The 220164-nt window shown below is 42.9% G+C and overlaps 3 protein-coding genes, 4 non-coding genes and 1 pseudogene across 9 annotated transcripts; 3 read left to right on the top strand and 5 right to left on the bottom strand.

Annotated features, from left to right (window-relative positions):
* Window positions 1-10857: 10857 nt before the first annotated feature.
* Window positions 10858-143620, bottom strand: PTPN9 (protein tyrosine phosphatase non-receptor type 9). 2 transcript variants are annotated; one of them, XM_036272716.1, is made up of 13 exons: window positions 143087-143620; window positions 95986-96129; window positions 88631-88720; window positions 87826-87950; window positions 81154-81259; window positions 53156-53266; window positions 48071-48399; window positions 30116-30209; window positions 25211-25277; window positions 16446-16524; window positions 14814-14964; window positions 13459-13666; window positions 10858-12709 (listed from the first exon to the last, which is right to left on the bottom strand). In XM_036272716.1, the coding sequence occupies exons 1-13, from the start codon at window positions 143147-143149 to the stop codon at window positions 12495-12497; spliced, it is 1782 nt and encodes a 593-aa protein (XP_036128609.1). In that variant the 5' UTR covers window positions 143150-143620; the 3' UTR covers window positions 10858-12494. The 2 variants fall into 2 exon arrangements, with proteins under 2 accessions (XP_036128609.1, XP_036128615.1); XM_036272722.1 differs by lacking the exon at window positions 143087-143620 and adding an exon at window positions 105116-105171.
* On the top strand, window positions 58369-58475 carry LOC118621356. The gene has a single exon (XR_004957678.1). It is a non-coding gene; the product is annotated as a U6 spliceosomal RNA (small nuclear RNA).
* Window positions 78050-78112, top strand: LOC118622008. Its single transcript, XR_004957861.1, has one exon. It is a non-coding gene; the product is annotated as a U7 small nuclear RNA (small nuclear RNA).
* Window positions 143621-166223: 22603 nt separating the features above from the next.
* On the bottom strand, window positions 166224-212261 carry SNUPN (snurportin 1). 2 transcript variants are annotated; one of them, XM_036277885.1, is made up of 9 exons: window positions 212257-212261; window positions 199508-199670; window positions 197553-197700; window positions 186334-186438; window positions 183589-183685; window positions 181607-181704; window positions 171385-171462; window positions 169778-169858; window positions 166227-166711 (listed from the first exon to the last, which is right to left on the bottom strand). In XM_036277885.1, exons 2-9 carry the CDS (start codon window positions 199663-199665, stop codon window positions 166385-166387), a joined length of 1092 nt encoding a protein of 363 aa, XP_036133778.1. In that variant the 5' UTR covers window positions 199666-199670; window positions 212257-212261; the 3' UTR covers window positions 166227-166384. The 2 variants fall into 2 exon arrangements, with proteins under 2 accessions (XP_036133787.1, XP_036133778.1); XM_036277894.1 differs by lacking the exons at window positions 199508-199670; window positions 212257-212261 and adding an exon at window positions 199400-199501 and having other exon boundaries at window positions 166224-166711.
* On the bottom strand, window positions 171499-180795 carry LOC118639012 (annotated as a pseudogene).
* Window positions 178817-178923, bottom strand: LOC118621433. The gene has a single exon (XR_004957692.1). It is a non-coding gene; the product is annotated as a U6 spliceosomal RNA (small nuclear RNA).
* LOC118621621 lies at window positions 180932-181035 on the top strand. The gene has a single exon (XR_004957741.1). It is a non-coding gene; the product is annotated as a U6 spliceosomal RNA (small nuclear RNA).
* On the bottom strand, window positions 200660-201936 carry LOC118640865 (ubiquitin-conjugating enzyme E2 D3-like). Its single transcript, XM_036277907.1, is given in 3 exon segments — window positions 200660-200934; window positions 201171-201245; window positions 201752-201936. Coding segments are annotated over 3 exon segments (462 nt in total). The 5' UTR covers window positions 201893-201936; the 3' UTR covers window positions 200660-200688.
* Window positions 212262-220164: the final 7903 nt, after the last annotated feature.

Genomic DNA, 220164 nt, shown 5'->3' on the forward strand with positions numbered 1-220164 from the left:
ACTGAGGTACCTAGGAAAGGTAGTTAGTGTGGATGAGGTAGTGTGTGCAGAATGTGAAGGGCCTTAAGAGTCCTGTGGGCAGAATGGGGGCCTGCTGGAGAGCATTTGGTGTCTTGCTCCTCAGTGTATATCATCAGTTTGGCTCAAATAAACTCATAAAATATTTTAAAAAGAAGAATAATGGAGGCCTGCTGTCAGGCTGTCCCAACAGTTCAGGTGAGATGTAATGACAACCAGGGCAGTGGCAATAAGTGAGCAAGAATAAAGAAGGAGAGATGCGCCTGGCTGGTGTGGCTCAGTTGTTGAGCGTCGACCCATGCACCAAGAGGTCAAAAGTTTGATTCCCAGTCAGGGTATATGCCCAGGTTGTGGGCGAAATCCCCAGTGGGGGCATGCAGGAGGCGGCCAATCAATGTTCTCTCTCATTGATGTTTCTCTCTCTCTCTAAAATCAATAAAGAAAAAAATTTTTTTAAATAAAAGGAGAGATGTGTTTGAGAGTCTCAAGGGAACTGGGTGACTGATTCAGTGGGGGTAATGGAGGAAAAGAAGTCAGTGGCCTGGTATGTGAAGAGCTTGAGGCTACTGGTTAGGTAATCTGGGTTCTAGATTTAGCCTGGCCAATGATTGGTGGTATAAATTTAGGCAAATCTTTTCTTCCTTCTGGGCTGGTTTTCCCCCCTCTAAAATGGGGTAGAAAAGACAGGTTCTAAGAACCCTTCCCTCACTCAGAGTCCATGGGGCTAGAGGGTAAGATGGAGATGAAAGCTTGACACTAAGGAGAAAGGGCAGGCAGGAATAAATACTGATTTGAAGGGCAGTGGACCATAGAGGTGCAGTGGGAACTAGATTCTGAGCGGCAGCTTAGTTGACAGAATCATTGAGGGAAAGGATGTGGGAGCGGAAAGGCCAGGATATAAGGACTGTGTATTCAATAGGAGGCCCAGCACCTGGCAGGGCCAGGGAGGTTGAGATTTATCTCAGAATGGGTGCTCCCGCCCTGGCTGGTTTGGCTCAGCAGTTAGAGTGTGGGCCCGTGGACCAAAGAGTCTCGGGTTCGATTCCAGTCAAGGGCACGTACCTCAGTTGCAGTTTGTCCCAGCCCTGGTTGGGGTTGTGCGGGAGGCAACCTGTTGATATGTCCCTCTCACATTGATGTTTCTCTCTTTCTCCCTCTCTCTCCCTCCTTCCTACTCTATCTGTAGATAAATGGAAAAATCTCCTCAGGTGAGGATTTAAAAAAATAAAACAAAGAATGGGTGTTCCCTAGGGTGAGAAGCAAGTTTTATATCAGAACAAAGATCACCTGATATCTGGAGCCCCATATCAGATTCCTGTTCCATTTCCTAAGAAGCTGTGGCCTAGATGAAGGCATAACAGATACTATGTGAATGTGGGATAAGGAAGAAAGAACATTAGCCTAGAATGGATCCCACTTATTCTCTTAAGATCTGTGGATCAGCCTCCTGCCCCGTATGAGAGGATAACATAGCAATTCTTGCCCTGTTACGAAGATCAAATGTAATGATATTTAATACACCCAGTGAGGTTCTGAGCTTCTGTGGAGGTTAAAGACCCAATCATTTGATTGTATGCCTGGATGAAGTTATTTATGGAGAATTTACAACTAGAATAGTTAATCCCACTGAAGAGAAACAGGCTTCACTGATACTCCCTACCTTCCTAAGTACATTACCCTATCCCCTCCTGAACACCCCCTCCAGGGGTGGCAGAACCTTTTTTCTGCCAAGGGCCATTTGGATATTTATAACATCATTCAAGGGCCATTCAAAATTATCAACTTAAAAATTAGCCTTATAACCCTGGCCAGTTTGGCTCAGCAGTTAGGCCCTTGGACCAATGAGTCAAAGGTTGGATTTTGGTCAAGGGCTATCAGTAGCTCGGTTGCGGTTCGTCCCTGGCCCTGGTTGGGTCGAGCAGGAGGCAACCAGTGGATGTGGTTCTATCACATCAATGTTTCTCTCCCTCTCGCTCGCTCTCTCCCTCCCACTCTATCTGATAAGTAGAAAAAATATCTTTGGTGAAAGTAGAAAAATTAGCCTGCTATATTTGGTCAGGCTAATTTGGTGAGGCGTGTGATGTTAGCTGGTATTAATTTTGCAGGCCTTATATGACCAGCAGGCTGGACATTCTGCACTTAGACTGAATTCTTCTAGGACAACCACTCTAGTTCACCACAGCAGTCGAGCACAACAGGCTCCTTGGAAGGGGGTCTAGCAATTGTTTCTGACTCAGTACACCAATGTCTGTATAGCAGAGCAAGTCCAAGACTCTTTGGGAAAGTGAGTACAGTTAAATCTCACTGTAACAGACTAATTCGGGCGAGAGGGTGTCTGTTAAAGCTGGTCCATTATATAATAAAGTAGGTTTTCCAAATACATGTTAAAAAATTCAAAAATTAGCCCTGGCCAGTTTTGCTCAGTGGTTAGAGCATTGGCCTGCGGTCCCGAGAGACCCGGGTTTGGTTTCCGCCAAGGGCGCACACCTCGGTTGCAATTTGTCCCCAGCCCTGATTGGTTGTGCGGGTGGCAGCCACTTGATGTGTCCCTTTCATGTCGATGTTTCTCTCTTCCTCCCTCCCACTCTACCTGAACAAAAAAATGGAAAAATGTCCTCGGGTGAGGATAAAAAAAAAAATTGAAAAATTAGTTCGTTTACCTGTTTTTACTTATGTAGACACATTTGGGTAATTAAAATTCCACACCTCAGAATTTTAATTTTGTGTAATTACACATTTGTGTAATTAAAATTAAGTATGTGTGAAAAGTTTAATTTCACAGAAAGGTTTTCTATATGTATTAACTATAATTTTAAATTCAAACAAGTCTAGTAAATGGGTGCATTCACCAGTCACTATGAGTAAACAAATGTAGGTTTAGCGTACATTGGAACATCAGCCTGCCCACATTAAAACTGCTGCAGAGCCCTGGCTGGTTTGGACCAAAGAGTCGTGGGTTTGATTCCGGTTAAGGGCATGTACTTTGGTTGCAGTTCGGTCCCTGGCCCTGATCAGGGTCCTGCAGGAGGAAACCAGTCGATGTGTCTTTCGCACATTGATGTTTCTCTCCACCCCCCCACTCTGTCTGAAGATAAAAATGGAAAAGTATCCTCGAGTGAGGAATTTTTAAAAAGATATTTTCTTTATAGATTTTAGAGAGAGAGGAAGGGAAAGGGAGAGAGAGATAGAAACATCAATGAGAGAGAACATTGACTGGCCGCCTCCTGCATGCCCCCCACTGGGGATTGGGCTCACACCCGAGCATGTGCCCTGACCAGGAATTGAACCAGCGACCTCTTGGTGCATGAGTTGATGCTCAACCACAGAGCCACACTGGCCGGGCTCGTGTGAGAAATTAAAAAAAAAAAAAAAAACTGCTGCAGAAAGTCATGCCACGCAACAACAGAACCAGTTACTGCATGCAATGAGTGGTGTGATCACATGCTAATAATTCACCCACCATTGTTTACAAGCAGTGACTCTTAGATTTAAATATGTAGACTATAGTTGTAGATGTGTAATATTTATGTTGGCGAAATTACTACAGTGTTTTCCAACATATGGCCTAGTCACTAAATTTTGTTAAAAATAACAGTGAAGCACTGGCTGGTTTGGCTCAATGGTTTAAGCGTTGGCCAGAGGAATGAACAATCATGGGTTCGATTCCCAGTCAAGGGCACATACCTGGGTTGCATGTTTGAATCCCCAACCCCGAGTCAGGGTCATATGTGAGGCAACTAATTAATGTTTCTCTCTCTCTCTCTCCCCTTCCCTCCCTTCCTCTCTATCTAAAAATCAATGGAAAAATATCCTCAGGTGAGGATTACCAAAAAAAACCAAAAAAACCCAACAGTTAATTAATGACAACAACAAAAAAATAACCTGTTAATTTAATTATAAGCTAATCTTGGTTAAAAATATTCTTAACCAGTTGTATATTTTCACATATGACATAAGGACTGGAAATTTTGTCCATTAAATCGGAAGTCTGTTAAATCAAAGTCCACAAAATCAAGAGCATATTGTTTAATTTGGCAACACTGGACCTCCAGCTGCATTTATTTATTTATTTTTTTTTCATCCTCACCTGAGGACATTTTTCCATTTTTTGTTCAGGTAGAGTGGGAGGGAGAGAGAGGAAGGGAGAGAGAGAGAGAAACATCGATGTGAAAGGGACACATCGAGTGGCTGCCACCCGCACGACCAACCAGGGCCGGGGACAAACTGCAACCGAGGTACATGCCCTTAGCGGGAACCGAACCCGTGTCTCTCCGGACCGCAGGCCGACGCTCTAACCGCTGAGCCAAACCGGCCAGGGCCCTCCAGCTGCATCTGAAGTTGCACCTTTCTTTCCTCTACCCTACCAGTGAGGACAAACCAGTGAATGGATTTGGGTGAGGGCCTTCCTAGGAGAAGTCACATTGAGAAGCCAGGTTCCGATTCCCAAGAGGCCTCCTTTGTGTGTTAGGGATTACTATCCTATTTATAGTTGAGACACCTGAGGCTCAGAGTAGTGGAGTGACTTGCCCAATTCACCAAGGCAAGTCTGTTCGGGCCCAAACCCTGAGCTTTGAACATTCCCCCGTGTGTTGCCTCCATAAACACTAAGGTCGGGGGCTTCTGGAGCAAAAGAACCTCCTCTCTTACTTCACCCTCCTTACTTTCCTAACTCCAAGCGCAGTTTGTCCCCAGATAGTTCTAAATGATTTCTAGCCTTTCCAAAAGTATTATCCTTGAAGAAGCAAGATTTGTCATCCAAGCACATACATGTCTTCTTCAGCTCACATATACTCAAAACTGTCACACCTTCAAACACCCTGTGTCTCACAGGCATCTCACACTCACACCCACCCACCCTCATTCACAGAAAGGACATAGCTCTTTAGGGTACTATGGTAGGAGTGACTGAGACACTTAGGCCCTGCACTTCAGTGACTTTGTCAAAAAGATGTCAATGCTAGCGCCCTGCTGACAAAACCTCTGCCCACTATAGACCGACCATTGCCAGTTTGGGAATATTTAGGTAAGGGTCATCTAAGGCTTGCTTCCCACCCCCAATCCAAAGCACCCTACAGGTTCAAGAGCAGGCTCAAGCTATTGTTCAGAATCCCAGTTTAGTCACTTCCTGGCCGGATGTCTTGGACAGGTCATTTATTTATCTTTTTGATTTTCTTATCTGTAAACTAAGACTAAGAATACCTACTGCATGGGGGCTAAGCAAAATAAACCAGAGAAAGACAAGTATCACATGATCTCACTTATATGTGGAATCTAGTAAACAAAATAAACTGATGAATAAAATAGAAACAGAGGCATGGAAACATGAATCAGACTGATGAATCTCAGAGGGAAGAGGGGATTAACTAAAGAATTTATATGCATATATGCATGGCCCATGGACACAGACAACAATATGGTGACAGTCGGGCGAGGAGGGAACAGGGAGAAGGAAGGTAGGGGGGGTGGAAATGGGAGACATCTGTAATATTCACAACAATAAAGATAAAAATAAAATGAAGTTATGCTATAGGTAATCTCTGAGCTCAGGTCACCAATCCCCACCCCCTAAGAAAAATAAAATAAAGAATACCTACTGTAGTGGGCTGTGAGATTGAAAACAAAGTATGCCCAGCATTTGTCAAGAGTTCTCAGAATTTTTTTCCCTTAATCTCATCGCCACTCCCTCTCCTCCAGGCTATTCAAATGCAAAGTCTGAGAGGAGGCCAGGATAGGCCTCAAGAACCCAACAATCCCACTTGTAAAGAAATTCCATTTCTCTGGAAACCCATTGGTTTATGCTGTGCATATTCCATAGTTCTGATTTCTGGGTGGCTTTGGAGGCTTGGAATATTTTAGTGGATGTCAAGAGTGTCCGGCCAGTGTGGCTCAGTGGTTGAGTGTTGACCCATGCACTAAGAGGTCGCTGGTTTGATTCCCGGTCAGGACACATGCCCAGGTTGTGGGCCTGATCCCCAGTAAAGAGCAGGCCAATCGATGTTCTCTGTCATAGATGTTTATATCTCTCCCTCTCACTTACTCTCTCTCTAAAATCAGTAAGGGGGTGGGGGTGGGGGGAGACTGCTAGGTACTGCCCTAAAATGTCTTCCCCCTCATTGAGCATTAATTTACCTGTCTGGATCACTTCCAGACCAAATCTAGAAATAGATAAAACAGTATGTTCCCCAGGTTATCTTTGTTTTCAAAGTATTTTCTTTTGTGTGTTTGTTATCTTTTTTTAAAACAGCAGATTCCTTTGTTCAAATGAAATCTTAATCAGAGGCCTAATATATAAGAAGGAAAGGTGGGCCTTGCTTTGGCTGAAGCAGTGACAGCTCAAGCACTGCTGTCTCAATTCCTTCACCTCCCATTCAGGCCTCCTCCCTGTCAGCACCCCTCCCAACCTCACTGTTCACCAGTCTGTGAGAACTTGGCCTGGCCTTATCCTTGGTCACCTCTATTAATCAAAATCTTTCACAGGCTTTTCTTCATCCTCCCTTAAGTGTTGGTGGCTTCCAAGGGTCTCCTCTCTTCTTGCCCTCCTCATTCTTCTGTTCTCACCCACTTCCAAGGACCCTAGCTTCTATCTAAACTTAGTCCCCAATTGACATCTCCAGCCCAGTGTATCTGCCTTGAACATCAGACTCCATACATTCACTGGCTATAGAACAAATATTCACTAAAGGTCAAGGAAGTAAAACGGAGACCCTACAGATTAAGCTGGCTGACCTAGGCTCAGCTGTGCATCTGGTAAGTCATGAAGTTTGGACAACCACATTAGCTTAGAGAAGTAGCCAGGTTCAGATGTGGAGGAGTAGAAGGAAGTGAACCTGGAGTGGGGAAGGGGCACTGTGCACCCTGACCATCTTCTCCTACATCTCACTTTCTTGCCTTCCTACTTTCATCTTCATCTCAGTCCTAACAACTATCCTAAATTGTTGAAAAGAAATCACTGTTCCCAGTCAACTATATCCACATTGGTCTTACCAGAAAAAATATGGGTGTATAACATTGCAGCATGTAGATTTAGCTTAAACAAAAGGATTTTATGAAAGCTGTGGTGATAGGTGAAAAGAAATTAAAACACTGCAGCAAATTTTTATTTTTATTTTTTGGTATGTGCCCCTAGTGGAAACCGAACCCAGGACTCTCTGGTCCACAGGCCGATGTTCCAACCAGTGAGCCAAACTGGCCAGGGCTGCAGCAAATTTTCTGAGTGCTAAATTTCTACCTGTGAAGACGACACATTCTTTTCTGTGGTTAAGAGCAATGTAGTTGAAAACACTTAATATTCACCACTATTTTGTGATTGTAACTATGGGGCAGATAACCTCCCAAGAAAAAATCTGGTTCCCAAGCTCATGGGAGCTTTAGTTCCTGACCTTGGTGAGCTAACAGTAGTAAGTGGGTAATGACCAAGACCTGAGACAAATCTATGACTTTGGCTGAGAGCTCTGGATCCTTAGTTGGTTCATTCCTTGACTCTGAGTCACTCTGTCTGCCCCATATGGAGCAGCATGAAAGCCTTAAAGGCTATGCATTGGTCTATGAATTATAGGGAGACTTGACCTGTTTTCCAAGTTGGGGGCCAAGTGGGTAGAAAACTGAGGTAATATAGGGAAGTGGAAGCTGACCCACCCAGAGGTGGTCCTGATAGTTCCTCTGCAGAACTTCACACTTTCCAACAAAGAACTAGACCCTTTGAATTGGAGGGCCTGTAGTAGGATCATCTAATGCAACCCCTTATTTTACCAAAGGAAGCTAGGATTTGGCTTGGTTTGAGTGGTAAGACCTCAAAATTACCAAAGAGCTCAGTCAGTCTAGGAAAGCTTTTCTATCTGGCCCATCTCCCTCCAGATCTGATTTGTGAGTTTCCATTATATATGTTTGGTTGTTCCTAGAGAGGGGATGCCTCTAAGGGCAAGAGTCCCATCTTCCTCAAGCGACAATGCTAAAATAGTGCCATTCTGTCATTTACTTGCAAATGAAATGGCAACATAAAGATTGACAATGGTGGGTCTCCTAGGCTGAGGACATTAGGAAAACCTTCACTTCAGGAGTCCCATCCTAGCTGAGAGGGGTGGGCAGGATGAAGGGACCAATGCTAGAGGGAGTATAAGTTAGGTGAAAAAAATAGCAATCAAATTAAAAGTAGAAGACTGAGTCTGACCACGATGCTGTCTCCCCTGAACACTTTTTAATCTTATGTTCTCAACTATACAATACAGCATTTGATTGTGGGTTCTCTTGCTTTGTTCACCAAATCTCCTGCGTGGAAAACCTTGCCTTTCTGAACAGATTTGGCCTTCTTTGCTGTCTTCCCCTTTCTTCACCTCCTTTAAAACCTAAAACAGGTAGGTTCACACTGTATTGATTATCTTCCCAATAGTAAAACTAAAAGTAAATAATGGCAATGGTGCTATTGATCCCCGTTTTCAGATTTAGAAGACATCAATTTGCTATCCTTCCTCAAAGTCAGGGACACAGACAAAGACAGTGCTTGCTCATTCTTCAATCATTTAATCCCGTATTGGGCAGAATCCAGGAATCTGAATCTCTTTTTTTAACCTTTTTTCTTTTTTAATTTTTTTTTTTTGTCTTTATTGATTTTAGAGCAAGAGGAAGGAAGGGAATGGGAGAAACAGAGAGAGAAACATCGATGAGAGAGAACCATCGATTGCCACCTCCTGCATGTCCCCCATTGGAGATTGGGCCCATAACCTGGGCATGTGCCCTGCCCAGGAATCGAACTGGCAACCTCTTGGGTCACCATGCTGGCCGGGCATGGAATCTGAATCTTTATGAAGCTCTTGCAAGTGATAACCTTGCTAACTCTCAGACATGTAAGAAGGAGCTCATGCATAATTTGTGAATTTAAAGAGCAATGGTTTACAGCCCCTTCAAATAAATATGACAGTTCGACTCTACCTCCTCCAGATCTTTTATCATTTAGTCCTATTTCCTGCACATTTCACCAAACCCCTACCCTCTCTGATCTCCCAGATTTCAGGTATCTCTGTTCACCTCTTATGCCTGCTTGCCCCCAAGAGAATAGAGGATCATCCTGGGAAAGGAATGGTTTAATCATTTTCTCTACTCTTCAGCTCTTAAGTCAGAAACTCAAGAATAATTTGTTGGCAGATCAGGAGATGCATCCTTATAGAGAATCTAATTTAAGAGTTAACAGTAACATCAGGTACTTTGGAATCAGATGGTCCAGGTTCTTAGTGGCAAATTAATTTTCCTGTGCTTCAGCATTTTTCGTCTGTCAATAACCTACCTCAAAAGGTTGTTTTGAGGGTGAATGAAATAATACCTAGAAAGCACTTTATTTATTTATCCTCACCGGAGGAAATTTTTGCATTTATCTTCGGATAGAGTGAGTGGGAGACAGAGAGAAACATCAATGTGAGAGAGACATATCGAGTGGTTGCCACCCACACAACCCCAACTGGGGCAGGGGACAAACCCAAGGTACATGCCCTTAGCAGGAATCGAACCCGGGACTCTGGTCCGCAGCTGACATTCTAACTGCTGAGCCAAACCGGCCAGGGCTTTAGGAAGCACTTTAAACAATACCTGGACAGTCAAGCACCCACTAAATGTCAACTGCTGCCACTTTTAAGAATACCTCAGCCCAGCCAGTGTGACTCAGTAGACTGAGTATTGTCCCATGGTCTAACAGGTCCCTGTTCAATTCCCGGTCAGGGCACAGTAGGGGGTATGCAGGAGTCAGCTGATCGATGTTTCTCTCACACATCAATGTTTCTATCTCCCTAAAAATAATCAATTACAAAAAGAAAAAAGAGTGTGTGGTTCGCCTGGCCGGTGTGGCTCAGTGGTTGAGGTTCGACCCATGCACCAAGAGGTCGCCGGTTCGATTCCCGGTCAGGGCACATGCCCAGGTTGTGGGCCAAATCCCCAGTGGGGGGCATGCAGAAGGTGGCTAATCAATAGTCTCTCTCATCGATGTTTTTCTCTCTCTCTCTCCCTGTCCCTTCTTCTCTCTCTAAAATCAATAAAGAAAACAAAAACAACACCTCAATATTTTCACACACTCTGGGCCAGAACTGTCCCAACTGGGCAGGCTGTCAATAGGGAGTAGCTATATGGCATGGGGAATGGTCCTATGTGGATAAAGCTTCTGGTTCCATTCTAAGAAAGAGATGTAAATGATTCAAGATCTTCCCACAAACACCAGTGTACCCATAAGCATGGAGTATCCCTGTGAGAATGACTCCTTTGGTACTCTGCAAACCTGAAGACCCTATATAAGGAGGTCCTATTTGGGAGAATCAGTCACCAACTCCTGTCATCCTTCTAGTCTACTACATGCAACATGACCTCAAGATCAATTACCTGAAATTTTAAGAACTATTTATGCTCTGAAAGAGAACTAAAAAAACCATGTATTTCAATAGACAAAATACTATCTCGATCTTTGAAAAACAGCCATGTAGTGAAGAGGCCAAAGACTTTGTAAGCAGGCCAACTTCAGCTCAGGTCTAGAGCAAATCACTTAAATCCTCTGGACCTTACCTTCCTCATCTATATAGAAATAGAATGGAGGGAGAATACTCTCTCATTGGATTATTGTAAGGTTTGAATGAAGTAATAGGGGGGAGCACCAACCATAGAGATTGGCACACCACAAGCACTCAACTGGTGCTAAGACCAAGGCCTACGAGCAAGGTAGATGGTTTTCTGACCTGAACATCTCAGATACTATGTACGGCCTTGAATCCCTCCCTACCTCCCTATTCTTCCCAGACCAGCTCTTAGACAGCCCCACCCTCCTCACCTTCCCAGCCCCACACTGCTACTAAATTTATGAAGCTAAAAGGGTTTGATCATGTCAGGATATTTATATGTAAATACAAAACTATCAGTGTAAGATATTGAATATGAACATTTACAATTATTTTCTGAATCTGACTCAGTCCATTGACATTAAATACAAAATGAAAGGATTGTAAAATAAGAACATATACATTCAAGAGCTTATTACAGTATAAAATCATTGAGGTCTGATCAGCTACCAACCTCATCTGTGATGGGGGAAGCTTTAGGGGTTCTTGGGATTTTCTTGGGAATGTAGAGCAGTGGGGACTCGATTCCACCCCTGGCACATCAGGCTGGGTAGGCTGGGAGCAGACGGGGACAGGTTGAGAGAATGGGAGGGAAATAATAACTGCAGAGGACTGCCTCACCCAGCCAGGAGTTAAGATTTTTACTGACAAAGAACCAACCAGCTTGAGCTCCAGGGTCTGGCAGGCTACTAGGCAGAAAGAGATGGGCACAGGGCCAAGCTGCATAAGGAAAGGAACATTCTGGCAAAAGAAAAAGGAGTCCCTCACTCATTCTCACAGGGAAAGATTCTCCTAGTAGTTTCCTTTCTCATAGCTGGGCTCTTTCTCTTTCCTTCAAGACACTGTACCGATTGCTTTTGGCTCTGGCTGCTCAGTGAGTTCGTTTCTACTCTCAGGCTCCAATCCTCAAGAGATAGGATGAAGAAAGAGAATCACAGTGGAGGTCTATTACCAAAATCAGTGAAGTAAATGGAGGAAAATCATTAGGTAAGGACAATCCATGCTGAATTAAACCAGTGTCACCACAAACCAGTATTGTTGGCTCCAAAAGGTAGCAACCTAGAGAGAGTTAAGTCATTATATAAGGATGAAGGCCTGTGGCAGGACATGGAGAGTAGATGTGCCTGTGTCCTCTTCCACCACTCTGTGGTCTAACAACAGGTAACATGATCCCCAAACCCTGCTAGTCCAGGATAAACAGTAAGATACGAGAAGCAATGAGTCCTGAATTACAACATGGAGCCCCAGGAACTTCTACAAAGGAGTAACTGTATGTATATGTATTTATAGAATACCACCATATTGTCACATATAATATATATTATATACACACATACATAGGAACCCTACACATAAGTGTACATACACACATACACACGGAATAACAGAAAAGACTAGAATATACGCTCTAGGTATAAACGTGCTTGGCACTCAGGACGTTCTCTAGAACATATAACTTGGTCAAGCTTTCTGGGAAGAAAGGGGAATGCTCACCAAACCTCCCCATCAAATCCTAGCAAAGGGAAGGAATGGAAAAGAGATCTCCAGAAGGAGAAGGCATTGGGAAAGGCATTGGGGGAGAGAGTTTCCTTTCCCACTTACCTTGCTTGGAGCCCCTGGCAAAAATCAATAACCACAATTTGGTTTTAATAAGGCACAGTTCAATGGCAGGTGCTAGGAATTAAGAACATATTGCTGCTGGCCCTTTCTAGTAACAATTTCACATCTACCTAGCCAAAGGGAAAGAAAGGCTGCCTTGCATGTACCGGGAGACACAAGAAAGAGGTTGGTCCATAGCTTCAGTTGGCAGATGGCAACCTATAGGCTCAGCAGTGTCCAGGGTAGTTTGAGGAAGAAGGCTGGCTAGCAAGTAGGAAACTCATGAGACAGTTACTGACCCTCCATCGCCAGGAGGTTGTGGCTGGATGGCACCATGCCCTCCCTTTCTGCAAATTCCAGGATTGCCTTGTAGCAAAAATAGTACTGCTCAGGGGTCTGGATGCTGAAGGCCCTCTGGGTCCTCATTCGGGACACCGTCTGGAACACATTAAGGGTACCAAGCTCCTCCAGCTGTGCCAGGCAGATGTCCAGTGAGCAGAAGGTACCTGAAGGAAGAAAAGAAGTGGTCATACCAATAACCCAGACAGGACTGGATGACTGAATTTAAAGGCAAGGGGCCTCAGGCCTGAAAGGGGTTGAGGAGAAGGGTACAGTGAGTAATGGCGGCCAGAGAAATGAGAAGGCCTCTTATCTTTCAGCACGTATATAGAGATAATAGGAAGATTAGGTGGAAAATTGACAATCCTAAACAGAACAACAGCACTCCCATATCTGAACCCTCATTTTCAGACTACAATTTCTCCAGAGAAATAACACAAACCTATTCTTCCTGGACTCCTCCCAATGGGATCTCTGAACAGAAATGCCAGTAGTCCCTGCAATGCCATCTCCTTAAGCTAAAGTTGCTAATTGGATCCAGAATGGAGAAATGGAACAAGGTGGGACCTCCCAGGGAGGGAGATGGGAAGGGAGCAACAGCCCAGCTGAGCTTGGAGGTAGACCAGGTATGACCACTTCTCTGGGACACCCAGGCAAGTGATGGGGTCAGAAGATGATCATGTCAATGGGATGTATAAAGCATCAACCCTCAGAGGACTTGGCTTGTGAAGAGAATATTCTGGACATACACTAAGCAATAGAGATACCGAAACGGACATTAAAGAAGAATTTTTTCATGGCAATTCACCACCAATGGACCAAATTCTCTCAATCCGGCAACAAAGAGCTTGGTTATTCCTCCCCCACCCTTACTGCCTCCAGAGGTTCCTGAGAGCTGTGTCAGGTGCATTATTACCTGTCCTGCCAATGCCTGCACTGCAGTGGACCACAATGGGTGGCTCAGGGCATTGCCCTTTGGAGTGTGCTGCCATGCTGCTGACAGCCAGCCTCTGCTGGCTCCTGACTGCTCTCAAGAAGTCAATGAGGGAAGCTGCTGAGGAGGGAACACCATAATCTGGCCAGCTCAGGAATTGAAAGTGAGTCACCTGGCGTTTCTGACGCTCCTTAGATAAAAAAAGAAGAAAAAGTTAGTGAGGTCACTTCTGCTAACCCTGACTACCTTTGGCTTTTCAACGTCTTCTTTTTTTTTTAATTAATTAATTTATTTATTTTTGTTACAGATGTTTTTCCTTTTCTCCCCACTGATTCCCCCCTCCCCCTCCCTCCCTGCCCTGTCCCCAGCTTTGTTGTCCATGTCCATTGTTCATGGATACATGCATATAAGTTCTGTGGTTTATCTGTCTCCCACCACCCCCTCTTCTGGGGATTGTCAGTCTGTACCCCCTTCCACGTCTCTGGGACTACCCCATTCCTCAGACTGTTATGTTCATTATATTCCACAAATAAGTGAGATCATATGATACTTGTCTTTCTCTGTTTGGCTTGTTTCACTTAGGATAATACTTTCCAGGTCCCTCCATGTCGTCTCAAAGGATAAGAGATCTTTCTTTCTTACAGCTGCATAGCACTCCATTGTGTATATGTACCACTGCTTTTTTATCCATTCATTCGTCTTCTGATGGACACTTGGACTGTTTCCAGATCTTAGCTATTGTAAATAGTGCTGCTACAAACATGGGGGTACATATATTCTTTCTGATTGGTGTTTCAGGCTTCTTAGGGTATATTCCCAGCAGTGGGATCACTGGGTCAAATGGAAGTTCAATTTTTAATTTTTTGAGGAAACACCGTATTGTTTTCCATAGTGGCTGCACCAGTCTGCATTCCCATCAGCAGTGTACTACAGTCTCCTTTTTTCCACACCCTCGCCAACATTTGTTGTTTAATGAGCTTTTCAATTTCTTGATGCCCTGGGATCCCTGCCACAAAGATTCCTGCCTACCACCCTCAACTTTCTCGATAACTGCTTCTCTCTACACCCAAAGGGAAGGATTAACATCTGGGAAGGGGAGAATTCCTGTTTATAGGATCCAGATTTCTTCTAACTTTCATTCCTAAATAATGCCACTGTTGTGTTAAGGTAATACAGTTATAAATAGGCTCTGAATTCTATATCCTGATCCTATTCCCAAAAAAATGGAGTAACTTATAAGGCTCCTGGAATCCTGACTATTCCCTTTGGAGAGTTTCTTTACATTAATGATTCTCCTTAGCTTAAAAAAATGTGAGAAAATAGAAACTTGGATTTACCTCTGTGTTATGAATTTCTAGCGTTGTTTTCTTATAATGGTTCATGTTCTCCACGCCTAGATTGGTCACTGTGAGGAAGCCAAATCGGATCCGAGAGTCTTTTTCTAAAGGCCAGTACTGGCCACACTTCCTCCTGCCGCCCTCCTCAAAGCTGAAGACACACAGAGCAAGGTAAGCCTTCTGTCCTTCCTCTCCATAGCACTCACCATACCCTCCCCAGGACCTGCTGTACTCCTAGTCAGCAGTGTCATCTCTTGCATTGTTTCTAACTCACACCCTTGCTTTTTGGCAGAAAAGGAAGAAAACCTTCATTCTAAACAGATGTAACAGCAAACATTTCTGTATGTACTCATTTAGCAGACATTTATTGAGCAACTACTATATCATTTGGCCCCTTTCCTCTGGGTACTCTTCATATATCTGGGATAAATACTGGGTGGACAAAGAAAAACAGTAGAGAAAATGTGGTGGGCCAGATTGAACCCTCTGCCTTGTATCTCAGCCACTGTTCATTTTCTTCCCCAATGAGGGTCCCGTAGATGATAGAGTAGAAAAGGCACAGCTCCTGGGATGCCAGCCTGAGGTTTGTGTAAAGGCCTGAAGTCCACCTCACTATACTTCACTGTCTCCAAAGTACTCCAAGGTGGTACTTCTTCCACAACATCCTCTCCAAATCAAAAGTGGTTACAACAGTGTCATGAGAAAGGGAAATAAGCTAATACTCTCATTAATTTTTTTCTCCTCATCTGAATGGGTTATAATTATCATAATGATAATGGTAATACAAAAGAAATAGTAATTCCTGAAGTTTTGTCTGATATGTAGCCCAAAATTTCAAAAATATTATTTTCGCCCAGCCAGTGTTACTCAGTGGTTGAGCGTCGACCTTGCACCAAGAGGTCGCCGGTTCGATTCCCGGTCAGGACACATGCCCAGGTTATGGGCCCAATCCCCAGTGGGGGGCATAAAAGAGGTGACCAATCAATGTTCTCTCTCATCGATGCTTCCATCTCTCTCTACCTCTCCCTTCCTTTCTCTCTAAAATCAATAAAGGGGAAAAAAATTTTTTTTTTAATTTTTTTTCAGCCCTGGTCGGTTTGGCTCACCATTTGGAGCGTTCGTTGGCCTGTAGACCAGAGTCCTGAGTTCGGTTTCCGCTAGGGGCACATACCAAAAAAAAAACAACTAAATTTTTTTTTCTTTAAGAGCTTCCTGCCTAAATGAGCAGAAAATGGTCAAAGTAGCAGTGAAAGGGAGAGCAAAGGGGAACTGGTAATTCAGAAGCCAGGAATACAGCTGCCCTTAGGAAGTACAGACCAGATTAAAAGTGAACTGTCCCATGTTTCCTAATACTTCCTTTTTTGGATAAGCCAGGACCTCAGAATAGGCTGTAACTGGCACAGGGTCACTAGAGCCATGGATTAAAGCTTTGACAATTTAGATCTATCAATCTCCACCATACCCTGGCTGAGTTAACTTTGAGTCAGCTAAAAAAAAGCTATGACATCTCAAACTCTTAACCATGGCTTTTGTAATCTTCACTGTGTCTAAGAGCTAAATTCCTCTTTTGACTCACCCATGCTTGGAGTGAGGGTAGAAACAGAGCAATGGGAAGAAAAGGGATGAACTCACCGAGTGGTCATGACAATCACCAAGACTTTTTGCTCCCAAACCATGAGCCAGAAATCACGATATGTGTTCTCCAAAGGGCCTGAAGTGAAAGGAGACGACAAGGTACATGACTCTGAAGCACTTCTTTTCCTACCTAGGCTCTTCTATGTTCTTCCCAACTATTAACTCCAAAATACATACACTGGCTCCCTGCTCTTCTCACTACATGCCTGCTATTCAAGGTGGACCCTTGGAACCCCAGCACCAGCATAGTATGGGACCATGTTAGAAATCACAACTGCATGTTAACAAGGTCCGCAGGTGAAACTTTAGGTAGGTTACAGTCTGAGAAGCACTGTTACAGACTCCCTCAGGGCCTTATTACCAGGGCTTCAGCTGTCATATCCAGACTGACAGTATCAACTGTGTACAAGTCTCCAGTTGTTTTCATCTCATCTAAGCCTTATAATCAATCACCAGTTGCCTACTGAACTGTTCCCCTTCCATGTCTCATTATCTCCTCAGACCCAACATATTTGCAATTCAGCTTCCTCCTTCAAAACTAGCTTTCCCTCTCACTTTCCCATCTTTGTTAACAGTACTGGCATTCTTTAATCACTCAGTCTTAAAAGTTAGAATCAACTCTGACCCATTTTGTCTTTTTTAAAAATTAAAAAATATATAATATTCATTTTAGAGAGAGAGAGTAAAAAAACCCCATCAATTTGTTGTGCCACTTGTTTATGCATTCATTGGTTTATTCTCGTATACACCCTAATCAGGGATCAAACCCGCAACCTTGGTATATCAAGATCAACTGAGCTACCTGGTCAGGGCCTTTACCCATTTTTTTTTATCTACCAAGTCCTTGAGATTTGGGGCCTTTGTTTTTTTTGTTTGTTTGTTTTGTTTTTGGTGGTATGTGCCCCTAGCGAGAACCGAAACCAGGAGTCTCTGGTCTGCAGGCCGACGCTCAACCGCTGAGCCAAACCGGCCAGGGGATTTTGGGCCTTTGAATTGTTTTAGTTTTTGTCCTTTTGTCCCCATTATGATCTTCCTGCTCAATTTCGCTGCTATGAGAAGCAATCACATCATCTTTTATGTGAGTTACTGTACTCCCATCTTGGTTTACTTTTCTGAACAGGACTCTCTTCCAATCTATTCTAGATATCCCTGCCAGTTAATTCTTTCTAAAAAATTGCTTTGTCACAATACAGACACATTATGCTCACTTCTGCCACTATTCCTTTGCTCAAGCAGTCTCTGTCACCTCCAAGGCTATTCACATTCTACCCATTTTCAAGTGCTGCCTCTTCATTGAAGCCTTCTCTGACCACCACGCTCCTGTAGGGCTTCCTCCCCTCTCAGATCTTGATGGCACAGCTGGATCAAAACAGCTTAACCATTTAATGTATATGGTCTTACATTAGTCATTTTACTTTGTGAGAATTAATATCTCAGCAAACATGGTGCTGCAGCAAGGGCCACGTCATCAAGTTCTCCTGTGTTACAACCTGCACAGGATGGGCACTCAGCAGGAACTTTAAAGATACTTGTGAGCCAACAACTCCTTTTCAATCAAAGGAGGAACAACTCAGGATAGTTCCTTGTACTTTTCCTCCTCTGGTTTCAGGGAAGCAGGGAAGCACCAAGGGTTGATTTTGTCCTAGAAGTTCGCTGATTTCACTACCATTTTTGCTAAAACCTTTTTAGCAAGCACCAACATTTATTATGACACCAGAATTTCCTCTTTGCAGAAGTGGACACTGCCAAAAGCATGTCAGGATTCGAACACAAGCTAAATGTCTAACAAAAGAGGATTAAATTATCGCATACCCTAATTTATTTATTTATTTTGTTAATCCTTTTGTTGTCATTATTGTTAATCCCCACCTGAGGATATTTTTTTTCATTGATTTTTAGAGAGAGTGGAAGGGAGGGAGGGTGGGAGGGAAAGATAGCGAGACACAGAGAGAGAGAAACATTGACATAAGAGAGACACATCAAGTGGTTGCCTCCTGCATATGTCCCCAATGGGGCCAGAAATCGAACCTGCAAACCAAGTACATGCCCTTGACTAGGAAGTGAACCCACGACCCTTTGGTCCAAGGACTAATGCTTTAACTACTGAGCAACACCGGACAGATCCCCACACCTCTAATTTAAACAGTCCATAAGGTGATATTATAGGATCTGTATTTTTTGTTCTGGAAAGGTATGCACAAAATACCATCAAGTGAAAAAAGAGATCATGTAGAGAAAGCTCATTTTGTTGGATGTTTTATATGTCTGTACATATTTATATGCATAGAAAAAGGTTTAAAAGGAGATGCTGCAAAATGTTAACATTATCTCTGGGTCTCAGGGTCATGAGTGATTTTCATCTTCATTTTCTAAATTTGCTGTAACAGATATGCATTACCATAATAAACATATTAAGGAGATAATAAGAATACTTTTGTCCCATCTCTGACTCCCAGCTTATCCACATCCCACTACCCTGCACTACAGCAGCTCTCAGATACCTGACTTTCCATATTCAAACCACTGCCAAATTGGAATTACCTATCATAACAGCTGGTAACCCAGATAACACTCAAACTCAGGCCAGGCAGAGAAGGTTATAATTTCCTCAAAAAAAAAGTTGAACTCCTCAGATTAGACACTTTTTAAAAAAACTTTTTTTTTTTTTTTTTTATCCTCACCCGAGGATATTTTTCCATTTTTTGTACAGATAGAGTGGGAGGGAGAGAGAGGAAAGGAGAGAGAGAGAAACATCGATGTGAAGGGACACATCGAGTGGCTGCCACCCGCACGACCAACCAGGGCCGGGGACAAACTGCAACCGAAGTACGTGCCCTTAGCGGGAACCGAACCCGGGTCTCTCTGGACCGCAGGCCGACGCTCTAACCGCTGAGCCAAACTGGCCAGGGCCAAAAAAACTTATCTTCATTGTTTTTTTTTGTTTTTTGTTTTTTTTTTATCCTCACCCAAGGACATTTTTGCATTTATCTCAGATAGAGAGGGAGGGAGAGAGAGGAGGGGAGAGAGATAGAGAGAGAGAGAGAGAGAGAGAGAGAGAGAGAGAGAGAAACATTGACGTGAGAGAGACACATCGAGTGGCTGCCACCCACACGACCCCAACCGGGGCCGGGGACAAACTGCAACCGAGGTACATGCCCTTAGCGGGAACTGAACCCGGGACTCTCTGGTCTGCAGGCCGACGTTCTAACCGCTGAGCCAAACCGGCCAGGGCTCTTTATTGTTGAATGTATTATACATGTCCCTCCTTTTTTCCCCCCTTCTCCCCACTCCCACCCCCCTCCTTGCCATCCCCACCCTATTGTCTGTGTCTATTGGTTATGCCTATATTGGTTTCTCTCTTCCCACCTCACCTCCCCCCTTCCCTTTGAGGTTCATCAGTCTGACCACCAATTTGTACTTCTTAATCCCTTCACCTTTTTCACCCCACCTCCCTCCCATCTGGCAACCAACAAAAAGTTCTCTGTATTTATGAGTCTGTTTCTGTTCTGCTTATTTTTGTTTGTAGATTCAATTGTTGATAGATATGTATTTATTGCCATTTTATTGTTCATATTTTTTATCTTCTTCTTCAAGACCCATCAACATTTCATATAATACTGGTTTGGTGGTGATGAACTCCTTTAGCTTATTCTTCTCTGGGAAACTCTTTATATGGCCATCGATTCTAAATGACAGCTTTGCAGGATAGAGTAATCTTAGTTGTAGGTCCTTGCTCTTCATCACTTTAAATATTTCTTGCCATTCCCTTCTGGCCTGCAAAGTTTCTTTTGAGAAATCTGCTGACAGCCTTATGGGAACTCCATTGTAGATAACTAACTGCTTTTCTCCTGCTGCTTTAAATATTCTCTCTTTGTCTTTAATCTTTTGCATTTTTTTTTATCCTCACCCGAGGACATCTTTGCAAGTATCTTCAGATAGAGCAGGAGGGAGTGAGGGAGAAAGAAAGAGAGAGACACATCGATGTGAAAGAGACACATTGAGTGGTTACCACCCACATGACCCCAACCGAGGCCGGGGACAAACTGCAACTGAGGTACGTGCCCATAGCGGGAACCAAACCCAGGACTCTCTGGTCCACGGGCCGACGCTCTAACCGCTGAGCCAAACCGGCCAGGACTAACCTTTTGCATTTTGATGATGATGTGTCTTGGTGTAGACCTCTTTGGGTTCATCTTGTTTGGAACTCTCCGTGCTTCCTGGACTTGTATGTCTGTTTCCTTCACCAACTTAGGGAAGTTTTCTGTCATTATTTTTCAAATAGGTTTTCAATTTCTTGCCCTCTCTCTTCTCCTTCTGGCACTCCCATGATGTGAATGTTGGTACACTTGAAGTTGTCACAGAGGCTCCTTATACTATCCTCATTTTTTTTGGATTTGTTTTCTTTTTGCTGTTCTGATTGGGTGTTTTCTGCTTCCTTAAATTCCAAATCAATGGTTTGCTTCTTGACTTCACTTACTCTAGTATTGACTCCCTGTAAATTATTCTTTTTTTTTTTTGGTACGTGCCCCTAGTGGGAACCGAACCTGGGACTCTCTGGTTGACAGGCCAACACTCCAACCACTGAACCAAACCGGCCAGGGCCATTGAACATCTTTTATAAGCAGTGTTTTGAACTCTGCATCTGTTAGATTGCTTATCTCCATTTCATTAAGTTCTTTTCCTGGATTTTTGTTCTGTGCTTTCATTTGAGACATGTTTCTTTGTCTCCTCATTTTGGCTACCTACCTGAGTTTGTTTCTATGTATTAGATAGAGTTGCTATGTCTCCTGGGCTTCCTGGGGTGGCCTGTTGTAGTAGGTGTCCTATAGGGTTCAGTGGCACAGCCTTCCTGGTCACCTAGCTGGGCCCTTGAGGTACACCCCTGTGTGGACTTCACACCCTTCTGTTGTCATTGAATCTTGATTGCAGTCTTGGTGTGGCTTCTTCTTTAATTGCATAATTGAAGGACTTCCACTCAGCTCAATTTCAGGCGGTTCTGAAGGATGGTTGTTTTGTAGTTTAGTTGTAATTTTGATGTGGTTGTGGGAGGAAGTGAGTACCGTGTTTACCTACACTGCCATCTTGACTGGAAGTCCCCAGATTAGACTCTTTAACAGATTTTTCTGAAGAAATAAAGTCACCAGTTTATGCTGACATGGGTAAAACAATCCATTGACTTGGCTTGCTAGGACTTTTGAACCAAACAGACATACCTTCAAATCCTGGTTCTGCCATTTACTAGCTGTGTGATACAAAGTCACGTAAGCTTTTTGGGCTTTAGTTTGTTCATGGATTAGCAAACCTTCCTTGCAAAGTCTCTATAATAATTAGATGAAGATTATGTACCTGATATATAATATGTACTCTCAATAGATAAAATATATTATTACCAAAAATATTATGATGATTAAAAATCAGAACAGTATAAATATAGCCAAGAAAGTAAGCCAGGCAAATCAAATAATCCTTCTCCACATCATAGGGCCCCCATCTTCCGGTGCTAACACCATCTAAAGGTGATTGGTGTTTGACTCAAGAAACAATTTGTCCTATATTCCTGGAGGAGTTTCTTCTCCTGGACAGGGCCTACAGAGCCAGCCTAAAAGACCTAATCCTTAAAACAATTAGCAATGCTGAGCAACACCACTGCCTTCTAAACCTGGAGAAAAGAGCATTCTGAGGCCCCCTAAAGCCAATCCTTACCCTCTTTTTGCCCAACCATGACAATACCATTCTCCTCAACAAAGGCCCCACTCTCTTAGGCAGATCACATCATATCCTATATCTGCCAAAAATCTACCCTGAGAGTTCTCTTGTTTCTTCTTAGGGTATTGAAAGGACTACTTTTGGAGGGAGTCATCCCTCCTAGGGTAAAAAAATAAACCTGTGACCATAAGACCAATTAACAATGTATCAAGAATCCAAAGGCCCTTTTCCCTTTTGTTCTCCCTCAACTTTAATTTTGAAAAATTTGAAACTGCCAAAAAATTGGAAGAATAGTACTGTACTCATATATTCTTTAGTTCAAAAGCTATCATTTTTAGCTACTCTTTTGTAATATTTGCTTTTCTCTATACACTTCTTGATTATCTGTGGGAGATCATTTCCAAGACCCCTAGTGGATGCCTAAAACTAGAGTACCAAATCCTATATACATATATGTATGTTTTTTCCCTATACATACATATGATACATTTTTTTTTTTTTAATCCTAACTGGAAGATATTTTTTCCATTGATTTTTAGAGAGAATGGAGGGACAGAGGGGGGACGGGGAAGGAAGAGAGAGAGAGAGAAACATCGATGTGTGAGAGAGAAACATCGATTGGTTGCCTCCTGCATCACCCCATTTGGGGCTGGGGATCAAAGCTACAACCCAAGTATATGCCCTTGACCAGGAACTGAACCCGCGACCCTTTGATGCAGGTGGCAACACTCTAACCACTGAGCAACAGTGCCCACTGCCATATGAAACATAATTTATAAATTAGGTACAATAAGAGATTAACAACAATAGCTAATTTTAATAATATACTGTAACAAAAGATATGAATATGGTCTCTGTCTCAAAATACCTTATTGTATGCTATTCACCCTTTTCTTGTGATGAAGTGAGATGACACAACCCCTATGAGATGAAATAAGATGAGGTGAATGACTTAGGCATTGTGACATAGCGACAGGCTACTTAAGTAAAGGTGACTTGAATATAAGCACTGTGGTACTGTGACAGTCAATATAATAACTGGGATGGTTACTAAGTGACTAACAGGCAGGTAGCATATACAGTATGGATACACTGCACAAAGGGTAGATTCACATCCCAGGTGGGACAGAGCAGGACAGTGCTAGATTTCATCATGCTTCTCATAATGTCATGCAACTTAAAACTTATAAATTATTTCTAGAACTTTCCATTTAATATTTTTGGGCTGAAACTTACTTTCAAATAGTTCAATAAAACAGAAAATATGACCCTGCCAGTGTGGCTCAGTGGATTGAGCGTCGTCCCATGGACTGAGAGGTCCTGGTTTAATTCCCGGTCAGGGCACATGCCCGGGTTGTAGGCCCCATCCCTGATGGAGGGCGTGCAGGAGGCAGTCGATCTATGTTTCTCTCTCACATCGATGTTTCTCTCTTTCTCTCTTCCTCTCTCTCTAACACAGCAATAAAAACATATTTTAAAAAACAGCCCTGGCCAATTTGGCTCAGCGGTTGGAGCGTCGGCCTGCAGTACAGAGAGACACAGGTTCAGTTCCCGCTAAGGGCACATACCTTGGTTGCAGTTTGTCCCCGGCCCTGGTTGGTCGTGTGGGTGGCAGCCACTCAATGTGTCCCTTCACATCGATGTTTCTCTCTCTCTCTCCCTCCCGCTCTATCTGAACAAAAAATGGAAAAATGTCCTCGGGTGAGGATAAAAAAAAAAAAAGTATCTAATACATAGTCTCCAATTGTCCCAATAGTAATCCTTAACAGTTTTATCTTCTAAACACAAGTTTCGATCATGGATCACATATTACCTTTAGTTATCATATCTCTTTATTAGTCTCCTTTAATCTGGAACAATTTTCTAAACATTTTGTTTTTCTAACTTGTTTTGGGGGGGGGGGGGCATTAACGTTGAAAAATCTAAGCCAGTTTTCTTATTGTATGCCCCAGAATCTGGACTTGTCTGCTTCGTTTCTCATGATTAGATTCAGACTTAAAAATTGGCAACGTACATCATAGGTCATATACAGAACAGTTCTCACTGTATCACAACAGCAGGCATATAATATCTGTTTGTCCATTATTAGTACTACAAAATTTGATCACTTGGTTAAGGAAGTACCCACTAGATCTTTTGCTGCCCATGTTCTGCAATGGTCAAAGGGTCTTAAGCCCATATGGGGGCTTATTTTGTCCTCCTGTTTTGTGATTTCTTTCCACCCTCTTATAAGGCAAACTGATATTCTCCTTGGGATGGCAAAGATCAGGTCAGAAGGAATACTGGGCATGCAATAGCGTTTATAAAAACTCCGTATGAAATCTTCTTAGAGCCCAGTACTTCACTGTCAGAAGACTGCTGTGATACTCTATGAAAGTAAAGGAATCAGCAAAGCTTCTCAGGACATCAACACCCATTCATAGATTGGACTAAATTTCTGGGAAGTTCCACGGCCACTCCTGGCCTCCTGGCCATAAAGAGCATCTAACTAGACAATGAGTTCTTTTGATGCCCCATCCCTTTGGGTTGGCAATACTAAGACACAATCCAAAAACCTGTACTAGTGTTACATGTTGAAATCTCCAATTTATCTCTATAAAGTGAGTTTTCAGGTACATCTGATATAGAAACTCTATACCTCTCATCTGCCTTCCTTAATAACCCCTAATCTTTGTGAAAGGCCAAGATCTAGTGGCCACAACATCACATCAAGTAACCATTTCCTTTAAAAATTATGCTATCACCGCCCTGGCCAGTTTGGCTTAGCAGTTAGAGCGTCGGTCCACAGACTGATTAGTCATGGGCTTGATTCTGGTCAAGGACATATACCTTGGTTGTGGTTCATTCCCAGCCCTGGTTGCGGTCATGTAGGAGGCAACCAGTCAATGTGTCTCTCTCACATCAATGTTTCTCTCTCTCTCCCTCCAACTCAATCTGGACAAAAATGGAAAAATGTCCTCATGTGAGGATTTAAAACAAAAAATTATGCTGTCATCAGTGCAAAGAATCACAGGTAGATGACTCAAAACCAACTTGTGAGGGGCAGACTAACTTACCTTGTGTACCAATGTAAGCATTCTTCTGTTTGTAGCCATCCATGAAACTGGCATTGATGTAATCTGTCTAATGATAAAAGGGAAACATCATTGCAGCTGTGTGGAATGCACCATTTGGGTGGGAAAATATTGTACTACTAGGTAAATAAAACCCAGAGTGTGGATTATTCTTGTCAGTTAAAAAAAAAAAAAAGAGAGAGAGAGAGGAGCAAAAAGGCCAATTCAATTCAAAACCTCACTTCTACAAATGTTGCTGGAACAACTGGATATCCACATGCAGAAAAAAAAAATTTATCAGGCTGAACCCTCCCTCACACCACACACAAAAACTAACTCAAAATTAAACACAGACTTAATGTTAAGAGTTAAAACTATAAAACTCTTAGAAAAATATATAGAATTAAATCTTTTTGAGATTCGTTTAGGCATGGCCTTCCTAGATATGACACCAAAAACACAAGCAACAAAACAAAAAAACAGATAAATTCAACTGCATTAAAATTGAAAGCTTTTCTGATTCAAATTATACCATCAAGAAAGTGAATAAACAATCCACAGAATGTATATATTCGATAAGAGATTTATCTAGAATATATAAAGAACTATTACAACTCAATAGTAAAAAGACAACCCAATATTATTTTTTTAGTTGTTTTTTTTTAATCCTCACCCGAGGACATTTTTCCCTTTTTTGTTCAGATAGAGTGGGAGGGAGAGAGAAAGAGAGAGAGAGAAAGAAACATCGACGTGAAAGAGACACATCGAGTGGCTGCCACCCGCACAACCAACCAGGGCCAGGGACAAACTGCAACCAAGGTACATGCCCTTAGTGGAACCGAACTCGGGTCTCTCCGGACTACAGGCCGATGCTCTAACCGCTGAGCCAAACTGGCCAGGGCTATTTTTTTAGTTTTTTAAAAATTTATTTTAGAGTGAGCTCTGGCCGGTTTGGCTCAGCATTTAAAGCATTGGCCAGAGGACCAAAGGGTCTAGGTTCAATTTCAGTCAAGTACCTGGGTTGCAGGTTCAATCCCTGGCCCTAGTCAAGGTCGTGTGGGAGGCAACCAATCAATGTGTCTCTCTCACATAAATGTTTCTCTCTCTCTTCCTCCTCCCTCCCATTCTCTCTAAATATCAATGGAAAAATATCCTCAGGTGAGGATTAGCATAAATAAATAAAATTTTTAAAAAACTGATTTTAGAGCAGGAGGAAAGGAGAGAAAGAGAAAGAGAGAAAGATCAATGTGAGAGAGACACATCAATCAGTTGCCTCCTGCACATGCCCCATCCAGGAACTGAATCCGAGAACTTCCAGTGCACAGGACGATACTCCAACCAACCCAGCCACACTGGCCAGGGCAAAGACAACCCAATTTTTAAACGGGTAAAATAACTATTTCTCCAAAGAAGAGGTACAAGTTAAAATCAGTGAGATACCATTTCACAACCACTAGTCTGGCTACAGGTAAGGCACAGATAACAAATGTTGGCAAAGCTGTGGAGAAACTGAAACTTTCATTAATTGCTAATAATGATGTAAAATGTCGTAGTAACTTTGGAAAAGAGTCTGGCAGTTCCTCAAAATGTTAAACACAGTTAATGTGATCCAACAAATTCTATTTAGGAAAATAGAGTTTCTTTCTCAGGTGATAAAAATGTTCTAAAGTTGATTGTGGTGTTGGCTGCACAACACTGCAAATACATTTCTTAAAACACCATTGAATTATACACATTAAATGGGTAAAATTGTATGGTATGTCGGTTATATATCAATAAAGCTATTATTTACAAAAAAAAAAAGGAATCCATTAAGATTTGCAGGACCACAGCTCAGAACCAAAAGGGAGGCAAGCCAGGCAAACTGAGCAGGACAACCCTTCAATGCTGCCACACATAAAAGGCAAAGTGTGAGTGAAAAAGGAAGAAAGCTATACCTCATACCTAGGACCATCAACAGCACAGGCCAAATACCCAGGCTCTACTGCTACCTGAATATTCAATAGAAACTATGACTAACAGCTTTATAATTCCAAGAACAAATTTGGTGAACAATTTACCTAAATCCTCCATTTATTATGGAAATAAAGCCTCTGCCAAAGTTTATAGTAATGAGAGGGATTATAACTCAAGTGATGATCTTCAGACTAACTACAGGGTAATGACAATAGTCTTCTGGTACACTGGGATTAACTCATTCCTTCACAAATTTACTGAATGTCTGGTGTGTACCAGGCACTATTTTAAGTACTTAAGACAGAGCACTCAACAAGACAGATAAATACAAATATCTCTGACTCCAGAGCCCCAACTTTGCCATTATATTCTGCTTGTTCACAGTATATACTATGACAATCTCAATAATACTGATGAATTTGCCCTCCATCAGCCAAGGCTCTTAACTAATGCTCCTGCAAGAAAACCTTCTGTAAGGGTCCTAGACAGTAATTTAGTTTATACTTGAAACATTAGGATCAAAAGGGAATGAAACCTAGGGTCCTGATCCATGCATACACCACATACAAGGCAATGATTTTCCAAAAACTTATTCCCTAGAAAAAGGAAAGGAGGTATAACAATTCCATATAATGTATGTCATGTTAAAGCTAACAGCACTATTTAAACTCCTTTACTTTGAACCTCAATCAATGCTGGGGCTTATTTATGTATATATAAGTCACCAGACAAAACTGGTATAACAGAAAGAAAAATGTAATACCTTTTTGGTCACTGACCTCAAAAATTGTAAGTGTCAGATGTTGCTGTAAACAAGTTATATTAAGTAGGATTTAAAAAAGGAATAAGTAGCCCTGGCCAGTTTGGCTCAGCAGTTAGAGCATCGGCCCTCGGATCCAGGGGTCTCAGGTTCGATTACCGGGCACATACCTGGGTTGCAGGATCTATCCCCGGACCCTAGTTGGGGTCCTGCATGGGGGCAGTGGACTGATGTGTCTCTCTCACATTAATGTTTTTGTGTGTCTGTCTGTCTCTCTCTCCCTCCTTTCCTCCGTCCCTTCCATTCTATTTAGAAATCAATTGAAAAATATCCTCAGGTAAGGACTAACAAAGAAAAAGATTAAGATGCCCTGGACGGTTTGGTTCAGCAATTAGGACGTTGGCCCTTAGGTCCATGGGTTCAATCCCCAGTCTAAAGTACATACCTGGGTTGCAGGTTCAATCCCCAACCTAGTCAGGCCATGTGTTCTCTCACACTGATGTTTCTTTCTCTCTCTTCCTCCCTTCCTTCCTTTACTCTATCTAGAAATCAGTGGAAAAAGCATCCTTGGACGAAGATTAACAAAAAAAGAGTATCATTGCTTGCAATGCAGTTTCAAAAAAAAAAAAAGAATAGGTAAATCATTATGCTATAGATGATACATGAGGTACAAGATGAATGAAAAAAAAAAACTGTGCTAATGTTATGCTAATAGATATTTCTGGTTTAGAATAAGCTTTCCAGTGACAACACCATGTACTTAAAAAGAAAAAAAAAACGATGTGCTCTGAAAAACTATTATATTGACTCAAAAAGTAGATCCAAATGAGGACAAAAACACTGATGTTAAATGTCTGAATAAAATTTTCACTGAATATCTCTACTAATTTTTTTTCTTTATTGAGTTTGAGAGAGAGAGGAAAGGAGGAGGAAAGAGAGAAACACCGATGAGAGAGAAAGAACATCGATTGGCCACCTCCTGCATGTTCCCACTGGTGATTTGGCCCACAACCTGGGCATGTGCCCTGACCAGGAATCAAATCAGCGACCTCTTGGTGCATGAGTCGATGTTCAACCACTGAGCCACACCAGCCAGGCTCTATTAATATATTATATGTGATTTTTAATATGCAAAGATGTGATCAAATTAATGTATTAAATAATAAAATCATTTGACCATTTCATCTCTATCCCTAGATATTCATGTATACACTAGTTGTCCAAAATTTTTTTCAGATCTTCTAAATGGAATATTCAGAGTTACTTATAATCAGAGTTGCCTTGTATTAATGCATATACACTTACCAATATGGTGAACAATATGACTATGATTTTACAACTAAAGAGTAAAAACAAGAAATAACTGAACATTTTTTTAAAATATATTTTTAGCCCAGCCAGTGTAGCTCAGTGGATTGTCTCCCTGTGGTCTAAGAGGTCCCGGTTTGATCCCCAGTCAGGGCATATGCCGGGGTTGCGGGCTCAATCTCCAGTAGGGGGTGTGTAGGAGGCAGCTAATCAATGTTTCTCTCTCACATCGATATTTCTATTTCTCTCTCCCTTCCTCTCTCTAAAAATTCAGAAAAAACATATTAAAAAATATATATATGTTTTTATTGTTTGTTTGTTTGTTTATTTTTTGGTATGTGCCCCTAGCAGGAACAGAATCCGGGACTCTCTGGTCCACAGGCCAATGCTCCAACCACTGAGCCAAACTGGCCAGGGCTATTTGTTTTTAGAGAGAGAGAGAGGAAGGGAAAGGGAGAGGAAGAGAGAAACATTGATGTGAGAGAGAAACACTGATCAGCTGCCTCCTGCACGCCCCCTACTGGGGATCAAGTCAGACATGTGTCCTGACCGGGATTCGAACCAGTGACCTTTTGGTGCATGGGACGACACTCAACCAACTGAGCCACAGCAGCCAGGGCAATAAATGAACATTTATCAGACACCTACAATATACCAGCATTATGTTGTGCTATCGGGATTTACATAAAATATTTAATTTCTACCTAATACTATAAGATGGACATAAAGAGACTTGCCTATGGTAACAATAGACTAGTATGTAGCAACATTATCTCTCTGGCTTAGAATCCATGTTCTTTCAAATATAGTATTAGTAAACTTCACTTTGTAAGAGGCTTAAATTTCTCTCAGTGCCCCTGAAAAGATGGCATTTATCTGTCTACCTGAGTGTGGCCACTTCGTTTTATCAGCTTCACTCTTGTTTGGTCCAGGCAGGGTACATCCCCATAGCGATTCTTCTCTAGGTTTCCTGGAGACCTGAAGAAAAGGAAACAAACAAGTAAAATAAAGAAAAAAGAAAAAGTGGGGGCAGTGTGTATGTGTATGTACAAAGCCTGGCAATGCAAAGGTGGGTGTCAGTTACTGTTGGGAGTGAGTATATAGAGATTTTCATTATTTAGTCTACATAATTCCGTATCATCTAATGTTTTCAATCATAAGTATGTATTACTATGGAAGTAAGATTGATATATTTTCATTCAAGAGAAAAAGAGAGTAATAGAGGTAGAGCACCAAAAAATCTAGCTGCAAATAAAATTTTCTACTACTCATTTCCCAAAAGATGTTCAAAATAATCTCTTAAATTCCAGTTTAACATGGAAGATTGATAAAATATGTTTGACGCCACCCCATGCAGCAGCCTCATTAAAATAAAAAAAGGAACCCTGGTCAGATTGGCTTAGCGATTAGAGCAGCAGCCCCAGACCAAAGAGTCTTGGGTTCAATTCCCAGTCAAGGGCACATACCTCGATTGCAGGTTCAAACCTGAGCCCTGGTCGGGGTTGTGCGAGAGACAACCAATTGATGTGTCTCTCTCACATTTATGTTTCTCTCTCTCCCTCCTTCCCACTTTATCTAAAAACAAAAATCAATGGAAAAATATCCTCGGGTGAGGATTTAAAAAAAAAAGGAAGGACTAATCAGTACAAACCCAAAAGTGACAACAGAGACAAAAATGGACAAAGGGAATTTAGTTGACTTGGCCAATTATAGAAAGCTAGGACCCACAGAGGTATATCTAGAGAGACACAATAACTCGCCCTTAGAAATCCCACACCCTAGAAGGCAAGGCGAGACATGGGAGTAAAAACACAGGAATAAATAAAAATCTGAATGACAGACAGTGAGAATACCCTGCCCCCATTCTTTCTGTCCTATCCTGTCTTATACTCATATCCAGGCTTGGACCCTACCAGGCAAGACAGTGAAGAATTCCTCTCTGGAGAAAATGAATAGCCCTACATAAAAGAATTCTGTCATTGTAGTACACCAACAACAAGCTAGCTGATCATTTTAATTTGAAGCTTAGTCATGCTAACAGTGCTTCCAAGCAGCTTTTAAAGACCCCACTCCTAAGTGTGAACTAACAGCCAAGGATCTCCAGATAATTAAGGCAAGCCCATAATACAAAAGAAATCAATTCAAATACTTGGGGAAATAAAGCACAAAACAGAGTTAATATGAGAAAATGAATTCTAAAAGGCTATAATTAATAATCTCAAAGAAAAAGATACTGGATATATGAAATAAGAATAGGATGCTATAGCCCTGGCTGGTATAACATGGTCAGTGGTTAGAGCATCGGCCTACACACCAAACTGTCACAGGTTTGATTGCTGGTCAAAGATACATACCTGGGTTGAAGGTTTAATCCCCAGTCCCGGTTGGGGCACATGTGGGAGGCAACCAATAGATGTGTCTCTCTCATATCGATGTTTCTCTCTCTCTTTCTCCCTCCATCTCTCTCAAAAATCAATAAAAACATATCCTCAGGTGAGAATTTTAAAAAACACAATCACCATATGACCTAGCAATTGCACTCTTAGACAATTATCTCAGGAAAGAAGAACCAACAAAGGAAAGTGGGGAGGGAGACAGCAAAATGAAAGCTCAGGAGCAAGTATAGACACCAACCAACCACAGTTTAGGTTGGAGCAAAAAACTTAAAAAATTCTGGAAGTGATATCTCCAGAAAAAAAAATAAAATCAGCTAATTACTTGATTTATTTGACCACTTGTAAAATGATAGTATAAAGTAAATCCAACTAAGCATAAGAAAAAAATAAGATGTACATAGAAAACTAAAAGCAAATTTTAAAAAGTAGGTCACTAACTCTAGAACAAAAAATGGAATTAAGATTTGATCATTTCATAGAAGCCCACTTATGCTCTGCAGTAAAAAAAGAAAATTGGAGCCCTGGCCGGTTTGGCTCAGCAGTTAGAGCATCGGCCTGCGGTCCTGAGAGACCGGGGTTCAGTTCCTGCAAAGGGCACGTACCTCGGTTGCAGTTTGTCCCCGGCCCTGGTTGGGTTGTGTGGGAGGCAGCCACTCGATGTGTCCCTTTCACATTGATGTTTCTCTCTCTTTCACTCTTCCTCTCTCTCCCTCCCCCTCTATCTGAACAAAAAATGGAGGAATGTCCTCGGGTGAGGGTTAAAAAAAAGGAAAAGAAAATTACAGTCATAATAATATAAACACTGACTTAATAAAAAAACTGTGACATAATTATATTGGAAAAACAGTCAAAAGGGAACTGGAGATAGAGTATAAGAGCTAAATGCTTATCTACCATAAAAATTAATAAGAGTTATATAAGTATTTTATTTAGACTTATAGAAGAAACAGCTATAAGAGTTAAAAAATGGATGACTAGGGGAGTGGGGCTGAAGTTAAAGCAGGAGATTGTGGGGGCGGGAGGTTGTTTGTTTTTCTTTTATTGATTTGAGAGAGAAAGAAGCATTGATTTGTTGTCCCACTTATTTATGCATTCACTAGTTGATTCTTAATATGCCTTGACAGGAGATGGAACTTGCAACCTTGGCCTATCAGGATGATGCCCTAACCAAATAATTACAAAGACCACCAATATAAAATAATACTCTACATTGTTCATGGGTACAAATGTATATATAACAGAATAAACAAAATGGACTGGAAATAAACATGCCATATTCATACTAGTGGCTGCTTCGGGGAATGAGAATTTATAGTGAAGGTTAGGATTAGAAGGCATTTCAACTTTACAACACTTTCTTTCATATAATAAAAAAAGCCAAAAAAATATGACAAACTATTAAGAAAGATATCAATTCTGGTGATGGGAACATAGTAATTTGTCATGTTATACTGTATTTTCCCATATTCTAAAAAATTCCCTCTTCCCACACGAATAAGCCCAGCCAACATTTTACAAAGTTACAAAGAAAATTCAGTATCAACCTTAACCTAAACCTTATACAGAAATTAATGGACTGAAGATGGAAATGTAAAAGATAAAACTATAAACTTTTAGATAAAAAAAACAACAGGAGAGCCCTAGCTGGGTGGCTCAGTTGGTCATATCATCATCCCATACACTAAAAGTTTGCAGGTTCAATTCTCAGTTGGGAGTCAATCCATTGATGTTTCTCTCTCACATCAATGTCGGTTTCTCTCTCTTCTCCCGTCCGCCCTCCCTCCCTTTAAAAACATCAATGAAAACATCTACTAGAGTGAGAATTGGGGGAAAAAAAAAAAGAACAGGAGAAAATCTTTGTAATCCAGGGTTGGACTAAGTGTTCCTAGACTTGGCACCAAGACAGTGATTCATAAAAAGAAAAACTCAGTAAAAGGACTCATCAAAACAAAAACTCGCTTTGTAAGAGACCCTGTTAAGAGGATTTCAGACAAGATACAGACTGGAAGAAAATACTCCCAGACCATGTACCCAACAAAGAATCAATATCTATAATAAAGAACTCTCAAATTTCCATAGCTTTTGTTTTTTTTAAATCCTCACTCGGGGATATGTTTTTCATTGATTTTTGGAAAGAGGAAGGGAGAGAGGGAGGGAGAGAGAAAGAGTGATGGAGAGAGAGAGAGAGACAATTATTTGAGATAGAAACATTGATTGGTTGGTTGCCTACAGTAGGTGCCCCAACTGGGGACTGAACTGAAACCCAGGTATGTGCCCTGACCAGGAATGGAAGCTGCCACCTTTCAGTGTACAGACCCACGCTCCAGTCAACTGAGCCACACAAGACAGGGCTCTCAATTGTTGTGTTTTTTTTTTAATTTAATCTAATTTTTTTAGTCTCACTTGAGGACATTTTTGCATTTTATGTTCAGATAGAGCTGAAGAGAGAGAGAGGAAGAGAGAGAGAAACATCGATGTGAGAGAGACACATTAAGTAGCTGCCACCTACATAACCCCAACCGGGGCTGGGGACACACTGCAACCGAGGTACGTGCCCTTAGTGGGAACTGAACCCGGGACTCTGATCCACTCTAACCACTGGGCAAAATCAACCAGGGCTCAATTGCTTTTTAAAAATGCAAATAGAGACCTGGCCGGATTGGATCAGCATTTAGAGTGTTGGTCTGCAGACCAATGAGTCTCAGGTTCGATTCCAGTCAAGGATGTGTGTACTTCGGTTGTGATTAGCCCCCGGCTTTGGTTGGGGTCGTGCGGGAGGCAGCCACTCGATGTGTCACTTTTGCATTGATGTTTCTCTCTCTCTCTCTTCCTCTCCCTCCCTCCCACTCTATCTGAACAAAAAAATGGAAAAAAAAAAAAGTCCTCGGTGAGGATAAAAAAATAAATAGAAAATGCAAATAGAAATAGGCAAAAGACATGAAAGGACATTTTACAAAAAGGATATACAGACAGCAAATAAGCACAGGAAGAGATTTTTTTTAGCTATTAGGGAAATGTAAATTAAAACCACAATGGGGTCCTGGCCGGTTTGGCTCAGCGGTTAGAGCGTCAGCCTGCGGTCCGGAGAGACCCGGGTTCGGTTCCCGCTAAGGGCACGTACTTCAGTTGCAGTTTGTCCCCGGCCCTGGTTGGGTCGTGTGGGTGGCAACCACTCGATGTGTCCCTTTTACGTCGATGTTTCTCTCTCTCTCTCTCCCTACCACTCTATCTAAACAAAAAATGAAAAAATGTCCTCGGGTGAGGATAAAAAAAAATAATAAAACCACAATGGGATCTCATTACACACCTATCAGAAGAGCTAAAACAAAAATTGTGTCACTGAATGCTGGGGAGGATGCAAAGAAAATGGATCACTCAAACATTGCTGGAAGGTATGCAGAATGGTACAGCCACTGTGGAAAACAGCTAGGCAGTTTCTCATAAAACTAAACATACAATTACAATATTACTAGCAATTGCACTCTTGGACATTTATTTCAGAGAAATAGAAACTTATGATTACACAAAACCTAGACAGAAACATTCATAACAGCTTTATATAATAGTCAGAAACTGGAAACAATCCAAATGTCCTTCAGTAAGTGAACAGTAAAACCTAAAATATAAATAAATAAAAAATATTACTCAACAATAAAAACTAACAAACTATTACCCAGCTGGTATGACTCAGTGGTTGACCCATGCATCAAGAGGTTGCCAGTTCGATTCCCAGTCAGGGCACATGCCCAGGTTGTGGGCCCAACCCGCAGTGGGGGGCATGCAGGAGGTGGCCAATCGATGTTCTCTCTCATCGATGTTTCTCTCTCTCTCTCTCTCTCTCCCCCTTCCTCTCTCTCTAAAATCAATAAAGAAAAAACATTTTTATTTTTTTTATTTTATTTTATTTTTTTTATCCTCATCCGAGGACATTTTTCGATATTTTGTTCAGATAGAGTGAGAGGGAGAGAGAGAGAGAGAAACATCGACATGAAAGCGACACATCAAGTGGTTGCCACCCACACGACCCAACCAGGGCTGGGGACAAACTGCAACCAAGGTACATGCCCTTAGCGGGAACCGAACCCGGGTCTCTCCGGACCGCAGTCCGACGCTCTAACCGCTGAGCCAAACCGGCCAGGGCTAAAAAACATTTTTTAAATGAACAAACTATTGAAACACATGAAAATTTAGGTGAATCGCCAGTGAGTTGTACTGAATGAAAATAGGTAATCCCAAAAGGTTACATATAATTTGATTCCATTTATATAATATCATTCTTGAAATTACAAACTTACAGTAATAGAAAGTAGATTAGTGGTTGCAGGGGTTAGGGATGGGGAGGGGTAGGACAGAGGTACATGGCAATGGGATTCTTCTGTATCTTTTCCTGGGGTGATGGACACACAAACCTACGTGTATGATAAAAATTACATAGAACTAAATACACACAAACACAAAACCTGGGAAGATCTGAATAAGACTGATGAACTACATCACTGTCAGGATCTGGTTCTAATATTCTGCTATACTTTTGGAAGATGTTACTATGGAAAAACTGTGGAAAGGGTATTTGTGATCTTCATGTGATTTCTCACAACTCCATTTGCATCTATAATTATTTCTACAATGATATCATAAAAGTTAAGTTTAAAAACATCTTTTTTTATTGTTAATTCTCACCAAAAATATTTTTTCATTGATTTTTTATTTTAGAGAGAGTGGAAGGGAGGGATGAAGAGAGAAACATCGATGTGAAAGAGACACACTGATCAGCTGCCTCCCACATGACCCCAACGGAGGCCTGGTATTGAATCTGCAATCCAGGTACATGCCTTTGACTGGGAATCAAACCCAAGACCCTTCAGTTCATTGGCCAAACCAGCCAGGGCTAAAAACCTTTTAAAAAAATATTGTGTGCCTGACTGGTGTGGCTCAGTGGTTGAGCATTGACCCATGCACCAAGAGGTTGCCGGTTCGATTCCAGGTCAAGGCACATGCCCAGATTGTAGGCTAAATCCCCAGTAGAGGACATGCAGGAGGCGCCTGATCAATGTTCTTTCTCCCACTGATGTTTCTCTTTCCCTCTCCCTTCCTCTCTCCTAAAATCAATAAAGAAAAAAAATTTTTAATAAATAAATTCTAAAATAATAATAATTTAAGAAAAATAATATGTGAGGGGAAGAAAAAGAGAAAATCTCTTGGTTCATGGGCATCCTGGACAAAAGTGAGTACCTTGATATCTATTTCATAAGCTAGAATTCCAATGCAGAGTCTGTTCTGTGAGTAGTCCTAACTGGAACTTAATGTAAGACAGAGGCCTGGAGCTAATGAGGATTCTGGGTTCCAGCTCCTGAAGTAGAGGGCTCATTCATTCAATAAAGAGGTAAGATAACAATGTCCTTCCCTAGGATTGGGATGTGTTCTCTAATTATAACATAATAGCTGTTTCGGGTGATTCCAGGAAGACAATTCAAACCTGCTTTTTTTCCCTTCTTTTTAAATCTTCACTGGATGATATGCTTAGAGGGAGGGAGGGAGGCAAGGAGATGGGGGGTAGAGAGAGAGAAACATCAATGTATGTGGATCAAACCTGCAAACCCAGCAACTTTTTGGTGCACAGGATTACACTCAACAGGATAACAATGAGAAGGGGGCCATGGTAGAAATTACATCTCGAGGACCCCACAGAAGAAGCACCTAGAGCAAGTCAAGAATCCACAGGACAAGTATGCACCTCTTGAAGTAGCCCAGAGCCCGTCCCTGCTCAACAATATATCCCTGATTCAAAACTACAGGGGAAGCCCAGCCAGTATGGCTCAGTGGATTAAGTAAAATTCCATGGACTGAGAGGTCCCAGTTCAATTCCTGGTCAGGGCACAGGCCCAGGTTTTAGGCTCAATCCCCAGTGGGGTCGTGCGGGAGGCAGCTGATTGCTGTTTCTATCTCTCTCTTCCTTCCTCTCTAAAATATCAGTTAAAAACATATAAAAAATTAAAATTAAAAAAACTGGGGGGAAAAAACTGGTTGGGAAAATTACTGGATGCATATAGGGACCATGAACCATTAGAGAAGAAATAAGGGTTGTGTGGGAGAAAAGAATACTCCCCCTACTTGATCTGCTCTTTCTCTTTTTCTTCTTTTGTATTCCTTTGCATTCTTGATCTGCTTACTGACTTCTTTCTCAGTTGCTTCTCTCTTACTTTCTTTACTTATTTCCTAACTCATTATTTCCCTCTTTCCTTTCACAAAAAGGTTCACTTGCCTGCATCTCCTTTACAGCACAGATTAAGCTGGACAGGAATTACAAATGGGAAGAGGTGGGAGTGCCTTTCTGTTTACTAGATGGGGTGTAGCTCAATTCATTAATCATTCAATAAAACCAATTAGATTTTTTAAAAATATTTTTCTTTATTGATTTTACAGAGAGGAAGGGAAAGGGAGAGAGAGATAGAAACATCAATGAGAGAGAATATCGGTTTGGCCGCCTCCTGCATGCCCTCCACTGGGGATCAGGCCCACAACCTGGGTATGTGCCCTGACCAGGAATCAAACTAGAGAACTCTTGGTGCATGGGTCGATGCTCAACCAGTGAGCCACAGTGGCTGGGCAAGCCAATTAGATGTTTAAAAGAAAAAAATGGGAAAAGGTACTCACAGAATCATGGATCCCTAAAACATTTAAGCTAAACAAGTAGGTGGATACCAGAGTCTATCATCACAGGAAAACTGAAGTATACAGAAGAGGAAAATAACTTATATAAGTCATAGAGGGGATTTTTGACCAAACTGGAACCCACTAGGACAACTTCCCCAATTTTCAACAGACATCAGCTCCACTTGGAGAGGAAAAAATTTCGGCTGCAGCCAATGAAAACAGGGTAATATAAATAAGAACAGCAGGAAGAGAAATGATCTATACTCTATTACCAACAACCGTTATCTAGTAGCTATGAATTAGTTTATAAACTTACCTGGTGGTTTTATGGTACTGTTTGGGCTGAAGGAAAATTCCATAGGCTAAATTCCTAAGAGGCAACTCTTTTCTCTTACTGTGAGTTATTTTGTTTTACTGTTTTATTTTATATTTTCTAAGGCCATTTACACTCCCTTTCTTCTTGCTGCTCTTGCCAACCCTGACACTAATTCAAACTAAGTTCTTTCATAATTCTAAATCTCAAATTTGCAAAGTATAATTGAAGGTATCCCAAAGTACTGTATGAAGGAAAATACAGAGATCGAAGAAAATACAGCATTTCAGTTTTCTATATTTTTTGTGTTTCTTTGAAAAAGCCTTATTGTTGTTAAAATAAATTTTGCTGGGAAATATTTCAATTAATTTGTATTTCTCTGGAATACAGATGCTTAGAGAAACAGCTTAGCCCTGGCCGGTTTGGCTCAGCGGTTAGAGCGTCGGCCTGCGGTACGGAGAAACAGCTTAACTGTAAGGCCAGTGGCTAGTGTCCTTAGAGTCACAACCACAGAGGATTTCTGAGGCTGGGCTCCCTGAGATACAACTCGTAGTGATTGGAAGTGTTCCTCGAAAAACCAGAGGCATTTCTTTACAAACCAGGGATTATTTTTCTGCCTTCATAAAGCAATGTAGAACATCTGCCTGGCTTTAGATCTTGAGTTACTAGAGCTACTCTGAAGACAGAGGAAGATGTTTAAAACTGAATCTTTGAATCCTCATATGGAAATGGAAATGAAAAACACGAGGTACTGCATCCTGTCAGCCTAAGTCAGTGCATCAGGATTTTTGTTTGTAAGGACGCTACTTGAAAGCAAAGAATGGAGTCTGGCTGGTGTGGCTCAGTGGTTGAGTGTCTACCCATGCACCAAGAGGTTGCCAGTTCAATTCCCGGTCAGGACACATGCCCAGGTTGTGGGCCCAATCCCCAGTGGGGGGCATACAGCAGGCAGCCAGTCGATGTTCTCTCTCATTGATGTTTCTATCTCTCTCTCCCTCTCCCTTCCTCTCTCTCTAAAACCAATAAAGGAAAAAAAAAAAAAAGAAAGCAAAGAATGGAGACTCCTAAGAGAGAATGGAAAACTGAGCACTAGCTGGGTAGGCTTGGTGTCCATGGAGCATTATGAGGCTGTTGTTAGCATAACTAGAAATCAGATACAAGGAAGAAAAGAAATAGCACAAATGAGAGAAATCTCTGAGATTAGGTTGATCCTTCGCAGTGTGTAGAAACCAGGAATGTCCACAGTTAGGACTTGTTAGAGAAATGGTATGAGAGAAATGGAAATTTAGAATTTCAAATAGAAAATATATACAGTTATGAGTTTTATAAAACCATTTCTCTGGTAGAAAACAGTGAGGAATATTTTGTTGCAACATGACTACATAAACTTCTTTTGACTTAATATGCTATCTAGAGATATGGCTGCTACTTTCTGAGGGAAAACTCTCAATAGCTTTCCTTTTGAGCATATTTAGAAGAGGGATTCATGTGGAAATAGATTCAGCTAGTTGTTTACCTTGAACTGTTAATTATTATTAAAACTCTTAGCTCCTTCTCCCTTCTTGCCAGAAAGCCGTAATACATGTTGACTTAAGAATGTCTAACCTGCCCTGGCTGGTTTGGCTCAGCGGTTAGAGCATCATCCTATGGACCAGAGAGACCAAGGTTCGGTTCCCGCTAAGGGCATGTACCTTGATTGGTTTGTCCCCGGCTCCAGTTGAGGTCGTGTGGGTGGCAACCAGTTGATGTGTGTCTCTCATGTCCATGTTTCTCTCTCTCTTTCTCCCTCTCTCCCTCCTGCTATATCTGAAGATAAATGCAAAAGTGTCCTCGGGTGAGGATTAAAAAAAAAAGAATGTCTAACCCACAGAACATGGTGTTCTTTCAGGTAAGGAGCATTGGGGGAAACTGAATTCTGTCTTGGTTCCCCTTTGCTTCCCCATGTAGACTCTAGGAGGAGGGAAAGAAAGAGACCTAGTGGGGAGGGTAATACAGGACTTTGTGAACTTTCACAGAAGGCCTCTAACCACCTTCCTCACACCCCCCCCCCCCAGGTATTTTTAACTCTCCTCTGAGTCACAGGAGATGAAGGTCCTACAAGATCCTCTGTTGGCATAGGGCTTGAAATGGGCCCTTTTAGAACTTTACTTTTATTCCTTGGGAATGGCTCTGTGGCTAACAACAGCCCCAATTACTTAATGGCAGAGTAATAAAGACTGAGATCCTGAACTGGCCGGTTTGCCTCAGGATTGGAGCCTCGGTCTGTAAACCAGAGTCCCTGGTTCGGTTCCCAATGGGGGCACATAACAATAAAAAATAAATAAAAAAAAGTGACCAAGAGGTTCTGAGAAGGTGGGCGGGCCTCTCCCTAAGGTCAAATGAATTGGAAAGGCATAGAGGAGAGTTGGAGAAACTAGACTTCCAGTCAGGATGGTGGTGTGGGTAAACGTGGTATCGCCTCCTAACACAACCACATCAAAATTACAACTAAACAACAACACAACCATCATTCAGAACCACCTGAAATTGAGCTGAATGGAAGTCCTACAACTACAAAATTAAAGAAACAGCCACATCGAGACGGGTAGGAGGGCGGAGGCGCGGATAGGCTGATCCCACACCCACATGTGGTGGATAAAAATTAGGAGGCACACCTCGGGTGGGAAGGTCCTCACTGAGGAGTGAGGGGTCCCTGTCCTACACCAGGCGCCAAGCTCAGGGTTCCAGTGCCAGGAAGAGAAGTCCCCATAGCTTCTGGCTGTACAAACCAGCAGGAACTGAGGCTGAGGGAGCCAGAAGCTGCTGGACACCCTGGCAGTTCATCTTAAAGGGCCTGCTCACAAACTTACTGAAACTCGCTCCCTCTAAGATCAGAAGGAAGGCAGCTTAAGGGGCGCCAGAGACATACAGGGAACAACTGAGCTGTCAGGGCTCAGGACCAGGGCTGGAGAGGCAGCTTTCTCTCAGACAGACGGGGATGGCGGATACTTTTGTTCCTTTGGTGAGCCATTGCCGTGCGTAGCAGTGGGCCACCATAACTGGGACTCCAACAACCTGGCTCACACTGTTTACCCTGCCCTGGTGATTCCCTGAGGCCCTGCCCTACCCAACTTTCAGTCCCACCCAAGCTGTTTACCACAGGATTAGCCTATCTTGGATCCTGCTTCAGAGTTTCCTAAAATCTCTCAAACAAGCAGTATCTGGTCACAGCAAGCCCCATACCTTTCGTTAAGTGGCCCCAGGCCTGGCAAGAAGCTAGCATTGGTTCACAACTTGGCTTTTCCTGGGCACCTCCAAACCCAGCACAAGATGCAGCCATCAGCAGATCACTTTGCAGCTTATGCCAATGGCCCCGGATAAAACACAGGCAGTGACTGACCTTGCCCCAGAGCTAGCACACCCAGTAGACAGCTTCAGACCACATCAAAACACCATCACCCAACCACCTCTACAAGTGACACACTCAATAAGCGGACTCAGAGGGTACCAGAGCCTGCTGAAGTAAGTCTTGCTCTGTGTGTTGGGCCCCTACACAGCTGATCCTCCAAGGTAGTCAGAGGCCAGTGGTCAGTAAGCACAGCCAGTCCTTGAAGCTGATCAGCCTGAGTCAATCCCTCCCACTGACGTGCCATCAGCAATCAAGATTCAATTACAACAGAAGGGTGTACAGTCCACACTACAAGTGTACCTTGAGGGACCAGGTGGGGTGATCAGGGAGGCTGTGCCACTGGATCCTATAGGACACCTACAACAACAGGCCACCCTATGAAGTCTAGGAGATATGGCAACTCTACTTAATACATAGAAACAATCACAGGGAAGCAGCCAAAATAAGGAGACAAAGAAATATGTCCCAAATAAAAGAAAAGAACAAAACTCCAGGAGAAGAATGTTGTCTTTTAACTTTTTCTTTTTAAACCCTTACCCAAGGACATTTTTTTGCATCTATCTTCAGATAGAGTGGAAGAAAGAGAAGGAGGAAAAGAGAGGAAAATATTGATGTGAGAAAGACACATTGAGTGCCTACCACCCACAGAACCCCAACTGGGGCTGGGGACAAACTGCAACCGAGGTACATGTCCTTGTCAAGAACTGAACCCGGGACTCTCTGGTTCACGAGTCCATGCTCTAACTGCTGAGCCAAACTGGCCAGGGCAAAGAAAAGAATTAAACAAAATGAAGATAAGAAATCATTCAGATGCAGAGTTCCAAACATTGGTTATAAAGATGCTCAAGGAACTTGGTGAGACATTCAGGGAACTTAGTGACACCTTCAAGGAACTTAAAGGTTTTTATTTTATTTGTTTGTTTGTTTGTTTTTAATCCTCACCCGAGGACATTTTTCCATTTTTTGTTCAGATAGAGTGGGGGAGAAAGAGAGAGAGAGAGAGAGAGAGAAACATGGATGTAAAAGGGACACATCGAGTGGCTGCCACCCGCACGACCAACCAAGGCCGGGGACAAACTGCAACCGAGGTACATGCCCTTAGCGGGAACCGAACCCGGGTCTCTCTGGACCGCAGGCTGATGCTCTAACCGCTGACCCAAACCGGCCAGGGCCAAGGAACTTAAGAAGCACTCCAAGGAACTTAGTGAGAACATCAACTACAGAAAAAAGAATCAGTCCGAAATGAAGTATGCAGTCACTGAAATAAAAAATAATTTTCAGGGAATCAATAGTAGAGTACGTAAAGCCAAGAAGCAAACCATCAATTTGGAATATAAATAAGCAAAAAACACCTAATCAGAACAGCAAAAAGAATAAAGAATCCAAAAAAATGAGGACAGTGTAAGGAGCCTCCGGGACAATTTCAACCATGCCAACATTCGCATCTTGGGGGTGCCAGAAGGAGAAGAGAGAGAACGAGAAATTGAAAACCAATCTGAAACAATAATGGCAGAAAACTTCCCTAACTTGGTAAAGGAAACAGACCACAAATCCAGGAAGAACAAAGAGTCCCAAACAAGATGAACCTGAAGAGGTCCACACCAAGACACATCATCATCAAAATGCCAAAGGTTAAATACAAAGAGAGAATCTTAAAAGCAGCAAGAGAAAAGTAGTTTGTTACCTACAAATAAGCTCCCATAGGACTGTCAGCTGATTTCTCAAAAGAAATTTTGCAGGCCAGAAAAGAGTGGCAAGAGATATTCAAGGTGATGAAAAGCAATGACCTATAACCAAGATGACTCTATACTGCAGAGCTATCATTTAGAAACGATGGACATATCAAGAGCTTCTCAGCCCAGCCAGTGTGGCTCAGTGGTTGAGTGTCGACCCATGTACCCAGAGGTTACCAGTTGGATTCCTAGACAGGGCACATGCCCAGGTGGTGGGCCCAATCCCAAGTGGGGGCCGTGGAGGAGGCAGCCAATCAGTGTTCTTTCTCATTGATATTTCTCTTTGTCTCTCCCTCTCCCTTCTTCTCTCTCTAAAAATCAATAAAGAAAAAAAAAGGGGGGTGGGACTTCCGACCAAGATGGTTGGTGGCGTAGGTAAACACGGCATCATGTCCCACATTTGTCCCACAACCAAATCAAAGTTGCAACTAAACTACAGAACAACCATCATTCAAAACTGCTTGAAATCAAGCTGAATGGAAGTCCTACAACTACAAAATTAAAGAAGAAGCCCCATCAAGACTAGTAGGAGGGGCAGAGGCACAACAGGCTGGTCCCACACCCACATGTAGCGGATAAAAATCAGGAGGATACCTCAGCTGGGAAGGTCCTCCCTGAGGAGTGAGGGGTCCCCGTTCCACACCAGGTGCCCGTTCCACACCAGGTGCCCCGTTCAGGGTTCCAGTGCCAGAAAGAGAAGTTCCCATAACTTCTGGCTGGAAAAACCAGTGGGAATGAAGGCTGAGGGAGGCTGAGGCTGCTGGAGCCCATGACAGCTTCTCTTGAAGGGTCCATGCACGGACTTATTCCAGGCTCCAGTGTGGGGGAGGCAGCTTGAAAGGCACCAGAGACATATGGGGAAAAAATGAGTTGTTTGGCACTGGAGTGAGGGCTGGAGAGGCAGCTTTCTCCTGGACGGATGTGCTATCAGAGGCCTTTGTTCCTTTGGTGAGCCCTTCCCTGAGGTGGCAGACAGCCTCTATATTCAGGACTACAGTAACCTGGCTCATACTGTTTGCCCCACCTTGGTGATTCCCTGAGACCCTGCCCCACCCAACTTTCAGGCCCACCCAAGCTGTTGCCAGCTGCTTTACCATAGGATTGGCCTGTCTTGGAATCTGCTTCACATTTTCCTAAATTCTTTCAAACAAGCAGCATCTGGTCTCAGCTAGCCCCTATCTCTCGTTAGGTAATACATAGAAACAAACACGGAGAAGCAGCCAAAATGAGGAGACAAAGAAACAGGTCCCAAATGAAAGAACAGAACAAAACTCCAGGGAAAAAACTAAGCTAAACGGAGAGAGAAACAACCTAACAGATACTGAATTCAAAACACTGCTTATAAGGATGTTCAATGAACTTAGTGAGAACTTCAGTGAACTTAGGACCTCAAGAGCATAAAAAAGGACCAGTCAGAAAGGAAGGAGGCACTAACTGAAATAAAGAATAATTTACACAAATTCAATAGTAGAGTAGGTAAAGCCAAGAAGCAAATCATAGATTTGGAATACAAGGAAGCAAAAACACCGAATGAGAACCGCAAAAAGAAAAACAAAAAACAAAAAAATGAGGATAGTGTAAGGAGCCTCCAGAACAACTTCAAGCGTGCAAACATTCACATCTTGGGGGGTGCCAGAAGGAGAAGAGATAGAACAAGAAATCAAAAACCTATTTGAAACAATAATGGCAGAAAACTTCCCTAACTTGGTGAAGGAAACAGACATACAAGTTCAGGAAGCACAGAGAGTCCCAAACAAGATGAACTCAAAGAGGCCCACACCAAGATACATCATCATCAAAATGCAAAAGGATCAAGACAAAGAGAGAATCTTTTTTTTTTTTATCCTCACCCAAGGACATTTTTTTTTTTCCATTTTTTGTTCAGATAGAGTGGGAGGGAGAGAGAGGAAGAGAGAGACAGAGAGAAATATCAATGTGAAAGGGACACACTGAGGGTGTGCCGACCAACCAGGGCCAGGGACTAACTGCAACCGAGTACATGACCTTAGCAGGAACTGAACCCCGGTCTCTCTGGACCGCAGGCCAACGCTCTAACCGCTGAGCCAAATCGGTCAGGGCAAAGAGAGAATCTTAAAAGCAGCAAGAGAAAAGTAGTTTGTTACCTACCAGGGAGTTCCCATTAGACTGTCAGCTGATTTCTCAAAAGAAACTTTGCAGGCCAGAAGGGAGTGGCAAGAAATATTCAGAGTGATGAAAAGCAAGAACCTACAACCAAGATTACTCTATCCTGCAAAGCTGTCATTTAGAATCCATGGTCATATAGTTTCCCAGACAAGGAAAAGGTAAAGGAGTTCATCACCACCAAACCATTATTATACAAAAAGATGAAGTGTTCAAGTTTTGTTGAAGAAAAAGATAAAATATATGAACAAACAAAATGGCGATGAATACATATCTATCGACAATTGAATCTACAAACAAAATGAACAAGCAGAACAGAAACATTCTCATAGATACAGAGAACGTTTTGTTGGTTGCCAGATGGGAGGGGGGCTGGGGGAATGGGTGAAAAAGGTGAAGGGATTAAGAAGTACAAATTGGTTGTTAAACTGACAAACCTCAAAGGGAAGGGGGGTAGCGGGAAGGAAGAAATAAACCAAAGAACCTATATGTATAAATGCATAACCAATGAACACAGACAACAGTGTGGGGAAAGGCAGGAGGGGGCAAGAGTTGGGAGGAGGGGGTCAATGGGGGTAAAATGAGGAACATCTTTAATATATTCAACAATAAAGGTAAATTTAAAAAAACACACAGGCAAAAAAAAAAAAAAGTTTCCCAGACAAGAAAAACCTAAAGGAATTCACCACCACCAAACCAGTATTATATGAAATGTTGAAGGGTCTTCTTGAAGGAGAAGAAGAAAAATATGAACAATAAAATGGCAAATTAGCACATAGCATTAGTACATACCTATCAACAACTGAATCTACAAACAAAATGAGCAAGCAGAACAGAAACAGACTCATAGATATACATAACTTTGTTACTTGCCAGATGGGCGAGGTCAGGGAGGATGGGTTAAAAAGATGAAGGAATTAAGAAGTACAAATTTGGCCCTGGCCGGTTTGGCTGAGCGGTTAGAGTATCGACTTGTGGTCTGGAGAGACCCGGGTTCGGTTCCTGCTCAGGGCACGTACCTTGGTTGCAGTTTGTCCTTGGCCCTGGTTGATTGTGCGGGTGGCAGCCACTCAATGTGTCCCTTTCACGTCTCTCTCTCTCTCTCTCTCTCTCTCTCTCTCTCTCTCTCTCTCTCTTTCTCTCTCTCCCTCCCACTCTACCTGAACAAAAATGGAAAAATATCCTCGGGTGAGGATAAAAAAAAAAAAAATTTATTTGAGCCAAAAATGACAGTTGCTGGGAAGGAATGAATATCTCAAATGCTCCCGTGAATTTTTTTTTTTTATTCTTACCCGAGGACATTTTTGCATTTATCTTCAGACAGAGTGGGAGGGATAGAGGTGGAAAAGAAAGAGAAACATCGATGTGAGAGACATCTTACTGGTTGCCACCCACACGGCCCCAATTGGGGCCGGGGAGAAATTGCAAACAAGGTACGTGCCCTTAGCAGGAATCAAACCTGGGACTCTGGTCCCTGGGCCGATGCTCTAACCACTGAGAAAACTGGCCAGGACCTGTGAATTATTTTGAATGCACCTGCACCCCTCCCTCATAAAGTGTATCTATTATAAATGCTCAAGAGAAATTGCCTAAATGAAAGGACCAGTGCTCTCACACTGAGGATAGGAATAGAGAGTAAACATTTTTTTTTCTAAAAATACATGCATTTCAGAAAAATATTTTAAAAATATGTCTATTATTACAGCTTCCCCCACCCATTTTTTAAAATTAGTCCTTACCCGAGAATATTTTTCCACTGATTCCCAGAGATAGTTGAAGGGAGGAGGAAGGGGGGGGGGGGAGACAGAGACAGAGGGAGAGAAACATAGATATGAGAGACACATTGATTGATTGCCTCCTACATGACCCTGGCGTCTGGGATCAACCTTGCAACCCAGGTACATGCCCTTGACTGAAATCGAACTCAATGCTCTTCAGCCTATGGGCTAATGCGCTAACCACTGAGTCAAAAACCAGCCAGGACAGAAGGTGCCCCTTTTAGTACCAAAGACAACTAGAAATTTCAGACCCTAGGATATTAGCAACAAGTATCAAAGCAGGAGGTGCCTCTTTCTGGAAGGAAGAAACCATTATCTAAGTGAGAGTGATGCACCTAACCCAGGAAATCTTGGTTAAGGACACGAGGTGTGGAAGGAGCTGTTGCCAACCCATGCCAGTGCATCCTGGTTGGTGCAAACCATTTGCCTACTTACATGGAACAGTGGAAAGTACCAACAGGGTTCTCACGACGAATGTCTTCATACTCCTCATATATTCCCCTCTTTTGCCTGATGCTAACATAATTCATCAGCTCTTGGATAGTCATGGCGTGGGGACCTGGAACATGCACTGAGTCCCAGTCTAAAGCAGGAGGGAGGGAGAACAGGATGATCTCATCGAAGGGATCCGGGTGGCCATTCATCTGGGGTAGAAACTGGAAATTCCAAGTGGCGAGGTCCATTTTGATGTACCCACCCAGGTTTTCTGGAAGACACTCTCTGGGCAGGTGCTGGGTGACCTCAGATGTCTTCAATATCTGAATCTGGAAGGCCAGAAAGAACCATGTGACTATGTGTGTGTGGGATGGGGGGGAAGACAGATAAGGTAAAGAACAACTGTGATTCAGGGACGTAAAGTATAGCACAGGGGATATAGTCAACAATGTTGTAATAATTATGTATAGTGTAAGGTAGGTACTTGAAATATTGGGGGGGAAAATCACACTGTAAGTTATATGATTGTCTAACCACTATGCTGTATAACTAATAGTAATGTAAAATAATATTAGGTTTGGAGAACAGGATGAGATTTACTTGAAATACTTGGTATACTTGTAAACGAAGACTGCACTTCATCTACCTGGGATTGAAGTCCTATGAATTATCCAGACAATGTATATCAAATTCCCAGAATGTATATTAAATTCACTCCTGAAACTAGGGGCTCTGTTATATACCTTCTGAAAGAAAATACAGTGAACAAAGGCATTATTTTATACTATTAACAAAGGCTTCCCAAGAACATCTGCTGTGGATATTCATCTTTTGACTACTAAGAATGCATGAGTAGAGGTTATTTTTGTCAACTTTATACTAAGCCTGTTAGCTTTTGCTTTACTCATAGCTTAGCATGGATATTCTCAAACATAGGTTTCTATGAAAGTAAGACAAGACCAGCCACCCAAACACAGGATAGCCCAGAAAAAATGCTAGAGAAATCATCATATTACATAATTCTACTCTCTGCTTGGACACAGCCATAATGAACCATATTAGCCTAGTTGGTTGTCCTTGTAATCTGTGTGGAATAAAGGTGCTGATCTCCCTTGCTGTTGCCTCTTCCTGAAATGCCCTCTCTCCCTCCTTGGCCTCTTCAATGACAGCTTATAGCTCGTGAACCCCATCTGCCCAGGCAATGATCTCCTCCACGCTCCTTCAGAGCCACAGTCCTCTGCACTTGTCTGTGACCCCTATCAGGACCACGAACTCCTCCAGGGTAAGGACTGTCTCAATCAACTTTTCATTCCCAGGGCCCACAGGCTGGATATAAAGGTGCTCAATATATTTTGAGTTTATACACATGTTTATGCTTGTATATAAAAGTGCAAGAACTTGCCTAAGAAGTCTTCTCAAAGAGTTATCTTAGGAAATATCTCCCCTACTCTGAGTCACTAGGCCCATAAGTAGTTCCACAGAACCAAATCAGTTTCCCCTCTCCAACTCAAGTCACCTCAGCTATAAAGATTTGCATTGTTGCCCTGGCCAGTTTTGCTCAGTGGTTAGAGCATCAGCCCACGGACCAATGAGTCGTGGGTTCGATTCCAGTCAAGGGTACGTACCTCGGTTGCAGTTTGTCTCCGGCCCTGGTCGGGACGTGCAGGAGGCAACCAGTCGATGTGGCTCTATCACATTGATGTTTCTCCCCCCTCCCCTCTCTTCTTGCCACTCTATCTGATAATAAGCAGAAAAATATCCTCAGGTGAGGAATAAAAAAAAAAGATTTGCATTATTATTCACATAACCTCATAATCCTATACTACAAAATCTCTTGATATTATTTTGCAACAATTTTATTATCTTAAATCTGATTGTGTCTGTTTCATATGTCCTTTCTTTTTATTTATTTTTTAAATTTATTTACTTTTTATCTTTATTATTGAATGTATTGCAGATATTCCTCATTTTTCCCCCATTAACTCCTTTCCTCCCCACTATGGCCCCCCTCCTGCCTTTCCCCATACTGTTGTCTGTGTTTATTGGTTATGCATATAAGTTCTTTGGTTTATTTCTTCCTCCTTTCCTTTGAGGTTTGTCAGTCTAGCAACCAATTTGTACTTCTTAATCCCTTCACCTTTTCCACTCATTCCCCCAACCCCCCTCCCATCTGGCAACTAACAAAATGTTCTCTGTATCTATGAGAATGTTTCTGTTCTGCCTGTTCATTTTGTTTGTAGAATCGATCGTCGATAGATATGTATTCACTGGCATTTTGTTTGTTCATATAGTTTATCTTTTTCTTCAAAAAGACCCTTCATCATTTTGTATAATAATGGTTTGGTGGTGGTGAACTCCTTTACCTTTTCCCTGTCTGGGAAACTCTTTATATGGCCATCGATTCTAAATGACAGCTTTGCAGGATAGAGTAATCTTGGTTGTAGGTTCTTGCTTTTCATCATTCTGAATATTTCTTTCCACTCCCTTCTGACCTGCAAAGTTCTTTAGAGAAATCAGTTGACAATCTAATGGGAACTCCCTAGTAGGTAACTAACTACTTTTCTCTTGCTGCTTTTAAGATTCTTTGTCTTGAACCTTTTGCATTTTGATGATGATGTGTCTTGGTTTGGGCCTCTTGGGGTTCATCTTGTTTGGGACGCTCTGTGCTGCCTGGACTTGTAGGTCTGTTTCCTTCAACAAGTTAGAGAAGTTTTCTGTCATTATTGTTTCAAATAGGTTTTCGATTTATTGTTCTGCCTCTTCTCCTTCTGGCACCCCCAAGATGCAAAGGTTGGCACGCTTGAAGTTGTCCCAGAAGCTCCTTACACTATCCTCATTTTTTTGGATTCTTTTTTCTTTTTGTTGTTTTGATTGGTTGTTTTTTGCTTCCTTATATTCCAAATCGCTGGTTTGCTTCTTGGCTTTACCTACTCTACTGTTGAATCTGTGTAGATTATTCTTTATTTCAGTTAGTGCCTCCTTCATTTCGTCGGGCCGACGATCTAACCGCTGAGCCAAACCAGCCAGGGCTTCCTTCATTTTTGACTGGTCCTTTTTTATACTCTTGAGGCCCTCACTAAGTTTGCTGAGTTCTCACTAAGTTCATTGAGCATCCTTATACACAGTATTTTTGTTTTATTTGTTTTGTTACAGATGTTTCTCCTTTCCCCCCCACTGATTCCCCACCCCTGCCCTGTCCCCAGCTTTGTTGTCCATGTCCATTGTTCATGCATACATGCATATAAGTTTATAAGCAGAATTTTGAACTCAGCATCTGTTAGGTTGCTTATCTCCATTTCGGTTAGTTCTCTTCCTGGGGTTTTGTTCTGTTCTTTCATCTTGGACCCGTTTCTTTGTCTCATTTTGGCTGCCTCCCTGTGTTTGCTTCTATGTATTACTTAAGGAGAGGTATGGGGCTAGTTGAGACCAGATGCTGCTCGTTTGAAAGAATTTAGGAAAACCTGAAGCAGGATCCAAGACAGGCCAATCCTATGGTTAAGCAACTGGCAACAGCTTGGGTGGGCCTGAAAGTTGGGTGGGGCAGGGTCTCAGGGAATCACCACGGTGGGGCTACCAGTGTGAGCCCGGTTTCTGGAGTCCCAGATATGGCAGCTGTCTGCCGCCTCAGGGTAGGGCTCACCAAAGGAACAAAGGCCTCTGACAGCACGTTTGTCCCAGAGAAAGCCCCCTCTCCAGCCCTCGCTCCAATGCCAATCATTTCAGTTCTTCCCTGTATGTCTCTGGTGCCCCTCAAGCTGCCTCCCCTCCAAGCTTAGAGGGAGTGAGTCTGATAAGTCCATGCATGGGCCCTTTAAGAGGAGCTGCCTGGGGCTCCAGCCGCCTCAACTTTCTCAGTTCCCGCTGGTTTTTCCAGCCAGAAGTTATGGGGACTTCTCTTCCTGGCACTGGAACCCTGAACGGGGCACCTGGTGTGGGACAGGGACCCCTCAGTCCTCAGGGAGGACCTTCCCAGCCGAGGTACCCTCCTGATTTTTATCCGCATCACATGGGTGTGGGACCAGCCCCTCCGCCTCCACCCCTCCTACCAGTCTCGATATGGCTGCTTCTTTAATTTTGTAGTTGCAGGACTTTCATTCAGCTTGATTTCAGGCAGTTTTGAATGATGGTTGTTCTGTAGTTTAGTTGTAACTTTGATGTAGTTGTAGGAGGACGCAATACTGCGTTTACCTATGCGGCCATCTGGACCGGAAGTCCCATATGTCCTTTCTTTCAAGGGTAAAAATGAATGAGTGAATGAGTAAAACCATAATCTTTCAGTCCTAGAACACTCATGGAATAATAATAGAATTAAGATAATTTTAGATAACACTTTTCTTTTATCCTCACCCAAGGATATTTTTTTGCATTTACTTTCAGATAGAGAGGAAAGAAGAGAGAGAAACATCAATGTGAAAGAGACACAGGGCCAGGGACAAACCGCAACCCAGGTACGACATGTCCTTAGCAGGAACCAAACCTGGGCCTCTCTGGTCCATGAGCCGACACTCTAACTGCTGACCCAAACTGGCCAGGGCTAGATAATACTTTTGAACTTAGGAAGCAACAAGCTGCTTTCAAAGAAAATGCCAGGAATTTAAGTAGAAAGAGACATAGTGAGAGAGACTCTCCTCTGCCCCCCTGATCGTCAAAGGACTGAATGGTATTTCCAGTTGAACAAATTCAAATATCAGTTCAACTAATGCAATTATATTAAATGTTGTTAAATATTAAAGTCCTGTATAGTACTAGGCTAAATTTTGGCAGTAGCTATCCCTAAATTACCTATGGGACACATTCCTTCAGTACTATTTTTATGCAAAGTGCTATGATGGGAGAGTAGTCCACATAAACTGTCTAGTTCCTAATTTCAAGGAAGTTGTAGTGGAGTGGAAGAGACAGCCTGAATTGAGCCCAGACACAATAAAGCAGAGAATACACGTGAATACACTGACAGAAGCAGAAAACAGTCTAGGAGACAAAACAGCAGGACTTTTTTTGAAAGAAGAAAATTAACTGGCAGTTTCACCAGCTGAGATGGGACTCTATCTATTAACCTCCAAATAAAATAAGGCTAGCTTGCCTTACCCTTTCCCGGACTTTGTCCTTCAGGAGGAGGCTGATGATGGAATAGGGCACTCGGAACCATATAGGTGCTCCCACAATCAGCACTTTCTTCAAACGAGCTGGAAATGCTCCCTGTGGAGAACACATATGAGGGTTTCAAGAACCAATCAGGGCACTGCAACAGAGGTAAATGGAACCTGTGATAATTCAAGCCCAGATTTTCCAATCTTCTCCCCATTCTTACCCAGCGAGGGGAATTTAGAGCCTAATTCAGCTTTCACTTGAGTAGTTGAAGAAAAAGTGGTTTAAAAGAGAGAAATTAAAAGCTGATTTACCTTTTAAAGTAATGATGTTGTGTTCTTGTAGACATAAGTTTTTGGATCAAAAACTATTCTGACTTTTCTTATCAGCATACAAGTGTGCATCCTTAAATTCTGCTTATTAAAACTTTAAGGAAAAATTAGGTCATGAATAAACTGAATATGAAAGAAACATTTCTCATAATTTTTCTTTTATTCTGGTATCTGTATTTATAATAATTTATTTTTTATCCAACTCCTCATCTATTTATGTTTTTATTTATTTATTTACTGTTAATCCTCAAGCAAGGATATTTTTGCATTGATTTTTTAGAGAGTGGAAGAGAAGGAGGGAAGGAGAGGGGGAAGGAGAAGAGGGAGAGAGAAAGAGACAGAAAAAGAGAAAGAGAGAAATATTGATGTGAGAGAGACAGATTGATTGCTTCCCGCATACACCCTGACTAGGGCCAGGGATTGAACCTGCAATCCAGGTACATGCCCTTGACTGGGAATCGAACCTACTATTTTTTGGTCCAAGGGTCAATGCTCTAAATGCTGAGCCAAACCAGCCAGTGCTGTATTCATTTATTTAATTAATAAATATGATGTAGAGGGCCCAAGGGCAAATGACGTCTAAAAAAAAAGGAGACACCTGATCTGAACAAAGCATAAGAAGAAAAAACAATGACTTTCTAATCCACAGCTCTGAATTTTCCTCCTTTAGTTTCTCAATATTCTAGCCCTTATCATAAACAGGGACACCATGTAATATTGGCACTCTAATTGGGAAGAAATTATTCCCAAGAAATCAAAAACAAGAGGAAATTGTAGCTAACTATCTTCTACCTCCTTCTCCTTATTCTTTTTCAAAAGACTGAGTCTCAATTTGACACATCCCTCTCTGACTACTCTTCAGTTCTACTTATTTTGGAGTCTGCAAACATTCCCTAAAGAGAATATACAGCATCCAGAACAAAATTCTCCAAAGGCCTCTTCACTAAAGTTTGAGAAACTACCTTTCATCTCTTCCCTCAAAGATGCAACAATTTATTTCAGAGCCTAAATATAAATAGCCAGGGCCCCTTTAATTGTCAGATCAAAAACCAGTCTCAAGAAACACTTATTATTTCCACACAATGATAAATAGAAAGTAGAAGCTATTACCTCTGTTTCTTCAAAGCAAAGAGCTACAGACTCAGACCTAGTCCAATAAAGTGATGTTTTGGCACCCAAACATAATGCTGATAGGATGGTACACTAGTAACACCTTCTAGAAGGCACCTGGCATTATAAATGTCCTTAAAAATGTGTATATCCTTTTATCAAGTAATTCCATTTCTGAGATTCTATTCTAAGGAAATAATAAGAAACACAACAATTTACAAATAAAAATGTTTACTATACTTTATTTATTTATTTATTTAATCTTTACCTAGTGATATTTTTTCCATTGATTTTTGGAGAGTGGAAGGGGCTGGTGAGGAAAGAAACACTGATGTGAGAGAGACACGTTGACTGGTTGCCTGCTGCACATGCCCCAACTGGGCCAGGGATCAAACCTGCAACCCAGATACCAGGTAGTTACCCTTGACCAGGAATTGAACCCAAGATCCTTCAGTGCACAGGCTGACATTCTAACCACTAAGCCACATTGGCCAGGGTTTCTATTTTTACTTTTGATAGTTAAAAATAATACTTTAGCCCTGCCAGTTTGGCTCAGCAGTTAAGCATCAGCCTGCGGTCCAGAGAGACCCGGGTTCAGTTCCCGCTAAGGGCATGTACCTCGGTTACAGTTTGTCCCCGGCCCTGGTTGGTTGTGTGGGTGGCAGCCACTCGATGTGTCCCTTTCACATCAATGTTTCTCTCTGTCTCTCTCTTCCTCTCTCTCCCTCCCACTCTATCTGAACAAAAAATGGAAAAATGTCCTCGGGTGAGGATAAAAAAAAAAAAAATACTTTAAAACTGTAAAGAACATATGTCTGAAAATGAATAGTGGTTAACAAAAATGGTATATATCTTTTAATAAGATATAATAAACTTTAAAATGAAGATTTCAAAGATTTTTTAAAACTTGGGAAAACGTTCACAATATAATTTTAAACAAGATGAAAGCTATAATCTTCATTTTGTTTCAAAATTACATAAACATACACAGAAAAAAGATTGTAACAATTATATCTAAAGCTAAATAGAGTTCATCTCTGATAAGTGGAATCATGAGTAGTTTTAATTCATTATATTTCATTTCTTAAAATACTTTGTATCACTTTTCTTTTCTTTTATCCTCACCCAAGGACATTTTTGCATTTATCTTCAGATAGAGCAGGAGGGAGAGAGGGAAGAAGAGAGAGAGGCACATCTACTGGCTGTCACCCACACGACCCCAACCAAGGCCAGGGACAAACCACAACCGAGGAATGTGCCCTTAGGGGGAACAGAACCCAGGTCTCTCTGGACCTCAGGCCTATGCTCTAATCACTGAGCAAAACCAGCCAGAGCTGTACCACTTTTCGTTTTACAACCTTATTTAAAATGGTTCAGCCCTGGCCAGTTTGGCTCAGCGGTTAGAGCATCGGCCTGCAGTCCTGAGAGACCCGGCTTTGGTTCCCGCTAAGGGCGCGTACCTCGGTTGCAGTTTGTCCCCGGCCCTGGTCGGTCGAGCGGGTGGCAGCCACTCAATGTGTTCCTTTCACATCGATGTTTCTCTCTCTCTCTCTGTTCCTCTCTCTCCCCCCAACTCTACCTGAACAAAAAATGGAAAAATGTCCTCAGGTAAGGATAAAAAATAAAAATAAAAAATAAAAATAAAAATAAAAATAAATAAAATGGTTCAAGTTTTTGCCCTAGCCTGTTTGGATCAGTGGTTAGAGTGACAACCTAAGGACCGAAGAGTCACAGGTTAGATCCCGGGGAAGGGCATGTACCTTGGCTGCAGGTTCAATCCCTTGCCCCAGTAGGGATTGTGCAGGAGGCAACCAACTGATGTGTCTCTCTCACATCGTTGTTTTTCTCTTTTGCTTGCTCTCTCTCTCTCTTCCCCTCCCTCCCTCCCATTCTATCTTTTTTTAAAAAAAGGATTAATAAAGTATACAAAGATAAATATGAAAAAAAAATTAGCCCTGGCCGATTTGGCTCAGCGGTTAGAGCATCGGCCTGTGGTATGGAGAGACCCAGGTTCGGTTCCTGCTAAGGGCGCGTACCTCAGTTGCAGTTTGTCCCCGGCCCTGGTTGGTTGTGCGGGTGGCAGCCACTCAATGTGTCCCTTTCTTTCACCGTTGATGTTTCTCTCTCTCTCTCTCTCTCTCTCTCTATCTCTCTCTCCCTCCCTCCCTCCCCCTCCCTCTATCTGAACAAAAAATGTCCTTGGGTGAGGGTAAAAAAAAAAAAAAAATTAGCCACCCTATAAATAATAATAATCATAAAAGTATGTTGGTAAAAATGATTTGTAACAGCACTTGTGCACACATACAACAGTCACACACAGTCTGTCTCTTTCCTTGTAGCTCACTTGTCTTACTTATCCTTGGTGTATGCTACATTTTTATAAAAATATGTACATATTTTTTAACCAAGAAATAAACTTCATAAGAAACATGCAAGATAAATAATTTTAAAACTTTATTGAAAGATATAACAAAAAGACTTTTTTAAAAAGCAGAGCCCTTCTGAATGGGAAAAGTTGGTTCTACAAAGATGTCAATCCTCCCCAAATTAATTTATTAATTCATTATATTTAAATAAAATCCCAGAGTGTTTTATTTCCCAAAACTTGGGAATGACTCTAACGTTCATCTAATCAATACATGACAATTAAAAAAAAAATTTCTCATCAAATTTATAATTTTGAAAAAGTTACCTCTTGGAATGGCACTGGGGTAGCTGAGAAAGGGAGCCAGAGACTTTTCCTTGAATTGCTTTTGTAATTAAAATAACTACTTATAAAGTTCATTTTAAGTAGGTATATTTTATATGGATATATCAATAAAGATGTATATAAGAGCAGAAGAAAGTGCATATAAAAGAATATCTGGCCCTGGCCAGTTTGGCTCAGCGGTTAGAGCGTCGGCCTGCGGTCTGGAGAGACCCGGGTTCGGGTCCCGCTAAGGGCATGTACTTCGGTTGCAGTTTGTCCCCGACCCTGGATGGTCGTGCGGGTGGCAACCACTCGATGTGTCCCTTCACATCGATGTTTCTCTCTCTCTCTCCCTTCCTCTCTCTCCCTCCCATTCTATCTGTACAAAAAATGGAAAAATATCCTCAGGTGAGGATAAAAAAAAAAAGAATATCTGCACCACGCCACCACCACCACAACCACCAAAAAAAAAAAAAAAAAAAAAACCAATCTGTTAAAACAATCAAAACAGCTTTTAGAAATAAAGATTATGAGGAAGCTTGTCCTACAAAAAATTAAACTTTATTATAAGGCTATAATAAATAAAACAGTGCATACATTAGCCTACATGGCTAGATAAACAGAACAGAACAGAGAGTACAAAAAAAGACACACCAACCATAAAATAATTTAGTTAACATAAAAGTATTATCCCAGCCTGGCCAGTATGGCTCAGCAGTTGAATGTTGACCCATTCACCAAGAGGTCACCAATTTGATTCCCTGTCAGGGCATATGCCCAGATTGTGGGCCTAATCTCCAGTGGAGGGCATGCAGGAAGTGTCCAATCAATGTTCTCTCTCATCGATGTTCCTATCTCTCTCTCCCCCTCCCTTTCTTTCTAAAAATCAATAAACTTTTTTTTAAAAAGTATTATCCCAAATGAGTAGGAAAAAAATATATTAATTAGTAAATGCCAGAACAGCTATTTGACAGAAAAGTATTTACCTACAATATTATATTATATAAGATACATATTATTACATACACTATATATAGTATAGAATATAAAAACTATAATGAAAAATAAAGAAAACATAGTGGGTGCTCGCTTCAGCAGCACATATACTAAAATTGGAACGATACAGAGAAGATTAGCATGGCCCCTGCACACGGATGACATGCAAATACGTGAAGTATTCCACAAAAAACAACAACATAGTGATATGACAATAGACACCATAAACTGAACAAATTATAAACTGCAAAAAAGGCTGGTAACACATGCTTAATAATATTTTAAATAACACGTCTTATAAGTCAATAAGAGAAATATTTCAATAGAAAAATGGGTACAGCATGTGAGAAAAAAATTTTAAATAAATAATTATTGACAATAAATATCAAAATATGCTGCAGCTCATCAGTAATAAGAAAAACATAAATAAAAACATTAATATGATTAAAAACTAAATAATAAATCAATGGTGATAAGATTGATTAAAAAAAGTGTTGATAGAAATGTAAATGTAGCCCTGGCCAGTTTTGCTCAGAGGTTAGAGCATCGGCCCTCTGACCAGAGTCCCTGGTTCAGTTCCCGCTAAGGGCACGTACCTCGGTTGCAGTTGGTCCCTGGCCCAGGTGGGGTCACGTGGGTGGCAACCACTCGATGTGTCTCTCTCACATCGATGTTTCCCTCTCTTTCTCTCTCTCTCTCTTCCTCCCTCTCTCCCTCCTGCTCTGTCTGAAGATTAATGCAAAAATGTCCTCGGGTGAAGATTAAAAAAAAAAAGTAAACATGTGACCTAATTTTTTAGAGGCTTATTTGGAAATGTTTATCAAAATTTCAAATATATACACTCTTTGACCCTACAAATATACTTACAGCAATTTATCCTGAGGAAATGATTGGTCAGATATATAAAAATATATGCAAGATGATGTTCACCAAAGCTTTAGAAATAACACAAAAAAAGAAGCACGCACTTCAGTTTTCTTCTTAAAATAACTACAGCCATTAAAAAAAAAGTAAAGATCCCTGGCCGGTTTGGCTCAGCGGTTAGAGCATTGGCCTGCAGTCTGGAGAGACTCGGGTTCAGTTCCCGCTAAGGGCATGTACCTCAGTTGCAGTTTGTCCCCAGCCCTGGTTGGGTTGTGTGGGTGGCGACCAGCAATGTGTCCCTTTCGCATCGATGTTTCTCTCTCTCTCTCTCTCTCTCCCTCCCACTCTATCTGAACAGAATATCAAAAAAGGATGTCCTTGGGTGAGGATTAAAAAAAAAGGAAAGAATAAAATGAGTAAGAGCTATATTATTGACATAGAAAGATGATGAAAACACACTGTTAAGTAATAAATGACAAGTTAAAACCCCTGAATATAATACAACTCCATGTTTGTAAAGGAAAAAATAAATAAATTATCCTCATCCTCTGTGTGTATACATACATACACACATAGATTTTTTTTTCTGCCTTGTTGAAACAAGGCTGCCAAAAATTTGGTTGCCTCCCACAGAAAAAATGGGAGCGAGAGAGAACATTGTACACATAGACACATAGATATATTTTTAAAAATTTTTTTTTCTTTTTCTTTTTATCCTCACCCAAGGACATTTTTCCATTTTTTGTTCAGGTAGAGTTGGGGGGGGGGGGGGGAGAACAGAGAGAGAGAGAGAGAGATAGAGAGAAACATCAACGTAAAAGGGACACATCGAGTGGCTGCCACCTGCATGACCAACCAGGCCCGGGGACAAACTGCAACCGAGGTACCTGCACTTAGCAGGAATCGAACCTGGGTCTCTCTGGACTGCAGGCTGATGCTCTAACCGCTAAGCCAAACAGGCCGGGGCAAAAATTTTTGTTTCTTTTTCTTTTTTTTTTTTTTAAAGCTTTATTTTATTTATTTATTTATTTATTTTTATCCTCACCTGAGGACATTTTTCCATTTTTGTTCAGGTAGAGTGGGAGGGAGAGAGAGGAACAGAGAGAGAGAGAGAGAAACATCGATGTGAAAGGAACACATCAAGTGGCTGCCACCCGCACAACCGACAAGGGCCGGGGACAAACTGCAACCGAGGTACGCGCCCTTAGCGGGAACCGAACCCGGGTCTCTCAGGACCGCAGGCCGACGCTCTAACCGCTGAGCCAAACCGGCCAGGGCAATTTTTGTTTCTTTATTGATTTTTAGAGAGAGACGAAGGAAGAGGGAGAGATAGATAAAAACATCGATGAGAGAGACTATCGACTGGCCACTTCCTGCATGCCCCCCACTGGGGATCAGGTCCAAAACCTGGGTATGTGCCCTGACCAGGAATCGAACCGGCAACCTCCTGGTACATGGGTCAATGATCAATCACTAAGCCACACCAGCCAAGCCACATACAGATACTTTAAAAGATTGGACATACATATTCCAAGGCCTTTATACTGATAATATCCAAGGTGTAGAATTATAATATCTTAGCTCTGTCACTTAATAGATTGTGTTTACCTATGTTAAGTTCTTAAATTCTCCAGGTCTAAGTTTGTTTCTAGATCTGTAAAATGGGTATAGTAATAGTGACAGCCATCATACCTCCATAGTAGTGATATCAGGATTAAATGAGTTTTAAAGCATGAAAAGAACTTAGAATAACATGTAAAGCATTCAGCAAGTATTAGTAATTATTACTTTATAAATGGCTGCATTAATGAATTTTTTAAACACACACACACATATTTGTTGTTGTTATTGTTAATCCTCAGCCGAGGATGTTTTTTCCATTCATTTTTGGTAAAAATGGAAGGGAGGGAGGGAGGGAGGGGGCGAGAGAAAGAAATGTCCATGTGAGAGAGACACATCGATGATTTGCCTCCCACATGTACCCCAACCACAGCAGGGATCAAACCTGCGGGTATGTGCCCTTGACTGGGAACCAAATCCAAAACCCTTTGGTGTGTGGGCCAACACTCCAACCACTCAGCCACACTAGCCAGGGCTAAACCTACATAGTTTAGCCATGTGTTTCAACCATGCATTTAATAATCAGAAAAATAAAGATTTATCCTTCAGGGGTGAAGTCTACATTGCCTGGTTTAAATCATTCATCTAAAACAATAATTAAAGTTAAGAATCCATATGATGGCAATTAAAGGTTATGACATTTAAAGTGTAAGATAAGAATTAATCCTAAAAAATTTATCAAAATGGCCCTGGCCAGTTTGGCTCAGCGGTTAGAGCATCAGCCTGTGGTCCGGAGAGACCCGGGTTTGGTTCCCACTAAGGGCACGTACTTCAGTTGCAGTTTGTCCCCGGCCCTGGTTGGTCGTGCGGGTGGCAGCCACTCGATGTGTCCCTTCATGTCGATGTTTCTCTCTCTCTCTCCCTTCCTCTCTCTCCCTCCCACTCTATCTGTACAAAAAATGGAAAAATATCCTCGGGTGAGGATAAAAAAAAAAAAAAAAAAAATTTTATCAAAATAGAGAAAATCTACTCAGAACAACTTAAGTCAAAGATTATTTTTATCCCAGTGTCACATTTTGATTCAAATGCTCATCACAGTAACTGCTGGAAATTAATTATACTAAACAGAAATCTGAAGTGTGAAACTGTTCATTAAAGATAAACTTTTATTTACACCTTTCATGAGAATAAGGATGGTAGGGGATCATATTTAAAATGGTATCTGTTCGCAATAATAGAGCAACTAACTCATTAATAAAAACATAATATAGACTCTAAAGCAACAGGAGTTTATTTCAGCCTCTTTAAATTTATATGACAAAAACACCAAAACATCTATAGTACTTCATTATTTTGAACCAAATAAAGGAGGACACACAAACAGCATAAGAACATTTGAAGAAAAAAAAAAAACTGTATGACTGTGTTACTACTTAAAAGGAGTTCACACAAACATAAAAAGAAGGTATCATTTTAGAAATTCTAAACTCAAAGAAAAAAAAAAATCACAGAAAAATTACAGTGCAGTACTGGGATGGGCCAAGGAAACATATTTATATTGTGGGGACAATGTAACTGTTTTTACTTTTATGGAGGGTAACCTAGTGAAGTATATGAGAGATATAAGAATATTCATAATCATTAGCCAAATAATCCAAATCTTAGAAGTATGTTCTTGCCCTGGCCGGTTTGGCTCAGCAGTTGGAGCATCGGCCTGCGGACCAGAGAGTCCCAGGCTCGGTTCCTGCTAGGGGCACGTACCAAAAAAAACAAAACAAAACGAAACAAACAAACAAACAAACAAAAAGAAGTATGTTCTTAAAATAATTTAAAAAGAAAAGCTGATCAGAACAGCATTATTTAAACAACCTAAATAACACAGAAAGACAGATGATTAATTAAATTATCTATAATATATTAACTTACTTATTGTGACTTTGTTAAAACTGACAACAGTCTTAGTTGTAGAAAGAAGTTACTATTTAATATGTAAAGCGACAAAAAAATAGCTAATCCACGTGGGGGGAGGGAGTCAGATTCCTACATCTCATACCATATTAAAAAATCAACTCCATAAACTGGAAACAAATCCACAGTCCTCCCCACTACCCAAAAAAAATCAACTGCAGATGGATTAAGGTCATAAACAACCAAAACAAAATTTTAAACTTTTAAAAGAAAATAGCTCCTCAAAAAGTTAAATACAGAATTACCACATGATCCAATAATTCCACTTATAGTATATATGCACAAGAAATTAAATCAGAGAACTCAGATACTTTGTACACCACTGTTCACAGCAGCATTATTCACAATAAGCCAAAAGGTAGAAACAACCCAAATATCCATTGACAGGTAACTAGATAAACAAATTTTGTACATACATACATTAGAATATTATTCAGTCTTAAAAAGAAATGAAATTCTACCCTGGCTGGTGTTGTCCAGTGGTTAGAGCTTGATCCTCACATTGAACGGTTGTGGGTTCAATTTCTGGTCAAGGGCATATACCTGGGATGCAGGTTTGATCCCCGCCCAGGTTGGGGCGCATGCAGGAGGCAACCAATTGATGTGTCGCTCTCTATATCTCTACTTTTCCCTTACTCCCTTCTATTCTTTCTATAAAAATCAATGGAAAAAATTTTAAAAATAAAGGAATGAAATTCTGATATATGCAATACTATAAATGAATCTTGAAAACATTACAATAAATAAAATAAGTAAAATAAAAGGGATAAATATTTTATGATTCTACTTCAGTTAGGACCTAGAATAGGGAAATTACCAGAGGTTGAGGGAAGGAGGGTATTAGGAGACATTGTTTAAAGGGTACAGAATTTCTGTTTGGGATGACTACACAGTTCTGAAAATTGTGGTGATGGTTGCATTATCAATGGACTTAATGCCACTAAACTGTACACTTAAAAACTGTTAAAATGGTACATTTCATTAAGTATCTTTTACTACAGTAAAAAGAAATGAACTAAGATTTCCAGTCAATATGGCAGTGTAAACATGTTACTTGCTTCCTCCCACAACTACATCAAAATTAAAACTAAACTACACAACAACCATCATTCAGAACCACTTGAAATAGAAAGGAATGGAAGTCCTACAACTATAAAATAAGGAAAAAGCCACGTTAAAACTAGTAGGAGGGCCCTGACGGTTGGAGCATCTGCCCAGGGACCAAAGAGTCAAGATCGATTCCGGTCCAGGACACATAGGTTAGTTGCAGTTTGTTCCCCTGCCCTGGTCAGGGTCATTCAGGAGGCAACCACTCGATGTGTCTCTCTCACATAAATGTTCCTCTTTTTCTCTCTCCCTCCCTCCCACTCTGTCAGAAGATAAAAGGTGAGCACTTTTAAAAAAAAAAACTGGTAGGAGGGGTGGAGGTGAAAAAGGGCTTGCCCAATACCCATGTGTGGAGGATAAAAATCAGGAGGGATTCCTCAAGCTGTGAAGGTCTTCGCCACGGAGCAAGGGTTCCCAGTCCTACAGCAGGCCCCCAGCTCAAGGTTCCAGTGCCAGGAAGAGAAGCCCCCATAACTTCTGGCTGTAAAAACCAGGTGGAACTGAAGCGGAGGTAGGCTGAGGCTGCCGGAGTCCCAGACAGCACCTCTTAAAGGGCCTGCACAGGGACTTACTGAGACTCGCTCCTTCTGGACTCCAGTTCTGGGGAGGCAGCTTGAAAGGCACCAGAGATACTGGAAAGAATGTTCCACATCCGGGCATGAGCTAGAGAGGCAGCTTTCTCCCAGATAGACTTGCTAGTGGAGGAAATTGTTCTTTGATTAACATTTCCCACATGGGACAACAAGTGCCACTCTAGGACCCCAACAACTTGGCTGTCACTGTTTGTCCCACCCTGATGATTCCCTAATGCCCTGCGCCACCCAACTTTCTGGCTCATCCAAGCTCTTTCCAATGGGTTTACCATGGAAATGGCCTGTCTGGGCTCATGCTTCTGATTTTCTAAAATCTCTCAAACAGGCAGCATCTGGCTTCAGTGAGTCCCATACCTCTTGCTAAGTGGCTCCAGGCTAGGCACTAGAAGCAGCTGGCCTTGATTCACAGCTTAGCCTTCTCTGGGCACCTTCAAGCTCAGCACAAGCAGCAGTCATCTGCAGATTGCTTTGTAGCTTCTGCCTGGTGGCCCCAGGTAGAACACAGGCAGTAGCTGATCTTGGCCTGCACGTCCCAGGAGGTCCCAGAGCCAACACACCCAGTGGACAGCTTCAGACCACATCAAAGCATCACCACCCAACCACCTCCACAAGCAACACTCTAAAGGGGTGGACTCAGTGGGTACCAGAGCCTTGCTAAAGTAAGTCTTGCTCTGTGTGTTGGGCCCCTACACCGCTGATCCTCCAAAGGAGTCAGAGGCCAGTGGTCAGTGGGCACAGCCAGTCCTTTCAATTGATCAGCCTGACTAAATCGCTCCCATTGATGTGTCAATAGCAATTAACTGAAGGGTGTATAGTCCACACAGGGGGTGTACTTCAAGAGCTCAGCTGGGGTGATCAAGAAGGCAGTGCCACTAGACCCTACAAGACACCTACTACAATAGGCCACTCTACCAAACCTAGGAGATGTAGCAACTCTACCTAATACATAGACACAATCTGGGGAGGCAGCCAAAATGAGGAGACAAAGAAACATGTCCCAAATGAAAGAACAGAAGTCCAGTAAAAGAAATAAACAAAATGGAGATAAGCAATCTAACAGATGTAGAGTTCAAAACACGGCTTATAAGGATGCTAAAGGAGCCCGTCTGGTGTGGCTCAGTGGTTGAGCATTGACCCATGCACCAAGAGGTTGCCACAGTTCAATTCCTGGTCAGGGCAAATGCCCAGGTTGTAGGCCCGATCCCTAGTGGGGGATACGCAGGAGGTGGCCAATCGATGTTCTCTCCCATCCATGTTTCTATCTCTCTCTTCCTCTCTCTTCTTCTATCTCTAAAAATCAATAAAGAAAAAAAAATTTTAAAAAAAAAAGGATGCTAAAGGAAATTAGGGCCTCAAGAGCATAATAAAGTACCAGTCAGAAATGAAGGATGCACCAACTAAAATAAAGAATAATTTAAAGGGCATCAACAGTAGAGTAGGTGAAGCTGAGAATCAAACCATTGATTAGGAATATAAGGAAGCCAAAAAGAAAAAGCCAATCAGGACAACAAAAAGAAAAAATAATTTTTAAAAAATGAGGCTAGGAAGGAAAAATGGTGGCGAAGTGAACGGAAGCTACACAGACCGTCTCCCAGAACCAAACTGGAATTACAACTATAACACAGACAAATCGATGGGAAAAACCAACAGAAAAGCAGCTTGCGAGGACCATACAACGAGGGACACTGACTCCATCCCGGTAGGCTTGCGAAGGCGCGAGACGGGGGCTAGGAGCCCACAGTCGGCAGCTCGGCAGCACCCTCGGGTTACACTCCCAGGCGGCTCCACAGTGCAGAGCCGGGACAGAGGCTAAAACAGCCACAGCCACTCACCTTGGGTTCCGGCAGAGGGAGGGCAGACTGGACTGGAACTGTGTTGGGACACTCAGGATTTGGAGGGTGCTCAGAGCTTTGGCTGAGTGCAGCCACGCAGGACGGTGGGCATACTGCTCCTTCCAAGGGCTCTGGGGAGAGGCAGCAGCCCCTCCCTCGGAGATCCAACCCCACCCTGTGGGCCATTGAAGTGCTAATTGAGGCTCACTAACAACCAGCATCTGCCCCACCCTCCTGAAATCCCCTTGTGCCAAGCACCTGAGGGAGCTTTTCAATCAACTGACAACCCAAAACTCATCAAGCAACCTAGACTGCTAGCCTCCAGGCAAAAAGCTAGAAGATAACAGTACCTTTCCTGGGCTGGCAACTTTAACCAGGAAAGTAAGAGCTGACAGTGGTGTTCAACGTGGGTCCTCCCTCGCTCATCTAAACACAGGAGAGGGAGCCACAAACAGCAGAACACCAACAACCACAGGAAAAACTTGACAGGCTCCAAAGCCCACAGTGATAGCCAAAATGGTGAAACACAGAAACAGAAGCCAAATGAAAGAGCAAGAGACCTCCGCAGAAGATGAGATCAATGTGGAGCAATTAGGCATGTTAACAGAGCTAGAATTCAGAGCCATGATCTTGAGGAAGCTGAACAGCATGAGTAAGGACATAGAGACACTGAAAATAAGCCAATTGGAAATTAAAAACCACCAAGAAGAGATAAAAAATGACATATCAGAAATGAAAAACACATTGGAAGGTTTAAAAAGCAGAGTAGAGGAAGCTGAGGACCGGATCAGTGAATTAGAAGACAGGGTAGAAAAAAATCAACCAATCAGAAAAACAAAAGGAAAGAACTATTAAAAAACAGGAAGACAGCTTAAGAGAACTATGGGGCAACTGGAAACGCAATAATATTTGCATCATAGGAGTCCCTGAAGAAGAAGAAAATGAGCAAGGGACAGAGAATATATTAAAAAAAATAGTGACAGAAAACTTCCCTAATTTGGTGAAGGAAGAAGGCATTCAAGTTCAAGGAGCACAGAGAGTCCCAAGTAAGAAGAACCCAAACAGACCCACACCAAGACACATAGTAATTAAAATGCCACAAATTAAAGACAAAGAGAGAATCCTAAAAGCAGCAAGAGATAAGCAACAGGTTACCTACAAAGGAAACCCCATAAGGCTATCAGCTGACTTCTCACAAGAATCACTACAGGCCAGAAGGGAATGGCATGAAGTAATCAAAGTCATGAGAAACAAGAATCTGAATCCAAGACTACTCTACCCAGCAAGGCTATCATTCAAAATAGAAGATCAAATAAATAGCTTCCCAGACAAAAAAAGGCTAAGGGAATACATTAGCACCAAACCAGCACTGCAAGAAATGTTAAAAGGACTGCTGTAATTACCAGGAGAAATGGGAAGAAAAATAGAACCACATGAAACAAAAGTGGCAATAAATAAGTACATATCAATAATCACCTTAAACGTAAATGGATTGAATGCTCCCATAAAAAGACACAGAGTAGCTGATTGGATAAGAAAGCATGACTCATCTATATGTTGTTTACAAGAGACCCACCTCTCAACAAAAGACTCACATAGGTTGAAAGTGAAGGAAGGAAAAAAATTGTCCAAGCAAATGGAAAGCAAAAAAAAGCTGGGGTAGCAATTCTCATATCTGATAAAATAGATTTCAAAATGAAGACCATAACTAGAGACAAAGAAGGGTACTATATAATATTGAAAAGATCTATCCAACAGGAAGATATAACCTTGATAAACATATATGCACCCAATATAGGAGCACCAAAATATATTAAAAAACTTCTGGAGGACTTCCAAGGAGAAATCGACAACAATACAATCATAGCAAGGGACTTCAACACCCCGTTGACAGCACTGGATAGATCCTCTAGGCAAAAAATTAGCAAGGAAACAGAGACTCTAAATGAAGCACTAAACCAAATGGATTTAACAGATATCTACAGAGAATTACACCCCAAAACTACAGAATACACATTCTTCTCAAGTGCACATGGGACATTCTCAAGGATAGACCACATGATAGGACACAAACTAAATCTCTACAAGTTCAAGAATATTGAAATCATATCAAGCATCTTCTCAGATCACAATGGCATGAAACTAGAAATCAATTGCAACAAGAACATGCAAAGACATTTCAACACATGGAGGCTAAATAGCATGTTATTAAACAATGAATGGGTCACCGAGGAGATCAAGGAAGAAATTGAAAACTTCCGGGAAACCAATGAAAATGAACACACAACAACACAGAATCTATGGGATGCAGCGAAAGCAGTTCTGAGAGGGAAGTTCATAGCACTACAGGCCTACCTCAAAAAACAAGAAAAATTTCTAATTGACTGTCTAACCTCACAACTTAAAGAATTAGAAAGCAAACAAAAAGAAAACCCCAGAGCAAGTAGAAGGAAGGAAATAGTAAAGATCAGAGCAGAAATAAATGACATAGAGACAAAAAAAAACGATTCAAAGGATCAATGAAACAAAGAGCTGGGTTTTCGAAAAGATAAACAAGATTGATGGACCCTTAGCTAGACTCACCAAGAAACAAAGAGAGAGAACCCAAATACACAAAATCAGAAATGAAAGAGAAGAAGTAACAACTAACACCACGGAAATACAAAAGATCATTAACAACTACTATGAACAATTACAGTATATGGCAACAAATTCGACAATCTAAGCGAAATGGACAAAATTCTAGAAACACACAGTCTCCCAAAACTATTCCCGGAAGAGATAGAAAACTTGAACAGACCAATAACAACTAAGGAAATTGAAGAAGTAATCAAGACTCTCCCAGCAACAAAAGCCCAGGCCCAGATGGCTTCACAGGGGAGTTTTACCGAACATTCAAAAAAGAACTAACACCCATTCTCCTCAAACTATTTCAAAAGATTCAAGAAGAAGGAAGACTTCCAAACACGTTCTATGAGGCCAGCATAATTCTAATTCCAAAACCAGAAAAAGACACTACGAAGAAAGAAAACTACAGGCCAATATCCCTGATGAACATAGACGCCAAAATCATGAACAAAATATTAGCAAATCGGATCCAGAAATACATCAAAAAAATTATTCACCATGACCAAGTGGGATTCATTCCAGGGATGCAAGGCTGGTACAATATTCGCAAATCAATAAACGTGATACACCACATAAACAAAATGAAGAATAAAAACCACATGATCATATCAATAGATGCTGATAAAGCATTCGACAAAATCCAGCATCCATTTCTGATAAAAACGCTCAGCAATGTAGGAATAGAGGGATCATATCTCGACATAATAAAGGCCATATATGAAAGACCTACAGCCAACATCATACTCAATGGACAGAAACTAAAAACATTTCCATTAAGAACAGGAACAAGACAGGGATGACCACTTTCGCCACTCTTATTTAACATTGTACTGGAAGTCTTAGCCACAGCAATCAGACAGGAAGAAAAAATCAAAGAGATCCAAATTGGAAAGGAGGAAGTGAAACTGTCATTATTTGCAGATGACATGATATTATACATAGAAAACCCTAAAGACTCCATCAAAAATCTACTAGACTTAATAAATGAATTTGGCAAAGTAGCAGGATACAAAATTAACGTCAAGAAATCGACGGCATTCTTGTACATCAATGATGAACTCACAGAAAGAGAAACTGAAAAAACAATCCCATTTACCATCGCTCCAAAAAAATTACGATACCTAGGAATAAACTTAACCAAAGAAGTAAAGGACCTATTTGCAGAAAACTACAGGTCATTGAAAAAAGAAATAGAGGAAGATATAAAAAAGTGGAAGCACATACCCTGTTCATGGATTGGAAGAATTAACATAATTAAAATGTCCATACTACCCAAAGCAATCTATAGATTCAATGCAATCCCAATCAAAATACCAACGACATATTTCATAGAACTAGAACAAATACTTCAAAAGTTCATATGGAACCAAAAAAGACCCCGAATAGCCACAGCAATCTTGAAAAAGAAGAACAAAGTAGGTGGGATCACAATACCAGATATCAGGTTATACTACAAAGCGACTGTAACCAAAACAGCCTGGTACTGGCACAAGAACAGGCATATAGACCAGTGGAACAGAACTGAAAACCCAGAAATGGACCCAAGGCAATACGCTCAATTAATATCTGACAAAGGTGGCAAGAGCATACAGTGGAGTAAAGACAGCCTCTTTAATAAATGTTGTTGGGAATATTGGACAGCTACATGCAAAAAAATGAAACTAGACCATCAACTTACACCAAATACACAAAATAAACTCAAAATGGATAAAAGACTTAAATGTGACCCGTGAATCCATCAAAATTCTAGAAGAAAATGTAGGCAACAAAATTTCGGACATCATACGGAGCAGAATTTTCACTGATACATCACCTAAGGCAACAGAAATAAAGGAGAAAAATGAACACATGGGACTACATCAAACTAAAAAGCTTCTGCACAGCAAAAGAAACAACCATCAAAATGGAAAGGCAACCCACTGTATGGGAGAACATCATTGCCAATGATGTATCAGATAAGGGGTTAATTTCCAATATATATAGAGTGCTCATACAACTCCACAAAAGGAAGACAAAGAACCCAATTAAAAAATGGGCAGAGGAGCTGAATAGACACCTCTCCAAACAGGAGATACAAATGGCCAAGAGACATATGAAGAAATGCTCAACATCACTAATCATCAGAGAGATGCAAATTAAAACAACAATGAGGTATCACCTCACACCTGTCAGAATGGCCGCCATCAACAAATCATCAAACAACAAGTGTTGGCGAGGGTGTGGAGAAAAGGGGACTCTAATACACTGCTGGTGGGAATGCAGACTGGTGCAGCCGCTATGGAAAACAATATGGTGCTACCTCAAAAAATTAAAAATTGAACTTCCATTTGACCCAGTGATCCCACTGCTGGGAATATACCCTAAGAAGCCTGAAACACCAATCAGGAAGAATATATGTACCCCCATGTTCATAGCAGCACTATTTACAATAGCTGAGATCTGGAAACAGCCCAAGTGTCCACCAGTATACGAATGGATAAAAAAGCTGTGGTACATATACACAATGGAGTACTATGCAGCGGTAAGAAAGAAAGATCTCTTATCCTTTGAGACGACATGGAGGGACCTGGAAAGTATTATCCTAAGTGAAAGAAGCCAAGCAGAAAAAGACAAATACCACATGATCTCACTTATATACGGAATATAATGAACATAACAGTCTGAGGAATACAGTAGACCCAGAAACATGGAAGTAGGGCACAGACTGACATCCCTCAGAAGAGGGGGTGGGGAGGTGGGAAGAGATGAACCACAGAACTTATATGCATGTGTGCATGACCTATGGACATGGACAACTAAGCCGGCGATGGGGCGGACGTGGGGTGGGGTGGGGGGTGCCAATGGGGTAAAAAAGGTAAAATATCTGTAACAAAAAAATAAATAAATAATTTATTTAAAAAAAAAAAAATGAGGCTAGTTAAGGAGCCTCTGGGACAACTTCAAGAATGCCAACATTCGCATCTTGGGGGTGCCAGAAGGAGAAGAGACAGAACAAGAAATTGAAAACCTATTTGAAACAATAATGGCAGAAAACTTCCCTAACTTGGTGAAGGAAACAGACATACAAGTCCAGGAAGCACAGAGAGTCCCAAACACGATGAACCCCAAGAGGCCCACACCAAGACACATCATCATCAAAATGCAAAAGGTTAAATACAAAGAGAGAATCTTAAAAGCAGTAAGAGAAAAGCAGTTAGTTACCTACAAGGGAGCTCCCATAAGACTGTCAGCTAATTTCTCAAAAGAAACTTTGCAGGCCAGAAGGGACTGGCAAGAAATATTCAAAGTGATCAAAAACAAGGAACTACAACCAAGATGACTATCCTGCAAAGCTATCATTTAGAATTGATAAACATATAAAAGAGCTTCCCAGCTCTTTTATCACTAAAGGAGTTCATCAACACTAAACCATTATATGAATGTTGAAGGTTCTTCTTGAACAAGATAAAAAATATGAGCAATAAAATGGCAATCAATGCATATCTTTCAATAATTGAATTTACAAACAAAATAAGCAGAACAGAAACAGACTCACAGATACACAAGACTTTTTGTTGGTTGTCAGTTGGGAGGGAGTTTGGGGGAATGGGCAAAAAAGGTAAAGGAATAAAGAAGTAAAAATTGTGTCTGGCCAGTGTGGCTCAGTGGTTGAGCATCAACCCACAACCACATCAAAATTACCATGCACCAAGAGGTTGCCAATTCGATTTCCAGTCAGGACACATGCCCAGGTTGTGGGCCCAATCCCCAGTGGTGGTCATGCAGGAGGCAGTCAATCAATGTTCTCTCTCATCAATGTTTTTATCTCTCTCTTCCTCTCTCTCTAAAATCAATAAAGGGGAAAAAAAAAAAAAAGAAGTACAAATTGTTTGTTAGACTGATGAACCTTAGAGGGAAGGAGGAGGAGGGATGGGATGAGATAAACCAAAGAATTTATACACATATACGCATTACAAATGGATACAGACAATATGTGGGGAAGGCAGGAGTGGGATGGGAATGGGGAGGTGGGGGTCAATGGAGGAAAAAGAGTAATACTTTCTTTTTTTCTTTTAAGAGTAACACTTTCAACAATAAAGATAATTTTTTTTTTAATCAACTAAGAAATTAATACATATGGAAACAGTGATAGAACAGTAAAGAAAAAATATAGTTAATATATTTCCTGATTTTGTAATATGGAAGGATTTACGATGTAAACACATTAAACAGAAAAGAAAATTCAAACATGTTAAACCACATTATAGTTAAGAACTTCTGTTAGGCAGAGGGCTTTATAAAACATGAAAAAGAAAAGCTATAAACTAAGGCAGTATATATTAATACACACACACACACACACTCTCACTCATAAATGCATTAGTGTCAATAATATATGAAGAACGAGCCTTGAGCAGTTTGGGTCCGAAGTTACAGCATTGGCTCGCAGACTAAAGGGTAACAGGTTCAATTCCCAGTCAAAGGCACATACCTGGGTTGTAGATTTGATCCCCAGCCCAGACACTGCCCATGTAGTATCCAGAAGTGACAGAAGTGGGGCATTTATTCACCAGGGAGAAATGGAGCCTGCCAGAGACAAAGCCACTTTTTGTTCCTAAAGGACCAAAGCATAGGATTTCTGTGCCCAGCCTTTCATCCTGGGCTTTGGCAGAGGGAGGGTGGTATGGCCTGGAGTAGCCTGAGGAGAATCTGGGGTAGGAGGCACTGGGGAAAGACATGGGAGAATGGCTGCTGGGATTCCTGTGCTCAGTCATTCCCCAAATCCGATCCTGCACCACCACCCCCTCCCACACCGCAGCAGCCATTTGTCCTGAGAGGTGCAAGCCACTACCAACAGCAATAGCCTGGGGAAAGGCAATTACCCCTGCCCTCTGGAGTACAGTTCACCCCAACTCTGGAATCCCACTCACCCTGCTCTATGTCTCAATCCCTGCTGAGGAGGCAGCACAAGAGGCCAAGCCTACAGGTCTGAGCAGTCTCAGGAGGCACCAGTGACTGGTTATGGGGCAAGACAATTCCCCACTTACCCGGGAACCTAACTGGCGCTTCACCCAAATGGAAGAGCTTATATGAACTCCCAGCTTACTTCCAGTAGACTCCATCAGCCTGCCTACGAGGTCAGGGAAATGTCCAGGACATACTCAGACATATGGCCCTGGGATGGGGGCAACACACCCATGATCTTCCCTGAAGTCTGAATGGCAACTCAGAGGGCCCATCCTTGCTTTCATATTCTTTTTCCTTCCTTTTTCCTAATCATATTCATTATATTATCTTATTTTATTAATATCATTGTCTTTCCTCTTTTCTAATTCTCTATTCTCTTATAGCTGTTTTTGCTATTGTTGTTGGGTTCTTTTGTATATTTTTGGTTGGTTTTATGTTACTTTGTTTTGTCAGCAACTGTACAACAGCTTGCATGACATGGTCAGGGTTGAGCCTCACAGTTAGCCAGCCAGGGGGAAGATCCCACCCATGAATGGGAAAACAACAACCAAGAGCCAATTACAACATAACCCACACAAGGGACATTTATAGAGCATCCAGATCAGGAGATCAAGGAGAGTGCACTACCGGGTCCCACAGGACACTTATTACATAAGACCACCCCATGAAGATTGGGAGTCATAGCAGTTCTATCTAATACATAAAAATAAACACAAAGAGACAGCAACAATAACAAAAAGCAAATGAAAGAAAAGGAAGAATCTCCATAAAAACAACTAAATGGCCCTGGCCTGTTTGGCTCAGTGGTAAAAGCATCGACCCACGGACCAGAGAGTCGCGGGTTCGGTTCCCACTAAGGGCATGTACCTCAGTTGCAGTTTGTCCCCAGTCCCAGTGGGGTCGTGTGAGTGGCAAACACTTGATGTGTCTCTCTCACATCGATGTTTCTCTTCCTCCCTTTCTCCCTCCTGCTCTATCTGAAGATAAATGCAAAAAAAAATGTCCTCGGGTGAGGATAAAAATTATATAAATAAATAAATAACAGCTAAATGAAATGGAGGCAAGCAATTTATCAGACACAGAGTTCAGAGTAATGGTTGTAAGGTTGAGCAAGGAGAGAGAACTACAAGGAACTTAAAGAAAGCTAAAAGGAATTTAGTGGGAACTACATCAGCATGACAAAGGACATAAATAAACTGTTGGCAATGAAACATACATACTGGACCTCAAAAATACAGTGGAAGGCCCAGCCAGAGTGGCTCAGTGGTTGAGCATCAACCCATGCACCAAGAGGTCACTGGTTTGATTCCTGGTCGGGGCACATGCCCAGATTGTGGGCCAAGTCCCCAGTGTGGGGCATGCAGGAGGCAGCCAATCAATGTTCTCTCTCATTGATGTTTCTATCTCTCTCTCCCTCTACCTTCCTTTCTCTCTCAAATCAATAAAGGAAAAAAATTTTAAAAAAATACAGTGGAAGGAATTAAAAGTAGGCTGGATCAAGCAGAGGATCGAATCAGCAATTTAGAAAACAAGGTAGAAAAAAAACACCCAGTCTGAACGGTGTGGCTCAGTGGTTCAGCATCAACCCATGCACCAAGAGGTCACGCGTTCAATTCCCAGTCAGGACACATGCCCAGTTTGTGGGCCCAATCCCCAGTGGGGGGCATGCTGGAGGTGACCAATTGATATTCTCTCTTATCAATGTTTCTATCTTCCTTTCTCTCTCTCTAAAATCAATAAAGAAAAAAATATATTTTTAAAAAGAAATAAAAGGAAAAAAAACACCCAATCAGAAGAACAACAAAAAAGATAAAAAACAAAACAAAAACAAGAATATTTAAAGAACTTTGGAACAACATGACACAATATCTACATTATTGGAGCACCAGAAGGAGTAAAGTGCATAAGGAATAGAAACCCTGGTTGAAGAAATAATGACAGGAAACTTCCCTGACCTGGTGAAAGAAAAAAATCACACAAGTTCAGGAAAGACAGAGTCCCAGTGAAGATGAAGCAGAGACCCATACCAAGACACATCATAATTTTTCTTTTTTCTTTTTTTGGTACGTGCCCCTAGCAGAAACCAAACCTGGGACTCTCTGGTCCACAGGCCGACACTCCAACCGCTGAGCCAAACTGGCCAGGGCGACACATCATAATTAAAATGGCAAAGGTTGCCCTGACCAGTTTGGCTCAGCAGTTAGAGCATAGGCCTGTGGTCCAGAGAGATCTGGGTTCGGTTTCCGCTAAGGGCACATACCTCGGTTGCAGTTTGTCCCTGGCCCTGGTTGGGTCGTGCGGGTGGCAACCACTCGATGTATCCCTTTCACACTGATGTTTCTCTTTCTCTCTCTCCCTCTCACTCTATCTGAACAAAAAATGGGAAAATGTCTTCGGGTGAGGATAGGAAAAATAAAAATGTTAAAATTGAAGGTAAAATACATTCCTAGACAAAAAGGGCCAAAGGAGTTCATTACCACCAAACCAGCACTGCAAGAAATTAAAAAAAAAAAAAAAAATGCCTTAAAAAAATGAAGAAATAGAGAGAGAAACATAGGTATTAAGAAAAAAATGGCACCTTGGCCGGTCTGGCTCAGCAGTTAGAGCATCGACTGCAGACCAAAGAGTCCCAGGTTTGGTTCCCGCTAAGGGCACATACCTCAGTTGCAGTTTATCCCTGGCCCAGGTTGGGGTCATGTGAGTGGCAACCACTTGATGTGTCTCTCTCACATCGATGTTTCTCTCTCTCTTCCTTCCTCTCTCCATCCTGCTCTATCTGAGAAAAATGCAAAAATATCCTCGGATGAAGATTAAAAAAACAAAAAAATGGCAATAAATAAGTATCTCTCAATAACAACCTTAAATGTAAACGAATTAAATGTTCCAATCAAAAAGTACCGGGTAAGTAATTGGTTAAGATAACATGATCCATATATATGCTGTCTACAAGAGACCCACCTCAGAACAAAGATTCATACCAGACTGAAAGTGAAGGGATGGAAAAATAAATTCCATGCAAATAGAAATGAAAAGAAGCTGGAGTAGCAATACTCTTATCTAACAAAACAGTCTTCAAAACAAAGGCCATAATAAGAGACAAAGAAGGTTGCTATTAATAATAAAGGAATTGATCCAACAAAAGGACATAACCCTTGTAAACATATATGCACTAAATATATAAAAAATATCTCTTGGTGGATTTAAGAAAAAGATTGACAGCCATATAGTCATAGTAGGGAAGTTTAACACTCCTCTAACATCACTGGATAGATCTTTTGGACAAAAATAAACAAGGAAACAACAACCTTACATGACACACTGGAGCAGATGGAATTAATTGATATTTAGGGTATATTTAATCCCAGAGCAGCAAAGCATATATTCTTCTCAAGTGAATATAGAATATTATCAAAGACAGACCACATGTTAGGACACAAAATAAGTCTTAACAAAATCAAGAAGATTAAAATCATACAAAGCATCTACTCAGAACACATTAGCATGAAACTAGAAATCAACAACAATTAAAAAAAAAACTCAAAAACACTCAAACACAAGGAGTATAAATAGCATGTTATTAAACAATAAGGAAGAAACTAAAATTACCTGGAATTAAACGAAAAAGAACATGCAACAACCAAAAATGTATGAAACATAGAGAAAGCAGTCCTGAGAGGGACGTTCACAGCACTACAGGCCTACATCAAGAAACAACAAAAATATTGCCCTGACCAGTTTTGCTCAATGGTTAGGGTGTCACCTATTGGCTTAAGGGTCGTGGGTTCAATTCCTGATCAAGGGCATGTACCTGGGTTGCAGGTTCTATCCCTAGCACTAGTCAGGGTCATGTGGGAGGCAGCCCATCAGTGTGTCTCTCTCACATCAATGTTTCTCTCTTTCTCTCTCTCTCCCTCCCTCCCTCCCACTCTCTAAAAAAAAATCAATGAAAAAATATCCTCGGGTGAAGATTAACAAAAAGAAAAGAAAGAAACAACAAGAACCTCAAATAAATACTAACCCTACATCTATTAGAACTAGAAAGAAAACAACAAGAAAAGTCCAGCCCTGGCCAGTGTGGCTCAGTTGACTGAGCATCATCCCATGCACTGAAAGGTCAGTGGTTCGATTCTCAGTCAGGTCATATGTCCACATTGTGGGTTCAATTCCTAGTACAGGGTGTGCAGGAGGCAGCTGATCAATGTCTCATATTGATGTTTCTCTCTCCCCCCTCCTTTTCTGTCTCTCTAAAATCATTAAAAACATATTTTAAGTGCTTACAGCTCTTTTTAAATTTGTCTAGTAGGTCTTACGATTTTTACCGGAAGGCCCTTAGAAAAAACAAAAAGACAAAACAAACAAAAAAATATACATATTTTTAAAAAATATAAAAGAAAGAAAAGCCCAGAGTTAGCAGAAGGAAGGAAATAATAAAGATCAGAGTGGAAATAAATGACACAGAATCTAAAAAATATACATAGAAGATAAATGAAACCAAAAGTTGGTTCTTTGAAAAGGTACACAAAATTAATGAACCTTTAGCCAGACTCACCAAGAAACAAAGAGTACCCAAATAAATAATATCAGAAACAAAAGAGGTGAAGTAACAACTCATACCACAGAAATACAAAGGATTGTAGGAAAATAATATGAACAATTATATGCCAAAAAATTGAACAAGTTGGGTGAAATGAACAAATTCCTAGAAACATACAATCTTCCAAACTCAATCAAGAAGAATCAGAAAACCTGAATAGACCAATAACAACTAATGAAATTGAAGCAGTAATCAAAAAACACCAGCAAACAAAAATCCTGGACAAGATGACTTCACAGGCAAATTTTACCAAACATTCAAACAAAAAGTTAATGTCTAGCCTTCTCAAACTATTCCAAAAAATTCAAGAGGAGGGGAGACTTACAAACTCTTTTTACAAGGCCACAATTATAAAAATTCCAAAACCAGATAAAGACACTACAAAGTAAGAAAGTATAGGAAGAATATCCCTAAAGAACATAGATGCTAAAACCGCATTAAAATATTAGCAAACTGATCCAGCAACACATTAAAATGATCCTACACCATGACCAAGAGAGATTTATTCCAGGGATGCAAGGCTGGTACAATATCTGTAAATAAGTAAATGTGATACATCAAATAAAGAATAAAAATCACACGATCATATCAATAGATGCAGAAAAAGCATTTGATAAAATCCAGCACCCATCTATGATAAAAACACTCAGCAAGATGGGAAAAAAAGAAATCATACCTCAACAAAATAATGTCCATATATGAAAAACCTATATCCAATATCATACTCAGTGGGTAAAAATTAAAAGTGTTTCCCTTAAGATCAGGAGCAAGACCAGGATGTCCACTTTCACTACTCTTTTTCAACATAGTGCTGAGAGTCCTAGCCATAGCAATCAGACAAGAAGAAATATAAGGCATCCAAATTGGACAGGAGGAAGTAAAACTGTCATTATTCGTAGATGACATGATACTGCACATATAAAACCCTAAAGACTCCAACAAAAAACTACCAGATCTAATAAATGAATTCAGCAAAGTAGCAGGATACAAAATTAATACCCAAAAATCAGTGGCATTTTTATACACCAATAACAAACTCTCATAAAGAGAAACCAAGAAAACAATACCACTGACTATTCCAACAAAAAAATAAGGTACCTAGGAATAAACTTAACTAAGGAGGTTACTCAGAAAACTATAGGACATTGAAGAAAGAAATAGAGGAAGATGCACACAAGTGGAAGCCTATACCATGTTGCAGCTGATCGATGTTTCTCTCTCACATCAATGTTTCTTATCTCTCTCTCCCTTTTTCTCTAAAAAAAATCAATGAAAACATATTTTAAAAAAAAAATCAATGGCATACTTCACAATTTAGAACATATATTCCAAAAATTTCTATGGACCCAAAAGATCTAAGTTAGTCTCAGCAATCTTGAGAAAGAAGAACAAAGTTGGAGGGATCACAATACTGGATATCAAACTATACTAACAAATCACTGTAATCAAAACAGCCTGCTCCTGGTACAAGAACAGGTATATTGATTAATGGAACAGAACAGAGAGCCCAGAAATCAACCCATGCCTATATGGTCAATTAATATTTGACAAAGGAATCCATGGACAGAGACAATAGTGTGGAGAAGCTTTGGGTTGAAGTGGGGGAATGGGTGGAGGGGGGTAAAAGGGGAAAATATAGAAATCTGTAATACTGTCAAAAATAAATAAATAAAATAAAGAATATATGCACCCCTATGTTCATAGCAGCGTTATTTACAATAGCCAAAATCTTTTTTTTGGTTAATCCTCACCCAAGGATAGGTTATTTTTCCACTGATTTTTAGAGAAGGAAAGGAGAGAGAAAAATCAATGAGAGAGACACACATCAATTGGTTATCTCCTACATGACCCTGCCCTGGCCAGGTACATGCCCTTGACTGAAATTGAACCCAAGACCCTTTAGTCTGTGGACCAACACTCTAACTGCTAAGCCAAACTTGCCAGACCCAGCGTAAAGTTTATTTTATGCAACGTTTTTGTTTTGTTTTATAAATATGTACACACACCCCTATCCACAGATTCTGAAATCTAAATAACTCTAAAAATCTTAAATTTCTTTTGTAAGTTTGGTGCAAAAACTCACAGGGCAGCAAAATCTAACCTGAAATGCCCTATGCTATTCATAACTTTTATTTTTCTCCATTCATTATGAATAATACATTCCATTGCAGAAATATTGTTTCATTATAGTGTGGCATACATATAATTTTTTAAAGTTCAAAATATTAAAAAACACCTCTGAACCTAAGAGTTTGTGATAAGAGATTAAGAACCTTATTTATGTATGCAACTATACATGTATGTGTAAGTATACATACACTTTTGAGTACTAAGTTGTAATGTAATACGTATTTCTGGCCCTGGTTGGGTAGCTCAGTTGCTTAAAACATTGTTCCATACACCAAAAGGTTTTAGATTCTATTTCCGCTCAGTGCACATACTTAGGGTGTGCGTTCAAGTCCTTGTTGGGGCACATATTTGGGGGGGCATATTTCTGACTAGGACTTCATTAATTCTTACTCTACAAAACTCCAGAAAAGAAACATCTCACACCTTTATGATTCAGAATGTTCTTGTGCATTTCTTATTTAAATTCTTCCCATTTTACTTTTAAGACCATTTCTTGTTCTGAGGAAGCAGTTATTACTAATCATTTACAGGTGATCTTTAAATGGAATACAATGTCTACAGTTTACATCATTCCTAAATCTCCCAAAGAACAGAAAAAGGTATCCTAACCACTATAGAAGAGTTAAAAGGACCCTGTTACAGCCTTACCTTCAGCAGGTTTAGGACTTTCTTGCCAAGATCCAGCTCAAAGTTGGTATAATTAGAACCGCACATGTCATAGATAAATACCAGTCCATTCCTCTGAGTTTCAAAGCTGTAAATCAACCATTAAACAAAAACATTTAAGTAATCAGATGCATAAAGCAGGTTGAAAGCCTGGGCAAAAACAAAAGTATGGAACACATTTGGGGCCAAAATAACCAGTTCCCTGAACACTAGTCTTACGAAAAGATGATTTACCTTTGGTATCTGCTATGCTTATTATATTGTGGGGTTTTTTTCTTATCCTCCTCACTGGAGGACATTTTTCCATTTTTGTTCAGGTAGAGTGGGAAGGAGAAAGAGGAACAGAGAGAGAGAGAAACATCAACGTGAAAGGCACACATCGAGTGGCTGCCTCCTACACGACCCCAACCAGAGGCGGGTACGAATCGCAACAGAGGTACATGCCCTTGACTGGAATTGAACCCACGACTCATTGGTATCTGGGCCGATGCTATAATCACTGAGCCAAACCAGCCAGGGTGATACTGTAATTTTTTTTTTTTTTTTTATCCTCACCCGAGAACATTTTTCCATTTTTTGTTCAGATAGAGCGGGAGGGAGAGAGAGGAAGAGAGAGAGAGAGAAACATCGATGTGAAGGGACACATCGAGTGGCTGCCACCCGCACGACCAACCAGGGCCGGGGACAAACTGCAACCGAGGTACGTTCCCTTAGCGGGAACCGAACCCAGGTCTCTCTGTACCGCAGGCCGACGCTCCAACCTCTGAGCCAAACCGGCCAGGGCGATACTGTAATTTTTAATAAGAACTATATATTTGGTCTTCGACCCTATTTCTGGCAGAGTTCAGAAAACTCTTGGAATTTTCTAAGTGAGCTCAATAAAGGTATCTGTTATGTTATTGAGGTGACTGCTGGACTGTCCCTAAGTCACCAAAGATAGGAGCTAGTTGCCAGGGAAACCAAACACCAGGATTAGAGTGCTGGCACTTTCAGCCCCTCCACCTGGGAAGAAGAGTGGGCTAGAGACTGAGTTCAATCACCAATGGCTAACAATTTAATTAATCAGGCCTAAGTAATGAGGCCTCCATAAAAACTCAAAAGGATGGGGTTCAGAGAACTTTCAGGTTGGTGAACACTTGAGGTGTTTGGAGAAGGGCTCTCTCAGAGAGGGCATGGAAACTACGTGTTTTTTTCCCCAGACCTTGCCCTGTACATCTCCCCTTCCATCTGGTTGTTCCTGGGTTATATCCTTTTATCATAAACTGGTAATCTACTAAATAAAATGTTTGTCTGAGTTATGTGAACCAGTCTAGCAAATTCATCAAACCCAAGGAAGTAGTGGTTGAAACTTCTGATCTACACAGTCTGTTGGTCAGAAGCAGAGGTGACAACCTGGACTTGCCATTGCTATCTGAAGTGGGTAGAAAGGGACAGTCTTGTAGGACTGAAAACACTTAACCTGTGGGATCTGATGCTATCTCCAGATAGATAGTGTCAGAACTGAGGTGAATTGTGGAACACTGAGCTAGTGTTGAAGAACTGCTTGGTGGTGTGGGGAAAGGCCTCACATGTTGGAACTGGAATTGGAATTATACTTAGTGATGCATATTTATTCTGGTTTATCAAGTGCAAAACTCCTAAATTGAGAATGTTCCACAGCATCTAGGTTATCAAAATTTGAACTGTTTCCTCTTATGTCTCTGAATCTGCCTATCCAAATTCTAAAACATTCCATGTTCAGCTCAAAAGTTTCCTCTTCCATGAAGATCTCTCTGGTAACTCTAATCAAATATACTGCCATCCTTCACCTTCTTGAAGCCCCACAAATCTTCTTGTGGATCTTTATTGCGGTTAAAGTATGCCAACTTGGTGTAGTTATCTGATTCTCTCCTAGAGTAGAAAAGTGTTTTGTTCACTCATTATCCTCAATAGTCCCTAACATGGTCCTTGCAACACAGATCCATGATTGGTCACTGAATTGTAATCCAGTGGACTGGAAGCCATCACTAAGTAAATAGTTTACACTTGTGGAAAACTATAAAACAAAACTCTAAGCTTAATGATTATGAATTCGTCTCTTATGAATTGGAGGAAAAATCTACAAATGGTCTTTGAAAAACATCTTTAAAAGTAAATTGAAAGTTGGTAAGCCTATCCCCAGATTGAAGTTAGGAACACATGAAGATATGAAAAGTATTCCTCAATGCAATCTCCTTAATGCCTAAGGACTTTTCAAAGTTCTCTCTTCCACCAAGCCAGATCCTTACTTGCTTTATTCTATAAATAGAATAAATTATTTGACTGGACTATTCACAGGTGATAGCAACAGTTTTCACATTTATTTAAAACTGAGAAAAAAATTCGGCTTAAAGCACTATCCTGAAATCAGAGTCTCATGTTATTTTGTACACTAATTTTTTTGTATGACCTCCTGAAAGCCTCTATGACTTTATCCTTTCAATAAAATCCAAGACAGAAGCACCAATTCACAAAGTAGCATTTAAAAAATCTCTAATTGTGAGGTAGAACCAAGTTTCTGTAGCAGCCTTAGGTTTAAATGGCCCCTAATGTGTTACAGTCGGTGCTAATTCTTTTTTTTTTTTTTTTTTTTTTTTTTTTTTATCCTCACCCGAGGACATTTTTCCATTCTTTGTACAGATAGAGTGGGAGGGAGAGAGAGGAAGGGAGAGAGAGAGAAACATCGACGTGAAGGGACACATCGAGTGGCTGCCACCCATACGACCAACCAGGGCCAGGGACAAACTGCAACCGAAGTACGTGCCCTTAGCGGGAACCGAACCCGGGTCTCTCCGGACCGCAGGCCGACGCTCTAACCGCTGAGCCAAACCGGCCAGGGCTAATTCTTGATTCTTTTTTACTACCCCAGAGAAATTATGATTCACCAAGAGCAAAGATGCTGTTCATCAAATGGCACAATTACTATACAGGTCTAGAGACTTCCCAGTTCTCCACAAACTCATCAAAGGCCAAATTCAAAGAATTACAGATTTTCCCCTCACAGCTCCAGCTTGTGGCAGGGGACTGAAACAAAGAGAAGACAGTGCCAAGGGAAACAGAATTTAACTTTTAAAAAATAATTTGCATAACTATACAGGTTCTATATTTCCGAAAACTGCTCATCCTCTGAAGGTACATGCAATAAATAAAATGCAATAGAGTTTTCACTTTTCTGGGCATAGAATATGAGGTTTACAATAACAGCTAATTCTCTACTAAGAACAATTGCTTCCATCCTGAATTTGATTCCTAAGCTGTATGCTACTGGGAACACCAAGAAGTTTAAAACAGTCTCTCAGATGTTTCAAATAAATGGAGGGGAGGGAAGGAGTGGGTGAGGGACTATCAATGAAACAAGATCAGTTACAGATCACTTTGAAGACAACGGATGATGTGTATTTGCAAATTTATAATAGCATTTCATCTCCAACTAGGGAGATTTGGCAATTTTGCATTATATAATGTTAAAAAGAAGGTACTTTGCCCTTAAGGAGCTTACAATCTAGTGGTAGATGAAAAAACAAGTATAAAATAAATGACATCAGCCCTGGCCGGTTTGGCTCAGCGGTTAGTGTTGACCTGCGGTCTAGAGAGACCCGGGCTCAGTTCCCACTAAAGACACGTACCTTGGTTGCAGTTTGTCCCCAGCCCTGGTTGGGTCATGTGGGTGGTAGCCACTCGATGCATCCCTTTTGCATCGATGTTTCTCTCTCTCTCTCTCCCTCCCACTCTATCTGAACAAAATATCAAAAGATGTCCTCGGGTGAGGATAAAATAAATAAATAAATAAATAATAATTAAAAAATAAATAAATAAATAAATAAATAAATGACATCATAAGGCCATGCATAATTAAATACAAAATGATCAGTATTAGAAATAACTGCTATTAAAGTCAGAGTAAAAATAATATTATTTGTGACAAGTTGGAGTAGTAAAAGGCCAGTCATAGAAGTTGGACCTTTAAAAAGGGCAAAATTTCATGGGAGAAGGGCTTTCCTCTTCCATCCTGGTTCAAGGTAACATGGGAAAACAAGAATGTCTTCTCACTACTGAGAATATTTTGCTTGAATAAAAGGGTTCACATCTATCTTATATGCACTCTCTGAACAATGAGGAGTCACTGAGGTTTTTAAGAAAGAAATGGATAACATGAAAATTTTTAATTCTGTTTACCTGTGTGGTGTTCCTGTGGGATCTAATACTCACGCTGGAAAGACCAAGCTTTGGCTACTGCCATGACTGTATGGGAGCTGACTTTCTAAGCTGCCCAAGGAGGAAGGCCAATACTGAATTTTCTGGTACATTTCAAAGGAACTTATATTCTGAAAATCATGGCTGAAGACCAAACATAGAAAAGAAGAACTGAGCCTGGCCGGTTTGGCTCAGCGGTTAGAGCGTCGGCCTGCGGTCCAGAGAGACCGGGGTTCAGTTCCCGCTAAGGGCATGTACCTCGGTTGCAGTTTGTCCCCCGCCTTGGTTAGGTCGTGTGGGTGGCGACCACTCGATGTGTCCCTTTCACGTCGATGTTTCTCTCTCGCTCTCTTCCACTCTATCTGAACAAAATATCAAAAAATGTCCTCGGGTGTGAGGATAAAAAAAAAAAAAAAAGAACATGGTGCTTACTTAAGAAGGAAAATCATTGCATTAATGGCCATAATAAAAAAAAAAAAAAAAAAAAAAAAAAAAAAAAAAAAAAAAAAAAAAAAAAAAAAAAAAAAAAAAGAGAAAAGAAGAACTGAAACACTCTAATTGTGAAGAACTGGGCCCCTAAGACCACTGGTGTTCTTTCCTTAATAACTTCTCTTTTTCAGAACAATGCTATGAGTGGTTTAGATCTAACTTCTGCTAAGCATTAAAAGCTGAAGCTAAGTACTATGAAAGTAACATTAACAAGGCAGTAACAAGTGAACTAGACAGAGAGCTCCAACTGAGACAATCCTTTGGCTATTCCCATTCCCTAAGTCCATAGTATGATTAAAGTTGTGCACAGCTGTCTCACTATCTCAGGTATCAGCTAGAAGATCAGCCAATAACATCCAGAGAAATAACAAACTGTAAAGCAAGCACTAAAGTAAAAAGTATGGCAGAAAAACAACACAATAGGGTACAAATAGCTCTAGCCAAGAAAAAGACAGGATCTTAGACCTAGTTGGACCAGAATGTGATGACTGTAAAAGTCACATAACTTTCTGGGACTTCAGTTTCTCTGTCTATAGAATAGGAATAATACCATTTATCTTAGAGGGGGAGAGATGTGACCTGAGCTGGTTCTTTTTGCTTAGATACCTATTGATAAAGATATTTTGCTTAACTTTATACTTTTGGACTATTCTCTCCTCAATATTGATTCTCAAAATCTCTGAGCTAAATGGCATTATCCCTATTTTACAAAGAAAATGAGACCCCAGAGGATTTTAAAAACCAACATTCAGGGAAGAATGAACAAAAAGAACCAGCACAGGTCCTGACCAGGTAGCCCAGTTGGTTAGCGCATCATCCAAATATGCCAAGGTTGTAGCTTCTATCCCCGGGTCAGGGCACATACAAGAAGCAACCAATAACTGCATAGACAAGTGAAACAATAAATCAGTGTTTCTCTCTCTCTCTTTAAAATTAATCAGTAAATTTTTTAAAATTGCTATTTAATTGGCTTTCTCAGCTTCTTTTATTCTGAAAAGAGCCAAGCAGGTAAAGATACAGAAAACCCAATAGCTTAATAGTACCTGGAAACATTGCCAAGCCTTCAAGGACATAGGACATTTTCCATACATAGCACTCACTGCCCAGGACACATCTGAGAAGCATAAGGAAGGCACTGCTAAGCTTTATCAAATCAAGAACTATCACTTTCCCAAATGGATGTAGACCACCTAAAAGATAATCTCCATAACCCTGGCCAGTTTGACCCAGTGGTTGGAGCATCAGCCTGCACACCAAAGAGTCTCGGGTTTGATTCCTGGTCAAGGGCATGAACCTGGGCTGCAGATTCAATCGCTGGCCCCAGGCGGAAAGCAACCAGTAAATGTTTCTCTCTCTTTCTCTCCCCGCCTTTCTCCCTCCCTCCCACTCTATCTAAAAATCAGTGGGGCTCTGGCCAATGTGGCTCCATGGTTGAAGCACCGATCCATGCACCAAAGAGTCATGGGTTCAATTCCTGGTCAAGGGCACATACTTGGGTTGCAGGTTCAATCCCCAGCCCCTGTTGGTGTGCGTGCAGGAGGAAACCAATTGGTGTGTCTCTCTCATATCAATGTCTCTCTCTCCCCCCCTCATCCCTCCCTGCCATCCACTCTCTCTAAAAATCAGTGGAGCCTGGTTAGTATGCCTAAGTGGATTGAGCATCATCCCATGGACTGAGAGGTCCCAGTTCAATTCTGGTCAAAGCACATGCCCTGGTTGCAGGCTCAGTCCCCAGTGAGGGGTGTGGGGGTGAGGGGGAGCCAAATGATGTATCTCTCTCACATCAATGTTTCTATACCTGTCTTTAAAAAATAAATAAATAAATAAAAACCAATGAAAAAAAAATCTTTGGGTGAGGATTAATAAAAAAATTAAAATGATATAATAAAAATCAATGAAAATACCCTGAGGTGAGGATTAAAAAATAAAATAAAAGATAATCTCCATGCTTACCTATCTACAGCTCTGTCTAGCAAATAAAACAGAGCCTGTAGTACCACATGCTGGACTGACTTGTGGGGATGATGCAATCTGGCAGTGAAGAGGGCAATAGAGGCTCCTGTTGGGTCCCGAACATTCTAGAACAAATACAACAAGAAACATTTAGAAATCAAATAGAAAATCCCAATAATCACTAAGGCTTCCTATATCCTGGACACAGCTTTCAGATAAAGAGAATAGATACTAGCAATACTTCTTTGACTTGTATCAATTGCTTCAGAATGGGAAAAAAATTTATGTCATTCCATGCCTGATTCTCAGCAACTCCCCACCCCCAACTATATTTCAGTGATAGGAAAAAAACATATTATCTAAACTCCTCAATTACAGAGATTAAAAAATGGTCTACACTTGTTAATTAGCTAATTTCCCAGGCAGGATGCCAAAAAACAATAGAGGAAAACTATAAAATCCACCCATTGTATACTTACCTGAAAGGCTGTGGTTTCTAATTGGAGAGAGCTTGCATTCAGTAAGGTAAGATGGACCTCTGCCACATTATTTACCCATCCCAAAGGCCTCAACTAACTGTAACGCAACAATAAAGAAACTTTTCTAAATCTACTGAACAACTTATTCTCAAAAATTTCAATTATTACTAGAAAAATTTTATGCCAGACTGCACAGCTTCTTCACATCTGCTCTTGACTGCTGAAACTCTACATTCAGGATAAGGTATGCAGCAACCAAGTCCAAAGAGGACAACAGCTACAAAAAAAATAATAAAACATTACAAGAGGGGTCCATGAAGACTCACTAAGATGGTGAATTTTCCACTAAGGATCTCAGAACGGAGAGGTTCTTCGTGAGGTTTCAGCTTCACAATGCCTTCCTTCCTTCGAGTTTCCTAAAAATAAAGCGCACAAAATGAATTAATATGAAAATACTGTATGCACTGGCCAGCGTGATTCAGGTGGTTGGGTGTTGTCCTGTGCACCAAAAAGTTGCCGGTTTGATACCTGGTCAGGGCACATGTCTGGGTTGCAGACTCAATCCCTGGTAACGGTTGTGCAGGAGAAAGTCAATCAATGATTTTTGTTGTGTGTGTTTTTTTTAACTTATCTTTATTGTTGAATGTATTAAAGATGTCCCCCCTTTTTTCCCCCCAATGACCCCCTTCTCCCCAATCTCATCCCCCTCCTGCCTTCCCCACACTAGTGTTTGTGTCCATTGGTTCTGCATATATGCATAGAAGTTTTTTGGTTTATCTTTCCCAGCTTCCCTTTGAGGTTCATCAATCTAACAACCAATTTGTACTTCTCAATTCCTTGATCTTCTTCACCTATCCCCCCAACCCCCTGTCATTTGGCAAGCAACCAAAATTTCTCTGCATCTATGAGTTTGTTTCTGTTCTGCTTGCTCATTTCATTTGAAGATTCAATTGTTGATAGATATATATTTATTGCCATTTTCTTATTCATATTTTGTATCTTCTTCGTCAAGAAGATCCTTCAACATCTCATATAATACTGGTTTGGTGGTGATGACCTCCTTTAGCTTTCTCTTGTCTAGGACACTCTATATGTCCATCGATTCTAAATGACAGCTTTGCAGAATAGAGTAATCTTGGTTGTAGGTTGTTTGTTTTCATCACTTTGAATATCTCTTGCCACTCCTTTCTGGACTGCAATTTCTTTTGAGAAATAGGCTGACAGTCTCATGGGAGAGCCTATATAGGTAACTAACTGCTTTTCTCTTGCTGCTTTTAAGATTCTCTGTTTCTAACCTTTGGCATTTTGATGATGATGTGTCTTGGTGTGGGCCTCTTCAGGTTCCTCTTGCTTGGGACTCTGTGCTTCCTGGACATGTATGTCTGTTTCCTTCACCAAGTTAGGGAAGTTCTCTGTCACTATTATTTCAAATAGATTTTCAATTTTTTGTTCTCTGCCTTCTCCTTCTGGCACCTCCATGATGTAAATGTTGGTACGCTTGAAGTTGTCCCAGAGGCTCCTTACACTGTCCTCACACTTTTGGATTCTTTTTTCTTTTTGCTGTTTTGATTGGGTGTTTTTTGTTTCTTTATATTCCAATTCAATGGTTTGCTTGTTGGCTTCACCTACACTACTATTGATTCCCAGTAAATTATTATTTATTTCAGTTAGTGCATCCTTCATTTCTGACTGGTCCTTTTTTATATTGTTGATGTTTTCACTAAGTTCTTTGGAGTTCTCCTTAAGTTCCTTGAAGGTCTCACTAAATTCCTTGAGCATCCTTATAACCAGTGTTTTGAACTTTGCATCCGATTGACTGCTTATCTCCATTTTGTTTCATTCTTTTCCAAGAATTCTGTTCTGTTCTTTCACTTGGGACATGTTTCTTTGTCTTCTTATTTTGGCTGCTTCCCTGTTTGTGTCTATGTATTAGGTAGAGTTGCTATGTCTCCTAGGCTTCTTAGGGTGGCCATTGTTGTACATGTCCTATAGGGCCCAGTGGCACAGCCTCCCTGATCACACCAGCTGGGCCCTCAAGGTGCACTCCTAGTATGGACTGTACACCCTTCTCTTGTAATTGAGTCTTGATTGCTGTTGGCACATCAATGGGAGAGATTTACTCAGGCTAATCAACTGGAAGGACTGGCTATGCCCACTGACCACTGGCCTCTGACTCCCTTGGAGGATCAGCGGTATAGGGGCCCAACACACAGAGCAAGACTTACTTCAGCAGGGCTCTGGTACCCACTGAGTCTACTCATTGAGTGTGTCACTTGTGGAGGTAGTTGGGTAGTAGTACTTCAATGTGGTCTAAAGCTGTCCACTGGGTGTGCTGGCTCTGGGGCAAGCTCAGCCTCTGCCTGTGTTCTACCCAGGGCCACCGAGCATAAGCTACAAAGTGATCTGCAGACAACCGCTTCTTGTACTCAACTTAGAGGTGTCCAGGCAATGCCAAGTTGTGAACCAAGGCTGGCTGCTTCTAGTGCTAAGCCTGGGACCACTTAACGAGAGATATGGGGCTCGCTGAGACCAGATGCTGCTTGTTTGAGAGATTTTAGCAAAATCTGAAGCAGGATCCAAGACAGGCCAATCCTATGGTAAAGCCACTGGAAACAGCTTGGGTGGGCCCGAAAGCTGAGTGGGACAGGGCCTCAGGGAATCACCAGGACAGGGCAAACAGTGTAAGCCAGGTTGCTGGAGTCCCAGATATGACTACCTTCTGCTGCCCCAGGGAAGGGCTAACCAAAGCAACAATGGCCTCCCACAGCAAGCTGCCCCTCCAGCTCACGCCCCAATGCCGAACAATTCATTTCTTCCCTATATGTCTCTGGTACCTTTCAAGCTGCCTTCCCAATGCTGGAGCCCAGAAGGAGCGGTCCGAGTAAGTCCGTGAATGGACCCTTTAAGAGGATCTGCCTGGGGCTCCAGCAGCCTCAGCCTCAGTTCCCACTGGTTTAATAGCCAGAAGTGATGGAGATTCTCGGCACTGGAACCCTGAGTTGGGAGCCTGGTGTAAAACAGTGATTCCTCACTTCACAGCTGAGGTATCCTCCTGATTTCATCCACTGCACGTGGGTATGAGACCAGCCCGTCAGCCCTTCAGCACCTCCAGCCCTCCTAATCCATCTCAATGTGGCTTCTTCTTTAATTTCATAGTTGTAAGACTTCCTTCCATTCAGCTTGATGTCAGGCAGTTCTGAATGATGGCTCTTCTGTAGTTTAGTTGTAATCTTTTTATTTATTTATTTATTTATTATTTATTTTTTTTTATTTATTTTTTAATCCTCACCGGAGGACATTTTTCCATTTTTTGTTCAGGTAGAGTGGGAGGGAGAGAGAGAAACACCGATGCGAAAGGAACACATCGAGTGGCTGCCACCCTCACGACCAACCAGGGCCGGGGACAAACTGCAACTGAGGTACGCGCCCTTAGCGGGAACCGAACCCGGGTCTCTCAGGACCGCAGGCCGACGCTCTAACCGCTGAGCCAAACCGGCCAGGGCAGTTTAGTTGTAATCTTGATGCAGTGGTGGAAGGAGGCATGTATCATGTTTATGCTGCCATCTTGACCATAAATCCGAAAGTCAATCATTGTTTTGCTCTCATATCAATGTTTGTCTCTCTCTCCTCCTCCTTTCCTCTCTCTCTAAAAAAAAATCTTAAAAAAAAAATAAAATGTAATCTCTTGCTGGTGTGGCTCAGTGGACTGAGCATCGTCTCATGGGCTGAGAGGTTCTAATTCAATTCCCAGTCAGGGCACATGCCCAGGTTGCAGGCTCAATCCCCAATAGGGGGCATGCAAGAGGCAACCAATTGATGTTTCTATCTCACATCGATGTTTCTCTCTCTCTCTAAAAAAAAAGGAAATCAATAAAAACCTATTTAAAAAATCAATAAATAGCCCAGCTGGTGTGGCTCAGTGGTTGAGCATCAACCCATGCACCAAGAGGTTGCCGGTTCAATTCCTGATTAGGGCACGTGTCCGGGTTGTGGGCCAAATCCACATTGGGGGGCATTCAGGAGGCAGCCAATCGACATTCCCTCTCATTGATGTTTCTATCTCTCTCCCTCTCCTTTCCTCTCTCTCTAAAGTCTAATAAAGAAAAAAAAAGTTTACATAAAATACATAAAAATAAAATGTAAAAAAAAAAGACTGTATATCCAGGAAAGCATAATGTAACCACCAATTTTCAGAGATAAGGGACTTTACAAGTCAACTAACTAAATCATAAATTCCTTTGTAACCCCCTTCCAGGCCAAATGAGTATTATCATTTCTGTCTAATGCCACCTTATTAGCCCCTTAAGGTAGAATAGTTTCCTTTGAATCAGGGAGAATCCTAACTCCAAAGACCAACCAATATGTATCATTAGCGTGTGGGGTCAAAGTTTTTAAACATGCATGCAGCAGCACAAATGTTGTACCAGGATATTAAAGTAAGTACCCAAACACCGTCTAGAAGCAGGCATCCTCACACATCTTCCAGGCACAGGCCTCTCCCATCGTAAATAAGAGTCACTCCTCACTCTGGACAGGTAGCTCAGTTGGTTAGGGTGTCAACCCAATATGCCAAGGTTGCAAGTTAGATCCCTGGTCAGGGTACATACGAGAATCAACCAATGAATGCATGACTAAGTGGAGCAACAGATCGATATTTCTCTCTCTCTCTCTCCCCCTTCTTCTCTCTCTCTCAAATTCATTTTTTTAAAAAAATCAACCTTCTCCTTGATATTGATATTCTCTCCAACAACAGTTACCATGACCTCATTTTTCTCATCTCCACGGCCAGATGCTTTTTTTTTTTTTTTTTTTACTTTTATTATTATTTATTTTATGCTGAATTTAATCCTAGGCCATAAGTTTCTGTTTCTTCAGGGATATCTTTTTCCTCTGTGCAATCTCCTTTTCTGTTTTAGGAACAATCTTCCCTTTTTCAGTAAGGGTCATCTCAGTGTGGCAGGGACAGCTCATGTACAGGCTAATCCATTCATGAGCTCTGTAAGTTCTACACCGCATCTTGGGAACTTTGTTCACCTGGATGTGCTCAATGACAGAGAATCTACATCTAATCTCTGAAGTTAGAATTTCTCAGCATGAGCAGCAAAAAATTCAGCACTCTTTTTGGGCCAGCCACCCTGCCCCACTGTTTGGCCTGGGCACACCTACCAACTCCACCATTGTAACAACGGAATGACACACATTGCTTCTGTAAAGTGACAGCCTTCAGATACTTGGTGGCTTTTCAAATACACATACCCTTTATGGCCTGGGCACTTTCATGAGTGTTCTTAAAGTGAACACGGAGACTTGAACCTCTTGATTTGCATGATTTTGTGAGGTTTTCTGGGTCAAATGAATAGCGAACCATTTTCAGAGGTCACTTCTGGCTGCTTTTGGGAAGAGCCAAGGCCAGATTCTTTAAGTTCAACCTCAGCTCCCTCACGCTGGACTACTACATTCTCATATCTTCTAATTACAGAAGGAGCTTCCTATCACTGAATCCAGTGGGCATTTTTAGTCCTCCTTTATGTGACAAGGTTGACCACTCATATTCCTTCTTCCTGAGACATTCTCCACCTTTCATAGAGAATATATCTTCTGGGTTTTGCTGTTTCTTCAATTATTCATTCTAAGTCTCTTCTGTGGTTTTTTTGTTTTTAAATATTTTTTTCTTTATTGATTTTTAGAAACAGAGAGAGATTGAAACATCAATGAGAGAGAACATCGACTGGCCACCTTCTGTATGCCCCTCACGGGGATCAGGCCCATAACCTGAGCATGTGCCCTGACCAGAAATCGAACCTGCAACCTCTTGGTACAGGGGTTGATGCTCAACCACTGAGCCACAACGGCCGGGGTGTGGGTTTTTTTTTTTAATCCTCCTCATTCAAGGATATTTTTCTATTTATCTTCAGATAGAGTAGGAGAGAAAAAGGGAGAGATAGGGAGAGAGAGAGAAACATCAACATGAGAGGAACACATCAACTGGTTGCCTCTCGCATGACCCTGACCAGGGCCAGAGACAAACTGCAACCGAGGTATGTGCCCTTGACCAGAGGAGAACCCGCGACTAACTGGTCCGCAGGCTGAGACTCTACCACTGCCCCAAATCGACCAGGGTGGACTTTGTTTTTTCTTTCATTCATTTGCTCACTCACTGACTCATTCATTTATTCTGCATACGTAGAATATGTAGAGCAAATATTATGTGCCAGGCACTGAACTAAGTGCTAGGAACATGCTGATAAATAAAACAAACCAGCCCTGGCCGGTCTGGCTCAGCAGTTAGAGCATCGGCCCACAGACCGGAGAGACCCGGGTTCAGTTCCTACTAAGGGCACGTACCTTAGTTGCAGTTTGTCCCTGACCCCGGCTGGGGTCGTGTGGGTGGCAACCACATCGATATGTCTCTCTCACATCGATGTTTCTCGCTCCTGCTTTATCTGATAAATGCAATAAATAAATAAATGAATAAATAAATAAATAAATAAAACAAACCAGGTCTTCCCCAGTCCTTCTCTAAAATCAAAATCAAATGCCTTCAGTAACAAGTGAAGACAGTGTCAGTGCTAGGATCATAGAAGAGTGCATGCCTAACATAAGGCATTGAAATTCAACTTTTAATTGTTTTTTCTTTATTGATTTTTAGAAAGAGAAGAGTGGAGAGGGAGAGAGAGATAGAAACATCGATGAGAGAACATTGACTGACTGCCTCCTGCATGCCCCCCGACTGGGGATTTGGCCCACAACCTGGGCATAAGCCCTGATTGGGAACTGAACTGGCAACCTCTTGGTGCATGGGTCGATGCTCAACCACTGAGCCACACCAGCCAGGCCAAATTCAACTTTTAAAACAACTTTAAATTGATCTTTTTACAGAGAGAGGAAGGGAGATAGAAACATCACTGTGAAAGACAAACATTGATCAGCTGCCTCCTGCACACCCCCAACTGGGGATCGAGCCCCTAACCAGGGATGTACCCTGACCGGGAATCAAACCAGAATCTCTCAGTCCATAGGAGGACACTCAATCTACTAAGCCATACCAGCAGGGCTGTCTTTTTAAATAGTAATCTATACACCTGGAATATAGCAGGTATACAGTGAATTTCTGTTGAATAAATGAATGAATATTGAACAAGATGACCACAAGATAGGCCTAAGTGAGTTTTAGTCTTAAATTAATCCTAGTGTTTCTTACCCCCTTCTCCTTTTTAAAAAAAAATTTAGGTAGCTATCTCTTCAGAAGGATTCTCTGACCCCAAAGTTAGGACTCTTGAATACTGACCCACTTTTTTTTTTCATGAGAGTTGGGAGAACACTCAGAACCACTGTGTGTAAAGCATGGCAAAGAAAATAGGAACACAGCCCTGGCCGGTTTGGCTCAGCGGTTAGAGCGTCGGCCTGCGGTCCAGAGAGACCCGGGTTCGGTTCCCGCTAAGGGCGCGTACCTCGGTTGCAGTTTGTCCCCGGCCCTGGTCGGTTGTGCGGGTGGCAGCCACTCGATGTGTTCCTTTCACATCGATGTTTCTCTCTCTCTCTGTTCCTCTCTCTCCCACTCTACCTGAACAAAAAAAAAAATGAAAAAAAAAAAGATGTCCTCGGGTGAGGAAAAAAAAAAAGAAAATAGGAACACAGAGAGCCCAGCTACCACAGGTCTGGTCCTCCATGAGCTACGTACCCTGTAGGAGTGGAACAACTCTACCGCGCGGAGCACATCAAATTTCCGGGCCATGAGGAACTTTACAGCCACATTCCAAGAGAGAGGGGAAACGTTGTACTGAACTGTCCACTTGTTAATCTCTTCAAGAAACTGCTTAGTGGCCTGTTTGGCAAAGAAAATAAAGAATAATTAATAAGTAGAGAACATATTTACTGAAACAAAAATCAAACAAGCAAGAAAAAAAGACCAATCAATCACCCTTTTCCCCCAGGCAAATCTGAAACCAAAGTTTACTACAGGGAGCTAGTAAAGACAAAAGTTGGAAACATGTCTGAAACTAAAAATTGCGAAAATTTATTTGTACAACTCAATGAGGCCAGATGAAGAGATAAGGATCCCAAATGAGATGTAAACTACTGGCCCCAAAGCAAAAAAACAGCAGTTTGTTTTTTTGTTTTGTTTTTTAAGGTTAAAAAAAGGTAGATGAGCCCTCTGAAGGGTTATTGCACAAGGTGCAGTATAGTACATTGAAATTAGCAGTACTATTTGACAGCAGCAAAACTATTAGGAAGAATTTAACAAATCAAAAAGACAACTGTTCTTTGCAGCTGACTGACCCCACAGGACATCTTCACATTTCACATTGCAGCCCAAAACTTGACACTAGTACCCAAAGAATCATTAACAGCCCCTCTGGTTAGTGGTTTTTGGGAGGAGCAGTGTTAGAGAGCCTAATATTGCGGGAAGGGTAAAAAATTTTTCCTTTTCACTGTTTGATACCAGGCTGGCAAGATGCCTGTTTGTTCCTATCTCTTGATTAACCCATGTGTGTTTGTTTTTTAAATGTTTTTTAGAGACAGAGGAAGGGAGATAAAAACATCGATGTGAGAGAGATACTCCGATCAGCTGCCTCGTACACGCCCCCTACTGAGGATCAAGCCTGAAACCCTGGCATGTGCCCCGATCTGGAATCGAATCAGGACCTCTCAGTCCATGGGAAGATACTCAATCCACTAAGCCACACTGGCCAGGTTCTTCTTATATTTTTAACCAGTTTCCACTCTAGCTGTACTATCCTTCTATTTCTTCATTAAGAATAGGATTTAAATGGGGATTTTTTGCACAAGTATTCTAAACTGCTAAACCTTTTCTGCATAGCTATTCAGTCCCTTCCATCCAAAAACTTTTCTCACATATTTGTCTAAAAGGTGATCAACTTGAAGAGAATTGTGAAATTTAGTTGATCAACCAATCAACCCACAGTTAAATGTATTTATTAAACTATTGTTATTGTTATTAACTATCTGTTAATAGCTGTGCTAAGAAGTATAAGGAATACAAAAAATGAGGTTTGCTTCAAAAGGTGTAAGACTAACCAACTATATGATCATGGACAAGATAGTTCTCTCTGTACCTCTAAATCTTTTATTGAAAAACAAGGGGAGAAAGGGTAACAGCAATGACCTACTTGAGTCTTGGCAAAAAGTCCTACTTTGCAAATACAATCCAAATTGCTACACATGTGGTTTTTAAAAATTATTATTATTATTATTCTATAAAGAAGGGAGTGGGGAAAGGCAAGGGTAAGAGTGAGGGTTATAGTGAGGATGGCAAGAGGGATAGAGAGGGAGGGGGCAGGGGTAGATGAGGGAGTTGGGGAGACAGAGGAGATATATATAGAGAGAGAGATTCAGTACACATGTGTTTAAACAAGTAGCATACTAGAGTCCCAGGAGAGTCAGCAATTCCTCCCTATAGAGCACCTGGTTTATTCATCCCCTAATTTCTAGGAAAGGAAAAAGGCACTTTACAAACCAGAGTATAACCTAAGAGGCCCAAGGCTGCATCTGAGCCTTAGAACCTTCCAACTGAGACAACATAACTTACAATACTGGAAAAAGAGAGGCAGCAAAACAAATCAGGCAAAGTGCATAAAATGAGCCAAGAAATAAAGGCCATGAAGAAAAGCTTTCAGACAATCACTTTGGCCCAGAACCCGTTCAAGTTAGAGCAGAGAAATGAGTCCCAGAGAAGACGAACAGGATAAACTCAGAATTTTCCTTCAGAAAACAGTTGAGTAGCCTCAGTGGGGTGAGTGGCCAGCATCAGAATGAGGAAAGGCTGAATGGGAAAAAAAGAGAAGTAGGCACAGAAAGATCCCAGAAACAAAACTTCAGCCAGCTTGGAATGTCTCCAGGAGATTTTGTAGAGGGTGTATGTTTTTAAATTAACATTTCATCTTTCAAATCCAGCCCTCTCCTGGGTGTTTCTGAAGCTGCTTGTAGAATAAAACATCAGAATATTAATAGAACATTCTTTGCCTCTTTTTATAATAAAAACAATAGACAAATCAATATGCAGGTAGGAGGGGAAAAAATATATAGTTAAATGACCAGAGGTGATATGAACTCATCACATATCCAAACTGTTATGATGCATTTTCATTTTTCATAAATGAACCATGCCCCAGTAAGAAACACGTAGGTTTCAAACACTTCCTTCAATGTACATATTGGCTTCCTTCTATTAAACTCAGTTTCTTCAAGGTTCTTAATGTCCTGTAGTTTCCAAGAGCTGTTGCCTTGAACTAACCTCTGTCCCCTGCTGGTCAGGATGTTATTCTTGGCTTTAAACAAGGGAACAATTCCTCCTGATTTGGCCTGAACTAGGTTTTGCACAAAGAGAGTCCAGTGTACGGTAAACAGTGATGTGATATTTACAGATACAAGTACACACACACACACACACACACACACACACACGGCCTGCTATACTCAGCCTCAGATTCACCCTACTGCACATCCTCATCCTTCTGAAAGAAGTCAGAAAAGATGGTCTCGCCCAGCCGGTATGGTTCAGTGGTTGAGTGTCAACCCATGCACCAAGAGGTCACCGGATCGGTTTCCGGTCAGGGCACATGCCCAGGTTGTGGCCTGATCCCCTGTGAGGAGCATGCAGGAGGTGGCCGGTCGATATTCTCTCTCATTGATGTTTCTATCTCTCTCCCCCTTCCCCTTCCTCTCTCTCTAGGAATCAATAAAGAAAAAAAAGAGATAGTCTCATCTTCAAAACCGTTTCTCCAGACAGTTATTCAGATCCCTCCTTTTGTTTATACATGGATTTGACACAACCAGTGAATACAGATTAAGCTGTGGTCCTATTGGTTACCATAAAACAAGTCTAAAATATTTTAATGAGCAACACACTCTTCAGAAGGGTTCACTGAAATTCCTGAAATCAATATTCAGTGTATTTCCTGGTGAAAAAAAGAATAATGCCCGGTATGGCTCAGCAGTTACAGTGTCAGCCTGCGGATCAAAGAGTAGCAGGTTTGATTCTGGCCAAGGGCACATACCTTGGTTGCAGTTCGTCCCCGGCCCTTGTCGGGTCGTACAGGAGGCAACCAGTCAATGTGTCCCTCTCACATCGATGTTTCTCTCTCTCCCTCTCTCTCTCTCTCTCTCTGTTTCTCTCTCTCTCTCTTTCTCTCCCTCCGTTCCTCTCTCTCCCCACTGCCCACTCTATCTGAAGATATTTGAGAAAATATCATTGGGAGAGGATTAAAAAAAAGAGAGAGACAAAAGTGAGCCACAGCTTACAAAATACTTCAACTCAAGGCCAATGGTTTGAATCTATCTAGGCTTCTGAGTAACCACAGTGGTTAACACACCTGGCAGCTAAGGAGTGGTCATAGTTCAAACAGCTTTGGTCTTCCTTTGGGAAAAGGTCTGAACTGATGTACAGAAAAATTAACATTACCACTTACAACCCTTCTCAACCATCTTTTCCGGTACAGGTAAAATTTGTTTCAGCTTAGTCAAAAGCTTACTGTAATTATATACTTCTCCCACAATCATGTTTAAATAGATAAAACAAGTCTCTTGACTATGGCCATAAGAAAAAAGATACTAGAGAACCTGCTCTAAAATGGCTGAGAAATCTGTCAATTAAGTAGATTATACCCTGGACATCATCCAGTGGTGTTGAAATATGGTGTAGGAGAAATAAAAACAACAACATAATAGTCTTCATGTTATATCAAACCCCCACAATGGTCAAGAAAAATGTGCTGGCACACTCAGTTCTACAATTTGTACCTTAAATCCTATATTCTAAGACAATGTGGGAGACCGTGGGAGAGCCAGATCTATAAGAAACATGTTCTTGAAATAAACTCCTGAGTATCAGCCATCTAACCATCAAAGAACAAGTAAAATAGACTACTTGGTTTAGGAGTCAGAAAAAAAACATCCTCTTACTGCTATGTGATATTTGGGCAAGTCATTTAACCTCTCTGAACCTCAATTTCCTCATCTGAAAAGACAAGACTTGAAAAAGACAAGATAGAAAAGCATCCACCATAAGTACTTGGAATGTAGAAGTAGTCTCTGAATGACTTTTCTTTACTCCATTCATTTCACACTAAAACTTCTTTCAACAGAGACAGAGTTCCTCAGACTCAAGTGAATCTGTTGCTTCTCATTAGCCTATAATACTAATTTAATCTAATTCATTTTTTCCAGAAGCATAAATTTAAATTAGAAACTTCCAGTATGTGTTAAACTGCAAAATAAAGGCCGCTAAGGAAACAATACCAGACATCGGACCGAAATGGCAGCATAGGTAAATGCGGTATCGTGTCCTCCCATAACCACATCAAAGTTACAACTAAACTACAGAACAACCGTCATTCAAAACTGCCTGAAATCAAGCTGAATGGAAGTCCTACAACTACGGAATTAAAGAAGCAGCCGCATGGAGACTGGTAGGAGGGGCGGAGGTGCAATGGGCTGGTCCCACACCCATGTGTGGCGGATAAAAATTAGGAGGATACCTTAGCTGGGAAGGTCCTCTCTGAGGACTGAGGGGTCCCTGTCCCACACCAGGATCACCGCTCAGGGTTCCAGTGCCAGGAAGAGAAGTCCCCATAATTTCTGGCTGGAAAAACCAGCGGGAACTGAGGCTCAGGGAAACTGACATGGCTGGAGCCCCAGGCAGCTTCTTAAAGGGCCCGCACACAAACTTATCGGACTCGGCTCCCTCTAAGCTTGGAGGGGAGGCAGCTCGAGGGGCGCAAGAGACATACAGGGAAGAACTGAGCTGTTTGGCACTGAAGCGAGGGTTGGAGAGGGGGCTTTCTCCGGGACAAACATGCTGTCAGAGGCCTTTATTCCTCTGGTGAGCCCTTCCCTAGGGTGGTAACAGCCACCATATCTGGGACTCCAGCAACCTGGCTCACACTGGTAGCCCCGCCCTGGTGATTCCCTGAGGTCCCACCCCACCCAACTTTCAGGCCCACCCAAGCTGTTGCCACTTGCTTAACCATAAGATTGGCCTGTATTGGATCCTGCTTCAGGTTTTCCTAAATTCTTTCAAGCAAGCAGCATCTGGTCTCAGATAGCCCCATACCTCTAGTTAAGTAAAACATAGAAACAAACACAGGGAGGCAGCCAAAATGAGAAGACAAAGAAACAGGTTCCAAATGAAAGAACAGAACAAAACCCCAAGAAAAGAACTAAGCGAAATGGAGATAAGCAAGCTAACAGATGCTGGGTTCAAAATATTGCTTGTAAGGATGCTCAATGAACTTAGTGAGAACCTCAGTGAACTTAGTGAGGGCCTCAAGAGCATAAAAAAGAACCAGTCAGAAATGAAGGAGGCATTAACTGAAATAAAGAATAATGTACCCAGATTCAATAGTAGAGTAGGTAAAGCCAAGAAGCAAACCAGCGATTTGGAATATAAGGAAGCAAAAATCGCCCAATCAGAACAGCAAAAAGAAAAAAGAATCCAAAAAAAATGAGGACAGTGTAAGGAGCCTCTGGGACAACTTCAAGCATGCCAACATTTGCATCTGGGGCTGCCAGATGGAGAAGAGAGAGGACAAGAAATCGAAAACCTATTTGAAACAATAATGGCAGAAAACTTCCCTAACTTGGTGAAGGCAACAGACATACAAGTCCAGGATGCACAGAGAGTCCCAAACAAGATGAACCCCAAGAGGCCCACACCAAGATGCAAAAGGTTAAATACAAAGAGAGAATCTTAAAAGCAGTAAGAGAAAAGCACTTAGTTACCTACAAGGGAGTTCCCATAAGACTGTCAGCTGATTTCTCAAAAGAAACTTTGCAGGCCAGAAGGGAGTGGCAAGAAATATTCAGAGTGATGAAAAGCAACAACCTACAACCAAGATTACTCTATCCTGCAAAGCTGTCATTTAGAATTTAGAATCGATGGCCATATCAAGAGTTTCCCAGACAAGGAAAAGCTAAAGTTCATCACCACCAAACTGTTATTATATGAAATGATGAAGGGTCTTTTTGAAGAAAAAGATAAAATATATGAACAAACAAAATGGCAATGAATACATATCTATCGACAATGGAATCTACAAACAAAATGAACAGGCAGAACAGAAACATTCTCATAGATACAGAGAACATTTTGTTGGTTGCCAGATGGGAGGGGGTTGGGGGAATGGGTGAAAAAGGTGAAGGGATTAAGAAGTACAAATTGGTTGCTAGACTGACAAACCTCAAAGGGAAAGGGGTTGGGGGGGTGGGAAGAAATAAACCAAAGAACTTATATGCATAACCAATGGACACAGACAATAGTGTGGGAAAAGGCGGGAGGGAGGTGGGAAGGGGGCGGGAGTGGGGAGGAGGGGGTCAATGGGGGAAAAGTGAGGATCATCTGTAATACATTCAACAATAAAGATTTTAAAAATATACATATATAAGCATGATGGTACAAAGGCAGAATATATGTATGTTGATTATATATGTTGTTCATAATATTTTGCTATTAGAGACAATACTACAATGAATATTGGCTATATGGTTATTCGCTGTAACATGGTTTCATTGACCTTGAAAAAATAGCCAGGTATTTTTCCAGCAAAATGAGTTTATTTGGGAACAACAAAAAAATTACACTTCAGGACCTGCACTCTATTGGTGAACCACATGCAAGTCCAGAGATCAAAAGCAAGGAAAGTTGTTTTATAGAGGAAAGAGGATGTGCAGAGGGGCTGTTGTAAAGAGTCCATTTGAGGAAATTGGTAGTTCAAAGAAAGCTTTTCATTGGGTGAGTTGTAACAATCTTCCATTGGCTGAATGGAGAAAACCTTTCTTCTTCCCATTAATGATAAGGTAGAAAAACATCTTCCTGTTGGAGATGGACAGCATGGGCTCTTCCTGTTTGAGGTAACTAATGATGAGTAGTAGGACCTGAGAGCTACCCCACAGGCATTCCCAACTCCAATTTAAATAAAGTTTCCAGCCCTGGCCAGTTTTGCTCAGTAGTTAGAGCTTTCGCCCATGCATTAGAGGCTGTAGGGGGTTTGATTCCCAGTTAAAGGCAAGACCTGGGTTGCAGGTTCAGTCCCCGGCCCTGGTCAGGGTCATGTGGGAAGCAACAAATCAATGTGTCTCTCTCACATTGATGTTTCTCTCTCACTCTCCCTCTCTCCCTTTCTTCCTCCCTTCTACTCTCTAAAAATCAATGGAAAGACTGTACTTTCAGGGATCATTTCTATAGTTTGTTAAAAATCAATGGAAAAATATCCTTGGGTAAAGATTAACAAAAAATAAAATAAATGAAATTTCCATTTATTAATTTTAAGTTTCCAATGGCAAAATATTAGAAATAGTCTAAATGACCAAAAATATTTAGTAAAATTTAAAAATGTGAATGTCCATATAACAAACCACTGTGCAGCCACCAAAATATATCATGGTTTTCTGTTTTAAAAAGCAACAAGAGCCCTGGCCGGTTTGGCTCAGCGGTTAGAGCGTCGGCCTGCGGTCCGGAGAGACCCGGGTTCGGTTCCCGCTAAGGGCACGTACTTCGGTTGCAGTTTGTCCCCGGCCCTGGTTGGTCGTGCGGGTAGCAGCCACTCGATGTGTCTCTTCACATCGATGTTTCTTTCTCTCTCTCTCCATTCCTCTCTCTCCCTCCCACTCTATCTATACAAAAAATGGAAAAATATCCTCGGGTGAGGATAAAAAAAAAAAAAAAGCAACAAGAAAACCCCCATAAGGCACCCAAACATGACAATCTGTAAAACATTGAACCAAAACTCTTTTATTCCTTTTTTTTTAATGTATTAATTTTAGAGAGAGGAAGGGAGAGAAAGAGAGAAACATGAACTTGTTGTTCCACTTATTTATGCATTCATTGGTTAACTCTTACATGTGCCCTGACTGGGGATCAGGGATCGAACCCACAACCTTGGTGCATCTGGATGATGCTCTAACCAACTGAGCTACCTGGTTAGGGCAAACTTTTATTCTTTTTTTGCATTTATCTTCAGATAGAGCGGGAGGGAGAGAGGGAGGAAGGAGAGAGAGAAACATCGATGTGAGAAAGACATATCAAGTGGTTTCCACCCACATGACCGCAACTGGGCTGGAGACAAACTGCAATAGAGGTATGTGCACTTAGTGGAAACCAAACCCGGGACTCTCTGGTCCATGGGCCAGCACTTTAACCACTGAGCCAAACCAGCCAGGGCAAACTTATTCTTTTATTTCCAGGTTTTTATTACTTTTCTTCTAGAAAAAAATTAAATGAAAAAATATACATGAATTTCAAATTAAATCCAAAACAGTTCTGTTTGCTTTCTTAAATCACTAACAATATTATTTCAATTGTACTATAACTACTACTGCCACTAAAAAATTCCTAAAAATGAAAAGAAATAAGTCCCTCCAATGAGCAGCCATGCAAATTTCTAAACCCCAACAAAAAAGTTGAAGTGAAGCCCTGGCCAGTTTGGGTCAGCAGTTAGAGCATTGGCCCGTGGACCAGAGAGACGTGGGTTCGGTACCTGCTAAGGGCACGTACCTCGGTTGCAGTTTGTCCCTGGCAATGGTTGGGTCGCGTGGGTGGCAACCACTCGATGTGTCCCTTTCACATTGATGTTTCTCTCTCTCTCTCTCCCTCCCACTCTATCTGAACAAAATATCAAAAAAACGTCCTCAGGTGAGGATAAAAAAAAACAGTTGAAGTGAAAACCAAATCTGGGCAGTCATTTCTAACTGTAAATGGTTCTCATTTTAAAGGGAATAACTGACTTTATTATTTATTTTTAACAAAGAAAAAAGTTTTTTCCATAAAAAGACCACAGATCCACAGATTAACTAACCAAATAAAAAACTGTTAACATTTCAGTGATTTATCATTTTCATTCCAAGTCTACCTCCAGCTGGGGTCATTTCCTGGCTCATTCTTACAGCAGCTGAAAATAAACACAGGAAGACAGTGGACGTAGTGCTTGTGATCAGACCCACTTCACTTTACTTTTTTTTTTAAGTATTTACAACAGCCCGGCTGGTGTGGCTCAGTGGTTGAGCATCGATCCATGCATCAAGAGGTCACTGGTTCAATTCCAGGTCAGGGCACATGCCCAGGTTGTGGGCCCGACCCCCAGCGGGAGGCATGCAGGAGGCAGCCAATCCATGTTCTCACTCGTCAATGTTTCTATCTCTCTCTCCCTTTCCTTTTCTCTCTCTCTAGAATCAATAAAGAAAAAATTATTTTAGAAAATAATAATAATAAAAATAAAAGTATTTACAACCCCAGTGTGGCTCAGGGGTTGAGCATCAACCTATATACCAGGGCACGTGCCTAGGTTGTGGGCTCAATCCCCAGTAGGGGGTGTGCAGGAGGCAGCCAATGTTTCCATCATCATCAATGTTACCCTCATCATCAATGTTTCAATCTCTCTCCCTCTCCCTTCCTTTCTCTGAAATCAATAAAAACTTTTTTTTTAAAGTTTAAAGTATGTACAGTATACTCGCATCTAATTCATTCCTACTCACTTTTCTTCATTGTTCTTTTTTATCTGCTCTACTTCCATGGACCAAACTTTTTTCAAAATTAGTTTTATTTTCATCTGTTTTTTATTTCTAATGCTTTCCTTCAAAAGGTCAGATAAACTGCCCTAGCCGGTTCAGCGGTTAGAGCATCAGCCCGGGGACTGAAAGGTCTCAGGTTCAATTCCCAGTCAAGGACATGTACATAGGTTGCAGGTTTGATCCCTGGCACCCATTGGGGTCATACAAGAGGCAAGCAATTGATGTGTCTCTCACAGCAATGTTTCTCTTTCCCTAACCCCTCACTTTCACTCCCATTCTATCTTTAAAAAAATCTATGAAAAAATATCTTTGAGTGAGAATTATCACAAAAAAAAAAGTCAGATAAAATATAGGGTATTTTAATATCTCTAAAAATTTTTTCTGATTCCTTGTGCAGGCCTTAGCTATAAGAAATTCTATACTTCACACTTCCTATTAAGTGAAACATGGCATACAAATCCTAAATCCACATATTCACGTCAGACATTTCTACCTTTCAGTAGTTCCCTCATTAAGTCTTCTCTAGCAATATATTAAATAGCAAGTCCCTTCAGAAAAGACACAGTAAATATAATTTATTCATGAAAGATAAATCATTAATAGGACTACTCCCCTCTCATGCCATGTGAGGTTACAGAGAGAAGACGACCATTTGTGAACCAAGAAGTCCTTACTAAATACCAAATCTGCCAAAGCTTTGATTTTGAAATTGCCAGCCTCCAGACTGTGAGAAATAAATTTTTGTGGTTAATAAGCCACTCAGTATTTAGTCACAGTGTCAGCATAGGTAGAAAACAAAAGTGAATTAAATAATATGAATAAACTGGGAGGCAGAAACAGGTAACAGAGCAGAATTCTATCTAGTTTACTGGTAAACAGACTCATTCACACACTCCAGGGAACTGCCCTCAAGGAAGGGGACAAGAAATCTCCCCAGGGGCACTGAAAACCAGGTACCAGAGGGTGGAGAGGCAAGTCCTCTGCTGCGCACATGCCCTATAGGAACTACAGTAGATGATGTAATGAAACTTTTGGAAATGCGCAATGAAAGTCAAGGTGATAAAACAGAAGGGCAGGGCCTCCCTAGCCTAGGAACAATCAGAAAGGTAAATGGACTGGATAGAACACATAAAATTCAAACAGAATTTACTGGGAGGAGGGCCCGATCCAGGCCTGGGAAGAGTTAGGAATTTGGGTTGAATATTTTGAATGGTTCTTTGTCCTTTACCTGAACCAAGAAGATTAATGGAGGATTAACAGGAGCCTTCTGGCAGTGCTGTAGAGTCTGCCAACCATCTATGTCCCAGAGTGTGTATTGTAAGGACAGAAAAACAGGTTTTTCACCCTGGCCGGTTTGGCTCAGCAGTTGGAGCGTAGGTCCACGGACCAGAGAGACCAAGGTTCAGTTTCCCACTAAGGGGTCCTGTGGGGTGGCAGCCAGCCGCCAGTCAATGTCTCTCTCTCACATCGATGTTTCTCTCTCTCTTATTCTCTCTGGCTCTATCTGAAGATGAATGCAAAAATGTCCTCGGGTGAGGATGAACAAAAAACAAGAAAACAGGTTTTTCCACAATTTATGAGAAGCACCTGGTAATTAAACATGGAGATTGCTGGTGTCTGCAACTTCAAACTGCCTTTCTACCCAAATGAAAGGGGCAGGAAAGAATATGAAAATTAATAGAAAATATCAGAAGAGTAAGAAAACGTATCAAAGTGGGGCTCTAGACATAGTTAGAGAAAATGTTAATCATCCTTTACAATATTAATCGTGATTGATAGCTTTGTTCTGATTGAAGAAATGCCCATTTTGACCTGGCTGGGAGGTGTATACCTTGGGAGCTTAACTCAGGAATGCTGTCCATTCTCTTAATCTGAGAACAGGAGGGACTACCTGACATTATGGAAAGATTAACAACCTGATTCTCCGAACACTGAACCCATGAGTGCAACTCACTGAGGACTCACTGGCCACCAGTCCCTGCAGCCCCCCCAGCACACATTTCTCCCCCATTGCCAGCTAAAGAAGATAAGAAACCCACCAGGCCTATTCTCATAACTGTCTGCTGAAGAATCAACAAACTGTAACTCCTCAAGGCAACCAACGAACCCCTACCCTCTGCATCTGTGTGACTTAAAATACGACCTCTCCCAATAAAAGGCAACTCACCTGTCTTGTTACCCCCTGCCACCTATGGGAAAAGAAATAATAAATTTCCTCCCTTTTCTCTCTTCTCTCAAGACACTGGCACAAACAGAACCCTAACCCCTTAATTTACAATAAAATCTTGCCATCACATTTAAACTTCTCCACACATTTGAGTTTGAAGTTCTTTTCTTACATCATCTCAAAAGAACCTATCACATTCACCAACAACAATAGCAGGACTAAGACATCCTCCCTCACCAATTATTCTAAAGTAGCTACCTAGCTCTGGCCAGTACAGTTCAGTTGGCCGAGAATCATCCCATGCACCCACAGGTCTCTGGTTGGATTCCCAGTCAGGGCACATACACAGGTTGCAGGTTTGATCCCTGGTTTTGGCCCATATGTTTCTCTCTCACATAACAATATTTCTCTCTCTCTCTTTCTCTGTCTCTCTCTCTCCTCCTCTCCCTTCCTCTTTCTCTAAAATCAATAAAAAGACATACTTTAAAAATTAATAAACTACTTAGTCCCTTTTTGACTCCACCCCCTTTTAATTCTCCACATAACAGTTACTTGATATATTTCTAATGTATTTTTGGTGTATTTATTATTTACCTTTCCCACTTATCATATAAATTCTGTGAAAACCCAAAATTAAAAAAAGGACTACTCCCAGCAATCTGGATAACAGTATTTTGGGAACTCACAGTCAACTGCTTAAAACATCCAGAATAGCCTGGCCGGTGTGGCTCAGTGGTTGAGCGCAACCCCTGTACCAGGAGGTTGCCGGTTTGATTCCTGGGGTTTGATTCCCAGTCAGGGCGCATGCCCAGGTCGTGGGCCCAATCCCCAGTGGGGAGCATGCAGGAGGCGGCCAATCAATGTTCTTTCTCATCCATGTTTCTCTCTCTCTCTCTCCCTTCCTCTCTCTCTAAAAATGAATAAAGAAAAAAAAATTTTTTTTTAATATCCAGCATAGAACCCTATACAATGGGTATTCAAAATTTTTCTTACTTTAAAAGATCTCCTCCCATTATAAGGTCTCTTTATCCTGGTATTTGTATGTTGCAAGATGTAAAATCTCTTTCACTCATTAAGGACCCAAGTGAACTTCTAACTCAAAGCCCTATAAATCCCATAAAAAATGCTGACCGCCCCTCCAACCAAATGCTAAGGCCATATAACCATGAAGGAAAAGCCTAACACCATCCTCCTGATGAAACCAAATGGGAATGGTTCTGAAATTCCAGACTCTTCCACCTATTACATCAAGCGCTGTGCAAGAATCAAAATGGAAAAACAGCTAACAGTTATTAAAGGATTAAATCAAAATGAGGAAATGAATAGAAGGAAACCCAAAGTAGGGCTGACCAAATGAAGCTTTCCTTTGAGTCCAAAGCTTCAGGCAACACTGAAAAGCCAGCCTTAACTGTGCTATTAAACATGAAAAGCTCCTCAGAGTTAACGACTTCCTACCTCTAGTGAAGGCTAGAGTTTATCAGTACTCCACCAGCCAAGTGTGAAAGCACCCCAGACAAGAAATAGCCAGTCTCCAATACCTGACCAACAAAAAATGTTCTATTCATTTCAAAATGCTGCCCAGCTGGTGTGGCTCAGTGATTGAGGGTAGACCCACACACCAAGAGGTCACTGGTTCGATTCCTGGTCAGGGCACATGCCCAGGTTATGGGCCAAATCCCCAGTGGGGGCATGCAGTAGGCGGTCAGTTGATGTTCTCTCTCATTAATGTTTCTCTCCCTCTCCCTCTCCCTTCCTCTTTCTCTAAAATTAATAAAGAAAAAAAATTTTTTTTTTTTTATCCTCACCCGAGGATATTTTTCCATTTTTTGTACAGCTAGAGTGGGAGGGAGAGAGAGGAAGGGAGTGAGAGAGAGAGAAACATCGACGTGAAGGGACACATCGAGTGGCTGCCACCCGCACGACCAACCAGGGCCGGGGACAAACTGCAACCGAAGTACGTGCCCTTAGCGGGAACCGAACCCAGGTCTCTCCGGACCGCAGGCCGATGCTTTAACCGCTGAGCCAAACTGGCCAGGGCAGAAAAAAAAATTTTAATGCTATTTCTGTCTCCCTTGACTCATGGTCCCCTTCCATATGTAAGAAAGCACTGATTACATATTATAGCAAAAAAGGCTATTCAATCCAATCACTTGTTAGAGCAAGGCTTTGCCCATCCCAGTTCACATAGGCCCAAGAGTGTGGTCCAGCAAGAAATAACAATGGCAGCAACCCTTTACAAAGCATTTGACATAAAAAAAGAACTGTACAGGCCTGGCCGGTTTTGCTCAGTGGTTAGAGCGTCGGCCTGTGGTCCAGAAAGACCTGGGTTCAGTTCCCGCTAAGGGCACGTACCTCAGTTGCAGTTTGTCCCTGGCCCCACTTGGGGTTGTGCGGGAGGCAGCCACTCAATGTGTCCCTTTCATGTGATGTCTCTCTCTCTCTCCCTCCCACTCTATCTGAACAAAAATAAAAAAATGTCCTCGGGCCCTGGCCGGTTTGGTTCAGCGTTTAGAGCGTCAGCCTGTGGTCCTGAGAGACCCGGGTTCGGTTCCCGCTAAGGGCATGTACCTCGGTTGCAGTTTGTCCCCGGCCCTGGTGGGTTGTGCGGGTGGCAGCCACTTGATGTGTTCCTTTCACATCGATGTTTCTCTCTCTCTCTGTTCCTCTCTCTCCCTCCCACTCTACCTGAACAAAAAATGGAAAAATATCCTCGGGTGAGGATAAAAAACAAACAAACAAACAAAAAAATGTCCTCGGGTGAGGATAAAGAAAAAAAAAAGAAAGAAAAAGAAAAAGAACTATACATACATCATACTCAAGAGTCTTGGGCCCTGGCCGGTTTGGCTCAGCGGTTAGAGCATCGGCCTGCGGTCCGGAGAGACCCGGGTTCGGTTCCCGCTAAGGGCACGTACTTCGGTTGCAGTTTGTCCCCGGCCCTGGTTGGTTGTGCGGGTGGCAGCCACTCGATGTGTCCCTTTCACGTCGATGTTTCTCTCTCTCTCTCTTCCTCTCTCTCTCTCCCACTCTATCTGTACAAAAAAAATGGGAAAAAAAAAAAAAAAAGAGTCTTGGCAAGCAAAGTATTATTAACCACATAAATCAAAGCACACAGCACCTAAACAAGTTGTCCAAGGTCACTCAACTAATAAATGGCAGGCATGAGGTTTCAAGTTTTAAATCCAAGCCTTTTAAATCCTATAGTCTTTCCACTCCACTAAATGGTCTTTTTTTTGTTGTTTTTTTAAATAATTTTTCTTTATTGATTTTAGAGAGAGAAGAGGTAGATAGAGACATCAATGAAAGAAAACATTGATTGGCTGCCTCCTGCATGCCCCCACACTGGGGATTGGGCCCACAACCTGGACATGTGCCCTGACCGAGAATCAAACCAACGACCTTTTAGCTCAACCACTGAGCCACACCAGCCAGGCCACTAAGTGGTCTTGAGAAACACAAGACACATATTCATGTTTCTGGGGTTGTTTTTTTTTCTTTCCTTTATTGATTTTAGAGAGAGAGGAACTGAGAGGGAGAGACAGAAACACTGATGAGAGAGAACATCAATGTTTCTATCTTTCCCTCCCTCTTCCTTCCTCTCTCTCTAAAAAAATCAATAAAGAAAAAAAATTAAAAATAGAGATGACTGGCGAGAGGGAGGATATATACCAGATTCTCTAATGTACTTTTTTTTTCTTTATTAATTTTAGAGAGGAAGGGAGAGGGAAAGATAGAAACATTGAAGAGGGCGGGGAGGGGCTCCCCCCTCCCCTCACCCCCACCCCATGGACCCTACGCCATGATGAGTAGGTTTAGAAATAAAATTAAAAAAAAAAAAGAAACATCGATGAAAGAGAACATCGACTGGCCGCCTCCTGCATGCCCCCCACTGGGGATTGGGCCAACAACCTGGGCATATACCCTGACCAAGAATCAAACTGGTGAATGGCAACCTCTTGGTGCATGGGTTGATGCTCAACCACTGAGCCACGCCAACCAGGCTCTAAGGTACTTTTTAAAAATATGTTTTTATTGATTTTAGAGAGGAAGGGAAAGAAAGAGAAACATCAATAGGCTGCCTCCCACATGCTCCCTACTGGGGATTGAGCCTGCAACCCAGGCATGTGCCCTGACCAGGAATCAAACCTGGGACCTTTTGGTGCACAGATGACACTCAACCAACTGAGCCATACCAGCCAGGGCTCTTCTGTACTTTATTCAGTTTAAATCATGTGACTATATTATCTACTCAAAAAAATAAAATGTATTGATTTTATATAGTCCTATATATATAAATAACAGGAATATCTGAACATAATGCTTTAAAAGTAGTATTTTAAACTGTGCCACCAAATGATGTTTGTTGATAGTCTTCATATCAGAGTCTGAGGGAACAAGTTAGAGACCTCTAAGGGTTATAGCAGCTTTTAGAAACCCCCAGCTCTAAACAGAGGATGCTCCAAGGCACTGTAGAAATTGTGTCACATTGGGTTTCTGTCTGGAGGCATTAGCCAATAGCATGTTTACTAAATTCAAGCTGGCATCTCTCTTCTCAGACATAAAAACCACTCTCCAGACAAAGGTTATCAAAGAGGATGAAGAATTACCAGAGACATCGGAGGAAATAATTCAACAAGAAAACAAGGAAGTAAATATTTCTAAATTGTCACAGGAGAAAATTCATATCCAGAGGTTGAAGAGCAGAATAATATAACACAGAATAGAAACAGAAAAAAAAACAAAAACAGAAATGTGGAGGATAAACAGGAAGCTCCTCACCATCAGCAACAGCAAAGTTCTTCAGGTTCCCAGAAAGAGACAGGAGGAGGGGAGCAAGTAGTTGATCACTCTCCATAAGAACCTGAAGGCAGCTTGCCAACTGCTACCCATTCCAGCAGGTTAAATGAGGGGTCAACCACATCACCAGAAGAGACTTGGAAAGTCTTTCCAGGGGCAAAAAATTTAAAGAACTTGAAGAACCTAGGGGTTTAGGGAGGGCTTTAGTAACAATAGTGATCTCTTCTTCCAATTTGATACAGTTATAATAATCTGGTTATTAATTAACAGGAAAGGAGTAAAGGGAAGACTAGATAATATAGATATGCCATTCATACAGCTTTGCCAGGGAACTGCAAGTTAACACTCTCCAGGTCTGTTCCCCACAAATTGATGGGGCAAGGGACTGGACAAAGGTAGTTTAGACTAATACCCGATAAGGTCTGGGTGTTGTGGGAAGGTGCTTACCTGTCAGTCACACTTGGGAACAGGTTAGTGGCCAGAAGTATGGCCACTGCAAGGGCACAAACTCTGAATATTTCATCTCCTGAACTAAGGAAGTTTTTTCGTTTTCTCTCTCACAGTGAACACTGCTGGACTCCTGGTTTGTGGTGCTCCCACATGCTGCATTTGCCCACATAGCTCATGGCCATGTGGGACCCACACAATGGACTGATGGACTGAATCTAGCCTAATGCCCAACTCCACCATGGAACAAAAGCTCTGGGCACTGGCCCTACTTCTAGTTCTGATGAACCCACAGCTACCCTTTTAGGACTGACTTCAGGGAACTGGGACATTACAATCCCAGGAATATAACTGCACACAAATAAAGTTTTTTACCACATCTCATTCTCCTGTGGGGGCCTCTGAAAATGCTTATTCCAGCAGTGACCTGGGCCCCCGAGGCTAAGGCAACTAGATTCCGTTTTTATCATCAATGGACCTTCCTCAATATTTTTCCAATAATAGGTTAAGTAAAGGAATTTTGCCTAAGATTATAGTTGCTGCACGTGTTGGGAGGCATTTGCAATTTCCGAGTACCAGTAATTGCAGGCATTTGCAGGTACTTGTGTACTCAGTGAACAATGCTAATTTTGACTTCTGTAATCATGGTCACACCCACTATTGTACCGGTCCTCTGGGGGGGGGAGGCAAAGGGAGGATGGGGCTTCTGTATTTAAAATTGGACCAGCAAGAAGAATTATGGCTGCTGATCTGAGGGGAGACTATACCCCCGCAGCTCGCCTACAAGAATAAAGCGCTCCTTTACAATTCGGCTGTGCGTCTCTGTTTATCTCACTGACATGTTACAACATTTGGAGGCCCCAGCAAGATCCCTGGTGTTTTGCTACACCAAGGACTAGACGCCTGAGATGGGCAGCCTCTCCCGATCCAGCCGCAGGACCCCTACAGATCTGAGGGGAGGTGCACCCTGAGTTCCAGGGCCCCGAAGATCCTACTTGGGTTTCCGACGAGCAGCTGGGAGACGCTAAGACATCCCCAAAAAGATTGAAGGAGACCTGGTAGAAGCCTCTGGAGGTTTGTTCTGGGTGACCAGTCTATCTGGATGAGAGTGAGAGGGCTGGATGCAGCGCAGCCTCTCCTCTCCTGGGAATCCCCCTAAGATGTTAGGTGGGGTTCAAATCTGGCAAATTCTGGTTCAATCTGGCAAATTCTGTTCATTCAGACCCGCCACTGGGGCGGAAAGGGAGGCTGATTACCTCCCAAGCAGCATAGGCATCACTCAGGTTAGGGAATTTCTGGAAGGAAATTCAAACGATGTGAATGTAATTGTGTGTGAGTGACTGTGCTCCACAACGTTTCTCAAGGAGCCTGTGTGAGTCCTACCTACCCTGTGGTTCTGTGATGGCCTCATACGACTAAAAGGCAGTACCGGGTTCTTGGAGCACTCCAGTGTTCCACCAGTGAACCTGATCCAAATTGGGGGCTTATTCCAACCTGCCACATGCCAAGAGGCGCCTTGAAATCTCCGCGCAGGGGGTGGCTGGATGGACAAAGTGAAAGTTTTTGTCTTGTGTGTCTTCCCTTGTTTTTGTCCTCATCTGCCTCCCTACTGTGTCTCCCTCAACTTTGTTACGGTTAGTCTAATCATGGGAAGCAGCCCTAGTGCCCAGATGACCTCATTGGGTTGCATAGTAAACATTCTTAGAGAAGGATTTGAGGAAGGTTCTGATTAAGGCACAAATACTAGTAATGGGTCCCCAACTGGGCCCCAAGAAAAACCTGGGAAAAGGTAGAGAAGTGCCTCCGAGGCAGAAATGCAGCAAAAGGCCCAGCCAGTATGGCTCAGTGGTTGAGCACTGACCCATGCACCGAGAGGTGGCTGATTCAATTCCCAGTCAGGGCACACACCCAGGTTGTGGGCCAAATCCCCATTGTGGGGCATGCAGGGGGCTAATAAGGTGGGGAAGCAAGGTGTAGTGAAAGACTTGTGGAAAGCCGAGAAAGGCTATAAGTCCTTAAAGACTCCCCCACTGTCTTCTGCTACAGCTTTGAAGGCCCGGAAAGAGCTCCCAACAAAAGAAAATAATTCGCTAGATCTTACATCCATCAGACAAGGACCTTAAGAGCCATTACAAGATTTTGTGGCTTGGTTGCTATAGGCAGTTAAAAGAGTAATACGTGATTCAGGGGCCGTCCCTGCCGGTGGGCCACCCTGTGCGTCCTACATGGCACTACGCATCGGGACTGGGGTCTGGTGTGGAAAGCCCCTCATCCTGGGAAACAGGGGCGGTGGTCAGGCACACAGGCACTCACCCGGAGGCCACAGGGGCCACAGGGTTTGCCAGGGAGGGTGGTCAGGCCACAAAGGGAATGTTCCTTTGGTGCCAGGCCAGGCAGCTCATCTGTCCACCCCGGGTTTGGGGGCAGCAAGTTTCCAACAGGCTTCTCTGAACTTTGGGGAGTTGAAAATAGGGATCCCAGGCACAGGGACAAAGTGCTCTTGGGGAGAATTGAAAAACACTCTGCCATGCTAAACACGCATGCTACGATGACGCTTCCCTTTCCTGGGTCCTTTTGAAAACCTAGTGTCAAAGGAAATTTTCCCATTCCTCTGCCTACAGTGGGACCCAAATACTGCCAGGGGGAAGGCTTCCTTGGACACTTTTCACCATGTTCTCCTGTTAGGCCTAAAGAAATTGGTTGAAATAGCAAAGGTGGTAGTAGCAGCCTTAAAGGAAACAGGGCCCACGGAGAAGGATCACCCTAGGAAGGGTCAGGATGGCAGGCCTAGGTTCCGATGAGGAATAAAAAAGACAAGGGCAAAGTCAGGTGTAGAGGGTACTGGAGCAGCAGATTCAGTCCTGACCAAACCAATGGGCCCCTAACCTACCCCTGGACTGCAAAGAGGACTACAGACCTTGGGAAAAATACTGTGACTCATTCGTTTCTGGTCATGCTGGAGTGCCCATACCCCCTACTTGGACGTGATCTTCTCCACTGACTGTTCAATTGCTGGCCACTGCCACTCCAGGCCATCAATCCCGCCAGACTGCCTCAAGATGATGACCTGGAGAAACCTCTACAGGACTACCTAGTATAGATGGCCCACCCAGACCGCAAGGATGTCCCATTGCCATCATCAGATGAGGTACTGTTCGCAGATGGGAGCAGCTATGTCCAGGAAGAAACCAGGTATGCTGGGGCAGCAGTAGTAACTCTGGATTGTGTCGTCTTGTCACAGTCCTTGACTAGGGGAACTCCAGCCCAAAAAGCTAAACTCATAGCTTATTAAACTCCTGAGAAGCAGGTAATGTCCAGTAAGGTCAAAGGGAAAGGGAGAAGGCAGAAGGAAGCAAGTATGTGTGGGTCTGAGTAGGGAGGAGGAGAATGAAAGCTGGGAGATATGCAGACAGCAGGTGAACTGAGCAAGCTCTCAGGTTCATGTTAGGGGAGGGACTATGAAAGTTGCAGAGGGTCTATGCAAGAAATAAAAAGAGAAGAATTATGTAGAGGAAATAAAAAATAAAAGAAAGGGACATACATCTTACAGGAAGACAGGACATCGGAGGAATACTCAAGAAGGAAAGAAAATAGGACACTAAAAGAGGGAGAGCTTGCCCCTGGTAATGGAATAACAGTCTGGGATGTAGTAAAGGGAGTAACAGGTTTAGGCTACTCCTGACCCCTGGATCAGACAATGGCCCCGCCTTTACAGCAAAGATGTCACAGGATATCTCTAAGGGGTTAGATATAAATTGGAAGCTCATTTGTGCTTACCGCCCAGAGAGTTCCAGGCAGGTGGAACGCATGAACAAGACCTTAAAGGAAACCTTAACCATATTTACTTTAGAAACGGGTTAAAACTGGACCACTCAGCTCCCCTTGCCCTCTTACAGTTCTTATAGGCCCTGCAGTCTATTCAGAAGGCTGTCCATAAGCACATCCACGATGGCCTGGCTGTGCCCACCTCAGACCCTGTTCACCCCTTCCAGCCTGGGGACTCTGTGGGGGTAAAAAATTTCACTACCCAGGAACTAACTCCAGTTTGGAAGGGACCATACACTGTCATCCTGACCACTCCGATGGCAGTAAAAGTTGACAGCATTCCAAACTGGTTAAATCACTCTCGGCTGAAGGCAGAAAAGACAACATGGACAGCATAAGAGATTCAGGACCCCCTAAAGATAAGACTCTTGCGTTTATCAGGACTTTGATTTTTCCGGTTATGACTGTTTAGGGGAATCCTTACAGATCTGGGCCCCAGTGGAACTAGGAACTTAGAAATGGTCCTATAGAAGAGGATGTGCCCTGGCCAGTTTGGCTCAGTGGTTAGAGCGTTGGCCTGCGGTCCAGAGAGACCCGGGTTCGGTTCCCGCTGAGGGCACGGATTTTGGTTGCAGTTTGTCCCCGGCCCTGGTTGGTCGTGCGGGTGGCAGCCACTCGATGTGTCCCTTCATGTCGATGTTTCTCTCTCTCTCTCCCTTCCTCTCTCTCCCTCCCACTCTATCTGTACAAAAAATGGAAAAAATATCCTCGGGTGAGGATAAAAAAAAAAAAGAAGAGGATGTGACCTCTTCTTTCTTTCTTTCTCTCTCTCTCTCTCTTCTTTCTTTCCTTCCTCTCTCTCTCTCTCTCTCTCTCTCTCTCTCTCTCTCTTTCCTTCTTTCTTTTTGGTACATGCCCCTAGCAAAAACCAAACCCAGGATTCTCTGGTCTGCAGACCAATGCTCCAACTGCTGAGCCAAACCGGCCAGGGCTAGACCTCTTATTTCTTAAGGAGGGAGGATTGTGTGCTGCACTGGGAGAAAAATGCTGTTTTTACACAAATGATTCAGGGATTATTCAAGACAGTTTATCACTAATTAGAAAAAATATCGAGGAACAAGAAAGAAAAAGGCGACAATCTGAAAATTGGTTTACAAGTCTATTATCCACCATTGCTGGCCCTCTCACTATATTATGTTTACTCCTAGCCTTTGGGCCATGTCTAATGAAAACTAAGTCGAATCAACAATTTGACTTGTCAGGAAAACCAGTGGGGAATGACCTGGGCCCCGAGATTAAGGCGTCTAGATTCCATTTTTATCATCAATGGACCTTCCTCAATATTTTTCCAATAATAGGTTAATTACCCCTAGAAGTAATGGAATTTTGCCTAAGATTATAGTTGCCCCACATGTTGGGAGGCATTTGCAGTTTTGAGTATGGTAATTGCAGGCATTTTCAGGTACTAGTGAGCCCGGTAAATGATGCTAATTTTGACTTCTGTAATCGCTGTCACACCCACTAGTCCTCTGGGGGGGTTGCAAGAGGAGGATGGGGCTTCTGTCTTTAAAATCGGACAAGCAAGAAGAATCGTGGCTGTTGATCTGAGGGGAGACTATGCCCCCCCACAGCCCGCCAGCGAGAATACAGTGCTCCTTTACAATTTGGCTGTGCGTCTCTGGTTATCGCTGAAACATTATAACAGCAGTACCCCATGAACCTCACTCCCATAAATGGTGAGGAAATTTAGCCCACTGATTCTCCTGAAATAAATTGATAGCTGAAACTTCAGAAAAAGAGGGATGTGGCCCTGGCCGGTTTGGTTCAGCGGTTGGAGCGTCGGCCTGCAGTCCTGAGAGACCCGGGTTCGGTTCCCCGCTAGGGGCGCGTACCTCGGTTGCAGTTTGTCCCCGGCCCTGGTCGGTTGTGTGGGTGGTAGCCACTCGATGTGTCCCTTTCACATCAATGTTTCTCTCTCTCTCTCTGTTCCTCCCCCCCCACCCCACTCTACCTGAACAAAAAGTGGAAAAATGTCCTCGGGTGAGGATAAAAAAAGAAAAAGAAAAAGAGGGATGTGAATGACTGTCAATAAACTGGACTTGACTTTTCAGATCACACTGGAACATTCTGTTACCCCTATTCCCAACCCTGACTTACTCCTAAATCACCCTTTAGTGAATTCATCCTATAAGTTTTTACTGCCTTCCAGCCAAGCAGAGAATTATAAAAGTTTAGGTCTATCTGCTTTCATTAGACAATAAACTTGGGGAGGTGTAGGAGCCAAGACTTCCATGTTCACAACTACATACTCAACCCCAAGCACAGTGGCTGGCAGCATTCTGATGAATATATGAATGATAATGGACTCGGCCCACTAAGAGTGCTATTCACAGGGAGTAGGAAGAACAAGATTGTCTGTACACTTCCTAATCTGATTATAAGGGCTTAAAACTGAAAATATAGGGAGAAAAAAATTCCTGGATAAAATTGGGAAACAATATCACAAATGACATAAGAAGAATGAGAGTGGTGACTATTAAGTCACAAAAGAAAATATCTGAGAATTAAGTCACCATTAGCTTAACTTCAGACATCTACTATAAGAGATATCCAAAATAATTTAAAATTTGTAAATTAAAAAAAATAACAGAATTTATAAATTTTACAAAATAAATAAGACATGATCCCTACCCATAAAAATCTGAATTTAATGGATTTGTGAGAGCAGTACAGTATGCCAATGCATGGGCAAATCTCATTCAAATCTTAAAAGGGGAGGTGGAATGGCAGTGTGTCCCAATATGATATTCCCCAGTAGAAATCTACAAATTGCACTAGACAATTTCTGAGAGAAAGAGAGTAATGGTACATGATACAATTGTTGGGAGTACTCTCACCCTGCTCAATAATGGAAGATGGATTTTCTTTTTATTATTATTATTTATTTTTTAAATCCTCACCCAAGGACACTTTTGCATTCATCTTCAGATAGAGCAAGAGGGCGAGAGGGAGGAAGAGAGAGAGAGAGAAACATCAATGTGAGAGAGACACATCGAGTGGTTGCCACCCACATGACCCCAACCGGGGCCGGGGACAAATTGTAACCGAGGTATGTGCCCTTAGCGGGAACCCAACCCAGGTCTCTCTGGACCGCAAGCCGATGCTCTAACTGCTGAGCCAAACTGGCCAGGGTGAGAATGGATTATTTTCCTGACTCAGATCCCAAAATTGGCATGGTGATACATGTCAGAGATAGGGAACTTCAAGCACCTCACCATTTGCTGGATATCACATTTATCTCAAAAGAAGGAAGAGCATAGAAAAATCTCATAAATTCTTGTTGACAGTTTCATCCTAAAAGGATAAAGGAACTACTATATGGGATTTAATCCATACAGGACTTAATCCAGATCAAAAAGACAGACTAGTTGAAAAATTGAAAGGGTCTCAAAGAGAAGTAACCATGTAATCCTTGAGAGTGTGATAGCTCAGTGTTGTCAGAAGGAGGCAGTTAAGACAGCAAGTCCTAGATGTGGCACCAGTAATCCTTGGATTAAAGACCCAGTTCTGCCACAGCCATGTAGCCTCAGGCGCCATTCGCAACTCTTCATGCCATAGTTTCCTCTTTCAAATAAGGATTATGCTTGCCTACTTCACACCATCAAATAATTGGCTATTTGTGAAAGCATTGTGTAAACCTAACTACACTGATTTAAATAATATCAGATCTTTTTTTTATTTTTTTATCCTCACCCGAGGACATTTTTCCATTTCTTGTTCAGGTAGAGTGGGAGGGAGAGAGAGGAACAGAGAGAGAGAGAGAAACATCATGTGAAAGGGACACATCGAGTGGTTGCCACCCGCACGACCGACCAAGGCCGGGGACAAACTGCAACCGAGGTACACACCCTTAGCGGGAACTGAACCCGGGTCTCTCAGGACCGCAGGCCGACACTCTAACCGCTGAACCAAACCGGCCAGGGCAATAATATCAGATCTTTAACAAAATTAGCTATTAACAATAGCTCATATTTATTGGGTATTGAGTTCTAACAAGTCAGATATGAATTTTACAGGGGCTGTCAAGTTCTCTCAAAGGCCCTAGGAGGTGAAGCCTATATTATAGATGAAAAAACGAAGATTCCAAAAGGTCCCAAAACAAGAAAAATGGGGGAGCCTAAATCAGTACCCAGGTTTTCTGACTCTGGAGAGCCCACATTTTCATCCACTATGTTGCAGTGCTATTAAAATGCAGATTTCACAGAATTTAAATCTCATAATATAAAACTGTAAAGAAGACAGATGCTGGTATTTTTCAAAGAATTCCTCAAAAGTGAAATTCTGACAATCAAGTATGCAATTAATTATAAATTATACCAATTCAAATCTAAAGAGACTAGTATGATTGCACAGCATTCTCCAAAGAGATGGTTTTTTGTTTTTTTTTTAGGTTTTTTTTTCTTTATTGATTTTAGAGAGAGGAAGGGAGAGGAAAAGAGAAATAGAAACACCGATGAAAGAACATTGATTGGCCGCCTCCTGCATGCCCCCCACTGGGATATGGCCCTCAAAATGGGCATGTGCCCAGACCAGGAATCGAACCAGCAACCACTTGGTGCATGGGTCAGTGCTTAACCACTAAGCCACACCAGCCGGGCGAGATGGATGTTTTTTTTTTAAAAATCCACACTTATATGCATAACCAATGGACACAGATAATTCTGTGGTAACGGGAGGGAGGGTGGAAGCAGAAAAGGGAAGGTCAACGAGGGAAAAAAGAGGGGACATGTATAATACTTTCAACAATAAAGCTATACTTAAAAAAAAAGAAAAGAAAGAAAGAAACCACCCCAAAACACACACATGTACAAAGGAAGCAAACACAGTAAACAAGATAATAGAGTGGTGGTTCTGACTTAAAGAAAAAGCCAGGAAAGTCATAGCCCAGAATGAGCCAAGGCCTGTTAATAAAGCTAAGGAGAACCAAAAGGGCTTTGTGAGAACTGTCTAGATCAACTCCTAAGTTCTTCCATTTCTCTATCAACAAGTACAGTCTTCAACTTGGAAAGAAAAAGTAAGAACTGAAGATCAAAACAGTAGAGCCCCTAATTATTCCAACCCCAGCTCAAGCCTCCAGACCTGTAAAACCTGACAGACTTGAGAGTACCAGGGGAGTCTGATGAGCATCTGCAGTAGACCTCTAAGGATGAGCAAGCTGTGAAAGCCTGAGGAGGCATCTACAAAAGTTCCCAGTCCCTGGCAAACTTGATCTGAATCCTGGGAAAATGTACAACTAATCTTTCTTTCATATACATACACATCTAGTCCTGACCAATGGATTCTTTTTTTAAAAGGTAGACTTTGAGCTTCTACAAAGGGGAACAGTGATCACCAGAAGCAATTTACTGAAAATAAGTTTTTCAAGAAGGAATACAACTAGATTGAAAAATAAAAGAAAGTAATACAGAGCAGTGCTACTCAAAGTGAAGTCTGCAGACTATAGCACTGGCACCATCTAGAAGTTTGTCAGAAATGCAGACTCTAAGGCCCCATCACAAACCTGCCAAATCAGAATCTGCATTTAACGAGATTCCTAGTTGATTCTTGTGCATGATCAAGTTTGAAAATAACTAATACACAGACCAGATCTACGTTTTAGCAAGACATCAGATGAGCATTTCATGATATCTTATGGACAGTAAGTAATATTTCCTTCTAGTAATTTGTCATATATATATATATATATATATATACACACACACACACACACACACACACATACTAGGTATACTGGATATATATATCTATATCTATCTATCTATCTATCTAAGATAGATAGATAGATAGATAGATAGATAGATAGATAGATAGATAGATATACTGGGGTTTTTTTGTTAATCCCTCACCTGAGGATATTTTTCCATTGATTTTTAGATAAGAGTGGAAGGGAAGGTGGAGGAGAGAGAAAAAGAGAGAAAAACACTGATGTGAGAGAGACATCAATTAGTTGCCTTCCATAGGACCCCAGGGCCAGGAATTGATCTGCAACCCAGGTACGTGCCCTTGACCAGGAATCGAACCTTTGACCCTTCAGTTCATAGGTTGTCACTCTAACCATCATTGAGCCGAACCAGCCACGGCTAGGGGAGGATTTTAAAGGCTATAAACAGTAAAACGATTACACCTGTCAGAATGGCCACCATCAACAAATCATCAAACAACAAGTGGTGGTGAGGGTGTGGAGAAAAGGAGACTCTAGTAGACTGCTGGTGGGAATGCAGACTGGCGCAGCCACTAGGGAAAACACTATGGTGTTACCTCAAAAAATTAAAAATTGAACTGCCATTTGAGCCAGTGATTCCACTTCTAGGAATATATCTTAAGAAGCCTAAAACACCTATCAGAAACAATATATGTACCCCTATGTTCATAGCAACACTATTTACAATAGCTAACATCTGGAAACAGCCCAAGTGTCCATCAGTAGATGAGTGGATAAAAAAGCTGTGGTACATATATACAATGGAGTACTATGCAGCTGTAAGAAAGAGAGATCTCTTGTCCTTTGAGACGACATGGAAGGACCTGAAAAGTATTATCCTAAGCGAAACAAGCCAAGCAGAGAAAGACAAATGATCTCACTTATTTGTGGAATATAATGAACAAAACAAACTGATGAACAAAATAGACCGAGAGACATAGAAGTAGGGTACAGACTGACAATCCTCAGAAGAGGGATGTGGGGGGGGGGGTAAACCACAGAACTTTTATGCATGTATGCATAACTGATGGACATAGACAACAAAGCTGGGGATGGGGGGGGGGGAGAAGGGTGTCAATGGGGGAAAAAAGAGAAACATCTGTAACAAAAATAAATTAAAAAAAAAACACTAAAATATAAAAGGAAAAAAAAAAGTAAAAAGATTTTAAAGGCATTCCTTTAAAGAAGGGAGATAAATAGACTAATGTTTAGTGAGAGCCTACAGTATGAGGCCATTAGTCAAGCATTTTGCATCCGTGTTGTATTCAACCTTTCTAACAGGCCCATTTGTAGGTATTAAGACATTTTATAGATGAAAAAATAAAGATGCAGACAAGTTAATGACCTTGCCTACTCACAATACTTGTGGTGATACAAGCAAGATTCCAAAACCAAGTCTGACTCAAAAGCCCACATTCTTTCCCTTGATTTGCTCAGTACCCGTTCCCTGGACTGGTCCCATTGTTATAAATGACTTAAATAAGGGTATTGGGTGATGCTGACCATATAAGAGGAGGAACTTTAGCTAAGAGAACAAATATGTTGTAAAACACAGCAGAGGTCTAAAAGATCAAAACAAAATGAAACAATGGGCTAGAATGGTATTCAAAAGCAAGAGGCTTTGGAGTCATACAATAATTTGAATACTAGGTTCTATCACTTACTGTTCAGAATGCAAGCAAATTACTTAACTTTGTTAAGCCTTAATTTTTACATCCATAAAATTGGAGTAATACCCCCACAGAACTGTTGTAAGAGGAGAGAAAAGAGGTAATATTTATAAAATTATTGGCAACATGATAAAGCTCAGCAAATGGTAGTAAACATTAAATCTAACAAAATGAGGTTTAAGGATAAGTGTAAGAAAATCAATTTTATAAGCACTCGATGAAATTTAACAGAAGCACATAAGGATCAACTTAAGGATCTTAGTTGACCTGAATCTGAGTCAACAGTTGGTTAACACTGCCAAAATTATTGTGCATTTGGAGCACATTACAGAAGTCAGTGTCCAAAACAAGTATGCTCAAAACAAGGAGGCCTATCAGACTTCATTTGTAATACTGTCTTCAGTTCTGAGTGCTAAGCTGCTTATATATATTTTTTCCTTTGTTGATTTTAGAGAGAAAGGAAAGGAGAAGGAGAGAGAGAGAGAAACATCGATGAGAGCCTCCTGCATGTCCCCCACTGGGGATTGGGCCCACAACCTGGGCATGTGCCCTGACCGGGAATCAAACTGGCGACCTCTTAGTTCATGGATGGATGCCCAACCAATAAGCCACAGTGGCCGGGCCTGAGTGCTAAACTTTAAGAAGGTCACTGGCAAATCAGAATCAGTTCAGGAAAAGATCAGAAGGTGAGACGCTTTTTTTTATTTTCAAACTATAAGAAAATATTTATTTAGAAAGTCACAGAGGTAGAAGAAGTGAGAGAGAGAGAAGAAAAGGGTTCAGGAAACAAGTTACAGAAACAAAAGAAAGGCCCTTGGAGTTTAGAAAAAAGAGAAAGGCAAGGAAAACATGCCAGGGGGTAAAGGGGTGGGGAAAGGCACTGGCAGGCCCCATAGAGACAGCTATGGGTGAGAAGCTTTGGAAATAGCTCCTTCTTCCTGGTTCTAGATTCCCTCCACTTCACATAATTGAAGCTACCTGACAACTGCTTCCATTCCCTAATAACTAACAACCCTACCATCTTCATCTCCATCTCTCTCTCCCCTCCTCCTTTCTCCCTTCCTCTCCCTACAGTCCCCTCACATTCAATTTTGCCCATGTTAAATGAATCTGACAGGAGTGAGTTAATGACTTCTAGTCCAAAACTCTAAGACTTGGCATGTCAGACCTGTTGCTAACCTGGCCCTGGCCTGCAGATTAGACCTGCTATTGCTAATCTAATCTACACCAAATTTAATTGGCCCCCTACTTTCTTCCAGAGACTAAGCCCCACAACTTGTGGTCTAGGTAACTGAATCCTGAATCTTTGATACATACTCAAGAAAGTGGGACTCTCCCTAAATGTCTCCAAGATCATCAGCTCCATCATGCCTTCAGAAGGATACAGCTGTCCAGGAGACTGCAATTAGCCAATGTCAGTCATCTCAGACCTCAGCTGTTTCAGGATCACATAAATTTAGGGCCAAACCTATTCATGCACATATAGTTCAAGTAGATCAGCTTATTGTACCTAACAGGCCATTTGCAAACCTACCAGAATGAAGTCTGGAAAAGCTGCCTGCAATCTGGTCATCCTCACAGCAGTGTCCCATTTTCAATTCCAATTAGAACTGGGTTCAGCTGCTTAGCAGGCCCTATAGGGTAAAATCTGGTAACTCCTAAGTATCTGGTAGGTAATTCCTAGGTCCATATTCTCAGGGCAACTGACACTAGAGTAACAAGAGCTTCCCTATAGAATAGGCATGTCAAAGTTGGCAGTTTTTCTTAGCTGAATCAGAACAGTCTGTCTCCTTTCATTCAATACTCCCTTGGAAGCCAACCATCTCTCCAGGGAATGCTGTCTGCAGTGGACACCAGGTGTCTCAATGCCCTGTTTTCAACCATGCTAACATCCTGGTTCCATTTCTATTTCTCAAGTATATAAAGGCTCTGTTCTTTCTTTGGATGAGAAAAATCATGCTAAGTGCTAGCCTTTAAGAACTTTGTTTTACTGCTCCTATTCCTTTTTTTTTGGTACATGCCCCTAGTGGGAAACGAACCCAGGACTCTCTAGTCCACAGGCCGTCGCTCCAATCGCTGAGCCAAACCAGCCAGGGCTGTTCCAATTCTTTGGGACAGCACAATTCTAGCCCAAAATCAGATAATTCCTGGAGCTTTCATCCATTTCTGACTAGCTCTATACCTACAGTTCTTAACCCAACCTATAAATTCATGCCTTCCCTTTCTGAAGTAAGCATGAATGTCTAAACTCAATTCTAGATGGTTACCTAACCAATATAACACACCACCCTAGTTATTCTCTGGGTCACTAGTTCTCAAACTTGAGCATGCATTTGAAGGCTTGTTAAAATACAGATTATTGGCCCTGGCCAGTTTGGGTCAGAGGTTAGAGCATTGGCCTGCAGTCCAGAGAGACGGGGGTTCAGTTCCCGCTAAGGGCACGTACCTCGGTTGTGGTTTGTTCCCGCTCCCAGTTGGGGTCGTGCAAGAGGCAGCCACTCAATGTGTCCCTTTCACGTCGATGTTTCTCTCTCTCTCTCTATACCTGAACAAAAATGGAAAAATGTCCTCAGGAGACAATAAAAAAAAAAAGAACAGATTATTGGCCTGGCCCATGTGGCTCAGTAGACTGAGTGCCATCCCATGGACTGAGAGGTCCCAGTTCAATTCCTGGTCAGGGCACATGCCCAGGTTGCAGCCTTGACCCCCAGTAGGGGACGTGCAGGAGGCGACCAATCGATGTTTCTCTTTCACATCAATGTTTCTCTCTCTCTCCTTTCCTCTCACTCTAAAACATCAATAAGAACAGCCCGGCTGGTGTTGCACAGTGGTTGAGCGTAGACCTATGCACCAAGAGATCACTAGTTCAATTCCTGGTCTGGGCACATGCCCAGGTTGTGGGTCTGATCCGCAGCGTGGGGCATGCAGTAGGGACCAATTGATGTTCTCTCTCATCGATGTTTCTATCTCTCTCTCCCTCTCCCTTTCTCTCTCTCTAAAATCAATAAGGAAAAAAAATGTTTTTAAAGAAATGTCAAATGGTTTTTCTAAAACATTTAGAATGCTAATCTAAAAGGATTTTTTTTTTTATCCTCACCCAAGAACATTTTTCCATTTTTTGTTCAGACAGAGTGGGAGGGAAGGAGAGGAAGAGAGAGAGAGAAAAACATCGATGTGAAACAGACACTTCGAGTGGCTGTCACCCGCACGACCCAACCAGGGCCGGGGACAAACTGCAACTGAGGTACGCGCCCTTAGTGGGAACTGAACCCGGGTCTCTCTGGACCGCAGGCCAATGTTCTAACCGCTGAGCCAAACTGGTCAGGGCTAAAAGGATTTAATTTTTAAAACAAAAGTATATTGGAAGGCCTTGGCTGCATAGCTCCATTGGTTAGAGCGTCATCCTGATATACCAAGGTTGCAGGTTCAATCCCTGGTCAGGACACATACACAGGAGACAACCAATCAAAGTATAAAAGTAAGTGAAACGAAAGTATATTGGAAAATCCTGTGTATTTTAACCTTGCTACCTATATCACTGTTAAGTCTCTTACCTAGCCAGAAATACCATTTCACTTCATTTGGGTTTTCCAGGTATGGAAGAGCTAAAGTCTCAGCAAGACAAACAGCCATTCCCAAATAAAGCTGTTTTCTTGTGCTCATGTATTACGTTCAAGGTTCCAGGCCTTTCTCTCAGTAACTCTTTTTCTTCCTTTATCAATATAAGAAAGAGAAAATTTGGAAGTAAACAAAGTAAAAAGAAGGAGGAAAAAACATTGTATCTTGTTTTTGTAAATGTTTTCTTCCTCAACTTTTACACTTGGCAAGAGTTGAGAAAGAAAATCTAGTAGTGGCTTAAGTACAGACAAAAACATGGGCAAAGGGAAGGTATCATGGAAAAAACAATTTAAAAAGCTGTAGTTTCATCCTAGTTATTGGTACAGAAGTATACCATATATACTTCCCTATTATGCTGATGACAATATTTAAAAAATTCAACTCTCCCACCCTGGCTAGTGTGGCTCGGTTGGTTGGGTGTCCTCCTGTGCATTGAAAGGTTGGCGGTTCAATTCCCAGTCAGGGCACATGCCTGGGTTGCAGGCTCGATCCCTAGTACAGAGTGTTCAGGAGGCAGCCGAATGATGTTCCACTCTCACATTGATGTTTTTTTCTCTCTCTCTCTCCCTTCCCCTCTCTCTAAAAATCAATAAAAACAGCCTTTAAAAAATTAAACTCTAGCCCTGGGTGGTATGGCTCAGCAGTTAGAGCATTAGTCTGCGGTCCAGACAGACCCGGGTTTGGTTCCCACTAAGGGCACATACTTCGGTTGCAGTTTGCCCCCGGCCCTGGTTGGGGTTGTGTGGGAGGCAGCCACTAGATGTGTCCCTTTCACATCGATGTTTCTCTCACTCTCTCCCTCCTTCCCATTCTATCTGAACAAAAAATGGAAAAATATCCTCGAGTGAGGATTAAAAAAAAAAAACATTTAAACAATTAAACTCTAGTCTGGCCAGTGTGGCTCAGTGGTTGAGCATCGACCCATGCATCAAAGAGGTCACCGGTTCGATTCCCCGGCCAGGACACATGCCCAGATTGTGGGCCCAACCCCCAGTGGGGGCATGCGAGAGGCGGCCAATCGATGTTCTCTCTCATCAATGTTTCTCTCTCTCTCCCTTTTACTTCCTCTCTCTCTAAAAATCAATAAAGAAAAAAAAAATTAAACTCTACCAAAAGAAAACTAAAGACTGATTTTATAAAGGCAAAAATAAGTATAAGATATATATATATATATATATTCACACACATACATTTTTTTTTTCTTTATTGACTTTAGAGAGAAGAAAGGAGAGGGAAAGAGAGATAGAAACATCAATGAGAGAGAACATCAATCAGCTGCCTCCTACATGACCCCCACTGGGGATTTGGCCCACAACCTGGGCATGTGCCCTGACTGGGAATCAAACCAGCAACCTCTTGGTGCATGGGTCAACGGTCAATCACTGAACCACATTGGCTGGGCAAGAGATATGTATTTTCTTTTTTTTAATCCTCACCCGAGGACATTTTTCCATTTTTTGTTCAGACAGAGTGGGAGGGAGGGAGGGAGGGAGAGAAAGAGAGAAACATCAACGTGAAAGGGTCACATCAAGTGGCTGCCACCTGCACAACCCAACCAGGGCTGGGGACAAACTGCAACTGGGATACATGCCCTTAGCGGGAACCGAACCCCAATTTCTCTAGACCGCAGGCCGACGTTCTAACCGCTGGGCCAAACCGGACAGGGCAAGATATGTGTTTTTAATTGACATTTTGAGAGGTACAGCCAGAGACCTATATGAATCCTCAACTTCACTAACCCCATTAATGCATATAATTTCTTTTTTTTAATGTTTTTATTGATTTTTTTTAGAGAAAGATAGAAATATCAGTGTGAGAGGGAAACATCGATCAGCCGCCTCCTGTATGCCCCCCACTGGGGATGAAGCCCAAAACCCAGGCATGCGCCCTGATCGGGAATCAAATTGGGACCTCTCAGTCCATGGGACAATGCTCAATCCACTGAGCCACACCAGCCAGGCTATAATTTCTTTCATAAATAAATGTACAAGAACACTAGAGCTACACCCCTGTAGTAAAACTTGTGAATGATGTAAACCAGGAATGTTCAACCCACAAATGCCAAGAGCGAGCTGTTTCTGGTTTACATGTATATAGGTACGTCATACATAGAAACAAACGGCTAAGACAGATGAAGCTTACTAGAGAGAACACTGCATTCCTCAGTAAATTACTGAAAGCCTCTGAACATCATCCCTAAATCATAAATATAACCAACCATTCTAAGCAAAACAATACTCACTTAATGGCTGAGTGAGGAATAAATAATTTCAATACAGTATCACTCATTCTTTAGCAAACATATTTTGAAGTTTCACAATGTGCACTAAATATGCAGAGATGATCAAGTCCCTGTCCTCATTATGCATAAAATGTCCTCCTCCTTGATAGGTACCCTACAATTCAAGAACTGCTTAGAGAGAACTAGAGGAGAATTCTGCAAGGGCAGAAAACCAACCGCCAACCCATGCTGAAAAAGGACCTGGCACACAGCAATAGACAATAAGTGATTGCTGAATGAATGAACCAACTGTCTTTCTGTTTAGATCTGTAAAACCTTCCTTTCAGTCCACATGAACCTGAAAAGGAAAAGGGATTGATACGTAATAATCATCTCACTCACTGGAGGAACACTTCATAGAAACACTCAGAAACATATGAAGGGGAAAGCAAAAGTGACACTTCCCATTATTATCATTCTATGGCAGAGCTTAGTAGTGTTCTGCTTGTCATATAAAATATCCCCATTTCTGCCCAGCCGGTGTGGTTGAGCATCAATCCATGCACTAAGAGGTCGCTGGTTCAATTCCCAGTCAGGGCACATGCCCAGGTTGTGGGCCAAACTCCCAGTGTGGGGCATGCAGGAGGCGGCCAATCGATATTCTCACTCATCGATATTTCTCTCTCTCTCTCTCTAAAATCAATAAAGAAAAAAGAAATTTAAATATCCCCATTTCTGAAAACCCCTACAAAGACTGTTGAAATGGCTCCTTTTATCCTCTATGATGGTTATGCTGTAAAATAATTAAATCTCAGACTAGAGTTTTTCAGTATGTGAGGTTAATCGCTGAAACCAGTATCTGAGGCCCTAGTTGGGTAGCTCAGTTGGTTACAGCATTGTCTTAACACACCAAGGTTATGGGTTTGATCCCGAGTCAGGGCACATACAAGAATCAACCAATAAATGTATAAATAAGTGGAACAACAAATCAATGTTTCTCTCCCTCCCTTCCTCTCTCTCTCTCTCTAAACTCAATTGTTAAAAGAAGAAGAAAAAGAGCCCTGGCCAGTTTGGCTCAGCGGTTAGAGCATCGGTCCACAGACCAGAGAGGCCTGGGTTCGGTTCCTGCTAAGGGCACGTACCTCGGTTGCAGTTTGTCCCCAGTTGGGGTCGTTTGGGTGGCAACCACTCCATGTATCTCTCTCACGTCGATTTTCTCTCTCTTCCTCCCTCTCTCCCTCCCACTCTATCTGAAGATAAATGCAAAAATGACCTCAGGTGAGGATAAAAAATAAAAAAGGAAGAAAAAGAAATCTGTATCAGAAGGCACATATTTGAATATTACATGTGTTAACCAAGGACCTACCTTTAACTAAAAAGTAGGAACTTATGCCAAGCCTGTGCGGCTCAGTAGGTTGAGCGTCATCCCATGGACTGAGGGGTCCCAGTTTGATGCCTCATCAGGGCACATGCCTGGGTTGCCAGTTCGATCCCCAGTAGGGGGCGTGCAGGAGGCAGCCAATCGATGTTTTTCACATCAATGTTTCTATCTCTGTTTCCTTTCCTCTCTCTCTAAAGCATCAATAAAAACATATTTAAAAAGTAGAAACTACTGTAATTCTGTTCCAATCCCCATACTATCTCAGTTAGGTTCTAAAGAGTCTTTTTCAAAATCAGATATGGAAATGCTCATTGCAGAGGTACAGGCTTTCCAGCACTGAAGAGTGTGGGCTAAATTACCTGTTCTAGGGACATCTACCCCTACTCCAGAGAAAGAGTAATAAAAAATGGTAAATTGCACTGGAGGGTTTTAGTATCTGAACAAATAATCAGAGTTAGGGGCTCTGATGTCGCATCTTGACACTACAGTGGACCAGCCATTCTGCTATAAAATGGGGCTTAATATTTAGAAAACAAACTTGCAGTATCCCAACATTACTATATCTTTTCCAAAATAGTAAAGATATACAAGTCAGAAAATGAAAGACTTAAAAATACTGGCCTACAATAAATTTTAACTGTTAGCTCTGTAAAACAGTTCAGCTCTGTTCTAAAACAGCATCTGTCTTACTTTTCAATTCATTAATAAGTACTTATGGTCAGGTTCCTGCAAGAAAACCCCCAAGTTTGTTAATAGTCACAAAACTAAAGTCCGAGACCCTTGATATGCTCAGAAATTTTAAGAGTAAAATTTGTACATCCAAATGAGATTTTTACCTACTCACTAATTACAATATCATTAGTTACTGACAATAACGAAAATAATGCGGATTCTTCACCTCTGCCTTTTCTCCTTTGCCTCTCTAGAAGGCCTTAACTTACCATGATAAATCACTTGGTCTTTGATATATGGCTACTTCTAGATAGACAGTTGACATTTAGCATAGGACATCTGAGGCTGTGGGAAAACACTTCTTGGCCACAAGAAGCAGGACAAAATCCCAGCCCTTGGAAAAACTTCCAAAAATCTTTGAAGTGTACTATAAAGCAGTTAAATTTTTAGTTTTAGAAGATTCTGTTATAAGAACACAAACTAAAGCCGGAATTAGAAAAGGTTTTTGAAAACTACACTATAAAGCTGCAAGGTAACCATTTTCTGGTATTCTTAAGAATCCATGCTGCTCAGCTGATATTGCTCAGTTGATTGAGCGTCATCCCATGAACCAAGAGGTCACTGGTTCAATTTCTGCCCAGTCATGGCACATGCCTGGGTTTCGGGTTTGATCCCCAGTAGGGGGAGTGCAGGAAGCAGCTGATTGATATTTCTCTCTCATTGATGTTTCTTTTTTTTTTTTCATTTAATCCTCACGAGGATATTTTTCCATTAATTTTTAGAAAGAGTGGGCAGGAGGTAGAGAGAGAGAGAGAAAAAAACATCGATAGGTTGCCTCCCACATGACCCTAACCAGGGCAGGGGATCAAACTGCAACCAAGATACATGCCCTTGATTGGAATCGATCCTGCGGCTCTTTGGTCCAAGGGCTGACATTCCAACCGCTGAGCCAAACCGGCCAGGGCTCTCATCGATGTTTCTCTCTCTCTCCCCCTCCTTTCCTCTCTCTCTAACACCAATAAAAACATTTAAAAAAAAAAAAAAAGAATCCAGCCCTGGCCAGTTTGGTTCAGTGGTTGAGTGTTGGTCTGCGGACCAGAGTCCTGGGTTCGGTTCCCGTTCGGGGCACGTACCACAAAAAAATAATAATAATAAAAAGTAATTAAAGTGAGGTCATAATCCAAAAAAATTTAAAAAAAGAATCCATGCTATGGTCCCCAGGGTAAATATGACTATTTTCCCACCTTGGGATTGGATTAAGTAAGCTAATTTGGCTCTAAAATCTGTCACTATTCGAAGACAGAATATCATGACAATGGCCAATTTTAGAAAGTACTTACTATATAAGCATCAGGCTAAGCACTCTACATGATTAGCTTATTAATTCTTCCAACAATGCTATAAGCTCTAAACAATATGAACTCTAAAACAGGTATTTTCTTTAGAGCCTTTGAAAATAAACATTAGATTATTTGTTACAAAAATTTTAAAACTCATGAGTTATTTTTAGTATCTGAACAAATAATCAGAGTTAGATTGTGAGAGAAGCACTATATGAGTTATTAAAACCATCTTTGGTCACCAAGCTGGTGTGAGCTGATCATCAACCCATGGAACAAGAGGTTATCAGTTTGATGCCCAGGTTTGAGGCTCGATTCCCAGTAGGGGGCATGCAGGAGGCAGCCAACGGATGTTGCTCTCTCATCAATGTTTCTATCTCCCCCTCCCTTCCTCTCTCTCTAAAAAAAAAAAATATATATATATATATGTGTGTGTGTGTGTGTGTGTGTGGCATTGTTTCTTTTTTAAAAAAAAATTTTAATCTAAAATATATAAATAAGCCCTGGCCAGTTTGGCTCAGCAGTTAGAGTATGGGCCCTCAGACCAAAGGGTTCAATTCCCAGTCAAGGGCTTGTGCCTGGATTGCAGGTTCATTCCCCGCCCCAGTGGGCCTTGTGCAAGAGGCAACCAATTTATGTGTCTCTCTCACATAAATGTTTCTCTCTCTCCCTCTTTTCTCCCTTCCTTCATTCTACTCTCAAAAAAATGTGTGTGTGTGTGTGTGTGTGTGTCTACACACACACACACACACGCACTTTAGAAAATACTACTTGGGAAATCCATGTAAAACCCAAAGACCCTAAAAGGCTATACCTGCTGAATTCAACTATCCTCAGAAGCCTAGTTAAGAGTCTTTGTTTTATGATTTATTACAAAGAGAAAGTTCTCCTCACAACTTATGCCCAAATAGATGTAACCCAAGGAGTCTCCTTTAACTTTCTGTAGGTTATACAGACAAAGAGCTTAAGAACAGTTAAGCATTTAACTTAAAATACTTTTAACTATCCTTGGTGGTGAAGTTAATTATAATTTGATTATAATTATAAATTATAATAAAAAGTCAATAAAATTTTAGATCAAGGTACAAATGTGAGTATATGCTTTGGAAAAGTAAAATTAGGATAATTAATAACATAGTATGAATTAAGATTAGTACTAATATGTAGAAATTACCCATCACAATGCCAAATTTATAATTATGCCAGCACATTAAACATAAAAAAATAATGTATTCCTGATAGAGAAACACCTTGGTTTTTACAGTTTGGAGAGAGAATATTCTTCATATTTGGCTCCAAGAATAGTTATTTATCCTGTATAAAAGAAAAAGAAGATGTAAAAAATTAAATTTTGCACTCTTGGTAGGATTACAAATTGGTGCAGCCACTATGGAAAATGATATGGAGGTTCCTCAAAATATTAAAAATAGCCTGGCCAGGTAGCTAAGTTGGTTGGAGTATTGTTCCAGTGTACCAGGATTGTGGGTTCAATCCCTGACTGAGACACATACAGGAATCAACCAATGAATGCATAAATGAGTGGAACAACAAGTCAATGTTTCTCTCTCACTCACTCCCTTCCTCTCTCTAAAAATCAGTAAATAAAAATTTTAAAAATAAAAATAATTATTTCAAAAAAATTAAAAATAGAACTACCTTATGACCCAGCAATTCCACTGCTGGGTATTTATTTGAAGAAATCTAAAACACTAATTTGAAAAGATACATGCATCCCTACGTTCACTGTAGCATTATTTATAACAGCCAAGATATGAAAGTAATCTAAGTGTTCATTGATAGATGATTGAATAAAGATGTGGTATATATATACAACAGAATATTACTCAGCCATAAAAAGAATAAAATCTTACCATATGCAAAATATGGATGGACCTACAGGGTATTATGCTAAGTGAAGTAAGTCAGACACCCCTAGCTAATGTGGCTTAGTTGGTTGGGTATCCTGTCATGCACCAAAAGGTTGCCGATTCAATTCCGGGTCAGGGCACATGTCTGGGTTTTGGGCTCAATCCCTAATAGGGGGCATGCAGGAGACAACCTATTGATGTTTTGCTCTTATATCAATGTTTCTCTCTCTCCCTTTCCCTTCTTCTCTCTTTAAAAATCAATAAAGTAAAATAAAAACCTAAAAAATAAAAATAAATAAGAGAGGGAAAGACAAATACCATATGAATTTACTTATACGTGGACTCTAAAAAACGAAATAAACAAATAAACAAAACAGAAACAGACTCATAGATACAGAGAACAAACTGATGGTTACCAGAGAAGAGAATTGGGAGGATGGGTAAAAAAGGTAAGGGGATTAAAAAGTACAAAATGGAAGTTACAAAACAGTCACAGAGAAGATGATATGTTGTGAAATTGTGTACCTGAAACCTGTATAATTTTGTTAACCAGTGTCACCCTAATAAATTCAATAAAAAGTAAAATAATGCCTTATATTAAAAAAAAAATAGTCATGGGCATGTACAGTACAGCATAGGGAATATAGTCAATAATATTGTACTAACTATACATGGTGCTAGGTGGATACTAGACTTATGGGAGAGATCAATCAATAAGTTATATAAATATCTAACCATTAAGCTATATACCTGAAACTAATATAATATCAACTATAATTGAAAAAATATATATACATACACATATATATGTGTATATATATACATACACATATATATAAAACTAAAAATAAATAATAGCCCTAGCCCAGTGGCTCAGTTGGTTGGAGTGTCATCCATACACCAAAAGATTAAAAGGTTTAATCCCTGGTCAAGGCACATACGGAAGGCAACTGATCAATGTTTCTCTCTCACATCAATGTTTCTCTTTCTCTTTGTGTCTTTCTGTTTCTCTTTCTTTCTTTCTCCCCCCTGCCCCCCAAAATCAATAAAAACATATCCTTGAGTGAGGATTAAAAAATTAAATCAATTTTTTAAAAAAATTTTAATTAACATTTTCATTGTGACTACACCTCAAAAAGGAGAGCTGCCAACTCTATCTTAAACAACAAATTTTTCCCCAAGAGAAATTTCATCACAATTTCTTGCATAGACTATATGATGTTTCTACTGGCAATATATAGGTCTCAATAAAGGTTTTCCACATTTTTTTCTGTCTGCATTTTTTAAATCATATTTTAAAAGCATCATCAAAACCAAATGTCGCCCTGGCCGGTTTGGCTTATCGGTTGGAGCATCGGCCTGCAGACCAGAGTCCCGGGTATGGTTTCCACTAGGGGCGCATGCCAAAAAACAAAAACAAAAAAACAAATGTCACTATTAAAACCCACAGAATTGCCCTGCCAGTGTGGCTCAGTTGGTTGAGCATTATTCCATGCATCAAGAGGTTGCCGGTTTGATTCTGGGATGGAGTTTTGAGCTCCATGCCCAGTAGGGAGTGTGCAGGAGGTAGCCAGTCGATGTTCCTATCTCTTTCTAAAATCAATAAAAACACATTTAAAAAAAAACAAAACAGAACGTAAAATTACTTATTACATACCCCTGAAGGTATTTTAGTAAATTGGCTAATTGCTTCATGAGAGGAAACATTTGTAGTGGAGGCAGAATAACCTAGATCTGGGTGGAAATCATGGGTCTATCATTTGTTAGCTCTATGACCTTGGGCAATTTCCTTCTCTCAGTCTGGGTTTTTTCATTTGCAAAATTAGGTAATAATTCCAATCTTACGAGGATTAACTGTATGTGAAATGCTCAGCATAGAGCCTGACTCAAAGCAGGAGCTCAGGAAATAGTTACTGTTATTACTCGGCTGTTATTCATGTAACTTCCTTAAAGGCAAAGCATACTTTTTCCTGTAATTCAACTGTAGGCTCTATAAGTGAGAACTGAAAAAGTAAAGAAAACTCAAAGTTACAAATGAGGATTTGGTATAATGGCAGTTCACATGCCTAAATAGGACATGAAACTATAAAGTAATAATGATGAAGATCTGGTCAGTGTGGCTCAATTGGTTGAGCATCATCCCATGCACCAAGAGGTCAAAGGTTCAATTCCTAGTCAGGAGGGCACATGCCTAGGTTGTGGGCTTAATCCCCAGTAGCGAGTGTGCAGGAGGCAGCTGATTGATGTTTCTCTCTCATCAATGTTTCTCTTTCTCTCTACCTCTCCCTTTCAATCTCTCTAAAAATCAATAAAAACATATTTTAAAATATATTGATTTTCAACACATATCAAAATAAACAATGTCCTTATTTTTATAAGCCATTCTAAAAGGAGATGAATGCTGTCTGTGTATAAATCACATACAGAATTACTTTAATTCATTCCACAAGTATTTCCTAAATGTCCATTAAGTGCCAGTCAGTACACTAGGCAATGTTCCTATGATGCTAAGCAAAAGCAGACACAGTTCCAATCCTAATGGAGCTTCTGGTCATACAACTACACAGAGTGTAAACTTGTGATAAGTGATGTAAAGGACAGGACATGGTACTCTGAGAGCCAGTAACTGGGGACATCAAGGAAGGCCTTCCAGAAAAAGTGAAAGCTGAGAGCTGAAGGATGAAGTTAGTATTTCCAGACAGAGGAAAATAGGAAATGGCCACGAGGCAGGATCAAAAGGCCAGTGTGCCTGGAGCAAAGATGAAGTGTGATAATTAGCTAGGGCTCTAGACCACTCAAGGGCTGAGGCTTTGCAGAGCATATTCAAGAGTTGTAATGATCTCAAGAGCAATGAAAAAGCCACTGAAGGGTTTTATAAATGCTTATGTTGGAGGCAGGCAGGCTGAAGGGAAGATGCAATTAGATCTGCAGTTTGCCTTTGGCTTCTGGAATAAGAGTTAAGGAATCCAGGTGGGTCAGGTAGGAAACAGAAATTCTCTCAGGTATGACAGTAGCTTGGGGACCAGGGTGATGAAGGTAGTGGTAGAAGAAGTCAAAGAATTCAAGAGAGCCCTGGACTGTTCAGTGGTTAGAGCAGCGGCCCACTGACCAAAGATTCTTGGGTTTGATTCCGGTCAAAGGCACGTACCTCATTTGGGGTTTGGTCCCAGGCCCTGGTCAGGGTCATGTGGGAGGCAACCAGCCAATGTGTCTCTCTCACATCAATGTTTCCGTCTCTCACTGAAATGTCATGGGCCCCACCCCCCACTCCCATCTCCCAGTCTGTCTGAAGATAAATGGAAAAGTATCCTCAGGTGAGGATTTTAAAAAAAAGAATTCAAGAGATATTCAGGAAAACCTGATGATGTATAACATACAGAATCTGAGAGAGAAAGAGCAGTGTCAAGAAAACTTCTGGGTTTCTGATTCACATGACTGTATGGGAGACAGATACCATTCAGGAAGGATCTGCTCCAGAAACATCTGTAAAGTAATTTCCACACCCCAAAAAGGGCCTAGCCCTGGCTGGTGTTGGTCAGTGATTAGAGCACCAGCTCAAGCACCACAGGGTCACAGGTTTGATTTCTGGTAAGAGCATGTACCTGGATTGCAGGAGGAAACCAACTGATGTCTCTCTTTCACATCAATGTGTTTTTTTTGTTGTTGTTTTTTTTTTATCCTCACTCGAGGACATTTTCCCATTTTTTGTTCAGGTAGAGTGGGAGGGAGAGAGAGGAACAGAGAGAGAGAGGGAAACATCGACGTGAAAGGAACACATCGAGTGGCTGCCACCCGCATGACCGACCAGGGCCGGACAAACTGCAACCGAGGTACGCGCCCTTAGCGGGAACCGAACCCGGGTCTCTCAGGACCGCAGGCCGACGCTCTAACCGCTGAGCCAAACTGGCCAGGGCCATCAATGTGTTTTTTTCCTCTCTGTCTCCCCCGCCCTCCTTCCCTTCCATTCTCTCTAAAAATCAATGGGGAAACAAAAATCCTTGGGTAGAGATTAATAAATTTTAAAAGGGGCCTAGCCCTGACCGGTTTGCTCAGCGGTTAGAACACTGGCCTGTGAACCGAAGGGTTTCAGGTTTGATTCCCAGTCAAGGGCACATACCTGGGAAGGAGGTTTGATCCTCGGCCTCAGTAGGGGTCATTAGGGAGGCAATCAATTGATGTGTCTCTCTCAAATGGATGTCTCTCTTCCCTCCTTCCCACTCATCTCTAAAAAAAGATCAATGGAAAAATATCCTCAGGTGAGGAAATTTAAAAGTGGGGGGGGACTCAATGCATTTCAATTTTGCCTTAACCCAGTTTGATCCCCTACTTTACTTTTGAAATAGAGTGCCAAAAGATTTTTTGCTATTTTCAAAAACCAGCCCTGGCCAGTTTGGCTCAGCTGCTACAGCATCGGTCTGCAGTCCAGAGAGACCCAGGTTCAGTTCCCGCTAAGGGCATGTACCTCGGTTGCAATTTGTCCCTGGCCCTGGTTGGGTCGTAGGGGAGGCGGCCACTCGATGTGTCCCTTTCACGTCGATGTTTCTCTCTCTCTGTCTCTTCCTCTCTCTCCCTCCCACTCTATCTGAACAAAAAGTGGAAGGATGTCCTTGGGTGAGGATAAAAAACAAAACATAAACAAATCGACGACTCTCAAAAGTACAAGATTTTTCCAACACTAAAGAAATTTCAAAGATTCTGCCACAGCTTTGAAATGAATTCCAAACGAGTTCTAAAACTGGTTTGAACCATGGGCTAGTATTATGGAACAAATGTGTCATTTCCTATGATGATAAGACTAACACTCATTTGCTATTTAACTTAAATATTTTTAAAGAAATCTTAACAGTTAAGCATACTCGTATGTGATACTAAGTAAAATATAAAATTTCATCAGGCGTTACAACAATTGGAACTACACTACTTTTGTTTGTATTTCAACATTTTGAAATGCCAGTAGAAAATGATTGTTTCCATCCAGTCCTTGCTAATACCCACCACATTCATTCAATATAAACACTTTTTACCAAACACACTTTACCAATACTATCACTACTTTAATATTTGCTTTCCTTGGTTTTAATTTTTTTTTGTTGTTACAGATGTTTCTCCTTTTTACCCCCCATTGACACCATCCTCCCCATCCCCCCCCACCCCATACCCAGCTCTGTTGTCCATGTCCATTGATTATGCATACATGCATATAAGTTCTGTGGTTTATCTCTTCCCTCCCCCCACTGAGGGAAGTCAGTCTGTACCCTACTTCCATGTCTCTGGGTCTACCCTATTCCTCAGACTGTTATGTTCATTATATTCCACAAATAAGTGAGATCATGTGGTATTTGCCTTTTTCAGCTTGGCTTGTTTCACTTAGGATAATACTTTCCAGGTCCCTCCATGTCGTCTCAAAGGATAAGACATCTTTCTTTCTTACAGCTGCATAGTACTCCATTGTGTATATGTACCACAGCTTCTTTTTTTTTTTTTATCCTCACATTTTTCCATTTTTTGTTCAGGTAGAGTGGGAGGGAGAGAGAGGAACAGAGAGAGAGAGAGAGAAACATCGATGTGAAAGGAACACATCAAGTGGCTGCCACCCACACAACCGACCAGGGCTGGGGACAAACTGCAACCAAGGTACGCGCCCTTAGCGGGAACCGAACCCGGGTCTCTCGGGACCGCAGGCCGACGCTCTAACCGCTGAACCAAACCGGCCAGGGCTATGGACCACAGCTTCTTTATCCATTCGTCTACTGATGGACACTTGGGCTGTTTCCAGATCTTAGCTATTGTAAATAGTGCTGCTATGAACATGGGGGTACATATATTCTTTCTTTTATTTATTTATTTATTTTTTTATCCTCACCCGAGGACATTTTTCCATTTTTTGTACAGACAGAGTGGGAGGGAGAGAGAGGAAGAGAGAGAAAGGGAAACATCGATGTGAAAGGGACACATCGAGTGGCTGCCACCTGCACGACCAACCAGGGCCGGGGACAAACTGCAACCAAGGTACATGCCCTTAGCGGGAACCGAACCCGGGTCTCTCCGGACCGCAGGTGGACGCTCTAACCACTGAGCCAAACTGGCCAGGGCCATATATTCTTTCTGATTGGTGTTTCAGGCTTCTTAGAATATATTCCTAGAAATGGGATCACTGGGTCAAATGGCAATTCAATTTTTAATTTTTTGAGGTAACACCATAGTGTTTTCCATTGTGGCTGCACCAGTCTGCATTCCCACCAGCAGTGTATTAGAGTCCCCTTTTCTCCACACCCTCGCCAACACTTGTTTGATGTTTGGTTTTAATTTTTAGATTTTCAACCTAATGCTATCTTCATAGTGGAATATTGATGCCATTAAGTCTCAGAAACACAGAAACTTCAAATCTGACTACCCCCCAAAAAAGAAGTAAATGAAAATGTTTTGCTGCTTTCAAATCAACCTAACACATCATACCTTAGTAGGAAGGTATATTTCTATTTCTGGTAGGATGGACTCCTTGGCCCCCTGCTTGCACTCGGTCCTGACTAGTATTTTATTAATTCTCAACTGCAATTATCAGAATGTAACCATGGCTTGTACAAAGCAGCAGAATTATTTTATTTCCCCGTGCCGATTTTATCTTAAAACGTCAAATGGCAAGACTGTGCTCTGAGGCTAAATATGAAAAATGTATCTCCACAAATGAGGAAAAAAAAGGGGTTTTAAACAGTCAAGTCTTAAACAAGCCCACTAACCAATATTAGTTTGCAAAACCATACTGTCTCCACACTAGAGACTGTACTATCAAATGCGGTTCTTGGAAAAAAGGGGTGGAGAGTTTGAAATGGGTGACCATCTTATTTCAGATTTTTATTAAACCACAGAATCAGATGACATGGTTCTATCTGAGCATAGCTAAGGCCAGGTTTGGGCAGTGCCAAGAAAGAGGCAGGGAAAAGTCTGTGGGGCTCCCATCTTCCTCAGGTGTGGTCCCAGTCTGCCCGCAAAAATGTGCGAGAGGGAGTTAGAGGGCCAGCTTTTCCCTTACCCACGCCGTCAAAATGACACCGCAAATCACTTCCTTCTGGGAAATGACGGTCATGAGCGTCAAGGGACAATGGCGCTCAAAGTAGGCTCCGGAAAGATGGAGACCGGAATCAGATGGGGCCGGGAAGTGGGCGTGCAGAACAGGAAGGTCCGGGCCGAGAGCGTGGGAAGGCCCGGACCTTCCAGGATGTGCCCCGCAAGCTGCCAAGGCGCTGCACCAAGCCCGTGGGGCTCGTCTGGAAACCTCGGGCATCCTCGGGAGGGCAGATGGACCCCGCTGCCCCCCAACTGGGCTTTTCCGGCCTAAAAAACACAAACCCGCACAGAAAGAAGCAAAACCTGTACAGGAAGGAAAGGCCGGAGGCAAGGAGTTCTACAAACACGAGGGATTGAGGGGGGTGCTAGAGGGAGGGCGGCCCGTTTCCCGGGAGCGCGGCAGGGGCGCGGCTGCCGGGAGAGGCCACCCGCGGGCTCGGGGCGCGCAGGCCCCAGGGCTCCGACACGCCCACCGCCCCGGGCCGCTTACCTGCTCCTCCTCCGGGGTCAGCTCCGGCGCCATGTCGGCCTGGGGTGCGGTCGCGGGCTCCATCCCGCAGCCGCCGCCGCAAACACAGCCCGCTCGGGAGTGCGACGGCCGCTCAGCAGCCCGGGGCCGGCTCGTGCATGCTGCGTCCGGCGCCGCTGTTTCCTCACCGAAAGACCCCCCGAGTGTCGCTGTCTTCTGGGCGGAAGTCCTTGGCTCACTCCCCACTCCTCTCCCGGGAAACAGTGCAGGCGGGGAGCTGAGAGTCGATCGGAAGGGAAGAGGAGGGAATGAAGAACGTTCGAGGCCTCGCGGCGGCGGCCCGCTACTACCGAGCGTGACGGATCCTCCGGCTGCCGGTCCGGCCCCAGGCGCGGCCGCCTCAACGCCGCTACTCAAAAGCCGTGCAGGCCACAGCGAGGGACAGAGGGAAGACGGTACAAAGCGCCCCCTTCCCGACTCACGGCCACCCCCGCAGCTGCCCGAACGCCCCTTGGCTCCATTGAGAAACTGCGCGTCTAGTTCACTTATGGGCGGGCAGCGAGCAGGGTCAGCCCAACCGGGACGCAGTCCGGGAGGGGGCGACAGAGAGGAGCAGGGGGGGTGCTGGGGGCAGGGGAGCTCCAGCTGAAGGAAGCGGGGGCGGGAGGAGAAAAAGGAAGGCAGGAGTGTGCCTTTTATAAGGGTAAATTCCACGGAGGGAGAGAATACAGTCTTTTAAAAACTAGCTGCCCACCAGCCCGTCACCACGGTTACTGGCAGCTACCACCCACAAGTGAGGAACACACCTGTTCCGGTCGCTTGCAGACTGAGAGCCCCTGGAAAGGTTGCCTACAAGGTTCCGGATGCTCAAGTGGAGAAACAGCCGGATTAGCTCCGCTCTGGCTCAAGGTTTCCCGCAGTATCCCGAAATTCATCGCCAAGGCAGCTAACTTGAGTCCCTCGCAACAGCAGCTTTGGATTTGGAATCCGCATCCAGAACACCGCAGCTTCTGCAAGACTGAGATTTACCCGCGGGTGGTATTACAAGTGGGAGTCTGACACGCGGTCTGGGCCAGTTCGGGAATCACAGAGAAGGCAAGGCTGGCTCCCCATCATTCCAGACCAAAAATAAATAATATAAAAGGGCCGAAGCCCTAGAGAGCTTGGGAGAGACCCAACGGAGGGTGTAAAGACAGCTGAGGAAATGTTCCTTCCGGGACTTTAAAAACAGCCTCTGACCTCACCTCTTTTCTGCATCATTGCAGCAAGAACTTCGGGTTTACCCTTTGCACCAGTAAGGCTGACTCTAGGTTGACTGCATAACCCCTTATAGGAGTTACAGTTTTGGTATTACCACCAGGCGCTCCTCTGGGAGACACTATTTAACAAGAATATTTATATTCCAGGCGCTGGGGTTACTTCCATATATTAGAATTTGGAATGATCCCTGAGCTATATTATGAAGTGGAAAAAAAAAAAGACAGCCCTGGCCAGTTTGGCTCAGCGGTTGAGCCTCGGCCTGCAGACCAGAGAGTCCTGGGTTTGGTTCCTGCTAGGGGCACGTACTACACACACACATAAAACAAGACTCAAATAGTCTGCATAATATGTATAAAAAGAACAATGAACATACATTTGTAAACTTGTTTATACATAACAAAAGCTTTCGGAGGACACAGAGACCTTTCCCTATATGGTGTTTTGTACATTTTTTAAAACTTTTTATTGAAGTATACACATACACAAAAGGTTAAAATGTAAGTATACAGCATGATGAACTTTCATAAACTCAACATACCCATGTAACCAGCACACAGATCAAGAAATTAGAATATCCCAACTTGCCAAAGCCCTTCCTTAGTCACTACCCTCAAGTAACTACTCTCCTTAAGAGTAACCACTATCTTGGTTTCTAACAGCAGTGTGTGTGTGTGTGTGTGTGTGTGTGTTAAGTTTTACATTCGGATGTATAACCTTTTCCAAAAACCTTTAAAATAGTAACTTGAACTTAACTACAGTTGACCCTTGAAAAAGATGGGTTTAAAGTGCACGGGTCGACCTGGTGGGTTTGGCTCAGAGGTAGAGCGTTGACCCACAGACCAATGAGTCATTGGTTCCATTCCAGCATGTACCTCAGTTGCAGTTCATCCCTGGTTGGGGTCGTGCAGGAGGCAACCAGTCCATGTGTCCCTCTCACCTGGATGCTTCTTTCTCTCCCTTTCTCCCCATCTCTCTTCCTCCCACTATATCTGAAGATAAATAGAAAAATATCCTCAGGTGAGGATTTAAAAAAATAATAATTAAGTGCACAGGTCCTACTGGCTGGGGTGGCTCAGTGGATTGAGTGACATGAAGGTCCAGGTTGAATTCCCTGTCAGGGCATATGCCTGGGTTGTGGGCTCCATCCCCAGTAGGGGGCATGTAGGAGGCAGCTGGTCAGTGTTTCTCTCTCTTTTTTTTAAATTCTGCTAATTATTTATTTATCCTCACCGGAGGACATTTTTCCATTTTTTGTTCAGATAGAGGGGGGAGGAAGAGAGAGAAGCATTGACATGAAAGGGACACATCGAGTGGTTGCCACCTTCATGACCCAACCAGGACCGGGGACAAACTGCAACTGAGGTACATGCCCTTATCGGGAACCAAACCGGGTCTCTCTCGACAGCAGGCCAACGCTCTAACCGCTGAACCAAACCGGCCAGAGCTGTTTCTTTCTCAAAAAAAACCCAAATCAACATATAATGTGCACAGGTCCATTTGCATGTGGAAGTTACTGCATACTTTTTCTTCCTAAGCAGGCAAATGGCTGTAGGATTGAACTGGAGGAAGAAATGACAGGACCTGAGTAGTACAAACCACTGAGTAGACACAGGAGAGGATGGAATTTTTCAACCCACCATTTACAGTTTTACACCTGGTTTTTCCCAGTGATCCTCAGTTAATAATGTATCCCAAGTCACACAGCTAACTAATTAGTATTGAACTAAAACTTGAACCCAGGAATTCTAACTCCTAGTGCAAAGATCAGGCAAAACCAAGTGCAATGCAGCTGGCTGGGTTTGCTTTGAGAGGTAAATCTTAGAATAATCAGAGTACAAATGTTTGCCTATAACTGCAGGCTCAAACCAAGGAAAGCAAGTATGGTACTGTCATCTTGCTCAATCAAATCTTAGAGGTGCAGCCCTGGCCAGTTTGGCTCAGCGGTTAGAGCGTCGGCCTGCGGTCCGGAAAGACCCGGGTTCGGTTTCCGCTAAGGGCACGTACTTCGGTTGCAGTTTGTCCCCAGCCCTGGTTGGTCGTGCGGGTGGCAGCCACTCGATGTGTCCCTTCACGTCGATGTTTCTCACTCTCTCTCCCTTCCTCTCTCTCCCTCCCTCTCTATCTGTACAAAAAATGGAAAAATATCCTCGGGTGAGGATAGAAAAAATAAAAAAATCTTAGAGGTGCAAAATGGTTTGTAAAAGCAAAAGAATGGAAATAATCTAATGGCTGTCAATAGGAAACTCAGTAAAATAAAATATAATACATACAGCCCTGGCCGGTTTGGCTCGGCGGTTGGAATGTCAGCCCGTGGTCCAGGGCGACCCGGGTTCGGTTCCCACTAAGGGTATGTGCCTAGGTTGCAGTTTGTCCCCGGCCCTGGTTGGTCATGTGGGTGGCAGCCACATGATGTGTCCCTTTCACGTTGATGTCTCTCTGTCTCTCCCCCTCCCACTCTATCAGAACAAAAAATGGAAAAAAAATGTCCTCGGGTGAGGATAAAAAAATAAATATATAGTAGATACATACAATGAAATAATTAGTTCACATTTATTGTGTCCTTACCAAGTGCCAGATACTGTTCTAAATGACTTTCATTCATCTTCTCTTACCATCGTAGTATGAGATAGTTGAAATTATGATCCTTGTTTTACAAAAACGTATTTCACAAATACAAATATATGTGTATAAATATATATGTTAGATCCATATGTACAGACATTGTGCTTTTTTTTTTTTTTTTGGTACGTGCCCCTAGCGGGAACCAAACCTGACACTCTCTGATCCACAGGCCGACGCTCCAACCGCTGGGCCCAAGCTTGCATTATTTATATTATTTTATTTTATTTTTATTAATTAATTTTTGTTACAGATGTTTCTCCTTCCCCCCCCCACTCTTCTTGCATTTTTTAAATGCTTGGCTACAAGGCCTCTGAAGGAAGGCTAGGGTAGGGTTGGGGGAATCTAGGTGACAAAAATTACATTTTTATTAAATTAAGAGGTTGAGGGGAGAAGGAAGAGGGTAAAGACTTCAAATACAAGTTGATGGAAGGAGACTAAACTTTGGGCGGTGAGCACACAATAGACTATAGATTTTGAATTATAAAGTTGTCTACCTGAAACATATAAATTTAATATAATTAATTAACATGAACTGAAATCTGAAAGTGGAAAATAAATTATAAAGAGGGAACTTTATGGGGAGGGGTGTTATGGGTTGTATTTTTGTTTTCTTACTCTTTTTTTTTTTTGAAAGATATAAATATATATATATTTTTTTTCTTTATTGATTTTAGAGAAAGAGAAAGGGAGAGGGAAGAGAGAGAAACATCGATAAGAGAGAACATTGATTGGCTGCCTCCTGCATGCACCCTACTGGGATTGGGCCCAAAACCTGGGCATGAGCCCTGACCAGGAATCTGACCATTGACCTCTTGATGCATGTGTCGACACTCAGCCACTGAACCACACGGCGGGGGGCACTGTTTTTTGCTTTTAAAGCATAGGTCTCTGTCTAGAAAATTTATCTTCCCCTTCTTCCCATCTTCTTCACCAGACAAATCTGATTCATCCTTAAGGTCTCAGCTCAAGTCACTTCCTCAGCAAAATAATCTGTGGCTACTCCCTAAAATGAATTTCTCTCACAGCAACCTCTTATTTTTTACCAGACAGCTGATAACAATCTGCAATCATGTACTTGTTCATTAGCCTAGTGTCTGCTTGTTCTCTGAGAGCCAGTAAGCTTCAGGAAAGTGGGAACCACATCTGTCCTGTTGGCCCTTGGACCCTTAGAGCCTAGTATCTAGTAGGCAAGTGCTTCATTAATGTATGTTGAATGACTAAATCAATAAAGACTGTCATCTTAACTCAATGGTAAACCTCTATCTTACCATTTTTCTCCTGCTTTGTTTATATCTGTTCTTGTCTAAGAATAGCTGCCCTGGCCAGTTTGGCTCAGCGGTTAGAGCGTCGGCCTGCGGTCCTGAGAATAGAGATACTGTGATTGGAATTTTATAGCCTTTCCCCCAAAACAACTTTACTTCTAAAATCCAAAGCCCTGCCCTGGCCGGTTTGGCTCAGCGGTTAGAGCATCAGCCTGCAGTCCTGAGAGACCCGGGTTCGGTTCCCGCTAAGGGCGCGTACCTCGGTTGCAGTTTGTCCCCGGCCCTGGTCGGTTGTGCGGGGGTCAGCCACTCGATGTGTCCCTTTCACATCGATGTTTCTCTCTCTCTCTGTTCCTCTCTCTCCCTCCCACTCTACCTGAGCAAAAATGGAAAAATGTCCTCGGGTGAGGATAAAAAAAAATAAAAAAATAAAATAAAATAAAATCCAAAGCCCTACCCTGGCCGGTTTTGCTCAGCGGTTAGAGCGTCAGCCTGTGGTCCAGAGAGACCCGGGTTTGGTTCCCGCTAAGGGCACATACCTAGGTTGCAGTTTGTCCCCGGCCCTGGTTGGGTTGTGCAGGTGGCAACCACTCAATGTGTCCCTTTCACGTCGATGTTTCTCTCTCTCTCTCTCTCTCTCTCCCACTCTATCTGAACAAAATATGGAAAAGTGTCCTCAGGTGAGGGTAAAAAAATAAAAATTAAAAAATAAAAAATAAAATCCAAAGCCCCTCTTAAAACACTGCTCCAAAATATCTACTGCCTATGAAAGAGACATGTGTTGTGCTACAGACATGCTCTGGCTATAAAAATCCAAAACTCTTCTTACTGCCATTTTTTCCAAAAGACAAACATATACAGAGTAAAGAGGTCCTACTGCTAACAAATGTCGTAGGGTAAAACTTATTTTCTTATTTACTCATAGGCCACATATATAAACACTAGAATTGCTGAAGGTGAACTCTGTAGGGAAGGTGAAAAATCTTATCCCATGTACATTACGTTTTGCCCCATTACCCAACACTACAGAGACTGGTCCTTACCGTATCTATTTTCTGCTTTTAAAAAAAATTAAAATATGGTTTGGTCAGTTTTTTTCAGTGGTTAGAGCATCGGCCCACAAACCAAAGAGTCTCAGGTTAGGTTCGATTCCTGGTCAAGGGCTGTGATTTATTTATTTATTTACTTACTTATTTATTTTTATCCTCACCCGAGGATAAAAATTTTTTATTTCCCCATTTTTTGTTCAGACAGAGTGGGAGGGAGAGAGAGGAAGAGAGAGAGAGAGAAACGTCGATGTGAAAGGGACACATCGAGTGGCTGCCACCTGTACGACCCAACCAGGGCCAGGGACAAACTGCAACCGAGGTATGTGCCCTCAGCGGGAACTGAACCCGGGTCTCTCTGGACCGCAGGCCAATGCTCTAACTGCTGAGCCAAACCAGCCACGGCAAGGGCCGTTATTTTGGTTATGGGTTTGATCTCTAGCCCCAGTCAGGGTTGTGGGGAAGGCAACAAATTGACATGTCTCTCTCACATTGGTGTTTCTCTCTCTCCTCCCACTCTATCTGAAAAAAATCAATGGAAAAATATCCTCAGATGAGGATTAAAAAAGAAAACAATTAAAATATAATCTGCCTCATTTCTCACATAATTTTCTCATCTGACACACATATTATCACTCCCAGATCACAGGTTAGTCACTATACTATGTTACTTTTATACCTGATAGAGTTTACCCAGCACTCTGAATTCTAATTATTTGCTTCCTTGTTAGTTTCTCCCATTAGACCATGAGCTCTTTGAAGGCAGGGACCATGTCTTATTCATTCCTCTCTCTTCAGAACCAATACAATATACAATACACAGTAGGAGGTACTCAATCAATGTTTGCTGAAAGAATGGACAAATTCCAATTCTTACCAAATACCAAACAGGTTTGGTTACCTTGGATACTTTTCTTTTATGAATTTTATTTATTGAATTTTTTGTTTGTTTTTTAGAGAGAGAAGAAGGGAGAGAGAGAGAGAGAGAGAGAGAGAGAGAGAGAGAGAGAGAAACATCGATGAGAGAGTAACATCAATAGGCTGCCTCCAACATGCCCCTACTGGGGATGAAGCCCGAATCCTGGGCATGTGCCCTGACCAGGAATTGAACCAGTGACCTCTTGGTGCATGGGATTACACTCAATCCACTGAGCCACACTGGCTGGGCTATTTTGGATACTTAATTGATCGTGGAAAATATTCAATATGAGAGAGGTACCATCTAAATTACATTGCATTGGCCCTGTCCAGTTTGGCTTAGCAGTTAGGTCATCAGCCCTCAGACCAAAGTGTCACAGGTTTGATTCTGGTCAAGGGCATGTACCTGAGTTGCTGTTTTGATCCCCAGTCCCACTAGGGATTGTGTGGGAGGCAACCAATCGATGTGAATGTGTCTCTCTCACATTGATGTTTCTCTCTTTCTCTCTCTCCTTCCCTCCCTTCTATTCTCTAAAAATCAATGGAAAAATATCCTCAGGTGAGGATTAACCAAAAAGAAATAAAGAAATAAATTACATTGCATTGCTTTCAATCACTTTGACTTATGTGTGTTAAGGGGGAAGCCACAGCAGATAGAACCTTATTTGAGCCAGTTTCAGTTTCCTCCCTTATAAAAGTTTTTGCTAAAGTTGCCAATGAGAACTGACAGATTTGAGTTCCATCTTTCATTTCTGTAGTCTGAGAGCAGAGAAAACCTTAAGGGCAAAAGCAGAGGGAGAGACAAAAGGACAGCCAGCCCACCAGGAGGGAGGAAGGGAGGAAGTTTGCTACAAATGCTAAGGATCTGTGTCAAGTCCTGGCCAGAAGACAGCTCTAGGTTTCAAAATTTGCCTCTTCAGGTCCCACACTGTTGCTCAAGATGGGGAGAATGCCTCTGGGCTGGGCCCAATAGTGAGGCTCACCTCCCAGTTTCCCAGGCTGCCTCTTGCCACTACAAAAAAGACACAAAATTCAACTTTAAAGAATCACCATTGTTAGCTCTTAACTTCCATATTACTGCCCTAAGCCTCTCATTCCAAGAAACCAAAGCCCATCATTCTTATCATTTAACCTTGCCCTAAACCTCTCATTCCAAGAAAGCAAAACCCATCACTCCAGTCAGGAGGAAGGGAATGACAGAACCACCCTAACCTACCCAAATCTGCAAATGGTTGCTGGACAAGAAAAACAAGTTTCAGCCCTGGCAGGTTTGGCTCAGCGGTTAGAGCATCAGCCTGTGGTCCACAGAGACCCAGGTTCGGTTCTCACTAGGCCACGTACCTTGGTTGCAGTTTGTCCCCGGCCCTGGTTGGGTCATGTGAGTGGCAACCACTCGATGTGTCCCTTTCACATCGATGTTTCTCTCTCTCTCTTCCTCCCACTCTATTTGAACAAAAAATGGAAAAATGTCCTCGGGTGAGGAGGAAAGGGAAGGGAAGGGAAGGGAAGGGAAGGAAACAAGTTTCAGAAGACCCCAGCCCCCCACCAATCAAGAACTGGGGAGACCCTGGGCCCAACCAATCAAAGACAACCATGTCTCCTCGGCTGAACGACCACCCCCCAGCCCTAAATTTAAAAATCCCTAGTCTGTACAAGCCGGTTGCAACTCTCTCCTAAGAGGTAGTCCGGCAGGCTCATTCCCAATAAACCTGCACTTCTGGAGATATTGCACTGCCTCGTTCTTACATGATGGTGCTGAAACCTGGGATGGGAGCTTGGTAGCCTGGAGGATCCCCGGCACAGACCACCCTTACTACCTGGTGAAGCAGTGGGCAGGGGAAGCTCGCCTGAGCTCACTCCCAGATTCTGGGTGGACTGTGGTTTGGGTTGACTGGCCGGCTCCAACCCGTCCCAGACCTCCTACCTGCTGAACCAGAAGATAAGGAATTTCTCCCTCCCCTCTCTGGTTGGCCTTCCAAATTTTAGGTACCCTTACTCTCCCTTTCTCATGCTTTCTCTCCTTCCCTATTCACCCTCACTCTCCCTTTCTCACACTCTTTTTCTCTCCTTCCCTATTCTCCCTTATTCTTCCACCTATGCACGGTTTCGATTTTGACCCACCCATGTCTACTGAGTGGCCCGCCCGTCTCGCTCTCGTCTCAAAAATCTGGGTACCCAGTCGGGTCTCTCGCTACTCTTGGGCATTGAAGTCGGGGTGACGACTCCTTCTTGATCTGTCCTTCCTACAGGCTTGTCCTCCCGAGGCCTTGATTGGAGACGGGGATGCCCTCTCCTGTCATTGCCTCTCTACGAAATGGGGTCGTCTGAATCGAAACTGCCTTGTTCAAGGCCCCTTGGCTGTAAAAGACTTAGATAATTTATGCCACCCGACAGGCAAGGCCTCAGAAATTTCTTTCGTGCAGGCTTTCTTCTCTCTCTGCTCTCACCTTCCTTTTGTTCTACCTGCTCCACCTACCAATCGAAACCGCAAAGTCCTTCTAGCCAGATCCCCAATCCCCCTCTCTTCTACGGATTCCTTTGACCCTCAAGACCAATCGGCCACACCTCTTTCTCCTCTTCCTCCCCCTTCCCCTTCCCAGATACTCCTCCTGCCCCAGATACACCCCTTTCTCCTGTTGCCACTCTACCTCATCTGAATGCCTCTTCTCCTCCACAGATGTGCCTTCTCCTGCATCTTCCTCCTTTCTCCACCCATGTAAACCTCCCCAGACTGGTTTATATCTGCTCTAGGAAGTAGCTGGTACCAAGGGAATAGTGTGTGTAGCCATCCCCTTCTCCCTCTCTGACTTAGCCCAAATTGAACACCACCTTGGCTCCTTCTCCTCTGATCCCGACACCTACATCAAGGAGTTCCAATACCTCTCTCAATCGTATGATCTTACCTGGCATGATCTTTCTATCATCCTTACTTCTTCCCTCTCTGCACATGATAAGGATAGGGTATGGGCGACGACCCAGCAAGTAGCAGATGAGGCACATGCCTGGGACAATACTCTCCCTCTAGGGGGGAAGCAGTTCCCCCCAATGACCCAAATTGGAACTATCAGATTGGCCATGCTAATCGTACGGAACATGACTGTCTTACAGACTACCTTCTTCAGACCTTAGAAAAACTAGCCAATAAGGCCGTCGATTATGACAAAATCAAAGAAATCATTCAAAGGCCCCAAGAAAATCCAGGAGAATTCCTAGAATGACTCTCCCAGGCCTTTCGTAGATACACTCGTATGGACCCCACCACCCCAGCGAGGACCACCCTCCTCCATTCCCATTTCATCTCCCAATCTGCCCCTGACATTAGATGCAAATTAAAAAAACTTGAGGATGGGCCCAAGATGCCTCTTACATATTGCCTTTAAGGTCTTTAACAACCAGGAGGAAACGGAGAGGGAAGAGCAACAGAAAAGACAACAGGAGAACTACCTTATGCTAGGGAAGGCCCTTCAAGGGAACACTGGTCCGAGGGGCCAAGGCTCTAGGGGACAACCTCCTCAGTCAAGTCCTCCTGGTCCCTGCTTCAAATGCAAACAAACAGGCCACTGGGCGAGACATTGCCCAAACCCTCGCCCCCCACTGGGGCCTTGCCCACACTGTCACCGCGAGAGCCACTGGGGAATTGATTGCCCTGAGCGCCAAAGGGCATTCTGGTCAACCGTCCCCAACAATGCCCCACCTAGGACAGTAACAGACTTTCTGGGACTGGGGTCAGAAGACTGAGGAGGCCCTGGGACACCGGTCCCAGTACACATCACCAACAGTGAGCCCAGGGTAAACCTTCACATGGCAGGAAAGGAAATCTCCTCCCTCATAGACACAGGGGCCACCTTCTCCACCCTCCCGGAATTTAATGGCCCTCTCAGCTCTTCTCAAACTTTCGTAGTTGGGGTCTCAGATCAGCACTCCTGCCCCTTATTACCCCTCCTGTAACTTGTATCTTAGAAGGAACCTCATTTACACATCAGTTTCTAGTCATGCCCCAATGCCCCACCCCCCTTCTACAATGGGATCTCTTAAGCAAATTCCATACTACCCTCCAACTCTTCCCTCCAAAGAGACCTACAACCGTTTCTCAAAATATCAGAATATTCTGCTTGTTGGATGACAGCCACACCCCCGATTCCTCCGCTTCCTTTCCCATTTCCCCCTCTATTGTCAATCCTCAGGTCTGGGACACTAGCCAGCCCTCCACAGCTACTCACCAGACCCCCATCAAAATATCCCTTAAAAACATCTCTCTTTCCTAATGTACCCCAGTACCCCATTTCTCAAAAACATCTAGAGGGCCTAAAACCCCTCATCTCCAAATTTTTAGCTTCAGGACTCCTAATCCCCACTAACTCCCTGCCAGAAGTGGGCCATCTTTCTCTCTTTTCTTGGGCCTCTCTTTCTTCTCCTCTGTACCTGCCCTAGGAATTGTGGGAGCTGGACTCAGCTACAGCCTTAAAATGACTGAACAAATTCAGGCGGATCTAGAAAGAGGTTTCAAAAACTCAGCAGCCTCTCTAGCCTCCCTACAACGACAACTCACCTCCCTACCAGAGGTCGCCCTCCAAAACCAATGGGCTCTGGACCTCCACACTGCTGAGAAAGGAGGTACCTGCCTTTTCCTCCAAGAAAAATGCTGCTATTATATCAATGAATCAGGTATAGTGGAGGAAAATATTAACTCTCTCCAAAAACTCCAGGAGAGGCTCTGCAATCGCAGGCCCGAGGAAGCATCACCACTAAGCCAATGGTGGTCAAACCCTCTCTTTAACATCCTACTCCCACCTATAACTCCACTAATAATAATTTCTCTCCTCTTACTGCTTCTCCCATGTTTCCTGAAATTTCTACGTGCAGGGGTGACCAAGCTCACCAGGGTCGCCCACCACCAACTTCTACTCCAAACTTACACCCCCCTACCCCAGGGTGACCCCCCCAGGAGGAGCAACCCATAGGGAGAACAGCAGGAAGTAGCTACAGAAGAACACTCTTGCCTGAGAGGCCTTCGTTAGGGGTCAACCCAAAGTTCTAATCAACACAAACTTTTTTTCCAACTTATATTAACTAAGAGTCAGGGAAATGTTAGCTCTTAACGTCCATATTACTGCCCTAAACCTCTCATTCCAAGAAACCAAAACCCATCACTCTTATCGTTTAACCTTGCCCTAAGCCTCTCATTTCAGAAAACCAAACCCATCACTCCAGTCAGGAGGAAAGGAATGATGAAACCACCCTAACCCACCCAAAACTGCTAAGGGTCGCTGGAAAGAAAAACAAGTTTCAGAAGACCCCAGCCCCCCACCAATCAAGAACTGGGGAGACCCTGGGCCCGCCCAACCAATCAAAGACAACCACATCTCCTTGGCTGAACGACCCCCCCCCCCCCAGCCCTAAGTTTAAAATTCGCTAGTCTGTACAAGCCAGTTGCTATTCTCTCCTTAGAGGTAGTCCGGCAGGCTAATTCCCAATAAACCTACATTTCTGGAGACCCTGCACCACCTCGTTCCACCTCATTCTTACAACCATCACTTGAAATGGATGTGAGAAAAAAATACGCACGGTCCTTTCCCACATATTTGCTGCCTAAGGCCATTTTTGTTGTTGTTAATTCTCACCCTGGATATTTTTTCTATTGATTTTAGAAAGAGTGAAGTGAGGAGAGGCGAGAGAGAGAGAGAGAGAGAGAGAGAGAGAGAGAGAGAAACAACATCAATGTGAAAGAGACACATCAATTGGTGGCCTCCTGCAACCCAAGTGTGTGTCCTTGACTGGGAAGTGACCCTTCAGTGGGGTGGGGGCGCATGCTCTATCCATTAACCTATACTACCCAGCCAGAGCTGCCCAAGGCACCTTCTCTACTGACAACCTCCTAGGACCTATTCCAGGTCCTAGGACCTCTTACAGGTTCTCTCCACCTGCCTCTGCCTTTTCATTGGATGGTGGACCCTTTGAGGATTGGGAGGAGGTGAGTCACAATAAAATCAAGGCCCCAAACCAAATCTCTCAATACCTAGTGAAGAAACAACTTTTAAAAATTATCTGAGGGAGGAGGAGGGGTGTATCAGTGGCGGGGGGGGGGGGGGACATCTGTAACAAAAATAAATAAATTAATTAAATTAAAAAAAATTATTTGAGCCTTGGCTGGTTTGGCTCAGTGGTTAGAGCATTGGCCTGCAGTCCGGAGAGACCCGGATACAGTTCCCACTAAGGGCACGTACCTCAGTTGCAGTTTGTCCCTGGCCCTGATTGGGTTGTACAGGTGGCAGCCACTCGATGTGTCCCTTTCACGTCGATGTTTCTTTCTCTCTCTTCCTCTCTCTCCCTCCCACTCTATCTGAACAAAAAATGGGGAAATGTCCTCATGTGAGGATAAATACACACACACACACACACACACACACAATAAAATTAAATAAATAATTTTTAAAAGGAGGGTAGCCCTGGCTGGTTTTGCTCAATGGTTAGAGTGTCAGCCTCCGGACTGAAGGGTCTCATGTTTGATTTCGGTCAAGGGCACATACCTGGGTTGCAGGTTTGATCCCCGGCCCTGGTTGGGGTCATGCAGGAGGCAGCCAGTTGATGTGTCTCTCACATAGATGGGTTTTTTGTTTTTTTTCTCTCTCCCTCCCTTCCACTCTCACTAAAATCAATGGAAAAATATCCCCAGGTGAAGATTAACAACAACAAAAACGGTGGGGGGTGCATGGAGGTGGACTAGAGCATAGAGGGGATAAATGGTTATAAAAAATGAATAAATAACTAAATAAGTTTTTTAAAAATTGATTCTTCTTTAATATAAAGATGGGGAATAATCATAGAACTCCAAGACAGGGTGGAACTCGAATACCATCTCATCTAACCAAAGCAAGCAGTCAGTCACTTTCCAGTTAAAATTGCAAGACTCTGTCTGCTTTTCCTGCTCTACATACCAGAAGGCACAAAACAAGATATATTTGCCTAAAAATATATACATATATTATAGGGTTTTTACTTGTCCTCTTATTAGAAAGGAAGTCTGTTGCTAAGAAGATTGTTTCTTTCCTTCCTCCATTGTAAACAGTGAGAAGTTATTATACCATACTTATGCCTCCTGCATGTCCAACTGGGGATTGGGCCCACAACCTGGGCATGTGGCCTGACTGGGAATCGAACCGGCGACCTCTTGGTGCATGGGTCAATGCTGAACAACTGAGCCAAACACACATCTTCAATCAGCTTTCTCTCTCCAAGGTCACCCTTCTGTGCAGCCAGAGAGGGGAGGGGCTCTCTTCCAAACTGCCTTCTCAATCCAGCTCATCATTTTATATAACCAACCAACATTTATTTGATGCAAGTGCCAAGCAGAATGCCAGGCACTGGGGATCTAAAGTAAGTCCAGGTCCCTCATCTGAAGGAGCTTGCAACCTAATAGAGGGAGTGTGTAGGAAAGAATTTAACCTTTTGTTTTGTTTTGTTTTATTGATTTTTTTTAACCTTGCCTAAAGACAGGTTGGCCTTTGCCCTTGGCTCCTGGAAAGTAACCTCTAAGAACTTAGAATGACCTGCCTAATAGTAATATCTTTGTTTACCTAGGGATCTTTGGCCACACCAGAAATCCAGCAATGTAATTGGGGAGAGGGAGACTTTGGATTACCTGTTATCAGCTAGACCCCTGGAAACTAGGTCTATGACAAGGCCCTGATAAAAACGTTGGACACCAAGGCTCACGTGAGAGTTCCTGGTTGGGAATACTCTGTATTGTCACACATAGTTACCAAGAAAGTTTAATGCTGTACATGATTCCACTGGGAGAGGACAAATAGAAAATCCATGTTTGGAACTTTCCTGGACTCTGCCCCATGCATTTCTTCCCTTGCCTAACTTTAATCCATTTCCTTTCACTGTGATAAACAGTAACTGTGAGTATAATGGCTTTCCGTGAGTTTTGTGAATCCCTCTGGTGAGTTATCACACCTAAAGGTAGTCTTAGGGATTATCCTTAACTTGCAATTAGTGTCAGAGTGAGGGTGGTCTTGGGGACCATCCCTAACTTTGGTTAATAGATATGTAGTAACATGGAGAGGGCACAAAGATGAGAATGGCTAATTCTGCCTGCAGAAGTAAAGGTTCAAATAGGTATCTGTTGGCTCTGGCAGATGTGGATACACCAGCTGGGTGTCACCTGTGCACCTGAAGGTTGCTGGTTCGATTCCCAGTCAAGGCACATGCCCAGTGTTGCAGGCTTAGTCCCCAATGTGGGGCATGCCGGAGGTGGCGGACTGATGATTTGCTTTCACATTGATGTGTTTCTCTTCCCCTCTCTCTTTCCCTCTCTTTAAAAAATAAGACACCCTGGCCAGCTTGGCTCAGCGGTTGGAGCGTTAGCCTGTGGACCAGAGAGTCCTCCTGGGTTCAGTTCCCGCTAGGGGCACGTATCAAAAAAAATCAATTAAGACTTCCAGTCAAGATGGCAGTGTAGGTAAATACGGTATTCACTTCCTCTTACAACCACATCAAAATTACAATAAACTACAGAACAATCATCATTCAGAAACACCTGAAATCAAGCTGAATGGAAGTCCTACAACGATAAAATTAAAGAAACCACAATGAGACTAGTAGGAGGGACAGAGGCATGGAAAGGCTGGTCCCACACCCACATGTGGCAGGTAAAACTCGGGAGGGATATCTCAGCTGTGAAGGTCCTCCCTGAGAAGTGAGGGGTCCCATCCCACATCAGGCTCCCAGCTCAGATGCCAGTGCCAGGAAAAGAAGTCCCCATAACTCCTGGCTGTAAAAACCAGGAGGAATTGAGGCTGAGGGAGGCTGATTCTTCTAGAGTTCCAGGCAGCTCCTCTTAAAGGGTCCATGCATAGACTTACTCCGACTAGCTCCCTCTGGGCTCCAGCTCTGGGGAGGCAGCTTGAAAGGCATCAGAGACATACAGGGAAGAACTGAGTTGTTCCACGTCCACAAGAGCTGAAGAGGAAGCATTCTCACAAACAGATGCTGGTGGAGGACTTAGTTGAGCACATGCCCCAGAGGCCGGCAGAAGAGCACCATATCTGGGATTCCAGCAACCTGTCTCACACTATTTGCCCCTCCTTGGTGATTCCCTAATGCCCTGCCCCACCCAACTTTTGGGCCCACCCAAGCTGTTTCCAGTGGCTTTACCATAGAAATGGTCTGTCTGGACTGATGTTTCTGATTTTCCTAAAATCTCTCAAACAAGCAGCATCTGGCCTCAGCGAGCTCCATACCTCTGCTAAGTGGCCCCAGGCTCAGCACTAGCAGCAGCTGGCTGTGGTTCACAGCTTGACCTTGCCTGGGCAACTTCAAACTCACCAGAAGAAGCAGCCATCTGCAGATAGCTGTGTAGCTTGTGTCTGGTGGCCCCTGGCTGAACACAAGCAGTGTCTGATCTTGGCCTGTGCCTCCCAAGAGGTCCAAAAACCAACACACCCAATGGACAGCTTCAGACCACATCAAAGAATCACCACCCAACCACCTCCACAAGCAACACTCTAAAGGGGTGGACTTGGTGGGTACCAGGGCCCTGCTAAAGTAAGTCTTGCTCTGTGTGTTGGGCCCTTACACCACTGATCCTCTAAGGGAGTCAGAGGCCAGTAGTCAATGGGCACAGCCAGTCCTTGCACCTGATCAGCCTGAGTAAATCCCTCCTATTGATGTGCCAACAGCAATCAAGATGCAATTACAACTGAAGGGTATATAGTCCATACAGGTGGAGGGGTGTACATCGCGTGCCCAGCTGGAGTGATCAGGGAGGCTATGCCTCTGGACCCTACAGGTAACCTACTGCAATAGGCTAACCTACCAAGTCTAGGACATGTAGCAACTCTACCTAATACATAGAAACAAAGAGAGGCACCCAAAATGGGGAGACAAAGAAACATGTCCTAAATAAAAGAACAGAGCAAAACTCCAGGAAAAGAACTAAACAAAATGGAGATAAGCAATCTAACAGTAGGTGTAGAGTTCAAAACACTGATTATGCCCTGGCCGGTTGCCCAATGGTTAGAGCGCCAGCCCAAGGACCAATGAGTCATGGGTTTATTTCCAGTCAAGAGCACATACCTTGGTTTCGATTCATCCCCAGACTGGTTGGGGTCCTGTGGGAGGCAGCCACTTGATGTTTCTCTCTCTCTTTCTCTCTTTCCCTCCCTCCCTCCCACTCTATCTGAACAAAAATGGAAAAATGTTCTCAAATGAGGATAAAAAAACAAAACAAAAAAAACACTGGTTGTAAGGATAATCAAGAAACTTAGCGAGGACCTCAAGAGCATAAAAAAGGACCAATCAGAAATGCAGGATGCACTAATTGAAATGAAGTTTAATTTACAGGAAATCAATAGAATAGGTGAAGTCAGGAAGCAAACCATCAACTTGAAATATAAGAAAGCAAAAAATACCCAATCAGAACAGAAAAAAGAAAAATGAATTTTAAAAAATGAGGATAGCTCTGGCCGGTTTGGCTCAGCGGTTAGAGCATCAGCCTGAGGTCCAGAAAGACCTGGGTTCAGTTCCCGCTAAGGGCATGTATCTAGGTTGCAGTTTGTCCCCGGCCCTGGTTGGGTCATGTGTGTGGCAACCACTCGGTTTCCCTTTCACGTCGATGTTTCTCTCTCTCTCTCTCTCTCTCTCTCTCTCTCTCTCTCACTCTATCTGAACAAAAAAACAAAAAAATGTCCTCAGGTGAGGATAAAAAAATAAATAAATAAAAATAAAAAATGAAGATAGTGTTAAGTATCCTCTGGAACAATTTCAAGTGTACCAACATTTGCATCATGGGGGTGCCAGAAGGAAAAGAGAGAACAAGAAATTGAAAACCTATTTGAAAAAATGACAGAAAGCTTCCCTAACTTGGTGAAGGAAACAGACACAAATCGAGGAAGCATAGGGAGTACCAAACAAGATGAACCCAAAAAGGCCCACACCAAGACACATCATTATCAAAATGCCAATGGTTCACGACAAAAAGAATCTTAAAAGCAGCAAGAGAAAAGCAGTTAGTTACCTACAAGGGAGCTCCCATAATATTGTCAGCTGATTTCTCAAAAGAAACTTTGCAGGCCAGAAGGGAGTGGCAAGAAATATTAAGAGTGATAAAAAGGCCCTACAAACCAGATTACTCTATCCTGCAAAGCTATCATTTAGAATGGATGGGCATATAAAGAGCTTCCCAGACAAGAAAAACATGGAGTTTATAACCACCAAATCAGTATTATATGAAATGTTGACAGGTCTTCTTGAACAAGAAGGTAAAAAGTATGAACAATAAAATGGCAATCAATACATATTTATCAATAATTGAATCTACAAACAAAATGAACAAACAGAACAGAAACACTCATAGACACAGAAAACTTTTTGTTGGTTGCCAGATGGGAGGGGTGTTGGGCGGTGATGGGCAAAAAAGGTCAAGGGACTAAGAAGTACAAATTGGTTGTTAAATTGATGAACTTCAGGGACAAAAAGAATAGCAATCAGAACAGCAAAAAATAAAAATGAAAATAGTGTAAGTATTCTGTGGGGCAATTTTTTTATTTAAAAAAATAAAAATCAATAAAAAATATTTTTTAAAATGTTATCTGTTGAATGGAGTTTTTCGATGAAGAGTAGGTATATTCACCAGGTGAATAAAATCAGTATAAGGAGGGATGGTGTGTGGGAGGGTAGAGTGTATGAAACAGATGTGTACAGAGAATGATAAAGCAGCATAACTAGAGAGGAGGCAGCAAAGGAGACAAGGTAATTTATGAAGCCAGATGAATATACTAAGCCCAGGTCACAAGGTAGTTTGCTAGCCAAGGTGACTAAATGCTATTAGTAAGGACAAGGATCCAGAAAGAGCATGACTGAGGGAGAAAGATAGAGTTCAGCCCTGGCCAGTTTGGCTCAGTGGTTAGAGCGTTGACCTATGGTCCAGAAAGACCCGGGTTCAGTTCCCGCCAAGGACATGTACTTCGGTTGCAGTTTGTCCCCGGCCCTGATAGGGTCATGTGGGTGGCAGCCACTCGATGTGTCCCTTTCACGTCGATGTTTCTCCCTCCCACTCTATCTGAACAAAAAATGGAAAAATGTCCTCGGGTGAGGATAAAAAAAAAAGATGAGTTCAATTTGGGACATGCTGTTTGAGGTGGCTGGGAGATGACTGGTATATAGTTATGTAGGTGTGTGCATGTGTGCGTATCTGACGATAAGACAGAGAAGGCATTAGCATATCCACGGCAAGTAAAGTCAGGTAAGAGAAAGCCTAGGAAATGTCCCTTACTTTTAGAAAACAGGAGATCACTGGTCCCTTGATGAGAGCACTTTGAGTGGTATGTACACAAGTCAGATTTCAGTGGGTATAGACATAAGTGAGAGATTAACTAGTGGAGAAATAGTGAAGATAAACTGTTACCAGAGAGCCCCCTGAGTCAGAGGGGGTTGGCTCTCACCTCCTCAGCTCTTGTCAGCACACAATAAATAATTCAGATGAGTGACAGACAGCAGTGTTGAAGCAAATCAATCAAATTTATTAAGAATGCATGTGGTGCCCGGCCAGTGTGGCTCAGTGGATTGAGCATTGTCCCATGGACTGAGAGGTCCAGGTTCGATTCCTTGTCAGGGCACATGCCTGGGTTGCAGGCTTGATCCCCAATAGGGGCATGCAGGAGGCAGACAACCAATGTTTCTCTCCCTTCCTCTCTCTAAAACAATCAATAAAAACATAAAAAAAAAAAAAAAAGATACACCTGGAATAAAGCACAAGCAGGTAACTCAGTCTGAATGTGCTGCCCAGTGGGGGTTCAAAGAGTTTTATACCCTTCCCCCTATAGGTTTCAAAGCTTCCCTGCCAGATAGCTTGGATAGCAGGCTAGGTTTCAAAGTCCCCTTCTACATTGTTGTGGCTTACCTCGGAATGTTTGTACATATACCTGGTCATCTTGTTTGGCAAGTCCTAAAATGGCTGACTTCTTTGTATAGTGGGTGAGATAATCTCTTTTTCTCCCCTTCCCCAACTCCTTCCCTAGCAGCTATCTTTCCTGCCTAACATACCCCAAGTAATACCATCTAAATGTTTTTGGAGTTTTGTTGTCCTCCAGAATTTATCTGTCCTTGGGTTTAGCTGACAAAAATGACATTAATTGGATCTTTGTTTTTAATTTTCCCAGGCCAGGGTGATTTAAGCTATGTATTCTCTGGTTAGGGAAAGGTACATCCCATTTGCTCACAAATGTCCTTGGTTGGGAAAGATAAGGTCTTGTGATTCACAAGCTGGCTGTAAGCCGCTCTGTTTGGCCTTGTTTAATTTTCTTGTCTCAGTTTCCCCATTCCACTTGCCCAGAAATTTTCCTAGTTTTTTACCATTCTGCCACATAAACCATTGCCAAATACAAGCGGATTTGACACCAACTCTTCAGTGCAGGCATTAGAACCCAGCTTAGCTTTTCTGAGCTAACATTAAAGTAACCATGACAGCCCTGGCCGGTTTGGCTCAGCGGTTAGAGTGCCCGCCTGCGGTCCGGAGAGACCCGGGTTTGGTTCCCGCTAAGGGTATGTACCTCGGTTGCAGTTTGTCCCCGGCCCTGGTTGGTCGTGCGGGTGGCAGCCACTCGATGTGTCCCTTTCACGTTGATGTTTCTCTCTCTCTCTCTTCCTCTCTCTCCCTCCCACTCTGTCTGTACAAAAAATGGAAAAATGTCCTCGGGTGAGGATAAAAAAAAAAAAAAAAGTAACCATGACAATGTATTTTGCCTGGTCCTTTGTAAGTGCAATCACAGTAACCTATTACACAACCATCTTTGTAACAGGTGGCATTTCACAAAGAAATATAAGCAAGACACACATTCTATTCAGTAATCGATAATACTGGCTCCTCAGTTAAAAACAGAAGGGGCACTCCTCTGAGATACATCCTTCCAGCTACCATTCAACATGATCAAGTTTTGTGTGGTGATAAGTTTGGCTGATATGTTTGTTGACTCTTGCATTTGACCCTAGAGAAAATCGTCCTTCCAGACCTAGATTTCTGGGCATAGCCCAGGCAAGTCTCATTGATGCTAGCATGTGCTGCTCCTGAAATGAACAGCTGGCTGACAAAAGTACAGATTCCAGCCCTGGCCAGTTTGGCTCAGCAGTCAGAGTGTCGGCCCGAGGACCAGAGAGTCCTAGGTTTGGTTCCCGCTAAGGGCACATACCTCGGTTGCAGTTTGTCCCCGGCCCCGTTGGGGTCATGTGGATGGCAACCACTTGATGTGTCTCACTCACATCGATGTTTCGCTCTCTCTCTTCATCCCTCTTTCACTCCTGCTCTATCTGAAGATAAATACAAAAATGTCCTTGGGGGAGGATTAACAAACAAAAAAGTACAGACTACAGCATTCAGAATGTGACCAGCCAACACCATGTTTCTTGGCAAGAGGAACATGAGGTTCCTATTGCAGAATTGACCCTACTGGAATTCAGGAAAGAGCTTATCAATGTAGGCATGCTGAAATCTGCAGCTGGCAAGTACATCACGAGGTGTGGGGGAGGAGGCTTCTTCTCTGATTTGATAGTCATCTGGAGCAGCTAAAAGCCCAGCACAAAGGAGAGGTCCACTGCTGTGCTAAATCTGTGTAATCAGGCTCCACTCAACCACAAGTCCCACCAAGATTTGTTCCCAGAATTAACACAAAGGAACAACTGCATCTGACTTGTCACACATTTGACCTGGCTCTCTGTGAAATTTTGTCCAGAGGATGCTAGTGCTCCTGGAGTGGAATAGTGAATTCTTCTGTCAAATAAGATAAATCCTAGAAAGGTGGAAGCAGTGTGGGTAGATTACAGCCAAGGGAAATGAGACAGACACATTTCCTGAACACAGAGCAGTCACCATCTTCCTTCCATTCCCACGGCTGGCAAAGAGCTCTAGTTCACAAATCTTAATGGATCTTGCCTACTTAAAGCTCTTTATTGACTCCTTTTCATCCATGACATAAAATCCAAAACCTCTGCATAACACAGACCCATCTCTCTCTAGTTTCCTCCCTCACAGCCTGCCAATCCTATGTTATGCTTCAGCCATTCTCCCCTACCCTATAAGGGCGCAACTATGTACCCTCCTGCTTCTGTGAGGAACTCTTAACCTCTTTGTCTGCATAGCACATTCCTGTCCCTCCTCTGTGCCTCAGCCCAGCTCTGACCTCCTTTGCAAAAACTCTCTGCTCTTCCCAGCCCCTGAGGCTCTATGGGCCTTTCTGCACTATAGCAGTCATCTCACCATTTTGACTTACTCTCTATGCTGGTGGATTTATTTTCTCACTGGTCCTGTCTATCTCCATAATCTACTCTATATCACAGAGGCCTGGCACAAGGCTTATCTTCTGAAAGTAGTGAATGAACACTATTTGCATTTTATCTCTGGCAATGTCTAAACCAAAGAAAATTACATTTGTCTTCTCAAAAGAGGGAAGGTATTCAAATACTAAGAACTGCAGTTCCTGGTAAGACTTTTTAAAAAATGATGTTAGCAACAGTAGCAACTGGAAACTCAACAGAATGCTTAAGTGCTAAAACCAGAGTGAAATGGGCCAAGACCTTAACAGTCATGGTTTAGGAGGGGGTTGGGGGGGGGAGCTTCAAGACTGTCCAACATTTAAGAATCAAAACGTCTTGGCTTTTAGATCACAAAAGCAACCTTACTGAATGATACATTCGAATGTGAGGGCAATCTGGCTGCGACATCTGTCACCCCATTGATCGCCAGGGTTGATTCGCGGGTGTACCCCCTCCTTCCTCAACCGATCCATGTTCATCCCTCCCAAAGCTTTGTGATCGGTTGAAGAGGACAACCTTCCCCCCAGAGGAGAGGACCAGTCTTCGGTCAAGGGTATACGAGTAGCTGCGCTCCCCTGCTAGAACCTCCAAACAAGTTCTGAATGACACATTCACATGGGTACCTGGGGAAAGATAGACCATATACCTGTTAATAAAATCTCTTTAAAGAAAAAAAAATAAGAATCACAAGTTCTTTTTTAAGAATCACATATATTTACATTGTGGATCCAGGATACACTTTTTACAGGAGTTAAACTGCTTCCAGCTGGAGTGGCTTTGAAAAGTCTGGTCTAAAATGAAGTCACCTATTATTATCACTCTTCTCCCTCCCCAACCTTTGTTCTGGGACCAAGCACCATCCTGTGACTTCCAAAGGAGTCACAGCTAAGGAGGCTGCCTCTTTAGCTCTCCATGAGGCTCCTGGGCTGGTCTGGGCTGTGGGGATTGCTCTTCAACTTAGGGGTAGATAGGTGTTCCAGCTCATAGTGCCCACTGTCAAAGGCCTTGTGTGTGGGTTTCTCTTTCATGCCCTCCTTCTGGCTCCTCTTGTGCTCAATAATCTGCTGGAGCTGGTGGCCAGCATACTCTGGCTTGGTAGTCAGCAGGCCCCCAGCTGGCACAGCCACACCAAGAATATCTGACACCATATATGGGCGCAGCCAGCCCACCAGAGGAGTGCTTCCAGGGCTATAGTGGGTCTGCTTGTGGTAGAAAAGAAGTCCATCCACCTACAAGAAGGAAGAACAGCGATCAAAATGACTTCTGGGGCCACATGTTTTCAGGAGTCTATACACACAGGGGAGCTCTAGTGGTCCAAATCCTTTTTCTGGGTCACTGCCAGAGGAAAGAGTTCTCGTTTCTCACACATACAAATTCTCTAAATGAAGAAATGGCCTAGAAAACTGAATTTTAGAAAATAAAATTTAGAAAAATAAAATTCTTGTTCACAGGGAGCTTTCCTACCCACTACTCACCCTCTTACCCACCATGAGGGTATCCTTGAGATGGGGCTGGTTCAAAGTTCTGGGGGCTTCTCTAAAAACACACAGTGAGTATGAAGCAGAAATTCAACCCAACTCTTCTTTCCCCAAATCCCATGCATTTCCACCACCTAGGATCTCATAGGAGGGTATGTGCTCAACACAGGGAACAAGGCAGGGGAATTGGACAGACCCTTATGAGATGCTGGACTGCTGAGCACAGGGGAAACTGGCTATCAAAAAAAGCCACGCTCCCACCCGGTGTGGCTCAGTGGTTGATCGTCAATCCATGCACCAAGAAGTTGCTGGTTCGATTCCCAGTCAGGTCACGTGCCCAGGTTGTGGGCCAAATCCCCATTGGGGGGCATGCAGGAGGCGGCTGATCGATGTTTTTTCTCTCATCAATGTTTCTCTCTCTCCCTCTCCTTTCCTCTCTTTCTAAAATCAATAAACAAAAAAAGTTAAAGAAAAAAAACAACTTAGGGGGCAGGATAGGGAGGAAGATGTCTGCAAGAAAAAAGGAGAAACAGCCCTGGTCGGTTTGGCTCAACAGTTAGAGCATCAGCCTGCAGTCTGGAGAGACCTAGGTTCCGTTCCCGCTAAGGGCATGTACCTTGGTTGCAGTTTGTCCCCGGCCCTGGTTGGGTTGTGTGGGTGGTAGCCACTCTATGTGTCCTTTCATGTCGATGTTTCTCTCTCTCTCTCTCCCTCCCACTCTATCTGAACAACCACTCTATTTGAACAAAATATCAAAAAATGTCCTCCGGTGAGGATAAAAAAAAAAAAAAAAAGAAACATCTGTAACAAAAATAAATTAATAAGCCCTGGCCGGTTTGACTCAGCTGTTAGAGCGTCAGCCCTTGAACCAGTAAGTTTCAGGTTCAATTCCAGTCATGGACACGTACTTCGGTTGTGATTTGTGCTCGGTCCTGGTTGGGGTCACGTAGGAGGCAACCAATGTGTCTCTCTCACATTGATGTTTCTCTCTCCCTCCCTCCCTCCCTCCCTCCCTCCCTCCCTCCCACTCTATCTGAAGATAAATGGAAAAATATCCTCAGGTGAGGATTAAAAAAAAAAGAAGCCATGCGTCCTAAACCACTGTTGGCTTCCTAAACCTGCCCCTACATTGTTGTGAGCTGTGCTCTAGGAAACTCAGATTTTTTCAATAGAAAGACCTCCTCATATAATTCTAAATTTCCTTTTCTGGGAGTCAGTGGCTCATTGCTAAAAAGCATTTATTGTCACTTTATTTATAGTATAAGGGCTATAAATACAGATGGTGTTCTTTTTTTTTTTATCCTCACCCGAGGACATTTTTCCATTTTTTGTTCAGGTAGATTGGTGGGGAGAGAGAGGAACAGAGAGAGAGAGAGAAACATCGATGTGAAAGGGACACATCGAGTGGCTGCCACCCGCACAACCGACCAGGGCCGGGGACAAACTGCAACCGAGGTACGTGCCCTTAGCGGGAACCGAACCCGGGTCTCTCAGGACCGCAGGCCAACGCTCTAACCGCTGAGCCAAACCGGCCAGGGCGATGGTGTTCTTGCCTGGCCAGTAATGGCTCAGTGGATTGAGCACAGTCCGGTTTGGCTCAGTGGTTAGAGCATCGGCCTGCGGTCCAGAGAGACCCAGGTTCTGTTCCCACTAAGGGCATGTACCTCGGTTGCAGTTTGTCCCCAGCCCTGGCTGGTCGTGTGGGTGGCAGCCACTCGATGTGTCCCTTTCACATCGATGTTTCTCTCTCTCTCTTCCTCTCTCCCTCCCACTCTATCTTAACAAAAAAGTGGAAAAATGTCCTCGGGTGAGGATAAAAATAATAATAATAATAATGAGCGTAGTCCCATGAACTGAGAGGTCCTGGTTTGACTCCCCATTAGGGCTATAAATACAGATGGTGTTCTTGCCTGGCACATTAGGGCACATGCCTGGGGTTTCAAGCTTGATCCCCAGTAGAGGGCGTGCAGGAGGCAACCCACTGATATTTCTCACATTGATGTTGCCATCTCTCCCTTCTTCTCTCTCTAAAAAAAGAAAAATCAATTAAAAAAAATTTTTTTTAATTAAAAAAACAAAACAAAAAAATGAATGATCTAGTAATGAAAGCCTTGTTCTGATCTGGGTCTCAGTTTCTCCATCTGCAAAATAAGGGAATTAGATGAGCTGTCCTTCAAGGGCCTTTCCAGCTCTGGCATTCTGACTTATGTAGCAGGGTGGGGCTGAGGCTCTGAAGGGCAGTGAGTAGATCCTTTCCCAGCAATCAGCTTTCAGCCCTTTTCCTTCTCTCTCTCTCTCTCTTTTTCTAAATTGATTTTAGATAGAGGAAGGGAGAGGGAGAGAGAGAAAAACATCAATCAGTTGCCTCCCTCATGCACCCTGACTGGAGATCGAACCTGAAACCTGGGTATGTGCCCTGACCAGGAATCAAACCCGCCACTTTTTGGTATACAGGACGATGTTCCAGTCAACTGAGCCACACCAGGGCTCAGCCCTTTTCTGATGTTTTGACACAGCAAAGTCAGAAAATATCTTAAGAATCTATGTAACCGCCCAGCCGGTGTGGCTCGATGGTTAAGTGTCGACCCATGCACTAAGAGGTTGCCGGTTCGATTCCCGGTTGGGGCACATGCCCAGGTTGAGGGCCAGATCCCCAGTGAGGGGCATGCAGGGTGCATTTCTATCTCTCTCCCCCTCTCCCTTCCTCTCTCTCTAAAATCAATAAAGAAAAAAAATTTTTAAAAAAAGAATCTATGTAACCAAGTTTCCCTGTGTCGTGCAATCACATCAGAATAATAAAGACAATGGTTTTGTTACCTCAAAAGGAAAATCCATAGACAGCACCTTACATAGGCTCTCAGAGGTACAAGGAAAATTCTTTAGCCCCACAAATTTAAACTAAAATATAAATTAGAACAAAGAATTAATACACATTACAAATAACATTGTTCCAGCAACTGAAAAGCTATATCAAAGAAGTTTTCATTCTCTTCCTTCCCAACCACCTCCCTTCCACCTCCCTACTAAATTACTAGATCAGTGGTTCTCAACTTTGCTTTATACAAGAGAATCATTTGGGGAACTCTTAAAAATTACTGATGCCCAGGCCCCACCCTAAGATTCTGACTGAAGTGGCCTGGGAGAGGCCCAGACATTTTTTAAAGCTCTCCAGTTGATTTTAACATGTAGTCAGGATTGAGAACCACAGTCCTGTGGTAGGTTTAGGGATTCTATGTTATTTTCCCAGCCCTCTGACAGCTGCCCCTAATGAAGGACTAGTTCAACTTTTTTCACACCAGCAAGCATCTTTAGACTGAAGCAGTATAACAAAGTGATCTGACTCACAGTTCTGCCAATCATTTAATCTCTACATGCTTCCATTTTTCCCATATGTAAAATGGGATACAAAAAAGTATCTACTTTATAGGGTTGCTGTGTGGATTCAATGAGATAAACATGTAGAGCACTTAGAACAGCTCCCATGTTCCCCTTCCTCAATGCACATTCTCAGGCTTTACATTAGACTTACTGAATCAAAAACTCTGGCACATTTTTCCAGGACCTTATTGATAACATCACTACAAGTATTGACCCCATTTATTTTCCTATAACTGTTATCCAGTTGCCTTTAAAAAAGTTATAAGCAATCCAGAAAAATACAATCTGCAGGGCTTAACTAATAAAATGTCAAAATAGCTGTCACATATTTAACCAATGAATGGATAGCAATCACACAGGACTATAATCCAGTACCGTGGGACCTTGGGGAAGGCAGTCCCCTCTCTGAACTTACAGGCTCATCTATAAAATAAGGGAACTGATTAGATGAGGTCACTCTCAGCTCAGATATAAGAGGTTATCAAAATGTGGTTCATAGACCAGCAATATCAGCATCACTGGGGAACTTGTTAGAAATGCAAATTCTCAGGCTTTACATTAGAATTACTGAATCAGAAACTCTGGGGCTGAGGCCCAAGTGTCTGTTTTACCAGGCCTCTGGTTGATGCTGATGCATACTGCAATTTGTAAACCACGGTACTAGAATTTTGAATACCTTATTAATAAAAGTCATTATTAGTATTTTATATCAACCACTATTTATTGAGAGCCTATCATATGCACTGTGCTAGGAGGACATACATATTTTTATCATTTGGTTCTTAGAGCAACGCTGTATAGCAAGTGTTGTTAATCCTATTATACAGATGAAGGAACTAAGGCCAAATGATGTTTTTAACTTACTCTACCAACTGTTAAGGCCAAAACTAGAATTCCTATCTGGATGACTGTAAAGCCTATATTTCCCCATTACGCTGTACTGTCTCAAAAATAATTAATTTCATTAATAATGATTATATTTAGATAACAGACCAATCCAGACCAATCAACATAAATAATTCTGCAACCCTAATCCTAGGTCTTACAGGATTGAGCTTGGTGTTCTCTCCCAGTCCTTCTTCTTCTAGCAGCTTTGACTGCATCCAGTAGAATCGGAAATCAGTCTGCAACAGAGTAGGAAAAGACAAAGTTAATAATAATTATCTCAAACTATAATAAGAACAAATAGCCCCATTCTAAATAGCCACCTCATATATGAAGACCTAAACCCTTCTATCATGACTCCGTGAAAACATTGGCATCACACCCGGCCGGTATGACTCAGTGGTTGAGCATTGACCCATGCACCAAGAGGTCGCCAATTCTATTCCCGGTCAGGGCACATGCCCAGGTTGTGGGCCAAATCCCCAGATGGGCATGCAGGAGGCAACCAATCAATGTTCAAACAAAATAAAACAAAAACACTGGCATCAGGTCAAGAAGATATCTGTAAAATCTTTGACAATTTCTTTCCCTTCCTTTCTTTCTTTTTAGATTTGCCAGGGTGTCAAAAAGAACCTTTATTATTATTTTTGTTGTTGCTCTTCACCTGAGGATATTTTTCCATTGATTTTTAGATAGAGTGAAAGTGAAGGAGGGAGAGAGAAAAACATCAATGTTAGACACACTGATTGGCTACCTCCCACATGACCCTGACCTGGGCCGGGGATTGAACCTGCAACCCAGGTACATGCCCTTGACAGGGAATCAAACCCATGACCCTCTGATCCATGGGCCAATGCTCTAATCACTGAGCCAGACTTGCTAGGATGAACCTTTATCATTTTTATAATACAGTCGGCCCTGTTTATTGCGGTTAATCAGTTCCAGACTTTACTGCGATAAATGAATTTCCGTGAAGTAGGATTCTTTATTTATATACAGTTGTCCCTCGTCACTTCGCGCTTTGACTTTCGTGACTTCACTCTATCGTGATTTTTTCAAATATGCTATAGCATTTGAAAAACCTCGATAGAGTGAAGCCGCAACTGTCGAAGTGCGAAGTGGCGAGGGATAAGTGAGCATAGTATTTGGAAAAAAACGTGATAGAGTGAAGCCATGAAAGTCTAAGCGTGAAGTGGCAAGGGACGACTGTAGCCTCTTATGTTCTAATGCTTTCTTGCCAGATGCTTTTGGAGCAGGTGTTTTGGGGGCTGGAGATTTCAGACCCTTCTGAATTTTGAAAGGCACTGCCTTCTGGCCTGCAGCTTTCTGGGCTGGAACCTTCTTGCCTGCAGCAGTCACCTCTTTTTTTTTTTTTTTAATGTTTTTATTGATTTCAGAGAGAGGAAGGGGGAGGGAGAGCTAGAAACATCAACATCGATCCACTGCCTGCCCCCCGATGACCCCACCAGAGATTGAGCCTGAAACCTGGGCATGTATCCTGACCAGGAATCAAACCGGTGATCTCCCACTGCATGTGACAACACTCAACCAACTAAGCCACATCGGCCTCTTTTGCTGGAACTTGTGCAGAAACTGTGCACTGCACCTTTAGCAACAGGTGCTTTGTCTTCATGACTTTTTAATGATCAAAATCTGTCATCTTGACTTTCTTTTCTCTGGCTTCAATCTTCTTGGCCCATCTTGTGACTGCCCATTTAAAAGATTTTTTTTCTTTATTGATTTTGAGAGAGAGAGAGGAAGAGAGATGGAGAGAAAGAGAGAAATATTGATGAGAGAGAACAATGACTGGCCGCCTCCTGCATGCCCCCCTTGGGGATTTGACTCACAACCTGGGCATGTGCTCTGATCAGGAATGGAACTGGCGACTTCTTAGTGCATGGGTTAACACTCAACCACTGAGCCACACTGGCCAGGGTGGCAGCCCATTTTTGATATCTGCCTTCTGCCAGGCTTGTCGAGCATACTTCTGACGGACACTGTGGGAGAACCTGAGAATGAAGTCAGTGAGCTACATGCATTTGAAAGGCATAGCCTTGAGTGTAATGTCCATCAACCAAGGCATTGTTCTGATCGATAACATCTATAATCACAAGCAGCATCGCAGCACAAGGCCTAAAGGAAACGTAGAAGAAGGAAGCCTGAAGATTTTATTTTAAGGCATTATCAATAGCAGTAGACCCAATATTTATTATGGAACAACTACTATGCGTCCAGCTCCAAGTTAAGAAGCTTACAAACATAATCTTATTAATCCTCAACCACCCGGTGAGAATTGTATTATCATTATCTCCATTTTACAAGTGAGAAGTGGGAGGCACAGAGACATTATGTCACTTGCCCAGGTGCACACAGAAAATACTGAGGAACTAGGACTCCACAACTCCAAATCATTAGGTCGACCTTTGTTTTATTATTTATTTATTTTTAATATTTTTTTCCTTATTGATTTTAGAGAGAGAGAAAGGCAGAAGGAGAGAGAGATAGAAACATCAATGAGAGAGAACATCAACGGGCCACCTCCTGCATGCCTTCCACTGGGGATCAGGCTCACAACCTGGGCATGTGCTCTGACTGGGAATCAAACTGATGACCTCTTGATGCACAGGCCAATGCTCAACCACTGAGTCACACTGGCATGGCAGTTCTTGGATTTTGTTTTCTTTTTCTTTTTTAGGCTCTCTTTTGTTTATATCCACTCTCACTACTCACTTTAGAGTCTCTTTGTTGTTCTTTTCTAGCTCTTTTTTTTTATCCTCACCCAAGGATATTTTTGCATTCATCCTCAGATAGAGCAGAGTGGGGGAAAGAGAGAGAGAGAGAGAGAGAGAGAGAAACATTGATGAGAGAGAAACACATCGAGTGGTTGCCACGTACACGACCCCAACTGGGGCCAGGAACAAACCAAGGACAAACTGCAACCGAGTTATATGCCCTTAGCGGAAACCGAAAGCAAGACTTCTCCGGTCCACGGGCCGACACTCTAACCGCTGAGCCAAATTGGCCAGGGCTTTTCTAGCTCCTTTAATTGCAAAGTTAGATTGTTTATTTTAGATTGTACTTTTTTTTCCTTGAGGTAGGCCTGTATTGCAATAAATTTCCCTCTTAGGACTGCTTTCACTGTGTCACATAGGCTTTGGGTTGTTTTTTCATTTTCATTTGTCTCAAGATATCTTTTGTTTTTTCCCCTGGAAAATATTTCATGTGTACTTAAAAAAAGAATGTATAGTCTACTGCTTAGAGTTGAAATGCTCTAAAAATATCAATTAAATCCATCTGGTCTAATGTATAATTTCAGGCTGCTGCTTCCTCTTCCTTGTTGATTTTCTTTCTAGAAGATCAATCTATAAATTGCTTTGGATGATGATGGAGTATTAAAGTCCCCCACTAAGGCCCTGGTCAGTTTGGCTCGGCAGTTAGAGTGTCCACCTGAGGACCAGAGAAACCCGGGTTCAGTTCCCGCTAAGGGCACATACCTCGGTTACGGTTTGTCCCCGGCCCTGGTTGGGGTCATGTGGGTGAAAATCAGTCAATGTGTGTCTCCCACATCAATGTTTTTTTCTCTCTCTCTCTTACTCCCTCTCTCCCTCCTGCTCTATCTGAAGAGGAATGCAAAAATGTCCTCAGACAACTATGAGGTATCACCTCACACCTGTCAGAATGGCCGCCATCAACAAATCATCAAACAACAAGTGTTGGCGAGGCCGTGGAGAAAAGGGGACTCTAGTACACTGCTGGTGGGAATGCAGACTGGTGCAGCCACTGTGGAAAACCCTATGGTGTTACCTCAAAAAGTTAAAAATTGAACTGCCATGTGATCCAGTGATCCCACTTCTAGGAATATACCCTAAGAAACCTGAAACACCAATCAGAGAGAATATATGTAACCCCTATGTTCATAGCAGCACTATTTACAATAGCTAAGATCTGGAAAGCGTCCATCAGTAGACGAATGGATAAAGAAGCTGTGGTACATATACACAATGGAATACTATGCAGCTGTAAGAAAGAAAGATCTCTTATCCTTTGAGATGGCATGGAATGACCTGGAAAGTATTATCCTAAGCGAAAAAAGCCGAGCAGAGAAAGACAAATATCACATGATCTCACTTATTTGTGGAATATAATGAACTAAACAAACTGATGAACAAAATTAACCCAGAGACATAGAGGTGGAGTGCAGACTGAAAAGCCTCAGAGGAGAGGGGATTTGTGAGGGAAGAGATAAACCACAGAACTTACATGCATATATGTATGATCAATGAACATAGACAACAAAGCTGGGGATGGGGTGGGGGGGGAGGGGAGGAGGGTGTCAATGGGAGAAAAATGAGAAACATCAAAAACAAATTAATAAATAAAAAATTAAAACAAAAAATGTCCTCAGGTGAGGATAAAAAAAAAAAAAAAAGACCCCCCCCACTATGACTGTAATTCTGTTGCTCTCTCCCTATGTGTCCATCGACCTTTGCTTAATATAATTAGGTGCTTATGTTGTGTGCATAAATATTTGCAAGGATTATATCCTCTTATTGGATTGATCCCTTTATCATTATGAAATGTCCTTCTTTGTCTCTTATTATAGCCTATGTTTTAAAGTCTATTTTGTCTGATATAAATATCACTACCCCAGCCTGTTTTATGTTTGTTTGTTTTTTGCATTTGCATAAAGTATCTTTTTCCACCCCTTTACTGTCAGTCTTTATATGGAGTCTTTCAATCTGAAATGGGTCTCTTGTATATAGCATATGCATGGATCTTATTTTATTATCTATTTAGCTGAGCTACGTGTTTTTATTGGAGCATTTAATCCATTTACATTAACATGATTATCGATAAGTACATACTTATTCCCATTTCATTATTCATTTGTTCTTTTCTTTGTCCTTCTTTTTCATTCATTTTTTTAGATAGAAAGGAAGGAAGAGAGATAGAAACATTGATGTGAGAGAGAAACATCAATTGGCTAACTCCTGTATGCTCCCCACTAGGGAATGAGCCCGCAACCCAGGCATGTGCCCTGACCGGCAATCGAATCAGGACCTCTTTCCATGGAATGACTGATACTCAATTCACTGAACCAAATCGGCTGGGCAAATAATCCTCATTATTTATTTATTTTTTAAATTTTATTTAAAAATTTTTTCCTTCATTGATTTCTTTAGAGAGAGAGAGGGAGAGATAGAAACATTGATGAGAGAGAACATCAACTGGCCCCTTTCTGCATGCCCCCCCACTGGGGATGTGGCCCACAACCTTGGCATATGCCCTGATCAGGAATTGAACCAACAACCTCTTGGTGTATGGGTTGATGCTCAACCACTGAGCTACACCAGTCATGTCAAGCCTCATTTTCTAAATTCTATTTTCTTTTTGCTTTTCTGATTGGGTGTTTTCTATTATCTCATCTTCCAATCACTGATAAGATCCTCTACTTCATCTAATCTGCTGTTGATTCCTTCTAGTGTATTCTTCATTTCAGTTATTGTATTCCTCATTTCTTTTAATTTTTTATCCTCACCGAGGACATTTTTTGCATTTATCTTCAGATAGAGTGGGAGAGAGAAGAGGGGGAAGAGAGAGGAACATCCACTTGAGAGACACATTGAGTGGTTGCCACCCACATGACCCCAACCAGGGCCAAGGACAAACTGCAACTGAGATACGTGCCTTTAGCAGGAACCAAACCCGAGACTCTGGTCCACGGGCCAACACTCTAACCACTGAGCCAAACCGGCTAGGGTGTATTCCTCATTTCTAACTGGTTCTTTTTTTTTTTATCCTCACTCGAGGACATTTTTCCATTTTTTTGTTCAGGTAGAGTGGGAGGGAGAGAGAGGAACAGAGAGAGAGAGAGAAACATCGATGTGAAAGGAACACATTGAGTGGCTGCCACCCGCACAACCGACCAGGGCCAGGGACAAACTGCAACCGAGGTACGCGCCCTTAGCGGGAACCGAACCCGGGTCTCTCAGGACCGCAGGCCGACGCTCTAACCGCTGAGCCAAACCGGCCAGGACAAACTGGTTCTTTTTTAAGATATATGTTGGGTTTTTTTTTTAAGCCTTATCTAAAGATATTTTTCCATTTTTTAAATTTTTTTATCCTCACACAAGGACATTTTTCCATTTTTTGTTCAGAAAATGTGGGAGGAAGAGAGAGAGAGAAACATTGACATGAAAGGGACACATTGAGTGGTTGCCACCTGCACGACCAACCAGGGCCAGGGCCAGGGCCAAACTGCAACCAAGGTATGCGCCCCTAGTGGGAACCGAACTCGGTCTCTCTGGATCGCAGGCCGACGCTCTAACCGCTGAGCCAAACCATCCAGGGTGATATTTTTCCATTTTTGTTCAGATAGAGTGGGAGGAAGGGAGAGAGAAATATCAATATCAGAGAGACACATGGACTGATTGCCTCATGCACAACTCCAACCAGGACCAGGATGAATCGCAACCAAGGTATGTGCCCTTGACCGGAATTGAACCTGTGATTGACTCACTGGTCCGTGATCCAACACCCTAACTGCTGAGCCAAACTGGCCAGAATTCTATGTCATTTTTTATGCTGTTGATGTTCTCACTAAATTCATTGATCATCCTTATAACCAGTGTTTTGAACTCTGTATATGGAAGATTGTTTGCCTCCATTTTGTTTAGTTGTTTCTCACTTTTCTCCTGTTCTTCCATTTAGAATATGATTCTTTGTCACCTCATTTTGTCTCTCTCTCTCTGTTTATTTCTCTGTATTATACAGATCTGCTACATATCCCATTCTTGGCAGACTGACCTTATGTAGTAGGGGTCCTTAGCACCCAGTGGCTCAGTCTCCCTGATCACTTGAGGTGGGTGTTCCAGGAGTGTCCTTCATGTGGGTTGTATGAGCCCTCCTGTTATAATTGAGCCTTGATTGCTGTTGACACATCAGTGGGTAGGGTTGACCCTCAGGCTGAATGGCTGTCCGTACTAGCCATGACCACAGTGTACAAGCTGCTGTGTAGAGGCTAACCCTAGAGTGGATTCTACCCAGCCAGGTTTGGTGCCTGCCAAGACCACCCTTTGGGTGTGCTGCTTATAGATCTAATCAGGTGGTATTATATTGTGATCTAAAGCCAGTCATCAAGTGTATTGGTTCTGGAGCCTCTTGAGAGGGGTTCCTGTTCAAGCCAAGTTCAGCCTCTGCTTGTAATCAGCCCAGTGCTACTAAGTGATACACAGTTGGTAGCTACCTATGGTGTATCTGGAGTCATGTGGGAGAGTCCACGCTCTGAACTGTGGCCAGCTACCACCAGTACCAAGCCTAGGACCAGTCAGCTAAAGAATATGGGTACCCCAAGGCCTAATTCTCCCTGCTGGTTGCTGGTAATACTCAGTCACTGAATGAGCTTCAGGTGGTACACCAGTTAGGCGAGGCAGGGTCTTAGGGAGTCACCAGGGTGGTACGAGTGGTGTTCAGGTTAATACAGATTCAGACTTAGTGCCAGTGCTGAGCCTGGAGCCACTTAGCAAAACACACAGGGTGCAACAAGGCCAGCCACCACACACCTAGGGCCTGTAGACATTTTCTTTTCTTTTTTTTAATATGGAATGCTTCTCAAATTTACATGTCATCCTGGCGGAGGGGCCATGCTAATCTTCTCTGTATCGTTCCAGTTTTAGTATATGTGGTGCTGAAGTGAGCACGAGAGTTTTTTAAGAAAGATGGAAGCCCTGGCCAAGGCCAGCTGCCTATGGCTGGAAGAGCCTCTGCTGAATTGGGTGAGGTGGGGTCCAGGGAGTCATCAGGGTGTGGTAAGTAGAGTTCACCAAGTTAATGCCAATTCAGATTTGGCTGTGTGGGAAAAGCACTCAACACAGGGATAAAAAGGCTCTCCCTCCAGCCCTCACCCTGAAGCCACACAACTCAGTTTCTCCCTGTATGTCTCATACCATGAGCCACTGTCCCTTCACTGGAGCACAGGGTGAGTGCTTGCAAGCAAGAGTCTGTGCACGGCACTTTAAGAGGAAACCTGGGGCCCTCAGCAGTTTGGCTCAGTTGGTTGGAGCATTGTCCTGTACACCAGAAGGTGGTAGGTTCAATTCCTGGTAAGGGCACATACACAGGTTGTGGGATCAATCCCCAGGTAGGGTGCATGTGGGAGACAACTGATTAATATTTCTCACATCAATGTTTCTCTCTCTCTCTCCCTCACTTGCTCTCTGAGATCAATTAAAAAAAAAAAAAAAAAAGTCAGGTTTCCAGCAGCCTTCTGTCTCATGGTTGGAATCCTTGTGGATTTTCACAGCCAGATGTTATATGGTCTCCTCTTCCTTGCACTGGTGCTCAGGGTTGAGTGACCAGTGTGGGACTGTAACCACTCATTCTTAAGGGGACAGTCTCTAGGTAGTTTCTGCCCTTCCTTGTTTGTTTGTTTGTTTCTCTATACTGATTTTAGAGAGAGAGGAAGGGAGAGGGAGAGAGAAACATTAATGAGAAAAAACATCGAATGGCCACCCTCAGCATCCCACCCACTGGGAATTTGGCCCACAACCTGGGCATGTGCCCTGACCGGGAATCAAACTGATGACCTCTAGGTGCGTGGGACGACACTGAGCCACACCAGCCAAGCATAGCTTCTTCTTTACATCCTTAGTTATAGGATTAAGGTTCAGCTTTTCTTCTGTTGGTTCTATAGGTTGATTATTCCACAATTTAGTTGCAATTTTGATGTGGTCATGGGAGGAGGCAAGCACAGCATTTTACCTACTCCAGCATCTTGATGGAAACTCCTGAGAATTTGCATTTCCCACATTGAGAACCACTATGATAATCAATTCGACAGGAAACATAAAAAAATCACCACTGGCCCTGGCCGGTTTGGCTCAGCAGTTAGAGTGTCGGCCTGTAGTCCAGAGAGACCGGGATTCGGTTCCCGCTAAGGGCACATGCCTCGGTTGCAGTTTGTCCCCGGGTCTGGCTGGGTTGTGTGGGTGGCAACCACTTGATGTGTCCCTTTCACATCGATGTCCCCCACCCCCCACTCTATCTGAATAATAAATGGAAAAAAAAAAATGTCCTCAGGTGAGGATTAAAAAAAATAATAATAAAAATTAAAAAAAAAAAAAGAGTCACTAATCTGAGCCCTGGCCAGTGTAGTTTAGTTAGCTGGGTGTCATCCTGTACACCAAAAAGTTGCTGGTTTGATTCCTCGTCGGGGGAATGCAGGAGGCAGCTGATCAGTGTTTTGCTCTCACATTGATGTTTCTCTCTCTCCCTTCCTTTCTCACTAAGGATAATAAAAAAAAATTCTTTAAGAAGAAACAAAACACAAAAGAATCACCAATCTGAGAAAAATATTGAGGGAAGTTGAAACTTGAGAGGAGAACACTGGGGGATCTCCTAACTTGGAAAATCTCCTTCAGAAAGCTAGCCCCTCAGGGATTTGAGGCTTTGTGTTATACCAAGGAGGCCCTGCCATTTTCAGGGTCAGGATGTGGTTGGTAAAGGAGTAGAAGTGGCAAGAGTCTACTGAATGATGTCTTACATTTCACCTTCTCTTTCTTGCACAAAGGCATCCCTTCACTCACAATCTTCCCTAAGAGCAATCTTCCCACACTTTGGAGAAGACGGGGTATCTGCCGCTAATATAAAGTCCCAGCCCACCCCTCTGCTCTGTTTCTCTCTTTCCATCCCTAAAGAATTTACTATACTGTGCTCGCTTTGGCAGCACATACACTGAAATTGGAACAATACAGAGATTAGCATGGCCCCTGTACAAAGATGATGTGCAAATTTGTAAAGCATTCCATATTTAAAAAGTAAGAAAGGAAAGAAAATATGCTATACTTCCTTTAGTTCCTCTCCCCCCTCCTCCTTTTTTTAAAACAAAGCTAGCCCAGCTGGTGTGGCTCAGTGGACTAAGTGGCATCCCATGCACCAAGAGGCTGCTGGTTCGATTCCCAGTCAGGGCACATACCTGGGTTGTGGGCTCGATCCCCAGTAGGGGGGTGTGCAAGAAGCAGCCAATCATTGTTTTTTTCTCATTGTTTTTTTTTTTTAATCTCTCTCCCCCTTTCCCTATCTTTCTTTCTAAAATCAATAAAAACATATATTTTTTAAAAAGCTGCCCTGGCCAGTTTGGCTCAGCAGTTAGACCTTCATCCCTCAGACCAAACAGTTTTGGGTTTGATTCTGGTCAAAGGCATGCAGGAGGCAACCAACTGATGTGTCTCTCTCGCATCAATATTTCTCCCATCCCCAACCCCCATCTGAAGATAAATGAAAAAACATCCTGGGGTGAGGATTTAAAAACAAAACAACTAATTTAAACACAAAGATGCAAGGAACAGAGCAAACAGAAGAAATGAAGAGATTATCGTTTCTTACCTGGCAGTCATAAAAAGGGTGTCCCCGCCAGCACATGACATCCAGAATGTAGTAGGTCTGCTTCACTTCACTGTAAATGCAGTCCAGAATGGTATAGTCTGGGACAAAATATAGAAAGTCAGTACAGAGTGCCCCTCCAATCAGGGTTCCCTCCACCACAATCCAAGGAGCCCCATCTTAGGGCTTGGGAACTAAGTCCAACAATCCTTGGTATGTGCAGCAAGCATCAGCACTAAGGTATAAGAATTCAGTGGGGAGAGTATTCTTCATGATGCAGCTGAAGGGTGACCTGAGGTAGGACAGCACAGGCAGGATCAAAGCAATCGTTAAGCCAAGTGGAAATTCTAAAATTTTAGATAAATTGGGATATTTACTTACTTTAGAGAAGCTCAAGTTAGAAAGAATGTAATCTTCCATTTTTGTTTACTAGTACTTTTTGAGTTCCTATCAGGGGAACTGTGTTCTGTGGGGAACATTAACTATAAGTAGTTCCTGATTTTAAGGAAGTTACAATCCAATTAAAGAAATAAGATGATCACAGAGGAAAGAACCAAGTGCTGAATTGTATAGCGTGAACTAAGAACAATAGGAATTTCAGGAAAAAAAGGGATTGGAGCAGCAGGAAATGCTTCAAGACAGTGATATGAACAGAGTTTTATGGAATAAGAGAATTAAATCAAAAAGGCAAAGGGGCGGTGGGAGGGCATTCCAGGTCAGAATACTGAAGGGGCATAAGCAAAGGCCCTGTGAGAATAAATTGGTTACATGAGAGCAGCAAGAAGGCAAGCCAGTTGAACAGAGCTAAGGGTGGATATAGAGAGTAGGGGAAAGATACAAGAATGGGTGGTCCAAAGCCCACGTGTCAGGGGCTCTAAAAGCGAACAGAGCCCTGGCCGATTTGGCTCAGTGGTTAGAGCGTTGGTCTGCGGACCAGAGAGACCCGGAGTTCAGTTCCCGCTAGGGGCATGTACCTTGGTTGCAGTTTGTCCCTGGCCCTGGTTGGTCGTGAGGGTGGCAGCCACTCTATGTATCCCTTTCACGTTGATGTTTTTCTCTCTCTCTCCCTCCCACTCTATCTGAACAAAAAAAATAGAAAAATGTCCTCGGGTGAGGATAAAAAAATAAATAAAATAAATAAATAAATAAATAAATAAATAAATAAATAAATAAATAAATCAAATAAAAGTGAACAGAGAAGTCTGGGCTCAGTACCAAGAACATGAAGAACCACCAAGGGAGCCTGAGCAAGCAAGGAAGAGAGTAAAATTCAGCCCAGCTCTGCCACTTATTCACTGAATGACCATAGGCAACTTATTTAACCTCCATAATCTTACTCTCCTCAGCTAGGCACAGGTAGGAGAGAAGATAAGATTAGGACAATGATAAAGGAGAAAAGGGAATGTGGCAGGGAAGTCCTAGTAACATCTTACCATACATTACACTTGGCATTCTAAAGCAACTTTCCTCAACGAACTGCAGCTGTCACCTTATAATGGCAGTTCATGGGAAGGACATGTTGTTTTAATTCAGGGATTTTTTTTTGCCCAGCAGATTTTTTTTGTATCTACTCTGAAGCTGCAGAAGGCTGATGTTGAAGGAGATGGCCTGAATTTACTGGGCAGGATGGTGTCTATGTGGTTTCAAAGGTGTGCTTTCAAAGTGGATCTTTAAAACAACTGACCAAGTCCGGCTGGTGTAGCTCAGTGGTTGAGCACTGACCCATGCACCAAGAGGTCACTGGTTGGATTCCTGGTCAGGACACATGCCCAGGTTGTGGGCTAGACCCCAGCGGGGAGCATGCAGCAGGTGACCAATCAATGTTCTCTCTCATCAATGTTTCTCTCTCTCTCCCTTCCCCTCTCTCTAAAAAAAAAAATTTAGAGAAAAAAACAACAACTGACCAAGAAACTTATACTATCTTTCACTGTTTATAAAATTTAATAATTATAATCTTAAAAATTAGACCATTTTATGTAAGGTACCTTTTGCTGTTGTTGAGTTTCGCCTATTACCCCCAGGCAGAAGCGAAGAAAACCTGTTGACACAGTAACCACTCTTGGTGTAGGCACTGGTAGAACCCTATTTGGAAAGAAAAGTACCATTCTCATTAGTCATTAGTTTTCCTCACCCTCTTGCTTCCACGTTCTGTAGGTGTATCATCAGCCTAAAGATGGCTCTCAAAAAATCTTCCCACAAGAAAGTGTTGGGACTACCAGTAAAGATAGAGGTGTAGGTAAACGCGGTTTCGTGTCGTCCCACAACCACATCAAAGTTACAACTAAACTACAGAACAACCATCATTCAAAACTGCCTGAAATCAAACTGAATGGAAGTCCTACAACTATGGAATTAATGCAGCAGCCACATCGAGACTGGTAGGAGGTGTGGAGGAGGACAGGCTGGTCCCACACCCACGTGTGGCAGATAAAAATCAGGAGGACACCTCGGCTGGGAAGGTCCTCCCTGGACTGAGGGGTCCCCGTCCCACACCAGACGCCCCGCTCAGGATTCCAATGCCAGGAAGAGAATCCCCATCACTTCTGGCTGGAAAACCAGCGGGAACTGAGGCTCAGGGAGGCTGACACGGCTAGAGCCCCAGGCAGCTCCTTAAAGGGCCCGTGCACAAACTTATCGGACTCACTCCCTCTAAGCCTGGAGGGGAGGCAGCTCAAGGGGCACCAGAGACATACAGGGAAGGACTGAGCTGTTTGGCACTGAAGCGAGGGCTGGAGAGGGGGCTTTCTCTGGGACAAATGTGCTGTCAGAGGCCTTTGTTCCTTTGGTGAGCCCTTCCCTGGGGCGGCAGACAGTCGCTATATCTGGGACTCCAGCAACCTGGCTCACACTGGTAGCCCCGCCCTGGTGATTCCCTGAGGCCACGCCCCACCCAACTTTCAGGCCCACCCAAGCTGTTGCCAGTTGCTTAACCATAGGATTGGCCTGTATTGGATCCTGCTTCAGGTTTTCCTAAATTCTTTCAAGCAAGCAGCATCTGGTCTGAGCTAGCCCCAAGCCTCTCGTTAAGTAATACATAGAAACAAACACAGGGAGGCAGCTAAAATGAGGAGACAAAGAAACAGGTCCCAAATGAAAGAACAGAACAAAACCTCAAGAAAAGAACTAAGCGAAATGGAGATAAGCTACCTAACAGATGCTGAGTTCAAAATACTGCTTATAAGGATGCTCAGTGAACTTAGTGAGGGCCTCAAGAGCATAAAAAAGGACTAGTCAGAAATGATGGATGCACAGTCAGAAATGAAGGAGGCATTAACTGAAATAAAGAATAATTTACACAGATTCAATAGTAGAGTACGTAAGGCCAAGAAGCAAACCATTGATTTGGAATACAAGGAAGCAATAAAACGCCCAATCAGAACAGCAAAAAGAAAAAAGAATCCAAAAAAATGAGGATAGGCCCTGGCCGGTTTGGCTCAGCGGTTAGAGCGTCGGCCTGTGGTCCGGAGAGACCCGGGTTCGGTTCTCGCTAAGGGCATGTACCTCGGTTGCAGTTTGTCCCCGGCCCTGGTTGGTCGTGCGGGTGGCAGCCACTCGATGTGTCCCTTTCCCATCGATGTTTCCCTCTCTCTCTCTCTTCCGCTCTCTCCCTCCCACTCTATCTGTGCAAAAAATGGAAAAATGTCCTCAGGTGAGGATAAAAACAAAAAACAAAAAAAACAAAAAAATGAGGATAGTGTAAGGAGCCTCTGGGACAACGTCAAGCGTGCCAACCTTTGCATCTTGGGGGTGCCAGAAGGAGAGAGAGAACAAGAAATTGAAAACCTGTTTGAAACAATGATGGCAGAAAGCTTTCCTAACTTGTGAAGGAAACAGACATACAAGTCCAGGAAGCACAGAGTGTCCCAAACAAGATGAACCCCAAGAGGCCCACACCAAGACACATCATCATCAAAATGCAAAAGGTTCAAGACAAAGAAAGAATCTTAAAAGCAGCAAGAGAAAAGCAGTTAGTTGCCTACAAGGGAGTTCCCATAAGGCTGTCAGCTGATTTCTCAAAAGAAACTTTGTAAGCCAGAAGGGAGTGGCAAGAAATATTCAGAGTGAGAAAAGCAAGAACCTACAACCAAGATTACTTTATCCTGCAAAACTGTCACTTAGAATCAATGGCCATATAAAGAGTTTCCCAGATAAGAAAAAGTTAAAGGAGTTCATCACCACCAAACCGCTATTGTATGAAGTGATGAAGGGTCTTTTTGAAGAAAAAGATAAAATATATGAACAAACAAAATGGCAATGAATACATTATCTATCGACAATGGAATGTACAAACAAAATGAACAGGCAGAACAGAAACATTCTCATAGATACAGAGAACATTCTGTTGGTTGCCAGATGGGAGGGGGTTTGGGGAAATGGGTGAAAAAGGTGAAGGGATTAAGAAGTACAAATTCATTGCTAGACTGACAAACCTCAAAGGGAAAGGGGTTGGAGGGTGGAAAGAAATAAACCAAAGAACTTATATGCATAACCAATGGACACAGATAATTGTATGGAAAAGGTGGGAGGGGGGTGGGTGTGGGGAGGAGGGGGTCAATGGGGGAAAAATGAGGAACATCTGTAACATAGTCAACAATAAAGCTTTGAAAAAAAAAAAGTGTTGTAATCCCTATGCCAGACACAGAGGTTGTGGTGGATGAGGAATACAAAGTGCAAAGAACCCCTCTTGCTACAGACAAGACATGGTGATGTAAGGAGAGGTAGCTACTTACCCGGGATGCCACAATAAGAGCTCTTTTTCCAACAGGGCACACGACCACAATCCATTCCTGCCCCAAATCTGAAGGGACGTCAATTAACCACTCAGAGAGCATCAACTGGGAACACAAAATATGGTGTTAAAAATCAACAAGGATGTGCTGCTCCATTGTTCACAATGACAAATAATCCATGTACTATATCTATAATGAAAATACAAGTTAAAGAATGAGGGCAGAAAAACCTGACAGTGGGACCTCCACCCCACTTGCTTTTAGCAGTCAACACATCTCCTGCTTAAGTGATGGGATGGAGGCCACCCACTGTGAACTTCAACTTCTCTCTTCACCTTCATTGCCTGCATTCATACCCATTCTTACTACCTTACCCTCTGTATCTGGGTGATGGAACCCTCTTCCTTTCCTTACTTTGTCCACCCACCTACCATTACCAAAATTATTATGTTCCAGGGCCTATACCTCAGAGATAAGGTCCCTGACCTTGAGATGCTCTTAAACTAGAACATTCTTTCCTGAACTGATGACATAAATACTATACTAAAAGATGTTAGGGTCCAGCCAGTGTGGCTCAGTGTTTGAGCATTGACCCATGCAACAAGAGGTCACCAGTTTGATTTCTGGTCAGGGCACATGCCCAGATTGTGAGCCTGATCCCCAGTGGGGGGCATACAGGAGTCAGCCAACCAATGTTCTCTTTCATTGATGTTTTTCATCTCTCTCTCCCTCTCCCTTCCTCTCTCTCTAAAAATCAATGAAGAGCTCTGGACAGTTTGGGTCAGCAGTTGAGCATCGGCCTGTGGACCAGAGAGTCCCAGGTTCGGTTCCCATTAGGGGCACGTACCAAAAAACAAAAGTCAATAAAAAATTAAAAAAAAAAAAAAAAAAGGATGTTAGGCCCTGGCCAGTTTGGCTCAGCGGTTGAGCATCGGCCTGCGGACCAGAGAGTCCCGGGTTCGGTTCCCGCTAGGGGCACGTACCACAAAAAAATAAATAAATAAATCCTCACCCGAGGATACAATAAAAAAAAAAGGATGTTAGGAAGTCTGCCTCAAGATTGTGGATGAGGGCTGTGGTAAAATGAATTTGAAAGGTTAACTCTTCCACTCATCACTCATAGTCCATCCCATCTATGCAAACTTAGGCCTATCAATTGATGCCTCCCACTGAATCTTTCCTTCTCCTTCTCCTTAGCCCACAAAATACTTAACCCCCAATCTTCAAAAACAAAAAAATAAAAAGCTTACATCACTCTGCATTTCTGTTAAGCTACTCCACTTTCTCCTTTTTACGAAGTACTTCATTGTTGCTGCCTTCCTGCCTACTGACACCCTCAGTCCAAATTTGCTATTCCACAGCCCTGCTAAAGGTCATTAGTGACCTCTGCTACCAAGTATCTTTTCCCTCACCTTATCCTCCCGTATCCACTCTTTTTGTGATGCTGCCATTCATATCCTCCTCCATGACACAGTCCCTTGTCCCTGTGACACAATGCTATTGTTTTTTTCTTCCAAATATTCCTCCATATACTCCCCCTAAACATGTAAATAATCTTCAGGAGGCTGTTTTGGGTCCCCTTTTCTTTTCTCTTAGATGCTGCCCCCCCCCTTAGGGGTGGATCTCATCTACTTCTGTAGCTTCATTCATCTTTCTAAGAGAATGCCTTTCAATAGCCTTTTTCATGTCCAGATTTCCTTCCTTTCCTCCAGAGGTTTATTTTAAGCTGGCTATTTGATATCACTTTCTCTATTTGTCCTCTCTGTACCTTAAAACTTTATACAACATGGAATTCACTGCATTCTGTCCAAGTACTTCTCAACTCTTTAACACGCACGTGTACCTTTCAGCATTCTGTGGCCTTGTAAACTGCATCACCACTATCACTGCTATTGAATCTTTTTTTTTTTTAGTCATCACCCAAGGACACTTTCTGATATTTTGCTCAGATGGAGTGGGAAGAAGAGAGAGAGAGGAACATCAACGTGAAAGGGACACATCACGTGGTTGCCACCCACACAAGGCAACCAGGGCTGGGGACAAACCGCAACCAAGGTACATGCCCTTAGCGGGAACCGAACCCGAGTCTCTCTGGACCGCAAGCCAACACTTTAACCGCTCAGCAAAACCGGCCAGGGCTCTGCTATTGAATCTTAAACCCAGGGCATAATTAACACTCCTTTAAAGAAGAGTAGTGCCGACTTCCGGTCAAGATGGCGGCGTAGGTAAATTCGGTATCGCGTCCTCCCACAACCACATCAAAGTTACAGCTAAACTACAGAACAACCATCATTCAAAACTGCCTGAAATCAAACTGAATGGAAGTCCTACAACTACGGAATTAATGCAGCAGCCACATCGATACTGGTAGGAGGTGTGGAGGAGGACAGGCTGGTCCCACACCCACGTGTGGCAGATAAAAATCAGGACACCTCGGCTGGGAAGGTCCTCCCTGAGGACTGAGGGGTCCCCGTCCCACACCAGACACCCCGCTCAGGATTCCAATGCCAGGAAGAGAATCCCCATCACTTCTGGCTGGAAAACCAGCGGGAACTGAGGCTCAGGGAGGCTGACACGGCTAGAGCCCCAGGCAGCTCCTTAAAGGGCCCGTGCACAAACTTATCGGACTCACTCCCTCTAAGCCTGGAGGGCAGGCAGCTCAAGGGGCACCAGAGACATACAGGGAAGGACTGAGCTGTTTGGCACTGAAGCGAGGGCTGGAGAGGGGGCTTTCTCTGGGACAAATGTGCTGTCAGAGGCCTTTGTTCCTTTGGTGAGCCCTTCCCTGGGGCGGCAGACAGTCGCTATATCTGGGACTCCAGCAACCTGGCTCACACTGGTAGCCCCGCCCTGGTGATTCCCTGAGGCCACGCCCCACCCAACTTTCAGGCCCACCCAAGCTGTTGCCAGTTGCTTAACCATAGGATTGGCCTGTATTGGATCCTGCTTCAGGTTTTCCTAAATTCTTTCAAGCAAGCAGCATCTGGTCTGAGCTAGCCCCAAGCCTCTCGTTAAGTAATACATAGAAACAAACACAGGGAGGCAGCTAAAATGAGGAGACAAAGAAACAGGTCCCAAATGAAAGAACAGAACAAAACCTCAAGAAAAGAACTAAGCGAAATGGAGATAAGCTACCTAACAGATGCTGAGTTCAAAATACTGCTTATAAGGATGCTCAGTGAACTTAGTGAGGGCCTCAAGAGCATAAAAAAGGACTAGTCAGAAATGAAGGAGGCATTAACTGAAATAAAGAATTTACACAGATTCAATAGTAGAGTACGTAAGGCCAAGAAGCAAACCATTGATTTGGAATACAAGGAAGCAATAAAACGCCCAATCAGAACAGCAAAAAGAAAAAAGAATCCAAAAAAATGAGGATAGGCCCTGGCCGGTTTCGCTCAGCGGTTAGAGCGTCGGCCTGCGGTCCGGAGAGACCCGGGTTCGGTTCCCGCTAAGGGCATGTACCTCGGTTGCAGTTTGTCCCTGGCCCTGGTTGGTCTTGCGGGTGGCAGCCACTCGATGTGTCCCTTTCACATCGATGTTTCCCTCTCTCTCTCTCTTCCGCTCTCTCCCTCCCACACTATCTGTGCAAAAAAATGGAAAAATGTCCTCAGGTGAGGATAAAAACAAAAATCAAAAAAATGAGGAGACTGTAAGAAGCCTCTGGGACAACTTCAAGCGTGCCAACCTTTGCATCTTGGGGGTGCCAGAAGGAGAGAGAGAACAAGAAATTGAAAACCTGTTTGAGCCCTGGCCGGTTTGGCTCAGCGGTTAGAGCGTCGGCCTGCAGTCCAGAGAGACCCGGGTTCGGTTCCCGCTAAGGGCATATACCTCGGTTGCAGTTTGTCCCCGGCCCTGGTTGGTCGAGCGGGTGGCAGCCTCTCGATGTGTCCCTTTCACATCGATGTTTCTCTCTCTCTCTCTTCCTCTCTCTCCCTGCCACTCTATCTGAACAAAAAAATGGAAAAATGTCCTCAGGTGAGGATAAAAAAAAGAAAAAAAAGAAAACCTGTTTGAAACAATGATGGCAGAAAGCTTTCCTAACTTGTGAAGGAAACAGACATACAAGTCCAGGAAGCACAGAGTTCCAAACAAGATGAACTCCAAGAGGCCCACACCAAGACACATCATCATCAAAATGCAAAAGGTTCAAGACAAAGAAAGAATCTTAAAAGCAGCAAGAGAAAAGCAGTTAGTTGCCTACAAGGGAGTTCCCATAAGGCTGTCAGCTGATTTCTCAAAAGAAACTTTGTAAGCCAGAAGGGAGTGGCAAGAAATATTCAGAGTGAGAAAAGCAAGAACCTACAACCAAGATTACTTTATCCTGCAAAACTGTCACTTAGAATCAATGGCCATATAAAGAGTTTCCCAGATAAGAAAAAGTTAAAGGAGTTCATCACCACCAAACCGCTATTGTATGAAGTGATGAAGGGTCTTTTTGAAGAAAAAGATAAAATATATGAACAAACAAAATGGCAATGGATACATTATCTATCGACAATGGAATGTACAAACAAAATGAACAAGCAGAACAGAAACATTCTCATAGATACAGAGAACATTCTGTTGGTTGCCAGATGGGAGGGGGTTTGGGGAAATGGGTGAAAAAGGTGAAGGGATTAAGAAGTACAAATTCATTGCTAGACTGACAAACCTCAAAGGGAAAGGGGTTGGAGGGTGGAAAGAAATAAACCAAAGAACTTATATGCATAACCAATGGACACAGATAATAGTGTGGGGAAAGGTGGGAGGGGGGCGGGAGTGGAGAGGAGGGGGTCAATGGGGGAAAAATGAGGAACATCTGTAACACAGTCACCAATAAAGATTAAAAAAAAAAAAAGTAATACAATACTAAAAGGACAAGTGACAAAACAAAAAATAGATAAATCAGAGTATACAAAAAAATTTTTTATAATGTTTATCTTCAGACAGACTGGGAGGAAGGAAAGGAGGGAGAGAGAGAGGGAGAGACATAAAGGTGAGAAAGACATATCAATTGTTTGCCACCCACATGACCCCAACCAGGGCCCGGGACTAACTGCAACCAAGGTACGTGCCCTTGGCCATAATCGAACCCAGGACTCTTTGGTCCACAGGCCGACGCTCTAACCGCTGAGCCAATCTGGCCAGGACTAGACTATACAAAATTTAAAAATTCTCACCTGGCCAGTGTGGCTCAGTTGTTGAGCGTGGACCCATGCACCTAGAGGTCGTTGGTTTTAATCCGGGTCAGGAAATATGCCCAGGTTGTGGGCCAAATCCCCAGTGTGGAGCATGCAGGAGGCGGCAATCGATGTTCTCTCTCATCATTGTTTTCTCATTGATGTTTCTATCTCTCTCCCTCTCTAAAATCAATAAAGAAAACATATTAAAAAAAAAATTGTTTTTAACTTCTGTGCTGCCAACAATACCATCAAGAAAGTGAAAAGAGCCCGGCCGGGGTGGCTCAGTGGATTGAGCTTTGTTCCATGGACTGAGAGGTCCCGGTTCAATTCCTGGTCAGAGCACATGCCCAGGCTCTGGGCTTGATCCCCAGTGGTGGGTGTGCAGGAGACCGCCAATCGGTGTTTTCTCTCACATTGATGTTTCTGTCTCTCTCTCTCCCTTCCTCTCTCTCTAGAAAATCAATAAAAACATATATTAAAAAAAAAGAAAGTGAAAAGAACCCAGAAGTGTGATACCAAGACAGAGTGCTCCTGTGCAGGGAGAAGTTCCCTCCCAGAAGCTTGTCTATCTGCGGCACTTCCAATGACCAGAGGACAGAGGATCCCAGGAGTCACCTAATATCAGGAGAAAACTTAATTGATTCTTACGATTAAATTTACTAGCACAAAAATTATAGAATTCTCTAATTTTAAATTTTTGCCAGCAGCTCAGGGGAACAGAAGCTGGACAGCTGGTCCAAGGCCTCCAGTGCCAGGTTTTGGCAGGGGCTCCACTCAGCTCAGTTACCTCCAAGCCTACAGACTTGATGGTGAGCTGTGGCCAGGACCCATACTCCAACGTTGGGGCACACCCACCCTCACCCCCTGCAGCACAACTCAGTCACTTCTGCAGGAAGTTCACTCTCTGAGACAAGATTCTAGGTTCCCTCGTCTCCCCAAACCAGAGAGTTGAGAACTGATTTCAGAAACAAACTGGGACACACTATTCATTTCTATGATGATAAAAGGAACCAACATCTGGGGGACAATAAGGGTTTAGTCTGAATGAGCAAGTGTTGAATGAGCAGAGAACATCACTGCTTTCTGAAGCATGATCAGTCTGTCAGTCCTAGCAACCACAAACCTCACCAGTCACTAGGCATGTCTATTCACAGAAGTAGAAACCAAGGGGCTCTATCTATACCTAAAGTGTTCAGCATGCACCTTTAACACACATCAAGTTTGTTCCCATTTAGAAAGTAGAAAACTGTGTCCTGGACCTTACAGATGCTAAGGTGTCTCCTCTAGCCCAGGACTCCTGGTGGGGCAGAGCCAACTTGCTAAATTGAGTGAGAAGTTCTGTTTCCCAAACACCTAAGCCACAAACCATCTCTCATAGGCTGGTGGGTGGGACAGCTGTTACCTGTATGTCCTGCTACTTTTTGGCTATTTTCAGGTTTTTGTTTTTCTTTTGTTAATCCTCACCCATTGATATTTTTCCACTGATTTTTAAGAGGGAGGGAGAGAAGGAAACTTGCATTGGTTGCCTCCCCTACAACCCTGACCAGGGCGAGGAATTGAACCTGCAACCCAGGTACGTGCCCTTGACTGGGAATCAAACCTGAGACCCTTCAGTCCATGGGCCAATGCTCTAACCACTGAGCAAAACCAGCCAGGGCTATTTTCAGGTTTTTAAAACTGTATTTAATTTATACCAGAGGTAGGACTTTGCCATAGGCATCCTTAAGAAGTGAAGTGCACAGAAGTGTTGATGTGTCAAGAATGCCATAAGGGACCTGGTCGGTTTGGCTCAGCAGTTAAGCTGTGAGTTTGATTCCGGTCAAGGGCACATACTTGGGTTGCAGGTTTGATCTCCCGCCATGGTCAGGGTAGTGCAGGAAGCAACCAAATGACGCATCTCTCTCAAATCGATGCTTCTCTTTCTCTTTATCCCTCCCTCTCTCCCACTCTCTCTAAAAATCAATGGAAAAAAATATCCTTGGGTAAGGATTAACAAAAAAAATAGAATTAAAAAAAAAAAAAAAGAATGCCATAAGGGTGAAGTGAAAATCATGTTATAAGGCTGGTGTAACAAGCCCTCGCCAGGACCACTGGTCCGATGTAATATTCCCTGCTAGCAGTGTGCAGTGTGGGCTTGTGGCAGAGGCCTGCACAGGCCACACCTCAGAGTGTGACTTAGGAGCTGTCCAGCAACAGAGACAGCTCTGTTCTTCTCAGCAATAAAGGTCAGCTGCCAGAGACAGGCCACTGTGACTAGGGGCAAGACTGAGAAGCAGACCTCCAGAGAAGGAGGAGCCCAGAGTGGGCCTCCAGCAGTCCTTAAATCCTTTACTTACACTCTGAGCAAGGGCACACAATTTACTGTCACGTCAGGCCTGTGCATTTACTAGGAAAATAGTGTGAAAGATGAAAAAGTGTACAGAGCTTGAACACCTCGAGTGCTGTTGCAAAACAGAAGTACTGACTTGGAACGCCATCTAAACATGAAGTTAAATACACCATTAAGTGGACAAATGTCTAAACATGGCCTCTTAAAAGCAAGAGCTCAACTTCTGAGAAAATAATTGTAAATCATTTATCTGATAAGAGAGTTGTACCTAAAATAAACAACTCTTACAACTCACTAATAAAAGACAAATAATGCAATTTAAAAATGAGCAAAGAATAGCCCTGGCCTGTTTTGCTCAGCGGTTAGAGCATCACCCACAGACCAGAGAGACCCGGGTTCAGTTCCCACTAAGGGCATCTAACTCCGTTGCAGTTTGTCCCTGGCCCTGGTTGGGGTTGTGTGGGTGGCAACCAGTCGATGTGTCTCTCCCATATCGATGTTCCTCCCTCTCTTTCTCCCTCCCTCCTACTCTCTATCTCAAGATAAATGCAAAAATAGACATTTCTCAAAAAAAGATATAGAAATGGCTAATAAACACATTAAAAGATGCTAAATATAATTAGTCATTAGAGAAATGCAAATCAAAACCATGAGATACCACTTCATATCCCTAAGATGGCTATATTTAAAAGGACCAAGTGTTGACAAATATGTGGAGAAACTGGAAATCTCATATACCACTGGTGAAAATATAAAATAGTACGGTCACTTTGGAAAACAGTCTGGCAGTCCTCAAAAGATTAAACATAGAATTACCTAGTAATTCCACAACCAGGTATATATCCAAAAGAAATGAAAACATGACCACGCAAAAACTTGTAAATGAATGTTCAAAGCAGGTCATGATAGTCAAAAAGTGAAAATAACTGAAATGGCCATCAATTGATGAATGAATAAACAAAATGTGGTTATAAAAGTAAATGAACACATGCTACAACAGAGATGAACTTTGAAAACCTTATGCTGAGTGAAAGAAGCCACACACAAAAGGACACATTTTGTATGATTCCAATTATATGAAATGTCTATAATGGGCAAATTCATAGATATAGAAAGGAAATTAGTGATTGCTTAGGACTGAGTAAAAGGAGGAATGGAGATGGATTGCTAATGAGGTTTCTTTTGTAATGATGAAAATGGTCTAGAATTAGTGGTGATGGCTGCACATCCTTGTTAATATACTAAAAAACACTGAATTGTACACTGTGTGTGAATTAAATGGTAGGTAAATTATATCTCAATATGGCTCTCTAAAAAAATAGTAATAGCAGCCCAGCCAGTGTGGCTCAGTGGATTGAGTGTCGTCCCATGAACTGAGAGGTCCTAGTTCTATTCCTGGTCAAGTTTGAGGGCTTGATCCCTAGTGGGGGACATGCAGGAAGCAGCTGATCGGTGTGTCTCTCTCACATCGATATTTCTCTCTCTCTCCCTTTGTCTCTAAAAAAAAAAAAAAAAATCAATAAATATATTTTTTAAAAATAGTAATAGCTAATACTTGTGGGGCATTTATTATATAGGTTCTGGGCTAGGTATTTAAAGTACACTATCTCATTTAACCCTTCCAACAATCCTATGAGATCAGTACTATTACTATCCCTCATTTTACAGATAAGAAACCTGAGACTTAGAGTGGTTAACTTGCTCAAAGTAAACAAAGAGCCTGGCTTTGAGGTCAGGGCTGAGACCTCAGAGTTTAACCCTTAATCACTGCTCATAGTGCCTCTTCTATCCAATACACTGCTAAATTCTGTCCATTCTTCCTGGCAACATTTTAACATTTCTCTCTTTTTTAAACACTTTGTTGCATTTATTTTTATTGACTTTAGAGAGAGAGGAAGGAAGTGGGAGAGAGAAACATCAATGAGAGAGAACATCGATTGGCCGCCTCCTGCATGCTCCCCGACTGGGGATTTGGCCCACAACCTGGGCATGTGCCCTGACTGGGAATCGAACTGGCAACCTCTTGGTGCATGGCTCGATGATCAACCACTGAGCCACACTGGCCAATCTCTCTCTCTCTCTTTTATCCTCACCTGAGGATATTTTTCCATTTATCTTCAGATAGAGTGGGAGGGGGAGAAGAGGGAGAGGAAGAAGAGAGATAGAAACATTGATGTGAAATAGACACATCAACTGGTTGCCTCTCACATGACCCCGACTGGGGTTGGGGATGAACCACCACTGAGGTACATGCCCTTGACCTGAATTGAACCCGCGACTCATTGGTCCGAGGGCTGACACTCTAACCACTGAGCCAAACTGGTCAGGGCATTTCGACATTTCTCATACTCATGACCTCATTTCCTTCCCACCTTCACTGCCCACCATCAGACCATTTTAGCAAACCTAAGCTCCCTAGTCTAGTCTTTCTCTTCCAGACCCTTCTACACATTGATGTGGGTGTCATCACATGAAGTTCCAGCTGTCCCTGGCTCAAAAATTCTCAGTGGTATTCCCACAATCTAAAATAGTCAAAACCCCTGCACATATTTCTACCGTATTCCTTCCCCTCACCTTATGTTGCCCATTCTCACCACTCCTGAACACACCATATACTACTCTCCCACCTCTGGGCTCTTGCTCAGCCTGTCCCTGCTGTCTGGAATGCCCTGCACCTCTGCCTATCAATGTCTTACTCATGTTTCAAAGCTGAGTCCTTATTTATTAACTTTTTCCTGATTTCACAACCTTGCTTCCTTGCCTGATAGAAGTTAATGTCACTTTCTTATAGCAAAAAACATATTCTACAGTTATTCCAGGAGTACAGGGGTTCTTTCTGGCCCATGTCTACCTTCCCCACAGCATAGCTTAGTATAATACAGGGTCTTCAACAATGCTTGCTGAACACAACTAAATTATAATGTCATAGAGGGTGTTATCTGTGCTGTATTTGGGGCAGAGAGGAAAGATGGCAGTGTGTGCACTGAGGAACCATATTCTAAAGGTGGGAGAAGACTCTGAGGTGACAAGACACTTAGGTTATGGAAAGAAGTAAAGAAGTATACACTAGCAGGGGGGTAGGACCCCCACTAGGACCCATACCCTGCCTTCTAGAATACCTGGACTGCCTAGAGCATTGGACAAACCATATTGGTTTCCTCTCTGGAATAAAGTGGGCACTAGTTAAGTTTGTTATAGTGATCTATTATTTCATGGCCTCAGCCCCACACAGGCCAACTGGGTGGCCTGGGTTGGCTACGTAGGTTTCTTATTATTCAAGGGCAGCTATACTTCCCATTTTCTACCATCTGAACGTGAAGATCCAAGATTGACATCTTAGTCCTCTTCTTGGAGAAGACTACCAATCTGGGAGGTGTGGTGGGGTAGTACTGGGTTGGGCAGGTCCGATCCGGAACAGCCATGCAATGATGCAACAACTATTAAAGTGACAAGCGCATACTCTATTAGTATATCAGTAGCGAGCCTGGGGTAATGTTCCCAAACCCCATATTCACAGTATGCAGCAGTGATCCCTGGTCAGCACACAGCACTGTAAGCCATCTCTTCTCATCATCTGTGAACTTTCTGAACATCAGCATTTTCTTTGCAGTTCTCATTTCTTTTTCCTATCTCCTCCTCTCTTTATGGCAACATTTATTTCAGTGGGCTTTGAATGCATAGTAAAGGGAGTGGGTCTAGCTGAGCCTAATCTCTGGATTACTCACTTGATTAGCATAGCGTTTTGGTAACTTCTTGCCAGTGTCAATGTCCATTTCTTCATCATCTTTCTTATCTTCTTCTTCCTCACTCTGCATCCCTGTCCAGTCATCTTCAGCCAGTCTTCTGGCATGATTCACATAATCCAGACGCTTGCTAAAGAAAAGGCATAGAGACAGGTCTTTATGTCTTTTTGGAAGAACCCCTACATTGTGATAGATGGATTCAATTCAAAGTCTCCAAATTCAGGAACAATTTGGGGATTCTGATGGGAGTAAGAGATAACAGAATTTCCTCTATAAGGCTAAACTAGTGACTGTCTCCTCACAAATCCTAACAGGAAACTCACTCTGAACAAACACAGCCTTCCTCAGAGTTTCCTAAAACTGAACAAAGTAAAATGTGTGTGTGTGTGTGTGTGTGTGTATATATATATATTTATATATATATTAATTGATTTTTTAGAGAAAGAAAGGGAGAGCTAGAAACATCAATGTGAGAGAGAAACATAGATCGGCTGCCTCCTGCATGCCTCCCACTGAGGATCAAGCCTGCAACCCAGGCATGTACCCTGACTTGGAATCGAACCGGGACCTCTGAGTCCATGGGACTGATGTGTAATCCACGGAGCTGGGCAAAAGTAAAATTTTTTGCAATTTTTTTAAAAAAATCCTCACCCAAGGAGAGAGATACATGTGTATATATATATTTGTATATATATTTATATAGATAGATAGATAAATATATATATATTTTTTCCTATTTATCTTCAAATAGAGTTGGAGGGAGAGAGAGGGAGAAAAAGGGAGAGAGAGAAACATCAACGTGAGAGGGACACATCGACTGGTTGCCTCCTGTACAACCTCGACCAGGGCCAGGGATGAACTGCAACCAAGGTACATGCCCTAGGCCAGAATCAAACCCGCAACTCATCGGTCCATGGGCCAATGCTCTACCACTGAGCCAAACCAACCAGGGCAAATTATAATATTTTAAAAAGAGGTCATGGGGCCTAGCCGGTGTGGCTCAGTGAATTGAGCGTTGTCCCATGGACTGAGAGGTCCCAGTTGTGAGCTTGATGTTCAGTAGGGGGCATGTGACCGATCTATGTTTCTCTCTCACATGGATGTTTCTATCTTTCTCTCCCTTCCCCTCTCTCTAAAAAAACAAAAAACAAAAAAACAAATCAATAAAAATTTATTTAGAAAACAAAAAGAGGGTGTGAGGTGATCTGAGAATATAATCTGCAAGCAACCCAGAGGCCATGGGGAACCATTTCTGCTAAATACACCCAGGGATGCAACACTGGGCAAAATGCAGATGGTATAGAAACTGTGTAGCTGTTAAAAGCTCCTCTTGATTTTCAAGGCCTTAACTGATTACCCAGAAGAGGCCCATGTTATGCTAAGAATAAAAGGACAGGCTCGGTCATCAGAGCAACCCAGCCTCAAACACTCCTGCTCTTTTTCCCTGTGTGCTCAATTTGGCACTGAGAATTGCATGTATGAAAGACATTTCCCCAGGTTCCCTGTAGAACTACTTGTCTGGAACTCCCAAGAGCTCCACAGAAACTTCTGGGCTGCAGGCAGACAGGAAGACCACACCAATGCCAGAATTCAGAGTGTGGGAAAAATTACACAGGGAATGTGGAAAATGGAAGTCTGAGCATGACTTTCACAAGTCTGTAAATTATAAAGCTCAGTACTGCTACCAGGAAGAAAAAGAAGAACTTAACCAAATAACTTAACTTTTACTTTCAAGCTTCCTCATCTTTTCCTAAGCTCTGGGTGTAAAGGAAGTCTACCTCTGCCAAGATTTATTTCTCCCAACCTCCTGGGCAAGATGATCAACTTATAAAGGGTCTACCTTGAAGGGGATTCTGTAGAGGCAAGCTTAGAGCTTTCTGAACAGTTCACAATGCCCAGCCTGGAGAAAAAAGCCAGGGAGTAAAAGCATCCCTTACAATTTCTGCCGTTCCAATAACCGCTGACGCCGCTCACTCTGCTCCAAGGAACTGTACTTGGACTTATATTGGGACAGGCGGGGGTGTGGGGCAGCTGTGCTATTCAGATCTTGAGACACAGAAAAGCTACTAGCCAGGGCTTGACTGAGCTCTTCCATTTTTCCTACAAAGGAAAACATAAGAAAGTGGTTCATTTATTTCATATAACCTCCTGTATATAAGCTGTTATAACATGATGACTATATTCCTAAAAAACCTTACTTAATCCAAAATCATAATGGTTTCCATGGGAAAAAATGAAAGTTAAAGGGTAAATGAGTTACAGATGAACAATTATGTTACGTCCTACAGATGTTTCAATAATGATCCTTCTGATAGCTCTGAGAATATATAAACTTAAATAATGGTCACTACGCAAATTCACCTTATGAGTGAACCTAATTTTTGCTTTGTCATTCATCACCAGGGTCTTGTCATTAAGTCCTTCTTACTATTATTGATAATCAATGATGTGATCAAGTAACTAATTCTTTTCCTGAATAGTTCTAAGTAGTCATTACTCATTAACTAATAAAACTTTTTTTTTTTTCATTCTCTGTAGAACAAGAACAGGTCTTTCCTTTACTGACATGCATAAAGTACACCACGTTTTCTGTTCTGCTGATGCTAAAAATTCAGTACCAATTCTCTAGCCACATCACTTATGAGCATAAAGTATATCATGTAACCTCAGATCTCTAATGGTGGAAGGCTTAAACAAAAATGAATGCTGCTAGAATAACACTGTTTCCTTTCATGCAACAACTGAGCATCCATCTCCCTCTTGCTCAGATGATTTCTTCAGCATGTTAGAGCAGTGAGGAATGGTTTGTCTCATAACCAAGTTAGAGTGAAGACATTGGAAGACATTGGCCACATAATACACATACTCCATTTTTTAAAAATTCCTAATCTTGGGCAACTGTTCTCTTGTAACTACTTTACAGTGTCTAAAAGCAGCTATTATCCAAAGAACAAGTCTTCTCAGATGAGCATGTGAATGAATGGAAGGAGGTAAAAAAAAATAAAATTAAAAAAGATGAGGTCTAATAGAGGGGCAGCTAGATAAGAAAATCAAAAAAGGAACAGTGATTTAAAGTTTATTCCGCTATAATGCAGGTTATTCTGACTTTAAGGTAGCATCACATGGCATACTTCTGAGTCCATTCCCGAGATATTCTGTTGTACTTATCTCTGTCCGTATTATAGATCCGTGCAATCTCTGGCACTAGGGGGTCATTTGGGTTTGGATCACATAGCAGTGAACAAATGGATAAAAGAATGTTAGAAATAGTTAATGCAGGAGACCACTGTGATCTTAGAATATTGAGACAAATGCTGCCATTACTGTTAATATTTGGATGATAAATTCTTTTTTTTTTTTTATCCTCACCCGAAGACATTTTTTTGTTTTTTGTTCCAATAGAGTGGGAGGGAGAGAGAGGAAGAGAGAGAGAGAGAGAGAAACATTGACGTGAAACGGACACATCGAGTGGTTGCCACCAGCACGACCCAACCGGGGCCAGGGACAAACTGCAACCGAGTATATGCCCTTAGTGGGAACCAAACCTGGATCTTTCTGGACCGCAGGCCAACGCTCTAATCGCTGAGCCAAACCGGCCACGGCAATAAATTTTTGTTTGAAGGGGTAGTCTGTAGAAAAATTAATTGTCAAAAAGAATACACTGCCTTGTCCTGGCTGGTTTGGCTCAGCAGTTAAAGTGTCAGTCCAGGGGCCAAAGAGTCGTGGGTTTGATTCTAGTCAAGGGCACGTACCTCAGTTGCGGTTTGTCCGCGGCCCCGGTCGGGGTCGTGCAGGAGGAAGCCAGTTGATGTGTCCCTCTCACGTTGATATTTCTCTCTCTCTCTCCCTCCATCCTACTCTATCTGAAGATAAATAGAAAAATATCCTTGGGTGAGGATTAAAATAAAAGAATACACCATCTTGCCCTGGCCAGTTTGGCCAGCAGTTAGAGGGTCAGCCTGCAGACCAGAGAGTCCTGGGTTCGGTTCCCGCTAAGGGCATGTATGTTGGTTGCAGTTTGTCCCTGCCCCGGTTGGGGTTGTGTGGATGGCAACCTGTTAATGTGTCTCTCACATCGATATTTCTCTCTCTCTCTTCCTCCCTTTCTCCCTCCTGCTCTATCTGAAGATAAATGCAAAAATGTCCTCAGGTGAGGATAAAAAAAAAATAAAAAAAAATACACCACTTGATATGGCCTGTCATTAAGTCCCAATTGTGGCTTGCCACTGAAATATATCATCCCCAGCTGGAACTGCAGAACATTGTGCTTGAGGGTCATGGTTCAAATTACTAAATTCCTTATTAATCCGTTTCAGCGCCATAGTCTGCGCTTTGCCTCTAGCTCCTCACTATCTCGGTATGTGCTCAAAAGTCTGATCTAAACTCTTGATTATACCGGCAGCGCAAAGAATTGAATCTTCGTTTCACACTGGCTCTGCCAGACACAGGCGCTTGGTATTTGGGCGGATCTCGTGATAACCTCATGGCTGGGTTATAGGAGCTGTGTGTCTAATATAACTTTCTGATGCAAACTTTATCCAGTTGGTTGCTTAATTCTCCAATAAATGCCAACTCACATTAAATTTAGCTCCAGGAGAAATACTAGCTCTGGAGTCCCAGGAGGAAGACAAGAGAAGCCAAAAACACAAACCTGGGAGTTACTTTCTCATTTTATAGGTTATTTTGTTTGGGGTGGGCAGAAGAAAGTTTTTAGGAGTACCTATTTAGGACTCACTTGAAAAATGATACCTAGAATGTGGAAGGCTTTCTATCAGCTAATACCATGTGCTTTAGAAATGTGAAGGACTGCCCTGCTGGTTTGGTTCAGCGGTCAGAGCACGGACCAAAGAGTTGTGGGTTTCATTCCTGTCAAGGGCATGTACTTTAGCTGCAGTTGGGTTCCAGCCCTGGTCGGGCCCTGAGGGAGCCAACCAGTTGATGTGTCTCTCTCACATCGATTTTTTTCTCTCTCTCTCCCTCCCTCCTACTCTATTTGAAGACAACTAGAAAAATGCCCTTGGGTGAGGATTGAAAAAAAAGAAAGAAAAGAAATACAAAGGACTGACATGTGGTACATTTGGGAGAACAGAGAGAAGAGAGAGGCTACCCAGGTAGGTCCTAAAGAATGAAAGTGGAGAGCCGGGTGGTGTGGCTCACTGGTTGAGCGTCGACCCATTCACCAAGAGGTCTCCATTTCGATTTCTGGTCAGGGCACATGCCCAGGTTGTGGGCCTGATCCCCAGTCGGGGGGCATGCAGTAGGCAGTCAATCGATGTTCTCTCTCATCAATGTTTCTCTCTCTCTCTCCCTTCCTCTAAAACCAATAATAATAATAATAATAAAAACATTTAAACACATGGAGACTAAATAACATGTTATTAATGAATGGGTTACAAAGGAGATCAAGAAAGAAATTAAAAACATCCTGGAAACCAATGAAAATGAACACACAACAACACAAAATCTATGGGATGCAGCAAAAGCAGTCCTGAGAAGGAAGTTCATAGCACTATAGGCCTACGTGAGGAAACAAGAAAAATTTCTAATTGACTATATTACCTCACAACTTAAAGAACTAGAAAGCAAACAAAAACAAAATCCCAGAGCAAGTAGAAAGAAAAAAATAGTAAAGATCAGAGCAGAAATAAATGACACAGAGACTAAAAAAAAAAATTTCAAAAAATCAATGAAACAAAGAGCTGGTTCTTTGAAAAGATAAACAAGATTGATGGATCCTTACCTATTCTCACCAAGAAACAAAGAGAGAAGACCCAAGTAAACAAAATCATAAACGAAAGAGGAAAAGTAACAACTGACACCACAGAAATACACAGGATCATTAACAAATACTATGAACAATTATACACCTACAAAATGGACAATCTAGGCAAAATAGACAAATTTCTAGAAACACAGAGTCTCCCAAAACTGAACCGGGAAGAGATAGAAAACTTGAACACACCAATAACAACTAAGGAAATTGAGGATGTAATCAAGAAGCTCCCAGCAAACAAAAGCTCAGGCCCAGACTGCTTCACAGGGAAGTTTTACCGAACAGTCAAAGAAGAACACCCATTCTCCTCAAACTATTCCAAAAAAATTCAAGAACAAGGAAGACTTCCAAACTCAATTTTTGAGGCCAGCATAATTCTAATTCCAAACTCGGATAAAGACACTACAAAGAAAGAAAACTACAGGCCAGTATCCCTGATGAACACAGATGACAAAATTCTTAACAAAATATTAGCAAATCATATCCAGCAATGCATTAAAAAAATCATTCACCATGACCAAGTGGGATTCATCCCAGAGACGCAAGGCTGGTACAATACATGCAAATAAATAAATGTGATATACTACATAAACAAAATGAAAGATAAAAACCATACGATCATATCAATAGACGCTGAAAACGCATTTGACAAAATTCAGCACCCATTCTGATAAAAACACTCAGCAATGTGGGAATAGAGGTATCATATCTCAACCTAATAAAGGCTATATGAAAAGCCAACATCATACTCAATGGGCAAAAAACTAAAAGCATTTCCCTTAAGAACAGGAACGAGATAGGGATGCCTATTTTCCCCGCTCTTATTTAACACGGTACTAGAAGTCTTAGCCACAGCAATTAGACAAGAAGAAAAAATTAAAGGGATCCAAATTGGAAAGGAGGAAGTGAAACTGTCATTTGCAGATGACATGATATTATACACATAAAACCCTAAAGACTACATCAAAAATCTACCAGATTTAATACACGAATCCAGCAAAGTAGCAGGATACAAAATTAGCATCAAGAAATCGATGGCATTCTTATACACCAATAATGAACTCACAGAAAGAGAAACTAAAAAAACAATTCCACTTACCACTGTGGCAAAAAAATTAATATACCTAGAAATAAACTTAACCAAAGAAGTAAAGGGCCTATTTGCAGAAAACTACAGGACATTGGAAAAAGAAATAAAGAAAGATATAAAAAAGTGGAAGAATATACCTTGTTCATGGATTGGAAGAATTAACATCATCATACTACCCAAAGCAATCTATAGATTCAATGCAATCACCATTAAAATACCAACAACATATTTCACAGAACTAGAACAAATACTTAAAAAGTTCACATGGAACCAAAAAAGACCCCAAATAGCCATAGCAATCTTGAAAAAGAAGAACAAAATAGGAGGGATCACAATACCAGATATCAGGTTATACTACAAAGCCACTATAATCAAAACAGCCTGGTACTGGCACAAGAACAGGCATATAGATCAATGGAACAGAACAGAGAACCCAGAAATTGACCCAAGACAATATGCTCAATTAATATTTCACAAAGGTGGCAAGAGCATACAATGGAATAAAGAGAGCCTCTTTAATAAATGGTGTTGAAAAAAATTGGACAGCTACATGCAAAAAAAAAAAGAAACTAGACCACCAACTTACACCATACACAAGAATAAACTCAAAATGGATAAAAGACTTAAATGTGACTTGTGAATCCATAAAAATCCTCGAAGAAAATGTAGGCAACAAAATCTCAGACATCATACACAGCACAATTTTCACTGATATATCACCTAAGGCAACAGAAATAAAGGACAAAAATGAACTCATGGGACATCAAATTCAAAAGCTTCTGCACAGCAAAAGAAACAACAATCAAAATGGAAAGGGAACCAATCCACTGTATGGGATAGCGTAATTGCCGATGATACATCAGATATGGGGTTAATTTCCAAAATATATAGAGTACTCATACAACTCAACAAAAGGAAGACAAAAAAAAACAATTTAAAAATGGGCCTAGGGCCCTGGCCGGGTTGCTCAGTGGTTAGAGTGCCAGCCTGCAGACTGGAGAGTCCCAGGTTCGGATTCCGCTAAGGGCACGTACCTTGGTTGCGGTTCGTCCCCGGCCCCGGTTGGGGTTGTGTGGGTGGCAACCACTTGATGTGTGTCTCTCTAGTTTTGATATTTCTCTCTCTCTCTTCCTCCCCCTCTCCCTCCTGCTCTGAGGATAAATTCAAAAGTGTCCTCGGGTGAGGATAAAATAGATAAATAAAAATAAATGAGCAGAGGGCCCTGGCTGATTTGGCTTAGCAGTTGGAGCGTCAGCACATGGACCAGAGTCCCGGGTTCAATTCCAGCCAAGGGCATGTACCTAGGTTGTGGTTCATTCCTGGTCCCAGTGGGGTCATGCAGGCGGCAACCAACCGATGTATCTCTCACATATCGATATTTCTCTCTCTCACTCCCACTCTGTCTGAAGATAAATATCATTGGGTGAGAATTTAAATAAATAAATAAAATTTATATTATAAAAAAAATGGCAGAGGACCTAAATAGACAACTCTCCAAACAGGACACACAAATGGCCAAGAGACATATGAAAAAATGCTCACCCTGGCCGGTTTGGCTCAGCGGTTAGAGCGTTGGCCTGTGGTCCAGTGAGACCTGGGTTCAGTTCCTGCTAAGGGCATGCACTTTGGTAGCAGTTTGTTTCCAGCCCCGGTTGGGTTGTGTGGGTGGCAGCCACTCAATGTGTCCCTTTCACATCGATGTTTCTCTCTCTCTTCCACTCTGTCTGAATAAAAAATGAAAAAATGTCCTCAGGTGAGGATTAAAAAAAAAAAAAAGCTCAACGTCACTAATCATCAGAGAGGTGCAAATTAAATCAACTATGAGGTATCACCTCATACCTGCCAGAATGGCTGCCATCAACAAATCATCAAACAAGTGCTGGCGAGGGTGTGGAGAAAAAGGGACTCTAGTACACTGCTGGTGGGAAATGCAGACTGTTGTGGCCACTGTGGAAAATAATATGGTTTCCTCAAAAAATTAAAAATTGGCCCTGGCTGATTTTGCTCAGTGGTCAGAGCTTCGGCCTGCAGACCAGAGAGTCCCGAGTTCAGTTGCCACTGAGGGCACATACCTTGGTTGCAGTTTGTCCCCGGCCCCAGTTGGGGTCATGTGGGTGGCAACCACTTGATGTGTCTTTCTCACATTTATGTTTTTCTCTCTCTCTTCCTCCCTCTCTCCCTCCAGCTGTCTGAATATAAAGGCAAAAATGTCAAGGATTAAAAAAAATTTTTTTTAATTGAACTGCCATTTGACCCAGTGATCCCACTTCTAGGAATATATCCTAAGAATCCTGAAACACCAATCAGAAAGAATATTTGTACCCTGATGTTCATAGCCACACTATTTACAATTGCTAAGACCTGGAAGCAGCCCAAGTGTCCATCAATAGATGAGTGGATAAAGAAAAAAAGCTGTGGTACATATACACAATGGAACATTATGCAGCTATAGGGAAGAAAGATCTCGTATCCTTTGATATAACATGGAGGGACCTGGAGAGTATTATGCTAATTGATATAAGCCAATCAGAGAGAGACAAATACCACATGGTCTCACTTATTTGTGGAATATAATGAACAGAAAAAGCTGATGAACAAAACAGACCCAGGGACATAGAAAGGAGTATGGTTCAGTCTGACAATGCTTGGGGGGGGGGGGGTGATATAGGGAGGAGGGTGTCTTGTGGGGGGAGAAACATCTGTAACAAAAATAAAGTAATAAAAAAATTTGCCATTTTAACCATTTATAAGTGTACAGTTCAGTAGTGTTAAGTACATTCACACAGTTGTACAATCAATTTCCAGGACTCTTTTCATCTTGAAAAACGTAACCTCTATACCCATTAAATAGGAAAGGAACTCTTTTTTTACTTAAGATTAACATTATTGTTACTGTGGATTTGAAGCTTGTCTTACTTAACACACTTGTAATGCAACCAAGGTGGCCACTTATGGTTCAGGCTGGGTGATGAGTACTTGGAATCAATCCATAATGGTATGCTATTTTCTGTACTTTTGTATAAGTCTAAACATTTCCATAATAAAATGTGTGGTTTCCTGCACTTCGGAGAAGTACAAAAGTTCTTCATCGCAGCTTTGGATAATGGGGAGGCTCCCTGTACTGTTCTTGGCTGGCTCCTGCTCTTTGAACCCATTCCTCCAATGGTGCAGTCTTCAAGGGTTCTCACCTTAGCCCTGGTGGTCTCATCCTTCACCTGCCTCTGTCTCTTAGTAACTTCCAAATTTCCGACCCACCCAGGCTCCTCCCCGGCGCTCCAGCCTCACAAGCGTCCCTTGCCTCCTCCTCTTCCTCCGAGACCCCGACCGCGCGTCCCCAACCCGACCGGAGCGAGACCTTCTGGGCGTCTCTCACCATCTATCCGCTCCAAGCAGCCGTTCTTCCAACCACAGCCCCGCACAGCCTTTCCTCGGGATGGGACCGTTCAGGTCTTGCAGAACTCCCCCCTCACCCACGAGTCCCTAAGGTCTGGGCCGGACCGCGGGGGCCAGAGGAGCGGAAGAGCACCCAGGGGGAGGGCCTGGTTGGCCTGCCCCTGCGGGGAAAGTCTCGGAAGGCTGGAGGTGTGGAGCGGGTCACAGGGAACCAAAGCCGGCACCGAGAGGCAGTTGGAGCCGGTGGGGCCAAGGCTCGAACCAGGACTCACCCAGCCGAGGTGACAGTTCCACGCGCCGCCGCCGCCGCCGCTTCGCCGCTGCCGCCAAGAGCCGGCCAATCAGTTATCCGGATAGAACCGTTCCGCCCCTCCGCCTCATCATCCAGTCCACTCGAACCGCGTCCCTTATTTCGGCCCTTCCGCCGCGTTGCGGTCTCACGTCACGCTACTTCCGTCCCCAGCGGCTGGCGTATTTCCTGTCGGCTCGGGGCCCCTGCTGTGAGGTTAATGAGCCGCGGGGAGGCCTAGTCCGCGAGCACGAACTCCTGGGCTCCTCGCGCACACGTGAAGAACCCCGACGGGGTCCCGGGCGTTCTGGGTCCTCCAGCCCTAGGTCCTGCTTCAGGCTGCTCTGAGCGCGCAAGGAGCTCCCATAGCCTGCTCCTCTGTGCCGGGTCCCTGAAGTGTTCCCCGCACCTTTCACACACCCCCTCCCCGTTTACTGTGCAACCCCGGAACCGCACCTCAGGCCTCGTTACATCGGGTTTGTACTGTTTGGAAGGCTCTCTTTCCTACTCGGTGGTGGTCTGGCAAAGGCAGGGGAGGCTAATTCCTGCTTAAGTACGTAGTAAACATCCAGTACCAAAGCACTCAGTAGACCTTGGAAGAAATTACTATCTTCAAGGGGTGGGGGAAGAATCCCTGATACAGGAGAGTGCGGCTTGGGGGGCGGGGGGGGGCGGGGACTGATGAGATGCAAAATAAAAGTAATACCATTTATTGAATGCTTACATGGACTGGGTACTTGCCTCACATGCATTATCATTTAATCTGCAAGTAACAGGAGGAAGTAGAAAATGAAGCTCAGAAAAGTTAAGTAACTTTAATGTCATACAGTTGTTGAGCCAGATATTTGAATTTGCTGAATATCTGACCTAGAAATGGGATATTATTATCCCACAGAAAGAAAATACACAAAGTTGGCACATTTTGAGTCCAAGATGTGGACATAAAAAAGGAGGCTCTACCCACCCGGTGTGGCTCAGTACTTGAGCATGGACCCATGCACCAAGAGGTGGATTCCCAGTCAGGGCACATGCCCAGGTTGTGGGCCCAATCCCCAGTGGGGGGCATGCAGGAGGCGGCCCATCATGTTCTCTCTTATTGGTGTTTCTGTCTCTCTCCCTTTCTTCCTCTTCTCTCTAACATCAATAAAGAAAAAAAAAATTTTTTTTAAAGAGGAGGTTCTATGGAAAGTAACCTCACAGGGTGGGTGATCTGATCGTAAATTCCTAACTGGACCTGGACTGTGTGGTTCTGTGGCTGGGCGTGGACCCATGCACCGAGAGGTCACCAGTTAGATTCCCAGTCAGGACACATGCGCAGGTTGTGGGCCTGGTCCCCAGTGTGGGGCATGCAGGAGGCAGCCAGCGGATGTTCTCTCTCATGGATGTTTCTATCTCTCTCCCCCTCCCTTCCTCTCTCTCTAAAAGCAATAAAAAAATATATATTAAAAAAAAAAATTTCCTAACCAAGCCTGTCATTGTGGTTAGTCTTGCCCTAATTTCTTTAGTGAAAGGTTTTAAGCCAGCCCTGTTCATTGTTATTCTGCATCCAAGTCAACACACCTTTTAAAAAAAAAAATAAAAATTTTTTTAATTGATTTTAGAGAGGAAGGGAGAGGGAGAGAGAGACATAAAAACATCAATGAGAGCATTGATTGGCCACATCCTGCATGCCCCTCACTGGAGATTTGGCTCTTAATCTGGGCATGTGCCCTGACTGGGACTCAAACAGGTGACCTCTAACTCTGTCTTCAAGCCAGACGACCAACCCCTCACAAATCTGGGCCAAATAGAGACCTACCTCCCTACCCTCCTACCTGATTGGGACCCGAACACCAAGGTAAGGAGGCTTTAACCCAGTATCGCTGATCTCTACTTTGGGGCCTCCCTGGAGCTGCTAGAAAGCCAACTACTCTGTCTAAGGTAAGTGAGACTGTTCAAACCGCAGGGGATTCCCCAGTGGCCTTTCTTGAACATCTCATGGAGGCTTATCGCCTCTTTACTCCCATAGACCCGGAGGCCCCTGAGAATAGGCAGGCAATTAATATTGCTTTTGTCACCCCGTCGGCCCCAGACATTAGGGAGAAACTCCAGAAATTAGAGGGTTTTGAAGGAAAGAATCATAGTAAATTAGTTGAAATAGCCCAGAGAGTATTTAACAACTGGGATGACCCAGAAATGGCCAATACTGAAAAGGTCACAAGAGTAGTCATAGCAGCTCTTCAAGAGAATCAAAAAGGGCAATGGGGAAATGGGCCTAAAAACACAGGGCCAGCCCCACGGAGACCTAGGCAACGATCTCGGCCACCTCTCGATCCCAACCAATATGCTTGTTACAAAGAATATGGCCATTGGAAGAAAGACTACCTTAAGAGGGGGGCCCAACAGAAACCTAAGGGACCTCATTCTCCTGGAAGACACTGAATGAGGGGGCCAGGACTCCTACAGATTAGGCCCCCAGGAACCCAAGGTAACATTACAACAGGCTTTAACAAACTAAAAATGGCCTTAATGTCTGTACTGGTCCTAGCTCTGCCTGATATCACTAAGCTCTTTCAGCTCTTCATCTGTGAGACTCCAGGCATTGCCAATGGGGTCCTAACCCAATCATGAGAGCCCTGGAAGAGACCAGTTGCCTACTTATCTAAGAGATTAGACTCAGTAGCCTCCGGCTGGCCCAGCTGCCTGTGAGCCATAGCAGCCACTGCTATTTTAGTTAAAGAAGCATCCAAGCTGACCCTAGGGCAAGACCTCCAAATTATTGGGGCACACTCTGTTGAGGCTCTCCTTAGGAACCCTCCGGACCGGTGGATGTCTATCGCCCAGATCACCCAATACCAGGTACTCCCCTTAGACTCTTCCCGAATCCAGTTCCTGAAGACTTCTGCCCTCAAGCCAGCCACCCTGCTGCCTGAAGATGACCCTCAGGCTCCCCTTCATGATTGCTCAGACATTCTTGAGACTAACTAACCTGAGGTCTGACCTAACTGACATCCCTCTCCCAACTCCAGAGCATGCTCTCTATACAGATGGGAGCAGCTTCATCTAGAAGCAGCAGTAGTCACACAAGACAAGGTCATCTGGGCCCAGGCACTAGGGCATGGGACTTCAGCTCAGAGGGCTGACCTAATTGCTCTAACTCAGGCTTTAAGATGGGCGAAAGGCAAGTCAGTAAACATCTACACTGACAGCCGGTATGTCCACAGGGCCCTCTACCAAGAAAGGGGCCACCAGAACTCCAACACCCCTGAAGCTAAGGGGAACGCCTTCGCTGATTGGACAGCCAAAGAGGCTGCCCTAAGACCAGCGGGGCCACTAGAGATCCTTCCTGTTCTTCTAGGGGAAAGTCTCCCCAAGGAGCCCTCCTATACCCAAGAAGAGGAGGAACTTGGACAGAGGCTCAACTGCAACCAGGGGCCACAGGGCTGGAGGCTTCTCCCCAATGAGAAGATCCTCTTGCCTGTGGCCCTAGGCTGAGAGCTGATCTCTCAGCTCCATCAGGGCACCCACCTTGGCAAGACTAAACTCTCCAGTCTCATAGCCTGGGACTTTTTTTTTTTTTTTTTTTAATCCTCATCCGAGGACATTTTTCCATTTTTTTACAGACAGAGTGGGAGGGAGAGAGAGGAAGAGAGAGAGGGAAACATCGATGTGAAAGGGACACATCGAGTGGCTGCCACCCGCACTACCGACCAGGGCCGGGGACAAACTGCAACCGAGGTACATGCCCTTAGCGGGAACCGAACCCGGGTCTCTCTAGACCGCAGGCGGACGCTCTAACCGCTGAGCCAAACCGGCCAGGGCAGCCCGGGACTTTTATGTCCTGAACCTCAACAGATGGATAGAATCTGAAATAAGGAGATGCCCTGCCTGTGCCCAAGTCAACTCTCACCCTCAGGAAACAACAGACCTCGGGACCCAAGAATGAGGCACAGCTCCTGGTGACCACTGGTAAATTGACTTTACTGAGGTCACCCCTGGCTAATACGGCTATAAATATCTGCTTGTTTTCATAGATACCTACTCTGGCTAGACTGAGGCTTTTCTTACCAAGACTGAAACTGCAACCACGGTAGCCCGGTTACTGCTCTCTGAGATAGTCCCCCAATTTGGCCTCCCTCTAGCTCTGGGGTCTGACAATGACCTGGCAGTCATTGCTCAAACCACAAAATTGTTAGCTAAAGTTTTAGAGATTACTTGGAAATTACATTGTGTCTACAGGCCTCAGAGTTCAGGACAGGTAGAAAGAATGAATATGACATTAAAGGAAACTTTAACTAAGCTCCACCTTGAGATGGGCAACAACTGGGTAAGGCTCCTTCCTTTTGGCCTCCTTTGTGTATGCTGTACCTCTTATCTTAAGGGTTTCACCCCATTTGAAATCATGTTTGGCCAACCTCCCCCTATTCTACCCAAAATTGGGATGAGGTTTTAGCCAACGTGGGTAACCACAACCTCCTCAGCTCTTTGCAGGCAATCCAGAGACTGAGAGTATTGTAGACCAATGAGACAGACCAGACTCAGACTCCAAACTGGGTTCAAATTAAGAGAGATTTATTAGCAGCGCGACCACTGTCCCATCCTACAGAGGAGAGAGCAGCCTTGAGCTCAAGGGTTGGGTTGCTTATATAGTTGTCTTAGCCCCTGTTAAGGAATTTGGGTTAAGGATATGCGAGCAAGCAAGCAGTACAGAAGCAGATATTTGCAGTTAGCTGTTATGCCTTAGGGAACAATCAGTTTCGGTGTACACAAAGCAATGGTTATCTATACAATGCAGTGGTTATCTATTAGCAGATAGTTCTTGCCACTCCCTTAAAATCCAGGGGGCAAGGTCATGTGTTTGTCCTTTATATTCCCCACTGGTCTTAGGGTTAAATCAAATCTTTGATTCTAAAGTGTCTGCAATTTCTTCCACTGTGGCTAGCCTCCGATAGGGAGTGCTGAGAACCATGCGCTTAACAGCCTGTACTTTTTCTCTCGATTAATTAGGATTGGGCCACAAGTTAATATTAATAGGAGGAGGATTAAGGGGCTCGCAAGGCCAGTGATAAGAGTAGTGAACAATGGGGACCAATAAAAGAGGTTCTCATACCAATTCTTAGAGGTGGATAGAGCCTGTTCTCTCGTTCATCTACTCACTATCTGACTAGTTTTATGCTTTCTCTAATGATACCAGATTGGTTAACATAAAGGCAACAGGTTTCTCCTAAGGCTAAACCGAGAAGAAATAAACCTGTGGAATAATGTTAGCAAGAATACATAAGTCTTTAGTTCCAATGGGAAAGACGCAAGGAGTTGGTCCTGAGGCACAAGCAGACCAAGTCCCGGGGGAGTACAGTTAGGACCCAAGTCTCTTGTGATGAGGGGCTTAATGGGGTTAGGGTGGTAGTGTCACCACATGAGTCCGCATAAGGGGAAGAGCTTAGGACATAGTTGCTGATGATGAAGCATGTCCCCTGTCCTTGTAGGACTCTGAGGGTCAGGTGGGAGCTTGTACCTTCATAGCAGTGGCCACCCTTGAGTGCATCTAAATTGGGTAGGTGCCTTACTGGTGATCAGAGTCAGGAAAGAGACTAGGAGGAAACCCTGGAGAGCTTTATCTTCAGGGGATTCTGGGTCTGCTGTAAGGCCCATTATTCAGGTATTTGCTCAGGGTGTGCTTTCTTTACCTGAGTGTGGTGAATCCAAAATTTCCATCCTGCTACCTTCAGAGTGGTGGGCATAGTCAGGATAACAAAAAAAGGGCCAGTCCAGTGAGGCTTGCGGGAAGCTGGCTGATGTTTCTTGACCCAGTGCAGTGGTATCTCGGGTATCCCCAGGTGCCCCTGATTAGCTGTCAGGTCTGTTCTCTCAGCCTCTGGATTGCCTGCAAAGAGCTGAGGAGGTTGTGGTTACCCACGTTGGCTAAGACCTCGTCCCCAATTTTGGGTAGAATAGGGGGAGGTCGGCCAAACATGATTTCAAATGGGGTGAAACTCTTAAGATAATGGGTACAGCACACACGAAGGAGGGCAAAAAGAAGAAACCTTACCCAGTTATTGCCCATCTCAAGGTGAAGTGTAGTTTTCTTTAATGTCCTATTCATTCTTTCTACCTGTCCTGAACTCTGAGGCCTGTAGACACAATGCAATTTCCAAGTAATCCCTAAAACTTTAGCTAACAATTTTGTGGTTTGAGCAATGAATGCCGGGCCATTGTCAAGCCCCAGAGCTAGAGGGAGGCCAAATTGGGGAACTATCTCAGAGAGCAGTAACTGGGCTACCATGGTTGTAGTTTCAGTCTTGGTAGGAAAAGCCTCAGTCTAGCCGGAGTAGGTATCTATGAAAACAAGCAGATATTTATAGCCGTATTAGCCAGGGGTGACCTCAGTAAAGTCAATTTACCAGTGGTCACCAGGAGCTGTGCCTCATTCTTGGGTCCCGAGGTCTGTTGTTTCCTGAGGGTGAGAGTTGACTTGGGCACAGGCAGGGCATCTCCTTATTTCAGATTCTATCCATCTGTTGAGGTTCAGGACATAAAAGTCCCGGGCTATGAGACTGGAGAGTTTAGTCTTGCCAAGGTGGGTGCCCTGATGGAGCTGAGAGATCAGCTCTCAGCCTAGGGCCACAGGCAAGAGGATCTTCTCATTGGGGAGAAGCCTCCAGCCCTGTGGCCCCTGGTTGCAGTTGAGCCTCTGTCCAAGTTCCTCCTCTTCTTGGGTATAGGAGGGCTCCTTGGGGAGGCTTTTCCCTGGAAGGACTGGAAGGATCTCTAGTGGCCCCACTGGTCTTAGGGCAGCCTCCTTGGCTATCTGATTGACGAAGGCGGTCCCCTTAGCTTCAGGGGTGTCAGAGTTCTGGTGGCCCCAGCAGTGGATAATGGCCACTTATGTTGGTAGCCAAATGGCCTCTAGGAGGGCAAGAATTTCTGCTTTATTTTTTATCTGTTTCCCTCCTGAGGTTAGGCATCCCCTTTCTTGGTAGAGGGCCCCGTGGACATGGGCTGTGGCGAAGGCATACCGGCTGTCAGTGTAGATGTTTACTGACTTGCCTTTCGCCCATCTTAAAGTCTGAGTTAGGGCAATTAGTTCAGCCCTCTGAGCTGAAGTCCAGTGCCCTAGTGCCTGGGCCCATATGACCTTGTCTTGCGTGACTACTGCTGCTCCCGCATATCGGACTCCTTCCCGGATGAAGCTGCTCCCATCTATATAGAGAGCATGCTCTGGAGTTGGGAGAGGATCTTCAGTTAGGTCAGACCTCAGGTTAGTTAGAGTCTCAAGAATGTCTGAGCAATCATGAAGGGGAGCCTCAGGGTTATAGTCAGGCAGCAGGGTACCTGGGTTGAGGGCAGAGGTCTTCAGGAACTGGATTCAGGAGGAGTCCAAGAGGAGTACCTGGTATTGAGTGATTTGGGCATTAGACATCCACTGGTCTGGAGGGTTCCTGAGGAGACCCTCAACAGAGTGTGCCCCAGTAATTTGGAGGTCTTGCCCTAGGGTCAGATTGGATGCTTCTTTAACTAAAATAGCAGTGGCTGCTATGGCTCACAGGCAGCTGGGCCAGCCAGAGGCTACTGAGTCTAATCTCTTAGATAAGTAGGCAACTGGTCTCTTCCAGGGCTCTCATGATTGGGTTAGGACCCCTTTGGCAATGCCTCAAGTCTCAGAGATGAAGAGCTGAAAGAGCTTAGTGATATCAGGCAGAGGTAGGGCCAGTGCAGACATTAAGGCCATTTTTAGTTTCTCAAAGGCCTGTTGTTCTCAGTCCAGATTAAGGCATTGTCTTTTCCCCCTGTGCTGGTATAGAGAGGTTTAGGGATCTTGGCAAAGCTACGGATCCAGAAGCAGCAGTACTCTACAGCCCCAAGAAATTTTTGGACTTGTTTCTTGGTCGTGGGGGTAGAGATTTTCATGACCGCCTCTATCCTGCTATTGGGGAGTGACTGTTTTCCCTCTTTGAGTTCATAACTTAGGTAGGTCGCGGTGGTGGTGCATAATTGAGCTTTCTTGGCTGAGACCCAATATTCCATCTGTTCTAGCTCTAGTAGGAGTGCCTTGGATGCCTCCTCACATTCAGGAAGAGAAGCGGCTGCTAGAAGCAAATCATCTACATTCTGTAGCAGGGTGACATGTTGGTACCTTTCCCGGAACAGTTGGAGGTCCTTGCTTAAGGCCTCGTCAAAGATGGTGGGAGAGTTCTTGAATCCTTGAGGCAGTCGGGTCCAGGTCATTTGTCCTGAGGATCCCCCTTCCAGATCAACCCATTCGAAGGTGAAGATAGGTTGGCTGAGAGACGATAAGAAGGCATCCTTGAGGTCCAAGACAGTATAGTGAACACGGTTAGGAGGGAACAGGCTCAGAAGCATGTAAGGGTTCGGAACCGTGGGGTTGATGGTTTCCCTTAAATCTTGGACTGGCCTAAAATCCTTAGTCCCAGGCTTCTTACCTGGCAAGAGGGGAGTGTTCCAGGCCAACTGGCAAGGTCTTAAAATGCCAGCTTCTCTGAGTCTATTAATATGCATAGTTATTCCTAGTTTGGCCTTTATGGAGTTGGGGTATTGGCGGACCTGAATGGGTGAGGCATTGCTGCTTAGTTGTACTATAACTGGAGCCTAATGCTTAGCTAGGCCAGGGGGGTTAGTCTCTGTCCAAACCCCCGGTATTTCTTTTTTCCATTTTTCAAGGTCAGCATTAGAGGTTTCTTTAAAAGGCTCTTCTAGTAGGAGGTATTCCTCGGATAGGGGCATAGAGAGCAGGAGAAAGACCGCTGGTTCCCCAAGGGTTAGGGTGGAGCCCTCCTCTTTGAAGGAGATTGTGGCTTGCAATTTCTGGAGGGGTTCTCAGCCAAGGAGGGGGTAGGGACAGTCCAGCATGACTAGGAAGGAATGAGTGATATTTCCTTTGCCTAAGTCAGTTATTCTTGCTGTAGTCCAAGGGTAGGATTTGGACTTCCCTGTTGCCCCTACAACTGACATTTTCTCAGATGAGAGTAGCCCTGTGGTTTCCTTTAAAACAGAAAAGGTAGCTCCAGTATCAACTAGAAATTCAACAGGATGGCCCCCAACTTGTAATGTTACCTTGGGCTCCCGGGGGCCTAATCTGTAGGAGTCCTGGCCCCCTCATTCAGTGTCTTCTAAAAGGATGAGGTCCTTAGGTTTCTGTTGGGCCCCCCTCTTAGGGCAGTCCTTTTTCCAATGACCATATTCTTTGCAGTAGGCATATTGGTTAGGGTCAAGAAGTGGCCGAGATCGTTGCCTAGGTCTCCGTGGGGTTGGCCCTGTGTTTTTAGGCCTATTTCCCCGTTGCCCTTTTTGATTCTCTTGAAGAGCGGCTATGATTACTCTTGTGACTTTTTTAGTATTGGCCATTTCTGGGTCATCCCGGTTGTTAAATACTCTCTGAGCTATTTCAACTAATTCACTAAGATTCTTTCCTTCAAAACCCTCTAATTTCTGGAGTTTCTCCCTAATGTCTGGGGCCGACTGGGTGACAAAAGCAATATTAATTGCCCGTCTATTCTCAGGGGCCTCCGGGTCTATGGGAGTAAAGAGGTGATAAGCCTCCATGAGATGTTCAAGAAAGGCTGCTGGGGATTCCCCTGAGGTTTGAACAGTCTTGCTTACCTTAGACAGATTAGTTGGCTCTTTGGCTGCTCCGCAGAGGCCCTGAAGTAGAGATCGGCGATACTGGGTTAAAGCCTCCTTACCTTGATCAGTGTTCAGGTCCCAATTGGGTCGGGTAGTTGAGAGGTAGGCTCCTATTTGGGCCGGGTCTGTGAGAGGTTGGCCGTCTGGCCCAAAGACGGATTTTGCTGCCTCTCTGTGGATCCTGTCCCTCTCCTCAGAGGTGAACAGGACCTGCAACAATTGCTGACAGTCATCCCAAGTGGGCTGGAGGGTGTGGAAGACTGTCTCTAGGAGAGAAATTAAACCTTGGGGTTTATCAGAGAAGGAAGAGTTCTGTTGTTTCCAATTATACAGACCGCTAGTTGAGAAGGGAACAAAAATCATGAAGGGCCGAGCCTGGTCTCCACCTGGTGGTGGAGCAACCTGATGGAGGGGCAGGATGGCAGCCAAAGAGTCTGGTGCCTGTGGAGGAGGGTTATGAGGGGTGCTGCCACGTGTGTGAGGACTGAGTGGCTGAAGGGCTTCAGCCTCTCTGGCAATGGCAGCAGGTGGTGGTGGCCGATAAGAAGGTGGCCCCACAGGGCCAGTGAGGGGGTCTTCTGGGGGACCTAAAAGAACAGGGTAAAGCCTTTGGGAGGGAGCAAGAGCTGAGGGCTTTTGCGGAAGCTGGGCAATTAAAATCTCCTATTAGGGCATGAACATTTCTTAATATAACTAGGCTTGTCAGTAGCTATGTTAATCCAAACATCGATGTAAGGAGTTTGGTCTGGGTGTCCAGGAGTCCTGTAGATGACGCCTCAAACTGCAAACAAAGAGCTTAAGTCAAAAGTGCCCTGGGAGGACCAATTGACCCGGAGAGTGGGCCACTTTAATTCACACAAAGTGCACAAGAATCCAGGGTCTACTGAGATGCTGTAACCTGAGGCGTGCTTGGAAAAGTCTGAGAACTTATCAAGGAGACATTGAAGAGGGGTCGTAGGTCCTGAAGGTCCCTGACCCATTTTGAAGGACACAGGCCAGCTCAGCACAGAAACACAAAACACAAAAGGACAAACAAATAAGACAGAGAAAAAAAACAGACGAACCGAACCGTGCCAAAAGCAGTCTCGCTATGCCCCTGGGGATGAATCTATGTGCTGCATCTAGCAGGTCCACTTCCCCTTCCCCTGCAGTGTTTTCAGAAACAGACTTACTGAGGGACATCTCGTCTGCTGAACTGAACATAGGTCCAGGGTTTCCAGATGCTCTCTAGATGGAATTTTGGAGTAGAGACAATTTACAGGGCAGAACGGTGTCTGGGGCAGAGGAATGTCTTCTCTGAGGTCTTCCCCTAAACTGCCAGTTCGCTTCTGGGCTGGACCCATCTCCCAGAGTCTGAGGAGGTCAACCCACTGAAGTGGGGGACCTCATTTGTCTATCTCGCTGGGTCCTCCAAATGTTGTAGACCAAAAAGACAGACCAGACTCAGACTCCGAACTGGGTTCAAATTGAGAGCTTTATTAGCCACGCAGCGACTGTCCCCATCCTATGCAGAGGAGAGAGCAGCCCCAAGCTCAGTGGGAGGGTTGCTTATATAGTTGTCTTAGCCCTTGTTAAGGAAATTGGGTTAAGGTATGCGAGCAAGCAAGCATGTACAGAAGCAGATATTTGCAGTTAGCTGTTATCCCTGAGGGAACAATCAGTTTCGATGTACACAAAGCAATAGTTATCTATACAATGCAGTGGTTATCTATTAGCAACTAGTTCTTGCCATTCCCTGAAAATCCAGGGAGTAAGGTCATGTATTTGTCCTTTACACTTGTCCTGGCTTACTAGCCTGTCTCAATACTATAACATGAACCTTGAGGACATCATGTTAAGTGAAATAAAAATAAGCCAGTTGCAAAAAGACAAATGCTGAATAATTCAACATATATGAGGTACCTTGCAATATTGTGATTTATAATATGAGATATATATTTGGTTTCTTCCTGTTCATGGCACAGAGCTTCTAAAACCCTTGGAATTTCCTAAGTGATAAGCTTGATAAAAGCTTGATAAAAAATGTATTGTTATTCATACTGTTTTTTTAAATTAAAAAAAATTTTAAATTAGAGCCCTGGCAAGTTTGGCTCAGTAGTTAGAGTGTTGGTTCTCAGACCGAGGGGTCTTGGGCATGTACCTGGGTTGCAGGTTTGATCCACAGCCCCAGTCAGGGTCATTCAGGAGGCAACCAATTGATGTGTTTCTCTCACATCCATGTTTCTCTCTCTTTCTCTCTCCCTCCCTTCCCCTCTATCTAAAAATCAATGGAAAGCCCTGGCCAATTTGGCTCAGTGGTTGAACGTCGGCATGCGGACCAGAGTCCCAGGTTTGGTTCCTGCTAGGGGCACGTACCACAATAAATAAATAAATAAATAATCAATGAAAAATATCCTTGGGCAAGGATTAACAAAAAATAAATAAAATA

The sequence above is a fragment of the Molossus molossus genome, unplaced genomic scaffold (assembly GCF_014108415.1).
Source record: "Molossus molossus isolate mMolMol1 unplaced genomic scaffold, mMolMol1.p scaffold_m16_p_1, whole genome shotgun sequence".
NCBI classification, from domain to species: domain Eukaryota; kingdom Metazoa; phylum Chordata; class Mammalia; order Chiroptera; family Molossidae; genus Molossus; species Molossus molossus.

Bases quoted from the DNA above. Each gene is read 5' to 3' on its own strand.
- SNUPN (XM_036277885.1), bottom strand. From the start codon at position 199,665: ATGGAAGAGCTCAGTCAAGCCCTGGCTAGTAGCTTTTCTGTGTCTCAA. The intron at 197,701-199,507 runs GTAAGGGATGCT...CCTTTTCTTTAG, and splicing joins TTATTGGAACGGCAGAAATT to CAAGCGTCTGGATTATGTGA. The intron at 166,712-169,777 runs GTAACAAAACCA...TCCTTCTTGTAG, and splicing joins CTATGGATTTTCCTTTTGAG to GTGGATGGACTTCTTTTCTA.
- PTPN9 (XM_036272716.1), bottom strand. From the start codon at position 143,149: ATGGAGCCCGCGACCGCACCCCAGGCCGACATGGCGCCGGAGCTGACC. The intron at 88,721-95,985 runs GTACGTAGCTCA...CTTTATTTTTAG, and splicing joins AGTTGTTCCACTCCTACAGG to GAAACTCGAAGGAAGGAAGG. The intron at 25,278-30,115 runs GTAGACAGATAA...TTTTATCATTAG, and splicing joins AACGAAGTGGCCACACTCAG to ACAGATTACATCAATGCCAG.